Source organism: Conger conger, chromosome 9 (assembly GCF_963514075.1).
Source record: "Conger conger chromosome 9, fConCon1.1, whole genome shotgun sequence".
NCBI classification, from domain to species: Eukaryota; Metazoa; Chordata; class Actinopteri; order Anguilliformes; family Congridae; genus Conger; species Conger conger.
Window position 1 is genome coordinate 13,103,725 of NC_083768.1, and position 244,257 is coordinate 13,347,981.

Sequence of the window (244,257 nt, forward strand, 5' to 3'; positions counted from 1 at the left end):
AGAAGTCATGTTCTCACCTGCAAGTGGCACAGTACAACGCACACACACAGAGACGCACTTAAAAATCATAATAACATAATAACTTCTTTATATCATAGAATAGAGTGTAGGTTTTTACAGGTCCTCAGAGATAAGTAGACATGAAGCAGCATTGGGCTGTTGAAACTAATCGAATGCCAGACGGCGGGATTGAATTCCCTGTTGTGATCGGCCCGTTGAGATTCTCTCTTCATCAAGGCAGTAATGATCACACCCTCTCTCTAGACCGCGGGAGGCTTTGCAGGGCTGCTCGACACACTGGTTGTAATAGCCCCATTGCTACTAGCGCTCATATGCTAATAGAAGTCTCAGTTGACAGACACTCAAGAAGGCAACCTGTATAAAAACAAAAGAACATATGTAGGTATATAACCTTTTAAAATGGCGGGACCTGTTTCTTTAATTTGTATCTTTACTGGAAAGGAATTTTCCGGTCTATTATGAAAAAATTTGACAGTTGATTTTTAATAACTGCATTTAAAAAAATCTTTCATGATTCAGTGGTATCGCGAATGCGAAAAGTCATCCCATACAGCAAAATGATTAATGTGTCTGCAAACAGCTTTTTGTGATTTTTCTGCCAGATATTCACATCCTTAATACAGACCTCCTGGGTCTAATGATTTCCTGCTAATTCAGCCCGGCCTGCTTTGAGGTAAAGGACACACAATACCATTTTTACAGTCCTACTTTAGCCCAGATGATACCAACGATTACCGTTGAAATCTTGGGCACATTTAAAGATCATAAAGAGCTTTTCGTCAATGATAATCAGTCAGGCAAGGGCCTACACTTAGCTGCATGTTCCAAACATGGAACAAAGTCTTGCGGGAAGAATGCTGATGAATTTTGGAATTTAAGGTCTAAGCCAATGAGAAGGACTTCAAACTTCCAATGAAAACCGACTGGAACCACACAATTTTGTTGTTGCAGTTTCCTACCAGAACAAAGGAGAGTTGTGAGAGAAAGATGAAGCACTCAGGAATGAAAGGGTTGACAGAGTTTTGCAAAGAGCACATGCATTAACTGTGAAGATCCATTACATTACATTAATGGCATTTGGCAGACGCTCTTATCCAGAGCGACATACAGTTGATTAGACTAAGCAGGAGACAATCTTCGTATTGTGGCCACACCGGGGATCGAACCACCGACTTTGCGGGTACCAGTCATGTACCTTAACCACTACGGCACAGGCTGCCCCACAGATCAAAGATGATGTTGTACATCCCAGTGTTTATTTCTTTATCTTAACACCTCTGGCTAAACTAGCATCAACAATATCAAGTCTCGTAATACACACAGTGGTGACTGCAGGCTTATTCAGAAGTAGTCACACACAATTTTGGTCCACAAGTTCACTTCTTGGTGGGTTGGTGGTGGTGGGTCAACAGTTTGCTGCGCCCTACGACTTCAGTAAACCCGTCTGCAATTGTCACAGATCGTACCGTGCCACTTCAGAGGAAGTATACAAATTTCGTAATTCTGTATTTCAGAAAACCATAACCATGCAGAACTTGAATTATGTAACAGTCGAATAAGTGTGCATGCTTAGCCTTTCAGAATATTGTGTACCCTAAGTGTCATTTCTCAATAAGTAATGTGAAACTCAGTCCAAGTTCAGGGAAAATTTTTTCTGCATTCATAATACCTCCGCTTGCTTGGGGAAAAAAAACACACCAAGACTGCCTTCATGTCTGAAATGAGGAAGCGCAGATAAAAAGAGAAATGGCAGCGGTCAGAGTTTGGCTAGAACTCAGAGAGAACTTCATTCTCTCAGGCTGTCCCCAGCGAGGAAGCCAACCGTGGAGCGTCCAGCTCACGCGAAAATTCGGGTGCTGTCCTCCTGAAGCTCCGTGCTGCCAAACGCACGCACCTGGCTCCCCTTCGGACTCCCGGTCCTGCCCTCGATCCAAGGACGAACGCCTCGTCGACCCGACGCGCGCTAACCCCGGGTAATGACCGCTCCCTGTCGTCACATTGGCAGAGGAGCCGTATTGCCATCGCCCTCCCAGGTGCCAGCTCGCTCAGGCCATCAATCTGTGGACGAGCAGCTTATTGGAGACCCAGCTTCACAGTTGGGCTATGGTTGGACCAGCTGCCAGCTCGCCCCTTGGTGAGGAATTATTGAACAACCTGACAACCAGGAAATATTTAGATATCAGACAAATATTAGTTCACTCACAGAAATAAAGCAATAGAGGAGGTGCAATTTTTTTCTTCGAGGATCAAATTTCCCGAAATGTACACTGAAAGTACAGTACTGTTCTCTTTGGGTTCTCTTTGGGTAATTTTTTTTACAAAAAGGTACAAATTAATTGTGTATTGCCGGCTAGAGGTACAATTGTATAGGGCATTCCAGCAACAATCATTTGTGCCTTTATAGGCACTTTTTGTACCTTTATTTCCGAGAGTGTAGTTGTACAGTAGATTGGTGCTGTGCAGAAAGAAAATATGATGAAAAAAGTATCGTACTTGTACAATATTTGTACTCCCAACAACAAACTTAGTAGCATTTCAAGTGGATCTTTCTCAGGTTCAAACACAGCCATGGAACGCACGATTAAATAGCATTCAAATTTAAAATAAACCCATGTACTAAATCTTATCAAACCTGGAAGGAACAACCTGCTTCTCAAAGGGCTGACCACACAAAGATACAATGGAACCTTTCAGTTTCTAGAAATGTTGCAATACCAGAGCTAATAGAGTTGAATGGGAGAATCCCATGAACTTGTGAACTTTAGCCAGCCATCTTGAGGGGGAATGGCTATCCTACACTCTAGACCCAGGAGCTTCCAATATGTATTCCCCTGATTCAGCTACAGTGGCACAGATTTAATTTGTTAACTCATTGCCTCCCTACATAGTTTCTCTAATGAAGATTGAATTTATTTTTGACTCCAGGGCTAAGAGTGTTGACCAGGGCTGTTATCCTATTCCAGAAACAGGAAATCCATAACAACAAATCCAATCACAGGGCAACATTCCGCTTACTTCCTCTAGGAGTCTACAGTCCAGGCCAGCCCACTCTGCCAGAGAACAGGGTCCATCGTCTAGGGCTGTGGTACAGGGATTGGGCAGAGCAAAATCAGGACTGACATCATCTTCTCAGAATAAATCCCTTCCCATGACGACTCAATCACCATAACCAGTGCACACAAAAAACCAGTTGGACATATTTACCAAGGAAAGGTAAGCAGGTACGCATGCCACAGAATTTGGTTGCAAGTCCAGTTTTACTCGACACTGTGTACCCTGATCTTCTCTCTCTCGTCCAATCACAGAGGCGTAGAGACAGAGCTCACCTCAAAGTGTTTGGGCCCTCAGTAGCACCTTGCTCTAGCTGCCCAGTCCTGTTCTGCAGAATGTGAGCCTTTAAAGGCATAAGGGTCTCGGCTGCAGATTAGTCTGTAAAAAAAAAAAAAACACTTTGCAAGATAGAAAATAATTGAACTAAAATAATTTTAAAATAAAATGAATAAATTAATAAATAAATAATTATTTACTTCATAAATAAATAATAGCTTGTAAGCGCAACAAGTGCTAAGTCAGTGAAATTGTCACTGTGATCCCATTCCTGATTTTGTCTGGATAACTTGCAGAATGTTTAGATATTGGCTTCCTGAAAGAGAGAGAGGGAGAGAAAGAAATGGACAAGAGACAAGAGAGAGTAAGAGATAAAGGGAGCGAGAGAGAGTAAGAGACAGAGAGAGAGACTCGCTGTATGACAGGTGAGGTTGAAACGGAGGTGCACTTCCTTCTAAAATGTGAAAAATACAATAACATTAGAGAAAAATATTTTTATGAATTTTAAAAACATATCCCCAACTTTCTCCATCTGGAAGAGAGCAACCGACTGCCGGTAGTCTTGGGGGAGGGACCAACTGCACATATTGCAGTAAAATATGTGTCTGAATGTCACATACTCAGAGACAGTGAGTGACAAAACAAACATAAAATTCTACAATTCACAAACACACACACACACAGACACATATTGACATAGAATTGACCTGTTATATAAACTGTTATTATTTGATTAGCTTGTTATTAGTATGTTAGAACAATTTGTATCTAATTATATGTATATGTGTATGTATGTGTATATACGTGTGTATGCATGTGCATGTATGTGTGTGTATATATATATATAGAATTATTATTGTGTTAATCGTTAATTGTGTTATTATCCTGTTTTTATATGTAATCATATTCGTGTGTTATTTTCACCTGTTTTAACATGTTCCTTGCCATGCTTTGGCAATACAAATGCAAATTTTGTCATGCGAATAAAGCAATTTGAATTTGAATTTGAATTTGAGAGAGAGTAAGAGACAGAGACAGAGAGAGAGAGAGAGAGAGAGAGAGAGAGAGAGAGAGTAAGAGACAGAGAGAGAGAGTGAGAGAGAAGGAGGGGGTGAGAGATAGAAGGAGGGAGCAGCATTTTCTTAAATCTCATTAGGAGCACACACTCACATAAGCACACACACACACACACCTACACACACACACACGCACACACACACACACGTGCGCGCACACACACGTACACATGCTCACACACGCGCACACACACGCGCACACACACACACCTACACACACGCGCACACACACATGCACACACACACACCACACCTACACACATGCACACACCTACACACGCACGCATACACACACACACACACACACACACACATACACACACACACACACACACACACACATACACACACAGGGAATTCCTCTAACGGGAAGCAGGCGGCAGAGTGCCAGGCAGGGAAAGCTGTCTGGCTGTGCTCCTGTTCCCTGGGCCATGGCCTGACGCAGTCGATAATGAGATTAAATAAATGATAGTCTGTCTCCCCCTTTAATTGAAGATTAGCTGATAAAGATGTACAATGCTTGTAGAGGATATGCTATTTGCGTGCACCTACGCATGTTCGCCGGGCAGGAAATATGGTCGTTTGGCATTGTGTGGTGAGAAATGGAAGAGGGAGAACAACAATCAAGGCAAGAGCTGGCTACATTTGGGCCATCTATCAACGTGTCCTCGGTTATAGGGAACAAACTGTTGTGTCTTATAACAGGAAAAAGCCATGCAACTGCACACCACAGCACAGCCGAGTACACCAGGATTATTAATGAAGAGGAGAATAGAAAACTATCAGAACGGGTGAGCACTTAGGGGACCAGACGAGTAACCAACGTTGGGAATCCCTGAAAGCTTCTTCTGATTCATCTGGTGAAGAGGACCGGAAAAGGATCAAGAAATGCGGAGCTTGCATGGGTGTCACATCCTCAAACCTGACTTCGTTTGACTTTGAGGCACATAACCCATTCTGAGACCAGATTCAAGTTAAATTAAACCTTTTTCTTTTACGAAACGCAAAAATGCTGGTCAAAGACAAGAAACAATGAGTCCAGTAAGTAACCAATTAAAAGCATCTGAGTTACTAAGCACCCGAAATAAGTGCCAAGAACACTAAAAATATTGAATCTCTTTTAATGGTTAATGTACCATCGATGCTTCTCATTCACACTCACACACCAACGGCAATAGGCGGCCATGCAAGGCACCGACCAGCTCGTCGGGAGCGTTTAGGGGTTAGGTGTCTTGCTCAGGGACACTTCAACGCACCCTGGCCGGGATCGAACCGGCAACCCTCCGACTGCCAGACGACTGCTCTTACTGCCTGAGCCAATGTCGCCACCTTAACAGCATTTGCATATGTCGCTGTTACAGCGGAAATATGTAAATAAGTCTGTTTTATGTATTCAGGTCAGCAGTTTCAATTTTTTTCACTTTAGTCATTTTTAAGTAATAGTCGTAGCAGTAGTAGTCATTTTGAAAACAGAATCTTAGTGTAGGTATGTAGTATACAGTGAGTAACTTAGTCCACTGAGATGGAAAGTGCAGTAGCAATGGAAAGATTATTACTAAGAAATGTTTTACAGGAAAATGCAAAAAATACTGGCTGCAGCAGAGACGTCAGGTGACACAGTCAGACTCAAGTGTCCTTGAGCTGACCCCTAAAATGCTCCTGACAAGCTCGTTGGTGCCTTGCATGGCAGCCAATCGCCGTTGTTGTGTGAGTGTGTGTATGAATGGGTGAATGAGAAGCATCAACTGTACAGCGCCTTGGATAAAGTCACTATATAAAATGCCAACCATTAAAAGGGGCTAGCGAGACTATATAAAATGCCAACCATGTCAGACTCCAGTGACATAGTGCTTCAAGATGTGTAGTTCTCTACTGTTCCAAGCAAAGGAGAGACTGAGTGAATACGCACTGAGAGACTGAGTGAATACACACTGAGAGACTGAGTGAATACACACTGAGAGACTGAGTGAATACGCACTGAGAGACTGAGTGAATACGCACTGAGAGACTGAGTGAATATGCACTGAGAGACTGAGTGAATACACGCTGATAGACTGAGAGGCTGAGTGAATACGCACTGAGAGACTGAGTGAATACGCACTGAGAGACTGAGTGAGTGAATACGCACTGAGACTGAGTGAATACGCACTGAGAGACTGAGTGAATACACGCTGAGAGACTGAGAGAATATGCACTGAGAGACTGAGTGAATATGCACTGAGAGACTGAGTGAATATGCACTGAGAGACTGAGTGAATACACACTGAGAGACTGAGTGAGTACACACTGAGAGACTGAGTGAATACGCACTGAGAGACTGAGTGAATACACACTGAGAGACTGAGTGAGTACACACTGAGAGACTGAGTGAATACACACTGAGAGACTGAGTGAGTGAATACACACTGAGAGACTGAGTGAATACGCACTGAGACTGAGTGAATACGCACTGAGAGACTGAGTGAATACGCACTGAGACTGAGTGAATACGCACTGAGAGACTGAGTGAATACGCACTGAGAGACTGAGTGAGTGAATACACACTGAGAGACTGAGTGAATACGCACTGAGACTGAGTGAATACGCACTGAGAGACTGAGTGAGTGAATACGCACTGAGACTGAGTGAATACACACTGAGAGACTGAGTGAGTGAGTACACACTGAGAGACTGAGTGAATATGCACTGAGAGACTGAGTGAATACACGCTGAGAGACTGAGAGACTGAGAGACTGAGAGACTGAAAGACTGAGTGAATACGCACTGAGAGACTGAGTGAATACACACTGAGAGACTGAGAGACTGAGAGACTGAGTGAATACACACTGAGAGACTGAGTGAATACGCACTGCAAACTGCAATAAGCAGGTGGAGTTTGAGGCCCACTCAGATTATTTCACTCACAGCAGTATCTGAGCAGATTGATACATCCCATCCATCCGTTATCGGACCTGGCGAGGATGGCATTTTTTTGATATGCGGTTGTTTGAAAACAAAAAAGAATCATCCTTTCACTGTTTGGCGGGCCTTGTTCTGCAGTCTCAGTGCTAACATACTGCTCCCTCTTTTTTTACAGTGTCATGCAATAAAATCCAGCAATCATGGACCTGTCAGTGTTAAAAAAAAAAAGAAGATCGCTGTTTGTTTACTGACAAAGATGCTAACTCTGCAGGAAACAAATCTGACACGGACATCTCTATATCGGCTATGGCAGGTTATCCATTTACAGAGTGAAGGTGCGAGTACCTCAGCTTTTCAGGAAATGAACTGCACACAAATAACCAGGGACCACAGAACATACATTCACATGGATGGCCAGAAAATGCAACCCCTGACGCATTTTAAATCTCTCTATAACAATATGTTGGCTCAGCATTATAACATTATGAGAATGTAGTGTATTGGTTAGAGACCGGCTATTTCTAAGGTTCTAAGATTTCCAACGAAGGACAGATATGCCCAAAAGTAATTGTTTCAATCAATAAAAGTTGCAAGCAATATCTATTCATAGATCATTTATTTATATACAATATATAAGAAAAAGGTGTTTTTTGAATTTCCTTTTTATTAAGCTGTGCCTGAATCCTGCTTGAAGATCTGTGAATGTGTTATTTATTGGGGGTGGTTAGGGTTAATGTTGGTGGGTTAAATGCGCTAGTATGAACTGTACACTGTATCTATGTTGTATGTATGTATCGAAGATACATACATACATACATACAAGCTGCAAGCGCAACAAGAGACATGATGGATGTGTTTAATTTTTGCCTTTTGCATGTCTCCAGCTCCTGTGGTGTACATCGTCTGGTAGGCAAAGCTTTATTCTCATAAAGGAAGAGAAAACATTCACATCCATGTCTCAGGGGCCGACTGAAAGCTTTATAAGGCAATGATCGGTGGGCCCCCTTCTCTCCTTTCCCTTCCCATGATCCCCTTCATCACCGGGCTGTCATTGGTCCAGCCTCATCTTGTTTGAATTCAAATCGATTTCAATGCACAAGATGTTAAACAAAAAAAAAAAAAATGTATATAAAAAAAACCCAAAACCACCATTTCCGATTGGTTAATCCTTAGTCAAAGTGATACTACTGAACGGAGTGGATGTTATTTTCAGTCAGATATTGAAACCAGAAGATGGTCGTGAGCAGAGGTGCGAAATGAGTAAAAATGCAAACGCTGCATCAATAACTCAGATACCAATAAATGTGCTACCTCGGTTGAAAGAAAGGCAGTTACATCTGAACCGTCGGGAGTGTCAAGAACGGCAGACACCCTGCCAGCTTCATAAAATAAGCCAATTTAAAATTTGAAGTCCGTTCATTTGAAAACTGAGATCCTGCCAATAAGGTGTGACTTATGTGACGGTCTTTCTGCACAAGGACTAATATGCAATTAGGGCCCACTCCAATGGACCCATTCTTCTGTGCAGAGAACCGACTGGGTTATCAGATCTCCATGTGGGCTGTCATTTTAACGGCGCTTGTATCATGATTAGTGAATGTCCCATAAAAAGGCCAGACATTTTGGCAGATGCAGCATTCATATTGGAGCCCTCTCTTGTGTATCCACGAAAAGCAGTTTGCAGATGAAGCTTTGCTCCATCGACATAAGGAGAAAAAAAAAAAAAGCTGAGTGCAACGGAGAAGGAAAATGATTTTAATGTGGTGTTAAATCTTTCTTTATATGAAGGACTGAACGATGCTCGCATGCTCCCAGCTCCCGAGTGCTACCCCCTAACAGCTCTTCGTTAATACCCTCAAGAAAACTTTTGTAATTCTGCTAATTGCTATAAACCAGGTTCACCTTTTCCGACTTTTTTGGAGTGCGTGTTCAATGTTTGTGTGAAGCTTTTTGCACAATGCTTTAAACGTTTCACCATCACGTATCTAAAACTTTTCATATGAAAGTGTACACAAGTGAAAATGTAAGTACGGTAGACGCAAATCAGCCTGTGCCCCCACTCACTGCCCACCGAACACACAATGTTCTCACAATGTTACTGCCATGTTGTGGCAATGTTATAACACTGAAAAACATGTCAGTAACAATAGGAGGACTCTCCCCACTGTGTGAGTCACACTACCATAGCATGAAGTAAAATATAAATACAATAACCTATTAAAATGTTCTAAAAGGTGTAGCCTGGTTTAACGATTGCCATTTTAATATTTATGAAAATGACCAAACTTGCATAGTCATAAGCAAATCAACAAGATCCTACTGTAACCATAAAATAACTGGACAAAACAAAATTTCTTCAATGCACTGCAAAACAAATCTCTTAATGTCTGTCTGTTTTTTGGTCTTTTGGCAATGAGGCTTAAGAGACTTCATATATACACGCTCAGATGGACCCGTTTCTCGGTTTTTGCAGTGTACGCACATTTACCGTTAAGGGACTCCTCCATCTCCATCCCCCACAAAAGCATTTGCATCTCTACAGAAATCCGGAGTTTTCGCCTCAATTTCCCTCACAATACCATAGGGGTCTTGCTGATGTTTTGTCTTGCCTGCATACCTACACGTGCAGTACCCTCAGGCCCTGTTCCTCCTCCGTATTCCTTTACATTTCTCTTCACAATACTCTTTTCTTCATTTTTTTTTCTCTACACGGAGTCTACTGGGGGAACGGTCTGCAACCGTCGAAAGCCTTTGCCCTAAGATCTGTCCTCTGTTCTTTTTAAAATGTCTTAGAAAAGGTATCATTCCTGCTTGGTGCACAGCCCATACTGAGAGGAATAGCCTTTCTGTGACAGGCCTGCACTCTGGTTTTGGGCTTGCCGCCCAAACCATGTACATTCTCAGGTAGGCTGCCTTAGCCTGACCTTTGGATGAGGCGCTTAACCATGTTTACACCACACAAAAACCTGTGGAAAATACACAAGGATTCAGGTCTTCTGTTGAACAAAAAGGGTTTGAAAATGCAAAATGTACAGTAATGCATGATTATAAATGCATGTATGACAATACAAATATTTGTGAAATCCCCTTTCCTTTTGGAAATTGTGTGAATTTGTTTATTCAAAATAACAGTAGAATTTTGCTTCCGTTGCTTCCACACATTCGCTCAGTATCCATTTACAGTGCCAGGTACAGTATTTACTGAAATAACTCCAGTTTACATGCTTCAAACATAACTTATATCATATCCTCATATTTTAACTGATAAATTCATTTTAATTTTATGTATGCATAACTTTTGCTTTGCAACAATAGCTGGTGAAGCACTATGGGTTTTGAAGCAGCAGTTGTGTTTTATTTTTTCCATTGCACACTCATACAGTTGTCACCTTATTACTTACAGTAAGCAGAATAGTCATGCAGGACCTTATGGTTGATTTATCTCATTAAAATTCCCCTTCGACTTCAGCCCAACTGCTTGTCGTGTCGTTTGCTACCAGGGGAATTCACAAAAGACATTTCAAAAAATGAATCATTAACTCTAACGAACAAGCACACTCAGACTACCCTCAAAGAAATGAACAAATTAAGCCTGCAGGAATAGGTAGTAATTTTGGCAAGCTGCATACGCTGGCAATGAATAGCCAAGGCTAGCACTGCTAACCACTTTAGCCCAGGTGACCACGCAAAGGTAGGTATATTTTTAAATAGAACACCCTGAAACAAGCATAAGACACTATTAACTCAGATTGGTCTGGCACCTAGAGCTAAGAAACTCTCAAACACCAGGTAAAGACAAGCCGCTTTACACAAATTAGTGTAAGACAATTCCTTCCTCGTTCATTCCCAACAGCTGAGTGGACAAGAGGATGTTCCCCAAATCTGCTCTCAGTGACTAATTAACAGCGAGACACTGATCAACAGCTGATCCACATAGCCCTGTAATCAACCAAGTCCAAGGAATCTTGAACTGCACACAAAAAAAATAGAAATATCAAAGTGAAAATGAAATTAAATTAACTGAAGGAAACTAGCAAACACAGGACATGGGTGGACAATTGCAGTCCTGGAGGACCAGTGAATATGCAATCATTTAACCTGTCGAATTGAGCTAATAGTCTGTGAACACCAACACCAGTTCACTCTTTGTTTAGATCACAGAGAAATAATTATAGGGACGCAAGATCAGTCTTTGGCTGTCATTCATGAAACATTGTTATGTCAGATGTTGTAAATGCTGGGGCTAATTAAGTAATTAATATCCAATTTGGTGCATCTGGACATCTTACCCTGATGCCAATGAGTTGAGTGCATGCTGGTATATAATTGTGTAAACGCGGCTATTGGAGAAATTGCATTACTTATATCCATGTGTACGCAATAATCTAAATACTGGCATAAACTGATTACTCCCGATAATCAGGGTATTTCTGCACATGTAAACACCATTAGCTCTCTCTCTCTCCTCTCGCTCCCTTTCTCTCTACCCCCTCTCTCTCTTCTCTCTCTCTACCACACTCTCTCGTCTCTCTCTCCCCCTCTCTCTCTCCCCTCTCCCTCTCTCTCTACCCCCCCCTCTCTCTCTCTCTCTCTCTCCAGACAGTTGCTGCAGGCCACAGTCAGCCTGCTCTCTGGTTCCTGACCCCTCCGTCTGTGTGGCTTCAGGACACACACAGCACACATAAAAACAAAGACAGGAGAGGCTCCCCACGCATGCATTTTTCCTTTTTCTGAACCCTCTGAAGCCCTGAAGAAAACAGGAGGTGAAAAATATGTTAATCTGGAACATATAGAAACACTAATCACATATAACATAACAGATAAAATCAGCTGAATGCGAACATTCTATTATTATCACTTCCCTACGAGATTAACATGATCCTGCTATGAAACTTATATGGTCCACTAAATCTAGGAAAACATTCACACACTTTTTTTAACACAGGTGTGACTGAAAGCGTTTTATTATTAATTTATTGTTACTGTGTTATTTTAGTTTTGGTCAGTTTTCCATAGCTAGAGCTTCATCAAGCTTCCTAATGCAGTTTTGATTGGCTGATCACAGAATGTAAGTGTGCAGTGTGCCCACAGGCTGACAACGGAGCTATTGCTGCGGCTTAGGCAGTAACTTCAGACACACGTGCCAGGTTTGTGCGTGAAGCTCGTGAAAAACTGTCTCGGGTTGTCAAGGCTCACAGAAACCCTTCATGGTCACAGTTTTACGTCAAATGTAAAAATCCTTTTTAAAAAAAGAAACTGGAACACAAATAGATCAGTCCCATCAACTGAAGTGTAGATCTGGGCTTGGTATGGGACTGCTTGCGTAGCTGCTTCATCATGAAACACAAACTCAGCTCTCGTTATTTCATTCTTGAGACCGAGATGTCTTTTGGGAAAGGTTTTGTTGTTACCTACTAATTCTTGTCTGTGTACTCAAAAGAGCTTAAACACACTACTGTGAGCTTCAGACAACAATTGTCTGAACAACACTCCATTGAATTTAACCATAACTGTGTCTGCAACAGTCTAAAAGCCAGTGCAAAGTTGTTTTGAATTTTTAAGACTGGGAAACTGACTGACACTGAAATTGAAACTGGACGAAATGAACTCCATCAGAACGTTGCAAGAAAATACATGGCATCTCTCTGAAACCATGTATGACATGAAAGGAAACAGGACTCAAGGCAAGGTGATAAACAGTAAATTCATTCTGGGAGCATCAACAGCACGCAACTTCACACCTTTTCTGAAATTGCGCTTTGTAGTTCATCTGAAATTAGGCCAGTGACCAGTCATTAACACCGTACAAATAAATGTTTCAACGAAACAATTTGCAGTCAGACCCCTTCAGTGACCGGCTGAGCTTCTGTGGACACGCTCTGGCAACCACGTGCCCTTGCAGGTTCTCCATTAATAATGTAATCTGCCACTTTCTCACCCGAGACACCACTCAGTTCCTCTCATAATTTCTCGTCTGGACGATTGCAAAACAGGGTATGTACCATCAGGCCACCGCAATTGGAACACTGCTGCTTGCCTGGACCAACCAAGACTCCTTCAAACCATGAAACTTTTTACCACTTATAGGCCTTTCCCGAACCTAATTTTGTACTGGCCGGCGCGTTCAGACCGAAAACACATTGGTTCAGAACCTGAAAAGTTGGTTCTCAGCTGGAACCAAAAAATAGTTGGTTTTTCCATGCGAACCATGACATCGTCAGTGGGCGTGTCATATTCCGCCTGCCTCCGTTGATGATGGAGGGTGATGAAAGTTTGGTTCTGCTTAAACTGGTATGGACGGGGGCTGGTTCGCCAGAAAGCACCAAGGTTCTGAGACTCCAGAACGGAACCAGTGGCTTCTGGTACCTTCTTGCATTCAATTCAAATCCCTCTTCAATTCAAATCCCTCCACTGGATTACCAATCTCTGAATGAGACTGGCCTATTCCTCTCTTCTGGCAATCCAACCACATCTCGTGACCGTTATACGGTTCTGTCTGCGTTCTGAGCAGTTTGGAGATATTGAGCTTCAAAGCTTTCACATCCTAACACAGCAAAAGTGATATTCAGGGCATCTCTTCATAGATCAAAATGAAAGTACTCGGAATGTACACTATCAAAATCCTATCAAATTTCCCTATAAACAACATATTTATGACATCAACTCATTTTTGACATCAGCTAAATGTCAACCTCTCCAAACCCAAAGGCACGTTCACCAGCTAATTTCCATTGATGTCCAAAATCCCACATTTTCAGAATACACCTCAATTCATGTCTTGATGAAAAAGCAAACCCTTCTCTCTCCCCTTTATTGTGCTAATCTCAACAGAGGCACTGTTCTGAAATGTTGCCTATCTCTAGGTGTAGCTGCTTTTGTTTCCGTATTACGTTCACTGTTGAAAGGAGCGTAAACTTAGGTCAACTAGAAATGTGAAGGGCTTTGTCACTGTACATTGAAAAAATTTGCGATAGCATTATCACGATTGGTTTTATTTATTTCCTGCTGTTCCAAGGCAGTTTTGTTTTTTTTTGTTGGCAAATATTTGAGGTACAATTAAGTTGTGTTCAAATAGGCCGGGAGTATTAGTCTGAGTTCCTCAGTCCACAGGAACCTACAGCTTCCTGCTCAGGAACCTTTGCCACCTTTGGGCGACCGAGACATGGTATCTCAGTGGCATCAATATGAGGCTTTTTAGTGTTTACCACTCTCGTTCTGACTCTGGTTCCTTTGTCGGCAGCGCAGAGCAGGCTGGGGCAAAAGGAAAGGTTTCGGCTGCAGGACCAGGGTGAGGTCGGACGGGCGGTGACGGTGTGGGAGTGAAGGTGTGAATATCTGTAGGTTTCGCATTCATAAACCTCTGGGGAGCCGACCCCACCCTGCCTCCACCCATTAGGTGCGGAAGGGGAGGGAGGGAGGGAGGGAGGGCGTGACTTGGGGCGGGTTGGGGGAGCGGGATTCGGTCGGGGACTGCAGACAGCTGGCGCTGGTAAACAAACAGAGGCTGTAGAGCCCGGCTGACCCAGAGCAAACAGAGAGAGGGTCAGCCGGCCTAGCCTCTGCCTGATACAGCACAGCTCCAGCACACACTATCCCTCCACACAGCAATAATAATCATCATCATAATTATATTAACCGGAACAAAAATAGTAACAACAATAACAACAATACGAATAAGAATAACAACAATGATAATAATCACAATTATATAAACAATAATAAAGATAACACCAATAACAGTAATAATACAAATAATAATAACAGTAACGCAGCGGCCTGTAGCGTAGTGGTTAAGGTAAATGACTGGGACATGCAAGGTCGGTGGTTCTAATCCCGGTGTAGCTACAATAAGATCCGCACAGCTGAGGATTGTCTCCTGCTTAGTCTAATCAACTGTACGTCGCTCTGGATAAGAGCGTATGCCAATAATGTAATGTAATGTAATAATAATAAAAATAATAATAATATCAATAATAATACAAGTAAACAGCATCATCATCTGTTTCCTAACTATTTTCTATGTTTTTCTTCATTCTTGTTCCACTTTTATTATTTCTGAATAAGCTTTGGCAGCATAAGTGTATACTTGTCAGGCTAAACGAAAGCAAACATTTTTCATTTAAATTGAGAGAAATAGACAGAAATATTTGGAGTTTAAACTCCATATGAAAATTAACTGGGTGGGCATGCTGCCAAAAGAACTGCGCTGTGCTTATCAAATATTCTGTACACTTTTTTCAAACTTTAAAACATTTTGTAACAGAAGGACTCGGCTCACAAACCTCTCCACCCCCTAGCTGAACTAGATTTTTCTGAATTTAATATAAGGGCAACTTTGTTCTTTTTTCCTCTCTCTGTTGTGGAAACTCCCCTCAGAAAAAAATGTACAGGAAACCCTGTGATAAGGAATGCTTCTTACTGAGTTTTATTACTTGCTTTGACTTCAAAATAATAATATTACTCATGACTGTGGACTCCTTTGTGTAAGTGGAAAGGACACATTAGTGAGAAAGGCCCTGGAGTCATCGCAGAAGTGGATGCTGACAGATTTCTAGGTAATGAGGGCAAAACAGCATAATTATAGATTAAACAGTTACTGTATAAAAAGTAAAAACAGAGGTGTTTTCTGTTTGTTTTACTCCTTGTAATGAATGAATGTTTTGGACATGCTTTCAGCTTAAAAATGTTAAACTTTTTTTTTTAAGGAAGTTAAAGAAAACAAATTATGAATAACCATACTGTAATCAAATAATGACCAGCCATCTGATCAAATGTAGCAGTGTTTACTTATTTGGTAATTCATAATTTAATTGTTGCTGATTTTGTCAAATTCTTCACCCAATTTGGTACCTCAACCCTTTGCTACAACACTGTTTATTTAAATCGTCTGTGTACACTAACTGAGGACTTAATTAGACACACCTGTACGCCAGCTTGTTAATGCAAATATTTCATCAGCCAATCATATGGCAGCAACTAAAGGCATAAAAGCATGCATACATGGTCAAGAGGTTCAGCTGCTGTCCTGACCAAATGTCAGAATGGGGAAGAAGTTTGATCTAAGTGACCGTGGAATGATTGTTGGTGTCAAACAGGGCGGTTTGACTATCTTAGAAACTGCTGATTCATTGCGTTCTGGGGTGTATGAGGAAGCTGATTAAGAGCATTACTTTGCGGTAAAGATCAAGTTTACAGTACGTTTTGTGAGCCGTGGCTTTGCAGACTCTGAAGAGGTGATGACGGAAGAAGAACCAGGAGGATATGTCCTACGCCCAACAGAGCTGCTTAACGACAAACTGAATGAAGATCATTTTAAACCACATCGGTCATGCTAATATACACCATTCACAGCAATGTTACCGATGTTAGCTAAGTATTAGCTGCCTTGCTATCCACCCGACTATAGCTCGTAATGGAATTTTTTCCGAAACACAAGGTGACTGTAAGCCGGGCTTACATTGAATTAGAGTGGAACACATAGACCCCCGGTCACAGGAGCTACATTTAGACCCCGGTTATAGAAGGAGGAAATCCGACTCGGGGGTTCATTGATTACTGGAGGGGACGAAAGCAAACATTTCTCAGCATTGCGTGGGACACATCCGCTGCCTGCACTGCCTACGGAGCTGATGGGACTTAATGAAAGCAGGCAGGGCCTTCAGTGGGAACAGCCTCAACCTGGGGAGAGACTGCAGCAAGCTGGGCGGGGGCACCCATGTACCCTGCCCTGGGGCCTGGCACCCATGCGTAGGAACGGGTATCGTTAAGATTTTTCCAATACCATCGCTGAAACTATAGTTACTTTTCAAATGGTACCGGTGCCGAAAGGGTACTTGATACCTTCTTGATACCAGATACCTTCTTTAAAATGAAAGGTAAACATAAACACTGACATTAAACATTAACACCTTTACTGCTACAGCACACAATTAGAAAAAGAGTGGGAGGTCAACAACCAGCAACAAAATGGCCAAGACTTCCAGAGTGGACTAACTTAAAGGAGTTTTCGACGTTTAGTTTAACGTTAGCTTAATAATGTTAAACTCGGGTCAAAATGAAGTGCAGCCCCTCGGGGAGGAACAGCGATGCACTTTGGGATGAGGCAACATCAGGTGAATGTTCCCGCTCTCTCTCTTTCCAGGAATTTGCCCCGGGGGGAGGGGTGTAGCCAAAAATGAGCGGTGTCACGGCACAAGGCCGCTGTCCTCTCTGTTAATGACCCCGTCCTGAGCTGTCTGCCTGCCAGAAAATGAAGGTAACCAATTAACAGGGTTAGGTGTCTCCATAGAAACCTTTTCTTTATGCGGACGGTCACATGAGCTGCCCTCCTACCTGAGACAACTTCAGGTTTTTTGCATGTGACAGCAGTCCAGATTTAATATAACTGTGTCTTTAATATTTGATTAAAAAGCTAAATATTTTCACAGCTCAGTTCACATGTCAGCAGTCCTGACTAAATATTTAAGCTCATTACCCTCTCCTGAATACCAAGAAGAGTTGGTGACAGAATTCAGAGACTCAGTTGCTTCTGTCGAATAATATATACAGTGAGGGTTCCTCATAAATCCAAAGGATATTTCTATTCTATGAGATCATGCAGATGTTTTTGCTTTCATTGATGTTGGCCCAGTGTTTAGCAATTAAAAAGACATATATGGATGATATATGGATCATTGGAAAGGGCTCATTTCTGACAGCGAAGCGCCCATGAATGATGAAGCTAGATCCACGGTTAATGTTTGCTGAAAGATGGCGGTTTAATACTAATGTGGGAACGTGTGGGTGTGGAGCTAGCGCTGTTGACAGGCCACTAACGGAATGAAAGTGATCTCATGAAGAGGGCCTGGGATGTTGAAACACTCAAACTGCAAAAAGCATTCTTGGGATTGTAGAGACAGGGGCCAGTGCACTGACATGCCCGTTGCAGAAACTATGCGGTGAAATGTTCAGTGATAAATCAACTTTTACCTACCGAAATCATACTGAATGTACACTCTCAGATGGTACAAAAACTGCCTAAAAAGGTGCAATTGCTGCTGGGGTGATACACTATAGGTGCATAAAATTCTACCCCTCACAGCAATATATGTATATAATTTTTTTTTTTTTTGCTTGAAAAAACATACTCATTTGAATCCAAAGAGAACATTCCTGTACTTTCAGGGTAGATTTGGGAAATTTGATCCTTGATGAACAAAAAGGTACCTTCTGTGCTATATTTCTGAGAGTGTACTCTGTTAGCGCTGAATTAACACTGGCCATTTTGCTCCATAACCATCACCCGCCTCATCATGCAATAGTGACTCTGTCTGATCGACTGGACACTTGTAGCCTCACTGTGCCGGTGACTGCCCAGCTCAGCTGACGGACTGCCGAGTTTAACACATTGGTGGCCGGGGGCCATTCGCAGGCCCGTCCGATCCTCACTTACGCTAATCCCAGCTCCCCCAAACCGGCAGAGGACATTTTAGTCATGGGACTAATCAACAGATATTACCAGGCATGTGCAAATTGCGGGATGAATTTGATTAAGGGATAATGAGATGTTTAATGATAATACAGAGGAGGGAGTGCTGAGCTGGCCCGGCTTCACACAGCTCCAACGTGCGTCTCCCCGACAGCTGTTCCACAACGCTGTGCCATGTTCGGAGAGGTTAACACCAATCTCACTGAATTATGGCTTCAAGGTTTTGGAATCAAATAAATTTGAGCTGATGCCCAGAACGAGAAGGACATCGAGGATCCAGGCAGCTCCTTGTTGCTTAGTAACAGATAGAGCTGTCTCTCCGTGTAACCCAGACGTTCAGATTTTGCTGAGCGCGTTATTCGGATTTTTTTTACTTGAACTGACATAGTTCAAATCGCTTGAGAATATTCATACGGCACGCACCTACATGAATTCAGGGTAGGGTTCAGATCTGCGTGTGAAATGGAAAGAAACAGGGAAAGAGGTTTAACAGCGAAATAATTACAGCATAAATTACAAAAAAAAAAAGTATTATTAAATATAACAAATCATACCATTAATGTGGTAATGTGCTTGCATTATACATGTGAGATTGAAAGTTAGGCTGTCACTAATGTGCATATAATTGCATTATACAAAGTGGAGAGAGTCAATGTAATATAAAATTACATTTTGTTCCTAGTCAGAATTAGCTGCCTCTGGACAATATGAACTCCGGACTGAAGAATTTGACATGGTAGATGATGTCTTTGTTTTCTCATCCCTAGAGGTGCAGTATCTCCGGGAGGGAAGGCTGTGTCTCGTACAGAGTGTCCGGATCTCGGCTCTGGGGCTCTGCCATGTTCCCGCCCTCAGTGGGTGGAGGATTTCTGGCATTGGGTACCTGGGTGGTTTCCAGTCAGGCCCTGTCCTTGCTCTGTGGGACACCGCAGTAGGGGTGGGGGGGGTGGGGGGGGGACAGCCAGGGCACAGGCACCTGTTTCTGGTCAAACTCAGGGTGAGGAGCCCAGAGGGGAATTCAAATTCAAATTTTCTCTGACTGGAGCGAGAGTGTCTGTTCTGTCCTTTTTCTTACATACCTAGTCACAGCCACCCCCCCCCCCCCCTCCTGACCCACCCTGTTTGTGACTTACCATAAGGGATGTCTCCTAATGCTACCCAGTGCTGGAATGTAACAACTTAAGATTTGTCCACTCATTATGATAAATGATTATAACCCAATTTCCTCCCACAAAATATGACTGGAATAGCTGTGCTGTGCCTACAGGGGGGACATAATGTTCAAACTTGAAATCTCTCCCCCTTCTTACTCTCCTTCTCTCTCTCCTTTTCTCTCTCTCAGCTCTGCCGTGCTTTCTGTCTCTTTCTCTGTTTCTCTCCCCCCTCTTACTCTCCTTCTCTCTCCATCTCTCAGTTTTCTCCCGCGCTTTCTGTCTCCCCCCCCCCCTCTCTCACTCCGTTTCTCTATCTCTCTCTCTCCATCTCACTCTATATCTTCCTCTCTCACTTTCCCTTTCGCTCTCAGTCAGAACCGAGGTGTCATGTCTGGGCTATTTTTAGCTCTTCACAGACGGTAAATAGAGGGGAATAAACGCCGCTCTGGCTGTTTAACGAGGGGCTAAATCCTTCTTCCCCTGGCTGCCAGGTTCGCCAGCTTTCACTCTGCCTATGCCAAGTCTCCGGCCTGACCTGGAGCCGCCGCGAACAAGGCAACCACATCGGAAGAGGGCCACTCAAAGGGGCGCGGGGCGCCGTGTAATTCGTTTGGAGCGGATGCTAATTAAATTCTTCAATTAGCATACTAATTTGGGGCTGCTTGTGGCAGCATGTAAGAGAATCGGCACCAGAGGATTGTGGGGGATTTCGTTTTTTGACGGAGGGACGGGATAGTACATTTAGACCCTTGAGGAAGCTAATTACGTCAATTACTTGGGTAAAAAAAAAAAAAAAAGGAATAAATTGGCTGGCTTAGCCGTGTTCAAAGCAAAATTGTGATCATTGTAAGTTTCCGTCTTAATAACTGATCAGTGAGAAAATGGTTCTACAGACAAACCGCTGAGTTACGCTCTTCTTCACTTGAGGATAAGAGAGGACTTCTTTCAGATCCCTCTTTATATCGGGGGCCTAATAGCTTCGCAATTACAGCGTACAACATCAATTACCCGCTATGCTTTCAGTGGAATGTTCTTGTATTGTTATTGCAATATATAATGCGTTAATGCGTATTCAACTTCTCTTTTGTGCTTACGGTATATATCACTTCGACACCACTAATTGCTCATAGCATATTTGTTTTTACATCTCCGTAAAAACATAGAAAGTATCCAGGGAATTATACAGGAAGCAACAGCTTTAAGCTGTTGCAGTACGTACAATGCAACAATGTAAACAAACTGGGTATGGGTAGGGCTCGCTTTGTTCTCTAAGGTACAAGTCCTGTTAATCCTGGACATATTTGTACTTTAGAATACTAATCTAAAATGGTGAATGGTACAATGGCTGCACCTTTAAGGGCACTGTCCCAGTGACAAGCCATTGTACCCTTTTAGGTACAATATTTGGACATTTTCTTGACAGTGTAATTACCAGTGTAGAGACAATTAAATCAAGCAAGCATCAGGGCCACATAATGTGCAATGTGACATTATTTATTGCTAGAGGTAGTTTAATATAAGATAACCTTCATCACTTTTATAAATTGAGAAGTGTTTCCTATCAACGGAATAAAACATCATAAGGGAAATTCACTGGCCCACCAATGACGATCAGACTGACCACTACAAGCTGTGTTGTGTTTCTTGGCCCTTGCCTTTGGTGGTGGACTCGGGGCATGCCTCTGTTCTCGAGAGTTAGCTGCTAATGCTATCTCCACCTTGCGTGACCTGATGTGCTGATGTACACATTCACCTGAGTCCAGGGTCCACCCTCAGCTTCGGCCTACCGAATGGGCAATAAAGGAGTGCACATTATACGCACACATTCCAGGATTTATTTAAACAATACAATGCTTTGTGTGTGTATCCGTGTACGTATGTCTTTCTGTGTGTGTATGAGTGGGTGCAGTGGTACGTGGGTATGTCGAATGATAAAAATGTGTGCTTAGCTGTCTGGCACCAAACGTCGTTGTTGTTAATGTGAAGGGCAGAATGTCACTTGCTTATTCTCATTTCAACTGAATTCAGATTTGAATTTAAACAGAAGCAGAACAGAAGTGCACCATGAGCTGTTCTGGAAAAACCCTTTATCTTTCAGTTATGAGTTTTCAGTCTCATCGCGGCTTTTTTTGGTGAGGTTTCACTAATACAACCGTGGTAAGGAGCATGGGTAAATAGAGCAAACAAGAAGTAGATACTCCTCAAGGCTGCTTGATAAGGACACACACACACACATACAGATACACACAGTCATACACACACACACACACACACTGATACTCACACACACATACACACACACACACATACACAACCAAACCCTTTCCCCAGTTCCGGTCACACCCTTTCAACCCAAGGACACCTTGGCTCTATCGTTGCACTGAAAGCAGTTGCATGTGTGGAGAGCACATATGTCCCGTGCTATCGCAGGGCAGATTTGCGCTGTGCTGCTTTGACCCCGCGTGAACATGCGCCACGCCTCAGCTGTGCTTCTTCACGGTCTGACGCGTTGCGCTGTGTGAGAAAAGTTCACAGAGGACCGGCAGGGTCCGACGGCTGTTCACTGAGTAACCACGCTCACTCAGTCCCCAGAGGCCCAGGGGAAAGAGCCCAGAGATTCAGCCCAGTGCGGCAGGGGAGGGGCAGCCCAAACCCGCCACGAATGAGACTCTTCTCTCAGTCTGTCTCGTGCTATTTTTCATCAATCGATCATCCTACATTTCGTACTGTGTCATACGCTCAGATGGCCACTATGTGCATTTCCCAGAGGGAATTATCAGCTCCGTTGTTGTTCCACTGGCCCTTTTTTGGTAACAAAAAACCCCCTGAAAACCCTTCCCATGACACTGGCTAGATGAAAACGGAAGGCGAAGTGGAAATATTTCATAAAGGAATAGCACGTTAATCTATTCACACCATGTGACACTTCAGCAGCAGATGCCAGGCACTCAAGGTTGAACATATCAGTGCCAGTAAAGCAGAGTTTGGGATGCTCAGCCAGGCATGTACAGCACACAACATCACATGTTATTGCTGAAAACATTACCCACGGGCCGTAAGTTTCCCAGACAGCTGCGGCAGCTGGAGCGGCAGACCTTTTGACCGAAGCAGAGCCGTCGCAGGTGTAAAACCTGCAACCCCCTGGGTAAGTAGCACAGCTCCCTATCCAAGCCGGAATACAGTTAGGTCCCGAATTCCCCTGACTGTGCTTTGGTCCATAAGTGGATCTGGGCTGAGACTGGTCCCTGAACAGCTGGCTTCTGGACCCCGGAGCAGGCTCTGCTCAGGGGGCGGGGCCTAACTCAGCCCTCTCCTCAAGTTTCACAGACAGCTGCCAGACCTTTCCTTGACCTCTGACCCTGCCCGCGGAAGGCTAACAGGAGACTCCGGAGCTAGAGGCCTGTGAGGTTGACTTCCGTCTGCTCTTCAATCCCACCCGCGTAACAGGCTTGCGTTGCTTGTGTCCCCCTGCACCCCACAGCCTCTCTGTTTATGCTCTGGTATGTGTTGCCAAAGTTTACGCACACATTTGTGTCAAATTCCGACGGTAGAATAAGCATGTAACACAGAGAGACATTCAACACGCAGAGACTATATGGCGTCAAGAGGAATAACTATTGGAAATGAATGAAACTATCAATATTATGGTACAGTGCTCAAGATTATTGTTTCATACAATTTATCACAAATATACATGTCGATATCAAATGAATTATATAATGAATAATACAGTACACAAATAAAATAAAATGTCAGGTCCCCCTTAACAAATGTAATGGTTGACATCAATGACGTTATTGTTCAGTAGGTCCATGCCAAAGGAACATTCATGTTGACATTGCGTTACGGGAGAAAAAAAAAAAAAAAAAACTCAGCATAAAGTTCACATGACACAACTTGTTTACCCTGGCCAGCGTGTTTGTCAAAGGCCTCCGTTCCTCCATCATCGGTGAGCGCGTGCGTCTGTGTGCGTTAGGGAGCTCTGGCACTGTTAAAATGGCCCTCTGGGTTTTCAGCCCTACCGGTTACGCCAGCGCCAGCGACTCGGGCGAAACGGGTCGGGCCACTTACGCGCGGCTCGGCTCTGAAGGGGCGGCTCGCCCCCCCCCCCCCCGCCCCGCCGCCCGTGAGAACGCTCCGCGAGACGATCCGGTTTCGCCGGCTCCTGAGCGGTTCCTTTGTCTCTCTCTCTCAAACACGCGCTGGAGAGGCCCTTGCGTGACACCGGCGCAGACGTCGCCTCAGATGGGAAGTGCACTGCGATGCGGCTCTCGCGATTGCTAAACGAGACACAGGCGAAACGCAGGGGAAGGTGTTTTGGGGGCGGGTTTTGACGTTCGGAGTGTTTAGATTGTCGGTCTTGAGGGCTTCCCGCATTTGAACGCGAGCTGGAATGGGGGTTTAAATACGGGTTCAGAAACACGACGATGCATTGACGTGACAGGGTACATAGGCTACATTTCTGCTAATTTGCTGTCCTGTCTTCCCCATCCTGGAGAAGCAGTGATCCTGTTCTTACAGGCTGCAGTGTTTTTCATAGGGAGGTGGGCGCGATGCATTTCAGACCTTTGTGAAAGAGCCGCCATTTCACTTTTGGTCGTACATTTGTTTTCTGGTCTTAACACGTCAATATACACTGTAGATTTTAGAAGTCAATTAACAGCAATTTTGAACAAAACAAAATTGGTTCAAATGGTGTGGTGTGTGTATCATAGTAGCATCTCTGTTGCAGTGTTGCTCGACTGAAATCACAGTCACAATCACTGTCAAAGCACAGGATTTTCTGGGGCGGTGGTGTCCAATGTGAGATCTGTTCATGGGAGCCAAAGTCCATGGTGGTCCATACCCCTGGTATGTCCGCAAGGTGTGCGATTCTTACACAGTTCAGAGACCCACCTTCCCCCCACACTGTTACACACATACTGCTATAGTCCCCAAACTGTAGAAACGTCCTTAGACTAGCTCTATTTTTTTTAAAACAAATGTAAGTCCATTTTTACATCACATTATTGCCATTTGGCAGGCGCTCTTATCCATTAACTGGGTGGCCTTAGTCTGTTCCTAGCAGTTAGGTGTTTATCCCAAAATATGGCAAAGTAGTGATATGTGTGCAGTTGAATTCAGGGCAAAGGGCGATTGGGCAACGTCAGGAGTCCAGCGGGGTCTGCGTGACAGGGCGGCTGGTGACACATGAGCCAAGCGGACGGAGGAGGGGGGAGAGCGTCCATATTGGAGGAGAGAGAGAGATAGAAAGAGAGAGAGGGGGAGAGAGAGGGATAGAGAGAGAGAGAGGGATAGAGAGAGAGAGATGGAGAGATAGAGATAGACAGAAGGAGAGAGAGAGGGGAGGGAGACAGGGTGGGAGAAATAGAGAGATAGATATAGAGAGATAGACAGAGATAGAGAGAGAGAGAGATAGAGCGAGAGACAGAGAGATGGACACAGAGACAGAGCGAGAGAGATAGAGAGAGAGCGAGAGAGAGCGGGAGAGAGATGGAGTGAGATAGAGAGCGAGAGAGAGAGATAGAGCGAGAGACAGAGAGATGGACACAGAGACAGAGCGAGAGAGATAGAGAGCGGGAGATAGAGTGAGAGAGAGAGCGAGCGAGAGAGAGAGAAAAGGCTAATAAGCGTGCACCATGACCAGGAGAGTGATGATGACAGCAAGGCCTGTCAGTCTGACCCAAGGGCAGGGTCTGTATTCTCATTTACAAATGGCCGCTCTTATCTGGGGCTTCTGCTTCCTGTCCGGCTGCACAGAGTCAGAACGGAGCATGAGTCAGCATATTGTGAAAGGGCTAATGAGATCGGAAGCTGCTCTGGTAGCGTTCGGCTCTTTTGACTGGAGATGAAAAAGCATTGAATATGTATGGTGTTTCTTTTGTTAGGGCATCGCAGCGCTAATGATCAGATAATAATGCGCCGTTGAAGGACCTTGCCACTGCCCCGTATGCGAATGTTTTAAATACGGGTTCAAAACACAATGATGCATTGACGTGACATGGTACATAGGCTACATTTCTGTTAATTTGCTGTCCTGTCTAGTGATCCTGTTCTAACAGGCTGCAGTGTTTTTCAGAGGGAGGTGAGTGCTATGTATTGCGGACCTTTGTTAAAATGCCGCCATTTCACTTTTGGTCGTACATTTGTGTTCTGCATATGTGAATTTATACTGTAGATTTAGAAGTCAATTCCCTCTGTTCAGATTAGTGAGGTGTTGACAAGCACAATAATCTCAATAATCTCATTGATTTCCTTTCAGTATCTTCATTTGCTAACTGGCCAAGCAACACATGTATGGACATTGAACTGATTTCATGGTATTTCAGTAAAATTCCATCCTTTAAAGATGAAAATTAATACCAGGACAAGGTTGCACTTGTCTGCCTGTTTATAGTTGGTTTTTAGCCTTTCTTACTTTATCTTTCAAATGTTCAGTTTGAGAGTAATGCTTATAGTTTATACATTATCACAAAATGTTGCTTGAAAGTAGCATGTCTTGTAACACTGTATAAACCTGTGGGTATGCGTGTTAGTCAAGTGTACATTGTAGTTTGAAAAATTAAAATGAGATGTATTCAAGTGTATTCAGGACAAAAGCATACATACTGACGCATAATGGCAATACATTCATTTGAAAAATAAAGATGAGCGAGAACAGTACTCAAAACTAGTTCAGCTCATGATTAGTCAATGCAAGACCAGTATTTTGAGTCATGACAATGTTCAGAGAAAACCATAGTCCAAACTTTCATTATTTAACATAACTTGGATAACCGTTGCCAAATGTTTACATTCTTATTCAAAGAAAAACATTTCATGAAAACATTGTGATGTCTGCGTCTGTGCCAAAACAATATTACTTAATTTTCCAGACCGAAAGTACTGTATGAGATCAGTAAATGACACACGCTAAATAAACAATGCAGATAAATTAGTGTTTGACTTGTAGATATAACAGTAAGCACCGGTATTCTAAACTTACTGAACACTACGCACATGCGTTCTCTGAAGGAATTGCTGGTATGTTGTGTGTACCAATGAATGTAAAATATGCAGAGAAACGCGACACACAAAAAAACGAATGCGCTAATCGGCCTTGGAGTAAAAGTAAAACGCGGTTTCCTCCGCTCTTGCTCCGATTTTGTCATTCCTAAGGCTCTACCTCACGCAGGCCTGAAAGACAGCATTAGCCCTGCCCTTGAGTCCTTGTCAGAGCCGATATGAAAAGGGCCCTGCGTCTGCTCGGAGAACAAACTCTCTTCCCTTGTTATGACAGCTCCAGCCTTCGAACACTCCTATATGCAAGGGGAAGCGACTGGCGCCTAAAAAAGGCATCCAGGGCTACCGGGAGGACAGCCATTACAGCGTTCTCGCTGCCTGGGAGGCCTTTTAAGCGGCCTCCCACAATCCCAAATCTTCCACACCTACAGCTACAGCTCGTTGAAAAGGTGCTCTGTGGGGGAGAGCAGTTGTTGCTGTTTACACTTGAAAAGATGCACCGAGACGACTCCCTTGGTCGAAATGTTTTTTTGTTTTTTCTTGAGAAAGTAAAGCTGTCTCTTCCGCCACTTCTCAGAACGGATTAGCGGAGAGCTCACCAAAGCGCAGCTCAGCGGGAGACGGAGGTATTCATAATTGACGGCGGGGGCAGGGCGACCCAGGAGCGCCGTGGAAAGACGACGTCGAAACGACTCGCCGACAGGAACGCCTCACCTGTCAGACGCATTAGAGCGAGCGCAGACGCGCACACACACACACGCGTGCACACACACACGCGGCCCCGTGCGCAGAGCGTGTTTTCGGAAGGAGAGGGACGGGGTGGAGGCAGACTGTCACAGCGCCGTCTCTCCCTCTTAAAGCCCCCCCCCCACCTCCAGACACATCGCAGGCGTTAGAAACCGGCGCCTCACGGGAGGGGTGGAAAGCGGCCGGTCTCGCGGCAGAAGGCACGCTCGCTCGAAGCGTGACGTGAGATCGTGGGGTGTGGGCTCTCTGTTCTGCTGCGAGACGAGAACTCCGGAGCGAGAAAAACACAGCAGTGGGAGACAGTGGAAAAAAAAAAGCTTCTTGCCGTTAGTCATTCTCTTACACCCTCCTGTCGCTTAGACGACGGTGTGCCCACTCCCCCAGTCATTGAGAGAAGAACCCCGAGCAAACCCCCACCTCAGGACCAAAAACACCAACAACCACCATCACCACCGACAACAACGATATACTGCCAGCCTTATAAACAGGATGTTTACGAAAATGTCAGTTCAGCAGCATATTGCAGATGTAAAGCATATTCACGTGAATTGGGAACTATATTTCATTATTACATTACATTAATGGCATTTGGCAGACGCTCTTATCCAGAGCGACTTACAGTTGATTTTAGACTAAGCAGGAGAACAATCCTGCCCTGGAGCAATGCAGGGTTAAGAGCCTTGCTCAAGGGCCCAACGGCTGGGCGGATCTTATTGCGGCTACACCTGGATTAGAACCACCGACCTTGCAGGTCCCAGTCATTTACCTTAACCACTACGCTACAGGCCGCCCAACTACAGAAAGAAATGGTAAAAATTTCTCCCTCTGTACCCCAAACCCTCCCCTCACAAGACCAGCTTAAACAAGTGAAAAGCACTTTGAAATAATAGTGATGAGAAAGCCACTTTGACAGTGGTCTCTTTATGCATTGGGGCAAGGCTTACTATCCATCACACAAAACAGGCAAGTAGAAGCTCGTAAAAGCGCTGGGCCTTGTAAACCGATTCTCCGTTTGAAAAGAGAAAGTTCCGATCAGTGCCATTTCTGTTCCTTCTCCAAACGGATTAGCGTATACAGACTCGTATAAAGGATGCACGGGGCCGTTCCCAAAACAGTGGCAGTAGTTTTCGTAAAGTTACCATTTAGCATGCGTATTTAATTGGAGCTTGACATTAATTTAATGTTTCAGGGCAAAACAAATTAAATATTTCAAAACAAACCCCAAAGGGTATTTATTGAGCAGACATTAATGAACACGTAGCAAGCAATTGGCTCTAATCGGGTCCAATTAACACTGCCTGGCGTGTCCAGTCATGCAGTGAAATTGAATTTATAAATGTAATCTGTGGAGATATTTCAATTCATTAATTTAATTTTAATGAATTTCCTGAACTCGCCGAATTGTAATGGCGCTGACCCTGACCTGGTGGGCATGGAGATTCGTCCGTTAACACTTTCACTCTTGTTTTTGATAACCCGGGAACATCCGTGATTAGACAGCACTTTGCCTTGTTAATCTCAAACCACGCAGCGCCTCTCCTAAGGTCAGATATGAGGTTGTGGTTTCAACAACAACCGCTTTCCTGGAACTAAACAAACGGCCGAGACTTTGTGGGAAGTATTGTTAATCATGCATATCAACCGTTTTTTAATCCTCCTAAACAAGTTGTTGTATTTTTTTGCCGTAGCAATGAATAGCTTCCAACCTCTTTTGTTAATGCCAGAAACACACCCCCATAAATTGCTTTGCCAATTGTTATCATATTATTTGTTTTTCAAACACACCCTTTACCAGCAACAGTCATATTATTTCATTCTGTATTGTGCAGGTCAACTTTGTTTTGTGAATAGCATGAAAATGTATTCATAAACAACCCTAGAACTATAGTCAAGATGACCCAGGCCAGTGTCTGTTACAGTCAATATTCCAAACAACAAAAGACATTCACTCAGGCATAGCATTTGTATTTCCACATTTTGATTGAGCCGTTCTAACTCTAAACTGACACTGTTTATGCAAAACATCACTGGGGTTTTCCCTGCATATTTCTGGGAAAGTGTTTATGTAATACAACGTAACTGAACCCTCCCCTACTACTGATCTTATCCCATCCTACGTACCAGAGAACCTCAGGCCACTGAAGAATTTTTCCATTTTTCCATTTTTCTCCCAATCTGGTAGCCAATTGTACCCCGTCTGATTCAATTAGAGCTAGTGTTAGATACACCGCCCGCACCCCGTCCCTCGGCGACCCGAAGGAGAGCGACACGCCTTCTTCAAGCCGTCTCGTCTCATGCTCGTCTTCCGTGATTCCGAATGATCTACTAACCCCGCCAAGTCCCTCCCCCAGGAGCAGCGAGCCAATTAGGCTGCTCCACGTGACCCGGCCAAACTTGGCGTGTTTTGGCAGGACCGAGAATCGAACCCCAGTCCCCAGTGTGCAACTGCAGTGAACTGCAACCGCAAGTCCGCTGCGTCTTAGCCTGTTGCGCCACCGCGGCCCCCAGCCAACTGCACTCTCGTCTGAGTGAGCTATGCGAGGATCGCAAAGAACAGCTGGTTGATTAGCAAATGGAGGCTGGATGCTCGAAGAACAGGTGAGGTCCTTGAGAAGGCCTTTTTTACCGTGACTAACACAGTCTGTAACTGTGAGTGTGTCCTGCATATAACTGCACAGCAGGCATAACGCTCCGCCCCCCCTCTGTAGCACACACGTATTCAGAGCTGACCTAGCCGATAAACGGCTAGACAGGATGTAACTCCGGATCAGAGATAAATTAAAAGAGCAACTTTGTTCTGCAGTGACATCATTTCAGTGTGTTTACCCGCGTGCGGGTGTTTGCACGCTTCAGAAATGGAAACACAGACCTACACCGATGGTCGGCGGGCCTTGACACCGTCGCCCTGATTAAAATTCCTGCCCTTCCAGACGCTATCGCAGATGTCTCTGCAGACGTTACGCTGCATTATTTAGCAGACGTCTATGTACACAGCCGCTCCCATCGCTCCGGTTGCGCGCCGTGGCTACGCTAAGCTACGCTAAGCTACGCTAAGATACGCTGCCCGTCTCTCAGTCAGAGAACAGCGAGCGGGAGCGCCAGGGCCCAGGCTCCTCTCTCCGATCTCTCTGTCTGCGCCCGTCACGGGAAAGCCGGGGAAAGAGGGCCGTTTTTCCAGGCGAAGCGCTGAAAAGCGGAGCTTTGAACCGAACGCGCCGTCTCCCGGGAGACGCGGCGGCGCGCGGTGACAGCTTCAGACGGAACAGAAAACAACAAATAAAAAAAAACCCTGTCAGCTCCCGCTCCAGCTCAGTTCTGTCAGAGCGCAACAGAACCCCCCCCGCCCCGCCTGCCCCCCCCCCCCGCCAGACGTGAGGAATGACAACCGCTGAGGGGAACATGGGACCGGGGCCATTTCTAAATCGGCAGCCGGGAGTCTAAATATAACTTTTATATAAATTATTTGTCAAAATGTGCCCGCGGAGAACAAACGAAACAATAGAAGCTGCTAAAAACATGAGAAGAAAAAGAGACAAAACTGAGAGAGTAACCCCAGAATGCAGTGCGGAGCAGAGAGACGGGCGGGGTGCAGTGTGTGGAGGGCTGCCAGTGGCCTCTGGCTCTCAGCGCTGGTGGAGGCTGTGCTGGGTGCACTGTGGCTGGGGACGTGGGGATGTCTCCGGGCTGCTGGAGCCCAGCTACGCTCCCCAGACAAGGGCCGGGGTGAGGCCCCGGAGCCACAGGCACTGCGGATCGAGAGAGTCGAACAGAGAGGTCCCGGGAACCCCAGCAGGGCTACCTGCACCCCACGGAGCAGCGGAATATCTGCAGCAATGCAATGTGTGTATTTTTAATATCAGTCCGTTCTTAGTTATGCATGTCGTTAATACTGCATAAAGATTAGGCCTTATTTCACTTCTACGATGTGGGCAGCCTTGCGAAGAGATATGTGGAGACTGGCTTAGTCAGGCTCTTGGAGAAAAACGCTGGATAGAGAGAGCTGAGGCTGGAAGAGCATGTTTTCTGCGGCCTTTCCTCTTCAGCAAGTTTTATGGAGCCATTTTGTGTGACCACAAAGAACATACAATGTGCTCGCTAACAAGTCATCCTTTTTCCGGTATTTTTACAACATTTCGAGCACCACGCTTTGAACTGCGAATTAGTTACGCAAAGCAAAGGACATTTTGCACTTAGATTGAAGCCTTCTTTCTGTGGGGATGAACTTGAACCACGTTAGTTGCTTCATATTCATTCAGCTCAGTATTTACTGTGCCCGGAAAGCCTTTTTAAAGAGAACAAAAAAACAGAAATGTTAGTGGATTCCTGTGGATGGCACAAGCAAACAAGAGCACTGACCACAATGACAGTGAACCTCACCACACAACCACGTTACACATGCTGGGGGGAACAACACATATTTTGGGGAAGAGCTGTGGATCTGTGTCACTTCTGACTCACATCCTTAGAGAAACGACTGGAGGGAAAACTGGAGCCACCCAGTAACCGCTTTCATCCCATGCAAATGCTATGCAAATACAGCACAACACCTGCACCTGGACAGAGTATTCACCTTAGTTCTGTGTGAGCACGTGTCTGTGTGTGTGTGTGTGAGCACGTGTCTGTGCGTGTGGAAGTGCGTGTGTACGCGTGTGTGTGCGTGTTTGTGCACAGGTGTGTGTGTGCGGGTGTATGTGTGTGTGTGTGTGTGTGTGTTAGTGTGCAGGGCCTGCTCACAGCCCAAACCGTGTTAAAGACCAGCGCTGTCCCAACCTCTCCCACATGAGGGCCTGTAAGGCATTAAAAGAAACTCAGACAAGATGGGGTTTCACTCAAGTCAACAGTTTTATTCACACGCTCTGTTCTTCACTTCAGACACGCAGGCCTGTCCGCTCGACAGCAGAGACGTCGGCACGGAACTACAGCGGCAACTGAGACGAGACCGTCGCCGGGGCAACCGAGCCCAACCGCTCCGGCTGCTCGGACGGCAGCAAGCTCTGCCGCCCGGCGTTCGGGCGGAACGGTGGTTGCCTAACGTTAACGGGCCGACGCGCTCGGAACGGCGCTGTGTTTCGACGGCCGTGCTTCTTCCGGAAACTTCCACCTGTGAAGAACATAAAGCGCAAAGGTAAAAACCCTTAAAAAGATCTAAACACTGCAGAGGTGGTTTTGGTTGATGGGCCTCTGCTGGGCTAGGGCACATGGGGCAGTCCAGCTTAATATTTAGAGGAAATGGTACAGCAAAGCAAAACAAATACAAATACATTGTTCTGCAAAAATCTGTGGACAGAAAGTTCAGTTTCACTCGTCACGGAACCACACAGTGAATGGAGGTACTTCATTAATAAGAGGCTTTTTACGGGAAATTACTTGAATGAACATGAATACTTCCCTCAATAGTACTTAGTTGTTTTTTCATGTTTTCATTTCTATTCTATATATACTGTACTAGTTATATGAAACAGATGTTACACAGTAAAATGTTCAGTGTTAAATCAACTCTTAAAGAGTACAGATGGTCCATACCGGTGTCATATGTACTCTGTTAAGAGCAGAAAGATTCATTAAGTGCCCTCTGCCCAGTGCTGGCTTTGCAACTGTGCAGCACAGCACGCTAAGAATACCGGGTAAAAGATTAAAACTCAAACCCACACAAGGATACTGAAATGGACACAGTCGCTGTGTAGAGTACTATTTAAGGAGTGGGACTTTTAACCAAAGGTTATATTATGGGTAGCACACTGCCTCTCTACCACTGAGACTTATAGGAATTGCTTCTGGAAGTGGTATGTAAAGTCTAAACTTGTTAAGACAGTACTGATGATCAGACGTGATATAAATTTGCAATGTGAGCAAAACCGCAGAAGAGCAATATCAGTTTGATCCCACAAGACTCCATTTTGAGAAGAATGTGATGGTTTCAGTGGAATGTGTAACAGTGGAACTGCACAAATACTTAGGCACACAGACACACACATACACGCACACACACACACACATGCGCGCGCACACACACACAGTGTACACACACACACATACACACACGCACACACACACAAGCATACGCACACAAACACACACACACACACCCACACATAGGCACACGCACACACACACACACACACACACAGAGCACATCCTTGTTTCAGGCTGTTATTCTGCACTTGTCCTGCGGGGATAGCGTGAGCCTGGCAGGGCTTAGAGGGGTAACAGCCCGTGCCCCTCTCCGGAGCGGGGGGGAAGGACGGAGATCAAAGCCCTCACACCGGGCTAACCCGCGCTGCACCTCCCTGCACCGCAGGGGTCCCACGGCTCCGCTGTCACCATGGTGACAGGCCTTCCGGAAAGAGTCGCGGGACACGCCGCACACAGACACCACCGCACAGGTGGTAGGGGAACTCAGCCTGACAGCGCTCTCTGAACGATAGATGAGACGGCTGGAATTCAGGGTACTTTTTATTACAGGTACAGGACGCAAGCAAAATTTTAAAAGAGAGATTCTAACGGGTCACAGTCCGGTAAAGACGCCCGTCTGCACGGAGACGTTGGCCTTTTCGTGAGACCCATCGTGTCAGCCCTGACCTTCTGAGGGGAAGCACGACCGTTGTGGTTGCGGTTGTCCTGAACGCAGGCGGCCTCAGGGCTCCACACCAAAGCGCGAGCGAGAAATTTCCCGATGAATCACGACTTCAAGCCTTTAGTAAACAGTTCAGTGAAAGAAATCAGCTTTTCACCCGACGTCTACGCGGCCTCCTTCGGCTTCCTGAAGACTGAAGAGCGACTGCCTGATTGCCGAGTCTGATTATGTCAGCCGCCGACTTCGAACCGTGCCTCGTCTTCCGTAGCGAAAAACACCGCAAGGTTTTTTTTTCTCCGCGCAGAAATCACAGACCAGCCTCTTCGCGTATTTGCAATTATCTGAAACCTCCGCTCTGAACGCACGCGGAAATCGTGTCCGCCAACTCCTCCGTCGTAGCGAAGGGCGTCGACGCACGTCAGCGCCGGCTCCCCTCAACGCAGAGCTAAGTCACAGGACGAGTGGGTGGGCATCGCCGGGCCTCCGCGCCTCTCAGCGGGCGAGGCCAGCGTCCTGCGTACGGCCCGGATAATGCGAAGATGCCATCCCAACGCCGCCACCGACGGCGGTGTCTTCACCGCGGGGAGGCGAACGCTAGCTGTCGGCACTCTGCTACTCGATTTTGGCGCGGCCTTAGCAAACATTTTTTTCCAACGAGCTGGAAGCGCGCCTATCGCCATGGCGCTAATCGAGATCAGCCGCGCCCCCCCCTCCCCCACCCCCCCGCCGGCCGGCGCGCGTTCTCGTCTCCGAGATGGGTCAGATTTAGAATTTGCAGAAGTAAAACTGGAAGTGAATTGCACAAGTGGAATTGATCACATCCTGCCCTTACAAAATGGTACACAGACGTGAACTCAAAATATTCAGAGAGAGAACTAGCACAGACCGGCACATCCCGAATTCCAGCCACTGACACCGAAATAGTCAGTTAAGTCACAGGGCGGATGAGTACCCGTGAGGTTACTCACGCTAGCATGCCAGCCTCTGCGTTATGTAGTAACGTCCAGCATCACTTAGCTCCACCGCTGACATTAGCTGCCTTAGCCATAGCAGTTAGACATTTCGCCAAATAGTTCTGCGTTAGCTACCTGGCATTGGGGATCGGACAGCAGACTGTGTCCAGGGACGGGCACCCGACACCGCGTCCGGTGCACCGCGTTATTCCGTCCCTGGAGACGAACGCGCTGATGTCACAGAGGACTGGCGTGTGTGTTCCGTGTCTGGATTAAAAGCGCATCACATGTCCTGGCTCTTCAGTGATGTCACATCCTGTGTAGGAGGAGGAAAAGCAGAAGGCGCAGTGATTTATTTATTTAACTTTATTTTTTTTTACTTTTAAGCTTTAAAGTTTTATGGTATTATATACTCAGAGAGCACTTTATTAGGCACTTATTAGACTTTTTAACTTATTGGTCGGTCAGCTGTTGTAGCCTATCCAGAGAGGTTTGACACGTGTGTTCAGAGATGCTCTTCTGCATACCGCTGTTGTAATGTGTGGTTATTTACTGTCACCTTCCTGTCAGCTTTGACTAGTCTAGCCGTTCTCCTCTGACCTCTCTCATTAACAACAGGTTTCTGCCTACAGAACTGCTGCTCAGCGGATGTTTTTTGTTTTTTGCACCATTCTCTGAAAACTCTAGAGACTGTTGTGCGTGGGAATATCAGCAGTTTTTGAAATACTCAAACCACCCTCTCTGGCACCAACAATCATTCCACGGTCAAAGTCACTTCCCCATTCTGACAGAACCGCTTGACAATGTCTGCATGCTTTGATGCATTTAGTTGCTGCCAAAAGATTGGCTGATTACATTTTTTTATTAACAAGCTGGTGTACAGGTCTGCCTAATAATGTGCTCAGTGGGTGTATTTTATGTCAATAGACAGGTGCAGCAAATAGTGAAACCAAAATAAGGAATTCATATTTTATCTATTTCAAGCTAAATTGTTTATTCATTTGAAAATATCAATTACCAACAGACTCATATATATTCATTTTAGCGTACTTCAACATACACAGTTACAGCAGCTGACACGGTGTATAATATACGCCCCCCCCCCCCCCCCCCAGGCGGCAGTAGTGCAGTGGTTAAGGCACATGACTGGAACCCGCAAGGTGGTTTGGTCCCGGGTGTAGCCACAATAAGATCCCTTACGGCCCTTAACCCCACGCTGCTCCAGGGGGGGATTGTCTCCTGCTGAGTCTAATCAACTGTAAGTTGCTTTTCATTTTTGATTATATTTTAAGGTTTTATCATAATTATCGCTATTAGGCAACCAACAGAAACTTTCCAAAAGCAGGTTGGAGCCTTGTCTTGGTGAGTACAAGGCTACACCAGGAAACACAAACTCACAGCAGAAGGGTGGTATTTCCAATGCTGTAAATAGCCATTTGCCTCCAAGACCCGGAACGGACGTGAGTGATGAAACTCGAACAGAAATGGAGAGCACGCTCCTTACGATGAGAAAAGTCACAAGTGAGAGTGAGTACCACCTGCTGTACCACCCAGCTGCTGGTGACTAGGGGAAACTCTTCTTCTGGGGTTTCGGGGCATACTAGGGATTTACATTTCCTCAGAAGCTCGCAAATTCCACACTGCAAAGACAGTCTTTTACATTAATAGCATTTGGCAGACGCTCTTACCCAGAGCGACATACAACAGTCTTAATAAGCTTGTTAGTGTGTAAATAAGAATAAATAAGATCTTTTTTTTTCTCTCAAGTACAAAATATGAACTTGTTTTAAGTTACTGTTTGCTGGATAGAGTGAAATTTTCTTACGCACTAATTTTAAAATGAGCCGAACTGTCTTAGCTCATTTATTTTGTAACACGATTTTAAGTCTCAGTATAAGACTGTTGAGATGTACTTTTTTTTTTTTGCAGTGCAGTGGTTACCGGAGGCACCTCTGTTGCCAAAAAGCAAATTTGCTCATTGACGTCCATTCAAAACTATGAATTTACCCTGGCTAAATGATATTATTTAGAACAGTAATTATTTCACACTGAACAAATTAGCCTCCGGGGAATGTGTTCTGTTTGTATGCCGCACAGAAGAAGATTGAAGAGTTTTTAATTCCTATTCAGCTCTGGTGCCAGAAAAGCCCCTTAGTCAAACATGGCCGCCACCATAAAATGGCTTTATGCGACACTGAGCAGAAAGTGGGAGATGTCTGCAGGTCTCATACAGTACTGTGCACAAGTCTTAGGCACCCTAGACTTTATTATATATGTTTCTTTTTTGGTGTGTGTTAGTATAAAATAACACATTTGAGATTTCCAAATATTCCTTTTCCAAAAGATAAAATTTTACAGAGATATTTTGGTATTTAATTTAAAAAAGCAACATATTACTGTACTACTTTTTACATCAAAACTTGATCAACCCTGTCTGAGATCAGAAGCAAAGAGCCGACCAAAGTCTGTAGAAGAACTGTGGCAAGTTCTCCAACTTGCTTGGAACAACCTACCTGCTGATTGTCTTATAGAACTGCAGGACAGCGTCGGTTATCTCAGAGAAGTGATGCAGTTTTAACGCCGAAGGGTGGTCACCAAAAATACTGATTTGATAGACAGACACCTGCTCTTTCAGCAGGCCCGTTTCCCGTATCAATAATTCACCTGATAGAGCGTCTCCGCAGGTCTCCCGCTTGTTGCTACAACAACTCGGCGGCTGATTTACGAGCCCATGAGCCCCGCCCCAACGCCCCCCCCCCCCGCAGCCCTTTACACGGGTGTGTTGTGCCCGCCTGCATCGCGTCCACGAGGCACCTGCAGACCAGCTGCCAGGACAACCGTCACCGAGCTCCAGGAATGACTCACTGACATCATTACTGGAGTGCACCCGGGCGTGGCCAGGTGCCCGAGGGGCGGGGGAAATGATGTCGAATGTGCCCCTCCGTGTGAAAGGACGCTGATTGGAGGGCGGACGTCTGATCGACGTACCCGCCCGCTGGTACGCGACGACGTCAAATCTCAATTCAAATCTTTTTCCAGGAAGTGGGTGGAAAGACAGCTTCGGTTTACAGATACACAACTTTATACATGTTATGGAATATATACTTTAAGATGTGTTCATACGGTTATGAAAACTGTACTCTGTACTAAACAACGTACATGCGGATACACAGGGGTACCTTTAAATACACATGCACAGCATATATAAGAAAAATGTTGAAAAGAATGATTTGATGGAAGTGTATTCACTGACAAATGGCTACCATTTACAAGTTCTCAGTCGGTAATGGCAATTGTGCTTAGATAATAACACGAAGTAAGACAATATATTTCTGCTCAACATTGTGTTGAATAAAATGAGGCAAAATAAAATACATTGTTTTGTGTGTGCAAGGGGGTTGAGGGGAGCGTTAAAGATTTTTGGGTCAGTACTTTCTGTTTATTTTATGAACCGTCAAACTGAAAGTCCGTAAGACGTGAGCAAAGCGGGTCTCGGTCGCAGTTGAGGGAACGTTTGGTTTAAAATGAACAAACGCGGCAAACGTTTGTAATTTCTGGAAGGTTCGCTCGCTGCTCGAAGTCTTCTTCTGACTGTTCGGCTGCCGTCGTCTTGGTTTCCTCTTCTTGAGAAGATGTGGGGTGTTTCTCCCCGACAGAGGGCATGCATCGCGGTGGGAAACTATTCAAATCATGACAGAAGTACGCTGCGTTCTGATTTTTCTGGGCAAAGAGGCAGGCCCAGGGGATGTCCCGGCTGCATGAGTGCCCGTCCCCAAAATCTCTCCCCTGTAGTTTCCTGCATCTTTCCTACAGCTACGCTCTGCAAACCGTGGCTAACAGGCGGAAATAACACTTCTTTTAACTCTATAAGGGAATCCGTGTCTCACACCGAGAGCTGCAAAATAAAGAATCTGGTGTATATTTATGTCTGTTTATGTCAACTGTGTGACCTGAAGCTAAAAACCCTGACTCTGACTGTCGGTAACATGCACGATGTCTGGCACATTTATGGAAATTAATTCTCATACCATTTATGGTATATGTCTGTCAAGGAACTGCTGTATTGCTATGGCGTCTGTTTTAGTGATGGACTTCGTATTGGACGTAAGACGCGAAAATATTTCAGTTCAACGTCACGTCAGGTCATTTGATCCTACGCCCGCTGATTGTATGTTGTACTGTCGTTTTTGGGATTCTGTTGATTTCCAGACTAGGTGCAAAAACAGAAAAGGACACATTTTCTTGCTGAATGTACAGCACGGGGTGTATGAGGCGGGATGGACCTCATCAGGGCGTTCAGCATCGCATTCCCTGAGCCTCTTCCTGCTCTGGGCACTTCACACTGAGGGTTAAAACGTTTTAGCTGAAGTGTTTTAGTTTAAATGAGTCAGATAGGGGGTTTTATCGTGCTGTGGTATTCAAATGAGCAGAAAGCAAATCACGATGACTCAGAGCAGCTTGGACGCCAGTGAACCATGCACTTTCACGCCTTGATGAGTGCAGTCGACACACCTATGCTAATTGGAAAATCCCCCTTTTTCTTCTGCTGCCCCGGAGGGGAAGGTCGCCTGGCCATAGTGCAAACATCAACAATTCTCTCAGAAACCCCGGGCCTCTCAGTGGAAAAGCTCACAATGCACAGTGAAATATCTAAAAATAATAAGGGGGAATTCATTCTTGCCTTAAAACAACCAACAAAGCATTGTGGCCTGCTGCTCCCACTCCTAGTCACCGCACGTAACATGCTGTTCACTGTAAATACATGACATTAAAGTTTTATTATTTTGTTCTATTCCATTGCATATTAAATATTAACGAACATTGATCTGGCAGTGAAGTTTCACGAAACACAGCTCTGCACTAGCCACCTGTACATTCCACGTAAGAGAGAGGCGAACGAAAACGAACACCGGCTGCCATTGAGCTGAACCCATGAAGAAACCGAGGCAGCAGCTTAGTGACAGGAGGTTAAATCGGTCTGCAGCACGGCAGCACGGCAGCGCTAGACGTCAGGAGCGAGAGCGCTTTGGAGACGGGCCGGTTCCAGCCCCCCAGCGCAGGGCCCGGGGCGCGGGGGACACGGGGGGCCTCTGAACCCGCTGAACCGGGCGTGAGCGGAGCGGAAAGCCGAGCTCTCCGGCCGACGGAAACATTTCCAGGCCCGCAGCGCAGCCCGATTCCATATCGCCGCCTGGTTTCGCCTGACGGGGGGAATACGCCGTGTGCTCTGTCAGGGGGGAGACGGTTAACACCCCCCCGCTGTGTTTCGGCAGAGAGCGAAACGCCTCGCGTTTCCGTAACAGGGACCAGAGGAATCTGCGGAGGCTTCCCGATCGCAGTCGCCCTCGGTGACAGAGAAGCGCTTTACACGCCGGAGGCGGGAACGAGCCTTTCTTCACTTCCAACGCGCGGCTGGCTTATTTCAGTTCCCGTTTAGGTTGAGAATGTCCGGTTTTGAGACAGCAGAAACAATTCTTAGAACCACGGTAACGCAACACATTCTGGTTCAGACGCTGCAACCCGGGGCCTCCTCCGTTGTGCCATTGTTCCGTCCTGCGGCGGAATGTTTTCAGAAACCTCAGCTCATGGGTGTCACGGCAACACTTCCTGTACAGGATCTGAACCCATAACCTTCTGGGCACCGGCTCATTTCCCCCCGGTCATTACTCCGTGCTGGAATGCTTCTATTTCCAGCACAAGCCTTTAATTTTACTGCGCGGTGCAGGAGGAAAAGGATGTGCTTTGGGAGGGATTACCGCACCTCCGTTACGGAGAGCGGGAGCCTTTCTGCAGAGGATGAGTGGCCAACGCTTCAGCCATTCTCTGGGCTGAGTGAAGTTTCAGTGCACTGACCATGTGCCACGCTGGCTCCTATACGTGTGTGTGTGTGTGTGTGTGTGTGTGTGTACATGTGTGTGTGTGTGTGCATGTGTGTGCATGCATTTGTGTGTGTGTGTGTGTACATGTGTGTGTGTGTGTGTGTGTGTGTGCATGTGTGTGCATGCATTTGTGTGTGTTTGTGTTTACCCCACCTGCTTCTCCCTCTTTAGCAGGAGAGTAAGTGTGCTGACCAGTGCAGGGGTTGCCTCTAGGACAGGGCTGCTGTCTGTGGGGCTTTGAGCTTTCCTTCTATCAGCAGACAGCACAGTGTGTGAACTCCAGCCAAACAGAAACCTAATCAATCATTTAACCGCTGAAACACACTAAAGAGCAGCACACTAGTCCTGCTGGAGGGGCACAACATCTCATCCCATCACACACTTACACACTTACACACTTCTGTTATAGTGTTATAACATCTTCCACATCTTCAGTCAGCTTTGCTGAAATGGAGTCAGGTTCAAGCTGATGCTGCAGTACTGTGGCTATGGAGACTGACAGGCATACTGTACTTTATAGTGACAGATCACACTTTGTTTAACGTCTGATAGTGATGCTGGGTCCTTGCGTGGGTTTATCTTTCATGGTGTAGCTCCTTCTCAATGCGCACTTCTCCGAGCACCCAGCTTATCTCCCCATTCCAGATTAAGATCCGACACTAAAGTTTACATTACTCATTCACTTTCCTGTACGAGAGACATGAAACCGGCGCTTTGTGAACATTGATGAAGATATGCTTATTCAGTCCTGTATTTTTGACTTACACGTTAGCTGGTCCTCGCCCCTCAGGAATGGGCCCTCCACTTGGGCAGAGATGAAGAAGCAGCATTCCGCTGGGTTGAAAGGTCAAGGTGGGTCAAAGGTCACATGGCCACCCTGCAACAGCGAAACGAGAGAAAACCCGTCAGTAAGCCACGGCAGCAAGGAAGAACTTCCAGGGTGGTGTTAAAAACTTAACACCTCAGCTTTCACTGGAGGTCCCCTCCTTTTTCAGACCACTGGGGGCGTGGAGGTCGACAGGCGAGACAGGCCCTGCTGACCTTCAGACCGGGATCATTTTTATGGTCCAATCAGGTATGTGGAACGGCAACTACAGACATTACGTTACAGTTATTCAGCTGAAGCTTTTATCCAAAGCGACTCAAGAGTTGATTAGACAATCCTCCCTGGAGCAATGTGGGGTTAAGGGCCCAACAGCTGCACGGATCTTATTGTGGATACACTGGGGCTTGAACCTTCCAGGTCCCAGTCAAGGCTAGGCTATAAGCACCCACAGCTTATACTACAGCAACCTATTTGTACAGTTTTAATATCGTGTCTTCTAATGTTTTATGTCAGTGGCAGGGCTCATCTGAAAAAGAACCCTCCCTGCATAAATAAAGGTTAGATAAAATATAAATAAAACCTTGGTCTGTTCAGTAAAAGTTGGGGTGACAGAATATGTCTGCTCTTCTGACCCAAAGGGTACAGGTCCAATGTTCCCTCGAGCTAAGTGTAAAGTGCCTCGTTAAAACACACAGCTGTGTGCTTCATCAGTGTCCCTGAGATAGGTGAGACCAGGAGCACCTAAGGAGAGCCAACCTTCATTCTGTTCTTCTGCCCTTAATTTAACTGGCACAGTCATTTTCCTGGTCATGTAATTGTGAATAACTGTCAAAGATGGCAGTTGGTGCAGTGGTTAGCACTGATGCCTCGCAAGAAGATGGTTCTGGGTTTGCTTCCAGGCTTCCAAATTAAATACAAATAAGACTGCCATTTTCTCTGCGAAGACATCTGAATGTGGTCTAATACAGGACTCAAAGAGCACTAGCAGGTAGTGAAGACTCTCTCTGTGCCTCCTGCAGCCAGAATATCCGAACCTGAGCTGGGGAGCGGGCAGCCATTTTGAGGCGACTGGACCTGTCTCTGTGGACACACACGAGAAAGGAGCATCGCAGCACCGAGGTGAATTGTGGTAGTGATACCGGGGGTGGGGAGGGGGGGGGTTCACCCAGCTGAAGCTCCACTCTCTTGCGCCAGGTTCGGGTCTCCCCCATCACCTGACGGTTTTCACCATTCCACTGCGCTACGCTCTGCGTGCCACACACACACACCACAGCTGTGAGCGAACGCTCGTGACGCAAGGCCCCAAAAATAGCGCTCCATTACCCAGAACCCCCCCCCCCCCGCTCGGCCGAAACGCTGTCGCAGATCCTGTCCTCTTTAGGAAGAGGTGGCTGAGGGCAGTGACGCCGGACACCGTGCACTGGGTCAGCGTGTGCGCTGTCCTGTTCCGCGGGCACAGGGTGACACTGGACGGAGGCAGCGGCCACACTCAAAGCAAACAAACCCCGTGTGGAATCAAAGGTTGCTCTGCAGTTCTGCTCATTTGCTAAATTATCGGCCGATTTCGATCCAGCCGCGTCCTTCGGTCCATGTCCTTAGCTACAACAGCGCGCCGGGGAAGTCTCCTGTGTCAGACATACCATACCAGTCCGAATTCGATGTTACAGGACGTAAGAAAAACTTTACATCAGAAAATGTAAAAGGCACTCATGCTTATTGTCCCTAGTGTGGGTATGCTCACTCTGTATGTACACACACACACACACACATACATATATACACAAACTAATCAAAGCAGGTCATTCTATACATAGAACACTCCGTATTCAACGGGTTTTTCTCAGAATGCTGACACGGGCTACTTTCTCGCGCCATTTGAGAAAAAAACGAGACCGCATCGAATCATCCGCTGCATTCACGCCTCAGGTCCATCCACACTCCAATTAGTGGGTAATTATCGAATAAATGGAGCAATAACGTAACCCATGAGATCACGGCCGTTCGGTAGCGAGGGCAGCATTGCGCAGGGTGTGTTCCAGTGCGTTTTACACCTCGCCATCTGAAAAGCGCTGAGCTTGCGGGAATCTCACGCGGAGAAAACGGAGCGATGCACTTCGCTCCTGGGTACGACGGCGCTGTTCCCACCGGAGCTGCGCAGCGCGGATCATTTCTAAGAACAGCACGTGTGCTGAACGTGTGTCTAATCTCAGGCACATTTCCTGTGGGGCGTGGACTTTGGCAACATGCGTGCCAGTAGAAATGGACAGGAGGGAAGTGGTCCAACCAGAGACATCTAGGCCAACACTGCAAAAAAAAGGCTTAAGTGTTTAAGTCTTATGGTAACGATTTTTGATTGCGTGACAAGTGAAATTGTCTTGATTTTAAGTCGACATTCAAACTATAATTCTTGTTGAGATTGACTTATGTTTTCACGGTGTAATAACACTGAATTACTCACTGCATTACAATGGCTGGGCAGTATTTAGCCAAAATATCACACAGCTTGAAAGCAAAAGTAGATAAAAACCTACAGTGGAAAAACATAGTGTAGATAAAATGTTGTCTTTGTCATTTCGATCTCTGCTGACACTGGTTTCCGGAAACTATTCTGGTGTCTGCTGTCCTATTGAGTGTTTTAGACCCGCGACGCTGTCTATGAGCCGGGGGGGGGGGGGGGGGGGGGCCCTGCAGGAGAAACCACACCCGCTGCTTTCCGCAGGCCCACTATGGATCTGTGTCTCTGTGGTGGGAGACACAGCACAGCCACACAAAGCCGGCCCGCCCAATTAGCTCCAGCACCAGGAGCTCCCTCGGATTCCCGCTCCGATATCGACTAGCGGACAACGGCACGCGGCGGGATGCGCTCCGGCCCCGCTGTCTCCGTATCGAGCGCCAGCCCGCGAGATAACCGTAGCCCGGGGGGCGCCGACGACAGGCCCGCAGCGGTCCACAAATAGGGCGGAGCTATTTCCGCCGGCGTCCTATTCCGGAGCGGGTGACGGCGCGGCGAGCGGAATGCGTGTCGGAATCTCGAGCCGCGCTATTAATACCCGCCCGGTTACGGTGGCCCCCCCCGCGCGTCGCCACGTGACCCCGCCGGTTCCCGCGTCCTGCCCGGCGCGAGTCTGAGCGCAGCGCGTTCTCACGGTGTTCAGGGGCGCGCCTAACAGCCGCGGCGCCTGCCCACGACCTCCCACGGAAAGGTGTGTCGTGAAGCGCTCGGAGGTGAGAAGGATGCCGCCGCTTTCCGTGCGCTGCCTGCGGTTTTTCAGGGGCCTGAACACCGCCACTGACGCTGAGTGGGAGGAACGCTGTGCTGAACTGCTGTGAACCCAGACGCCGTGATTAAGGCAGGAGTACGAGGCGAAGGCGCCGGGAAACAAGGCTGAAAGGTTAAAGGTTAACCGGGCTGTGTAGCGCGGGGCAAAAACCGTGCAGACCACCGCCTGAGAACCGCAGCTGACATACACCTCCGCTCCGCAGGTTCAACCTCGGAGACCCGATAACTTCAGACGCTCGGAAGACTTTGATTTAGTTTTACACCAGAATTTCTGCATTTCTAGGTGCTTCGGTTGCTGGATCCTTCAGAACCTTGGTTTAAATTCAACTATGAGCGACTGGCTGTTTCAAAACATAGCTTGAGCTGATCAAACCGTGTTGTGTATAGAGCTGGTCTAACTGGTCAGCCAGCTACCAGCTGTTTCAACACTAGCTTGAGCTGTTTTTTTCAGCAGGGTTGTTTTACGCCGAGATTTCGAGGAGCTACGCAGCTCGGGTTGCCGGATCCTTTGGGGGACTTAGAAGGGTGCTGTCGGGCCTGGACCAGGACGACTCAAGAGGAAGGGAACAGTAAGAGAGCGCTGTATCACACACCACTGGAAAGATGAGTCAGAGTCAGGAAACAGAAGAAATATCTTGGGACTGGAAAGTATTGTAAAAACAAATGGTGTCCGGAAAATACTGAATGCCCACTCGGTCTGCGTAGGAAGTGTCGAGGGGGGGGCTCGCGGTGCCAGAAAGATTCGGGCACGGAGGCGAGAGGCGGCCGACCCTCACGGACAAGGGACAAAATGGCTGTCGCGATCCCTCCCCGCTGTGCTGGAGCTGGTCGGCTGATAAACGGGATTCTGGCGAGACCGCTGCCGCCCGTTGTCTTGCGTGACAAAAGCGTTTCCGAGTCCGCTTGGGGGTAACGCCCACAGACCAAAGGGCTCGTAGGCACAACCTCACTAGCGTTCTCAGTCTAGCTTCATCACAAGATTTATAAAAACATCCCATAATGCGAGTGAATGTAATCAGAAACTGGCCGCGTACCCTGAAACAAGGTGATAAGACTGCTTGACGCTTTCTGAATACCAGAGAACAAGAAATGTATGCTGATCTTTTCCCCATTGAGAGGAAACGCATTCCTGAAACACCTTTTAAAAGTTTTGAGTGTAAATGAAACTAGCCGCTGTTGCCACACGTGTTTAAAATCTGCCGCAGATTGTGAAGAAGCATTCTTTCAGCCCCCGGTTTCTGAGGAGGCTTCTGAAAAGAACTTTCCTCAGAAAAAGGGCCAGAAAGTGAAAGGGCAGTGAAACACAACATCTGTTTCCTGAAGCTCATGGGACTGCCATATCAGAGGTGGAGGCAAACACCCGGCATATCTTGCCCTAAGCGAACGGCCTCCCAAATAAAAATAATCTCCAAAGACCACTGCCACATGCAAGTTCTAGTGCCTCTGTCAGAGCTAGCACAGCAAGGCATTCTTCCCTATTCTTCCCTTTCCTTTGCTCTAGTTGCCCCATTCACATCAAAAAAGCCTGTGTTTTAGTCTTGTAATGAAACTTGAAATCATATTTTTTTTAAATCTTGTTTTAAGGAAATAATTGCTTGACAAGTTAAATTTTCTTACCCCAATGGCGAATTTTGAAATGAGTTATCAATGCCACCATGTATTATTGCTTTCATTAGCATATTCAAATCACCAGTACTCCATCTCAACTGTAAGAGTGACTCTTATCATGTCTGTCGCAAACAGGCAGATTGCAATGTTTAACGTCAAGTACTCCAGTCTCCTGGCCGGACGAAACATGTCCTTAGAAGCTCCTGGCAACAGGAGAGATAAAATATTGTGTATGGAAAACACAAGAGGAGGCGATTTGCATTGCAAATTTCAACTGCCAGTTTTCCGCTCGCTCCCTTCTGGTCAAACCGTGGCAGACAGGCAGAGACTCGACCCTACGATTTCCCAAGCCCGCACCAACCGCTATCAACCTGTCAGGCGCTTTCGCGGAGGTCATAAAGTAGAAAGACAGCAGAGTGCAGTGCAGAGGCTCATTCAGCACAACACATCAAGGGGCTCCATTTTGGCTCAAAGTGCCATTGATAAACCTGGAGTGAGCCCCTTGGGGGGAAGAACTTCCTACCCTGCGTGCGCTTTCACAGATCTCTCTCCAGAGAGCAATGCCGGAGGGACTGATCCACAACTGGGCTTTCCGCCGAGCAAACAGCCTCTGGCGGACAGGATGATGCATGTCCACCTGGGACACGGGAGATGGCGTCCGTGAATACATCGACTGGGGTGTGACCTCAGGCGGCGAGAAAGCAACCGTCGTCGAGGACGGTGCCAGGATCCCAGAGAAACGGCCCCGCGTTCCGACGGAGGAGCTCGCATTCCGACGCGCCCCGATTTGACTTGCAAACGAGGCCAGGTTTTACAAGCGGTCCCAGTGTCAAACATGATTAAGGAGTACTTAACAGCAGCGCAGAAACCCCCCCAAGACGTTCGGGGGTTTTGAAATTCACAATCTTAAAGGTAAAGCTAAACTGAAGGGTTTAAATTGGCGTGCCAATGAGTCTAATTGCCTATGATCTCAGAGAAAAGCATACTTTTTCTCTCCGGGCAAAGTGATAATCCGTTCAAAAACGTATATTTTAGGAAAAAAAATTACATGTATTACATAAATATACCTTTAAGGCATTGTCATTGAATAATATTTCTGGAAGTGTATGTCAAATACCTAATTTCATGGCCTCATAAACTCCAAATAAAGAGGATAGCGCCTGGTCTGTTTGTCGATTACTACATACAGTGTTCCAGTGATGCTATAATTCGCAAGATACTATAATAAAATACAGTACAAGTCCCATACATCTATTTACCATTCCAGATCTTTTTTTGCAACAGGGGAGGGCACTACTGTAGTTCCTGTGTACTTGTGTATTCACAGTTGTGTACTGTTTCATATATTCCTCAGACACACCCTCTCGATGTGTTCATTATGAGTCATAGATCAAAACTGACCATAGTAACATTTTCTATGAGCAATAACGTGAAATGTTTCCCCCGCAAGCGCTATCCACAATGCTATAATTCTGCTAATGCTATACTCTTATAATCAAACTGCTCTTGTATTGCTCATCACATTACTCTGTATGTATGTGTGTGTGTGTGTGTGTGTGTGTCTCCCACTACACCAACAGGAATTGCCCATGAGCTCACAAAGATGTAGATATGCTGGAATAGATATGACTGGATCTTCCTGACATAATAATAATAATAATAATAATAATAATACATTTTATTTATAGAGTGCTTTTCAAGGTACTCAAAGACCCATAAAGACTGAGCCTGCGGGAATACTTCACCCATCAGTTCAAATAAGCCTCCCAGGATGCACTGCACAAGAGCAGTACAGCAGAGTGGTGAAAAAGGACTGACGAAGAGGGTGTTGAAGAACCGCGTACTGACATAGGCGCAGGCTCATAGCCTACATTGCCTGATAGCATGGTCAATGTTGCTATCGCTTAACACGGCCAACATGATTTGCTCAGTGCACAAAGGGCAGAATGAAACTTTATGGTATGACAAGTGGCGCTTTGACAGATGGCACCCTACAGGAGGATTATCAGGGACACATAGAGTTCTTCACTCTTTCGTTCGGCCTTTCGGCACCGGTCCAGTAGGCGTTCTCCTCATATACCTGACCGCCTCCTCTCAGCAGCAGGAAAAAAAAAAAACTATTTGAAAAACGAGTGAGAGATGGGAAAGACAGGGATGTCAGAGAAAGAGAGGAATGAAAGTGGAAGGAGAGAGGAAAGTGATGAGTTGCACAAGGGAGGAAGGCGAGGGAGAGAGAAAGAGAGAGAGAGGGGACGAGAGAAAGAGAGGGGCAGCTAAGGTCACAGGGATTTCTTAATTCCCCTGTTCCGTTTATCTCAGAAGTGTTGTATGACCATGGCAGCCAAACCAATATAATTGCTGTTCAGTTTAATAACGTCCCTTACAAGTGTCATTTTTTACGCAATAAGACAGCAAGATATCGGCAACACAATGTAATATGTATTCCTGGGATGAGGAATGGCTTGGGCTGATTTTCTAGATAGGGTGTTAATATATGTACGTTACCGCTGTCGAACGCTTGCCACATGCCATGCGGCTATTCTGGCAGACCGAGTTCTTGGGTGTGATTTTATGTCCTAGCATGCAGCTGTGCCTTCTAAAAACAGAAACGTGAGGGGGCTACTAGGTGCCTCGTCCAGTTAAGGCACTGCCTTCTGCTCCTTCGGGTAGGCCTCCCGGTCGAACCCAGACCGCGCCAGCACCGTTTGTAGCCGGCGGGCCCACATGCTGACCCATAATTAACTCCAGAGTCGCCCAGGGATGAGAGGGTTTCAGTCGGCGGGGATGACCGTGCTGCAGTGACCCCTGCTGGTGGACTAGGCACGCGCGGGTCTGCCGGTGAGTCTGACTCGAGACTGCGGTGTGAAAAGAAGCAGCTGCTTCAGAGAATACGGAGTACGTGGGGCTGGGCACTTCAAATCGGACAAGAAGTGCTATGACCGAACGCGGAAGGACAAAATGTGCCAAGATTGAGCAACAGCTTCACCCAAAATTAGGGCAAAAGGTAAGCTCTCGTCGCCAGGCAACGGCTGCCCCCAAAACTGTTACTACGCAGCCACTGCTGTGACATTTGTGGCGGACTGACGCAAGTGGAACTTCACCCGCCGCGCATTAACGCGCCTGGCGTTTGCCGTGTCAGATCTGCACTGCCGTACCCGACCCGCGTCCCCTCCCCCCGTGTTCTGCGTGACAGCTGGGAGAGTGCGCACTGCACGTGAGTGAGCTACCTGTGCAACCCGCCAAAGGTCACCTGCAACCGCAGTGCTGTTTATAGCCCCTTCTTTCACTCTGCGCCCGACCCCCCCCCCCACAGCGAGCCTCTTATCAGAGACCCAGACCGCCGGCACGCCACCTTTCCTGAATGCGAGGGGCCCAGTTCACTGCCTCCGCTCTACGAAGCGACGGGTGAACTGGCAGCCACCTGACTGCCGACGGAACGGAGACTCTGCCTTCCGCTGCCGTTCGCATGTCATTCCACCGCCGGCGAAGCTTCCTCTTCTTCACTACTTTCAACTGCTTTCCACTCTCTGCTTCTGCAGCAGGCAGGCTTCAGGCGGGCCCTGTTCACGTGTCTCGGCTGAAGACTCAGCCTCCCGCCGGCTGTCACTCACAAATGCACAGACATGATTGGTCTAGAGCATGGAAAGGACAATGGATGAGAATACAAAGCTGTTCGTTTGAATTTTAACGGATTTATATTCAGAACGGATTTTATTGGGGCGGCCTGTAGCGTAGTGGTTAAGGTAAATGATTGGGACACGCAAGGTCGGTGGTTCTAATCCCGGTATAGCCACAATAAGATCCGCACAGCTGTTGGGCCCTTGAGCAAGGCCCTTGGCATTGGACCCTTAACCCTGCATTGCTCCAGGGGAGGATTGTCTCCTGCTTAGTCAACTGTACGTCGCTCTGGATAAGAGCGTCTGCCAAATGCCAATCATGTAATGTAATGTAAAAAATCAGTATGACTGAATCCCAAACTGCCGCAGGTAGGAGCATACTGCAACTGAACCATTGGTGTCTTAGTCTTAGTCAAAGAGCCCAAAGGGCAGTAAATCAGTCCCACACTATATCAGCGCATCACTGATACGAGATATTATTAATGATCCCGCTAACAAGCAGCGGTTGTTTTTTCCCCGCCTAACACATTCCTTGCCATTTTCCATGCTGAAAGCCCACTGTCTGAAACTGCATTATCAATCACCGCCTTTGTGATAAGGACAGCACTGTGCACTTGTAGTCAGTATTGTTTCTATGCAGGAAATATACCACAACTTGCGAGATGTGAAATATTCCAGTAATACTCAGAACTCCAATCTTGTCACCACATCTCATAAATGTAATTGCTAGCGGCAGCGATTGTTTCACACGACAATGACTCCTTTACTGTCTCACAATGCGTCTTCTTGTGCTCCGGCTTTTTTTTTTTGTCGAAAAGCATCCGAGAATTTGCATAGGAGGAAACCAATTTTCTAAAAAAAACAGAAGCCTTTGGAGGCCCGTGATCCGGTCCAAAGACGGAACGTCAGGAAAGACACAGAACACCAGCGGCATTGCCAAACAGCAGCTGCCATGGGAACGGCTTTGACGTGCGATTGCAACTGCGTTCCCCGCTGGGTGGGAGGAGGTGACCGGCTTCTTGGCCTTTCACTTCTGTAAAACGATCTGTTCACACGCAGAGCCCCCGCTCCACTCCCTACCCTGACGCAGCAGAACCAGAGCATCCCGCAGCCAGCGTATAAATAGTGTCAGCCTGGAAGTGCCAAGATCCTGATTCATCCAAGACCGCTCCCATTCAGGGGAGGAGGCGGGGCTTGAGCCCGCCAGTCACGTGACGTTGCCACGGCGAGGTTGGTCGCTTCACCCTGCGCGCTCTGCTCCCGGCATTCCCGCCAGCGACCCTTCTTCTGACGCCGGGGGGCCCCCCGGTTCCTGAGAATTGGCAGCCCCCAAATAGTGCGTTGCTGATCTAGCACGGACGGTGGCGGGAGCTAATGAAAGAACGTCAGCCCCTGGGCCAAGAGGGATGGAACGATGCCTGCCAGGGTGGTAATTTGCGATCGACAGGTGGCTAAGTCAGGACCTGACCTCTGCCGACGCCTGCGTTAGTCGTTAACATTTAAAGGGACGTAGCTGTCGAGGTACCGACAAGCTCAATGCTCCAATATCCAGGGAAAGGGGTCTCCGGAAAGAAGGAATACAGGCAAGGCCGAGCACCGTTCGTGCTGTGGAGGAGATACGGACTGAACTGCCCTTTTAGTGTCTTTAGCCCAACGAATGAACAAAGGTAGCCTGGGTTGACTCCAAATTCCTCTGTAACCTTGACTGGAAAATAAAGTGCAAGAGTAACCTTTTTCTTGACAAACACAGTTTGACAAGTTAATTAATGTAATCATGGAATGGAAAACTACATTATCCTGATTTTGGGTTTGATCTGACCTCATTATAACCAAATTAATTACACTGTTTTCTTTACTGGATAATGACTAGCATAATAGCACCGTGTCCTCTTGGTTCTTACAAAGTCTCCCTCGCACCATTCTGCTCCCACAACCTAAAAAAAAAGTGCTCCCCCCCGAGTCTGAGTTTTCACGAGGCTGGACCTCGCAGAAACCATTCGACGCAATTAGCAACGGTGCAAAGCAAGCTGCCTGCAGTCCGGAGGTCAGAGAAGTCAAACCTCCATTGTCCAGATGCCCCACCTCAGGCTGTGCAGCGGTGGCCGATGCTCAGCACCAGCAGGGAGGAGGGAGGCCCGCTGTTTTATAGACCCGAGAGGCGGACATCTTAATAACCCCGGCGCTCAACTGCTTTATGGGCCTCAGCTCATCGCTGTGCACAGGCGGCGGGAGGAAGGAGTATCAGTTGACACCATATTTCTTGTGCCCCGAGCACAGCTTGAGAGGGCTTGTGGGATAGGTCGTCCCACCAGGCACGGTGGCCCTCGGGCGATCCTCTTTTAGGGAATCGCCCTCCTGACAACAGCGCGGGAGGCGGAGCGCGGGGCTGCAGGTTCTCCGACTTCCGAGAATCCCCATCGGAACGCCTTTCTGGGAATGCTGCCGGTCAGGTGGACGTGGTTAGATTCCCCCAGGCTCGTCTGCTGAGTATCCGCCAGAGCGAAATGAATGATTAAATCAGCAAGAAACCCTATGACTCCTTCCAAATACCCAGCATACCTACGCACAACTCCCGAAACCTTTCCGAGCCAAGTATGTGTTAATGTATGGATGAAATTGGAAGCCTTTTCAGAGTTGGATATGCCGTCACTCTTATATAAATCAACGTGTAATCATGAGGAGATGGGTGCTGACTGCAGCGAGAGGAGAAACTCTCCCCGCGCAGAATCCTTGTAGGGGCGTTTGAGGCCTGCAGCCTTCTCGACGCCGTTCCGCAGCGCCGGAGCCAAGAGCAGAGCCACCAGGTTTGTGTGTAGGCGACTGCTTCACAGAGTCGAGACCTTCCACGGAGCCGGCAGCCAAACAAGCGCCGAATCCGATTCCAAAAGCTTAAAGCCTTCGTTTTCCGCTGCCAACTTCCTGACAACTCTGGCCTCCAACAAAGAGCTGACTTCTTTCCCCGACACCTAGTCCAGTAATTCTGCCTTTATTTAAGGACCAGGGTCTACATCTTCGGACGTCTCTTTCAGCGGATCCTCGAAGCTGACAGCTTCTCAAAGTCAAAGTGTGGAAATCAGTTGACCCACCCACCAACATGCCACCCACAGACTGGAAAGTACACAGGGCAGGGATGAGGAATTTAATGCTACACACCTGCAAAGTGGAAACATTGATTGACAGGGACAATCCCATCGCAACAGGAAACACAATCTCAAAAGAAAGAAGAGTTCTGTTCTGAATCTAAGTGAAAGTAGACATTTCTTTAGAATGAGTCAACAATCTGCAGGAATTTTACTGGTGCCTAAACGGAAAAGGTATTTCAAATAAAGTATCTGATCCAGGTTTTCAAATAGGTGATTCAAATAGGTGAGCTCCAGGAAACGTAAGAGAGCTTCACCGATTTACATGCACATGAAGCAGCAGTCTCCCATTATTAATATCCAGCTTCCCTTAAGAATAAGGAAATTTAAGAGTACTCCTCCTATATGTCCCATGTCTCCACTCCCCAGAAGTTCAAAGGTCAACTCATGAGTCACTAGGCAGACTACAGGCTACAGCTGTGGCCTATAAATTAAGACATCAAAACCGACACACGGACACAATGACATAGAACTCAACAGGTGCTAACTTACATCCGTGTGGAAGAGTGGATAGCTAAAGCAAGGAAAATAGGGGGGGGGGTTGTAATTGGGCGATCAGGGACTCTTCCAATTATATCCAAAGCATTTAGGCTCAATTACAATTGAGCTGGAATCACTTTTACTGGAATTAAAAGTGAAGGTGCAAGATGACATCTTGCCTCCTTATCTTCTGGGGCGCATGAGCTATTGCTAGCTTTGATGTAGGGCAGGCCTCTTTCCTTAGAACAGAAAACCAAATAACGGAAGACAGTCTTTTTTCAGAGTTTCCTGCCTGGTTTTTTCTTTCGAGTGTTTTTGAAAACCTTTTCAAGATCGTAATCTGGTTCTAATTCACTGGGTTTCATTTTTAGAACAATTCTATAAAAATACATGAAGAGCACCGCTGAAGTAGCGCATACCTCAACCACTCCTCCGCTTCAGTACAGATGAACAATTTCACACAGGGGCTTAATAGTGTCTGTGCATTTGTATCAGCTGTACTTCTCCCAGGTGGGTTTGCAGTGTCAGCATCAGAGAAACAATAAAATGTTTGCACTAAATCAACTAAATCAAATCCATTTTACTCCCATGCAGCACATTCTCATCCCTTTTGGACTCGTATGAACTGGGTTAAGAATATTTTATTGCGCTGGCAAGGTGATGGCAAGGTTGCCTCCCTTTGGAAAATCCTTAGAGAGCTGACGAAAGGCTCAACGCAGCGAGAAGGAGTTACGACGGATTTCTGCAAATGCCAAAATACCAGGGACGGCTCCCTAAGAATAGAATTCCCATGGCCTGAGCGGAGGGGAGCAGTCGGAGGGTGTGTGCGCTTCCATCAGGAACCGGAGCCAAACAGGGACTGCACTGGGGCAGGGAGCCCGCTGGCGGGGACATTTCTCTGGAGGGGTTCGGCCCAAATCCTGGCCCAAAGAGCACCTTTCCCGGCAGGGCCAGCGCCTCTGTGCGGAAGGGCTGCATTGTGTTCCTACCTGAGAGTTTAGTCATTTATTGTTTTGGCATGCCGGTGTGGCAATGCGTTGTTGTCGGAGCTGGCTCTCATCCCACCGGGCAGCCAATCAGCTGTGACGAACTGACCTCCGTGAAAAAAGCTCCAACGCTCGTATACAGGGCATCGACCTACACCCCGGGCACAACCACTACTTATACCCATAGTAAACTCGTTATCATACCCGCTATTTATACCCATATTAAACTCGCTATCATACCCGCTATTTATACCCATAGTAAACTCGCTATCATACCCGCTATTTATATGCATATTAAACTCGCTATCATACCCGCTATTTATACCCATATTAAACTCCCTATTATACCCTCTATTTAAACCCATATTAAACTTGCTACTATACATATTTATACCATATTTCACAGGTTATTGCACCGACTATTTATACACATATTACACTGAGCCATGCAATATTACACTGAGCCATGCAATGCTTCAGTTTCCAGAGATTAAGTCACCTCAGTCCACCAAAAAAACCTGCTTCAAGAAGGGGGGGGGGGTGATTTTGCGTGCCTGGCTAATTATCAGCAGAGAAAACCAATGCACACACAGTGATAGCCTTTGGCAAGAGTGCACTCTCTGCATTTGTGAAATCCCCCACTCCCTCAAAATGTTTTTTTCTGCTGAGAAACATTCCTGTCAAGTTTTCTTGACCTAATATGACAGTGACAACAACAATTGTTGATTACATTTGGTTACTCTAGGGCAGGGGTGTCAAACTCCAGTCCTGGAGGATGCAGTGTCTGCTGGTATTTGTGGTTTCAGCTGCCAATTAAGGCCTTGAGAAGAAGGTGTGCGGATTCTTTAGCCCAGCCTTCCCCAACTCCCCAGCTCAAGTGTGCTGGGTGAAAAATAATTTTTTACATTTTTTTCAAATGATTTAAGAAATCCCATCCACAGAAGCCAAAGTAAATGTCATTAAAATGGATTTTGCTTCACTGAACCTCTGAAAGAACAGTTAGGCCTACTGCTGACATGTCAGATCAACATCAGTGCTTCACTCGCTTTTGAGAGAGGAGTGCCCTGACCTGAGAGAGGTGTGTCCTGACCTGAGAGAGGTGTGTCCTGAGCTGAGAGAGGAGTGTCCTGACCTGATAGAGGAGTGTCCTGAGCTGAGAGAGGTGTGTCCTGACCTGAGAGAGGTGTGTCCTGACCTGATAGAGGAGTGCCCTGACCTGAGAGAGGTGTGTCCTGACCTGAGAGAGGTGTGTCCTGACCTGATAGAGGAGTGCCCTGACCTGAGAGAGGTGTGTCCTGACCTGAGAGAGGTGTGTCCTGACCTGAGAGAGGTGTGTCCTGACCTGATAGAGGAGTGCCCTGACCTGAGAGAGGTGTGTCCTGACCTGAGAGAGGTGTGTCCTGACCTGATAGAGGAGTGCCCTGACCTGAGAGAGGTGTGTCCTGACCTGAGAGAGGTGTGTCCTGACCTGATAGAGGTGTGCCCTGAGCTGAGAGAGGTGTGTCCTGACCTGAGAGAGGTGGGTCCTGAGTCTGGACAGTGTGCTGCGTAGGAAACAGGGTTGGGAAACGCTGCTTTAGCCAATCAATGGCCTAAAATAATCAGTCATGCTGAAACACAACGAAAGCCAGCAGACCTCGAGGGCCCTCCAGGATTTGAGCTTGACACCCTGCTCCCGGGTCTTAGTGCAGTGTCCAGTTATCTTATCCGAGGAGAAAAAGATTGCGGTCAGATCAATGGTCTGACTAGCTGATGACAAAGCTCCCTTTGCTCATTGCGTACTGCATACCAACAATATTCCAGGTACTGTAGGTCAAGTTGCCAGATTACACACATATGAATGCATTTTATGGCAAAATATGTAGTGTCCATTAACAAGTAAATCATTGACAGTCTGTGTACATCAGGGACTTGTAACACCATGTTAATGGCCTCAGAGATTGGTGAAACACTGCCATTGATTAGAGCTTCTGTATTCATGAGACAAAGACTCAGAGATTAAGGCAGCTTTTTATCCCATATATTTTCTTTTCTACACTGTGATACTGACGGTATATTCAAGCCCCTCGTATTCAGGAGAGCACGCCATAAGTAAGCCTGGGATCTGCTCAGAGGTTTCCTGCAGTACACCGAAAGTACACTTCCCCTGTAGCTAGCAGGTCAGGTACTGGAGCTCAAGTGGCCACTAGGAGTCACTCGAACACGATGAGACAGGGAAAATACAGCTGAGTGGTACCCCCCCCATCTCCACCCCCACCCCCCTTGGCAGGGCTACGGCCAACTGGCACCGACACGGTCAAACTTCGTTAACAGGCTCTCGAGAACAGGGCCGCACTGAAAATGAGTTCCCCGAGAACCCCGACAGGAGAAAAAACGCAGCACTCAACATCCAGTCAAGATGAAGGCGGTGTGAAAGACAGCATGAACCCAACGCGTCACGGTAACAGACGTGTCGCATGTTTGATATGTTCGTGCATGTCTTTCGCTCATGCGACGCTCTGTGAGGAATATGAGTGCTGACATTTCCCCCATGTCAGCCGGTTAGGGCGACTGCAGAAAAGCCTTCACCCCTCTGCTCGAGGGTAGGCCCCTGGGGTGTAAAAGCACCTCTACGAGGAAACGCTCTGGAGCTGAATCTGACAGACAGATGTGTCTCTGCCAGGGTCCTCCAGCGCTAACTCTCGAGAGGAGATGAACACCTGAATGTCAATTAATGTGACTTTCTACAGCTTTAAATTTTTAAAGTTTATATAGTTCTGATATATTTTTAATATATTTTATATACTGTACATGCTTGCTTTATTAACAAGCAGTCAAAGTCAGTTCTCCGATTTCCGTATATGGTGGCCACCTATTAATGTATATATCAATATCAATCTATCCACACGGTACATGTCATATAGATATTTCCGTCGTATTCCAACAGCAGAGGAGTCCTAGCCATAGTTAGCCAGGCTACAGACTTGATGGTGCGGCACCCTAAAGCAATTTGATCCTACATTTGGACTAGATATTATCAGCTAATATATCATATTAAAACCATTATAATGATATACGATATATGACTGACAGACGTGTAGGTATGCACATGACACGTAGATGTACATATCGATGTCGTATCTTATAACGTATAGCGGCAGTTCGTATAGCTGCTGTAGATGCAACAGTGTCTGAGTGACTGAGACAGGTGGGTGGGCCCTGCCCAGAGGCTAGCCCGTTCCCTCCGAAAAAACGTCCGCACAATTCCAACCATTTCTGTCCCAAACGGGTCAGGGCTGGGGGGGGGGAAGGGCTCCGCGGCGCTCTGATTCCACAGGAGACATCCGCTGCCTCAGGGCGAGAAAACGCAACCTCTTTAATTGGAGCTGGAATCTCACCTTCTCAGATTCTCAGCTCAGATTACCGGAAGCGTTGGGGTACGTTTTGCCCTGATGTGTACCCTGTGAGTTTGGGGAAGCGGCAAAGCGAAGCGTAAAGTTAATGAAGTCAACTTGTGGACTCACAGACGGCAACTGAAATAACAGTGACTATCTAAACCAGGGGGTTCCTCTAGCCTAAAGCCCCGTCAAGCTATGAGACTGTGGGGCTGTGGGGGTGGGGTAATTATGTTATCCAGCTGGAAATGGTTATAGCTCGGGCAAGTTCAAACCTGGTCATAGGTGTCAAGCGTAGCACGGCAGTGGCAAACAGGGAATCATGGGAAAGACCTCTAAATGACATCAGACAGAACGGAGGGGAAGGTCTTCGGGTCCGATATCTCATTAGCATTGTTTCCGCGCGTACGCGCTCACACGTAATTAACGTGACGTTTTAGCAGACTGACAAACAGCAGACCGTGCTCTTCTCACCTCCGTAGATTTGTACTGACCATCTCAGTGTTTGTGTACGAGTCACAGCTTTACCAGGCCTTTCTGCGGTCTTTTTCAGAGCAACGCCTATCCGCCCAGCAGAAAAAAATAAAATAAAATAAAAGTACGTTTCACTTTTTTATATAGCCTAATACCGATAGCCAAAGTGTTGTGGATGAAAAATAGAACACGTTGCAGTGAAAATAATGAATAGAATTTTTATTGAATTTTTATTTATGTATGTTTCATTTCGGTGAAATATTTGGTTGTTGAGGTCAGAGCTGAGTGTCCCCTCCAGGGGAAGTGGCACGGCCCGGTCCTGGGCTCTCTGCGTGGGTGGGCATCCCCCGCAGCGCAGGCTTCCCGCAGCGCGGGGCGGGCCCAGCCGCACGCGTGTCGGAAAAAAGCCGTCGCCCCGGCAACAAGCCGCGTTTCTGACCATCAAAAGCCGTTACCCCCGTCTCGAAAAAAGCTGCAGCCTTTTAAAACACTTCCTCCCGAAAGCCTCTCGGAGGCGAGGGGTAATCGGAGAGAGGCGGCGCGGCGCGGGGGGGGGGGGGGGGGGGAGTCGCGCGTTACTCAGCGGTGACGGGGGCGGCTGAGTGGGTTAGTCAGACGCGGCGGGCTTTGTGATCGTCCGCTGCGGGAGCCGGGGCGGGAAGCGGAGCGCATAGCTGGAATTGACGCGGGATTACGGGGCTGTTTACGGTAAAAGAGCGCTAAGCCCCGCGCTCTCCCCGCCCCTCTCCGCGCCGGAGGCTGGCACCGCCGCGCCGTTCTTACACCAAAACCAGGGGAGAGAGGGCGGGGTCAGAGCCACAGAGCGCTTTTATTTACTGGAGACCGGCTGTGCTTATTTTAAAAACTTTCAAGGTTTTTCTTTTCTCTCTCCGCGGCTCGATCGCCCTGGCGTTAGCAGCATGTTCCGGGAGCTCGGCCAAGAGACTCCAGAAATGATTAAAGTATTCAGAGAGAGAGAGAGAGTGAAAGAGAGAGAGAGAGTGAAAGAGAGAGAGAATATGAGAGAGAGTGAGTGGGGGAGAGAGAGAGAGAGGGAGGGGGAGAGAGAGCGACAGAGAGATTCATTAATTCTCCATAAGTGCTCTGACATACAGATGACCCACAGCTTGACCTCAATGCACCGTCTGGTACAGAAATGGAAGCTGAAAAAAACAGTAAAAAAAAAAAAAGAGATGATAAAGCACTGGGAAGTGGCTGAACTGAGCGGACAGTGATCCGGTTCTCTCCCGTTCATCCACGGCATCGGGGAGCTAATGATACCCCGCCCGCCCCCCGTTACCACCCTGCGCACGACCTCCGCGAACCCTGTCGCAGCGCGGCTCTGAACCCGAGCCGCCTCCCTGCGCCTTTCATCCATTTTGCGTCCTCTCTCCGGCCGCTCCGCTTATGTCACACGCTAATAAGAGGAATTAACCGACTGTGACTTGTTTTATTAGATCACATTTTGTTTCTCTCTCTTGAGGAAACGCACTTCCTGCCGGGCTGAATGAGTCTATTCAGCCTCTCTTATTAACTCAGGAAGAGATGCGCAGAAATAGACTTGTTAAATAAAATCAATTAACAAAAAAATCTTTGCGTGTTGGAGGAAGTCCTGCTGAGGTAGGTGGAGTATTGGCTTAATCGCTCCTCGTCATTAAACTACAAATCCCAGCATTCCTGGAGCATACATTTTCATCGCTGTTGAATTCATAAACACATTGTAAAATCTGAGTGACTGTGCTGGCGGGCTTCAACCCCCTTCTGCCAGACATTTTACAAATGACATTTCTTTTCTTGGTCGGTTCCTGAGCCCACGTTGGATTCCGGCAGGCTATCGAGCGAGCCGGGTGAATGATCGACTGGTGTGAGAATTCTAAGAATTCCCTGTCGGAAAATCAGTCAGCAAACAACCGGGAGGGATCATACTGTATGTTTGCTTTTCTTCCCTTATCTGGAGTTTCTTCTTCCTCCTAAGAGTGACTCAGCCCAAGAGGCAAACAGACATGTGAAAGAAGCAAAAAAAGGAAAGGACTAAAGCAGGAAAAAGTAAAAGAGTGAAAGCGAGAGACAGAGAGAGAAAGAGAGAGAGAGAGAGACAGAGAGACAGAGAGAGAAAGCGAGAGACAGAGAGACAGAGAGAGACAGAGAGAGACAGAGAGAGAAAGAGAGAGAGAGAGAGAGAGATAATAACAGGCTCGATCGCAGTACGGTGTGATGTCAAACGACACAGACTGCTTCCTCAGCTGCTCTTCACCGGGTCAGACGTGTCGCAGACAGCCAGGCTGCTGTTTTACACGCCGCTGGGTGTGATTGTGCGATCGTGGAGAAGACATTCGGCGTTACCGTTAACACGCTGACCGGGAGGGCAGCCTGCCCTGCCCCTGCGGTCCAGGGCGGCGGCCATCTTCTCTAACGCGCAGTCCAAATGGAACCCGTGGAGACGAGGTCACATCAGGCCCGTCTGCAATCAGGCCTCCCGTAACTACGCCCCGTGATGGATCTTTTCCCCGGGTAATGGGTTTATTTAAGCCCGCGGTGGACGGAGAGAAAGCGTGTCTTGGTCAGAGGGCAATGGAACAAACACAGCACTGTGCTAACAATACATCGCCCACTCAGCGTGCTACCAAAGGTTCCAGTTAAGCAGGGGCTGGGGGAAAGAGCAGAGAGAAAACTACAAAGCCTGCTATATTTCCATCTGTGCGGTGGGTAGAGCAGTCCCTGCAGTCCCTACCCACCAACGATCCCCCGAAAATAAAATGCTGCTGGGTCAAAATTGGACCCGATACAATGCCATGATGTGACCACCATATCCAGATCACAGGGCGCTCTCCTAAGACATGGATGCGGGCCAAGCCAGCTCTGCTCCACAGAACTTGGGCTGGGTCGAGGCTATGAGTTTCAGCTCATGCTATTTTAAGCCCAGACTGTTTGAATTAAAAAAATAATAAAATCTTAAACCGGCATCAGGCTGTTCCACACAGCTCTGGACGTACTGTATGAGCTAGCCTTCTCACACAACTCCTGCTTTGTGCTGTAAAATTATACACATATGTCTTATGTGTGTACCTTCTACAAGTGCTGTTTGTTGCATTTTGCCAGCTGAATAATTGTCAGTTTTTCTTGAATTTCACAAATAAATAGACCCTGAAATGCCCGGAGTGGAATTCGGGCAGAATTCCAGAAAGGAAGAGGTTGATTGGTCATCCTAATTTTCTCCTGCCAAGTTAAGATATTTTGCTTTCAAAACAAATGATGGTCCATTGTTTTATACAGAAAACACCCAATTATGACGGTGCTCCTGATGAAAAAATTACGGAAAAACGATAGCAACATTGATGGGAAATGGAAAACCAGACCAGGGAGAAAACATCAGGCTATTATTGCTATTTTTCCAGTTTTCAAAAGGAAAAGAGCACTATAAAACCCTGATTATCTTTATGGTGTGAAACACGGAGACAAAGGATTTATTAAAGCTGTCAAACACAATGGATAGCTCCTGTTTATGAGGGCTGTCCGTCAAAAAAAGGAAGTTAATCAGGGACTGGACAGCACGTATTCCAAAAACAGGATTTCACATTTCTAGTCCTTGGATTTTTCAGAAACACAGGAAATGTCCCCTTAGTGTGACTCGTACTTCCTGCCGCTCACCAGACAATGATATTTCACTTTGACACTCACCATAATGTCAAAGGAAACTACTCAATGGCACACCCCATCTCTGGTATCAAAAGAAAAACAGCTGGGATACATGTTAAGGGCGACAATAAAATGGAATCTAGGCACCAAGAGATTACTCAAAGGGATAATACAGAGGAGTGTTTGAATTTCCATTTAGTAACTGCCACCGCTCATGTACTGTAAACAAAATACCTTTCTGGGTTAGCTTTAATGCCCTCGACTGGCCCACAGTCCTCCACTTAACAAACAAGAAGAACAACTGAACCTGGGTGGCAGGAAGACTTCCTCCATTATGACTGAAGTTCTGAACAGATCTGCAGTGTTTCGGTGACTGGCACTGGGGAAAACACCACGTGTGGAAGTTGGGACATTCTTCCAGAAACTTCTGACCTGCGCGTAGAATAAATAATTCCAGACACGGTGCCCGCTGCACCATGGGAGATCTGAGGGATCGCTCCGGAAGTCGGCGAGGCGGAGGCTGAGGAAGCAGACCTCACCCCTGACGCTGGGGTGAACCGGGGTACCCGGGCACCCCGCCAGGAAGCGTCTCCCCGCGCTAACGACGACCCGGCCACTCGCCGGCCTCCAGTCAGCAACACGGTGGCACCGAGCGCGGACGACCTCACCTCCTTATCGCATTCCTCCCCGCACCGCGCCGTCACCGGGAGAAAGGGTGACTCCGAGAGACCACCGGAGGAAAAACCAAGAAGGTCAGCGGGTTTACAGACACAGATCGATAGCCTCCGCTCTGAACATCCTGGTGAGTGGGCCCATTACATCCCGAAGTGTCGTCCCTGGTGGGCGGAGGCACTAATGGAGTCGGCCAGCCCCGCCCGCTCCGTTGGGGTGAAGCAGGGGCGTGGTGGCGGGCTGCCAGAGCAAACTGACCCCCCCCCTGCGGAGATGAGCAGGAAGCTATCCATAGAACAGGGGCCGCTGACACGAGCGTACTGATGTTATTACATCTCGGTTCGGTCATACATTCCCTGATGCGGTGCCATTCCGGGAGGGGCAACAGCAGCGCAGCACAGCAGAAGTGACTCAAGCCCAGATCATATCAAAAATAACAGCCACCCTCAAACCAGCTTTCAGCCGCCGTATGGGGCTGTGATTACGGAACTCATCCCTGAGCCAAGCTATTATTCCGTAAGAGTATCCGGTATTGTACCCAATCTTAATTCTTTTTGTAAAGACTGGGCAGCTTGGAAATAATGTTAGGTAAATGAAAGGTAAATGATTAAGTAAAATAAAAAAAATGTTAAACCCAAGGAATAACTACATCTATGAGCTGTTCGACTGGGAATGCAGATTCTGTGGAAGCAAATCTCTGCCTACACCCAGTTCATATCTACACTGGGGCGTCGGTATGACCTGGCGCTCAGGCATTTCGTTGCAGCTTTGGGGAGTACGGCCGAAATGTTCATCGCCTCGGGCACACCCTGTTTCCAGCCCATAGCTTTCTCCTTCCATCCACGGCCGGATGTTTTCCATCTGACACACTCCTGTATCTGAACAAACAGATCCCATCAGCATCCTTCTGCCAGTTTATCTTACTCCGAGTGTTTTTATTTCTTGTCTTATGTACACAGCTGCGCTCAAATTCCACAACAGATTTCCCTCTGAGATCTCCCTTTCGCAGGCAGGGGGAAAAAAATGCCAAATATTCGTTCAGTGATTGTTGGGGATCTGAGTACACCTGCACCTGGTTTATTTAACGCTGGAAACACTTGTGTGTACACCCACTCTGACACCTAGACCCCTGAATTTCCACCACAGAGCGAGAGGCTGTCGGCCTCCCCCAGGTCAGCCGGGGGCGGTGAGGCCCGTGGGCGGGGTAACATGAGGTCAGGCCGGTGGTTTTTCCACATAGCAGCGCAGTTACCCAATTATGGACCAGTGATCGATGGCAGGTTGAGAATTATTGATTATAAGACACGTCATGTTACAACTCTGAACACGGCTACAGCAAGGACATTTAAATGCATTCTTCCTTTGTGTAGTTTCTTTCACTTTTTAATCACATTGTCATGTTTCATTACCTGCCTCCTCTATTTATTCAATTCTCCCATTTCCTGGAACTAACCGATTAGGCCTCGCTTTCCTCCCCTTCCCTCTCCCACTTTCCCTTCCATTATCTCTATCGTACTCTGTACAGATCAATGAATAGCATACTTCTGCTGTATAAAATGCAAATGTTTAAGAATTAATAACAAGCCTCTCTCTCTCTCTCTCTCTCTCTCTCTCTCTCTCCAGGAATTCTTCCTTCCCCTGTATCTGCGGACAATGTGCCGGTTTGCCGTGTACATTGACCACTGTACTTCTGTGCAGCGGGAGAGCACATATATCAAAGGGAAACTGTCCACAGAAGCTACATCCACACTTATCCAAAACCATCACCATTTTCTATTCCTGGACTGCGTTACAGTGACTGGCAAACATCTCTGGTCTGCCGCAAGTCGACTACCCAGAATTCCCCAAAATTAGACGGCGTACATTCACCATGATTGCTAAAATGAAACGAGTGGCAAGGACCCAGTCCACCGGGGTTAGGGCTTGAGTCCAGCTTTTGTATTGACTAGATTTAGGGGGGGGGGGGGGGAGAAAAGAAAAAAAACAAAAGAGAAAGAACACACACAGACACAAATCAGCTCCAATCAGTGTTTAGACTGACTGAAACAAAGCACGGCCCAGTCACTTCCCCCCGCAGCTGCCGTGTCTCTCTGTGTCGCTCTCCGGTTACAGAGCGGGGCCCTGTGAGGCCGGCCGCTTCCGCCACAAAGACGCTTGTGTCCCGCACCGGGGCGTCTGTGTGGAAGCCATCGGCCGGCTGCCCCCAGGAGCCCCCCCCCCTCGCCCCGCGCCCCGGTCTGCGCCCGCCGGCCCCCTCCTCGCCCTGCCCTCCCCTCCGGGGGTCCGATCAGCTGTCGGCCGGACGCATGCCTGTCCCGTTCGGACGCAGGGACCATCTGCCCGCGGAGAGCTGACTAACAGGAAATGAAGTGACGGCCGCCCAGGCCCCGCCCGGCTGGCTCAGCCAACCCGCTGCTCCTCTGAACTTGGCCGTGGCGGGAAGGACAGGCTGTAACGGGGGTGTGGGCCCGGGGTCAGAACCTGGGCCCAAACAGGACGCTCGGTACCGCCCCGGCGAGAAGACTCTGTACCTTTTCAGGCACTTTTCATACCTTTGTTCCCGAGAGTGTGTTTGTTTTCTAACACGTCTCTGTGCTCTACTGATCTCGCCTGGCGCACCTGAGACCGCAAGCAGGACCAGATGGGCGGGGTTCACGCTTTCGGGATCATTTCAATTCGTTCCAATACACCAGGCGAGTTTAGTCGAACGCTGAAAAGTATTTGAATTCAAATGAAATGCTGTGTGAACCCAGGTCTAGCGTGTACGTGGACATGCGTAGAACATGTGTGTGCATTAACGCGCATGTTTGCGAACGGTAAATGGGTTCGCGTTGGGAGAGGGCGAGTGGGAGAGAGACAGTCTGGCTGTGTATTTTGACTACACCCCGTGCCTTGTTGCGTGATTTGCATTTATCAGTTTATTTTGGGGAATGTGTTTGTGTGTCTGTTTGTCTGTTTGCGTGTGATGCAGGATGTGTCGGGCGGGCGTGTGTGTCTGTCTGACTCATGTGATGGCTCATGTGAATCTGTATCTGTTTAGACAACCCGCTTATGTGCCCATTTATGACTTATGAAGGAGTGTTTGTGCTTGCCTGCATGCACGTGTGTGTCTGTATGTGTGTATGTGTGTGTGTGTGTGTTTGTGTACATGTGTGTCTGTGGGAGCTAAATAATTAACTTAGCTGATGCTTTTATCCAAAGCAACTTACAGTTGATTAGACTGAGACAGTTAAGTGCCTTGCTCAACGGCCCAACGTCTTATCGTGGCTACAGCAGGGGCCTTCCGGGTCCCAGTCATGTACCTTAGCCACTGGGCTTCACCCTGCTCCACCTCACTTATCCGTTGAGTCCAATGACTTCCTCTCGTCACTGTTTTGTCCTTTGCGTAGTAAAACAATAAACAGGCTACTAATTCAAGGGCAGAGAGCAGAACACAGATAACAGCTCCTTTCGGAACTGCGCACAAAGGCATTAATATTCATGAACTCTCTTTACAATCTACAGCACTACCCCACCCCTCATTCACACAATCTTACCGTATGAACACACTTGAGCGGTGGAGAATCACTCTCCCACTGTTTACAAACCTTGTGACCGTACTCCAAACAAACACGCCGGACAACACTGATGTGGCCGTCTTTACAGCGCATTACTGTACAATCATAACTCAAACGGTTGTCAGACCTCAGGAAGCCAGTAGCGCCTCGGGCAGAGATGTGTGTATTTTTTTCGACTTCAGACTTTTGGAAGGAAAAGATATGAGCAGAACAATATGCTGGAGATAAGAGATCTGGCAAGTGCCAGGTTTTCAGATAAACCATCTACAGGTCAATGTTTGTTTCCTGTGGAAGACTGAAGACCGACCTAAAAGCCTAAAGCAGCTGCAGTGTGTGTGGGTGTGTTTGTGTGTGTGGGGGGGGGGAGTAGTTGTCTGTTTATCTGTATGCTTTAACAACACCAGAACACACAAAGCCCTGGATTCAATCAAAATGAACCTTGACTCACAATTTAATGCAAGAATGCATTTCTGTGATTTCATAAGGAAATATGCACCAAAGGATTCTAGTATAGGATATCTGGGCCAAGGAGTCTTTAGTATGGCTTCAATCACTGTTTCTCTGAAAATTAGACAGATCTATCAAAAATAAAATTCAAAGTGATGGACAGATGTTTATTGAATGCAGGCCAGAGTCTAATGGACACAGATGTACCATAACTGGATCCCGGAGAAAATGATACCGGAAAAAAAAAAAACCTCAAATAGTTCGCAAATGTGTTTTGTGCGACTTGTCTGAACATTATATTAAAACCGAAAAAGCCATTTTAATCAACTTTCTCCCTCCTCTGACCATTCTGTGTGATTTGATCTATCTGTCCCATCTAGTGTAAACGAGTCAGCAGATTCACAGATTCCTTCGCAAGTATCACCATCGACTTAAATTAACACACATGGCAGGATATTATTACAAGAGCAATCGTGCCATGAAATACATCCACCGTATATCCAGCGTGCATTAGCTAATGAATCCTATTAGTCTGGGCAAACGGCACATTAAAAGTATGAATGTGCTGATGTATTTCTTTAATGCGATTGCTCTTGCCTCGGTAATAATTTAGCAGGCTCCGGCAGGAGAGAGAGTCATGCCGCAGGCACGGACTGCAGCAGACAAGCCTGAGCTAAAGTTAGTTAAGCGGGGGGAATTTCAGAAATCCAAGCTCCGCGGTCCTGTCGGAACGGTGATCGGCGCTTCGCACAGAAGAACTCTCACCCACTTAACCAGTCAAGAGAGGAACCAACTGAAGGTCACCAAACAGAAACGACAAGTAAACTCAGCCATTCGAACTTCGTAAAAGCCCCCTTGGGGTTCGTGTGCCACCATTCGGTAGTCCCCCGACAGAGAAATTGATGTCCTGGGTGTCTGGACGAATTTATCCGCCCGTGACTATTCAAGCAAACAGGGGCTTTTTCTTTTTCTTCAAGTAAAATCATAATAACACACTCACTGACCACCGCAAGTCCACAGGCAACTCAAGTCAGCTGTGCAAGCACAATGTCCCGCCCTGTTAGAGACCCGGCTCTCTCCCCCCCTTACAGCCAGGGCTAACACAGCCCTCCAGTAACGCACGTCCTTAATCAGTTTACAGCCATTAGTGGAGCCATTTTGTATAATTGATCTGGCCTGCTGCTCTTCCGCTGAGCTTCCGCCTGCTGCTCATGACTAATAGAGGAGGAAGGCCTCTCTGAGTGTCTGAGTCAGACATAGTTCAAGTTCCCGCAGGCGTTAGTAATGAGAGGGGTTTCTATATCCTGCGCAAACATCCAGCGGGACACAGGCGGGCGGGCCTTTTAACGCTTTAGAGGCGCAGCAGCCTCACCGGGAACTCCGTTTATTAGGTTTCGCACCCGCTTGCGCTGAAAATACCGAACAACATTTAACATTAAATGCTGCTGACGACCAAGCGTTTGGTTCTGGCCGTGACTAATCGGGTAGTTTAAAACATGAAAAAAAAATGTTGAAACCCAACTGCTTTCCTTGTGCTCGTGAAAACGCTCTGAAAGGTCTATTTACAGTAGTATACTAGAGCACTATCCACTAAGCCACACAGTTTGGGGAAATGCTGTAAGCTCAATTGAAATGTATCTTACAAAGGAGTATCTAAGAAGCAGATTTAACCTGAGTTAACTCTCCCTGTAATTGTGCTGCAGATAAATGCTCATGTCTGGCTTTTGTAGGTGTGTCATGGTATGCAGATTTACATTCTCCCCCCCCCCCCCCAAAACTCCCCATGGGGAAGCACAGGGGGGGGTTCAGACAACAGTGGGGGAATAACATGCAAATTCAAAAAGAAAACAAACATATTTAGAATTCTTGTTGTCCTCAGTGGGACTGAACATTTGGTTTGATTGAGAGGGATTTAAACATTGCAGTTGTTTTATAGAGAGAGAGAGAGAGAAGCAGACAGAGATAAAGAGAGAAAGAAGGAGAGAGAGAGGGAGAGACAGAGTGAGCGAGAGAGACAAAGAGAGAGGGAGAGAGAGACAGAGAGAGGGAGAGAGGGAAAGAGGGACAGAGAGACAGAGTGAGCGAGAGAGACAAAGAGAGGAGAGAAAGAGAGGGAGAGAGACAGAGTGAGCGAGAGAGACAAAGAGAGATAGACAGACAGAAAGGGAGAGAGAAAGCGAGGGAGAGAGAGACAGAGAGTGAGTGAGAGAGACAAAGAGAAAGGGAGAGAGACAGAGAGGGAGAGAGAGACAGAGAGTGAGTGAGACAGACAGAGGGAGAAAGAGAGGGAGAGACCGAGTGAGTGAGAGAGACAAAGAGAGAGCGAGAGACAGTCTGCACCACTTCTCCGTCCTTTATCTCTGCCTCATGCTTGTGTCAGTCACTTTCAGTTGCTCCTGAGTGTGTTGTCTGCCTCATGCTTGTGTCAGTCACTTTCAGTTGCTCCTGAGCGTGTTGTCTGTCTCATGCTTGTGTCAGTTACTTTCAGTTGCTCCTGAGCGTGTTGTCTGTCTCATGCTTGTGTCAGTTACTTTCAGTTGCTCCTGAGCGTGTTGTCTATCTCATGCTTGTGTCAGTTACTTTCAGTTGGTCCTGAGCGTGTTGTCTGCCTCATGCTTGTGTCAGTTACTTTCAGTTGGTCCTGAGCGTGTTGTGCGGTAATCGGAGAGGAGCATGTAAAATTCACAAGGTGAATCAGCACTAACCGAAAACCACTGTGTCTCCTGGATGTTGTTCCAAGATACAGCAAAGCGAGACCGCTGTTCTGCACAAACGCACAGCGGTGCTGGAAGCACTGTACACCAGATAACTCAAAACGAAAGCACACTATGAATGTGTCGAGACCTCTGGGTACAAAAAATCACAAGCTTCAGAAAAGAAAATCAATTCGAAAACTGCTGTATAGCCTCACTGAAAAGAAAAGCCTAAAATGAATACTATTTTTACATCAATTTGTGACACCTATATTTTTAGGTTTTCCAAAATGAACAATTCGAATGAACCTAAACATTTTCAATTGAGAAAACCTAAAAAAAAATATATAGCTATAAAGAACCGATGCAAAAATGTTTATGTTTATCCACTTTTTCAGTGTCAGAACAAATCCCCCAAACACATGGAATGTGGTCCAGAAGCGAGGACAGCTGATACTGCCATGAGGAACGTCAGTGCCGCTTTAGCACTGCGACAGAATCGACCCCGAGTTATAAAACAGCTATGTCAGGGCTGCCATGACATGAACTTTGACCAAGACCTCAATAAACAACACCGCTGGCAGCCTTCCTTCCAGATAAAGTGCCTAACTCAGACATAAAAAAACTATTATATATCAATTATATTTTACATTTCAAATTATTATTGTATTCGTGTAATGGAGGCAGGAGCACTTCAGAAGTATTAGTCACAGGTGCCAGGTTAAAAGGAAGAGCGCAAAACTATAGAAAGTAACACCCGTGAAAACATTCTGGGAAGTCGCATATCTAAGACCAAACTAGAGGAAACTTTGTCTAGCTCCTTGCGCTGTTTTCATGTCTTGCGCTGTGTTTATGTTATGATTGTTGTTTTTAATGCAGCCGTGGCAAAGCCAAAGACAATTTTCCAGACAATAAAGTTTTCTAATCTAATCTAAAAAAAAATGTGGATAAAGTAATGGAATGCTTGACATATTTGGCTTACGTCACCATCCAACCATCCTTGAGAAAATGCTGATAACAATGTTTGGAGGACTACTGTGTACTTAAAAATTATTCTAAGCACAATGGGATAATGCCATACTTGTTTATTTTCTAGTTCTCGTGAGACACAATCAGGCAATACACAAACATCAGCATACTTTGATATGAAACGATGATTGTTTTAGTCCTGAGATATTGTGTAGGTGTTGGGCCTTCAGGCTTAGGACGCTTTGTGTGGGAGAAAAAGGCAGATCAAATTGAAAAATCGAATCAAAAGTTGCGTAACGGACTGTTGTGATCAGCCACGGGCTTCTCACGCCCAGGTATTTGCGGTAACGGATGCCGGCTTCGGTCGGCAGAAAGCACACCCTGATCTGATACAGCCTTAGATATGAAAGGTGGGGGGGAAAAAAATAGACAGCAACAGTTTGCTCGTTTCTGAGCAACGTCTTCTCCAGGGTGGGGGAGGGTAGACTCCACATGACAAAATCATCGCCTGAACCTCCCCGCCGCCCGCCCGCCCACCCACCCACGCCCAGCCCCACCTCTGCCTCCCGCCTCAACGCGAGGGCGTGGTTCTGCTTTCTGTCTGCGGGCTGAGGAGTGATCTGCAGTCAGGCAGAGGAATCTTCTCCCTGTGCTGCCTCCCATACCGCCGTTCTACACCGGCGCTTCCTGGAAGCACCTGGCAACAGGCCGGACGTTGTTTTGAAAAGCCGAAGAACCAAAAGAAGAACAGTTAGCCTTCCGATGGGGGTGGAAGTTGGGTGCAGAGGTTATTAATGTTCCTTTGGCACAAGCATTTCTGCGCTTCTAGTCCCATTTCCTTGCACGGGCCGGGGTTCTCCTCTGGAGATCGTGGGACTGAGGGAGGCTATCTGACCGGAGCGTCTTCTCCAGGGAACCGGGCCGATTTTCCCAAGCGCAGCGGCCCGGAATGAGGCCGCGGGAATTCTGCGCTGGATTAATCTGTCACATAAAACTTCAGAGTCCGTGTAAGGACCAGAGAATGCTTCACGAACGCAGGACGGACTGACCAGGGAGCATGGGGTGAGGGGGGAGGGGGCTGTGGGGTTGAGGGGTAAAAACGTGAAGCCCTATGTGTAATTCTGTTACAGGGTTTATGCAATTTCATTAACCCCCGCTGTACCCAACTGACTATTCCCATCATGCGTTTTGTGTGACGTCTGCCTCGTAGTGCGAACATTTCCACGCGACAGTGTCGGGAATCTGTTCAGAGGTGCATCAGACCAACCCACTAATGAACCACCCCAAAAGTTGAGTTGTACAGGAATGGTTAACAACGGTGACCCAACCGCGGCTGCCGAAAATCTTCGTCAGCCGGCGGACTTTGGTTTGTGACCCGTGACGGACAGAGTGCTAGCTGAAGTACAGGCAAAGTGTCAATGTACAGAAAGTGTCAACACCCCTACCCCCCCTCAGGTGATGTGTGGGGACCGTGCGGTCGTGAAGAGGGTCTCCAAAGGAGGTCAAACAGACGCTTTTCCAGCTCGGCGCCTCCCCTTCCCCTCGTAGCCGTGTTTGTGTTGTTGTTCGCAACGGCCTGCTATGCAAATAAAAGAGCACTTCAGGGGGGTGGACTTCAGTGAAGCCGCCGGCTTTTGAAGACAAATAACAAAAGACGATTTACAGTGTCCTTCTGAAGCCGTTAGAGAGAGTCAATAATTCCCTGAGGTAAACGCGCAACAGACAATTGTGGAACTGCAGATGTACAGACGCATACATTCCCACAGTGTGGACCGCTATCTTACCTGAGCATTTAAGGAAGTCATGCTCTGCCCATGAATGAAAAGGTCATGCTAATTAGAAATTGTAATGTTTTCTCTCCATCCTTACACACTCTCTCTCTCACACACACACACACACACACACACACAACAGAACTGATGTTTCAACAGTATCTTCAACAATTCTGCTTAATAGTATTACACTAAACAAGATTTGTTTCCACTCGCATAAAAATTACAATTCGTATATAATGCAAATAAGAAAACGCAATGTAAAACCTGGAAGTACTCAGACATGTAGGCTAGAAAAAAAAAACCTGAAGCGATGACAGTGTCATCGTGACACAAATTAAGTGGAGCTTGACTGCTGGTGTCAAGAAGGCTGTTCCTCTTTCCTTAGAACTAAACTTTCGTTCATTTTCCACTGAATTTGGAAAATTCCGCTTGTCTTTACCCGGCCTTCAAACCACCTGATCAAATGTCTGTTTGCACATGTGTAGTGCGTGTCTTTGTATGTAAGGGAATGCACAGACGTTTTTATGTGTATGCGTATCCATTGTAAATCTGTGTACAATATGCATGCGTGTTTGTGTAAGTGTGAGTATCTGAAAGCATGCGTATTTGTGTATGCAGCTGTGTCTGTATATACAGAATGTGCGTGTGTGTGTGTGTGTGCGTATTCTCTCTCTGTACTGACATGTGACGGTTTAAAAGGGCTTGGCCTGACACACATTACACATGAGCTGCAAGGGGCCTGTGGGGAGAGAGAGAGAGGAAGAAAGGCAGAATCTAGCGTTTCAGCTCTGAAGAGAGGACAGGGAGGGAGAGGCAGTGGACTGAGCGAGCACTCTCTCCAGTATGAATCAGCAGAGATAGTATCACTTTCTCCAGATGGCAGGCAATCGCCTACTCCTTTACATAGGGGGCCGGGAGGGAACCGGACCCTCCCCTGGGAAGCGGCTCTTCAGAGGGGCACCGCGGCGCCGTTGTGTCCCGTGTGGAGGCGCGGCCGAAAGAGGAGTCAGGTGCGTTACACGCGGTGAGCGCATTAGCGGGCGTGGGGCGTGGTGCGGACCCCGTGCGACCCGCTGACCCGCTCCCCTGGCAGCCGCGGCCACGGATACCGAGCGGCCAATCCCCTGCCTCCGCTGCTCTCTCTCCCCGCTCTGGGCCGAGACGGAGGATCTAGGGCCTGCGGACTGTCCCTCTGTGTCGCGATCGCAGATTCTGTTACACGGCAGGCGTGGGTGAGAGAAGGGGATGTGTGTGTGTGTGTGTGTGTGAGTGTGAGTATCAGTCTGTGTTTGTGTGTGTGTGTGTGTGTGTGTGTGTGTGTGTGTGAGAGTATCAGTATGTGTTTGTGTGTGTGTGTGTGTGTGTGTGTGTGTATGTGAGTATCAGTATGTGTTTGTGTGTGTGTGTGTGTGTATGTGTGTGTATGTGAGTGTCAGTGTGTGTGTGTGTGTGTGTGTGTGTATCAGTGTGTTTATGTGTGTGTGTGTGTGTGTGTGTATCAGTGTGTGTATGTGTGTGTGTGTGTGAGTGTGTATGTGCGTGCGTGTGTGTGTGTGTGTGTGTGTGTGAGTATCAGTATATGCGTGTGTGTGTGTGTGTGTGTGTGTGTGTGAGTATCAGTATGTGTTTGTGTGTGTGTGTGTGTGTGTGTGTATGTGAGTATCAGTATGTGTTTGTGTGTGTGTGTGTGTGTATGTGTGTGTATGTGAGTGTCAGTGTGTGTGTGTATGTGTGTGTGTGTGTGTGTATCAGTGTGTGTATGTGTGTGTGTGTGTGAGTGTGTATGTGCGTGCGTGTGTGTGTGTGTGTGTGTATCAGTATATGCGTGTGTGTGTGTGTGTGTGTGTGTGTGTGTGAGTGTGTATGTGAGTATCAGTGTGTATGTGTGTGTATGTGTGTGTGTGTGCTGGTAGGGGGCAGCAGGGAGGTGTGAGTCACACAAAGGTCACAGTGGCGGTCAGCGCCGCTCAGGCAAATCCATCCTGACAGGCGCCCGGCATGGGGGCGGGGGTTTGGGGGGTTTGGGGGGTTTGGGGGGTTTAGGGGGCTCAGTCTGCAGGACAGGGCTCTCCTGTCTGTGACACGCGGTTCAGGCCGGGCCACAGAAGAACCGTGGTGTGGCTGAGAGGGAGGGGTCGGTTCGGCAGGCGCAGGGGGGCTCTTCACCCTCACTCTGGGGGGTCTGCAGCTCTCTGTTTGACTGGCGGCGCACGGCTCCACCACGGCCCCACGGCGGACCCCCGCCGGGCTGAGCCGTCTCCCGCGGCGATGCTCAGAACTGGCTCACTGACCTGGAGCTCCGCCGACTGCCCCCGCTCACCAGGGGGGCTCCTCTGCCCCTCTGATATTTACACTGCACCCCGCAGCCCTTGCCTGGGACGCCCCGCGCTGAAACCAAGGCCCTGACCGCGCCTGAACCCGCACCTGAACCCGCCCCTGAACCCGCTCTGGAACCCGCTCTGGGGGCTAGACGCATATTCTGACGAAGGCTTGGTACGGCCGAAACATCAGCTCCACTGATTAAAACTCAGATGTTCGAGCATTACAACAAGTGTGTGAGTCTCATTGTTTCACAATCGCTACTCTTCCTGACCCTGCGCCTTGTGCTATTGCACTGGTGTGTGTGTGTGTGTGTGTGTGTGTGTGTGTCTCTACTCTTCCTGACTCTGCGCCTTGTGCTATTGCACTGGTGTGTGTGTGTGTGTGTGTGTGTGTGTCTCTACACTTCCTGACTCTGCACCTTGTGTTGTGCTATTGCACTGGTGTGTGTGTGTGTGTGTGTGTGTGTGTCTCTACGCTTCCTGACTCTGCACCTTGTGCTATTGCACTGGTGTGTCTGTGTGTGTGTGTGTGTATGTGTGTGTGTGTGTGTGAGTGTATGTGTGTATGTGTGTGAGCGTGTGTGTGTGTGTGTGTGTGTGTGTGTGTGTGTGTGTGTGAGTGTGAGTGTGTGTATGTGTGTGTGTGTGTATGTGTGTGTGTGTGTGTGATATCTCTGCGTGGATGACTTCCCACCACCTGAAGCTCAACCTTGCCAAAACTGAGCTTCTCTACATCCCTGCTAAGTCCTCTTCGTCAATCGACCTCTCATTGACTGTTGAGGACTTCGTAGTTTCCTCCTCCCGTACGGCAAAGAATCTTGGGGTGACTCTTGATAACTGCCTCACCCTGGCTCCACAAGTATCCTCCACTGCCAGAACCTGCAGGTTCTTTCTCTATAATATACGCCGTATCCGTCATCTCCTGACTGAGAAAGCCACCCAGCTCCTAGTCCAGGCACTCGTCATTTCCTGCCTGGATTACTGCAACTCCCTCCTAGCCGGTCTCCCAGCGTGTGCCATCAAGCCCCTCCTGCTGGTCCAGAATGGTGCAGCCCGCCTGATCACCAGTCAGCCCAGGTCGGCTGATGTCACCCCACTTCTCATTGGCCTCCACTGGCTTCCTATTGCCACACACATCCGCTTCAAGGCCCTAGTGTTGGCATTTCAGGCTGCTAAGGGGACTGCCCCACCTTACATACAATCCTTGATCACTCCCTACTCCCCAGCTAGACCACTCCGGTCTGCCAGCTCTGGTCGCCTTACGGTTCCCTCTCTACATGCACCTGGCGGTCAAGCTGCACGTTCACGCCTGTTTTCCGTTCTGGTTCCTCAGTGGTGGAATGACTTGCCTACCACTGTCAGGACAGCAGAATCCCTCCCCCTATCTCGATGCTGACTCAAAACCCACCTTTTCAAACTCTACCTTAGTCCTCCCTCCTGATTTCCCCTGCCCCTCCTTTCTGATATCCCTATCCTTGTCTAACCCCCCCCCCCCCCCCCCCCAAAAAAAAGAAGAAAAAATGCACTTATGATGACAACTATGTTTAGAACAGCATTTCATGGGTACTTCGCTAGTTCTGGATGTGATGCTCTGACTTATGGTAGAACCTATGTACTTGTAAGTCGCTTTGGATTAAAAGCGTCTGCCAAATGACTAAAATGTAAAATGTAAAAATGTGTGTGTGTGAGTGAGTGTGTCTCATTAAACTGGCGTCGCCTCGTCGCTGCATCAGTAGGGGGCGCTGCTGTGTGACTGTGAGTCCTGAGCACTGAGCACGGCCAGGGAAGGAGGGAGAAAGTGGGAGGAGGAGGAGGAGGAGGAGGTGGGGGGTGTTAACAGCTATTCCAACACTTGTTTACAGTCTGCTTCCTGTTAACGTCCTTTAAAGCAGAAGAGAGGGAGTCTGAGGATCCCATATGTTGCGTCTCACTGATACACAGACACACACAGACACACACAGACAGATGCACACACACACACACACACACACACACACAGACAGACGCACACACACAGACAGACAGACACACACACACACACACACACACAGACAGACACACACACACATACACACACAGACAGACGCACACACACACACACACACAGACACACACACACACACACACACACACACACACACACACACAGACACACACACAGTACAGGAGGTGCATGTGAAGATCCTGGCCTTAAGGGCTGCTGAACAAAAGAGTGACGTTTGCGTGACCTGTACGCCGATTATGCTTCAGCAAAGCACAACACCACAACAATCACATTTTTCCAACTGTCACTTTCTCCATTCTAAGCAAAAGGAATTCAGTAACTTTATATTTTCTTTCTCTTTTCCTAAAAAGGAAATAATTACGGGCCGCCATTTCACCCTGAAAAGCCCCGCGTAATGGCCGACTCGCCTAAAGGATTAGGCCGCATTATTAAACAGAGTTTAACCACACTGTCACACTGTCGATACAGCGGGGAGCCACAATCTCCCTAAGTGTTCCCGGGAGAAAGTGGAGTAGCAGTCTCGTCCCCAGGTCTGGGCGATGGGGAACGTGGCACTTACTCCACATTAGGATTGTTTTAAAAATGCATTAAACAAAGCGCAGGGATCGGCTGAGTGCTGGGCGCAACTCTATCTACTCAAAAGTCTCTATGGTCATACGATAGGCCTATGAAAAGCTATTGTCCCTCTTATATGTGTCCCGCACCAGACACACACACACCTCACTCCATTGAGAGAATGGGACCAATTCATTTTATTACCACATCGTTATTAATTCATTGCCTTTATCCGCGATATCTTATACAGCCAGAAACTGACATATTATCCAATTTAGGTATTATTCATGTGCACTGACACGCATGGCTGGTGCTAATGCAATTTAAGGTAAGTACCCCCCCCCCCCGCCCCGCACTCCAGGGTGTCGAAAGACATCCATTTTGGATTTGCTTCGTGCCACCTGCCGGTTACACGTTCAGCGTCTGAGCCCCTATCCAATCAGCATAGAAAAGAAAAGGCTATGAATGAGCAGGAAATGACATCACAGCAAGCGGCGGCCCACAGGAAGCGCGGCCGTAGAGACGTCCGCTGTTCCCGTTGCGGGTCTGCGTACGATGACCGCCCCGCAGACAGCAGCACCTGCGGGGGCCGCGGCCGGGGCGCTTCCTCCGCACACATCCCCGAAAACGTGCCAGGCGCGCGGAAGAGCGTCCGGCCCGACGTCCTCACGGGGACCCGCATCACTTCCTGTCTGTCCCCCGGGGGATTCAATCAGCACGCTTCCTCCGACCGGGAAGCGCGTTTCCACAGTTCATCTACCCGCATCTACAAATCACTCATTCAACGCACTCTCGTCCCCACAGACCCACAGGCCCAGTGCGGGCTGATCTGAAGCCCTGCAGATGCAGCGCCTCTTGTACGGCCGTTCTTCTGCTGAGGTGGACGTATTGACGTATTTCTCGGAAAAACGCCAAACGGTGCGAACGGTAATAAGGGTGGGCTGTTTCTTCTTCAACTGGCCACTTTCAGGCCTTAGAAAACAGAGTTATAGTGTTCTATAACTCTATAACAATAACTGCTTTGAGTGCTTCGTCTGCGTTCGAATTAAAGGGTTAAAAGGCACACTGGGGTTTTTTTTTAATGGTTTTGTTCACCAGCTGTGTGGGGGGGTGGTCATCAATTAGGGGCAGCCTATAGCCTAGGGCTTAATGTGCTTGACTACAACCTGGAAATTTGGTGCTTCAAGCCCCAATGCAGCCGCAACGCAGCCACAATAAGATCTGCGCAGCCGTTGGGCCCTTGAGCAAGGCCCTTAAACCCCCATTGCTTCAGGGAGGATCGGCCCCTGCTTAGTCTGATCAACTGTACGTCACTTTGAATAAAAGCGTCAGCTACATTACTGTAACGCGAGGTGACGCGTGAGAGCGGATCGGATTTGAATGGCGCGCTGTAGCGCTGGGCGTCGTTGAGAAGCGGGGGGGCGCGGGGCTCTTTCGGCTGACGCACCTCACGGACGGGACGGCCGGCTCAAGCACACGACGCTCCGTCCTCCGAGGCCAGACCGGCGGGGCGCCTCCGAACCCCGCCGTTTCGGGTTCCACACCAGCCCGGGTCAATCCGGTTCAAAGTCATTCTTCAGTCTGGCGCTGTGACAAACCTGGACAAAAGAACAGAAGTCAGCTGTGCTGTTCGCCCCGTGACCCTTTCCTGTTTACAGTAACTTTCCTGTAGTTACTGCGGCTCCTGATCCAGGCTTAAGCCTCGCTCTCCTCCTCCTCCTCCGAACACTCTCTCATTATATCCCTCCTCCCTACCCACCTTCCCTCTGTTATTCACTCCAGAGAAAAAATATACACATTAGAGAAAAATGCAGTAAAATACCACCGCATTAAAAGAGAAAAAAAGAAATACAGAAAATACAGTACAGCTAGCCATCTGCAATGGGAAAAGAAAATATACTGAGAAAAATACCTCTCCCTCTTTTTCCCTCCCTCCCTCTCTCCCTCCCTCCCTCTCTCCCTCTCTCCCTCCCTCCCTCGTGGTGGCAGTGGACTGGCAGTGCTTCAGACAGGCTTTGAGGAGCGTCTGCTCTGCCACCACAGTCTTGCGGCTTCCATGGGCCGTCCGCCCTTTCCCTCTTCTCTTCCACCGCTCCCTCCTTCCCTCGCTCTCTCCCCTCTCTCTCCCCCGCCCGTTCCCTCTCCCCCTCCCTTCCCTGAAAGCGTGCTGTGGAATGTCGACGGCTGGGCTTTGACTATTGTGGCGGTAAATCCAGTGGGGGGGGAGAATTCCCGCTAATCCACAGAACACATAGAACAGTACTGCTGGGCTCATCACAATCCTGGGATGCGGAGAGAGAGAGAGAGAGAGAGAGAGAGAGAGAGAGAGAGGGGGAAAGAGAGGGATAGAGAGGGGGAGAGGGGGAGGGAGAGCGAGAGACAGACAGAGAGAGAAAAGGGGAGAGGGGGAGAGAGGGGGAGAGAGAGAGAGCAGCCTCTATTGAACCCTCCCCTGCTCCTGGAAAAAAGAAGTGAACAGAAATTCCGGTCCCTCAGCAGCTTTTTTCCACTTAATAGTATGAACACCGCCCCCCGCCCCTCTCCCCCCAACAAAGCCCTGCCAGGGCCTTTTTATCCCCTGGGGGGGTCTGTGCCGCACGGCTGCCGCACCCCCCCGACACCCCAAACCCAAATCCACCCCCCCCGCCCGGTTCCGCCCCTGCTGACTGCACAGTAGCCACAAACTGAGATGTCAATCATTCTGGTCCCCTCCTCCCTTCTGTTCCCCTGCCTCTCAGAACTCCCTATGCTGTAAAAGAAGTCACACACACACACACACACACACACAGAGAGCTCTACACCAGCTGGCGCATGAATTACGCGCCGTGCAGACAGTTACATAATCTTGCAAACGTGTCCAGGACCGCCGGTCTGGCCGAACACCCTCTGTATGAAGTGGCGGGGAGATATTTTTTTTCGAGCTCTGTATTAGACGCGCTCTTATCTCCGTACGAAACACATTTGAAAGGAGCGAAAGAGACACGCGGCGTGTCTCCACTGGCTTTACCGTGTTTATCCAAACAGCAGGGCTCCGTTTCATGCCGTTTCAAAACACTTTTATGCGGCTTTAGTTATACAAAGAGATGAATTTATCAGACTCCAGAGTTAGCCTAGCTTTTTTCATTAGCATTTCGCTTCATCTACATTTCATGTTTTGACAATAGTTTGTGTTTTCGAACCCCCACCACAGAGCAGGCAAATTAATCCGTCGACTCCCCCCCTGCTTCAAATGAAAGAACAGAATGATGGGCAGTTTTAATGAAATATGTTTCTGAACTTTTATCGTCGGAAATTTAGGCTTCGAAAAATACGTTTTTAGAAATACATTTAAATGATAATAAATAATAAAAAATATATTGTGGCCTGGCGGCACGGATGGTGCAGTGGGTAGCACTGCCGCCTCACAGCAAGGAGGTCCTGGGTTCGAATCCCCGTCGGCCGGGGCCTCTCTGTGCGGAGTTTGCATGTTCTCCCGTGTCTGCGTGGGTTTCCTCCGGGTACTCCGGTTTCCTCCCACAGTCCAAAGACATGCAGGTTAGGCTGATTGGAGAGTCTAAATTGCCCGTAGGTATGAGTGTGTGAGTGAATGGTGTGTGTGCCCTGCGATGGACTGGCGACCTGTCCAGGGTGTATTCCTGCCTTTCGCCCAATGTATGCTGGGATAGGCTCCAGCCCCCTGTGACCCTGATCAGGATAAGCGGGTTCAGATAATGGATGGATGGATGGATATTGTGGCCTGAAGACAACTGGCAAATGTCGCATTCAACCACCACACCACGTTACTCCTTTAAACGTGGTTCATAAATAAATACTTTTCATCTCGTATGTAGTGTCATGGGTTGAAGCGAGTAGAATGAACTCTGACGGCCGACCCTGCCCCATCACATTATTATTAACACCTTCACGTACGTCGTAAACCCTCTCTAACGCGGGACGGCTCCTCATTTAAGGGGTGACATTGGCTCAGGCGGTAAGAGCAGTCGTCTGGCAGTCGGAGGGTTGCCGGTTCGATCCCCCGCCCGGGCTGTGTCGAAGTGTCCCTGAGCAAGACACCTAACCCCCAAATGCTGCTGACGAGCTGGTCGGTGCCTTGGTCGGTGCCTTGGTCGGTGCCTTGGTCGGTGCCTTGGTCGGTGCCTTGGTCGGTGCCTTGGTCGGTGCCTTGGTCGGTGCCTTGGTCGGTGCCTTGGTCGGTGCCTTGCATGGCCGTCGGTGTGTCGGTGTGTGAGTGTGTGAGTGTGTCGGTGTGTGAGTGTGTGAGTGTGTGAGTGTGTGAGTGTGTGAGTGTGTGTATGAATGGGTGAATGAGAAGCATCAATTGTACAGCGCTTTGGATAAAGGCGCTGTATAAATGAAAACTGCGCGCTGTGCGGAGATGGACAGCCCTGCAGCCCAATGGAAGCCGGCTCGAGGGCGGCACGCTCACCTTCAGGAGGCTTTCCAAGGCCGTGAAACAGACCTATCTGCGTTTCCACCCCCCCTTTAGTTAAGAGCAGCCTTCAGACCTGGCACCCCGCTCCCAGAAACCCACACGGGGGTCTATAAACCCACCCACCCCCCCTGGCAATTTGTTTCTTTTTTTCTACCTTTTTTGTGACTCACCACAAAGGCCAGGCGATGAGCCAATGGCTTCTTCCTGAAATCCAGCTCTACTGCCTCTAAAAATCACTGTGAGACAGGAAGAGAGGGGACCCACAGGCAGAGAAGGGCTCCATTTTCTGACTTAGCATTTTTAAAAAAGGATTTTGACTTTATTCCGTGAAGGCTATTGGTCTAAAAATAGAAAACCAGATTACTTGAATTCACTTACGCTTTCTGTTCATTAGGCCCAAAAAATACAAGCACTACAGAGAGCCTAAAAATGTGTGAGTGCAATAAGTAATCTGGTTTTTAGGTATTTGGTATTTGGTGCAATACGTAAACCTTCTCTCCTGTTAAGACACACAGCCTTGGTCTAAATGTACTTTTGGTGGAAGGACAGTCTGTACTCAGGGTTGGTGTCTGCTATATTTGTAGGCTTGAAGTATTTTGTAAAACTAGTTTGCCCCAAGTTTTACAAAATGACCTAGAGATCCACTCCAGTAATTTCACGATTTAATTACAGAAAGAGGAAACTGGGAGTGAAATGTGACCTTTCACCCTTCACGACCCTGACTGAAGGACACCTGACACGGTGACTCAGACCGGGTCGTGTCACAGATGACATTACTCCAGCCAAGCTCAACGCTACGCTCGCGTTTCCCCAGGAGGTGAGAGCCTCGGCCGGCTGCCAGGCAACAGCACCGGCCAATTCACAGGAATCTCAGCAATTCACCACAAAGGGAGGGAAAATTCAAGTGTTCTATGTTTGATTAGCAGGAGGCTAAATCGACTTCTGTGGGGATGGGATATGATCCCACTGGGAAAACCTTTACCTTCAAACCGCTGAGGAAGCACCAAACTTTCAGGGTACGAATGAGGGATGTTCCTTTGAGGTGCGAGAATTATGGGATGTAAGCAGTACACTGAAGTGATGCGAGGACTATGGGAAGAGGAAGGGATCAGTGGCATACCACCAGTAGCCCATATCCCATGCTGAAGCTAAGATAATTTACAGCTTCAATAAAACAATGGGAAAATGAGATTAGACTGTACATTTGAGGTAATACAGCAGGTAGGCCTAAGCCTGTATAAGAGCCAATGTCCCAAATCTCTCCTTCACAGAATATGCTTCAGATATTACACAAAAAATAAATATGTCCTTTTTTTGCTGTACAAATACAGACTGGTGAATTCACCAAAGAAAGATTGTGAAATATATTATTTACTTTGTATAATATACACAAATCATATATTGACACATGCGTAATGCATGGCGCCTTTTCCGAGAGGGATGTACAGCATACCCTCTCTCCGCAAACGGGACTAAACTGTACCTCGTCTTTCATCTCGCTTAAATAACAGGATACAGACGTGTTGGCCCAGAACCAAGCCAAGCACTTAATTTCCATGAAAGCATCTTTAGCCATTTTCCAAACAGCTGCTATGCCACAATGCAGTGTGCATATCCCTTAACGCCAGCCCAGTAAACGTCATTATTATGGTTGATAAGGGTCCAATCAAAATTCCTTCCAGCTGCGGAACAGAAGCTAGCCATTAGGCATTAGGCATTAGGCTTATCTCCTCCGTCTCTGGGCCGTTCGTTTGCTTTCGTCGGAAGAAAGCTCAGCCCTTTCCCTGCTCTGGGTTTCTGCATTCTGAGCGTGCCTCTTGGCCCCACATCTCCCGCACTGAAAACATTGAGCTTGGCTGCCAGAAGCACTCAGTCAACATGGGGGGGGGGGGGGGGGACTTCCAAAAACTGGACACAGTGTAGCGCCGAGGGGGAGTGGCCAGAGTTCGCAGGAAAAGGATGATGTCATCGGGACAGCGTGGGTGTTTAAACAGGCCGACTGCCCCCTGAGCTCAATCTGAGTTACTGAGGTTCACTCTGGGATCCTGGCGCCTCAGGCCCTGCAGGCCGACCCTACAGTCACATGATTCAGGCCCCAGCTATTTCATTACTAGACCAGGAGTCTGCATCAGCAGGATTCAATTATAATTTAAAGAAAATAATGTTATTTGGCTGACGCTTCTATCCAAAGCGACTTACCGTTGATTAGACTAAGCGGGGGACAATCCCCCCCTGGAGCAGTGTGGGGTTACGGGCCTTGCTCAAGGACAAACAGCTGTGAGGATCTTATCCAGGCTATACTGGGGCTTGAACTGTTAACCGTCTGGGCCCCATTCATGAACCTCAGCCAGTAGGTCACAGCTAGCAAACAGCACTGCAAGACACTCCCATAACTCTCCCTGAAACAACTAACAACCAACAACAACCAAAGATGCTAAATGAAAAGTACAATTAAATGAGTACCAGCATTTACACAAGTTTCATGCCTGAATACGAACAATATGCCAAAAGATTAATTTTCTGTTGATAGTCGTGCCAAGGAAAAAAATGTTTTACAACATAATATAGGCCACAACGTTTGTTTTAACAGAACCATTATAAGCCAATGGGCCCATTTAGCTCCAACAATAGCTTTAGACATATCTAGCAGAGGTGCCAGAAATTCAGCAGGGGTGCTGCGTTGCTGCTGCCTCCATGTAGGGGAAACACTGACACTGAAAGCTTCCTCTGAGGTGGAGTATTATCCATACAGCTGGTGAGAAGACGTGAAGCTGGACGACCATATAAGTTCCCTTCTCTCTCTCGATACAGAGACGCTGTAATGAAACCAAGCCCTGCCTCTGGTGCCCTGCAGGGTCGAAGCTCCCGATCGTTCCTGCTCCACACACTACCAGATGTCTTCAAACCGCAATGGAGCCGATCCCTCAGCTAGTACTAGCATTTTGGCTATGCAAACAGGTTCCCCTTCACTTGTGTACAGTCACCCACCATCTCTAACTTAACCGTTTCAGTCCGTTAGTCTAAAGATCTGGACTTGGGTACTAAATATCGGCTAATAGCCAGGGCAGGCCCCGTGTCGGCCCAACCAGAAAACGAAAGGATAAGAATGTGCACAAAGGGTCTACGTCTAGACTTTGGCCTCCTAAAGAAGCCAATCGGCTGGTTGCCCCCGCAATCACATGATCGGTCACAAGCCCCTCCCACTAGCATCCTCACCATTAGCCGTGGCACTGCTGACATTAAGGGCTTGTGCTTCGGCGACGGTAGCGCTTTCGCAGCGGCGTTCGGTGAGAGGAGACGCAGAGTTAATTTAAAATGGAGGACGACGGAGCCTGTAAAGGCTCCTGCTACGGGTGCTCCCCCGCAGAGGGACGGCTCGACTGACAGGGAGCCAGCAGGCCCAGATTCCCCCTCTTTCACCGGACGTCGGTCTCTAAGGGGCATGCGCTTTACCCTACCCTGCCCAAAGCACAATAAGAGCATTCATCAATTTTAACAAACGGTCGCACTTGCTTATTATGAGTTAACTAGCTCGTCAAAGCCTCAATAAAGGTGGCATCTCTTCATTTGGTCCGCTTAAATTTATTATGCCAAACCTACAAAAAAAACTACTAGGAACCTCGGAGTACCCTACTTTCTTTTAGTTTTATAAGGCACAGGTTCGAATGCATATGTATGGAAATCTACATCTATATTCTGCAACTATGCATGTATACAGGGCAGTCTGAATGGCTGCTTAAACATTCTGAAACACCTGCTATTAATGTCTCTCCCAAACAAGGTTGCAAGGTGTCCAGAAACCTTGTCACTATCACTTCACAGGTATCAATGCTTCCCGTAAGTTTACATGCTAGAAAGCTTTGCATAACTAAGTGTTAAACATTGAGGAAATTGAGTGGAGCAAGGGTGTCGTAATTTACATGAGTATTACTCTGCCAGATAAAATGGAGACGCTGGCTCGAAAATATCCGATTTACCCTCGACCTAAAATGAGACGCAAATTCTCATTGTGCCATAACTCATATCTTAAAACACATTTTATCATGGTGTCTATTGTGGAGCCGAATTGTAGCTGGTGTTGCAGTGGTGGCCGTCTAACCATGTAAGTCATTAAGCAGCAAACACTTTCCACACTACACGACCGGAATATATTTGGAGGATGAAATAATGAGAAAACAAAGATCTATATTTGATTCCTATTTGAATTTTATATACATATATTTTTGATGCCTTCATTGCAAAACAATGACACTTGGACGGGGACAATTCTGCACTCAGCTCTCAAATACAAAAAAAAACCTGGGGGCTAATTCTCCATTTTAAAGAAGAGAAATGTATAGCTGGTATTATGACAGGACAAAAGAATATTATAGGCACAAATAAGCCGCATGTACAAATAAGTTGGTCCAGCCTGTCATACTGTTTCGTATTCCCATGCACAGAGGAGACATAACACCGAATAGCATGGCAGGCTAGGGCTGCAATGCTGGAACCAAAACATGTTGCTTATTCATTCATGTTTAAGAAAACGTTGCTATGCAGCTCAATGTGAAAAATACTCATGCAAATGACCTGGGTAGCCATATACTTGGGAAGAACCTACTTGGAAGACATGTCAGATTCATGATTAACTGCCTATAGTATTAACTATTTTATTATTTATTAAACGATATTAATCAATTGTTTAATAACAGGCCTGTTGTGTAATATACACAGTATTGCTAAGGGGCATAACAGGTAGATAGGTGCTCCTATGGATTTGGGGGATGGGCAGACTATCTGAAACGTGTTAGCTAGCATTTTAGCTTATAGAATTAAACTAACTAAACACCGCAACATCTTCATAGAATAATAGACCAATAATATTTCAGCCGCTTGGCATTATCACAATAAAATAAATTATATAAAGTAACTATGTTAGCCATCGATAATAGCCTATTTATTGATGTGATTCCAAATCACGTCATATTTATAGTTCACAAATCGATATCTACATAGAGTAACTATTTATGCTTACACTTTTAGAATAATGTGTTAGCACAGAAAATCAACTGAGCGCAGATCGAATTAGCTCCGCTTATCTTTTTCATCCTTGTGCTCATTATAAAACAAAACATCGTGTAAGGGGGGTAAGGGATAAAAAAATTAAAAAACCTTACCAATTCTTCGAATTGCCACACTTCTTAGGTGTACACTTGGGGAGTATTCCATATTAAGAGTTGTAAATTTCTTTGAGGGCACAATAGCGCACTTTCGCATGCAGCTAAATCTCGACGTCTTTCCATGTGCTCAGAGCAGCACGCGCTCAGCGGAACATTCTGCATACAGTCAGATACAGTGCGTGACGTCATGGGTTCGATGCGCTGCCACGGGGAACGCCAGCCAAGAACTCTGCAACACAAATCCCCACTCTTGAGTAAACGACTGAAATTATAACGTCTCTGAGTGAGGTGCAGGGATTTCAAGTCTGCTCATACACCATATTCTATTGTATTTCATCTCAACAGGAAGTGTCCCAAATGGCGCATGTTTACCAACACTTTTGCATGAAAAGTGGGCGTGTGTTCTGTGTGCATATTTTATGGACAATACACGACAATAGCCGTGATTCATTTTGGAGAATGTATGCATTGAGGTCACAATTAGATTTGTGCAACGCAACTGCGCACTGAGTTTATATACTTTTCCGGGTTGCGGAAAAGACTACCTTTCGGCAAACTCATGTTAGTTTACATAACAAAGCAGGCGCCGTTAAGGTGCTTGTTTATTAGTGTTTCCTTTCACGCCGTGGAGTGAACGTAGAGGAGAGGCTGTAATCCCAAGGTTTGAATTTGATCGAATGTTTTGTTTGCAAGTAGATTGCTGGGCAACGCACTTCGGAACAGTCCAACGTGTGGTTTCCTCGACAGGAAGCGCGCGTGCTAATGGTTTCCTTAGTTATCATAGTTAACTGAGGGAACGTAGTTAACTATGGTTCCCTTAGTTATCATACCATGGTTACTTTTTATGTTGTATTTATAAGTAAATACAAATAATACATTTTTAATAAAATGTTATACTGTACATATATTGTAATATTCAATAGTGTTTGTTTATTTGTTTATGTATTTTCTTTTTATTTATTTATTTTTAATTTTTTTATTTGCATTTTACTCCTCTTGCCCTTTGAGTCATCAAATCATTTACATGCTGGGAAGTGGCTAAGTATAAGTCACACCAATTGACATATTAAAATACACCCTTTATGACACAAAGGATGTAGTTCTATGCCAATAAACAATCAGCACTTTCATGTTAGCACTTCAACCCCTCCTCCTTCTCTCTTATCTCAGCTTGACAAGGGTCTGAAAAGTGAAAAGGTTGAACCAATAACCATACAGTTTTCAATGCTTGGCACCCAGTGTCAATCACATAATTTGTTTTGGGTTTTGGGCAAAACAGACGTAATTTAAAGGATTTTAGATGATCAGAGGCCCCTCCAGAACGAGGCAGAATCTCCATTCATCAGCGGCAGTTAGACAGCAAAAGATCGATGTAGACAAAGGGCGATAGACCGGTCAAATATGCCTCTGCTCAAGATTGGATTTTTCAGAAGATATCTTTACCGTTCTTTAAAGGTATTTAGCAGACACCCATATCCAGACCGAACACAATAAGAGTGCAAAGATCAGGGCTGGAAGAGCAGTGATTCCCTATGGGGGAGACCTATGGAGCCCAGAGAGACAGCAAATGCAAGAACCATAGCCTGTTGACAAGCTGTTCGCTACCCTATTGAAAATAAATCGCATAATAATTGCTTTTCAATTCAAGTCAAGTCAATGGTGCTTTATTGGCATGACAGAATAGGCATTTGTATTGCCAAAGCAATTTATTCAATAATAAAATTAAGCAATAATATATACAAATTATACACAATAGTACACAAGTCATGAATATATGAACAACATGTAACGTACAACCAACATAACTAAACAATGATAACTGTAAAACATGTAAAATAGAAAATGAATGCTTTTCACCAGCCACAATAACATTTATCCACTTCTAGTCTTCCTACAAGATTTCCCCATGAAAGCTATATGTATGAACAGCTTACTCTGATTTCTTCACACATTTGTGCCGGGCCTTCTTTCCTTGAGTAGACACGGTTTCAGGTTGCATGTGCATAGGAAATAGTTCTAACTGGTACATGACTGGGACATGCATGGTCAGTGGTTCGATCCCCGGTGTAGCCACAATAAGATCTGCACAGCCGTTGGGCCCTTGAGCAAGGCCATTAACCCTGCATTTCTCCAGGGGAGGATTGTCTCCTGCTTAGTCTAATAAACTGTAAGTCACTCTGGGTAAGAGCGTCTGCCAAATGCCATTAATGTAATGTAATGTAACACCACCTTGCAAGCTTCTTAGGAGAAGCCACAAGCCCTTGAATGAGCCTATGCCAGCCATTGTAAAGCCAGCAGGTCATCAGAAACATCAGTGAATATCCAGAATACCCTTCATCACACACAAACTGTGCAGGGAAATATGACAACATAGATTGAAGTTAAATTATTTTTAAAAACCTAAGAATGTGAACTATCCCTTTAAGCCTTAAAAGGTGAGATTGAGAGTCATGTTCAACCAGATTCTTAACATTAAGCGGAACACACCCACTGTTCTTAGAATCATTTTTACCAGTGCCAATTTCAACGCACTTTATGAGTGCAGACGATAGTCTCTTCCGGATCTCATGTTATGCGTGCCCTTCTTAATTTACAGGGGGAGGGGATGGATACTTCATATGTTCAAGTAATCACCCACACTCTGCCAGGCCAGTGGGACGCACTACAGACTGCAACCAGAAGAACGCTCCGTGTACTCTTGACTTTTCCTATTTTTCGTCCACCGTGTTGGCTAACGGGACCCAGGAGAATTACCAGTGTTAATTCAGTCCAATAGGGATTAAATGTACTCTGATTTAACACTGAACATTTTTACTGTGGAGAGTGATGTAATTGTTTTGGTGGCGGTGGGCTTACACTGTCATGGTAGCCATGGCAATACCGTATGCTACAACGGCTCGCTGAGACTCGACTGCACCAACTTGAAGAGATGGAGCTGATGAGATAGCTAATGTTTGCTGACTCATTCGAGATGAAAGGAAACCGAGCCGTGTTTTGGAAGCTGAAACACAGAGGTATGCAGATGGGTGGAGAAAGTACCAGAAAATCCCCCCCCCCCCCTCCCCTCATCAAGGGATCCTTCCCCCAACTCCCCAGGTAGAACCCCCCAGTAGACGAGCAGTCCTCCCCTACACTTCCTGTCTGCTCTCGGGCCTTTGAAGGAAGGTGTACTGAGCTGCTCAGGGGCAGAATATCAATGTACTGCCGGCCCAGCCAATACAACAATTAACTGCAGCTCGGAGGAGAAAGGACCGGAATGATTTTCCGCATAATTCATTTCTTATCGGAAGTCAGCGCAGACTGCCGGTGTCTCGTTTTTTCTGGCAGCTTGGCACGTAGGGCTAACCGAGGTAAACCTGCACTGTGAGTCTGAAGAGGAAGCAGGGCTCTGTACGGGATATTTAATCAGCTCCGCTGTTAAAGCTATGTCCCCGGTAATGCTTAATCCTGCTATAGTCAGACGTGATTAATATTCTGTAATTACTGGGAAAGGGAGAACTCCTTTCACGGACGAGAAAAGGAGTTTATTAACAATCATAGCTGCTGACTACACTGTTCAGTCTGACAAGCTATTTACGAGAACAAAGCTTTGATTTGGAAGGGTTAAAGCTAATGAGTCATGGTTATGATTCTCAATGAGAAATCCTTTCTGCATACTTTTATATAACAGATGTGTGCATATTTTGTATTTAATTGTAAGTAATTGTAAAATGTAAGTAATTTGTTTGCCACAAGCCACAAAATAAATCTATAATCAGGCATTTTGTTATAACCAGTACCTAGTATCTATCAGCAGAGATGTTAACAGAGATCATGTTTGCAGTTTGATGAATTTGAATTTTATGACTTTGTTTATGATGGCAGAGAGTCACACTTTACCGCCTGTGGTTATGTTTTCTAAGAGGATCTTGCTGTGTATTTAATGGGCTAAGTAATCAGGAAGACTTGTGGTGTGAAGGTATGTGGTATGTGCATTGACCACAATATTAGCCAATCATTACCACACAGATCAGTAAAAACAATTGTTGACTAACCTTTGCAGCCAGGCGGTTAGTGATCAGTCGTGCTAATATGAGGCAGCTAATCTTGCTCTAGGGTACCAAAGCAGAGCCCCACCCTGGTGTTTTTATACTCACTTTAGTGACAAAATGAATCCTTGAGGAAACACGTAAGTAGGTGAAGTACCTGATGTGAATTAGTCATCACCTGACTGAAAAGAATGTAGTCCTGTTCACACACACACCCATGTTGGCAGCCCCAATGCTCTTAACCAGACCACGCCCATACAGCACCGGTGTTACGGACCGGTACTGACACTTTCTAGACCGCAAAATGTCCAGTGCCAACTCAACTCTCAACAGAGTACTTCAGACCAATAGCAACAAAAGTATGTACACTCTAAGTGTTGACTTAACACTGAACATGATTGTTTGTGTACGTAGAGAATACAGGAAATCAAATGAGGCAGAGGGGGGGGGGCTGGGTGTCTTGGCGGGGTAATGTTTAATGTTTGGTGTTGTATGTTTTTGGGAGATTGATGCCTATACAGATGGGAGGTTCTGTGTAGCATAGGAGTGGTAAATACATACATTCTGTGCACTATTGTGAGGGTGGATAGGGGTCTGTTATCTATGAACAGAATAGACACCTATAGGAATCATGCACACTGTAGATGTAGGCTATTGGTTGTGTATTGGACAGTTTCATGAGGCAAGACATAGAGTGCTGTATAGGGGCGGCCTGTAGCGTAGTGGTTAGGGTAAATGACTGAAGGTTGGTGGTTCTAATCCCGGTGTAGCCACAATAAGATCCGCACAGCCGTTGGGCCCTTGACCAAGGCCCTTAACCCTGCATTGCTCCAGGGGAGGATTGTCTCCTGCTTAGTCTAATCAACTGTACATCGCTCTGGATAAGAGCGTCTGCCAAATGCCAATAATGTTATGTAATGTAATGCTCTACAACACAGGCGACACAAGTAAATATGGTGCTGATCATAAAATGAGGCTTTGTGCAAGTTCAGGAAGTAAATATTGTGCAACAGGTTTAGTTCCATTGTTAAAAAGTTGTGTAATAGATTGAAACCATCTTTGGACTTCATCTCCAATAATGCCCCATGAAACACTGCACACTTTCCCCTATTCAAGGAATCCCTAGATAAGAATGTGCACATACAACCTATTTATTAACCCAGTTCCACTGCGATATTCTCTTTATATCAAGGGAGTAAAAAGTTATCTTTGCAAATAAAGTTTAGTGGTTAAAAACCAGTAGCTTGTTTTTCATATTCCAATCTTCCATTTCAAGAGAATGAGTGCTAGTGTGTGTGTGTGTGTGTGTGTGTGTGTGTGTCTGTATCTCTCAAAAGAGATTAAGTAAGATTACATATATCCTTTTTAATGTTCACCTGCTGGTTATCTGAACAGGGGAGTAACATTTCTGACTGAAGGGAAACATATTTAAAGCGTAGGACGACTTATTAAACGACTCAAATTAAACAAATGCGAGGTTAATAAAGAAATGTATTTATGAGTCTGAATCAAAACATGAGGGGAATACAATGATAAACCCCACCCCATCTGTTAACACATTCACAGATAATTCAGATAATTAACATCAAAAATACATTTCTGATCAAATTTTCAATCATTTATATACAAAACATACAAAACAAATAAAAACAAATTAATATTTTAAGTTAAGGCTGACAGTAAGTGTGCAGCCCATTTTTTATAATTTTATTAATAAAAATAAAGGACTTAAATACAAATAAATCTAATTCGAGGCAGTTTTCATTGTCGAAATCGATCTTGATTTCAAACAAGGTTGTGTGGGCAACACCTCTGAAATATTGAGTATTTTTCTTGCATATGCATGCAACATTAAAACTATACACAGCAACAGTCTTTATCTGTGCAAGATACGCCTTCTGAATGTCCCGACAAACTTATACGTGAGAGTTCCGTAATTGTTCTAGCCTGTGTTTCAGGTGTTCGCTTTTCTTCCTTAACTGTTCTTTCAAAGAAATGAGTTTATGTTCGTGCGACTGCATAGAGAAGATGCACTCCGTCGCCTTTTTGAGGATAACGACTTTGGCCGCTTTCTCATTGTTCGCTACCTCCGGTATCTCATCCCTCAACGCGAAGAAGCTCAATTTCAGTTCGTTTCTCCGCTGGCGTTCCAGCACATTGTGAGTCCTCCTTTTGTCGTTATCCTCAGAGTCAGATGTCCGTGGACTCGTGCACTTTCGGTTGTTGCTGATTTGCTTGAGTACCCGGCTGCTACTCTCGAATTTTATCCGTTTAACGGCCGGCTGCTCGTTTCTCGTCGACGGGTGAGCGGCGTAATTGTGCTGATGAATAGGCACGTGGCATCTTTTCAGGACCAGGGGACTGTGGTGCTGCCTGCCCGGTACTCCCGTCGTGTCAGACCTCTTCAGCGTCTTTCTCTTCTCCACTGTCACCACATCAATTTCCTCCTCTTCCTCCTCCTCCTCCTCATCATCATCATCATCCTCCTCCTCGTCGTCATCTAAATAAAGGAAGAATGCACGCGATTAATTTTGTTTGCAAAAAATGCATTGGACAGAAATTTACTGCACGGCATGCCGAGTGTGCAATGTCAAGAGATGTCTGCAATTCTTTCCCCCGCCCTCTTTCCTCGTCAGCTGAACATTGCAGCATTGAACCCTACCCTTCATTACTCCTGCGCTTGGGATAGGAGGAAAGGAGGGAGCAAACGAAAGGGGGGGGCGCCTTACGCAACTGCAACTGACACGGCAAACCCGTAGCTATCTTAACTTAACGCTTTACATCCTTGACATCAAGGACAGTGCCGCCGGTGGAGTTTTACTACCGAGGCGTTCAATCAAAGCGAATTCTGATTACAGCCTCGACGAAAAGCTATTTGGCTAACTGCGTCATTTCCCATTAAACATACAATTATATAGCTCGCTACCAGACTAGGTTCCAAACGAACGTCCCACCCCACCCCCATCCCACACACAGTCTTAATGTAATAATTCTCCTGAATGACATGCGTGGCAGCATCCACGAACATTATATAATTTCACGTAATAATCAGCTAGCGTTATGCAAGTAAACCTAAAATGCAATCGAGCGCACTTACTACATACCTGAATCGCTGTCGCTGCTGCTACTGCTGCCACTGTTAGGTGGGGTATCCAGTGGCAGTGCCAAAGCCGTGGGCGCTGTCGTCTTGCTGAGCTTTGGATTTTCGGTCAGTGGGTAAGGGAAGACAACAGATGGGTCAATGCATTCCGACGCGGAGGTGTTGAGGTCCTGAAGGTAATTAACGTTGTGGCTCGTCCGACTAGAGCTGCTATCCGTGGAACTGCTCGCCGACGACTCCTTTCTCGCAGCCTGGAGCGAAGCTAGTCTCTCAGATACCACCTTCTCCAGTTTAGCGGCAGCGGAAAACCCGCTCCACATGCAATCCTGAATAATGAAGGACTTCAGGAAGGACTGAGAATAGTCCGCATCGCATATGAAACTCTGGTTGACCACGTCGTCGCCGAGAAACTCGGTCACCATCTCCAGCTGGTCGGCATTCGACGGAAACAGGCTGGAGAGCGAGGGTCGCCGGCTCGGGGAGAGGGGAGGTGTGGGGAGCAGCTCGAATTTCTTCCAGATGTCCTCACTGGGAGCCGGCGGCTGAAGCTGACTGTGCTGCTGGTGGTAGAAATCCTCTTCGTTGTCGAAATAGAAGTAGGGCTGGATTGAGTCATAGTCGTAATCGTAGTTTTTACTCGCCATATTCGAGTTCAGCGGCATGACTGCCTATGAATGAAGGAGAATTGAATGAAAATTAGTGCTGGGTGAAATATGGAAAGTGTGCGTAAACCGAACCGGTTTCCTTGCGAACCCGTTAACCATACACACCAACTTCGAGCTAATAAGCAATGTCATTCGAATAAACTTCTCCAGTTTCAAATCAACTTGACAGTGGTTGTATGTTAGCTAGACACTTTGCATATGAGATAATATACAACACTCATGTTATAATAACTGGCAACAGCAATAAGAAATTACTGAATTAAGTACCCCTACTACACACCAGCATCCTATGCATAACTTGTATGCTTCCAAGACAACGCGAGCATAATGAGCGTGCCAGCAAGAAGCATCTGACAGTTACTGAAGAGCCGGCATTTAAAATTCGTGACCAAGACATTTAAATGCCACACCACTTCCTAAAAAACCGCAGCTTACTACAGCAAAATACAAATTCTTGAGGTACAAACTTAGTCAAATAATTTAACGTTAGTCAACAAACGTCACCTCCATAGCAACCCGATAAGTAAACAACTGAAGTAAAATCATGAAATACGTTGCATGTATTAAAAAAGTCTTACCGTGTGAATAGCAATAAATTATGAAAATCAATTCGATGAAAAGTATTGGAGTTATAAATAAATCACGACGATAAGTGACAAGTGAAAGTAATAATCCGAAGTGGGAGTCGTCCCCACCGGTGTTTTGTGCTAAGCCCTTGCTTTCCTAAGGTTATGTAGCCAGACTACGCAGACAGCTTGCACCCCGAAAAAGGCTGAGACCGACTCCGCAGCTTGTCATTTACTGCAAGAATAAGAGCAGCAGCTCCCGCGGGTTTTAATACTACAAGATTTGTACTTCTGGTACTTCTTTCTCGGTGTGGTATCCCTCCGCGTCTTTCCCACCAAATCAACATTTCGGAGTAAAACACAACCTGAATGTGTTTATCATTTGTGACGATAATGTATCACAAAGCCCTAAAAACATACAAAACTTCGCAACGTTGAACGGTTAATTAAAAATTTCAGCATAGGAAGAGGACTATTCTTTGCGGCGGGGAGATAAATGCAGCGGTGTCTGCCTGTGGGAGGTGGAGCCTGTGGTACGCTCTAGTAACAACATTGCACACTGACTGAACGAAGCATGACAGTAGTAGAAAAAGGGGTCAGTAGTAAGCGCGGGGATGGTGACGGTTATGGCTTGTTGCAGGCAGTTGTAGTAGCATGTTTTACTACCACATATGTAATTGTATTTTACTGTACCGTGAAATTATCTACCTACATTGCGTTAATACAAACCTGGTGTTACTGATACCGCACAGTTTTGGAAGTCAACGTAATTCTTAGACGCAGGGTACATTTTGTTTTAATCTCTAACTGCTTTCATCGATTTGTACTTTTCTTAAGTGTACCTTAAATTATTAGGATATTTTTATAATTATGATGATGATGATTATTATTATTATCATTACCAATAATAATACAACTTATTTACACTTCATTATATACATGCAGTGTTTAAACTGCAACCCGATATGCATAGCCAAGGTACTGCCCGTAATCGTACATTCGAGTTATGTAGGCTTAGTATAATGCTCCCATTTTTTAAATTCAAATTTATAGTTGGCGTTCCTGGGTTCTTGGGGCTCAGGTTATGGGCACGTGCGCCGCTTGTGTGAAAGGCGTGACGTTCTTGGCGCGAGCTGACCGCGACAGACTGCAGAGTTGCCATTATTTCACCTGTCCTGCGGTCATTAAATATTACCCACGATGCGTCAAATGTAAGCAGATGTACTATCCAGACTTCTCGGCACTTTTCGGCTTGTAGTTAAAGGTTTACATGCCATTAATAAACGGATAATAATATATTATAGCAACAATAGTAGCTATATCCTAAGCATATGATCGAAACACAGCTTTCCACCAAAGAACATGACATGTTTCACTTACGCAAAAGAACATGACAAGTTTCCATTAGGAAAAAAGTCAATGCTGGTTTAGATACTTTTCTTGTTATTTCGATCGTCATGTCATTGTGTGGTACTAATATGAAGCACGTCATCTTTGAATGTTATTAAATGCCTTATCTTAACCTATACCAACCTTGAAAGTCCTCAAATAGGAGGCTAGCATCTGCGTTGTTCCTCCTAACAGTGAAAGTCGATTTTATTGTGCAATTGCACCATCTGCTGTCTGGACAACACATGATTTCCATGCAATACGGTCCAGCGCTGTTAAAATGGATGAAGAAAAGATATATATTGTCACACGGCGATGCTGTATCTGACAAAAACATTCGTTTTTGGTCTCATTTAAAATATGATTGAATAAAGGTGCTGCGGTCAAGTGAGGCTAAATTGAATGTTTTGGTCAGGGTTGGGGGGGGGACTCCGAAATGAATCTAACTTGCATGTCTTAGGACTGTGGGACGAAACTGGAGGCCCACATGGACACAGGCAAAACAACTCCCAGGCTGGGACCCAAACCCAGAACCATCTTGCTGTGAGGCAACAGTGCTACCAAATAATATAACATTCATTCATTATCCTAACCCGCTTATCCTGAACAGGGTCGCAGGGGGGCTGGAGCCTATCCCAGCATACATTGGGGGAAAGGCAAGAATACACCCTGCACAGGTCGCCAGTCCATCGCAGGGCACACACACCTACAGGCAATTTAGACTCTCCAATCAGCCTAACCTGCATGTTTTTGAACTGTGGGAGGAAACCGGAGTACCCGGAGGGAATCCACGCAGACACAGGGAGAACATGCAAACTCTGCACAGAGAGGCCCCAGCCAACGGGGATTCGAACCCAGGACCTCCTTGCTGTGAGGCAGCAGTGCTACCCACTGCACCATCCGTGCCGCCCTTGTGAGGCAACAGTGCTACCAAATAATATAATATTATAAATATATCATTAAACATATAGACCAGGTAACTGCATTCCTGCTGTATCCAGTAAGTTTTTTTTTCTACCTTAGTTAACAGCTGCTGTGATTGTAAAAATCATGTCTATGCATTGGTTCCGGCTTCCATTTTGGCAAAGCTGTTTCTCCACAGGTTAAGTCGAGCACTTTACAAACCTGTTGTCTGTGACTGAGTGTCAAGCCTGACCGAGCCAAGGCAATTCCCAGGAAAATCCCCCTGGAACATTATGCAAAGTCTGTGATGAATAAATCAACCTCGTCGCACTGGATCGTTATCAGAGAGGAATCTTTGGGCAATGTTCCCTTCCCCTTGTGTCCAAAGACCGACATGAACTGCACAATGTGCTGCTTTGTTTATTGTTAAGTGTTTGGGCGAGGTCAATATTTCCCCTGTATTCCCAGGAGGTTACCTGAACATGAGACCTAATCTGTCAGCAGCACCTGTGCGGGCTGTGCTGCTTGGACTAAGCAGAATGAGCCATTCATCTATTAGCACTGTGTCACTGAATCATCAGGCTAATGCATTTACTCAAGGAGCAGTTTGCATCAGGTTCAGATACTATACACTCACATGCTGTTATAGTAAATAATGTATTTCATTATAATTATTTCCCCCCTTTCTGTCCAAGTGTCCAGTTAATGGATTTATGTCATGTTTCATAGTGATTTTCATGATAGATTCATTAAGCAGTCGCTGGTGTTGAGACGCCATAGGCTGAACGTGAATGCCTTGATGCAGGCAGACTTTGATTTGAGACATGTGATAAGCCTGCCTTTACACAGTGCAGTCTGAATGGTTAAAATATGGCCGTAAATGTGAATCCTTGAGTGCATCAGTATGATAATAGTCTGAATTCTATATCTCATTTCTGACACTGATGCCACAAATGAAGTGCCTTTGGATAAGTAAAGTCATTCTATTCATCTGTTAATCTATCCGTTAACAGGGCATTGACATTTTACATTTTCACTCAAGGCATCTTGCAGACCAGAGCGAGTTACACACACATTACGTTTTTACATGCAATCCACATATACACCTGGATATCCTCCTCAAGGTGCCCAGGTTTTGCATGTAGCTCAAGCACAGAATGGCTGCACCTAGTTGCTTATCTACTATGTTGCACTGCCACCCTACAGTCAAACAGGGCCATTGCAATTCTTAGGTGGAATTAACCCTTTGAAGAGTAGGTTTTAAAAAAAATTTTAATTGAACATTTAGAATTCTAGAACTCCAGGATTGACTGTTACATCAGCGTTAGAATGCTCAGTTGAGAACATTCTGAGCGCACAGTTGCGTGCCTGCACCTTAAAGGGTTCATTGGCAATACAGGTATCCATACAGGTTGACATTTTATGAATGGAAGTGCATTCCCTCGCTTCTGTTCTCTCTAGCCGCGCTAGATCTTCCAAACTCCTGTGTGTGCATTGTGTGTGGCGGAGCTGTTGGGGAGCGGGGGATGGGTGATCCGGGGTAATGGAGGGGTGCGGAGGAGTGTTGAGGGAGTGGTCTGGAATGCGGTAGCGGGACTGATGGGCAGGGGCAGGTGAGGTGACAGATGGGCTACCCCGCGTGGGCTGAGGACCGGGACATGGGCGAGGCCTCCGTGACCTCCCAGTGAACAGGCTTATCCTCTCCCCCATCAGGTGCCCTTAGCCTCCCATGCAGCCTCCCGCCAGGAATGGCTTTGAAGGGTCAGAAATTAGCATTTTTTGGAGAGTTTCCTCCTGGTGTTGACAGCCCCAGCACGATTCTTTGAAGTCCGTAAGCCCACAGAAGATAGTAGACTGAATTGTGTTATAAGGCATCTTGGAAAATGTCAGGAATTTTAGCAGGCAATCTCTTGTCTTTCTCCGTTATCTGAACGACTGATCAGGAAACTTTAGATCAGCATAAGATTCCAGTGATGAACATGCAATGTAAAAACCTGGCTTTAGCCCCTAATCTCTACATCCAGCCCAGTGGCTCTTCTCCTCTCCCACAGAGGAACCTTTTAGAAAGCCAATTCTTCCAAGTGTGCTACTTTTTAAATGTCTGACTGAAATAATGCATCAGTAAATTCCCACATGTAAAGCCACACCTGTTATTTCTGGAGTTTGGAGCCCACGTTTCGAAATTACATTGTTAAAAAAAGGAGCAGATATGCAGGACTCCTTAGAGGAGCACTCTCTCAGAAGTCACATGAATTATTCAATTCAGCTTTGGTAGAATGTGATTGTTTGTTACACAAGGAATTGTTGTCATCACAACTACAGATGTCTTTTGTGTGTAAGGAAAATGTGTTTGGTGAAGTTTGTTTCTTTGCAAGATTATATTGCATTGTTAGGTTCTGATATAATCAGAGTGAGGTATGGGCCCAGACACTGCTGTGATTCTGGAGTAATTTACATTATTGGCATTTGGCAGACGCTCTTATCCAGAGCGACGTACAACAAAGTGCATACCCATAACCAGGGATAAGTTTGCTGAAAGACCCGAGAGGGAAGTACAATTTCAACTGCTACCTGTACAACAAAGATAAGGACAAGGGCCTTTTTTTTTTTTTTTTTTGAACAAACAAACAAACAGAGCAAAAGTGACCAAAGTTAATTATCCAAACACTGCTTACCTAGCCAACTAAAAATACCGATACACTAAGCAAGTCACAGAGACAACAATTAAGGTTCACAGGGAGGGATGGGGAGAGGTGCTGCTTGAAGAGGTGTGTCTTCAGCCTGCGCTTGAAGGTGGGGAGAGATTCTACAGTTCTGACCTCAACGGGGAGTTCGTTCCACCACCGTGGAGCCAGAACAGACAGTAGTACAAATGTATCTGTATTGAGAGACTTTCAGACAAATTGAACAGTAACTCGAATACAATATACGCTATAGTGTACATAGAAGATTTTGAATGATCTGTCTGAAATAATTATAACTGAGGACCAATTATTAATAGATTTCCTTAGTCAGCCGTGGCGGTTTCAAGCAGGCAGCTGCAGTGAAAGCACAGGAGATAAAGGAATTTCCACCGAAACAGTGAACACAGAGGTGGCGACGATAACAACTGAAATGTGTTCTGCGTTTGATAGATTGGGGCTTCCGTCATGCTGATTTGAATAACAGCAAGCACTCCTTAATCTATACAGTATGTGAATGATTAACTCTTAATTTGCTTTCTTGTCAAGTGCTGTGCTTATCTGAATGGAAGGCCATGCCATTCGTCATTCATCTCTCTTGACTCAAATTAGAAGCATGAAATGGCCTGTCAGGTTTCACACTGGCATTAAAAAAAGCCTGCGTATAATGCCACAGTTAAGTTATTCTGAACACCCTCAAAGGGCTGTTAAAGCTTGCACAGCGGCGCCCAATGGGACTCTATTCAAGACCTTCCGCAGATCCGTGGTCCGCTGCCATTTATTAGGCAGTTGTGACAGTCTCTGGGGCATGACCCATGGAATCACTGACCTCACACAATGAACTGAACTCTTAAAATCCCATCTTCATCAATGTAGCATTTGTTCAATTACTGCTCTACATATTTTAAACCTTAAATCATTCATATTTAATACGTATTTGTTTTCTGAGGTAGGAAACTACTTTCTTATATTCTTTATTATTATATAGCAAATTAAATAAAGTTATAAAAAAAAACATGATTTTAATAAAGTGTAGTATTTTGGGCTTAATTGCGCTCATATTTAGTTAGCCTACATTGGGAATCTCTAACGCGTGGCTATGTTCATGAATGAACCCGACAGCCTAGTTCTCACTGTCTGAAGAACATTAAAAACATTTCTTAGAATACCTCATCAGAGGTAGCGTACGACTCCTCCAGCGTTGCTCTCCTGAGTCCCCCACATCAGCAGGTTTCGTACACACATGCCGCGGGACAGCTCCAGGGCTACGGCGAGGGTGAACTTGTTGGCACGTGTTGGGAAGTGACAGAAGGCCATGTTTAGTAATGATACAGGGCCAGTGGGGGTGACGCTCTGCGGGTCTATAATTGGAGGGAGGCGAGGATATGGGCCAGACCCGGAGCTCCAGCGAGGGGAAAGCCTTGGGGTTGTGGCCCTGCGCGGGAACATGATATACGCACGCGGTGTACTGTACATGACGGAGGAACCCGGAGTAGGCTGCCGGGGTCGCCTATTCTGGGCTGCCGTAATACGCTGTCAAAGAAAGGCTACTCGCGCGCAAGACAGCTGCTCGCGGGATTAAATGCCACGATCGACGTAGAGGAACAGTGACCATCGACTAGAAAGGCTCAGCAAAGTTGCATCAGTTTTTTGGTCTTTTACTAATAATAGTTTTAACCAGCGGTGCTGTGTGTGGAGGTGAAGCTAGGGTTATTCCTGAACTGACTAACGTTGGCCCTCATTGTGCTGCGGTTGTGCAGGGATGTGGCCACTGGCCTGTGGGGCTGGAGCCCAATGGACGGTCTTTTCTTGGGGCCCAAAGTGCCTGGCAGTGGCCCTGCTCCTGACCCATGACTCATGACCGACAAACAGGCCTGCACTAAAATATGGCCATATCAAACTCCGGTTACATTGGAGGGATGGTAATATTGGAACCACGTAGCCTGCAACTCGTTATCACTCTGAGAAACACAGGTCCGATTTCCATCTCGGGAATCAGGATGTGAAGAAAGTCTACACTAGAGTAACAGGAGGGTGGTGAGTGACAGATCTTAGCCAGCCCCAGCGATAGCAACAGTGCACTTAATTCACGTTCAATGTCATGGAATTTGGGAGTCGCCATTTTGAAAGACGCTATATTTACACTGTCCTCAGAATGTCTGCTTGAACCGGGCAGCCCCTGGCAACGGAGCCACGGAACTCGAGCCATAATTGGATTTGTCACCTGGTGGAATCCGTGTCGTATTTCTGTAGGCCACGGCATGATCCACAAGTGTATGCGTGAAATTTTCTACTCGTAGTATTCCTCGCAGCAGGTGCCGTATCTGTAAATACTTTCCCATGTTCCTCCTCTCTTCCTGGTCATACCCATAAAAAGTGTGTAGCCTTTAAGTGTGACTATACTGTATAACTGAGCACTGGACATATGCAGCCTTTAAGTGTGACTATACTGTATAACTGAGCACTGGACATATGTAGCCTTTAAGTGTGATTATACTGTATAACTGAGCACTGGACATATGTAGCCTTTAAGTGTGACTATACTGTATAACTGAGCACTGGACATATGTAGCCTTTAAGTGTGATTATACTGTATAACTGAGCACTGGACATATGTAGCCTTTAAGTGTGACTATACTGTATAACTGAGCACTGGACATATGCAGCCTTTAAGTGTGATTATACTGTATGACTGAGCACTGGACATATGTAGCCTTTAAGTGTGACTATACTGTATAACTGAGCGCTGGACATATGTAGCCTTTAAGTGTGACTATACTGTATAACTGAGCGCTGGACATATGTAGCCTTTAAGTGTGATTATACTGTATAACTGAGCACTGGACATATGTAGCCTTTAAGTGTGATTATACTGTATAACTGAGCGCTGGACATATGTAGCCTTTAAGCGTGATTATACTGTATAACTGAGCACTGGACATATGTAGCCTTTAAGTGTGACTATACTGTATAACTGAGCACTGGACATATGTAGCCTTTAAGTGTGACTATACTGTATAACTGAGCACTGGACATATGTAGCCTTTAAGTGTGATTATACTGTATAACTGAGCACTGGACATATGTAGCCTTTAAGTGTGACTATACTGTATAACTGAGCACTGGACATATGTAGCCTTTAAGTGTGATTATACTGTATAACTGAGCGCTGGACATATGTAGCCTTTAAGTGTGACTATACTGTATAACTGAGCACTGGACATATGCAGCCTTTAAGTGTGACTATACTGTATAACTGAGCACTGGACATATGTAGCCTTTAAGTGTGATTATACTGTATAACTGAGCACTGGACATATGTAGCCTTTAAGTGTGACTATACTGTATAACTGAGCACTGGACATATGTAGCCTTTAAGTGTGACTATACTGTATAACTGAGCACTGGACATATGTAGCCTTTAAGTGTGACTATACTGTATAACTGAGCACTGGACATATGTAGCCTTTAAGTGTGACTATACTGTATAACTGAGCACTGGACATATGTAGCCTTTAAGTGTGATTATACTGTATAACTGAGCACTGGACATATGTAGCCTTTAAGTGTGATTATACTGTATAACTGAGCACTGGACATATGTAGCCTTTAAGTGTGACTATACTGTATAACTGAGCACTGGACATATGTAGCCTTTAAGTGTGACTATACTGTATAACTGAGCACTGGACATATGTAGCCTTTAAGTGTGATTATACTGTATAACTGAGCGCTGGACATATGTAGCCTTTAAGCGTGATTATACTGTATAACTGAGCACTGGACATATGTAGCCTTTAAGTGTGACTATACTGTATAACTGAGCACTGGACATATGTAGCCTTTAAGTGTGACTATACTGTATAACTGAGCACTGGACATATGTAGCCTTTAAGTGTGATTATACTGTATAACTGAGCACTGGACATATGTAGCCTTTAAGTGTGACTATACTGTATAACTGAGCACTGGACATATGTAGCCTTTAAGTGTGATTATACTGTATAACTGAGCGCTGGACATATGTAGCCTTTAAGTGTGATTATACTGTATAACTGAGCACTGGACATATGTAGCCTTTAAGTGTGACTATACTGTATAACTGAGCACTGGACATATGTAGCCTTTAAGTGTGATTATACTGTATAACTGAGCACTGGACATATGTAGCCTTTAAGTGTGATTATACTGTATAACTGAGCACTGGACATATGTAGCCTTTAAGTGTGACTATACTGTATAACTGAGCACTGGACATATGTAGCCTTTAAGTGTGACTATACTGTATAACTGAGCACTGGACATATGTAGCCTTTAAGTGTGATTATACTGTATAACTGAGCGCTGGACATATGTAGCCTTTAAGCGTGATTATACTGTATAACTGAGCACTGGACATATGTAGCCTTTAAGTGTGACTATACTGTATAACTGAGCACTGGACATATGTAGCCTTTAAGTGTGACTATACTGTATAACTGAGCACTGGACATATGTAGCCTTTAAGTGTGATTATACTGTATAACTGAGCACTGGACATATGTAGCCTTTAAGTGTGACTATACTGTATAACTGAGCACTGGACATATGTAGCCTTTAAGTGTGATTATACTGTATAACTGAGCGCTGGACATATGTAGCCTTTAAGTGTGACTATACTGTATAACTGAGCACTGGACATATGCAGCCTTTAAGTGTGACTATACTGTATAACTGAGCACTGGACATATGTAGCCTTTAAGTGTGATTATACTGTATAACTGAGCACTGGACATATGTAGCCTTTAAGTGTGACTATACTGTATAACTGAGCACTGGACATATGTAGCCTTTAAGTGTGACTATACTGTATAACTGAGCACTGGACATATGTAGCCTTTAAGTGTGACTATACTGTATAACTGAGCACTGGACATATGTAGCCTTTAAGTGTGACTATACTGTATAACTGAGCACTGGACATATGTAGCCTTTAAGTGTGACTATACTGTATAACTGAGCACTGGACATATGTAGCCTTTAAGTGTGATTATACTGTATAACTGAGCGCTGGACATATGTAGCCTTTAAGCGTGATTATACTGTATAACTGAGCACTGGACATATGTAGCCTTTAAGTGTGACTATACTGTATAACTGAGCACTGGACATATGTAGCCTTTAAGTGTGACTATACTGTATAACTGAGCACTGGACATATGTAGCCTTTAAGTGTGATTATACTGTATAACTGAGCACTGGACATATGTAGCCTTTAAGTGTGACTATACTGTATAACTGAGCACTGGACATATGTAGCCTTTAAGTGTGACTATACTGTATAACTGAGCACTGGACATATGTAGCCTTTAAGTGTGACTATACTGTATAACTGAGCACTGGACATATGTAGCCTTTAAGTGTGACTATACTGTATAACTGAGCACTGGACCTGTGATGGATTTGTACGAATAACGGACTGGTACAAGAAAAGTAGGCTCGACACGCAAAGAACAAATATCCTTAAGATGTCAGTGGTGACATCAAAGAATATTAATATGAAATGCAGATGTTCGATTGACCATTAAAGATGGCAGTTAATATCAAATATTGTTGGTTACAATAAATAGGAATAATAATAGATAAGCACAAAAAGACCAACTGGTGATTATAATAATCAATAATCAAAACCAAGAGCAGGAAATGTGACAGGGAGGTGTTTCTGAATGTATAAATGTGTAGCTGAATATTTAGTCAAGTCTTGGTCTTAATTATACATTTATGAACTGAAATATTATCCCAAATGACTGTAATAATGTAGAAGCTAGTTAAAATGACAAATTAGCAAAGCTTTCACAATGAAAATATGTTTTTGCATTGTTATCTTGCAGAATTTTTGTGAATTTTTATTTATTTATTTTTTATCCATCCGTCTTTCTACACAAAATTGGTGGTTTGAAGACAAATGACATGAAGTGCAAAATACAGAAACGTAAGCATTTCAAAATGAAAAAGAATAAAATTCCCTGTAGCTGGATATCCAACCTAGAGGGGGATATATTTTCATGAGAAAAGACTTTCAGGAAGGGAGACATATTTGATGTATTATCTCAATACTATGTCCCTTAAGGGACTGAATGAGGAATATGACATTAAATCTTTTGTGTGAGTATCGTAATTCTCCCATGTCCAGATTATTTATATTTGTTTATGGTGCCTTAAATAGGTTTTCTTGTATACGTCTTTTTATTATACGACTAACATAATGCACGTGATGGATTTTCTTACTGACAAACACCACCAGGATCTACTTTATGTGCAGTGATAGGAGGAGCTATGTGGGTGTTCTTTGTCTTATCTGTGTATATATACACCCCCGCATATACTTTCACTCTGTATGCCTGACGAAGACCAAGGAAGGTCGAAACGTAGTCGCTATCATTAAATATCACCTTGGGACCATCTCATCCAGTCTGTGGCCATTTTACATCCTCTTTACTGCCACATTTTTATGCAAAGCACCAGGTCAGCCCATGGCTCTGCATACACGACTATCTTTATGTGACTTAAAGATGATGGGATGGAACAGTAACAGTCCTCATCAATAACGTTTCTCAGCACGGTCGGCTGGTTTTTGCTAACAGCCGATGCCGGTCAATTAAAGTAGATTAACTACACAGTTATCCTCACCTGCTTACTTGGGCATGAACTGGGCACAGATTTCAGGGTGGGAAGAAGAGCCAGCAGACCCTGCAGCTCTCCGGGACCAGGGTACACCACCGAGCAGGACAAACACAATGACTAGGCCTCACAAAATGCCATCCCTCCTGCAATGTGCTGGGTCTACTCTGGCAGGGTGATTAGAAAGGGAACAGTGCCTTTTCTGGAATACACTTGGACTGCTACTAGACTGAAGAAAATAATATATTATTTAGCCTACATTTTTGCCTTGCAATGCTTGCATATTTTTAAAATAAATTTTTTATATTAATTTAGTTTGTTCCAAAATTCCATCATTTCGGGAGTCAACTCATGATGTTACTGAACTATTACTGGCTATACCATTGTGAACTCACCAAACAAGCCAATACCTCTAGATGTGAAGCAATCATTACAGTGACCACAAGGGGGCACTAGAATCCACCAGCAATATTGCTGAAGTTTTCTCACACGTGATAGCCAAAATCTAAATTTCATTAAGATTCATAAAATAATACTTCAAAAATATGATTCTTTAAAGAGCCTAACATATATATATAGGGATTGAGAATCCAATCCAATGGCTATTACCTGTTTAAAGTTCAGACAATCTTTTCCCCCCAGCATTTTAATAACCTCTGTGGAGACCAAGGAAGTGTGAGCCCAGAACAGTAAGCAGTGCCGTGGGGTGCTTGTGCTCCTGAAAATTAGAGTTTGGTATCCTCATTAAGGGACTCGACCACTTTCTCTTGGCCACGTTCAGTTCCTTTGTGAATATATTAGTTGTTATATACGTAATTAAAATGAGAATGCTGAATTAATATAACCAGACATACAACATCTTTCCAATGTTTCCAATGTTTCCTTTTCAGCCACTCAAAGTCATTTACAGTGCATGACACCCGTGAGATTCCAGAGGAGCGCAGATGAAACAGGAAAGGAGCAAACTGTTCGTTAAAAAACTGTCCTGTCCTGTCCTGTCTCCCGGGTGGAAACCCTGTATGTCTCCTAGAGAGGAGAACAGGTGACAGGTGTGACAGGTCGTTAGCGTAGGTCTGAGAAACAGTATGTGTGTGTAAGTGTGTGTGTGTGTGTGCGTGTGTGTGAGAGAGTGTGTGTAAGTGTGCGTGTGAGAGTGTGTTTGTGAGTGTGAGAGTGTGTGTAAATGTGTGTGTGTGTGTGTATGTATGTGTGTGAGACATTGTAAGTAAGTGTGTGTGAGAGAGTGTGTGTAAGTGTGTGTGTGAGAGTGTGTGTGTAAGTGTGTGAGTGTGTGTGTCTGTGAGAGAGAGAGTGTGTAAGTGTGTGTGTGTGAGAGAGTGTGTGTGTAAGTGTGTGGGGCGGCCTGTAGCGTAGTGGTTAAGGTACATGACTGGGACACACAAGGTCGGAGGTTTGATCCCCGGTGTAGCCACAATAAGATTCGCACAGCCGTTGGGCCCTTGAGTATTACATTACATTACATTATTGGCATTTGGCAGACGCTCTTATCCAGAGCGACGTACAACAAAGTGCATACCCATAACCAGGGATAAGTTCGCTGAAAGACCCTAGAGGTAAGTACAATTTCAACTGCTACCTGTACAACAAAGATAAGGACAAGGGCCATGAGTAAGGCCCTTAACCCTGCATTGCTCCAGGGGAGGACTGTCTCCTCCTTAGTCTAATCAACTCTACGTCGCTCTGGATAAGAGCGTCTGCTAAATGCCAATAATGTAATGTCGTTCCCAGTCTTCGGCTTGTGGGGTGAGATTCAGGTGTGACAGCGCTGCCAGTTTTCTATTGGCTGTGGTGTAAAACCATGTGCTCAGTCAGCAGAGGTGGAAAGTCCAGGGGTTCGAAAGTAAACATCCTCGCATGTGTTGATCTACCCATGAACTAGTTCTACCACCTGCTTGAAGAACTGATCTAATGAGCAAATCCAGGTGATTGGAACAAAAATACTGTGGAGAACTTTAATTTTCTGAACCTGGAACACCTCCGTTAGCATATCGTCTTTGTTCTGGAAATATTTTTTTAAATCTAGAGAAGTGTGCTAAATCAGGATTCATGTAATAATGTAATAAAGTGTATTTCCATTCAAAAGGACCTCAGAGCTCAGACAGATTTGACCTTTTATGGTGAGTGCGTGAGAACAGTTATTTAGAGACAGGAGTCATATTGTATGCCCTGTTGTTTTTATGTTTAGTTAAGGCAAAAGCTTTTGGGACTAAGGGGTTTGGAGAATGCCGTTAAAAAGACACATTCACAGAAGCAAAAGCTTGGGGGAATGTTGAGTCACAGCACACAGTGTTTGGACAGTCTCCCACGCCTGCAGCTTCCTATAGTTGCCACAAGGTGGCAGTGCATATCTGAAATGCAAAATAAATGATGCGGGATGCCATCTGTCAGGATAACTATTTTCAACGGACTAACCCGCCTTCTCAGGCTACACCTCAAAATTGTAATTCGAACAACTTTTATGAAATTGTTTCAGATGATTCATAGGAGGCATCCACTTGTGACTGTGTGTGTGATGGTTGAGTATTTTATTTTTTAATATATTCGCCACCCACCATATGTGCCCAGCTCCCATTCTAATTTGTGTTTCGGGTGAGAAGTTAACCCAAGGTCCTGACTCCCTATGATCATTACAGATCCCATGAGACGCTTCAATTTAGTGTAGCTAAATTCCTGCCTAAATTCCAAACCCTGGCTCTTTCAACCTCCCACCTAATCTTCCCCAGATTCAATTGGCAAAAAACTTGTTCTCTCCCTCAACACCTCAGCTGGTGTGTGGTGAGCGTTCTGCTGCAAAATGGTGGGTGCTGCACATTGGTGGTGGTTGAGGCCAGTTCCGCCCTAATTAACGTAAAGGGCTTTGAGTGTTGTGTAGATGTAATCTCTCGATCTAATCCGGAATGGACGACTGTCTGCAACCTCAGACGCATTCGTTCGAACCCCCCGGCTGTTCAGGGAGAGCGTGGACATCCGCGGTTCTCCTCCGAAACACCTGGCGTCACTGGCCTGCTGCTTTACCCTGACTTTAGCTATAGTGGAGTTTGATTACAATGTCAATATGTCAAGATTTGTTTACAGCTAAACTTGCACAGTGGAGTCAGAGGAAGACCTTTCATGCTACATGCAGTCCACGAGGCCTGATTGACCAGCGGGGACCCCCAACTGACATAACCCCTCCAGTTGGCAACATGGAGCACTGGCTTGGCCTGGGTTTGATCCGAGACCATGGGGCTCATCCATGCACCAGTGTGTTGCCTTATATGAGCTAAACACACGCATGCACACACACACACACACACACACACAATAACTTTCGTTTCAGGAAATGTATATTTCTGATTTAACAATGTCAGTATCAACAGACTTCAAATGTACAATGCTACACAGTATATAGAAATGCAGTACACCCTAGCTCGAGCACACCCAAAATGGATCTTTTGAATCACATAGCTTAACACGAAGCCTTACTTTAACGAAGGAACTGCTTGCGGAATAGCGGTCTCCTTTGTGACATCATGAACAGAATTAGGCTGACCTTTGACTGGTTTGCACAGAGCCATTCTCTGAAAGGCTCTATGGAAACAGACATCAGAGAGGCACATTTTTTCCATGGATGAAAATTCTGAATGTGGAGTCAGCAGGAAAACCTCTTTTCCTCTGTACTTACACAGCATTTTCCTTAACACTAAATAAACTAAGTCAAGAGTTAGATCAACTCACAAATTCAATGCCTGACCTGCTTCTCTCACTGTTTATATTGGGTGATACTGCCAGTAGTCATTCTTCCTGCAATGTTTAACAGCCTCATGTACATGGTTTACATTGGTTTAGGGTAAATATCTAAACCAAATCTATCATATTGTTTCATGAATAATGGAAAAAGGGACCTGAATGAAAGTTCAAGAATTAAAAGTTCACAAATCGTATTCTCTAGTAATTCACGCCAAGTTATATACTGCATTATGTTATTTTCTTGCAAAATATTTGGGTGGCTTATGCTGTGCACAATTACTATTAGACAACTATTGTAATTGTAGAAGTGGGGTTTATAAATTATCACGAATGAATGAAGCTTTGTTTATCTATCAATGGGTCATAAATTGGTATGAAAAGCATTTTCAGCTATGGGCTAGCTGAATTAATTGGAAAACAGATTGTAGCTATACAAAAAATAATGTGGTCAATAAAATGTCTACTTAATGTGGCATTCAGAATTGCCAAAGGGCACTGAAGGTGCCAAAAGGTGCCATGTTTACAGACATAATGCCATAGCTTTGGTTGCTCAAAAAAAGCCTTCAGCAATATTAGAAATTATGACATTATCTATGGATGATTTGAGACCAAGATGTCCTAATGAATACCTAGGAAGTTATCATAGGAAAGATCTTCTTCTTAGCCAAAACACACAGCCATTTTTTAATTAACCTTTATTTAGTCAGACGTGTCAATTGAGAACTTAGTTTTATTTTGCAGTGACGACCACTCATAGCCACAAAACAACTATGTGTTAACATGGCAGAGTCCACGAACAGCCAACCCAGTGGCCTACATATTCAATCATGCTCAAGGTCATGTGCTTTTCTAGACTCCACTGGCCACAGTGAATCATTCTCACAGGAAATTAAGTGGCACGATGATGACATGGAAATGGAAATGGAATGGAAAAACACAAAATGGATGCTGTTGCTTGTAGTTAGCACATTATATTACTCAAGTGATTGTTATACAAATATTATGTATGTCGTGGTTGCTTGTGTAAGCTACACAAGCTTACACAAGGGACTCAAAGCAAGGTTTTATTTTGTTGATCCTTAAAATAAACACCCAGGCATACATATTGCTCCAGTGATCATAACTTAGTCCTGTGTTTATTAGAAGTCAAAGCTCTAAAATAAGAACTCAGCAACCCCAACTGTGGTTGCCTGCAGTCAGGTGGCTGTGAAGATTTACTGCAGTCAATCAATCGCAAAAGCAATTCAATGTGACCGAATGCGCGAGGCAGGCAACGGCTGCGTGTATTGAATTGAAGGGATTAACGAGCAGAACCGTTAATGATAGTTGAAGAAGGAACACATTTTAAACAGAAACAACGACCTGACAGTACATTTACAGTAGGCGACGTTACATGTCTCTTAGCTGTGTTTTCGTATGCCTGGGTACCGTTGACTCTCGGCTGAGCGCAGGCGATGACGTTGGGAAGAGGAGTGGTTTTAATGTGCCGACCCCCACGTGTTGTTAAGCGAGGGATGATGATTAAAGTAGAGCGGCTTGGCCATGGAGCCGTTTACAGCAGAATAGCGAGCAGATCGGACTGAAACCGCCCGAGCCCAAAATAGCTTCGCCGTTTGTTTATATTTTTCGAAAGAGGGACCTTGCAGCTAAATCGTATTGGTACAGGCAGTCAGATTTTATGTATTTATTTTTCTCACCACTGATGGACGAACAATGGAGAGGCTGTCAGCAGAAGTTTCTGGTGGCCCTCCTCTTTTTTCCTGCGGTAGATCATTGTTTTTGATGCTGTTGTTGTGTAGGAGGGCAGGGACGGACCGGATCTTTTTGGATTTCTGCTAGAAAACACCGAGAACACCAGCGGTACTGTTAGTCGCTATCTTTTTCCCCCAGCGGTTCCGCGCAGCAGATGTTCTCGGTGCTGTCATCCCGGCGATATTATGGTGAAATTCCCAGCGCTCACGCATTACTGGCCTCTCATCCGCTTTTTGGTCCCTTTGGCAATCACCAACATTGCCATCGACCTCGGAGAACAGGCAAGTATTGCTTCGTATTGTGGTTCTGTTTCAATAACATGTCACCTAGAGAAAAAAATGACGCGACGGAATTTGTAAATGAAGTGCCTTGCAGCTTTATGTCTGGCAATGTCATACGCCTTCGTTCCGTTGCACTGTTTCATATTCTACACTATTTTACGATAACATCTTGATATATCGATGCATGTTTTGCTGTATAAGCCGTTGTCCGTTATCTTGCGCCGCCTGTGCTACATCGAGTTATGACGTATCTGAATTGAACACGACCTAGCAGTCGTTGGCATTGCTGCGTTCAATATGACTTAGAAAACCAGAATCGACTGGGTACCATTACAGAAGCAATCTCAGGGAAGCCATTGAAAGCACGGGCATCTGAACACGGTGACACAAACAACATGACCTGATCACCTGCGCGCCTGTCAACAGCTGGCTTAACATCCACTGACACAGGTCGGGTTGTATTCAGGGATGGAACAATGAGAAATGAATATGAGCGAGATGATTGTGCACTTTCGGATGGGCTGATTTTCACCCGTGTGTCGACCCCATTGCGCACTGGCATCATTGTTTAGATCTGTCATCCATTTCGGGTCAGAGATAGGCTAAGTGCTTGTTTTCATAGGAAGGTCATTTCGAACTGGCATCCCAGTGGATGGCAAGGGAAGATGATATTGGCTGTGGTAACAATAATAATTATCAACAAAAAAAAAAGGAAACACCAGTACTGTGAGGCTGTATTTTAATATTCACAGAGATGGGGTTGATAGCCTATGACAGGCTATAGCTTTTAAGACAGATCTCTGAAGCGCAATATGTTTCCCCTGAACTCTGTTCAAGCAACATCAAGGCTGGGTCCGTAAGACTGGGCCTGGTGAATTTTTCTATTTTTACTTTCACCTCTGGAGTGTGTGGGAACCAGTTCTGGGGCGGATTTGGCAGTATGCGGTTATGGGTTTATGTGGTCTTGGGCGGGGGGTTCTCTAATTGGTTTTGTACTTCCTCTGTGATGGCTCAAACCTTTCGCTGACACTGACAATGACAATGAAACTGAATCTGGACCACGCCTGGGGGTCTTGAGGTGTGAGGTGTTTCCACTCTAAGAAAGGAACACAGAAAACCAGTTTCTATAGGGCAGCCTAGAATCTGAATTTGACTGATGGGTGCCAATGTATTTGATTCTATGGTCTTACAAGATAGCAACATTCAGTCACTCTGGTTTAGTAGCCTACCTGTTTTAGAACCAGGTAATTATGCATTTTATATTTTGCGTCATTTATCTTATCAAGGATGACACACACGACTTACATGCCTTCAGCCCATACATACAGCTGGATCTGACCGGCCTGCTCTGAGGTACAATGGGTCAAACGACTGGGAAGTAAACCGTTGACCATGGAGTGGAAAGCACGGCTGGCAAACCGATTCAGCCCCACCGCTACACTTCTCCTTCTTCTTCTGAGTCCTGTAGTTAGTCACTGTGAGGCGTCAGTTTCACACATGCAGATGCATGAGAACATGCAGACTGAGATCACATCGCGGTTTTGTGTTCCTGCGAACACTCAAGCCTGGCTCTCTGTCGCTAAGTGCTTCAAAATCCCTGTCTCTGTATGTCTGTGTACACTAAGACAGCGTTATATAACACATAGTGCACCATTCATCATTTGCACCATACACATCAATAAGATTTGAATGGGAAAATAGGCCCTGTGACTCGACTATGTCTACGGTGTTCTGCACTGCAATTTTTATCTTTCAGGCGTATAGCCATGGTATGTATACCAAAAAATACAAACACAAAACAATATGGGAATATGGTCAAATAGATTTTTTCTTTTTATTGGTGAAACAAGGCTGATGGAAGCTTTTGAATGCCTTTGACTCATATTTTGGCTGAAAGCACTCTGGTGAAAGTGTGAATATAAAACACAACCTAACTAGAACAATGCGGCATCATTAGACCCTTCTTATTGCCTCTGCTGTTATTAAACTTTGTGCATCGCCCCATTTGCGCAAAAACACGCCGTTAACATTCTCCTTCATTCGGCTGTATCTATTTAACTGAAACTACGTCTTAGAAAATTAAATACCTTTAGGAAAAACTGCCAAAATACTTGAAGTCAGCAGAGGGAATTTTACGGTTTTGTTTTTGAAAATATACAGCTGTACAGTACAGTCATTCTTCGCAAGTTCAAAAAAACAATAACTTCCACAATTAATTGTATGTGTACACATTGCATATACCTGGCTTATACCTGGCTGCGTACAGTGTGTACATTGTGTATAACTGGCTTCAGTAAATAATGACTAGGCAAATGCGTAGGCCGAAGTAAATGTTTATATATGAGATATACTGTATTGTATATTATCTCTAAAATCTATTTTTAGCCAATTTCAGTGTAATAAATAAAATGATTCTTGTATCTTTGCTCAGTTTAATCGAACCAGGCTACCTTTGTGGGTTGGCCTATATTTCTTTCCTATACTTTTATGATATTGGATATCCAAACACTGTGAGATCCCTGATGTCTCAGGTAGAAGGGCAGCTGTGACATAAACATTTGCAAATGTAATTAAAACAAGTGGAGGCACTGCTCCCCTTGTGTCGCTGTGTAACGTTGTTAGGGTGGGAACAAATTACCCACAATGCAACACACCCAGATGAAGACTGTGACACACACATAGATCTGGTTGAACAGCGGGTGATTGATCAAGCCATGAAATGATTGTGAAAGTGGTGGCACCAGATGCTGGTTTCTCTCAAGGAGGCGTTTGGGTCCTTCCCACTAAATAACACTTTAGCTCCTTACTTGGGCAAATCGTGATGGATGGAATTGTTTAATGTATCTAAATTATTTGCTGGAATACCATTCAGAAAAAAAAGAAAAACAGGTTTTTCCCCTACAATTAGAGTTTCTATCCCTCTTACTTTACTGGACATTGCAAATTGTCTTCCCTGTGTTTGGACAAGGAACATGTAGGCAAATTAACAGGCAAGAATAGCATGCCACCTTATTTTCAGCAAGCGGTGATGCCCACACCCTGCTTCCGCAATGGGATGTTTGCCTGCTAAATATGCCACAGAGGCTAATTTGCTAGCCTTACAGTAATTATAATTACACATTTACACTGGATACTGCCAATAAAACACAAATGTAGACGAGGAAACCGATGACAGATAGTGGTTAGCATGCCAAATGGTGGATAAAGAGAGGAAGATGTACAGGTCGACATAACCACAATCTAAATTTGGCCCAAAATGGTTTTAATTGTGAAAGTGGATTTCTCCAAGAACCACACCTAGCCTTCCTCTTACTTCAGCTCTGTTTAAAAAAAATGAGTTGTCATGCTTAGATTAGGCTACACTGACCACAATGACCCATGTTCTTTCTGGAGCTAGCTGCGTCCAGCAATAGCTGTAGGTGCAAGCAATGAAATCGGCATATGAAGCTGTTATTGTTCTCGCCATCGATACGATGCAATTTATTTCTCAGAATCCGAAATAGTTGTATCTGGTCTGGTGGACTCTGAAAGGTTATTGATTTCTGGAGCTGGATCTTAATCGCATGTGGACTCCTAAATTTCCTCCTTAAACTGGAGTAACACAGAGGGAATTAGCAATTCATGTTTTGCAGGCTTCACTGATAATTCCATTACCGTCTCCGAAACGCTACAGAATCAAGTCCAGTGAAGGACCGCAGATGATTCTATCTAATCCCCGCTTAATGAATCTAATGGCTGAAATGTGAAAACTGCAAAGCCACGTCAGATTTAATTGGGGGGTCTATGCTGAGCCGAACATAAACTCACATGCTTTTGCAACAAGAACAGACAGGACTGGAGTGACTCTCCATTGGCTGCTCTGAAGATGGCAGCTTCTGTTTTTATTCGCTGATGAGCTCTCATACGGGCCCGTCGAGACTTAGACAGTGTAGACAAACGGTGCAGTAGCGCAGGTATTTTCCATCTCTCTGAGTGGCCTGTGTTTTCCCTCAAACGTAACCTTTGGCCCAGTTCTACGTGACTGGCTGTTTGGCAGCTGTAGTGCATCAGCTGTAGCATGTTCTGTGCAGCCCTGTTCTGATGGTGCCCATCTCAGATAAGTACTCAAAAAAGATAACTTAATAAAATTATGGACAGTGACACTGGTTGCCCCCGTCAACCTATCAGGCCTATTGAGCTTCCGGCCAACTACACTTGTCCACATACTTGTGGCTTGTAGTCACTTATAGTTAATAATATAGCATGCAATCACTGGCCATCATTTTGAAACGTAAATCCAAATTTTTTTTTTTGTGTCATTGGAAAATGGACAGTTCTAAAATGTCTTCTGAATGAAGATGATGGCTGGAAACTCTTAGGTTTGATTGGTTGACGGGGCCCACTGGGGGGGTCCAGCTTGCGGCATCTGCCTCAGCTCAGATTCATTTATCTTTTCTCAGGACAAGCAGCAACAAGATCTGTGGTCTTTTGTGTGGAAATAATGTTTAGAGCACTGCTTTCAGAGGCCTGTGGTGTGAGGGGGAAGATTGTGACTCCCATGAATAAACGCCTTTCAGGTTTCTGAGATGTAAATTGGTTCCAGGGGCTGATTTGGAAAGCAAGGGAGCCAATTCATTACGTTATATTACATTTCTTTAAATTCAATTAGGCTAAATTCATTTAGCGGATGCTCTTTTCAAGAGCAACTTACAATGTAAGACAAAATAAGTGCATCCACCTGAGATATGTAAGGCAGTTAATGTTAGTTAACTTACGCCAACCTAGACTCATAATGTAGATCAAACATTCATACTGCTAGCATGCATATAAAGTCATAAAGCACGCTGGAGTATTTAGTAGGTAGGAATAGGAAGGGAGCCAATTCAGTCAACAGTCTGTATTTCTCCTTGTAATGTGACATTGCATAATGCAGTTGATGAAGCCACAATGTTGTGTAAGCAACTGAAACAATCCTACTTCCTTAAGTAAGGGGGTAAGAAGTGAAGACCAAACACAAACACCAGAGGACTCTGGGATGGACGGCGATTCAGATATGGGCAGTACTACGCAGGGAGAATCCTGTGCTAGCTTCTGTGGTGAAGTCCTCTAGGAAGACTAAATATCATTCAGTAGCAAGGCCTCCTCGTGCGGTTCTGTTCATACTGAGCGGCTCTCTTCCATGCCATCTTTCACGTGCAGTCATAAAAGCAGGGTCCAGATTTAATTAATAAAACATAATTAAGTTGCTTGCCTCTGCCTTTCCAGCGTACGGTACACTGTTATGTCCTCCCCCGGTGCGCACACTGTGTATTGAGGTCTCTGTTCATATTGAGAAAAATTGATTTCTTTGTGCCATTGCGGATCCTTACGCGCCATCCCCCCAACACACACACACACACACACACACACCCCTCCAGTGCTCCTGCGGTTGGGCTCTCCCAGAGAGCTGGAGCTTCAGCCCCCCCACTCCCGAGTGCCTATAAATAACCCCCCCCCCCCCCCCCCCGCCCTCACCTCCTCCCTCCCCACTCCTGAAGCGCGCTGCACCCTCCTCCCTTTCCCAGACTCTCTGTCCCCTCATCTTCAACCCGAGGCCTCACCCTTTGTCTCGCCTGTCCGAACATCTGACTCCACCTCACACCTCTCCCCTCCCCCACCTTGCCCAATTAGCATGCCCACCACAGCCGCCACCCCGAATAACACCAGGACTCCCTGGTCCTTAGATTATTCCAGTGAGCAGCGCTGCTGCAGCAGGAGACTGTAGAGTAATTATGTGGGTGAGCGCGATGCTAGGGAAATGGGATTATGCTTACGTAATGGCCAGGTGGGGGCTATTAATAGCGCTATTCTTTCCTGCTGCGGGGGATGCTGCTTGTCGCTTGTGTGGGTTCGACGGGGGGGTGGCAGGAGAGCGATTACTGAGTCCGGCCGTGTCACTGGCTCCCGCGCTGAGACGGTCACTGACACTTCTCGGGCCATTAAGGGTGCCTGGGCCGGAGACGGTGCGATCGTGGTGCCCAGTCACGCCAGTGATGTCTTCTTCCTAAAAAAAGGACAGTGACAGAAGTGTGTGGGCTCACTGTCACCTCAGAGTCTCACCTGTTTACCCGTTAAAAGCGGATTCTCCTGTATGTTCCACTGTAGAATCCGCTTCTTTACTTTATTACACCTAGCTACTTATTCGTGTGATTATCTTATCAGGCAATTGTGTGGCAGCAGTGCAATGCATACAATCATATAGATACGGGTCAGAAGCTTCAGTTAATATTCACATGAACCATCAGAATTGGGTTAAAATAAGTGACTTTGACCGTGGTGGCAAACAGTGGTTTGAGTTTCTCAGAAACTGCTGATCTCCTGGTATTTTCTCGCACACTACATTACAACAGTGGTATGCAGAAGAGCATCTCTGAACACACAAAGCATCACAATTCTTAGTGGATAGGTTACAGCAGTAGAAGTCTAAAAAATAATTAATAATAAATACCTAATATAAGTGCTCACTGAGTGTATAAAACAAAATGGAGGATCGCTAATTAGATGGTCATGTGTAATTTCTCTTTAACCACAAAAGGCACCTGCCATTGTCTAAATATGAATCAAGCTAGCTCAGATCATGGCTAATTAGATGGTAATGTGTAAATGATTATCAGAGCTAGCTTGAGTCATATTTAAACAACGGCGGGAGCCTTTTATGATTAAAGAGAAATGACAAAAGCGCTGTTCTGATAGTTATTTAAAGTAACTACAGTCAGAACCATTCTGTTTTTAAAAAGCACCGCAGAGTGCGGATCGCAACGCAACGATCCATCGCAAAATGGCTAAACACCACGGATACCGTAGCCTAATGCCTGACTGATAGTGTTCATCATACCGTGCGACTGTTGATTTCACCGACTCACTCTTCTCCCAGTAAGAGAGTGTTAAATGTCAGTAACAATAAAGGCTCCCGCAGTCAAACAATAAACGTCTTAGCAATGAAAGAGCAGCTGAGCAGAGATGTGGAGGAAAGGTAGAGCTGTGGCTCTTATGGTTTTCCTCCCGGAGAGACAGGAGCGGCACATGACTGAGGGAGGCACGTGTTGTGGGGAAGTGTGGCAGGACGCCAGCTGCTTGTGAAATGGGGTCTGCGTGTTTCTCTTTTTTTTTTTTTACGCGTTAGATATTTACCTGACCTACTTGCGGAAGACCAGTGTCATTTGGCTCAGAGACATAAAAAAGCCTTGTGGATGACAGGCGTGCAGAACGGGGCCAGGGTTTTACAATTTCATTTTCCCCTACTTTTTTGTTTTTCATTGTAAACTTACTGTTTGTCTTTGGTTGTTTAGTATCTGTTATGGCTACTGTTTCTCCTGTTATATAGGCTACTGTATGCATACAGCATGCATATTCACAGTGATCTTTTGATAGCTAATTAATTCAGTTACATAAAAATAATATTTAATGCCATTGGAATTCAATGAGGGATGTCTGAGAAAGCGCCCAAGGCGGCGTGGACAATAGATACGCTGTACATTAGAATTTGCAACTTCCAACTGAAGACCCACCTTCATAGACTCCATGAAGTCTCCCTTAAACCTTAACCCTCTTTAATAACACAGGTTAGTCTTGCTCTGTTGTCAAGTTTACCGAGTATGATCTCAGGCATTCGGGTTTAATAAGACGTACTACTCTGGATGAGATCTCTTCCAAATGACTGCAGTATGTGTCATAACACGACAGAGATCGTCTTTAGTGAAGAGCAATGGGAAATGGCGCTGCCACCGGCACAGGTTTTTCTTCTGGAATGTTCATTCACATTACAAAATAATTCAGTCCATTAGTCTTATAAAATGACAAGAAGTGCATAATAGCCAGAACATTATGTAATATGTACGCAAGCTTAAAGGTTCCTTGGAGCAGAGAATAATATGTGATGGATAAAGGCTTTGACAGATGGAGTGTAGTGTTATCGTCCTTTCAGAACTAGTCTCGTCTTGTCGCCCAGAAAATGCGATATTTGCGATACCTGGTCTGTTTGGGTTAAGCGGGATGCCACAGCGTCTCGTGTGCGGATTATAGCTGTTTCGAGGCTTAGTGGCGGTACGGACAGCCATGTCAACGGGTTTCCTCTCTGCCTCTCCCCCTCCCCCAGGCCCTTAACAGAGGAATCGCAGCGGTTAAGGAGGATGCAGTGGAAATGCTGGCCAGCTACGGGCTGGCCTACTCCCTGATGAAGTTCTTCACCGGGCCCATGAGCGACTTTAAAAACGTGGGCCTGGTGTTCGTCAACAGCAAGCGGGACCGCACCAAGGCCGTGCTCTGTATGGTCGCCGCGGGAACCGTGGCCATCATCTTCCACACCCTCATTGGTGAGTCTGGGCCCCGCCCCCACCTGGGAACCCGCCCCCACCTGGGAACCCGTGCCCACCTGGTTGGAACCTGTGCTCTCCTGGTGGGAACCTGTGCTCTCCTGGTGCTGTGACATCACGTTCACCCCTGTGGCAGGATCGATTTGGAAAGAGTAGAGCAGAGAGTGCTGTTGTGACATATGACATCCCCTTTGCATAATACACAGCAGACAAAATACACTTACAAACATTGATATGTCAGAGGGGCACGACATTTTGTGGAGAGATTTAATAAACGTGATTCAGTAAGTTAACACCTGTAGTTCTGTTATGTTACAGCCCCTGGATTATTCCTATCAGCCATTAGTAATGATGAAGAAAGTGCTCTTTCACAACAGACACACACACACACACACTAATCAAAGCAGATGTGTGTAGGACTATAATATAACTTGGCCAATATGGTCATTGTGATCCCTTTGTTCTACATGCCCGTAGATCCACGCTGTTTATATTTGGCACTTTTTCCTTAGCCAGGGCTTCATCTTAGACGGATGCAGTCTGTGTCCAATAGTTTTCAGCAAAACGCACAGCAGCCATGACATTTTGTTCCTTTCTATATTCTGCTGTGTGCTGCAAAGCCAGTTCCTGAGAGAAGCAGGGCAGAGGACTGTGTGCGCTGCTCTGTGTATTGGCTTGGTCCTTCAATAATTGAACGAGTTTGTTCCCTGTCGGTTTAAACCTGGCCCAGTTTGTATTCAGATTTCTTCTCTTAAGAGGAATATTCTCTCCCCCCCTCAGCATACACCGATCTGGGGTACTACATCATCAACAAGCTTCACCATGTTGACGACTCGGTGGGCAACAAGACCAGGAAGGCCTTCCTCTACCTGGCAGCATTCCCGTTACTGGATGCCATGGTGAGTGTCGGTTGGGTGCCAGTTACCCTTTTCCTGTCCGTTAAACCCCCGGAAAAATATCAGGCAGAGACGCTGGTCCTCCTGACTGCAAAGACAGAGTGAAAACTGCTGCTTGTGCTTGACCTAGAAAAAGAGCTTATAATCCCCCACGCACGCGTGCGCTGTCAACATTTAATTTCTCCGCTCGTTTTAATCCCCGCCCGTGCTCACGCGCTCCCGTCCTTGGCCTGCGGGTGAATTAGACCCTCCAGTCCTGCCAAAACCCGACTCACGCTGCGCCTTCTGTGTGCCTGGCGGCTGTCGTCAAACAGGAGATCTGTCGCCGACGCCAGGGCTGCGATGACTGAGCGGAGCGGTGCGATTTGATAATGTGAACGGCGTCCATTTTGGGCAGATGGGCAGGGGGGCGTGTGAACTATGATGTCTCTCTCAGTCTTGCACTGTCATGGTGTTACACATTTAACAGGACTGCAGTTCGGCTTGGAGAGAACCATTTCTTTTTAAAAAAAAAAAATTTTTTAGGCCTTTTTCAGCTTTATTGGACAGTATATAGTATAGAGAGACAGGAAGAATGGGAGCGAGAGAGAGAGGGGAAGACATGCGACAAATGTCGGACGGTCGGATTCGAACCGCCGACGTCGCGGCTCGCAATGAGCACGCGGTCAGCGCTCTGCAGGCTACGCCACCGAGACACCCGGAGAGAACCGTTTCTGCTCTATTTCCGAAGGGTACACGTTACTTTAGGGATGAGAGCTGTGACTTACTAGCAAGGGCGGCCTGTAGCGTAGTGGTTAGGGTAAATGACTGGGACATGCAAGGTCGGTGGTTCTAATCCCGGTGTAGCCGCAATAAGATCCGCACAGCCGTTGGGCCCTTGAGCAAGGCCCTTAACCCTGCATTGCTCCAGGCGAGGATTGTCTCCTGCTTAGTCTAATCAACTGTATGTCGCTCTGGATAAGAGCGTCTGCCAAATGCCAATAATGTAATGTCTCACGTTTAAGTTCCAAACAAACTTCCAAATCCTATGTATGGTGTTAATAAAACAAAGATTTACCAGGAACCAGTAAGATGACCGTTGCCACAGGAAGAAGCGGATCCGATGTTCGTCGTTAGAAAACAGGAAAGTTTATTCGTAGCCAGTACAATGTACAGAAAACCAATGATGTTTGGGGTGTTTTAAAGAATTACATTAGCATATATTCAAATAAGTCTACAAATTAAGTGTAACCTGATTGGAGGTTTGGAGGAAAGGAATTGCGCCTATCCCGAGCACTTCGGATTGGGCCATTCAAATCCTTAATGATTGTGAGGCCTTGTCCCGCTCCCCCCTGGAGTCCAATGGAAAATCCCCAGAGGGGGAACCTTGAAACTGATAGCGGTCATTACCATGTATATGTGAAGTGGTCCAATACACAAATTGGTCTGTCTCCCAACAATGGTTGGAATTGAGTTTGACAAATAATTATCAGATTTTCACTCCTCTAGGTTACATATTTATGGGTATTGGCCCTTGTGGCCACCGGTTCCATTATGCTGTTTATTTGTCGAGACCATAATTGTTTGTTACTGAATATTTTATATTAAAATGACAGATTAATTAGATCTTTCTGGCCTTTTTGCAAACATATACAGTATGTTAGCTTTATCTCCAATTGCAAATTCCCAAAATGCTAATTGTTGTTTTGTATCCCTCGGGTTGGAAGTAGCCTGACTGGCTTGAGGCAACATTTATGTTTTTAGCAGTATTTTATGGAAATGTTTTTGTACCATTAAAAAAAAGAAAAGAAAGGATGATGTGCCAGCCATCCAAAACAGAAGACTGCTTTCATGTGGAAGATTCATAGTCGAGAACCCTTGCAGAAAGCTTGTCACAGTGTTGCCTAGTTACCTAACTGACATTTGACTGCAAGATATAATTATTCTGAATGCACTTATTTCAGGATGCAGAGATGTACGAGTTTAAGGCTTAATGGCAATCGATGCCTCACCTGATGGTTTGAGATCCGGGGACAGAATAAAGAGTGAAATGTCTTGTTAATCCACAACCGTAAATCTGTCGCTAAAGGACGAGGGTTGATATTTCAAAATGCTAACACGCATATAAAATGCTAACTGGATTGGGATTGTGGTTTTTGATGGACAGATAATTAGAGTAATTAAATTATTGTTTCCTCGCTATACATTGACACGAGTCAAAGGGAATACGTGGCTAGACAGAGCTCTGAGTGAAAGAACAGAGCAGAGCATCTTCAGCTTTCTGACTGTGTGTACACACCGCAGAACTGCACCTAAACAATGTAAAACATCGAAAATCAAGGCGGAGCCTTCCTCCCTCGTCAACATGACCTAGCAACCAGCCGACGCCTCATAAATACTGAAAATGAGGTTTGTTTTCCACCAGTGTGTAATATGAGAAGCCCTGCTGCTAAGGGGCGCACACATAATGCTTTCTGCCTCCTGTCTAGTGGAGCAGGGAGAAAAGTACAATACAACAGAGACCTGTTTGACAGGGAGCCTCAGAGTGGCTGTGAAACCCTGTTTGCAGAGCACTAGTTTGGGCTTTCATTGCCTGTGAATACATGCTGGAGTTGATGGGCAATAGGGTTCAGGTGCAAGGTTTTCCTGGCGATTGTTGTGTGTTGGCCCATGTAATTATATCTGAGACTTTTTCCCCAGAGAATATTCATTATGGCTAATTGTGGTCTGAGGGGCAGTATTGTGTTTTCAGTATCCAAAATAACACAACAGTGAAACCTTAATGTATGGTTTGTCATTTCATTTACCCAGAAATTTGGTGTGAATATGTCATTAAAATTCACTCTTGAAGGGGGTGCCCCTAGTGTACATTTTCCAGTGCTGTGGGTCCTGTGTTTGTGTTGCTAACTGCTCATTCGGTGTTTGGCTGCTTTTTCCAGGCCTGGACACACGCTGGCATCCTCCTGAAACACAAACACAGCTTTCTTGTCGGTTGTGCTTCTATCTCTGATGTCATAGCTCAGGTAAGGACGATCAACCTCCACCATAATGTTTTTAAGGGGTGTGACTCATTGAAAAGCATATGGGATCACTATATAATGTATCCAGTCCAACTGAATTTTGCATATTTTGAATCTAAACGACAAAAGGCAAAAGGCTCAGAGACAGAATTTGTTATTAAATTAATGAGCCCTTTACCAAATGGACCCCTTAGAATTCCCACGCATTTGAGCTTATTCAAGCCCGTTTATTTAAACTGTTCTGAAATCGCGCTAAAAAGTCCCCCGCGGTTTGTTTTGGAACATTTAGTGGGACTGGTCTTCTGGCCCTTTTCCAAGAAAGCTGAAGGTTCATTTCAAGGTGATATGAGCTCTGCTATATTTGTACGGCAGGCTATATATTGTTTTCCAGAGAACACCACAAGGTGACATGTAAATCATATTTTGGTATGTTTTTTTGCAGCAGTCATACATCAAGTGAAATATTGGCATAGTGTGTGTCTTCTTATAGATTTCAAAAGCCTGAGTGTTTACATTGACATTCATTATATATGTGTTTTGAATTGATTTAAATAATTAATTCAACAATCGTTATTATTTCACACACGCCTTCAAAGTCTCCTAACAGCTTCAGAACATCTGTGCGTCTGTTAATCAGGCCTTCGGTGATATCAGTCAGGGATTCACTGATGTCAACAACTTGTTTGAAGGCACTGAGGGCCACACTGTTAAGGAGAGAAGGCCAGCTACCAGCTCAGACCAGCTACCAGCACTAGCTGGGTGACCAGCTCATACGCAGCTAGACCAGCTTCTGAACAGCTGGATTTTACAGCAGGATTAGCTAACTGGCTCTATCTCTCTCTCTCTCTCTCTCTCTCTCTCTCTCGTTGGGGCAGATTGTGTTCGTGGCCATCTTGCTCCACAGTCACCTGGAGTGTCTGGAGCCCCTGCTGATCCCCATCCTGTCCCTCTACATGGGGGCCCTGGTGCGCTTCACCATCGTGGGCCTGGGGTACTACCGCAACATCCACGACACCATCCCCGACTCCAGCGGGCCAGAAGTGGGGGTACGTGTGTGGGCCTGTGTGTGTGTGTGTGTGGTGTGTGTGTGTGTGTGCCCGGTGACAGTTGAGGGTTGATGGGTATGATGATCTATGACAGCAAGTCCACTGAGGCTGAAGTGTAAGTAAGTGTGTGTGTGTGTGTGTGTGTGTGTGTGTGTGTACATGGTGGGGGTAGATTCCACAGCATTGTTCAATGTAACATCAGCCATTTAGGAGTCAATCACCTCCAGTAAATGAAAAAAGGATCATTCAAGTACTTGTAGTATTGTGTGTACTTTCAATAATACCAAAACATATAAAATGCAGAGTGTGGATCCAGTTATTCTTTTGATGATCTGGCGAATCAAAGTTCATTTCATTAGCACTCAAATCTGACGCAATGCACTCAAATCTCAGCTACATTTTATGCGTTTGGCTAGTCTTTTTTTGTCACGCACGACATTTATAGTTCCTGCCCGTGTCCAGTATTAATTCAACTCTAACAGAGTGCACGAGTCCATTTGTTTGATGTTCAGGGTTAAATCATTTTGGTTGATTTAGCACTGGACATTTTTCAGCACTGAAAGAGAAATGAAATGAAATTGGTTACATTTTCTTGCTCAAGCTAAAAGTTAAGTACCGGGTGCAAAACAGTTAGACTGAATGGAGATCTCAGGGCAGCCTCGCCTTTAATGTCAGGCAGAGAACTGGAAAATAATAATGGATAATTTAATGCAGCCGGCAGATTTAAAGAGCTTAGTACTAAAGTCCTCAGTGGCTCCTGTGCATAATGCATTTCTCCAGTCTTTATGATTGCTGGAGACGTGGTGCATCGGCTTCCTTTGAAGTTCCGTTTAAATTGCAGCACAGAATCGCGCTAAATTACCTGCAGCTGGCACACGTGCGTACTCACGCTGGTATTTAAAACATGAATAAAATCCCTAAAACCTTCACTCGGAAATAAAGGTACGAAAACTGCCTGAAAAGGTGCAAATGTTTGTCGCTGGGGCAGTACCCGATTGGTACATAACATTGTACTGTAGCGTAGCGGTTAAGGTAAAAGACTGGGACCCGCAAGGTCGGTGGCTCTAATCCCGGTGTAGCCACAATAAGATCCGCACAGCCATTGGGCCCTTGAGCAAGGCCCTTAACCCTGCATAGTTCCAGGGGAGGAATGTCTCCTGCTTAGTCTAATCAACTGTATGTCGCTCTGGATAAGAGCGTCTGCCAAATGCCAATAATGTAATGTAATGTACTAGCCAGTGCTATATCATTCATTTTTACCTTTTTTGGTTGGAAGACATTCTCATTCGTACCCAAAGAGAACATTACTTTACTTTCATGGTACATTTGGTAAATGTGGTCCTTGAAGAACAAAAATGTACCTCCACTGTCACTTTATTTCTGAGAGTGTACAAACTGAATAAAGAAATATTTAATAACCTTTAATTATCTTCAAATCTTTCCACATTTGCGCTCACTTTCTGATATTATTCCTGTGATTTGTGTGCATTGTGTCGTGCAAATGGCAGTGTTGATTAAAGGTGTCAGTGTTTGATTCAGTGTTGAACGCTCACTGTAGTGTTTGATTCAGTGTTGAACGCTCACTGTAGAGTTTGATTCAGTATTGAACGCTCACTGTAGAGTTTGATTCAGTGTTGAACGCTCACTGTAGAGTTTGATTCAGTGTTGAACGCTCACTGTAGAGTTTGATTCAGTGTTGAACGCTCACTGTAGAGTTTGATTCAGTGTTGAACGCTCACTGTAGTGTTTGATTCAGTGTTGAACGCTCACTGTAGAGTTTGATTCAGTGTTGAACGCTCACTGTAGAGTTTGATTCAGTGTTGAACGCTCACTGTAGAGTTTGATTCAGTGTGGAACGCTCACTGTAGTGTGAAAAGAACCCAGCTGCTTTGTCCCCGACTCATCATGGTTGCCATGTCTCCTGTGTCTCCCAGGGTGACGCCACCATCAAGAAGATGCTGAGCTTCTGGTGGCCCCTGGCCCTCATTCTGGCGACCCAGCGTATCAGCCGGCCAATCGTCAACCTCTTCGTGTCCCGGGACCTGAAGGGCAGTATGGCCGCCACAGAGGCACGTCTTTTTCAAACTATGCCCGCGTGGTGTCGTATGAGTGTGTACATATGTCCACTAATTACCTTATGTGTTAGGGGTACACAAAGCTACCAACTTGCAAATACCACCCTTTACAAATACAACTGTTAGCTTTCATAGATCTCAGGAGCAATTCTTGATTCAGGGACCTGTAGCTGAATATGTGGTTTCTGTTTGAAGTAAAAGTAAGTGTTTAGAAATATTTTTGATTTGTAATGGTTAGGAAAGTTAGGAAAGGTCCGATCAATAATCAATCAATGCTAGGCTAATTTATAATAATTAGTCCTGCGGGGCTAATTTAATGGACCATGCTAGGCTAATTTAATGTGCCCTGCTAGGCTAATTTAATGTTCCAAGCTAGGCTAATTTAATGTTCCCAGCTAGGCTAATTTAATAGGCCCTGCAAGGCTAATTTTATGCACCCTGCTAGGCTAATTTAATGTGCACTGCTAGGCTAATTTAATAGGTCGTAAAAGGCTAATTGAATGTTCCCTGCTAGGCTAATTTAATGTGCCCTGCTAGGCTAATTTAATGTTCCCAGCTAGGCTAATTGAATGTTCCCAGCTAGGCTAATTTAATAGGCCCTGCAAGGATAATTTTATGCACCCTGCTAGGCTAATTTAATGTGCCCTGCTAGGCTAATTTAATAGGTCCTAAAAGGCTAATTTCATTCATCCTGCTAGGCTAATTTAATGTGCCCTGCTAGGCTAATTTAATAGGTCCTGCCTGGCTAATTTAATGTGCCCTGCTAGGCTAATTTAATAGGTCCTGCCTGGCTAATTTAATGTTACCTACTAGGCTCATTTAATGTGCCCTGCTAGGCTAATTGAATGGGTCCTGCAAGGCTAATTTATATATCTGATACAGCTAATCAAACATTTCCTGTTTTTTTTTTCCATAAAAAACTAAAAAACAATTGTCAATATAATTGTCATTTTAATTGTCAACTTTGGATTGGTCATAGGTCGCCTGTCAGAAATCTTTGATGGTCATTATCATATTGGGTTTCGGCGAGGGACTTTATTTCTGTAGCACCTTTCGTACAAGTAAACGAGCAGCTCCAAGTGCTTCACACTGGAAAAAAAGACAAAATATATGCACACAAAACGTATACAAAATTAAATAAACCAAAAAATAAAAGTGAGCAAAGAGAGCAAAATCAACAACAATTGCATTATAGCTATTGGAAATATGGGTTTCTGCAGCTGAGACTTAAAATGAGTGATGGCCAAAGCCTGTCCTATTTTCTGTGGCAGACAGGTCTCTGATTGTGGTGCAGGGGGTGATTAGGGGTTGATGGGAGAAAAGTAGCAGACAGCCAGTTGCTACGTGAGGTCACGGAGCATGTCAATTTCTGAGGGCACCAAGGCTTAAAGGAGAGAGGCGGAATGCTGCCTCTGTCCTGCCTGCCTATGGGTGATTTAGGGGTCGGGAGTTCAGCGTTGGGCTAGAAAGCACCGTCGGGGACACACCACTGTTTTCACTTTCTCTGTAATGTCAGAGAGATAAAATGGCATAAGATTACCATGCTTTCATTTTAATAGTTATTATTATGAAAATACATTTACATTAAGGATAACTGGTTTTATCTATGCCAAAATACAATTTCAGACCAATAATTTAACTCGATGTTTAGCCATTGCCTCTTTTATACTGTATGCTAATGCTACTCAACTCCATGTCCTGCGGTCCGCAGTGTCTGCGGGCATTTACTCCTACCTTGTGCTACTCCACCTGATTTCACTCATTATTTTACCTGCTTGGTTCAGATAATAAGCTAATCAGTGTAATGTAATGTAATGTAATGTAATCAGGTGGTGTCGTGCAAGGTTGAAGCAAACGTCTGCAGACACTGTTGCCCGCAGGACGAGGAGTTATGGAGCGCTGCTGTATACTGATGTCTTTATTCATTCACGCTGTGAATGAACACAATGTCTGTTGAAATGTGATACATGGCACACTGTTAAAATTATTTTGCCAGTATATTACTCCGGGGAAGTCATTGCTTATATATAATAATAGTTACAGTTTCCTTGTATACAGTAGATAGTGTTGTATTACCTGTGGAATGATGATGTATTGCTGTGGGGTATGTGCTGTGGAAGTAGCCCATAGGAATATGCAGTGCACGCTATGTAAACTGCCCAGTCCATCTGCGTGATGAAGAGGGTTCATGCTGTACAATGTTTATATAGACCCAAGATCATATCTGCTCAAAATTTCTAAATTTGCTTCATGTAAACAGACTTTATGTAGTAAATTGTAGTGTGTTTAAACTGTGCGCTATGCCAATAGCCATTTATTTAGATTGTATGATTGCTCCAGCAGGATTATTATCCTTAGGCATCATGACACGCTTTTCAATGAAGTAGATATTATGCAGAGAGAGTACTTTCTAAATTGGGATATGGAAATGCACTGTTTAAAATGGCTTCATCATTCCTCGTTTATGTAACCACTGCATTGTAAAGTTGGCCAGTTAGAGAACCAAGAAAAACAGCTACAAATGTTTTGAATTTGATCTTATCTTTGCCGTGTAGATAACATTTAGATAACACATTTACGCTCTCACCACTGGGTTCAGAGTTTATTAAAATCGATGAGCATGGGTCGGCTACGCCATAATAAGGATCTCAGTGAACGTAACTTTAACACAGGAGGGCTTGCGACTGCAAACGGTGGGTTTTTGTCCCGATCATAATTGCAGTTATTTACTTACTAGGTGTAGTAAATGTCTCATTCTGCGGTGCGTGACCTCTCACTCCGCTCTGTGGATGACCTCCTGCCTCTGCTGTGCCCCCGCGCTCACAGACGCGTGACCTCAGAGCCAGAGGAGGCCTGGGGTTTGCAGGCGTGTGAATGTGAAACTGCAGAGATGATTACACTGAGGGAACTGACAGCTCCATCTCAAACCAAATGGAGCTGGAATATATTATAAAATATACCGAAATAAATATATGTTCTATATATCGCAACGGTTCATAATATACTGGAAATCATATGAATTATTGAGACTTTAAGATATAGTAATACATTACACTTATGTGAAATCTATTTGTCATTCTATTTTCCACATAGGTCCACATATTTATAATATATTGGAGTGTGTTCCATTTCCGTTATGAAAGGCCTGTTGTTGTTGGTGCTGGAAACCCAAAATGGCTGTCACTAATAATACTCAAAGGCTAAGAAAGGGTGGTTAGAGTCAGTGGTGGTGTAGCTGTGGATTGAGCATGGCCCTACGGGGGTGAATGGCCGTAGATTATGTGCCAGCAGGAATCAGGTTGTGTCAGGCTGGGGCTCTCTCCCAGTGGGAAGGTTTGTCCGGTCTGGATTCTGTGTGGAAAACCGCCTTTGATTGAGGGGTGTCTTCTTGTGTCTGCAGGCTGTGGCGGTCCTGACCGCGACCTACCCGGTGGGCCACATGCCCTATGGCTGGCTGACGGAGCTGCGGGCGGTCTACCCCGCCTTCGACAAGGTGAGTGACCGCAGTGTCACTAATGTGCCGTTTCATCTTCTTAAATCGGGCCCGCTGACTAAGCGAATGAGCGAGGAGGTTTCTCTCCGTTGACTTTAGCACGGGGTACAGTCCATCCTCAGTACAGCCATGAGTTCATTTCCCAGAAACTGCATGATGACAGGATGAATGTTCAGGTTGTAAGCTGTAGTGGATGGAAGGACACCAAAGGTAGGCTGCAGAAAGCCTACAACAGTAAAGTGTCCAGTGCTAATTCAACTCTAACAGAGTACATAGGAGTCCAACAGGGACCAGAGTAGAACTATATGTACTCTGTGTTGTGTTGATTTAACACTGAATAATTTAATGTTTAACCGCCAGGTATGCAGTGGATATGTGACTTTCCATTTCCTCAGCCGTTTTGCAATGAGAGTACTTTGTTTTAGTTTTGTACAAATTGTAGGGGAGTTCAGTTTTTATATTCACAATATGTTAGCATGCTGTATCTATTAATCTCATTAAAACATTTTCCATGAACAATGTCACAATATGATCAAATAAATTGACTCTGAAATTTCTGATTTCAGCATTTCCTTTATAATACAGCTCTTAAGCAAACACTTACTCAATGTTTGCTCAAGTTTTACCCTGATACATTTATACTGTGCTTATACAATCCACGGTCGCCAGGCGAACTTGGAATGAACAAGGGTTTTATGCCTACATAGCAAATGATCGTCTTATATAATAACGCATCGCTGCAATGAGACAGAAGAGCAAGATCTCCACATTACTCGAGCGCTATGACAACCCGTGATATTTATGGCTCAGCGCCATCGTAACCCTGAGTCGTGATTAGAGGCTGCGATTTATGCTCTCAGATCAGAGCCCTGCCGTAGACCTGGGCAGATGCCAATGTTGGTAACATCTCAGAAACGCAGACAGGTCGGCTGATAAATAACCTTCGGTCAATAAGTGACACTGCTATGCAGCTATGACATCACTCTTTGAGCTATTGGCTTGGTAAACTTCACTTTAACTCAAAGATAAGTAGGATGCCTGTGAACGGAAATTCCTCTAACGGAAAAATTATGTTTCATTTTGTAAACACACACGTGTGGGTATACGTATATAATTACGTGTATGTGCATCTATGGCATTTTATTTAGCATGTTTTTCTTCCTTCCCCCCCCAAATTTTGAATGCCTTCTAATACCAGCTGTATCATTGCTGGATCACGGTACTTTTCTGTTTTTGGTTCTGGTCACGGGTGAGCCCTGCGCACACACAGTACAGCTCCATTAGGGCTCTGTGGAAATTTCCATGCGAGGTTAAAAGGCTGGAGCCTTCACTACAGTCCTCGCAGATGGCCAGCCTCATCCCTGTGCAGTTTTGAGGATTATATAAAGGAAGTCTGAGTTTTATTAGCTACCTGTAATTACCGGTGGGGGGGGAAGGGGTGCGGGAGACCGCTGGCAGACAGACATCAACGGAAAAGTTGTGTTTCCAAAACTGCAGCGTGGCTGATGTGGTCTTGATTCACGGTGGTGGCGGTGGTGGTGGTGGTGGTGGTTGCTAACCACAGTGAAGATGAATCAGATCATAATGCCCCAGCTGCTGGATCCAGCCGGCATAGTCACTGCTTCCCTTTTCCAGATGAGCGAAATAGACCACTCAGACTGCAGTTTACACTCTAAAATAAGATCATGCATCATACAACGTGGAGAATAAAACCGAATGCGGTATAAATACATTCCAAGGTATTTTTAAAACAGTGACTAAACCCTGTTTAATTAACAAATGTAAGTACTGTTTCATGAGTGCGATATCTATATCACAGTAATATGCTACAGTGATATAAGGAGCTATGAATGACATTTAAAAAATGTTTTTGCTAAACATGACTCGTGAGTTAATCCTCACCTTTTTAAGATAGGCTTTTTTTAAGTCTATTACCATTTTACCAGTGAGGAAGTATCCTTAAATTAATATTTAGACTAATCTTTACCAAAAAAGCTTGGAGTGTGGAACTTTTTCATGTAATGTCATTTGTCCTCCCCACCAATAATGTTGTTTCCTGTTCTTTTTAACCAGAACAACCCCAGTAATAAGCTGGTTAACAGCGGTACCACGGTAACCAAGGCACACATCAAGAAGTTCACTTTCGTCTGTCTGGCACTTTCCATCACGGTAAGATGGCTGCCTTCTTCTAATGTCGTTATACTACCTCTGTGTTCCTGTATGCCGTTAAAGTCTGAGACAAACCTAGACTAAAACTTTTTATTCTAAAAAGCAATGTATAACCTTTTATATTAATCAGCCTATAGTATATTAATATGGATACCTGTTTGCTATCAAAGGCATGTTATTTCTGTACTTTTCTTTTTCTTCGTGATGATTGTTATTAATGTTTTTAAGTGTGCTGCCCCTTGACTGCATCTCCCTTACAAAGCATATTATTTAACTTTCCTTCCTCAAATCAAACTCAAGAACTCATTCATCTTTATTGGTCAAACGGTTGGAATTACATGTACATTACATTACATTGTCTTCAGTAACAGATCCGCTAACAGCCCTGGGCTGGACCCAGGCTTGACGTACATGCAAGCCCGGGCTCAGGTGAAACCTCCCGCTAAATCTCTCTGTTTCTTATGGAAACATTGCCTGCGCGAAACAGTGAGAAATGTGAGCAAAGCCAGCAGATTGGTGATTCATGGAGAGACGGCGGGAGATCAGGGCCTGAGTCAGTGGCAGCTGACTGTGCTGAATCACTGCCGGGCGGAACAGCCCGGTCGGAATACATCGCTCTCGCAGACTGTCAGCCGCGGCTGGCACACCAGTCATCCTCACAGCCGAGTTCGGTCCGATTCGCAGATTCCATCAGTCCTAAGATGGATGAGAGGTGAAATCTGTGCCGTATTGCGCTCTTTTTTTTTTCCCCCCTAGCATGTTGCTTGTAGTGAGGAGTAAAGGCACCGGTATACTGAAAACGAAAGATAACTTTTTGTTTGAAACAAAAGAACCCTTTTTCGAACAGGAGACGAATGGAAAGACGCTGGTGTTTTGAGGTGTTCCGCAACGCCGAGCTTTCGAAAAAGTGTGTGTGTCATTCGGAGTGCACTGCCTCAAGTTCCCAGCAGTGGTTGTCTCCAAGTTCATTGAGCGGTTTCCAGGATCTGTGTTGACGGATTTGCAGTGAGGTTCTCTCATAGAAAAACATAGTGGTTCACCCGGGTGAGACGAAAAGTTTACGCGTTGAGGCTTTGGGTTAAATGAGCCTTAAGAAAATCATTTCAAATGTCAGAAATGATACATAAATTCCCAGCTATGTTGAAAACTATTTGTTTACCAAAAAGGGATTCATGATATCTCAAAATAACATCCAGGTGTGCATCGGGTCTTCTAAGGTGAGGGGGAAACATTTAAATATGCACCATAATTATATACACTTATAGGTCTATCTTCTCAAAAGTTCAAATCAATTCAGTTTAATTCAATTTTATTTGTACAGCGCTTTTTACAACACAAGGTTGTCACATAACAGCTTTACAAAGAGCCCACACCTGAAACCCCCTCAGAGCAAGCCTAGAGCAACAGTGCCAAGGGAAAAACTCCCTGACTAACAGGAAGAAACCTTGAGCAGAACCAAGCTCAGAGGGGGAGCCCATCTGCTTCTGACCGGCACTGGGCAAACAGTGAGTTTAACCGTAAATTTAGATTAAGTGAATAAATTAAATCAATAATTCTACATATAATAATTATGCAAATAATAATTATGCAGATGACAAATATAGATGAGGGAAGACGTAGCGGCTTAGCGGAAAATGAAGAAAAAACAGAGCTTCATTTTCCAAATGAAGTAGAAATATGTCTTTTATTGCTGCCATTCCGGTGCTATCTCCCCGTACAGACCCGTTCTTAGGGGTGAAACCCATTCTGCTGCTGCCCAGGCAGGAAGTGATAAGGCTGGAGGAAGTGAAGGAACAGCCTCTCGGTCTCAGGCCAAGAGGAGCGTCTCTTATCTGGTCAGGTGGACCTAAAGGGCCGTTACTCCCTCCTTAGTTCGGTCCTGCGGGCCAGTGTCGCTGACTGGTGTGTCACATGCTAATCACTGGGACCCAGCTGGTCTGAAGTCAAGTGCGGTGGTTAAAGGAATGAGGGGTGGGGGGTGAGCTAGGCAGGCATAGCCATGGCCTCCTGGCAAACGCACTCAAACATACGTCTCGCACAAGAGCAGAGAGGGGACCTACTGTTGGGAGATGAACACACAGCGCAGGCATTTTTTTCGGTTTGTTTGGGTGGCTTTGAAAACCTTCTGCTGCCTCTGATCTTGCCATACAGCTAGCATAGCCTCCTTAATTAGCCTGGGAGAGGTGGTTGTGCCTGATGCTGTCAATGCAGGCAAAGGGGACTGAACTGGAAAATTACACACGCTCCTCCTTATTGGAGGTTCTCTGTATCGCTGTTTTTTAAATTAATAATCTGCACATTTCCTTTGCACCCTTTCAGTGAACACTCATTCAGAGCATGGAGCAGTTCATATCGTAGTGCTCAGGAATAAAGCAGTAGAACAGTATCTATAGCAACGTGAAAGTTACATTGCATAAAGCATTCCTGAAGGAAACAGTGTTAGAATTAAGTACAGCCTATAGCCTAGTGGCTTAGGTGCTTGTCTGGGACCTGAAAGGGTGGTAGTTCTAGTCCCACAATAAGATAAGTCCAGCTGTTGGGCCCTTGAGCAAGGCTCTTCGCCCGACATTGCTCCAGGGGGGAATGGCCCCTGCTTAGTCTAATCAAGGGTAAGTCACTTTGGATAAAAGAGGTCAGACAAATAACTAATGTAGGTACCATAGTTTGAAAAACAAGTCACAAAGCTCACTGTTAATAATACAACTATTTATAGCAAGATGTATTCACGCTTTCCCTATTTTGATTAAAAATAGAAGCAGAAAAGAATCTATGGGAAACTCAGTGTTAAGCTGGTATTTCTGTGTAGCGTTGTGTGGCTCACAGCCTCAGTAACAGAGCTAAACTACGACAGCCAGTCAAATAGGAATGCTGTTCAGTGAAGGGGGCTGAGACGATGCTGTGTGGAGTTCATTGGTAAAGAAGGGCTCCTTTCTACTGCCGTTCTACCATAGCCTGCAATCATGCATCGCACAATCGCCTTCATAACCTGTTCTGCTCATGACAGGTACTCATTACGATTGGCTCACTGTGCCATATTGCCCATTCCCATGCACTGTCTCTCCTGCTTTTGACAAGCCCCTGCTGCGTAACAGCCAGCAGTCAATGGAAGATTTACCCATAACTGAACTTTATTCAACCACATGAGATCAACCTAAGTACGTTCATCTTGAGAAAAATAATGTACATTTTACGTCTTTATTGAAGCTGAGAAATGCAAGAAATTGTATTTAATCAGAACAGAATGAAGTAGAATCATATGACATCTACCTGAGAGATTAAAGGCTTCATATCATATCATACATATCATACATAATCATGTGTCAAATGTAAAAAAAGAAACAGTGGACGTTCGTAATACCGGAGATGCAGATTATACACGTTTACACAGTGTCCCCTGTTTACCCTTTAACTAGAATGTGTACTCCGGGTCAAAGTGCTGGGCACTTTTTTTTTTGTCGGAATACTGTGCTCTATTTCCAGACAACCATATCTTTATATGGTATTATATCTCAAAATAGGCATAGCTTTTCTGAAAAGCACTGACAGCAAACAGCTTCACCCAGTTTGTCTTTGACCCCTGCAGTAATAGCAGGTCCAAAATGTAGCGTCAGCAGGGAGTGACGGGGGTTTCGCACGCTCCCCTGGCTGTTTTTACCGAGCGCTCTCTCGCAGGTCCCAACCTGTCCGTCAGGCCGGCCCGCCCCCCAGGAAGGAACGTTCATCCCTTTCCAAAACATGTTTTTGTAAAAAGTGAACCAGGAGCGTGTCTGGGAAAAATCACCTGGGAAAAGCACAAAGTGCTTTTGATGTTAACAGGATCCGATCCGCCCCCGGGGGTGATTCTGAAGAGGCCCTGTGAAAACAGGGAGCGCGTTTAATGGGTCGGCGAGAAGGGGAAGGCGCGTGCGGCACCAGATGTTGCTGTTTGCGTCCTGTAAACAAGGCCCCGTCGGCGTAAAAAGCAGCGGTGAACCCAGCCACCCGGCCTCAAGCCCGAACCCTCTCACCGCTCTCAGCCACGTGATCGCTGGGGCGCTAATTCAAGACCCTCCGTGGTCGCAGCGTGGTGACATTTTGTGAGGTATCAGCGAAAGAATGCAGTGGGCACGTGCTAAAGAAGGCAAGCAAAACAAAACATTAAAACGCACATAATAACAAAAACAAAACAAACAACCATAGAAATTCGTGCCTCTTAGCTGGTTTATAATACTGTTTTGCATAATGCCTACAAAATCAACCAAGAGAAACATATTGCTGTTATTAAATGGTTTATTAAATAATGAAGAATTTCCATAATGCCAGGCTAATAGCCTGCATGCATTGCTTTGTGCTATTCTTGGTGGTGCAGAAGTGCTAGCATGCTGGGGCTACGTAATGTTAGCATGGTGGTGCAGAAGCACTAGCGTGCTGGGGCTACGTAATGTTAGCATGGTGGTGCAGAAGTGCTAGCCTACTGGGGCTACGTAATGTTAGCATGGTGGTGCAGAAGTGCTAGCATGCTGGGGCCTGGTGCTAGGTCTACGTAATGTTAGCATGGTGGTGCAGAAGCACTAGCGTGCCGGGGCTACATAATGTTAGCATGGTGGTGCAGAAGCACTAGCGTGCTGGGGCCTGGTGCTAGGTCTACGTAATGTTAGTATGGTGGTGCAGAAGCGCTAGCGTGCTGGGGCTACGTAATGTTAGCATTGTGCTGCAGAAGCACTAGCGTGCTGGGGCTACGTAATGTTAGCATGGTGCTGCAGAAGCACTAGCGTGCTGGGGCTACGTAATGTTAGTTCTGCAGAACCGCGGGGAGCCTGTTGACAGCAGCTGCTCTGCCCCAGCGCAGCTCCTGAATTAACCTCTGTTTGTGTTGTATCGGGCCATTCATTCTGTGCACAGCGGTGCCCCTGAATACAATATCCACAAAATCAGCGGCCTGCGGGTATTACAGAACTGCGGCTGAGGTAGGAGGCTCTTCGGATCAATGCGACAGGGGCTATTAAATCTGCCATTCAGGCCGTATTTCTGAGGATCATCATGGGATTGGGGCGGACTGACAGAGCACACTGTTTCTGTGATTCCAAGTAATTGCTAATTGAGCTGCTCTGATGCACCAATTGCTTCAGTCATTAATTACAGTTACTGTTAGGCTTTAGTGCAAGCAGCCAAAACCAGACTTTTTAAGCTCATTTCACCACTGCGGTTCCCTCCAGTACAGGTGCTTTAGCCAGTGGTAACAAAACGGTGAAAGTGTTTGTGTGTTTTTTCTTCATCGAGTGCCTCCCCATGTGGCAACTTTCTTTAAGTTATTGTGGTCTGAACAACAACTCTTGACCATGTCTGCATGCTTTTATGCGTCGCTGAGTTGCTGCCACATGATTGGCTGATTAGATATTTGCATTAATGAGCTGGTGCACAGCTGTAACCTAATAAGGTGTACATGTATAACTATTCACATTAGTCAGGTAGACCCACTTGTTTTGGTTTGGCACAGCTGTAGCATGACCGGAAAGGGAAACCAGAGTCATCCGAGGAGCTTCCTAGAGATGCTAGTTTTCCCGTGAGCCTGCACTGCTGCCACTGAGCAAATTCAACAAGGGAAATTAACTGGGGAAGAATCCCTAGGGAGAGACGAATAAAAAGCATGCGACGCTGGATAGCGCATTCTGCTCTGAGACGGCCTGGCGCACTCCTCCAGGGTGCAGGTGGTCTAGGTCTGCGGCCCGGCCCGGGAGCGGATGTGGGAGCGGGAAACGGCTGTGCCCCGGGATCGTACGAGCGTGACGTCCCAGGCCCAAATCCCCCCGGGTTCCTCTGGAGCCGGCAGTCTGTGTGATGTAAATTGTGGTGCTTAACAGGCTCGGGTGTGGTCGGCCGGGTACGAGATGACAGAGTCACGCGCGGTTAGAGATTCTGCTGCTGTTTATGGGAGTTAGGGCTCTGGCTCTCTCTCTCTCTCTCTCTCTCTCTCTCTCTCTCTCTCGATATACAGTACAAGAAGAAGGTCGGAAACACGTGACTGAACTGTAGATTAGTAACTCTCTTCGGTTCATGTTATGTAGTGCGTTCCGATGCAGGCCTGGTTGGCGCACTGTAGAATATTAAGTGTTAAGTCAACGGCTGCAGAGAACATCGTGGTCCGTATTGGATACAGTAGGAGTAGAATTATCCCTGGACATTTCACCGCGGGCTACTCTGCCTCTGAATGCAAACAGATTCACTCTTGGCTTTGGTTGCCAAACCAGTCTCCCGTGAGCTCAAAGTCAGAAAAGACTTGCTGACTAGACCGCCCTTGCTAAGATGCTCTTTATGCAAGGTATGCAGGACCACATGATTTGTGCATTTCTAAATTTAGTTGCGCAGAATGTATTATTACTATCACTGGTCGGTGGTAATGAACTTAAATATACAGAGAAAATACTGCTAAACTAAGTATTAATAATGATGCTGCTAAATAAATGTACAGTACCCATTAATCTTGTTTAAGGTGACACAGCTGGCTCTATGCAAGCCTCTCTAAGCATAAAATACGTATATTGGATATTGATTTTTCAGAAATGGGCCTCAGTCCCAGGTCCCCTTCTCACCCAGGGGGCCCCCTCTCCTGGGCAGGGTGGTGCCCCTGGGCATGTCAGCCAGGCCTGGTTCTGGCCACCTGGCCCCGGCAGTACCAGAGTTCCAGACACCCCCCACCCCCCATTGAAAACTCATGGCTGCTGGTTCAAGCCTCCTGGTGTTTGCCTGCCTGTGTGGGTTGGTTCTGGGCCCCCAGCTCACCCACCACCTGAGACAGAGGTCCCATTTTCAGGCGTTAGGTGTTATTCTTAAAGCATGGCCTTATTAGGTGCAAGCAATCCTGCCAGTTACACCACTTTAATTGTCAGATTTGCCAATGACATTTTTATTAACGATACTAAACTCACTGAAATCTCTGGTACTTTGGGATTATGTTCAGCACTGCCAAGCCATTTAGTGCCCGTGTGAGAAGCCCTCCCTTTCATTACTCTGGTGGTCTGCATGTTAATGCTTTCCCACATGAATCACACCATTTATCACAGAAAAACCAAAAGAACAGGTTGTGAGAACATCTGTCTGGCTGTGAAGGAGACCTAACTGTGTAGAGAGGGCAGTGACTCAGTAAGGCACTATTCTTGTTTTTCACTCGTTTCCACGGGGCATTGATGTACCTTTCAGTACATCTTTCTCCTTTCATCTTTTGTTGTGCGTATTGCTCCGTTGGACACATCACTAGATTGCAGAAATGTTCTTATGCATTACAGCTCTCTCATCAGGAACATTTGTGTACCAGTTTTTTTATGCTAGTTTGACGACACGGGGTTTTGCTAACTGTGATTTAGTTTTACTGTGATCCACCCTCATTGTCACTGGGTTTATACTAAGCCTGATAGGCATTTAAGCCATTTTTCTGAAAAGGAAAAAATGCTAAACTTTGGATAACATGTTAAATGCAATATAGAATTCTCATTAGCCCATTCATACACATTATACCGCTGACATACATACTCAAAAACTTGAATAAGACAGGAGTTAGACTAAGTAAAAAGAGCTTAGGTACTTCTTTGTGCAGTTATCCAGCTAACTTGGTGTTCCCGCTTTGTGGAACAGGCCCCAGATACTCTCAAAATCCATAATGATAAACTTCACGGCATGGCAGCAGAAAGAGCTTTATGGTTGCGATCTGTCCCCCTGAGCTCAGTCTCCTCCTCCCCTCCCCCAGCTGTGCTTCGTGGTGTTCTGGACCCCTCACATCTCGGAGAAGATCCTGGTGGACATCATCGGGGTGAACCACGCCTTCGCCGAACGCTGCGTAGCGCCCCTGCGCATCTTCTCCTTCTTCCCCCTGCCAGGTAGAGCCTCTCATCCCTCTCTCACTCTGTCCTTTCCTCCCTCTTTCACCTCCTCCATCTCTGTCCATCCATCTGTCCCCCTCTCCTTCTCTTCCTCCATCACTCCCTCCATCCTTTCCTCCCGCTTTCACTCCCTCCATCCCTCTGTCTGTCCCTCCCTTCCTCTTCCTTCATCACTTCCTCCATCTTTCTATCGCTCCCTCCATCCTTCCCTTCCTCCATCCTTCCACCCCTCCGCAGGTTCAGCCTGGCTGGGCGGTCCCAGAAAGGTCCCCTGGGCCTTGTCCCCTCTGCATGCAGAAACCCCCCCATCCCTCTGTTTGTCTTAGCACACATCAGCCACAGACACAAACATGGCCCCCTTTGTGTGACAGACCAGCAGGACAAACAAGACATATCACTTTCAGCCTGGGTCAGTGGAACCCGCTCAGGCCTGAAACACAAGACAATGAGACGTCTGAAGGAGTGACATCACTCAGGGGCTGCTGCAGCTCCCCGTGACTGGTGCCTGGGCGGAGCCTGACTACACTCCAGTATTGCTTTGCCTGACTGGCTCTTCCTCACTCTAAACCTCTATAAGCCACACATGGGACAGGATTAGCTGAGTCTTCATCACCATGGCTCTTTCCATGGGACAGGCCCTCTTGTAGTCCAGTGAAGACTGGAATGACTCATATAATCTTTAGCAGATTTTTTATTGCTCAAGATTGTTGATTTGTGCATTATTTTACGGACAAAACAGTCCTCCGTGTTGATTTCTGTTGGGAAGAATGTGCATCGTAGCATCACTGCGGATATCTTATATCTTTATCTCTGAAATAAGCTTGGGGTGGAAATAAACAGGAAGAGCATGGATGTTTATACAAAGACAGGAACCATTATACTATGCTTGGGGTTGCATCCTGAATTAATGCATAATAATTCATTTTGAATTAACCATGACTGTGTTTCATGTTGTGCAACATGGCGTTCTAATAACATTATCCAGTTCATTAGGATGTCATGTAGAAACAGTCAAGTTACACAAAAACATGTAGGAAACATGGGGTAGCATGTTTTGGGAATAGTGCTTGCTTACTGGCTGGGAGACACACTAGTCACTGTGTCTGAGGTAATTTAGCGTTTTGACATCATTAACTCGTTGAAGAGTAGGCTTTTTTGAATGTTACTTTCAACATTGTAAGTCGGTGTTCAAGGACACCATTGCATTGAGTTACCAGTAGTGATTGTTACATATTTGTGCTCTTACACCGTTAATCAGGGATAATGAGGTAGGCAGATGGTTGTATTTATTAAGTGTGTAATATCAGGTGTACGGAGGATATGTTTTGTGTGTGTCAGCGACTTGGCTGTTTTATGCTGAAAATGCTGATGACCTTCCTAACGCTGCGCTTGCGTCTCCATAGTGACCATCCGGGCTCACCTGACGGGGTGGCTGATGACGCTGAAGAAGACCTTCGTCCTGGCTCCCAGCTCCGTGCTGCGCATCATCGTCCTCATCACCAGCCTCATCGTGCTGCCGTACATGGGGTACGCCGCTCTGCCGCAAACGCCCGCCTCTTACAAACGCCCCGCCTCACCGTGCCCCCCCTCACACAAACACCCCACCTCACCATCGCCCCCCCCTCACACAAATGCCTCAACAACACCCCCCCCCACTCACAAACCCCCCCCAAAATGCTCCCCCCCACACAAACGCCTCAACATCACCACCCTCACCCTCCTCACAAACCCCCCCCCGCGTCACCATGGCCCCCCCCTCTCACAAACACCCCACCTCACCATCGCCAACCCCTACCCCCAAAAAACGCTTCCCCCTCCACACACAAGAAACACCCCTCCCCCACCAACACCCCCTCTCAGAAACGCCCTCCCCCACACACTCACAAACAGCACACCTGAAAAACGTCTCGCCCCCCACCCCCCCAGAAACTTCCTGCTCCCAAATGCTCCCCCTCCCACAAGAAACACCCCTCCCCCACCAACACCCCCCCCCAAACACCACACCTCATAAATGCCCCCCCCCCCCAACTCACAAACATCTCCCCCCAACACCTGAGCTCTTATTTACTCTTTTTTCACGTCAGATCGGCGATCTTAATTTTCAAGCTATTCACAGACCTCATCCGAGGAGTAGAAGCGATGAGTTCTACGCGCAAAACTCCAAATTCCATAATGCCCTGCAGATCAGTACATTTTTTTAATAATCTGATTCCAAATGATGTATACTCAAAGGTCAATTTAATATATTTCTGAAGGCAGAGTAAGCTCTCTGTTCAAATGACATGTGATGTCATCAAGGGCGGTTTAATTTCGCCCACAGTACATGGTGTGGCCTTCCAGCAATGGTGCTGGTGATAACCGTCTCTGCCATTACAGGACTTTAGCCATCACACAGTCGCACACTCCTATCTTTTGATCAACGGCCCAGCTGAGGGTTAAAATTCCTACATTCCAGGGATATTCAGAGGCTATTTGGGAAAATGGGATTAAGTGAAATGTGCGCAGTAACAGAAAGCAACAGCAAAGCATGTCTGTGACTGCATTTCCCCGAAACACCCCATAGCATAACACCCCGGGCCCTTTGCACCCGTGACCCCGGCCGAAAGTTTGTCGGTTTGAAAACATCTTAGAGAGGAGTGCTCAGCCCACCTCCCCGAAATAAATGTGTGGCTATGTCACTCCGTCTGCCCGCTGACCCACGGCCGCATTCCTCTCATACTTTGCTCACACAGAGAGGCCCTCATCGTGACTTACAGCTTCAAGGCTTGTCACAGTAAGCGTAGCAGCTGTTAGCGCACCTCTCTGTGGGCTCTCCTGTTTCTCACAACACGTTCCACCGGACGGCAACGCGTCCAGAGAATAAATAGAAACATCCACATTTTTTTTGGTCTTCGAAAATTGGGCTGCGGGGTTGCTAAGCGACTCACCGCGCTGAGGCATTGTTCTAATGCGTGGACGGGCCTGAGGACCTGGTAATGAATCTGGAATGTGTCAGTGCGGAATGGGGCCGGCTGCTTTGCAGGGCGGGGCCAAATTGCCCAAAGTGTCACCAGGGGAGAGCGCCACAGTGGGTGCTCTGTGTCAATCGTCCACCGACACAAACTAAACAGGAAGTGTCCCCCCTTCGAGGGAGTGTTTGTGCGAGCTTAACTGGTCCGATTGCGGAGTAAAAAGATTCAGTGACTGGACCTTGTGTCTCAGAGGAGAGTGGGCGCTGGGCTGGGCTCTTCTGAATTGAGGTTTTAGTGATGAGCATGAACACCCACCAGTTAGGCAGCACAGATGGCAAGAACAGGGATATATAGTATAAGGGAGGTCTTATACTATTTATGAAACTAAAAATGGTTGCAGAGATTTAACAGGTCTGTCTTAACAGTGGATGAAGCACAGACAGTAAGATGGATGCCCTCTGATTCAATTCCATTCAGAGTTAAATGTATGTCTACTAATGTAAATGAAATGATCTAGGCAGTTCCTAAAAAGGTACATTTGTGCATGAGGTTCAGTAGCACTTGGTTTCCTAGTTATAATATCCAACATAAAATGTAGCTTAGAGCATTAGTTAGCTTTCAGTGAAACACTGGCATCAGTATTCACAAATGGTCCAGCCACCACTCCGAAAATACACTTCCCTCCAACAACAAGATGGGGTGAGACATCTGGACCGAGGCAGCGGGCTGACCCAAAAACCCCGAAATATGCCGGTACAGGAAGTAGGTAATTTATAGTAAATATGTCTGAAATGTGCTACCTGCAGTGGTACAATAGGTTCATGCTGCGTTTGTCAGCATCATGAGGAAGTACGCTCTCACAGGGGAAATAATCCGCCCTGCAGAAGATTTCTAACATGGTGGAAAATAAAGTGTTCCATGTCAGCTGCTCTTTATCTGGCTTTAAAATACATATTTTTCATGTGGTTGCATAATCCACAAACATGATATGAAATGATATAGACTGGACTAATTTGGGCAAAACAAGTAGCATTGGTGCAAAATAAACCTATTCTATTCAAGAACTTGCCTTAACCAGTGTGTCTGTAGTCAAGATGCCTGGGATTTGCAGTTAACACACCTGCTGTAGTTATTGAGGGAAAACAACTGGCAAAGGACCACTTTGCCAAAATTATAGAGAAATCTCATGCATTACAAGTACACACTATCATACCATACGTAGCATGATACAGAAACAGTGACATATTACCGTTTGCAGTGTTTAAACAGCAAATCTAAAGAATGGCCATCATTCTAACCTCCTGAGACCATGTGTCCTCAAACGACGACATACAATTGTGGCATCCCTGAGCTTTGTTCAGTTTTCTCTTAAAATAAGGGACATTGAATTAAAATTTCACCTGCACCATGTTTTTGTCATCCAAAACAACTTGCAGTATGTGCAAAAAATGCAAAATACTTTCAGGAGGTTAATAAACCGGAATCTCTTCGAATAACCCGACATTGATATTGGGTAGCCTGAGATTTGTCGTAAGCATTAAAATCCCCAGATTTTTCCACGGGCGAGTTTTAAGGATTTCACCTCAGAGTTAAATGTGTTTCTCAGAGAAACTGACTCGCTGTGAGGCTGCACTTGTACGCGTGGGATACGGGTCTGGCCCCTTTGACCCGGACGAAAGGATGAATGCGGCTCCCGCTTCCCCCTGCCTCTCTCAGGCTTGCAAGTAAATGTCAGCGGTGTTGTCAAATGACTTCAGACTGAATTATTCATCGGGCTGCCTCAATTATTCATGCGCTTAATGTAAAAGATATGTGGGCGTTAGCTTGGCAAAAGTGAAAGGCAGCACACAGTGAAGTTACCACTGCACAACCACTCTGCTGTTTTTCGCTATCAAAAACGTGCTGTTTGGTTTCATTTACCCCCAGATTCAGTAACATTCGATATCTGTGGCCTGCTCCACAAAGCTGAGTTAGCTGGATAACTGCACTGAATAAAACCTTTGGAACAGCTCTTTTTACTTCAGTCCACATTCCAGATTTGGGGGGTTTATCTGGCTAACTCAGTAATCCTGCTTTGTGGAACAGGCCCCTGAATTCAGTTAGGCAGGGCCCAATGCAAGCTTGCAAAACTGAGTCTTGGAACTACAAACTTTGGTAGGATATTAAGATCTTAGATATTAGATTCAGTTTTATTGTTATTGCCTTCTATGGTAATGAAATGTGTCCTCCGCATTTGACCCACCCTAGTTCCTTAGGAGCAGTAGGCAGCCACAGTGCAGTGCACAGGGACCAACACCAGCCAAGTTCCTTGGTCAAGGGCAATGGCAGGAGCACACCTAGGGGCAATTTAGACTCTCCAGTTACAGTAACCTAATCTGCATGTCTTTGGACTTAATTTAAGTAGTATTAAAGTAGTATATTGGGGTAAATACTGTCATAAGTAAGCAGGAACTGTGCAACCAAAATTTAAAGTGCTATGGAGTTACTCTTATAAAAGAATGTTTATTTTGGAGAAGCTACTGCAGAGCTGTGTGTACATATTCCCATGCAAACATCTCTTCAAATTTAGTGAAGGAATGGGTTCACATAGAAAGCATTCATTTTCTGAAAATTCGCCCCTGCTGTGAAAACCTTTCACTCACTCCCATGCTAGCCCGATGTAGTTATTTTTCCATCGTGTTACCTTACTTATGAACCTGAAATGGGAACCGTTTAACACAGGGCTGCCCAACCCTGTTCCTGGAGGATTACCATTTCAATCTTAACAAAAGCACACCCCATTCAACAGCTAGAGATCTCTTTGAGGTGCTATTTAGTAGAATCTGGTTGAAATTAAATGAAAACCGGCAAGACAGTTGATCTCCATGAACGTGGTTGGGTAGCGCTGGTTTAACACATACTCTTCCAAATGCAGAGTGTTGGTGTTTTGGTGAGATGTATCCTGGTTTGTGTCTCAGGGTCCATGGAGCCACTTTGGGTGTGGGGTCTCTACTGGCTGGTTTCCTGGGAGAGTCCACCATGGTGGCCATAGCTGCCTGCTACGTCTATCGGAAACAGGTATGTCTGCGTCGGAAAGGCTGGTCGAAGGCCTCAAGGTTTTTCAGCGAGTAGGAGGAAAACACCTACGTGTTCTCAGCCTCAGAAAGAACGGATGGAAACTAGTTTAATGACCATTCAGAGTATCCATTTCGAAGTAAGATGGATGCTCAAACAAGGACAGCTCTCAGCATGGCTGAGTCTCTCTAATGCGTACGTGTTGAACTTGAGTGATGTTGAGGTATTAGGCTGTGGAAGTTGGCGGCTTGAAGCATTACGTTGCTGTGAAGGAGATGTGTGGTAGGGTGTGGGGAAGCTCAAACGTGCTGGTGTGATGGGGTTTCGTACTGCGACTGAGCTCTAGAGGAGTGTAAAAAGAATCAACATCAACACTCTTCCCAGAGGCTGCTGTCGGCAATGTTGACTGTTCGTGGGAGACAGCTTGGGGGGTTAAGCCAGTGCCAGAACAAACCGGTGCCAGAACATTGTCTCAGTGCCCTACAAAACCGCCCCCCACCACCTGCCCCAGTCCCCATCAAATAGCCTTACTTCATTTGAACAAGAGCATACCTCACCTGGTATGGCTGGTCTCTTTACTGCAAGATCCTCTGTCAGCTTGTGTGTGTGTGCTGATCAAAGGGGCTTCTGGCCCAAATCACAGGCACTTAACATATAGGATTCAGTGTGAGATTGTACATTTGGACCTAGTGTATCAGCAGGATTTGCCACCAAGAAGCTCCAATACGGTTTAGTTGAATGCATATTCTGACAGTTAATGAGTAAAGTGTGTCCATATAAAATAATATTATACAAATTTATGTGCTGTATATTTTCGCTCTAAAATGCAGCTTGAAGCATCTGCTATATACAGTACAAGCAACACAAGAGACTAATTTCACCAGTAAATGTGCAGAACATAAATTTGGTTCAGTCAGTGGAAAATGTGTCAGAAGTTTACCCCAGTTGATATTCATAGCTGCCAAAAAGGGCCAGTGCTATTTTGAGTTTTTAACCCTTTGAACAGTAGTTTTCTGTAATGCTTTTTTTTTTTCTTTTTTAAATTCCGATTGTTCTAGAACTCCATTGGTTTCAATTAGCAGTGTATCAGCATTGGAACATAGATCAGTGAAAGAACATTATATTTGTGACCTCACACCTTAAGGGCTTAAAATGGCGGCTCAAGTGCCTGTGCTTAGCAGATTCGGTTGATTGGAGAGTGCAGGCAAGGTAAGGGCAGCTGGTTCCCCGCTCCTGAAATGTCAGGAGGTAGGAGGGAAACCTACCGGACAGGAACTAAGCAGGATTAGATGGAATTGTTAAAAGCCTGTCTTTTATCCTGGCTGAGAGACATTTTGTTAGTTGAGTCCAGTGGCACACTCGAGTAGAGTGGGCCCTTATAAGAGGGAAACTGTACCCTCTTCCCTGGTTGTGTGCCATGGCCTTTGACAAGATCTAAAATCATTAAAGAGGCTGTCCCAGTTGGCTTTGTTCCACTGGGTCCCCCAGTTACATTACACACCAGGCTCTTGTAGGTTACTCGTGGCTATCAGTGAGGCATCCTGTGGTGGTGCTAGCTCTCATGTAGCACGGTGAGGCCTGTATTGTGTACAGTCACCATTGTCTCTAAGCCACTTGTTCTCACCACAACCGGCTCATTTCATTTAACCCTTTAAGGTGTATGATCACAAATATGTGATTAGAATGTTCTTAACTGAACATGCTGATGTAACAATCACTACCGGTAATAGAAAGCAGTTGAGTTCTAGAACACTGCCTTAGAATTTTGAAAAAGCATTCCAAAGAACCTATTCTTCAAAGGGTCAAGTGGAATAAAAACTCAACATTTCCGAACCCTCGATAAGACCCACCCCCATGAGAACATAAGAGCTGACCGAAACAGGACAGTTGGTGATGCTGCTGGTGAAGGTTATGGAGGTGAAGGTTGTGGAGGTGATGGTGCTGGTAAAGGTTGTGGAGGTGACGTACAAGTGAAGGTCATGGAGGTGATGGTTGTGGAGGGGACGGTTGTGGAGGTGACGGTTCTCTCTGCTCCCGTTTCAGAAGAAAAAGAAAGAAGCGGAAGGTGAAGCCACGGCAGAGCACGAAGACTCCGCCCCCATGAACGAAGTGCGGTGCGGGAGCCAGCTGGATGACATCGTGGAGCTGCGGGAGGAAGAGGACGAGTGAAGAGGGCCTCAGGACAGGACGAGAGAGAGAGAGAAGAGAGGAGCGCGCTCCTTCTGCTTACTGGAACGCTTCGAATCCTTTTTTGCGGCCGCCTGTCGACACTCCCCCGACCCCTCTGCTACCCCACCCCACCCCCACCCGTGACCCGTGATGTTAGCTGTGCTCCCAATTCACCTTTCAGACAAATACCAACACCCGTCAGAGGATCAAGAGGGGCCCTGCATGAGCATACAATGGGCACATGGCAGATGTGTGCTGCAAAACACCATCTTTAATCATACAATTATACATATTATACATTATATCACGCACACACGTGCACACACACACACACACACACACACGCACACACACAGTCTTCCAGCTCTCATCTGGTTGCTGCCGATGCAGGACAGTTTAAGGCGCCGATTCGTACCAAAGCAACGTCGCGCATCGACTACTTCCTCCTGTCCGCTTCACCTTTTATCCTGCTACCGTCCTTCTCATTCATCAACTTAAAAAAAAGAGGAAATTTACTAGAACTTTTTCATTGCTTTGAAACTGCTGACTTTTTCATTTGAATGTACCAAGGACAACGGTAAGAGAGAGAGAGAGAGAGAGACACCAGGCTTTCTACGGACGTGCCGTAGTGCTCGCTTCGACCAGCGACGCGTTTTTATTGGTGCCGAAAGACACGCTTTTTGCTTTTAAATTGTCTCCAGGACAGTTGATAAAAAATACAAAAAAAAAAAAGAGTAGCTATATCTACAGACTTCTATTTAAGTTGACTATCACGTAGAGATAAGTGTTTTCATGACGTGCGAGTGTCGGTTGGTGCTTTAGTAGTGCCATTTAAAGGAATTATTTTTTTATCGCATTGTGTTGTAGGTGTACGAATATCGGTACCAGTTTATTTTGTATGGGTGACATACTGTATTATCTAAATGGCAGAGAAGGGGACTCGCGTTGGGCGGCGGAGGAAGGCCGCGCACTATTTTTAACGTCTGTCGCTGCGACCCGGGCATTTCTCTTTTCTGATCTCAGGATGTACCTCCGTGACTCATGGGGGTGTCCATCTGTCGTTCACCTCCTCTCATTCATTGGAAACCCAGCCCACGGTTCCAGCTCTGTCATGCACAAGTATTGGAAGGGGTCCTGAGCTTCTGTCATTCTTACAGGTTGTGCTGAGCAGCCTGAGTCTCGCCAAGGGAAATTTTGTATTGTGAAATGACTGCTGAACACGGCCACCAAACCCCCCCCCCCCCCGGCCGGGAAACGTGACTTCTGGTGTTCCTGTCTATGAAAAACAAAGGGACAGAGTCTAAAGTATTCTTCAGTGATTAAAGGGTGATTCAATGGTTCAAATCTGACTGGCATTCTTTTTTTGTTTAACCACTGTGTTCTTTCCATTTCCGTCCATTCTTCACCTGATTGCAAGGCACAGAGAGACACAAACAGGCAATAAAGCAAGTTTAACAGGCAGTCTGCTTTCATTTACCTCAATGGCACATTCACCGGTAAATCTATTTTTTTGACATTATTGTAAAATCTCATGAGGTAGCACCTTGTCACGAGTATGTTTCTTCCAATTAATGGGGCACATAGGCCTGCCCTGCCATCTACCAATGTGTGCGATTTCAAGGCACAGGAAAAAAAAGTTGTTCTGCCAAAAGAAATAAAATAAATTAAAAATAAAAGGTTTATTTAGGCAGCATGGAAAAGTCCAATCCAATTTGATTTGATTTTACTGTTGCTCAGGGTCCAACTTCTTCCTTTTAAATTAAATTCACTAAATTAAAACTCAATAAATGATGTACACCAATCTATCCCCACAGAAATACTGTTTCCCATGCAGAATCAGCTAAGGGGGTCACATTCATTCATTCTGAATATACTGGACGCTTTCTACTCCGTTGGAATTCTGGGATATTTATTACAATTGGGTGAAACACCATTACATTGTGATTAAAGAAGGAACAGTAAGGAAGAACAGTTAGTCCAAAGCAGTGCCTCTCACTGGCGCTTCATAAGGCAACACAGGTGCATAGCATTTAACCATGGCAGTGGCTTTTCAAAATGTCTTCTGAAAACAAAACGAACGTTCTTGTATCCTCTCGTTTTCCTCCGACCTGGAACGCCCCGTTATAGCTGTGAGCTGGGACATCCGTCAGGCTGAGAGAGAGCGCAGGGGTCCACCGATTCGCTGCCGGCGGCCGTCTCTGTCCCTTCCTCGGCCCGGCAGTGCTGCTGCGCAGACGTTGTGCAGGACTAGCGCAGCTGGAGCAGACCGGCTGCAGGGGCCTGAGAAACCAGGGGAGCTGCCTGTGTGCAATCTGGGGCCTCCTCCTTTGGCCACCTTCTCTCTACGGGTTACCCCTCTCCACGGGTTACCCCTCTTCACGGGTTACCCCTCTCTACAGGTTACCCTCTTCATGGGTTACCCCTCTCCACGTTTTCCCCCTCCATGGGTCACCCTCCACTAACGGGGGGGGGGGGGGTCTGGTTGCCATGAGGGTCAGGCAGACCCGGGATGTGCCCTTCTGAATGCTCTGCCAGCTCAAGCTCATCTGCTTGCTTTCCACTGCCACTTTTTTTTTGCATCAATTTCTTCAATTCCTTCAAAGAATTCATAACAATACCAATATCTCAACAATCCCTATAAAGCTTTGATTTAAATGAAACGTGTTAATAGTAAAGACGAGCACCACTTACTGAAAAATTCCACTTGCCCTGAAATACAGTTTGAAAAAGATCCAGAAAAAGATAAGTGAACTGAGAAACTCGATTCACATTCCGGGATTCCAGTCTGCATTCCACAAAATTACATTTAAAAAAAGAAGAAGAAAAAAAACAAAAAAACAATCAAACTTTAAATTATAGATAGATGATAGAATTCCTATCTTGTGTAATAACTTCGATTAGACTCGCTCCTTCTGGCTGTGATCCACTGTTATTAGTACCAAATGATCTTCATTGGTCATCAACATTACATTCTTGGATGGATTCATCAGCTTCATCAGTCTTGTCTATGGGCGGAAAGTTCCACCTGTGCTATTCGTGCAAATGTCTTATGTCGATCTCAGACCAGAGTGGGGGCTTCTGGGACTTGTAGTCCATCCGCCTCAGACACAGGAACATTGTAGTGGCGGTCGTCCTCGGTCAAAAGGCACACACAGGGCCAGTCCTTGTGGTCATCAGGATAGTAGGTGGTGAACTCCTCTGTGCCGGCCTTGTAGAGCCGGTACACCTTGATGCTGTGCTGCAGGGCATAGCCCAGTAGGAACATCTCCACCTACGGGAGTGGAGGACCAATGTCAAACCCTCAAAATTTTCTTTTAAACAAACAAAAGGAAGAATACAAGTGTTGCAATGTCTGTCGTAAGTTCTGGTGTTTACATTCGCTTATCTCGGCTGCGTCTGTGAGTGTGTCTCTGATTTGCTTCCTGTTTGTCGTCTGATTGGCAGTTTCTGTCTCCGGTCACTCGGTTTGAAAAGGCGCGGTTTGCCATGGGGGCTCGTCCGGTAGTGGCAAACTGCGTCTTTTCAAAAAGAGCAGCCAAATAAGTGTAAAACGGTGAACGAGTAAAATAAGAAAATAATAGATAAGCAAATGTAAACACTGAAATTTAAGACAGACGTCACTTTGTATAACTACTTTGTATTAAATTAGTATTTAGTATTTAGTACACTAGATTCCCCCACTGTAAACACGGTAAGACAATGTGCACATTAGGGAGGTGTGTGCGTTTGTGTGTATGTGTATGTGTATCAGTGTGTGTGTATGCGTGTCTCTTATGTGTATGTGTCTTTGTGTGTCTGTGTGTGTGTGCGTGTATCAGTGTGTGTGTATGCGTGTCTCTGTGTGTATGCGTGTCTCTGTGTGTATGTGTGTGTGTCTGTGTCTGTGTGTGTGCGTGCTTGTGTGTATGCGTGTCTGTGTGCGTGTGTGTATGTGTGTGTATGTGTGTCTTTGTGTGCATGTGTGTATGTGTGTGTGTATGCGTGTCTCTTGTGTGTATGTATGTGTGTGTGTGTGTGTATGCGTGTCTCTTGTGTGTGTGTGCGCACGTGTTTAGCGGACGAGGCTCACCTGCTCCAGGCCCCCGCTGACGCCCACGTGGCGGAGGTGGTTGAGCAGGAGGTCGCGGGGGCAGGAGGAGGAGTCGCGGGCGAACAGGAGCCAGCAGAAGACGGGCACGTCGGCGCCGCTCTCCATGCGGGCGTGCAGCTGGCTGGCCGTGCGCAGCATCAGGAACTTCAGCGCCTCCAGGAGCCCGTACTCCTCCTCCTCCGCCTGGAACACCTCGGCACACACAGCCTGCCTCTCCTGAGGGCCGGCCGCCTGGGCCACCGCCTCCCACTGCCGGAGAACAGACGCGTGTGTTTAAGGGTTCACATACAACACACACACACCTCCCACTGCCGTAGAACTGACGCGTGTGTTTAAGGGTTCACATACAACACACACACACCTCCAAACACACACCTCCCTCTGCCGGAGAACAGACGCGTGTTTAAGGGTTCACATACAACACACACACACCTCTACACACACACACCTCCCACTGCAGGAGAACAGACGCGTGTGTTTAAGGGTTCACATACAACACACACACACACCTCCCACTGCCGGAGAACTAACGCGTGTGTTTAAGGGTTCACATTAGGGTCCCACATACAACACACACCATGCCAGTTTCAAGTACAAATCACAACAACAACGGTCAGATCACTTGACCCGGATCCAGTCGCCATTTTGCCTTTTCACACAGTTGCTGTAGTTGACGTTGCCGCAGTGTTCATGCGTTTGTTAGTGTGACGGTTGCGGTTACCCTCTTCCTGAGGAGCCCCATGTTGTATTTCAGCTGCTCTACGGCGCCCTCTGGTGCCTCCTCCCCCCTGCGCTCCGTGGGAAACTGCCACTGTCCAAACAGCTGTTTCTCCGCCAGCAGCTGCTCTGGCCACTGTGAGGACAGGACAAAATGGAGGAGAATTAAGTGTGCCATTAACAACAGACAGCGCTCACGTCTTTACTGGCATCTGTGCTCGCTTTGGCCGTGTATAGAGCATTTCCTCTGGCTTCACTTTACATCAACACTGGAGGGAGCGAATCAGCACACAGCTATCCTTTGCCTTAAGTAATTATCAGGCTTTAGTAGACTGGGCTAAAGACATTGTTTGTCACATTAGATTTAGCCATCTATCCTAGGAAACAACAATATGAAAATAGACTACGCTTGGCTACATCTCAGAAAGCAAGGCCTAAGAATGCGAAAGCCTCAAATTCTGTCTCTCAGGACAACAACGATTTTATAGCGGCACAGTGGAAAAGGCGCTAAACAAAGTTCTGTTACACATGACATAAATCCATATATATATATATATATATATATATATATATATATACACATATTATTTATTCCTGATTTTATAAATAAAGAGAAACTGAGACTAGAGAGAATCTGTGGGCCAACCCCAGGTATTCACACACACGAGCAGGTCTGAGCTGACGGACTCTTACCAGGGTGACGTCCTCCTCGGTCAGCCAGGAGGGAACCTGGGTGCTCTGGGCGAACACCTGGAAGAGGGTGGCTCTGAGGGCGCAGTAGTTATCTCCCCGCACCCTGCGCAGCCCCACGAAGCTCTGCGACACTTCCTTATAGCCCTGCCCAGAAGAGACCACAACAACCATGAAGATACCCCACACAGCCATCGGTCCTCATATTCCCCTCACTCTGCGACACGTCCTTATAGCCCTGCCCAGAACAGAGACCACAACAACCATGAAGATACCGTGCACAGCCATCAGTTCCCCTACCCCACTACCTCTGCAACACGTCCTTACAGCCCCTGCCCAGAACAGAGACCACAACAACCATGAAGATACCGTGCACAGCCATCAGTTCCCCTCTCCCACTACCTCTGCGACACGTCCTTACAGCCCTGTGGCAGACTGAGACCAGAACCACCGCAACACAGGCCACACTCATCGCCGATAGGTTGCCCTGCAGGGTCACCCGAGCACAGACATCAGTCCCCCATTCCAGTCCCGGAGGGCTGGTGGGTTTGCAGGTTTTCCATTCCATGCAGGTCCTCCTTGCCCACTTCTGCCCAACGAGCTTTCCACAGGCTAATCCCCATGTAATGCACTTTCACCACTTAAAAGCCATTAGCAACGCATTAGCAACGCATTAGCATCGCAGCGCTAACCGCTGCCACAGTGCGGTAAGCCCCACCAGCGCCAGGACGCGCGCGCCCTTCGCTCACCTTCCTGATGAGGGCGCTCTTGGGCGTGTTGCCCCTCCACTCCCTCTCACTGTAGTGCAGCAGGTTCACCATGACGTCCACGCTGCCGCTGCTGCCGCCCTCGGCTCCTGCTGCCCCTGCGCGCCAAACGTACGGAGCGGTCATCGCGCGTTCAGCCAGGCGCAACGCCCCCCCCGGCCTCCCCAGAAAACTGATCTGGGATCAGCACTTAGGGTGCTACCTTTATCTAACTACAATGGTACCAACAGAAGTATTATGGCGATGTATGTGGTTGGCCTAAGATGGGCAATTCTAGTCCTGGAGGGCAGGTGTGTGTGCCGGTTTTTGTTTAAATGCTAACTGTGCTAACTTGCTGTATGCACCGGCACTGGGTCACTAGATTACATTACAGTGAAATGTTTCATATAGGCACACAAGTCTCTGGCTGTCATTCAAACACATATAAAGAAGTTAAATGAGATGGTGTAAACGATAGGGCTAATTACTGTGCAAAATTATATGGTAAATGGTTTATCCAAAGCGCTGTACAATTGATGCTTCTCATTCAACCATTCATAAGCACTCACACACCAAACGGCGATTGGCTGACAAGCAAGGCGCCGACCAGCTCGTCAGGAGTGTTTAGGGGGTTAGGTGCCTTGCTCAGGGACACTTCGACACAGCCCGGGCGGGGGATCGAACCGGCAACCCTCCGACTGCCAGACGACCGCTCTTACCTCCGGAGCCAATGTCGCCCCGCCCGGTCAGGAGATGAAAAGCAGAAACAGAGATGACCTCGAGGGCACTCCTCTGCAGGGGGCCGTTTAAACGCAGGCGGGGGATTCACCCAGAGGGTCGCGAGGGGGACTCGCGGGTTGGGAGGGGGTAGGGAGGGGACTCACGGTCGTGCTCGTTCAGCGGTTCCACGCGGCCCTTCCTGTGCTTGCGTCCGTGCTTGGCCTGCTCGATCTCCTCTTCCGCCCGATACAGGTCATCCCTGCAGAACAGAGGCACAAATCAGGGCCTCGCACGCGGCTGACTGGGACATGGCCTGAACGAAATGCCCACAGGACTCAAAGGCTAACGTACATCTTATCATGGACCTGGTTTTTTTTTTTTTTTTTTACCATTCAAAGCCATGCATGTACCAAGCAGGATGAACCAAATAATACTTTCGGTTATCCATTTCTGACATATGGTAAGAAAGAAAATATTCTTAGAGACGTAACCACAAATTGTGCTTAAAACCAATACAAATGGTTTTCATTTGTATAAGTTAAGACTCACTGCTGTATATGGCTTTCCATAAAGTGTTGGGCATAACACATATTGCCTTACAAATAGGATCACAGTCAGAAACGGATACCAGAAAGTAGGATTGCTATTGCACTTTTTCCATTTGCCATTTTCAGGAAAACATCAAAGGTTTGAAAGTTAAACCTCCTCACTGCTAATAGAGTTTATTTCAAGGTTTTTCCCAACTTACTACAAGTCCCAAGATGCACAAGTCGCAAAAAAGGACAGAAAGGAATACTAACAGACAACATGAGAAATAACTGACGGAGCAGAGCATGCTGGGAATCCGAGGCGGGAGAGTTAACCTAACCTAGCCTGAACTCTTATCACGGCCGACGTGGAGGCAATCTGGCTGCTGATCCAACTCCACCCTGCTAAAGGGTGTGCTCAGGTTACTCCACACAGCACCTGCGGATTCTACACCAACATTCCTGAGGTCTGCACAATATTACACCATTACATAACCCGGTGTGTGCCTTTTATTAGCATTGATTCTACAGATCGCTGATAGCGCTTCTAAAAAGCTTGAGTATTTTGCTTACTTTCTATGCAGGAAAAACTGTAATATTTCAAGGAGAATGGGTTTGTCAGGTTTTATCACACGGCAACATACACATCTTGTACTCTTAATCATGCCACATACCCACTCTCCTCCTCTTCCTCCTCCTCCTCCTCCTCCTCTTCCACTGTGGCCCCTTCTCCCAGTGTCCCCGCCTTCTCTTCCGTGGGTGGAGGGGTGGCCGGAGGGGTGACCTTCAGATGAGGTTCGGGCTCCAGGTGAAGTTCGGGTACCTGGCGAGGTTTGGGGTCTGGACCAGGTCTGGGCTCCAGGCGTGGTTCGGGATCCAAACGGGGCTTGGGATCCAGACGGGGTTGGGACGGCATTTCGGGCTGACCCGACACCTCCATTTTCTTCTCCTTCCCGCCGGGCACCGGCTCCTTCGCCGGGCGCGAGTTCCCCGCTCCTCCCCTCTCCGCTCCTCCCCTCTCCGCGCCTCCCTCCGCACCCCTGGGGGCTTCCACTAGGGGGGGGTCCACCTCTTTGGGCTTCCTGGAGGGCTGGGTCCTGGGGTCCCTGTCCGCAGCACAGACATGCAGACGTAGGATCAGCAATCGCAAGGCTTAAAAAAACGACTGGCGGTTCACTGCACGTTCGCCAAGCGAGGATTCGTTATGACACGAAGCCCGCAGAGCTAGTTCAGGCAGACGGCTCGATAAGCACCACCCCCTCATATGATGCTCGAGGCGATACAAAGCACCAGCCTGACCTGTTCAGGCCCTTACTCATTCTGCTAATGCCCTGCCACACCCCACACATGATCAAAACCTCAACCTGCATGTAGTAATTAATAAGAAAGCGAAAGAAACTCATTCAGCCCTGCTAAAGTCACTGCAACTGCCCCTGCCACAACTCCAGCCATTTCATACAGTATATACACATATACATAATGTAATGTAAAATTATGGGCATGTTTCTAGACTTGATTTGATACACTCTCCTATTGCTATTATGCACCCATAAACGACATTAAAAAAAAAATCTCTCACTCCAACTGGTCAACACACCAACAGCCATTTTTTACAGCATACTATATACACCCTTTTACTGCTAATACACCTGTAACACATCACATCTCCAATCGCCCAACTCACGAACTGCCATTTCCTAAATATATCACAGATATCAATAATGGTCCTGTGTGAAGTGAAACTTGTAGTCCGATATTCAGGTTAACAACAATTTATTAATATAGCAAAAACAGTCTTTAATTACAGTATGATGCATACCGGGTAAAAGCAAGGCGGTTCAATTACAAACTCATGTTACAAAGGAATGAGCTTTTATGCCCCTATGACTGTTATACTTTTTGCTGTGTTTTTCAGCCTTGGTCTCTGTCTAGCAGCACCCCACCCCTCGACCAGCAGTCCCTTTTAAAATGCCCAATCTTACCACAGTTGTGGCAAGCATCTCGAGACTCCTTACGACCCTGAGCAGAAGAAAATATTTCTGACTGTGTTACAAATGTCCCTGTGTTCATGCACCTTGGTCTCTGTCTAGCAGCACCGCACCCCCCCCCCCCCCCCAACCAGCAGTCCCTTTTAAAATGCCCAATCTTACCACAGTTGTGGCAAGCGTCTCTCGACATCTTATGCCCCCCCCTTGTGATGACAGCTGAACCCTTAATGGGGGCATTTACAGTTTTTGATTCAGCCAAACTTGTCCTCAGCGATGCTAACTGTTGCCGCATTTCAAATGGTAAATGGTTGGCATTTACATAGCGCTTTTATCCAAAGCGCTGTACAATTGATGCTTCTCAGTCACCCATTCATACACACATTCACACATCAACGGCGATTGCCTGCCATGCAAGGCTCGTCAGGAGCATTTGGGGGTTAGGCGTCTTGCTCAGGCACACTTCGACACAGCCCGGGCGGGGGATCGAACCGGCAACCCTCCGACTGCCAGACGACTGCTCTTACTGCCTGAGCCGTGGCGCCCCTATTTCAATGCTATTATGCGCTGCTAAACAGCGCTCTGCCTGTCCTGCTGCAGACTCACTTCTCATAGCCTCTACAGTCTCCCCAAGTGTTTCAATTGTTTGCTGCTGTTCAGCACACAGTTTCTCTGCTACTGAAAAACGGCGTTTCAATTCTGTTTGACCTTGCAACAGGGCTGTTAGTACATTTGCGTGTTTATTATTTTTTTTTACTTTTACATTTACCATTGCGCTGTTCACATGCTTCCTCAAGCCAAACTAGAGGATCTGATTTTTCTAACAGAGATCCATAGGATCCCTCTTTGCAATGTTTTGCAATATACTCAATGGCATACTCCATTATCCTAGGTTCTGAGTACACCTATGTACAATATACCTACTGCGGTGGTTTACCTCAAGGACACAGGATAAACGTGGCATACCCTGCTGGTACTTTAAAAAAGTCCAGTTCCTCTACAAACACATCTCCCATTTAACCCTGTAAAGCTAACTTAACTGTTAAACAGGTCAGAATTAACATATACAAATTCTCATGCCTAAGTCTGGAATTTACTCCTAAATCTGTGCTATTTTGCTCACCTCTGCCACAGCTGACAAATCTCACTGTTACACAACCATAAAAATCGATTATCCACAGCGGGAAAATGCAGAAAACCTGTAATACAAAAGGTCCCAAGGAAAATTTGTCGAAAGAGGGACTGCGATGGAGGTCCAGTCTGTCTTGTTTCCTTGCAGCAGCAAAAGGTCTATCTTCTCTCTGTGCAACAAACAACGTCCTGGCTTGGTGCGGCTGTGCAAAAGTTCTTGGATTCTTTGTTGATAAACAAATTGGTTGGTGTGGATTTCCTTGATGGAAAAGAAAAAGTTCTCCAATCGTCCCCACTTTTTGTCCGTTGCTGGCTCGCCAATTATGTAGGAATTTGGTCCTTTGTGAAGTAAAACTAGTAGCCAATAATGTAGGAATTACAGTGTATGAAGCATACCGGGTAAAAGCAAGGCAGTTCAGTTACAAACTCGTGTAACAAAGGAATGAGCTTTTATGCCCCAAGCCTCCTGATGTAAAATACAGGTAGTTGTCCCTGATTGGGTGACAGGCAGACAAATACACATCATTTTGCATGCATATGATGGGACCTAGGAGACCAAATGGTCATTCAGCATGGGCTTTCTAACCCCCCTTGACCATTCAGTACAATTGAGGTGTTAGGTGACCATCCAAGAACAATGAAGCAGGAAATGTATTCTTCTCTCCAGTATATATACCTTTTTTTAAAATATATATTTTTGCTGATATAAGGCATCAATAGTGTGATTATATCCTAGTCCAATAGCTATTGTTGAACTTGGTTTAAGATTTCAACTTGATATGTTAATATCACTTACAGGTATACTGTATGCACTATAGCTGAAGTCTAAAGAGGGGCATATTTTTGCTAGAAAGGAAAGATAAGTATATTGCTTAGGCAGACTGCTAAACCAGCAAATAGTCGTACTAGCACAAGGCAAGGAATGTTTTTGTCCTTGAGAGGGATTTCCACACTTAAAATAAATGTTTGCATGATTTTCACAGAAATGACTGTTTAGAAACAACTTTCCTCCATGAAATTCACTCCATAAGCTGGCAGGCCTAAGCGTGACTTAGCGTGGCTAGCTGGCGGTGCATTAGCTCCGTGCATTAGTCTGAAATACACACGCGGTTCCTTTTTTAAACACCCTGGCCTCATTCTGTGCTTGAAAATCATCCTTCCTGCCACTCAGAATCCATCGCACCGTGACTAAAGCCTCATGCAGAGAGCAGACCAGCCCACAGACAACACTTCCTCACAGGGAATCTGCCACCTTTTCCAGTCCTGTCTCTCCCGTTTCACTCAGAGAGAGGCAGACTACGGTGGGCATAGCCGACGCTCATTCAGGTTCAATGACGCCGCCGAGAGAGGACGTACAGACAGCTTTGGGGACTGAAGAGGGGGCTAACAGGCAGAGGTTACAGGTTTGGGGATCCTATGGGGAACGCGAGGGCTCGAAGCAAGGGCACGTCTGTGAGCAGTGTGGCTGGTACAGCTCCATCCGTCTCAGCATGGCTCAGTCCCTGCCTGCATGGCTAGGCTAGGCTAGGCTAGGCTAGGCTAGGCTAGGCTAGGCTACTGCTAGCCTGGGACAGCTACGTTTACACAGCTCCAATGTGCAACCTAGCACCCTGCACAGCCAGATGCCGGTGGATTCATGTTTTAAACATTTATGAGAACGCGGACTCGGTAATTGTATTCGGATGTTGACGATTGACGTCAGAAAACTGAAATTCACGACGTGCCTGGAAAGCAGGTGATCACAGTGACTTACAGAAGCAGTAAGCAAAGTCATGCCCCGCGCCAAGCTATCGCTGTGTGCACCACAGAGTGGAACTGAATCCTACCTGTGCCCGTGCCAAGGGGAGCCCCTCAGGGTGACGGCCCTGACTCTCACACACTGGGACCGAACAGCCTGCAAGGCAGGTGAAATGCACCATGGATCTCATTTTGTTGAACACATAACAAGGTAAGTGGTAAGTTCATAAGCCTATTAAGCGTATTAATTGGATTAAGTGACAAATCGTAATGAGCTTCGTGCTGTCTGACAAATGATCGCAATAATGTAATAATGACAACATGGGAATCACCCGGGTTCTGGAGAACAGTGAAGAGAACACTATACAAAAATGAAAATAAAAAATAAAAATAATCAAAATAATAAAACTTCTATCAGCCACCTTCTGTGACCTCGCCTTTTGACCTATGCATCTATAGGATCATGGCAGACGGCAAGGGAAATATTTGTCAAAATTTGGCAAAAAAAACCCCCCAGAAACAGTTTCTAAACACCTTCACGAGGCAACAAAGTGAAAACGAGCATTGTAAGCAACCATACGGAGTCCGTTTTGGCTCATAACATGCAAATAAATAAATGAGTCAATGGATGAGCATTAAATCCAGCCTTTCCTTCACAGCCCTGCAAGTCGACTTGGGAGTAAAGACAGTACCAAATGGATAAATGTCACACAAAACTACCGAGCAGTGACCCACAAATATGAACGCAAACGGTTAATCAAGCATCACATTTCACATCACTGCATCGATTTCACCTCATTGATATCACAAAGCATAACTGGAAAAACTTATTCTGATTCACAATTCTTGGCTCAGAAAAAAAGCTAGGTGAGGGGTCTCAAACTCCAGTCCTGGAGAGCCACAGTCACAGCTGGGTCCTGAGATCTCCTTTCATTCAGCAGCCAATATTACATTACATCACATCAATGGCATTTGGCAGATGCTCGTATCCAGAGTGACATACAGTTGATTACACTAAGCAGGAAACAATCCTCCCCTGGAGCAATGCAGGGTTAAGGGCCTTGCTCAAGGGCCCAACGGCTGTGCAGATCATATTGTGGCACTGGGAGTCAAACCAATGACCTTACGGGTCCAGTCATGTAGGCTACCTTAACCACTATGCTACAGGCCGCCTTAACCACTACGCTATATTGGCCTTAGGAACAAAGTGCACAGCCTCTTTGGCCAATCAATGCCTTAAATGAAGCACTGAAGCACAGGGACACATCAAACACCAGCAGACATGGTGGACCTCCTGGATTTGAGTTTGACATCCCTGAGCCTGGTGGCGGTGATTTGGCGCCCTCTAGGGACGCCCCGGGGTTACTGTACCTGTTGGGTTTGTCTTTCTTGGCTTTTTTGGGCATGCTGGTGGTGCTGTGGCTCGTGCCAGCTGCCCTCCTGCTCCGCTTCCTCTCAACCTGATCTGGATGCATCCTGTGTCTGAAGTCCTCCTCTGCAGCTGCTTCTCTGCTGCGGTCAGACACAAAAGCCCTGTGACCGAGCCATCTTTAGTGTGGGTTTGAGATGATGATGATGGTGGTGATAATAATAATAATAATAATAATAATAATAATAATAATAAATGTGCTATCTAGCTGACACTTTTATCCAAAGCGATTTTATTAGACTTTATTACAGATTATTAGACTACGCAGAGGACAATCCCCCCTGGAGCAATGTAGGGTTAAGGACTTGTGTGGATCTTATTATGCCTACACCAGGGCTTCAGCCTCCAAACCTCCAGGTCCCAGTCACGTACCTTAGCCACTAGGCTACAATCCGAATCTGAATAGTTACATGTGGAATAGTGTTCAGGAAAACACAGCTACTGACACACTGTTATGACTCAGCAATTCTGACCATTAAACGCACTCTGGATTTTCCGAAAAGAACCCCTAGAGCAGGCCCTCGAAACGCAGCCCTGGTTCTGTTTTTAAGTCGTGTTATTGATTGGCCAGACCTGACTCACAGGTAAAGGGAGGGTGGGAAACCGGCAGTTCTCGGCGGATCGCGAGTCGCTGATCCCTGCCCTACAGTGCGGGCTGTCTTATGAAGTGCCGACTTCCTGCGGTAATGCATTTTCCCTGGACCCTGTGTGCTGCATTCCTGGCCCTCTCCTTTCGGAGGCAGGTCAGCCAGACATTCTCGCAAAACCTGTTCTGTGTCTCATTTCAACTATGTTGAAGAAAGTGCAATTTGTTAGCACAAACTTTCTAATTTATATATTTTGGGAATGCACTTGAAACTAAGCGTGAAGTATGTTGTGCATTTTCAAGACGCGTCGCGATGAGGAAACTCACCCCTGGGCTTTTGTGGTGACAAAGAACTTTAAAATGGATATCCAATAAAAGAAAATATGACAGGAGAACTGAAAACAGGTAGCATATGTATCTATACATACCAGTGGAACAGCACTGAACTTGCACATCTGCAGAATATTGCCTTGTTGTTGAGGTTTAACATACAAGGCCAATTACATACTGGCAGCGTTGGCACTAAGCCAGCTATGTAGCTAGATAAACAGTAGCAAGTGAGCTGGCAGGCATAGTTGCACTATGAAGCATATCGATTCTATAAGCATAAGCATTAATTTTACTAATACAAGTTCGACTCACCTCATCCATGTGGCTTGCTCGCTTTCACAAAATATTAGCTAGCTAGCCACCTACCGATGCTGTAGATGGTTAGCTAAATTGTGAAAACGACTGCAATTTCAGTCATACACCTGGTTAGCTAACGTTATACGCCAACTAAAAAGTAGGTCTACTCTCAGTCTAACTAGCTGGCTAGTAGTCCGTAGTTAGCACCGGAACTTAACTGGATAGCTAAAACAACGCACCTAGAAGCTAACTAGGCTAGCAATCTACTTGTTTGTCTTCGGGAAATGAAACATCATCGTAATTGTGACATAATGCATCTGTAAACCGTCCAAAGCTGCCCGATAAAGACCAGTCTTCCTTGTTTCTTGGCCAATCAACTTTCCGTTAAGGTTTGGTCCGTACGTAAAACCTTCCCCTGTAAAACAAACGCCCCTAAACTGGCGTTCCCAGAATCCCAGAAAAAAACAAAAAACACCTGTATGAACTACACACAGTAGGCCACCTTTGATTAAAAAAATTTTTTTACCATCAAAGAAATTCAAATCAGGGCCATGTCTTCTGTAAATAGCCAGAAAGATTTGACACACCACAAGTATCATTGTGCATTTTTGAAGAGTTTTGTTATTTGTACACGGTAAGACAAACGGTCATATGGGTAGTTATGTTTTAAAACAGCTCACCTCAACACCTACACATTTACACATTTATTATATTTCTTATTCTGTTTTATTATTCATCCCAAGCCTATAATTCCCACCCTTTATGTGGAAAAATAAGGTGGGACAGGGACATAGTTACGGGAGCGAATTTACGTTATACTGAACAGGAACATCTCATGAGCAAATAAACCAAGTAAGCTATGTCAATGCCAGTATCTCTTCTTTATCTGTTCAATTTTGTTGCTGTTGTTTGTTCCTGGTCAGTAATGGCAAGCAACAACACAAAACCTATTAAATATAATCAGAAAGGAATAACATTTGACTAAAATCACAGCTGACTTTAAAGCCAAGCGAGGTGGAACCACATTCACCGGCTGGGTGAGTATTTACCTTTCCGCGTGTGTTTCTTGTGCTTCTTTTAAGCCATTTTCACCCCTCTTTGGAGAGTGATGGCCTACCCTGGCAGCCCCGTTCCTGCTTTCATCGAAGGAGCCACTTCTGTTTTTAGAGTCACCCTTCTTCACTTTTTCGCCATTCCCTTGGTCACCAACACAGTTTCCCATCCTAATCCAGCGGTCTTGGTTCAGCAAACATGGAGGTTGAACCCTAAAGCATCCAGAGGAGGAACAGCAAACTCATCTTCTGGACTCATCTTCTGGATCCCCCTGTGATTGGGTGAAAGAGGAATTTATGTAAATTATGATCATGGCATGCACTGACATATGTTCCAACTGCAGATAAATCTTTTTTCCTTTTTTTTTTAAGCAACAGTATTGTTTCAAATCCCAGGTATATCAGGATGTCACTTACGAAATACACAGCTGCCATTTGTGTAGGCTGCTTAAAATAGACATGCTAACTTTGAAACTTGGCCGCTTGCCATGAATTATTTGACAGCAGTGTTTCTAAATAGAATGGCAAGCCAGTAGACGCTTTATTTACTGAGATGTTACGGCAAATACGAATCATTGTCAGACAGTGACATAATTCTAAATATATTGCAAATGACCTGTCCATAAATAAAAACACATCTACGCACGCTAGATTCAAAGCTGCATACACAGTGGTTGTTGTATTAAATCATTACATTACATTACATTACATTAATGGCATTTGGCAGACGCTCTTATCCAGAGCGACGTACAACAAAGGCAGGGGAATGAGACAAACTAGGCGAGTAATCAACTCTACATACGGTCCCTATTGCACTCATGTCCTCTCTTAGATTTGAATGAACACTGGGAATCTTACTGAGGACAGCTTCAAAGACTTCAAAGAATAATCTCATGTGTTAACCATCTGCCATTTATATATTTTACTTTATATATTCCAGTTTTGGACGAGGAAGGAGGTAGGATCTCAAAACAATCTGTGGTCTTCCGACTTTCTGCTGGCAGTTCTACTACGTTATGTGGAAATTGCAATCGACTTCAATCCAGATGAACAAAAAGGAAATTAGTATTGTTTGAAAAAAAAAAAAACTTTAGAAGTATTAGAACAACTATTCTACATTTAATTTGTGTAAAACAACGTAGGTTATCACAGAAAAGCCTATATTCATAATAGAACTTCGCCAAGCGAAGTAACGTTAACTTTTCAAACGAAACACTGGATTACCATTTGCGTTTCAACAGTATCGTCACGCTGCACCTAAACAGGTTACGTGTTTCGAAACAATCAGCAAACTGCATTAAAAAAGTTAAAAGTAGACTAAATTTGATTTAGTTTACCTCCGACTGATTCTGGCGTAGCCTACTTCTTTTCACAAGAGCATAACATATCCCATCGGTCATTAGTAAATTTCCTGTTTGGTTTCACTTTCCATTGGGGTACACACAGTGCTAGCATACATGTCTACTTTTAAAATATCTTACACCAAACACTGCTTTATTTAACTAGAAAGCATACCGGACATAGACGTTCAATCAAGCGATTGGAGTATTTGTGGGACTATTGTTCCATTCCAGTTCAGGATTTATAAACGTCAGACGGTATGACCATAGCGCACTACGCAACATACAACTCCCAAAAAGTTTCCGCAGTCCGCGCCACTGACCTGAATTGATTGGATAGGACTTTCTGAAGGGTAAAAATGCGTCAGCTACGCGTCGACTGCACACTGGCCAGTCATGTACTTTAATAGTCTTTTTGATTTTTCGGATTAACGCTGTTTTCTCCTTTATAATGGTGCGCAATCGGTTTAACTCGGTTATACCCTCGGAGTTCAGTTAAGGGTCTGTCAGAACTAGGCCTTCCTGGCTTTCACCGTGCTTGTCCACCTCTTTTCCACATAACCTTATCTCACATGTTGGAGTACTACTAACCCAGTAAATCGTAACAATGGTCGGTGCTTTTCCATGACAGATATCATGTAATTGAAATACAATTAGGGTACACTTCATTTTCATTGCGCTCATTGCTGTGCGCATCAAGTTAAATTATTTGGATATATTTAAGAAAACGTTTACATGCAATTTTACATGCTAAAAAAGTGAGCTACAGAACGTAGGCTACTATCGCTTCGATTTCCTCTGTTACCCGTCTTTAACTTATTTATAATTAAAGTCAAGCGTTGTTCGATACAGCTCGATAGGTGAGTTAATTTTGGTCACTCGCAAACGGTGCGATTAAAAAGCTCCAAAGTGCTTGTAAGTACGAAGTTAAGGAAAAATATCGATTGGATGTAGACCTGCCTGTATCAATCGCTCTCTAATGTATTCGGCAAGCACCTAATGTTTTGTGAAAATAATATATGTTGATTAATATGTTTTACAAAATCAAACAAAAAAATTTCTACATGATTGTCGCCCATTTTATGTATAGTGTCATAGAAAGAATTGTGAAGTGCCTTAAAACTAGTGAATTCATGTAACAATTATAACACATACAGTATCAGTCAAAAGTTTGGACACACCTTGCCTTTTACTGCTTTTTGTCATCAAACAATTCACATGCGGTCAAAGCGCAGATTTTCAGCTTTTATTAGAGCATTTTTCTACACTTTCGTTTCACCATGTAGCAATTACAGCACTTTTAATACACTCAGTGAGCACTTTATTAGGTAGACCTGTACACCAGCCTTTTAATGCTAATATTTAAGCAGCCAATCATGTGGCAGCAACTAAATGCATAAAAGCATGCAGACATTGTCAATTGGTTCAGTTATTTTTCAGACCAAATGTCAGAATGGGGAAGAAATGTGATCTAAGTGACTTTGACCGTGGAATGATTGTTGGTGGCAGACATGGTGGTTTGAGTATCTCAGAAACTACTGATCTCCTGGGATTTTCACACACTAGTCTCTAGAGTTTGCAAAGAATGGTGCAAAACAAAACAAAAAAAATCCAGTGAGCAGCAGTTCTGCAGACAGAAACACCTTGTTAATGAGAGACGTCAGAGGAGAATGGCCAGACTGGTCAAAGGTGACAGTAATGTAAATAACCTAATAAAGTGCTTGTGTGTGTATATTTACAATTATTAAGGTACAATTGGTAATTTCAGACTTCTAATGGTCAAAAGAGGAATAGCAGCAACAAATACCTTCAAGCCACAACACTGTTTATCCCTCCCCCTTCTGTGTAAACGCGCTTACGTTGAAACCCCATTGGCTGTGGTAATTAGAACCAATTTTCAAGCAATGAGCTTGAATGATTGTACAGTTAGACAATGTTTTGGTACAGTGTCGGGCTGAATTTAAGGATTATAAACACAGGCAGAGGGTGAATCAACATGTCAGTGAGCCTTTTTCAATGATCAGGAAGGATTTACAATCGTCTTGTAACAATGTTTTAACACAAAAATCTGACCTGCTGTACCTTTAAGTACATTTAGCCCAGATAGCATATTTTCTTTCTACTGAAAACATTGTTTTACTGTATTTAGCCGCCTATTATATTGCTCTAAAACTATCATTCAGGACAGTTGGTCACATCACGCATGTTTTAAAAGAGCTGACCTGATTAAGTCCTATCCTACTACATTACATTTACATTTTAGTCATTATTTGGTAGACAATTTTAATCCAAAGCGATTTAAAAGTGCATAGGTTCTTCCACAAGTTAAAGCATCACGTCCATCAGGAGGGGAGGGGATCAGGAGGGAGGACTAAGGTATAGTTTGAAAAAGTGTGTTTTTAGTTTGCGTCGAAATAGGGGGAGGGATTCTGCTGTCCTGACAGTGGTAGGCAAGTCATAAGGCGACCAGAGCTGGCAGACCGGAGTGGTCTAGCTGGGGAGTAGGGAGTGATTAAGGATTGTTTATAAGGTGGGGCAGACCCCTTAGCAGCCTCAAATGCCAACACTAGGGCCTTGAATCGGATGCGTGAGGCAATAGGAAGCCAGTGGAGGCCAATGAGGAGTGGGGTGACATGAGCCAACCGACTAACCATTTTCTTTGAAATTGTGACTGAACACAAAGATAACACTAGATGGCAGCAAAATGTCATTTCTGACAACCCATAAACTAAAAGAAATCCATGATCACATTTAAAGGTGAGCTCCTCTAAATACATTGTTTATTGTTTCGAAAAGAAGCCCCAAGGAATACTGTGTGTGTCTATAGCTGTTCAGTGTGATTCTCTTCTCTTGTCTTCTCCAGTGTGTTTTCCAGTGGACTGTAGAATATTTTTAATGCACATAACTTGTGTCTATATGGAAAATGTTCTTCCTATTATTTGGCCCTTTGTTTATATTATCACAACATTGTAATCACAATTTTTAAGATGTCCTAAAAAGGTAGTTTTAAAAAGCAAGTTTGGCTTTCCTATTTTTTTGTCTGTTTTTGTTACAATTGCAGTACTGGTGTGTGGGCAGAATAAAAGGTACAAGTAAATAACTAAGCTTGCTCATGGACATAAAGGATCTTTGAAATAAATCAGAACAGTTACACAACAGTAATCTTTGGTCTTGTGCTGACCCTCCCTCAAAATGAGCTTTTAGCGCACCACTACATGACACTAATTGCATCTAACATTTTTAAATGTGGTACTACACACACACACACACACACACATACAGAGTAGGCATTACTAGTTTGGTTTATTTCTAACCTACAGCCTTTGCTTGCAGCTTTGCTCTGAGCTTTCTTTCCGCTGCTGAAACTACCAGTACATTTTATCTGGCAGTGATCTGCAGATGTGCAAATGTATAATCACTTAATTTATATGAAAGCGGGTGCACAGAATCATGTGACCTGCCATGTCTACTGGTGTCAGTTGAGACTTTAATGGTGTTGTATTTTTGGCGGGGATCAGGGCTAAAAATGCCAGATATTCTTTATGCCACTTTATGCCCCCCCCCCCCCCCCCCCCCACACACACACACACACTGAGCAGACACATTAAGTTGATGGGCTGATCACTTGAAATGTCTGTTCTCTACTTGTGACAGAGTGTCTGTAATGGCATGTTATTGTACAGAGAATTCACCCAGGAACCAGAAGAGATTTTCAGAGCAATCTTCCATCAGGTATTGATTCTCCTGTGCCCTCAAAGCCTGCACCCACTAATGCAACCTGACAGAGAGGTGTACAGTGGCCAAGGAGCACACACAAAGCTTATTGAAGGAACTCTTCCTCTCCTGTTCTTTTTTCTATTTTCGGTCCTGTTAAAATGTGAAAGAATAATAAAATCTTCAGGCAGCAAACAGACTTGCACCCATGCATGCAACTACTTTAGATGGTGAAATGATGAAGAAAAGATTATGGAGGTTTCAAAGCTGTCTAAGGTATGCTGATAAGCTCAGTAAATGTGAAGTTATGATTGTGTAAAAACTGCCACTCCCTTGTAGGAACTACAACTCCCACAATCCCACAGGACAATTCCGCGACGTCCACCCCGCATGACATCTAGCTTGGTTCAGCCAATCTCGTAATGGCGGGAGCAATAAACTTTCTCGTATAAGAGCGAGACATGTTCTCGGGATCTCTCTCTTCTCTTCCCTTTCTTCATTCCCTTCCTCGACGCACCCTTTTTGGCTATTCACTTCAGCTCATCTGCTCCGAGACTCGGACAGAGGCTGAATGCTGCACAGCGCACTACCAGGCCTACGGACACACCTAGTTACCTCGCGGTAACTTCGTGGCCTATAGCGAGTGGAAACTGGTGTACGCGGAACGGTAACCGCGTACATCAGTTTACCCCTGCAAAGCTCACCAAGGAACAACATCAACGAACTTTTCCATCCGGAAAAAGGACCAGCGAACATCCTTCCAGCAACCGAGCGGACCAGACAGCAACGCGCGGCTAAGACGGAACGCCCCAGCTTTGCGCACCTCTCCAGGACACGCATTCACAGCACCATCGCGGCTCCTATAAGGACAGCAAGTCTTTTGGATCCAATGCGTATGGACTCAGTAAGAGAACAAACATTCAGGCATAGCCAGGGTTTAGTTTTAACTGACTGATATTGTGAATCTGTGTTCTATATTTGCCGTCTTACCGTTTTAATGTATTTTTGTTAGCTATATATATATATATATATATATATATATATATATATATATATATATAGACTACTTGCGTAGTTTTACTCTAATTACATAAGCGAACGACGGCGAATCAATTCATTGATTCGCCGTCGTTCGCTTATGTAATTAGAGTAAAACTACGCAAGTAGTCTCTTCTCCCAGCTAACTCTATCACTAACACGCCCAATTTACCTTTCCTTTGCGCGCACACACACACACACCCTACTAACTTCCCGTTAGTTTATCTGTTCTGTGTTTGTACGTTTATTTAATAAATATATTTTATTAAACCCGGTGTCTGTTTTGGCGTCACATAGACATGAGCCGAGTTAAAGCAGTCTTTCGAAGAACTTCCAACCTTCAGGTTATCGGTATGTTTAATCATTAATATTAGTTGTTTTAATTATTAATTAAAATACAAAATTTGTGGTTAGATATTTCTGAAAAGCCTCATAAAATGCATAAATGGTCAAGAGGTTCAGCTGTTTTTCAGACCAAATGTTAGAATAGGGAAGAAATGTGATCTAAGTGACTGACTGGAATTAATGTTGGTGGCAGACAGGGTGGTTTGAGTATCTCAGAAATTGCTGATCTCCTGGGTTTTCCATGCACAACAGTCTCTAGAGTTTGTAGAAAATGGTGTGAAAAACAAAAAAACATCCAGTGAGCAGCAGTTATGTAAATGCATTGTTAAATGCATTGTTAATAAGAGCAGACAGGAGAAGGGCCAGACTGGTCAAAGCTGACAGGAAGGTGACAGTAAGGCAAATAATAGCATCTCTGAACACACAACACATGAAAAGTGGATAGACCAAGACCAATAAGTACAAAAATAAGTCTAATGAATACCTAATAAAGTGCAAGTGTATAACAGTGCTGTATAAGATGAACTGTGTACATAAACAATATGAAAATAATTTACTGTGATAACGGCCAAAATGGTACATACTGTAGTATAATTGAAATGCATTTGCCTTTTCACAAATGCATTTCAATTATATGTGACCGTATATGTGAGTTTAAATAAGGAAATGTAGTAATATAATATGGTTAGGACTGGAAAAAAAAAAAAAAAGTTTCTAACAGCCCAACAAACCGTCCTTAAACATGGAACTTGCAACTGAAATAAATGTATTTTGTAGTTCTCGTGAGTGTATAGGATGAATGGATTTTCTTAAACCTCTTTCTACTCGATATCGCAATACCAAATTATATGACAGCCTCATTGATCAAAAGCAAAAACATGGAACTCTGACCACCTTTTCCAATCTCACAGAAAACTACTTCCTCCTCACAAAGTGAAAATAGGACATATTACATTCTGCAACCAGGCGAGAACCAAAACATAATTAGAGAAAGAATAGTGTCATATGAAGCCTCTCTGGAAATATTGGCATGTATCCTCTAATGCAGAGGTGGGCAAAGAGGGCCACCAATTTCTGGCCTTACTTACATAATTAACCTTTTATGCTATCTGACATTTTAGCTACAGTACATTTCTTGATGAATGACAGCTGAAGACTGCTCTTGTGTCCCCTGTTTTACTGTGATCTAATCTTTGAGTGAACCAGTGCATGTAGCCAATTAGTTCATTTAGACAGGGTAATTGGTGGAAGCAAAAACCTGCATACACACCGGCCCTCCAGGACCGCAATTGTCCACCTGTGCTCTTATGTATGGAGCCATTATGTATAACCAATGAAAAGTATATAACCTTGTTTCTCATGATGTATTCTGCTGACTGTCCACCTGATGTTGTAGGGGAAAATTCACAGAACAAAAGATCTCCCTCCTAAAAGCATGATAAACAATCACAAGTCAAAATCAGACTCAACCTTGATGAGCCTCCAAAAACTCCAAAACTCTCGATGGTGCATGCTAAAAGTGTATCAATATATCCGTTTTAAAGTATGATAGAATTACACAGGGACTCATGTAAACGGAGTTTAATAAAGCAGCCAGCTGGCGTGGGGAGGCGTCTCCAACTGTGTAGACGGTCAAGGACAGGGGGCAGAGCGAGATATGCCGGTACAGCTGGTTTCTCCGGGACTCTCGATGATTTATGCCAGAAGTGTATCTACATGCAAGTGACTTATAATCAATATATCACGTACGCTGCTTGTTATCAAATCAAATGAACCTAGAACATTAATTATAGCTGAGCTTATGAAAACGCAAGAAACCACAGTGAAAACTGTTGAAATGAGAGCAAAGAATGCAACTTACATTTACTCACTTAGAAGAGAATATTAATCAAATGTTTAGTATGTCTGTATATTTTCAATGATTACTGCTCATAAGATACAGAGTGACGTGTATGGATGACGTGTGTGTTAGAGGGGGGGCATCCAGAACTTTATGAGGTCTTGTAGTTTTCCACTCTGCCAAGAGCAGGTGCGGGGTGAAGTGAGGACGGGGGGCGTCCTGAACTTTGTTAGTAGTTGGCAGAGCGCCCTGAACTTTGTACAGAGCTGGCAGAGCATAAGGACCTTTGGCGATTAGCCACAATGACGTTGTGGGAGGAGCTTTTTGAGGAGTTAAGAACAGTGTGGGTGATTTGCCACAATGAGGTTTGAGGAGGAGTTGTAGGAGGAGTAACTGTGTATAAAATGGGTGTATAAATGACAGTCGAGGTCCATGTTTTTGCAAAACTGGTCCGGCTTTATGCACTTGTGCTAAATAAAGTCTGATTTTCCTGAAGAGCTTGCTGCCGTGGTGTCTTTTCCCTCGTGAAGATGTTTTTCGACAAATTGGAGATTTGAACGTTTCCTAGACACGACAATGTCTCTATATGCCACTGTATTTATATAGATAAATAGATTAATTTAAGATCTCCACCATTTAAATAGCTAGTGGATTCATAACAAATGATAATAAACTTGAGAATGGACACATCCTCTAGACATCAAGGAGCTACATTGAGCAAAAGAGTAGGCTGGCCTTAAGGAACCAGTTTATCAGACATTTTCAGGCAACACATGAAATATAAATGTCAAGCCCACTCAATGTTTTTAGCATTAAATATCCCAAAATATTTAAAGATGTTTATGATCACAAATGTACTGTATTTAAAATGCAAAGCTGTGGGAAAATGTCTTTGTTCTAGTGTACAGGATCACGACCGTTAGAATTTATTCTTAGCACAATCTGAATATGGTAAGCTTATTCATACAGCGGTGTACTGTTTCAATTTCCAACTTCCTTCCATTCGGCCTGTTTGATTACTGAAACGTACAAGCAAAGTACAGGTCAGCCTGTAGCCTGCTGGCTAAGGTACATGACTGGGGCCCCGGAAGGTTGGTAGTTCAAGCCCTGGTGTAGCCACGATAAGACCCACACAGCTGGTGGGCCCTTGAGCAAAGCTCTGAACCCTGCATTACGCAGCGGACAGTCCTCCCTGTAGCAGTCTAGTCAACTCTAACTTGCCTTGGATAAGAAAAGCGGCAGCTGAATAACACATTTTTAAATGTTAATTATATCTGTATGTGATGCAATTAACTCAAATGATGCACTTGACGTATCTTATCTTGAAAGTTTTATTCATCGATGCCAGCGAATGACAAGACAATCAACTGTGAATGGCGAAAGCTTAACAGGGAGGTGGAACAGGAACTGAAATGTTGTTATTGCTATTGTTGAAATCAAACAGCCATTGTAGTTGCAATACCCTCACAACTCAGAATGCATGCTCAACAATAGTGGATTTGGAGGCAGAAATCACCAGCTGCATTTCACAAACAAAAGAGTTTTGACAAGTCAACAGGTTCTTCCTAATCTTAGTAAATTGAATCACTGTAATTAGAACAATTTAAATGACAGTTCAGATTGCAGATGAAATCGTTGTCTTGATTGGCACTGTCCGTGTGGGTTGTGGGAAAACGCTGTGAAAAACAGATGATGCGTAAACAGTGACTCACCAATTTGATTGCAGGAAGTCAGTGTTTCCAAGGAAACTGTAGCTCCACCCATCAAGGGTCAATCCCCCATAACTACCAAATACAATATCACAACAGTATAAACACATGGATTTTATATTATATTCTCTCATACCAGACCAGGGGCCTGTATCACAAAGCAGGATTATGCAGTTTCCTGGATAACTGCACTGAGTCCTCCCAAATCTGGAACATGGACTGAAATAAAAAGCGCTGTTCCGAGGTTTACTCAGTGCAGTTATCCAGGTAACTCAGTAATTCTGCTTTGTGACACAGGCCCCTGCTTGAAATGATTTGTTGCTTTGGCTTGTCTTTTCAAGTTTCACAGTTTTCTCCTTCCAGTGTCCAGTGTCTGTCTGGTGCTCATTGAAACAGTTTCATAAACATAAACTTTTTCAGTATTAAACAAACTCTTACATTCTCCCTATTCAATGGACTCAATATACTCTGTTAGAATTGAATTAACACTGGACATTTTACTGTGCACAAACCAATTTCCACACTATAGCACTTCTAAAGGAAATGTAATTTGATCTGGTTGTATTTCTCACTGGCTAGTAGTCTATGGGCATCTGGTGCATTGTTGGAGAGAGCTAATATAGAATGGTTAATGTGACATAGGCCATACAGTTATGACGTGAACCTTTACCAGCTCAGTCACCCTGGAGGCCATTTTATCAAACTTAAAAAATGCACAACACAGCACTGAAATATGTTCACATGTATTTCTTTCTTATATGGTGACCTTGTCAGTCTTCATGTTGTATCAATATAGACACGTACAGTGCAGCTGAGTGCATTGTTAAAACAGTGAAATGAACATTTGGGATGTTACTGGCTTTGGGGGAAAGCTTCACAAGCCCTTGGACCCAAGAATGGGTTCTTTGGCTCAGAGTCAGTGACAACACAATGACATCTCCCCATACTACAGGGACAGACATCATTGTAGATTAGCCTTGCAGAAGTGCTTATGCCAAACTGGACTAGGCTCTTCATAACTACCCTTCTTTCCTCTCACACAAACAATTTTATCAAGAATAAAAAATACATGTTTTTCAGTTTTTCATGACAGCTGAAAAGCAGCTTAGTGACAACAACAGAAACTCTTAAACTTATTCATCATTTGATTTATAACGTTGACTAAATGTTGTTCAATAAAGGAAACAGTGCCTTAAATGCCCTGTTTCTTAGAACTTTCTTATAATGGGCATTTCTGTTTTGGCTCTTTGGAAGGGTGAACTGCACTTATATAAAAAATAAAATTCAAAAGTCATAACAAGTCATAAGCAAGACAAACACGTCACACAAGTGAGACAAAACTGAACTGCAGGAGCAGCCCCACAACCGTACAGCTTTATGCAATGTCAATATAAATGTAAAAAATTCATTGTATATTTACTGTACAAAAACAGTGTCCTTGCCAAGGATCAGATGCACAAACTCAAGTCTTTGGTCAGACTATTTTGGTTTTTCCCCACTCCTAAATGTCCGTTTGATTGTGTTAGTGAAAGCAAGGGAACAATAATGATCATTCCCCTGCTCCCGTTCTTTCAGCAGATATGTACAGTAACTACCTTTAAAACCGATTCCATTATCGACAAGTTTATGGACATTTTTACACTTTGACAGCTTTTTATTTATACATATTTTTAATTATTTGATATTTGGTTTCCATTTTTCAGTATATTTGGTTTCTAGCCAGCTTTCTCAGCTGACTGGGTGGAATAATTGCATTTACACCAAGTGAATATTTCAGTTTGTCGCTCTTGTTGCTGGTATGAATGATCGTCGAATTCATCCAGTGGTGAACCCACACTTGACGTTGAGGGCTCGACTTGTTGGAATCAATCAGAGAAATCTTTTTTTCTGTGTTCGATTTAAGAAACAAAGGAATAGCATTTTAAGAGTGTTCATCCAGCGGTTCCAGGAGGGCGTCCGTCAGGGAGTCCATCGGAGCGGCCGGGTCTAGCTCGGCCGGTTTCAAACGCTTTATTGTGTTTTTCAGCGCCTGCCTCTTGTTGCAGAACCAGACGCGGACCACTTCGCGGTCGTAGTTGAGCTTCTCGGCGATCTCCGTCATCTCCTGCCCCGAGGGGTGCGTGTTCCTCTCAAAGTGGGCGTTGAGAATCTCCAGCGCCTGCGGCGTGAAGGAGGTCCGCCTCTTGCGCTTTTTGGAGGGCTCGTGGGCGATAAAGTCGGACAGGTTCTGCATCCCCGAACGGTGGCGGGCCTCAGCCTCTGCCATCCAGCGCTCCAGAACGGGCTTAATCTTCTGGGCGCTTTTTGGCGTGATGTCCAGCTTCTCGAACCTGGCGGGGTATAAAAGGCCAGGGTTCAGTTTGGCAGTCAGACCGCTAGCTAAACCGCTCTCCTGGGCTTCCTGCGGTAGGAGGAAGTGGCCTCTCAGGATGGTGTGTCTGGGGGAAGATCGAGAAAAGAAAGAGTCTTACTCGGGAGTCCCTCTCTACGAGGAGGGGGAGGTCTTCTCAGGAGGCTGCCGACAGGATGTGGAGCCATTGCCATGGTGACAGTGGGCTCTCAGATTGTGAACACTTGGGTTTGAATGAGATGTTACTGGCTCTATGGGGTACCGTGTTGTTACATGAGAATTCCTCCTGCATATGTGGCAGCTGCTCCTTAGGAGACCCCCCTCTGATATTTCATAAGGACAGTGGAGCCAGGACTCTGACTACAGGAAGTTTATCACAAATTAACACAGTTCACAATATCTCCAGAATTCTGTAATGGAACCAAAATGTTACTCAAAACCAATCCTCGCAAAGCATTTTGTCTCGTACTTTCTGTGTTAAATTCAGCTGCTAGGTGTTTGACTAGTCCAAGCGTTCGCTGCAAAACTGCACATCTCCACAGAGGTGGAAAATCCAGGTTCAGAAAGTAAAGTCTAATTAGTGAGTTCATGGGTGGAAGATACACACGGCAGGACCTCTGACCCCTGGACTTTCCACCTCACAGAGCATCTCAGAGCGCCATGGAGGGAAGATTAGTGTTGAACTGCGTGGTTGTGGCAGGTAGCAGGGCTCCAGCGTGGCCTTTGAAGTGCCATGAGCCTGTGGCGGCCATGCAAGCGGTCTTATCGCTGCTGATTAACACACGCCCCGCCACAGGGGGCGCTGCTGAGCCCAGAGCTCCTTCTGTTCGGTTCGGACAAGCGTACAGCCTTTGCCACTCGGGGAGGTCCCCCACGCGGGGGGTGGGGGTGTTTGAAGGGGCTTGTGAGCCAGGTACAGAGCTGAAGGCAGCTACAGTCTGCGGCTACCCTAGAACTCTAACAAGAGTCAACAAACGTAGCGTGGTCATTATTCCAGCAACGGGGCTTGCTAGACCAAACAAGAGAGGAAGTCTGGGGTAAGATCAGGCTTCCTCCTGTGCCACCGCTGGGGTTCTTACAGGTAGGAATGCAACACGGGTCACTAGATCAGAGCAGGCTCCTGAGGCCATTGCTACTTCAGTTATAAGCCCTCTCACAGAGATGGTCTAACAGGGGTAACCATGTCTCTCTGTGTAGCTCTAGAGCTAATGGCTTTGAGCACAGCATTAGCAAGACCATACACCATACATTGAATTACAAATGTTTTCTGGTTTAGCATTATACCAGGTATGGTGGGACTGATAGTCACAGAAATCTTAGTTTAATAGGTAAATATATGACGCTATTTAATTGAATTCTCTGTTATATACTGACTCTTTTTTAGCATAACATAGGCCTCAGTTTTCTGAAGTTGTTATAAATTCAGAAGTGATAAGGTCATTTAGACTGATATTCAAAGTTTGAGATAAATATGGGACAGATATATTGTAAATGTAAATGCTATCTTGTTAAGGTCAATTATTCTTGCAGCTTTTAGTACTGTTCTGTAATCATGTAATACACACACATTTCAGCATTTGATTCATGTCATAGTCATCATATCTCCAACATAGTTCTGTATTGTAAATATTGCATGGTATTTAGAAAAAACAAACCAAAAAAACACGAAAACATAAATGCTGACATTCTAAGCCTGAATATTTAATAGCATATATTACCGCCCATCAATGTTTTAGCCATTATATTGTAATATCATTATTTAAAGGCTACCCTTGTCTGCATTCAGTAAACTGTAAGAGGATTTAATAATTACCAAATGACATAAGTGCATGAATGCTATATATTGTAATATTATACTCACTGTAATATTACACATGCTATAGGTAAGTGGCTATGCGGATATGATCATATTCACAGCACTAAACTGCCACTAGTAATGTATGTCTATGAAAACATATTCCTGTAATAAGTTCAGTATCTATTTGCCACATATATAATATTGTAAAGATTAGATTATTTTGTGTTATCTAAAGACTAAAGACAAGCTAAGAGGCCAATGTAGTTTGCTACAGTGATGTATAACAGAATAGGCAGCAGATAAAAGGATTTACTGGTTTAAAGAAATAATAAAAATGAGGGAAAAAAAGTAGTCAGAAAACTAAGAAATAAGGGTGTCTCGGTGGCGCAGCCTGTAGAGCACTGACCGCATGCTCATTGCGAGCCGCGACGTCAGCGGTTCGAATTCGACCATCTGACATTTGTCGCATGTCTTCCCCTCTCTCTCGCTCCCATTCTTCCTGTCTCTCTATACTGTATACTGTCCAATAAAGCTGAAAAAGGCCTAAAAAAAAATATATATAAAAAAAAAAGAAAACTAAGAAATAAGCAACAATAATATCATTAAAAAACACAAAGCCAAACGGCTACACTCCTCCACGATCAGAGCTGTGGCCGGGGCTGCAGTTACACCGCCGTACCTGCAGATGGCAGACTGGCTGTAGGCAGGGCCCTCGGCCGCACTGAGGGCCTGGCCCACCTGAGTCTGCGTCAGCCCCAGGGACAGGCGGCGGATCTTGAAGGCTTTGGCGAACTCGCGGATCTCCTCCAGGTTGACCCCCTCCAGCTCTCCGGCGCCCCCCGGGGGATCTGAGGAGCACAGGCAGGCTCCAGTCACCTCCTCTCTTACATTGGGAGATGACGCGGGATAACTGCGCTGATGGGGCACGCTTGACTTCGCATTACAGAGGCCAGTGTGACGGATACACCAAGCTATCCGCAAGCACCGCACAGTGAAATATTCAGTGGTAGATTCACTGTGGATTATACTGTGATTGCATGCACACATCTTCAACAAAAATCTTACAATAATGTTTTTATTTTACATGTCACAGCATATTAAAGTTAAATCTTGATTGCTAAAACCTGGGTGGCATGATACAGAGTGATTTGTATAAAGCCATGGTTTTAGAATAATTGACTATATCGTGACAATATACAGTAGCTTCAGAAAGTATTCAGACCCCTTTACTTTTTGCACACTTTATTGTGTTGTAGATTTATGGGTTTGCATTTTTGCCCATCACTCTATACTCAATAACCCAAAATGACAAAGCTACTACATGTTTTTAGAAATCTTTGCGAATTTATTAAAAATCAAAAACTGAAATCTCTCATTTACATAAGTATTCAGACCCTTTGCTGTGGCACTCAAAATTGTGCTAAGGTGCACCTAAGTGCTTTAATTATCCTTGTCAAGAACTTGATTGGAGTCCACCTGTGGCAAATTGAATTGATTGGACGTAGCTTAGAAAGGCATACACCTGTGTACTTACATAAGGTCACACAAATCACACTGCAAAGGACAGTGTGAGGACAAAAACCAAACCATGAAGTCCACAGATGCACAGATGTTTGCAATGCATAGATCAGGGCAACGGTATAAAACCACTTTGCTGCTTCTCAGAGGCAGGGACAGGTACAATAATGTCTGCAAAAAGTGAAGGGGTCTGAATACTTTTTGGAGCCACTGTATATTTGCATTTTTAACCACTTCATTCTCTAAAATAACTTTTTTCTATAGTTCCTTGTCATAAAATCATAACAAATATGGGTAGATTTACCTAGTTGTTTCTCCTTTGGAAATAGCTTGCCTTTTAAAAAATAAATTATGAAACATTTTCTTAATGTTGTTAAAATTTTAATCATATTTCCTGATATTTATCCGATTTAACCCAAAGAAATGTATGAGCTTGTATAAGTAAGTCCAATACAAACTGAATTCAAGAAAGAAAGAAAGAGGCAGTATCAAGCAATAGTTCTCACAATGTTACTGAAATGTTCTGCCAATGTTATATGATTGCCACTACATGGCAGCAACATTGTGGGAATGTTTTGTGTTAGCTAAGTAGTTACCACGGTTACTCACTGTTGACCAGCTGCCCCACACTGAGGGCTGTGGAGGAGGGGGAGCTGGAGGCGGAGGAGGTCTGGTGAACAGGACTCTGGGAAACGGAGTTCTGCCCATGTGGCCGGTGATGGAGGCTGGCGGCCATGGGGCCTACCTGTCCTGGTGGGACCTGAGGCAACTGGGAACAGCAGAGACCATATTTCTCGTCAGTGCAATGCACTGCAATGACATGCTGGTGTTATACATGTGCAGTAGAGTTCAGGGCTGTGAACATAATGTATCAGGAACAGGATGTGACATCATCAGCCTGAATAATGGTGTCATTTATTCTATTAGCTGGGGTGGTGATGTGTCCTGCAGGTAGAGAAGGCTGAGGTTGAAGACCTGCAGCAGACCAGATCCTGCTCCACAGGCTTCACAGAGGATTGAGAAATATATCTATTGTGGCGCCAGGATGGGAATATTGAGGTGCTGTCCACCAGGTGGCAGCACTGGCCCTACAGACGGGTATGGCCACAGCTGTGATTGATTGTAATCAGCGTAGCTGTGGCCCATTACCTAATCACTGGGCTACGTTGCAGACCTGGTTTCCAGGTCTTGTCATGGAGTGGTGGGAGTCTTTTTGCTTCATTACTTTACTGTTGTAAGATATTTATTTAGGTCTCAGATTTTGCTGGATTTCCAACTTCTAGTAAGCCTATGGCCAAAAACAAGTTCTTGCCAAATTGACATTTGGAATGTAAATTAAACATTTTAATTGACGTCATGATGCAATTCGGTAGCAATAAAATAGCAGTGTTACTCTTGCAGACTGTAACACTGGGCTGTCTTTACTAATTCCGTAATTGTATTAACCACAATTGTTTTAAATTTGATGCCCAATTTTTTGATTTTGAATACCTTTCATCTGTGTTGTCTCATGGAGTGGAGTGCATTTGTATTATTTTCTCTGAAACTCTGTTTGGTGTGCTGCAGCAGTTTTAATCAGGTGTCTCTTGAAACCCTACTCTGATAAAATCTTATGCTACAGAGGGTTTCTTCAGCTGTTTTTCACAGGCTCAATCCAGCCTTGCCACTTCTCATTTGTCTTCAGTCTCCATCGTTTTGCATGACATTGCCCCTGACAGACAGTTATTTAATGTGATGTAATGTGATGTAATGTGATGTAATGGGGGGTCGGGAGTGGTGTGGGGGCTGCGGTGGATTACTCACATTTCCCAGGATTCCTCTGAGCAGCCCAGGATGCTCTACTGTGTTTTCTGTATGTGCTTTTTTTAGGGAGAAAAACTCCATTCATATGGCATATTGTGTGTATTTCTGTGTCTGTGTGTGTGCATGTTTGTGTGTGTGTGCATGTGTCTTTGCATGTGTGTACGTGTGTGTGAGCATGTGTGTATGTGTATGTGTGTGTGTACATGTGTATGTGTGTGTATGTGTGTGTGTGTGTGTGAGCATGTGTGTATGTGTATGTGTGTGTGTACATGTGTATGTGTGTGTATGTGTATGTGCGTGTCTGTGCATGTGTGTGTCTGTGCATGTGTGTATGTGTGTGTGTATATGTGCATGTGTGTGTCTGTGCATGTGTGTATGTTTGTGCGTGTGTGTGTGTGCATGTGTGTGTATACGTGTGTAAATGAGCGTGTTTACCTGCTGTCCAGGCTTCACAGGGGAAAGTGTGATGCCCTGGGTGTTGATGACGGGCAGGATCTGGTTGCCGATGACGGTGGCGATGATCTGGCCCTGGGCGTTCGTCAGGAGCTGAGGTGTGATTGGCTGTACTGGCAGCCCTGATGCTCCGCCTCCTGCCTGGCTGCCGGCTCCTGCAGAGTTTGGCATCACTGGGATTGTTCCAATAATCTACGGCACAGGGTGGGAATGGTGACAGCACAGACACTGAGAGTGAACTGCCGTTCCACATGCAGTTTATGCTGCTAATTCAGATATTCTGAGTTGATAATAATTACTAATGCTACGAATGAAACAAAGGGACATGTCTTAGCATATTATTACAAAAAGATACAATGTGTGAACAGTGTTTTGTATGGGGGGGGGGGGAGAAATTAAATAGTTGAATAAGCAGCAATGATAATGGGCTTGCTGAAACGCTGATGTACCATTTGGACTAAAAACTATGCAAATATATAAAAACTATACATTTGACTATAAAAGATAAAGTATATAATAGATAATAACAAATGCAATTAAGTATGAACGAAAACTGGACCCAAGCCGGGCCTGAGCAGGTTTAACTGAATGAAGCAGTGACTTCAAAATGTCCGCCGCTGTCGTTTCCATCCCCTCACAGCTGCAGGAAGCGGGCCGTCATAAACAGGCCGTGTCTTAAAGGTCAGCTGTTAATGCTCGTGCTGTCTGTGTGCTGGTGCAGACCAGTGCTCCAGCCATCCATCCACAGGCCGGGGGGGCGGGGGGGTTCCTCTAATGCTCCCCCATTACTAATTCATAGCGCTGAGATCCCCTGGGCCACACTACCCCCCCCCCCCCCCCACACACACCCCCACACACACCGTCCCCATCACCAGACCTCTCCACACCACTGCTCTTCTCTGCAAGTTCAGATCAAAGACAGGGTCACAGAATGCCGTGTGTGAGTGTGTGTGTGTGTGTGTGTGTGAGTGTGTGTGTGTGTGTGTGTGTGTGTGTATGTGTGTGTGTGTGTGTGTGCGCTTTAGGAGCATGTAAGAATAAAACTATAATCCTCATTCCACTTGATTCAGCTGCATTGATGTTCCTGAGATTATAGGTTAAATATCCATAGACTGCTAGGTGTAATTCAATCTGCTCAAATAAAGCATAAAATAAAATGCATGACATTAATCTACCATAACTTTTTAAACCGTATGCTGTAATCTTCCTTTGGGATAATATCATATTTTCAACAGACACCTGACTAAAACTGCTCTGCAGCCCATCAGAACAGAGTTTGAGAGAAAATGATGAAAAATACACTGCAGTCCATGAGACAACACAGATGAATTATGGTTAATACAATTACCGAATTAGTAAAGGCAGCAAAGTGTTACTGTCTGCAAGTGGTTAGTGAGGTCCTACCCACAATTTGAAAACGTATTCATTATAGTAATTAATTACATTTTCAACTAATTGAACTGAATTCGGCTGAAGTAATTAAATCTACGCATATATGGAAACGCATGCAGTAAAATCTCTGCACATGAAATAAAAGCCATGAATCTTATTACAGCCACCAAAACATTTTCAACAGCTATTGTATTTCCGATGCTTCATTCAGGACTGCGCTGGAGTAACCGTGTGGCTTGTGCTGTCGGCCGCTTATTATTCCCTTAGATCTACAGGTGGGCGCCCAGTCCGTTGAATCATCATTGGCGGAGTTACTGTACCGTGTGTAGTGACTAACGAGGCTGTATCGCGACTATCATTTACATGCTGTAATTATGCCTGCGGTCTCGCTCCCTCCAGCTAATCTCAGCTGATCTCAGTGCAGCAACGGCCGCCCCTCCACACTGGCATTCTTTGTGACATAACCAGAAGGAAGGAGCGAACTGCAGGAAAAGCATCGGCTACTTCGTAATTCATCCCGGGCACGGCTCATTTGCTCCCGCTGCTTCACATTAAGCTGCGGATACGTATCGGTCCCGCTATCGCCACCGTGTACTCGTCTGCCGTTTAGCATCATTTCCTGCCTGACGCCTGCTTCACGGAAGGCACTGTTCTGCTGCATTATTCCCATCCATAGTGGAGACAGGAGAGGTTGTGATTCCGGTGAAATTCCGAAAATGCGCGTAATGACAGGTCACAGATTCTTATCTTGTTTTACGTTTTTCTGAATTTACAGCTGTTTTTTCCCCCCAGTGTTCCCCTCGTTTTTCTGTGGTTTGCCTGGGATTCTACCACCTAGGGATCCCATTTTTTCCTCATCTCTTTGGCAGAGGACCAGAACTCATTACAGTTTCACTGGGCTTTTTGCCTTGCCTGAAATGCCATCAGGCTTCTCCAACCTGGACAATTTCTGCCCCGTTATCCACGGTCTCCTCTCCTCACACAACTTTCTCACCCCATTTATTTTCTCTTTTTCTATTCTACATGAGGGACAGAAGGACACTTGTGCAAAGTGTTGTCATTCCTTCTGAGGAAGTTGTATGATGTACGGTGTTTACAACACAACAGTGTTAAGGGTTTTATGAATAAGTAATGTTTTGAAATTCTATTGTAGAGATAGTCTAGATGATGATATTGTAGAAATCTGTCTTATGTTCCAGGAAAGAGAGGTTCTCACTGATTAAATTAAATTAAATAAGCAGGCCTCTCATTCTGACTGAACGGCTTGGCATAAACATATCCTCAAGTGGGCTGGGATTAAGTCATTATGCTCAAAAGCTTCCCAGCACCAACACTAATATCCTTCATTGTGGGATTAATGAGAGGCAAATCCTGACAAAATGCCAAATGACCTCACTTAAGGAATTTACATTTGATCCAGAAAAGCAAAAGGTGCCCACCAATAAGAAAGATTGATCTCGAAACACCTTTGCCAGGTTTCTAAAAGTTCTGTATTTGTGGGAATAATAACAGAACGCAGCAGATGACATCAATGGGGGGAAAGGACACAACATATAATCAGGGCAAAGTCAATGGTCTGCTCATGAGGTGAAGGGGTAAATTGCTCTCAGCTGTCGTCAGAGCTGTGGGTAGGAATCACATTTGAAGACAGACGGTCATCTTTGGCCTTTGCGGCACTTAACAGATTTAAGAGCGTTTACGAGCGCTTCGGCCGGAAACTCAGGGCCAGGAGTCATAGTCACAAATCTCTCTGCACGAAGCCACGCTCTGGGCTTGTTTATGTGTGCTGTGTCCACTGCACCTCTGTGCTATAGGGCCTAGCTGTGCCAGAATTAAATATACAGTAGCTTAAAAAATCTGCGTATGTCTCAAGACAACACAACATAAGCTATCATTTAACCTGTTTAAATGTAATGGGCTTTGTTTCAATATGTCAAATAATGAAAGCAGCATCCATCTTCTTCTCTCTGGGAAACCAGTGTTGCTTCCCTGTATTAAGCTACCGAACGAGCGTTCCATCTCTGTTATGTGGGACATACAACAAGTGCTTTGTCCCTGTAATACGGCACAGAGACATTTCTTGGGCTCAGAACATTTCCGTGACCTGGTTATGTCAAATCATGTCACCCTATGAAAAGGAACCCTAAAAATACAGCGTCCGGTCAAATCTACCCGATTCCTCGTGATCAGGGCCGAGAGCTATCAGCAGCTATAGGGTACCGCCCCTCATTCACAGAGTCAAACACCAATCTGGCCACCTGCTCTAGATCAACAAGCCCATACCCTGCTCTGCTCATTCACAATATTCAAGAAGAAGATGAGTCTATGTTTCAGTAGAATTATATCATTTAAAATTTTTTTTAGGGAGGTCAGTTTTCCTGAAGATGGAAATACATTGTAAATGTGTGGCATTTATATAGCACCTTTATCCTTTATCTCATTCACCCCATTCATACACACACTCACACATCAATGGCGATTGGCTGCCATGCAAGGCGCCGACCAGCTCGTCAGGAGCATTTGGGGTGTCAGGCGTCTTGCTCAGGGACACTTCGACACGCCCAGGGCGGGATCGAACCCTCCGAATGCCAGACGTCTGCTCCCGATGCCACTCACCTGTCCTTGTGAGTTGGTGACCAGCTGGCCTCCTACACCCTGCAGGCCCGGCACGGTGCCGCCGAACGGCTGCCCTCCACCGAGGGAGCCCACGGCTGCTGCCGCTGCCGTCTGATTGGACAGAGAGTTCAGCTGGGGAAAAATGAGAACAGCCAGGTGAAACTGTGCCTCACTGTGACAAGCAATACTGCTCAGAGTAGCACGCTGCAGATTACTCGATATAACATAATGCACCAGTGAGCAAGATGTGTGTTCTGACTACATTGCAGTGGCAACAAAGGTCACGCCCATCACTGCAAAAGCCATGCCCACCAATATTGCTCCTTGTGCTAGTGGGGCAGAAATAATTTAAGTTTTCTTGGGTTTTTTTAACCAGGTAATATACATACGACCTCTGGAGGCATGACCTCACTGCACCTTTTGCCTTGGAGTTATCAAATTAAATCACATTATTTATAAAACACATTTAAAAACAACCAGAAGTTGACCAAAGTGCTGTACAAAAATGAAAGTAAAACACTTAATCATACAAAAAACAGAGACAACAAGGACATGACAACTTAGTCTCCAGAAGCCCGGAAAGAGAATCGCTTTGTTAATAAGAGTAAAAAACTTTTTGATCTTCTAAAAGATTTGAATGATATGTTCCAAACGTAATGTTCCATAAAAATGTATACAGCATTTTGTTAACCAATGATGTGCATTAATTGATACATTTAGCAATTAATTACTGATGATCCTGGGAAACATTCTTCCTATAACCTTCAAGAAAGGCCTAAAACACACTGCTTTATACACCACCTCCGCTGGGAACGTTGGATTTGTTAGACTGAATACCACTGAGTCACCAGTCATTTTTATGGCCATATTTTACAGCTCTTCCTTAAATCTAATGAAGAAAAAAAAACACCACAGAACAATCGATACCTGTTTCATTGACAGTGAAGGTTAACCACATTAGGAATGACACAGCCACTCTCTTTTGAAATCGTATTTCATGTTAGCGGCCTCAAATTGCCCAAGATGGATGCCGGGTGTCCTGGAAAGAACGGCAGCCGGCGTCTTCACTGGGTGAGCACAGAGACAGACACCTTTAGGCCAGCGGGGTGTTCATTCATCAGATCCCTCCTGTGTATACTGGGCCGTTACCCTTCTCTGAGATTAGCAGCTTGAGCAATGGAGACGCTCTCAATCATGACCTTAATGAAGTGCTGGCACCAAGGGTGTCATTTATTCCTGGGGTAGAGGGGGTCATCAAACAATATTATTACAAAACATAATCTGTAAATAAAAAGAACAGTTCAGAATGTCTCCCTCAAGAATGGTTGAGGTATGTGCATTAAAATGATTCAAATGTAGATGTAATATTATTTAAGTTGTCATCTGAACTTTATTCAATCAATCAATCCAACAATACACGGTTAATAAGTACACTATACCGTATAGTCTCACATCTTCTTTCTCTCAAAAGCCACTAAACATTGGAAAATGAAACCCTGATTAAGTGTTAGTCAGTTATTCACTCAAACCCCACAGCGGCAAGATTTCCAGACTTGTGACAGAAACAGCACTTGGAACTGGGTTTTCACTGCTTTCACTACTGACGTTGCGGGCCCACAGATGTACTGTACGTAGCTCTTCAAATAAAGTCCGAATAAAGCGGGCGCTCTCCTGAGCATGATGTCTGGCCCCCTCTTCATCCTCGCCCCATCGTAAAGACAATCTGGTCCGGGACGGCGCTAAACCCTTCCTAATGGAAACATGATACCCCTATAAGCGTGCCGGTGGATTTGAGAGGGGCTTATCTCCAGCAGCTATCGGCTGAGGAGAACCCGCATTCCTGCAGGAAACCGAGGCAGCGCCTGGACTGCCTGGGAGGCCTGCTGTTTCCTCCCGAATCGCTCTCTCCCGCGATCGCATTAAAAGATAAGTCGGCGGTTTCCGAGCCTCGCGGGATGGATTGCTCTCAGCCGAGGGGAGTTTTGATCGCTTGAAGAGTGATAAGATGAGTCTGGCCAGGGCCTGGGGCGGATCAGCTGCAGGCAGGCAGAGCACAGGTGCCCATGGATCGCCTGTTCGAGTGTTTACGGGACGTGCTGGCAGGGGCTAAATGTCTGATATGAGGGCAGAGGCAAGCCTGTTTAAAGTGGGCAGAAGTGATAGTGCATAGATGCCTAAACACTGGATCAGTTCATGGTGCTGCTTGAGTATTGCTCCAATGACTACTATCTGACTGGAAGCCCATTGGCTAACAGGGGCACGTGTAGGTATGTGGATTGCAAATACATTTTAAAAATTGTGTGCTTAGTTGTTTCTTCCACAGGGCAAAACTGTGGCCAAGATTTCTTCAGACAAGCTTAGATGTAGTACTCAAGCATCACCTTCTCCATTTCTCATTTTAAATTAAGTAAAGTAAATTATTGGTGATTAAACACTAAGTCTGTTTACTTGTCCAGTGTGGTGCCCTCAATGGTCACAGTGAACATATTTTCTTTGGTCCAATAATTATAGTGGCTTTTATAGCATAAAAAATTGCATGACCATTTTAATAATTATATTTGTACACAAAAGGTCTTTCAAGGTCAATATTTTGGGTATGGCCCAAGCTTTAGGTGTACTGACAGCAGGAAACAGTTTTGGCCACCCCACACATTCTCACTGTTTCTATCAAAAGATTCAGTCTCCTATTCTCCTTTGTGTTTATCAGGTCTTATAGCACATTAATATATGAATTCCCTCTCAAGGCTATGTTTTGAATCCTCAGTGTTTACCCACCCGGAGAGCTGAAATTGTGGGTTTAGACATCCAATTGTGAAAAATCCCCCATTTAAGGCATTTACCTTGCAAGCTGTTTACCGATAAAAAAAGAAAACAGATGCTCATGCCGGCATATAATTTTAAGGCTTGCTTATTTTCTTCCCCAAATATGAGAGGCGAGTGAGGGGGGAGCAGTCAATATGATGGTAGTCAAACACAGATAGAGGAGGTTAGGGGGGTGGGGAGGTTGGGGTGTTTTGTTTGGGGCGATATTCCTCATGATACCCTGGCAATTGCGTCTGAGCCCTTGGCTTTTTACAAACAGGACTGTGTCTGTCCCGCAAATCTTTTTCCACAATGGAGACTGAAATGCTGATGGCAGTTGACAACAGCCTAAATGCACACTACGGGGTGGGCAGGGGAGTGGCGTTTACCTGTAAACAGGTTATTTTCTAGCACAGCGATTTGCCACACTTTTGGTAAAGAGAACAGAAGAAGACCCCGCTTCCTGAGAGGTTGGGGGAGTGGGGGGGGGGGGGGGGGGGGTAAGATTTAAATCGATTGTGTGCGTTTTGTGAGATATTGTTACATTTTTGACCCTGCCCATAAACTGCTGAGATAATGTCTCCCTTTGCCTACGGTGAATCTGGGCGGAGACCGTGGACGGCGGTTGAATCATGGCACCTGACTTTAGCGCAGTGCGACTGCCATTCAGATTCTTCAGATTGCCGACATAAGTATACTTTAGCACAGACGCCTTACTGCGTGTGCAAAGAGCGTGGAGCAGAAGCATTTTCTCACAGAGGTCTTTAAGGTGATATTACTGAAAACCAGCTCTATAGCACTCTATAGCAGGACTCAGCACTCAACTCTGAACATATAGTGTGAATGTGAATGTTACATATTTATGCACAGTACCTGTAAGTATTTATACATGTGTGTATATTATACACACTCACAAAGACAGACACATACACACACACATAAGGCAATATTACAGAAACAACATTATATTAAAGTCCATGACAGCGAATTAAATAATCATGATCCAAAACTATGAAAATAGTCCACCCATGTGAATGATGGAATTGGTCACACTTCACAATAAGGTTTGTGAATTGGTCACACTTCACAATAAGGTTCGTGAATTGCCATTAACTAATGTAATTGTTAACGATGGACAAATACATTCAAGAACAGGGGCATGTTTTTAAACAGGCCTACGAGATGCACGCTACCCAGAAATAAACCACCTGTCATCGATGACCTTGAAGAGCCAGAGGTTACACTGGACACACATCTGTGATCTAAGTATAATGGAAGGCTTTCAGATTTTTTATCTGTGCCAGTGCATCTAGTCTAGTCCTTGCAATTGTGCCTGTCACGTAAGAGCAGACTAAAAGACCGCATTCCGTGCTGTGAATGTCTAAGACGGATGAAAACGGCTTTCCCGACAATAAACACATAACACGTGAAATACTAGCATAAAAACGCAGCTTGATCCTTCTAAGCAGCCACTTATCTCTAAACTGTTGCCTAAGCCAGGACAAATAGCCCAGAGGAGACAGTAATACAACAATAAGGCATTAATGGCACATTTAAGAGGGAAACCGTGTTGTGTGTTTGAGCAGAGACTCTGAGATGGAGGTGTAGCCCTCATCACCGCTCTGCTGTTTCCCACTTCTGCGGGAGAGTAATCAAGTGTGACATGAGAGTGCTCGTGTCCAGCCGCCAATCAAACGTCCCCCTCCGCCGTCTTCCCCCAACACGCACTGCTCGTGAACATCAAAACGGCATTAGAAACGAGCGCACACACCACTGGTCTGCCGACCCCTGGCCTGACCTAACTCCGCAAAGACGCTCGTCTCCAAAGGCTCCCTGTTTTAACACAGAAAGATTACGCGGCTCTTCTACTGTATTTTTAATTTATATTGTGCTGCTGTGCCCCGGGCAATATAAATATCATGCTCTTTGATTTCTAGTCGGGCCGTAATAGGGTCTAACCTGACACAAGAGGGTCTGTTGTAAAGCTTTGCATTTTGGAAAGAAGGCTGAGAAGAAAACTGCATAGAAGTGCTTTCAAATACTGATGGTAAAGAAGAAGAGCAGGGCTACTGTAAAGACAATGAGCGGCCCTGAGTAGAACTTAGAGCCAACATGGCAGAGGGACATAGAGCCAACATGGCCGACGCGTGCAGAAGACCGGAGAATGATGTCACTCACACATGTCAGAATACCTCCCACAGGAGCCACCGAGGCAGATACCGTGTCAAGGTCAAGGTCAGGGGCTCTTAATGGACACACAATGCACATTAGTGAAAGTGGAGAGAGGACACAGAGAAAAACGAAAGGAACGGCAGACCAAATATAGCAGCCAGGACAAAATGGCGGGAGAGCAGATAAAAGATGTATGACGATAACAATAAAGAGCACAGAAGCTGACTTAGTGCTAGAAACTTCTCAAAAAAAGCTGAATAAAATGAAAGATGTTGCCAAGGACGTCAAGAACCGTTGAAGGAATAATAGAAGGGCTAAGAAAATAAATAATTAAATGTGAATGTAAAAATAAAAGAGTGTTGGAACACCTGATGTTTGCAGTAAAGGCACCGCTTGCTCTGCTCTGCCTGATCTATGCTGCATGAACAGGCATACCTGATGGCAGTACAAACCTCCCCACTGGCTCCAGAGGCTAGCCACTGTACCTGCAGGTCAATTAACCCTTCAAGGTGTGAGGTCACAAATATGTGTTCAGAATGTTCTTTACTGAACACTCTGATGCTGATGTAACAATCACTACTGGTACTGAAAGAAATTGAGTTACGGAGCAGCGGGTTTTTGGAATGTCTTGTCAAGAGTCTATGTTCTAGAACAGCACTACTGAACTCAATATCCTGCGGCCCGCAGTGTCTGCAGGCATTTGCTTCAACCGTGCGCTACACCGACTTTTGTTTTAGTAATTAGTTTATCATCTGTACCAAGCAGGTTAAATAATTAGTGAAATTAGGGGGCATAGCGCATGGAAGGGGCAAATACCTGCAGACACAGGAGTTGTGTAGCATTGTTCTAGAACATGGACTCCTGAAAAGACATTCCAAAAACCCGCCCTTGAAAGGGTTAAGGTGAACACCGCCAGCCCTTCTCCTGCTACCAGTCAGCATGTACTGCGCTTGATCTCTCCCCGCCGCCCCTCGGCTGTCGTAACTCACTGGAGTGGCAAATTACTCTCCACACCTACGGTCACACCCCGGACACCGTGATTAATTTGGCTGCTAATTTCTGCTGCTTTTTATTTTAATCGCCGAGGCCGTTCTGCTGTGGCAGGTCTTTCAGATCTAATTAAGATAAATTTGTCGTATAAACTCACTTGTCGGCGTTCTCGCACTCAAATCCCCCGTCCTCCATTGGCCTGAGGAAACTCACAGCTCCCATCAATCAAACTCACCTACAAAACCCACCAGGCCCCTGCTCAGCAAACAGCTTATTAACACTATTAAGCATAAAAAATGAACAAGCTCCACACATATCACTCCCTGCACTCCTTCATTCAATCAACATCAACAACAGATTTTGGTCTCATTTGTCCACATGTTCTTTTTACAGAAACCAGAACAGCCATTCTTTGGTTCTTCATTGCAGTGTACATAATGTGTAGCAAGGCCAGTGCAGAAACTTGGACCAATCTTGGCAAAAAACAAGAAGCATCAGCCATGAAACCAATCGGAAGGCATTTTGCCTGGGAAAACCATGAAGAGGAAATAATACTTCCAGATGAATGATGTCGCGTGCGACACACATTTTCAGATGGACTCTGAGAGGTGTGGGTATGCGGACTAGAGGTATGCCCTCCCTACCCCGGGAGGCCATGGCTATCCCATGATTCAGTGCGTGAGGACCTCCGGGGACCGTTAAGCCAGACGCGGTTTTATTTCGTTTTGTTTTGTGGAGCCACGCTGGTCTTTCACAGGGTGGAGGTAAAGAGAGGAAGCGGGGAAACGAATAGATCACCTCATCCTGGCCATCGAGATATACCCTCCGCTACCCAATTAGACCCTGACACTGACGAATGTGGCCAGGGGGGCATCCTGGACAGTTTCCTTCAGATATGAGAGGGAGGGAGGGTGAGAGGGAGGGGAAGGAAGGAGAGAGGGGGCCACGAAAGATCATCATTAGAGTGACAGCCATTAGACCCACTGAGATGGAGAGATGGAGAGACGGACTGATGGTGAGGCAAAGAGGGCAACAAACAGACGGAAAAATTAGTAGGAAGGACAGACAGTTTGGAGAAAGGGTACATTTATAAGAATACAGCACTTGGATGGACTATTTACTTGAGACGCAATGTCGTAAGAGAGCTGGGCAAGGCGAGCACGGAGACCTGAAGAGCTTTTCTACACCTGGCTGCTGGTCATAAAAGACCTTGATCAGTTATGTTTAGGAACAGAGGAACACACAAATGCTTCCATTTAGTGAGCAGAACAAAACTACTAATTAAAATCTAAATGCATGTTTGTTTTATTTAAGCATGTACGGTACATCAGGGGGAAATATTAAGAACCGCATTGGGACATTGGCAGCCTTTTACGCCAGGAGCAACTAGGCTGCAATACCATTCTAATGTGCCCATACGAACAGAACTTAACGCTGACAGACTGCTCGTTCTGAATTTGAGTAGGTCTGGATTAAGCCGCACGGTGCTCTCAATAGTTGCAGTGCTGCTAACTCAGCTCTCTCCTTCTGCAGTCTTCCGTAGTCCTTGAAAATGCATCTTATCCAGAGCAAGACGGAAAACAGAAACACTCTGATACCCTGATGAAATCGATATCCTCAGAGTACAGAGCACACACCCTCTACCCCCTCTCATTGTGTAACTAAAGCATTAGGTCCTCAAAGAGAAGTGATTGGTGTTACTATAAAATATTAATTCATTTCGTATCACTGATTCCCCTTTCTCTGTCTATTTGTTACATTCTTTTTTCAAAGTGCCATTTCACCAGGTTAGCCCCGAGTGAAAAACCTTGTTTCCAAGGGAGACCTGACCCAGGAGGCAGCAGTACATAAAGTTAGAGACAATATAAAAGCATAACTAAAATACAAAATCATATAATTAAATGTGAGAGAGCAGGACAGAGAGAGGAAGAGAGAGCAAGAGAAACGCATGAACATAAGTAAGTTCAGTGAAAAGCTACAGAACAGGTGATTCAAAGCAACAACCATTTCCATGAATGTACCTGGCCCATATATCTAAGTATTAACTTAGACAAAGACAATTGATGGAACACATTAGATGTTTGTGGGCTACAACCTTCAGGCTAATCCCTTTCTGATGGTTGTAGCCCACCCAAACCTCCACTCAATATCCGTAGAGCCTGATGGTTTCAGTATAACATCATCCATTGTATCCAGACACAATTCAGAGGAACAACTTAATCACATTCAGAGGACACATGACACATAATCCTCACAACTGTACACTTCTGTTCATTTTCTGTGTGTGGAGCCATCCTAGATGGAAGCAAAAAAGCCAAAACTAGCAACAATGCAAGTTTTTATTATGAATTAAGATTTGGCAGCAGAGCAGGGCATTGGGAGAATCCTTCCCAAAAGATCCAAACCAGAGTGTTTGAGAATATATTTTTTTTCCACAGACAGATGGTGAATAATGTAAAAGTATGAGGCCTCAAACAGTCATCTAGGAAAGATGGAGCAGCTGACTAAACCTGTCACTTTTAACAGACCCCTTTTCCAGTATGTTTCTTAGCACCCCAGAAATATCTACGAGTAGGCATGCTATTGTATGTACATGATTCTACAGTATATAATTTGTTGATTGATTTATTGATTATTAGTCAACCTGCATAATTCTACATGCTCGTATCATGCAGGAGGGCAGGGTGGTTATATCTGCAGCACATTGAGTTGGGAGTATGGAGTATAACATACTGTATTGTGTAACAACAGTTACCTGGCAAGAAGCCCCCGTAGCTTGCTGTCTTACATTTAAACAAAAATTATAAATTTATAAAATCCCCTAATGAAGTATATTTATGGTGCGCACAGAGTCTTTGTCAATAAGAATGTGAAAAGCTATGGAATAGGCTCACAGCAACCACAACCATGTTTAGCTACACCAAAGCATATCAGTTTTACGGTTACTGAGAAAAGTGGCAGTTGATCAAAAAAAGGTCAGAAGTCAAACATGAGGTAAATACAGGTATAAGCTTAATCTATTAATACTTTAACTAATGTTTAACTATTGCTTGTTTAACTATTTGTCCCAGTGCTGACATAATGTAAAAAGTGTATTATAACTTAAAAACAATGTGCAATTTAATAGGACGTCTGATGGCTAAGTGCCAAAATCATATTTATCGAATTGCCTCCTGAATATCATTCAATAGCACCACAGTGCAGTGGACTGTGTAGACCGAACCGCCCTTAGCGTGAAGCACCGTGAGGAGGAGGCAGGTGCGTCTTACCTGGAGAGGTGAGGGAGGTGTGCGGGGCGTGGCCAGGCTGCAGGTGGGCGAGCTCTGTCTGTGGGGAGGCGAGGAGGAGCAGGGAAGGGACGGCGAGGGCTTTCTGAGCTCTTGTGATGAAGATACGGAGGAAGAGGAGGAGGGGGAGAGCTGCTGGTCGGGCGGGGTCAGCTGTGGCTGTATGGAGTGTTGCTCGAGGGACTGGCGTGGCTGCCCTTGGTGTTGCTGCTGAAGGTGTTTCTGTTGCAGTAGCTGTCCTTGCTGTTGGTGTTGTAGTTGCTGTTGCAGTTGTTGTCCTTGCTGTTGGTGTTGTAGTTGCTGTTGCAGTAGCTGCCCTTGCTGTTGGTGTTGTAGTTGCTGTTGCAATTGCTGTCCTTGCTGTTGGTGTTGTATCTGTTGTTGCAGTTGCTGTCCTTGGTGTTGATGTTGCTGCTGTAGCTTCTGTTGCTGTAGTAGTTGCTGTTGCTGGCCTTGGTGTTGGTGCTGTAGGTGTTGTTGCAGTTTCTGTCCTTGGTGTTGATGTTGCTGCTGTAGCTTCTGTTGCTGCAGATGCTGCTGGTATTGCAGCCGCTGTTGCTGCTGCTGGTGTAGGTGCTGTTGGTGTTGCTGTCGCTGGTGTTGCTGTTGGTGCTGGTGCTGGAGCTGCTGTAGTTTCTGCATGTGCTGGAGGTGGGAGTTCAGGGATGAGGTAGCTGTCATGGAGAGAGACAGGAACTGAATAAACATTGAACATGAATGAATAAAAATGTATTAAACAGTTACAACAACTGGTGTATGGTTCATCAGTTTTTTTGGAACGTTTTTTTTTTTTTTTGGTCAGTGTTCTAGAATTCCATTGCGTTCGTTGAGTTACCAGTAGCGATTGTAACATTGCCATTCGAAGGTTAAGTTAAGAACATTCTAGACAGATATTTGTGATCTTACACCTTGAAGGGTTAAAGAGTATTCCGTCCGTCACTGTTCCAGAGTTTTGGGCATCATCCTTAAAAATGAAAAGCCCCGAGATCAAAGAGGTCACCCCACTGGCCTGAGAGAAGGGGGCCACAGAACGAACCAACCTGCACACCTGCACAGCAGATACAACAGATGAGCAAACTGCAGCAAAACTACCTCTCCAAAAAAGACAGACTTTCTAATGAAGGACCAGGATAGAGCATAGAGGATGCTCATTTCTATTGGTAGCACCTATACAAATGATTCTCTGAATCATATTTTGTTAATCTTTACACTTTGGGGACAAATCCAAATGCCCTTTAATTTGATAATATCCTGATGAAAAACCCCAGCAAAGAAAGAATAAGTGAGGAATTTAGTTCCCCTTTTTATCTTTGTTGGTAACAGTGTAGGCTACCACACGCTGTGACCCTACCGATGACAGATTTGTAAGAGAATTTGTTATGAGACACAAATCAGTTTCCCTCTCAGAATGAGAATAAAATGGACGTCTACATTTTCCCCTACGCGCTTCCTGAAATATTGACACCGCTGTCGATACCAGGCCATGAATTAAATATAATCCCCGCTCAGAAGCCAAAAGGCCAGTTCTCACTTGAAGTGCCGACACGAGGAAAGCAGACATTCACTGTCTATTTATTTATTTATTTAGCTCTTCATTTTTTAAAGAGGGTAACAATGGCGCATATGGAGTGAAGGGAGGGGCGGAAGAAAGGAAGGGAAAAAAAACAGACAACAGGAAAACGTATCTCTGGAGGATGAGCGGAGCAGACCCGCGGGAACGTCAAACCTGACTGCGGATTTCTCTCCGTGGCAGATCGCCGGACCGATGGAGATGGGGAAGCCGCAGTATAAAACAGAAGCAGCCCAGCCGCCAGCCCCAGAGTTAGCTTGTTATGTGGCAACACCACAGGTAACTATACTCCTTAACAGCAGGGCTTGATAAATTCTGGCAACTTGTTAAGACCGTCAACACCGCTAACCCCCCCCGCCATCCCCTGAACAAGCTAACGAGGCAGCCAGCTTCACCGGCCGGTTTCCTGTGAGCGATGTTCTCCGAACGCCCCAGGTGATCTGGCAGCTCCCGCTAAACTAACGGCGTCGCTTTCTTCAGCGAGCGCTAACGAAACAGAACTTCAGAGGATGTCTCATTACGTCCCGCATTACAGCCCTTAGGGTTATATTAACACGAAAGCTCCTCCCCGGGCAGTTCATAAGACTAGTACGCTGTGTCGGCAGAATAACCAGAACCGTCGTTACGTTTTAATTAGCTTTGCTGATATGATTTGCCTGTTTTTGAATGCGTTCACATAAAGTGTGTATAGGAATGCTGATGTTTCATGACCATGCACAATTATTATACAGTCTGGGTGATCAAAACAAACGAGTTTTAATGACTGGTGTGATTGTTAGCAGACACTATAAACCTCTCAATAAAAAAGTAACAAAAAAGCCTTTTCACAAAATCTTCTGGAATGAGTACTGGTCATGTTCAACACATACACTCCAGAATACTGAATATTATTTATCTTCACACTCTTTATTCCTTTTTTCCCCCTTTCTTCCTCAGTTCATGTTTTCATCTTGTAGCACTGAGTTGTATGAATCAGGAGTCAAAAGTAGAAATATTCAGTGTAATTATGTATACAATAGCTGCAGAGATTGATTGTCAAAGGGCAGAAGGCTAGGCCATTCATCAGAGGAATATCATTTTTATTTTGTACATCACGGGGAGGTCGGAGTAGGGAAAAGGTGTCCTTCCTTATTGGAACTGAAACCGTTCCCTGCCATGACATATTAGCAGAAACCCTGCATCCCCTCCATCTTGTGTCCCTCGTCAAATTTCTGTGACTTTTTTGCCTCAAGTTTGAGTTTGTTTTCAAGAGCGTATTTGTTGTCTTTGGTGCCCTCCTGGCTGGTCATCATCACAAAAGGGTACCGTGGGTGGTGATTTGGCGCGTGTTCACGCACGCGTGTGTGTCTGTGCGCTGTTATTTCAGCTCTATTACAGTTCTTATTTCACACCTGGGACCCACTAACTTGCAAAGGTATCATCAGCGATGATGGTACAGTTCACGTGAAATGGGAGGGATGAAGGATTTCTTGACCGGCCTGGAGAATTGTTACTGGGATACTACAGGTAAACACAGCCTCCCTCGGAGAGAAAACAATATCTCTTCATCCGTTCGCTCCTGTCCGGGATAGCTTTACATGGTGCTTTTGCTGTTCAAAGAATATAATGCTAATGTCTGTTCGTCCGAACTGCCAGTACATAACCCTGAAAGAGGCGTTCTTAACGAAATCATAGAGTCTCTTCCTACCCTCAGAATACAGCATTTTCTTTCTGAAAGGATACACGATAGCCATCTTTATCTGATTGCATTATGTGCAGTCACAATAAGAGAACGGACAGACTGTATCTGATTATACTTAAATCATACTGTTTGGGGAACTGATACTGGTATGTCTGACAGCTTTGTCTGGATGACTTGTCCTGCCACATCTCTCTGAAATGTGTTTACCCTGTTAAAAATACAACCTCTCTGTGTTTTTCTATGTAGCCGTTTAAAGGTAGCCTCTTCTACATATCTCGTTTTAAAGGGTATGTGGATCCCTACAGCAGCAGCTTTTCAAAGATGTCCTTGCAGGAGGACAGCAGGTCAAGTTCGTACATGAGTAATTAAAGCCCAGCGTAAAAAAATAACTTGTCTCACTTTTTATGTTCCTGCACAGATCCATGGGGCTATATTTATAACCCAGCACAATGGCTGCAGTTTTAAAAGCCTTGCCTTCCACTGATATAGTTGTACTTCACTCTGGATAAGAGCGTCTGCCAAATGCCATTAATGTAATGTAATGTAATATAGCAGATTAGGACAGGCAAGGTTTCAATGATCGCTTGTTGCAGTTGTTGGTTTAGACACTGTTTGAAAGGTGTTTTCATAAAGCCATTGGTATTAGACTTTCACTGTAGTTCTTTGTGTTTTCTGGAGTCATACTGCAGATAAATTAGTTGTGAGATTAGGGAACAATGCAGGGAATTTCCCATGTAATATCCTTATTCATGTAATTTTGATATGAAGTTTTCCCTTCATATGCTTGGCTAGTTCGCTAGTAAGCACGGTAACGGTTACCGTGACAATGCCCCTTGATGACATAACCCTCAAATTAAAAATAACCCTGTTACCCTTGGCTAGGGGAATTTCTGGTAATGCATTTGCTGAAGAAATCTTTGGATGAGTGAGTGGCTGGGGTCAGAATGGCACCTTGGACTCTGGCAAAAATCTCGAAGTCGTTACACATGTTCACAGTATATCCGTCCACGGTAAGCTTTTTCACCACGTGTAATCCGCAGCTGTAGGTTATGATTTTATCAAAAGAGATCAAATAAATACTTTCAGGTGAATAATCAGTTAAATAATCAACAGGAGATGTTGGCATGAAGTCCAGACAGACTGTACAACACTGGTAAGGAGTGACGCTGCTTTTCAATTGCATGTAAATATAATGATTTTCCACAGGGAGACGTTTATGCTGAGACACAAATAGCATGAACATATTACCTCAATCGCACATATTGATGTATGAAGAAACATTTGGGGGCACCTGCATCGACAGAAACAATAAAAATGCAAAAAGAGTAAACCAATGTGCTTGACAAATTGGTTTTGTTAGGTGCGTATAACTGAAAAATCATTAAAAATAAATAGAAATGAGTCAAAACGGGAATACATTGCAATAATGTATTGACAAATGAGAGACACAAAGGGGAAAATGTTTTTTTTCTTTTCACTTTGAAATGAGTTCTTGTCGTTTGTCAATAAGATTTCCATTCCTTCTAATCCATAATGGACGTCCCAGTGAAATTTGGACTGAAATGATATTTGTTTGGCCATTGGGCAGTGTCTCAGATGGCTTATACTCTGACCCACCACTGAAAACAATGGAGGAGTTGGAAGCACACATTTAAAAACTTCACAGCCAGACCTACAGTACCAGTCCTGCAAAGGGACGCACCTTTTCCATTTTCAGCACAGCTTAAGCAGTTACTTAAATTAAGTTTATTAACACCTGCATACATCTTGCACTACCAGTGCTATTACTGTGACATAGCCTATGAACATGGTAATGTTTTCAGTAATGTTTCACAGCACTGTTTGATGTCTCTTACATGGAAAGGCTCTTGAAAACAAGGAGTGAAATCTCAAGAATGCTTTCATCTTTAACCTCTGTCCCTCCTCCACTGTAGTGCAGGCTTGTTTTCCTGTTGTGAATATCATAAATTCACTTTAATTCATGCCACGCAAAACGTTGCATCAGCAAGCCTCCACTGACAGTGATAGGTGTGTGTGTGTGTGTGTGCGTGTGAATTCCCTGTACACCATGTTATTTAATTTAATTTACATCCTGTTACTTATAATTGAAATGGAATGCAGAATGGAAAAGGAAGCATGACTTAAACAAAAAAATAGAACAGTTGTTTATATTTTAATACAATGTATTATATTCCCTGTTCATGCAGAAAGGCCACTACAGTGGTTTCTCTCATGAATGGTATCGGAGATATTCGAGTGTCTGAAACAATGTGTGACGGATGAAGAGGAGGGTTATTTATGCTCTTATCGCGCTCACAGACTCGCACTGGGTTCAGCTCAGGGCCCGGATGGCAAATGAAATTCTCCTGCAGGACGATACATCATCACAGGAAATGCATGCAAGCCAGATCTTTTAGGGCTTCTGTGGTTCTGTGTAAAAAATGAGCCACTGACAACGTGGGATTGTTTAACTTAAAAGTGTTTTTCTATGAGCTGAACTGGATTTTACACTGGCAGAATTTAGCGGTATATCTAAATTAAAGTGCTTATGCTAATTGGGATTTGCCAATTGCCAATTGCTTTGACCCTAATTCTGGTGGAAGACATTATTTCCAGTATGTAGGGAAATTATTTTCAGGTGCTACGGCATTAGCATATTTGGCATTATAGTGTGAAGAGTATAATGGCTTTAGAGCTGGCCTTATAACCGAAAGGTTGCGTGTTTAATTCCCAGGTAGAACAATGCTCTTGTATCCTTGGGCAAGGCACTTAACCTGCATTGATTCAGTTCATATCCAGCTGTATAAATGCATACCTCTAGATAGGAACGATTTGCTAAATGGCTGTAATGTGACCTATGATGTCTTTAATACGAAGGAAAAGGGTGCTGCATTATTCATTCATTATGATCTCAGTTCATGTTGCAGTGGGGCATATACCCAAGTATAGCAGTTACAGAAATAATATCCTAATGCTCCCTGGTGTGTTATACGCTCATTAGAAACTCAATATGTCGATATCCATGTATATCCTACTCGCCAGATGATATATTCTCAATGTAAGTTTAAAAAAAGGAAAAGTGATTCATTAAGGGGTATGACTGCATCTATAATGGACTGTATTTAATTTTCTTGTCACATGTAATATATAAGAGCTCATTGTATATTATTATAATGCATATGCATATAAAAAGCTGACAACGGTCATTCAAAATAAATATTCCATTCAATTCATGAATACTTTTGAGGCCTTTTCGGAAAATTTGTCCAAGCTGGCTGAAAAGATGCGTATGGGAAAAACAGACAGAGGAAGGGAGAGAGGACAGGGAGAGCGGTATAAAGGGAGGACGTCCTGTCGGAGGAATCGGAGGTGAAAGACGAGAGGACGGAGATGGAGATAGATTGGGCCCTAGGGTGGAGGGGAACAGACTCGAATGTTCTTCACGCCCGCTCTCTTAATCGCGGTGAAACGACCCAGGCCTTGGCGGGCACTCCGGACCACTCTGAGATCCGTGGAGATGCTATCTGACCCATCCGCCACGCGCTTGAGGTTAATCCCATCCAGGGTCCCGCAGGACCGTTTTCGGTTCCGCGCTCCCTCCCGAGCGGGTCATTCTACCCGACTGACGCCCGCGTCCCGATCGACCCGGCGACACGCCGCCACTCAAGCCCTCCGCAAAGTGCAGCTATTAATTAGGGTAATGACGCCCCGGGCCCACTCTCCCGGACCGCAGACACCTTTCAGAGCTCTGGGCCGCCTCCGCAGGGCTCAGCTACAAAGCGCTCTATAATCACTCCGGCCGCTGGCTTCGGTTTCCCCGGCGGAGACCGGGAAACCGATACCTGCGATTGACCTTTTCCGAAGCAAGGGGAAATGAACGGCCGCCGCATTGCTTATGTGTCATTCGTCATCGCCTTTCCGGCCCCGCAGTGCAAAGCCACCTCATCGTTTGGTGTTTTGTCAGTATCGATGATGGCTCGTATCAGGCGAGAGCGGCCATTTTTCCTGCTGTGAAGGTGAGTTCCGGAATAAGAGCCCTGACGCTTGTGTGATGAAGTGGCGATTTACGTGGCAAAAATGCGCCGTTCAAGAGATAATAATGGGGATATAAGTAGCGCAATGTAATATTTTAGTATTTCCACTTTTACAATTGCAATTATATGCATGTATTCATGAACAAACTGTATACTGTAAGGAGGGGTACAACTTAACTGTATACTGTAATGTGTTTCACAATGGATTCACCATGGATTACTTGGCTTATGAAGGCAAGAATAAAGCTGTGTGATATAGCTCCCCTTTTCACTTCTTATTTCTTACTAATTATTAATTGCCGGCATATAACAATGTACCAATCTCTGACCAATGCATGCTGGGACAGGCAACCCTGATCGTGAATAAATTGGCTAGATTATGGGATGGATAGACGGGATATAATAACAAACCAACCCTGATCAATGCATGCAACTCAATTACCGTACTTAATCAGTTTGCTGTAACCAAACGTGTTTCAGCACTGATAGTTAGCATAGAGAAGACATATACCTGCCGTACAGTAGACTAGTCGCAGAGAGCACCAGATGCCAGGATCTAGCCCGACTTTACACTGTGCTTTATGAAGACCAGCAGTAGGCCACGTGTTGTCCATATCAATGGGAGTAGGAGCGGCAGCAGGAAGGCCTGTCAGCACCGGGGCGGCGATAAGCTGGCGATCCTCATCCATCCGCTTCCTCTCCGGCATCGTCTCGCAATTTATACGCCCGCTGTCAGCGCAGATCCGTCAAATTACAGCCCTGAGTCTGTGCGCCGGTTACCCTGCCGCTTGTGCGGCTGTAAATTCAGCCTCCATTATTAATGTGGTGCAGGCCCCCCTCCCAGCGAGGTGCTTTGCTGGCTCAACTGACTTAAATACCAAAGAGGAAGAACACAGACTGAAGTGCCCTTGCCTAAGCACCGGCCCTCGAAAAGATCATTCAGCTTCGGCAGCGTTGGATATTTCATGTGAGATGGGCTCATGAATACTTCAAGTGACACTGGGGAGTACTAGCCTTATTTGCCCAGTGTTTTGTACAAACAAGAGTGTGATCTGTGTTCCGGCTGCTTTCTTTCATTTTATTTATGCTATTTTACTGAATAACGATTGCCCCAGATTCATACGTTATCCCTGTGAGCAAAAGCTGGGATGTAGACTTCTAGAGGGAAGGAAATCTAGGCTGAGAGGCATTCTGATGTAAACAAACTGGGCTAACTAAGGCCATTGTAGGCTAGCTAATAGCAATAGGCTAATCTAAAGCAGCCTGGAGGAATCTGCAGTAGGTGTTCAATCTCTGGCGATAATCCTGTCTCGTGTAAACTCGATTACTGTCAGTCTTTCTGTCCGTCTTTCACTCCCCTCATTGACATTCATTAGGCGGGTCGCTCTATTTAAAACGCGGGCGCTCAGAAAGAGCTGTGTCAGACTTCCCCTTCATTACTTAGGCGCAGTTTGACGTGATTTGGCTGAAAGGGAAGCGTGTTGTAAAACTCGCTCCGGGGTCAGGTTGAGCTGACGCGCGCTCTCGAGGAGAGACGGCGGGGACCTGAATTAATCAGCCTGGGGACCGGGGCTCCGGGAGGAGGCCTGGCGGAACGCGCTGCGGCAGCAAGTGTCACTTAGCCCGGGTCTGATCACACGGGACAGGGGCGCGGAGAAATGCGCCGGGGCCGAGGGGCCTGGAGACAGCCTGGGTGTTTAACGTCACTTGAGTCACTTCCCTCTGCTCTCTGGGGATCCATGTCTTTCTCTCTCCCTCCCTCTGTTTTTCACAGTCCTTCTCTCTCTTTCTCTCTCTCTCTGCCTCTCTCTGTTTTTCGCCCTGTCTTTCTCTCTCTCTCTTTCTCTCTCAGCTGAACTCATGAGCAGTCCTGTTCCCCCCTCTCTCTTTCTCTCTTTCTCTCTCTCTCTCTCTCTCTCTTTTTTCACCCTCTCTCGCTCTCTCTCTCTATCTCTTGTTTTTCACCCTCTCTCTCTTCTTTTACCCTCTTTCTCTGCCTCTCTCTCTCCCTCATACAGTCTTTCTTACATACAGTCTCCCTCAGACTTTTCTCTACAGTATGTCACTCTGAAATAACAACTTGTTAAAAGTTTGTAATCGCACAACTGGGTTAAAATCTAATGGTTTTGAAAAACATGGAGTTTCCTTTGAAGTCAGATTTCATTAAGGACCTTAGAAACGGCTATTTACGGAAAGATATACGCTGTCCAGAGAAGCAGTTAGCAGTAAAACTGAAACGTGTGAAGCATTTTCACATAAGAAGGCGTTTAAAAATGGCCCAGCCGGCCCGGTGAAGTGGGTCAGTTCCGCAGCCTTGCATATGTAAACTGTCCTAAAAGCAGGTCCGGGTCCTCTGGTGCATTAGTGTAACCTGAGGGAGTGAATCCACGTCTGCAGGAGAGGCCCTAAATAGACTACAGCGTTTAATAACCTCCCCCGGTCCAAAAACATGTTGTTATTTATGCATGTTCCTCCATTACGTGTTTTGCCCTGTCTTTTCCTGTCAGGGCAATTCTTCCTCCTCCACACAGAGTCTTCCTCTCAATCCTGCCGATTCGATTCCCCCTGCACTTTGCTGAGCATTATTTTAATCCCAGAGGTCCACCTGCTTTACATGCAGTTTCCGCATTTCTGGGGGGTGCCATTTTCTTTTCTTTTTTTCTTGCTTTTGTGCATTACTGTGTCTTCCTCATGTAAGATTCATGACTGACGGGTTCTCTCCCGCTCCTTCTAATAGCATGAGGAAGACAATATTTTAAACATTTAAATGAAAACCATTTATAACTGTGCTGAAAAGCAGAATATTTGGGCATTAAAGTTTAAAAGAGGAAGTTAAGTAGAGGCAGGTGAAGGGGAACAGAGTGCGTAGGGCTTTTCTTAATGCTGCAACAGCAAATGGATATTGCTCACACAGGGATACTGTGAAAGACGTGGCCTGTGAGATTCTTCAGCCCAGGTGCTGTGCAGCATGTCGGCTTCATGTGAAAAGAGCGCTGTACATTTTCACCAGGCTGCTCACTACAGTGGTCAGCCTTATATTATACTGTCTGATGGCTCTATAGAAAGAGTCCACTCTAGGTATGAACAAAGCATCAGTGATATTAATGTAAAAGTTTTCCATTCAAGTGAGTACTTTAAAAAGATCTTATTTTAATATGTAATTTTGGACCTGCAGTAAAATGCCTGTTTACAGTACCGTTGACTCTCCCCTTTTCACTCAGCTGTCTATTTGCTGTGTCCTTTTGTCCCATTCCACAGTATCCCATCTCTGTGGACAGCTTTGCCTCAGACGGGTTTCTCTCGAGCTGTCAGCCCAAGCCCGGTCAGTGAGACGCGTGGTTTCGTCAGTCGATGGCTGACCCCTCGGACTCCTCCCCGGCGGTCCTTACCTTGGAGGCTCTGTAGCGGTAAGGTCATGAGGCCCCCGGCGGCCGCGGCTGCCATCAGGCCCTGGAGGCTGGCCAGGCTGGCGCCGGGCATGGTGAGCACCAGGCCCTGCTGCCCCCCCAGCTGCCCCGCCATGCTGAGGGGCAGGAGCACGGGCTGGTTCAGACACGGAGGGGCCCCGGGCACCACGCCCCCTACTGCCGAGGCCAACTGCGGGGCTGAGAGCAGGCGCTGCAACACAGGAGGGGTACAATTTAACACGCACTCAAGTGCTGCAACACAGGAGGGGCACAACTTAACACGCACTCAAGTGCTGCAACACAGGAGGGGTACAACTTAACACACACTCAAGCGCTGCAACGCTGGAGGGGCACAACTTAACACGCACTCAAGTGCTGCAACACAGGAGGGGTACAACTTAACACGCACTCAAGCGCTGCAACACAGGAGGGGTACAACTTAACACGCACTCAAGTGCTGCAACACAGGAGGGGTGAGGGTTAGGGCACAACTTAACACACACTCAAGTGCTGCAACACAGGAGGGGCACAACTTAACACACACTCAGGTGCTGCAACACAGGAGGGGTACAACTTAACACACACTCAAGTGCTGCAACACAGGAGGGGTAAACTTAACACACACTCAAGTGCTGCAACACAGGAGGGGTGAGGGTACAACTTAACACACACTCAGGTGCTGCAACACAGGAGGGGTACAACTTAACACACACTCAAGTGCTGCAACTCAGGAGGGGCACAACTTAACACGCACTCAAGTGCTGCAACACAGGAGGGGTACAACTTAACACACACTGAAGTGCTGCAACACAGGAGGGGTACAACTTAACACACACTCAAGTGCTGCAACACAGGAGGGGCACAACTTAACACACACTCAAGTGCTGCAACACAGGAGGGGCACAACTTAACACACACTCAAGTGCTGCAACACAGGAGGGGTACAACTTAACACACACTCAAGTGCTGCAACACAGGAGGGGTACAACTTAACACACACTCAAGTGCTGCAACACAGGAGGGGTACAACTTAACACGCACTCAAGTGATGCAACACAGGGGGGGTACAACTTAACACACACTCAAGTGCTGCAACACAGGAGGGGTACAACTTAACACACACTCAAGTGCTGCAACACAGGAGGGGTACAACTTAACACACACTCAAGTGCTGCAATACAGGAGGGGTACAACTTAACACACACTCAAGTGCTGCAACACAGGAGGGGTACAACTTAACACACACTCAAGTGCTGCAATACAGGAGGGGTACAACTTAACACACACTCAAGTGCTGCGACACAGGAGGGGTACAACTTAACACACACTCAAGTGCTGCAACACAGGAGGGGTACAACTTAACACACACTCAAGTGCTGCAACACAGGAGGGGCACAACTTAACACACACTCAAGTGCTGCAACACAGGAGGGGCACAACTTAACACACACTCAAGTGCTGCAACACAGGAGGGGTACAACTTAACACACACTCAAGTGCTGCAACACAGGAGGGGTACAACTTAACACACACTCAAGTGCTGCAACACAGGAGGGGTACAATTTAACACACACTCAAGTGCTGCAACACAGGAGGGGTACAACTTAACACACACTCAAGTGCTGCAACACAGGAGGGGTACAACTTAACACACACTCAAGCGCTGCAACACAGGAGGGGTACAACTTAACACGCACTCAAGTGCTGCAACACAAGAGGGGCACAACTTAACACACACTCAAGTGCTGCAACACAGGAGGGGTACAACTTAACACACACTCAAGCGCTGCAACACAGGAGGGGTACAACTTAACACACACTCAAGTGCTGCAATACAGGAGGGGTACAACTTAACACACACTCAAGTGCTGCAACACAGGAGGGGTACAACTTAACACACACTCAAGTGCTGCAATACAGGAGGGGTACAACTTAACACACACTCAAGTGCTGCGACACAGGAGGGGTACAACTTAACACACACTCAAGTGCTGCAACACAGGAGGGGTACAACTTAACACACACTCAAGTGCTGCAACACAGGAGGGGCACAACTTAACACACACTCAAGTGCTGCAACACAGGAGGGGCACAACTTAACACACACTCAAGTGCTGCAACACAGGAGGGGTACAACTTAACACACACTCAAGTGCTGCAACACAGGAGGGGTACAACTTAACACACACTCAAGTGCTGCAACACAGGAGGGGTACAATTTAACACACACTCAAGTGCTGCAACACAGGAGGGGTACAACTTAACACACACTCAAGTGCTGCAACACAGGAGGGGTACAACTTAACACACACTCAAGCGCTGCAACACAGGAGGGGTACAACTTAACACGCACTCAAGTGCTGCAACACAAGAGGGGCACAACTTAACACACACTCAAGTGCTGCAACACAGGAGGGGTACAACTTAACACACACTCAAGCGCTGCAACACAGGAGGGGTGAGGGTTAGGGTACAACTTAACACACACTCAAGTGCTGCAACACAGGAGGGGCACAACCTAACACACACTCAAGTGCTGCAACACAGAAGGGGCACAACTTAACACACACTCAAGTGCTGCAGCACAGGAGGGGTGAGGGTTAGGGTACAACTTAATACACATTGTACAGCACTGTATACAAAAGACACAATGATTAGTCTACAGATTTTTGCTCCACCATCCTCAAATTCTGCGTGCGGATGTCGGATGACATAGCCACTGTAATCGTAGGATGGAATCTCTGCTCTCATTATTGAATTCCTGGAGCTTATCACACCGTGTGACAGCAATAAAAGACCTGATATTGTCGGGGCTACACCACACAGTGTGACATGTAACAAATGTACACTGAACAACCAGCATGAAACACAAAACAATAAGACACTGTCCCTACTGAACTTTTATCATGAACTGAGGCTGAACTGGTGTCTGTCAATATACTGTACCTTATGTGGAATGACTCCTTTAAATTAAATTTTAAACAGTTTTCTCAGTACTCCTTGGGCATTGTAGTATAATGAAAATAGAGCAGTGGCACCAGGAATACGCATGCAGTGAGTATTCAGGCATGCTGCCACTGCTGACATCTTCTTTGTTGCCGCATAACCAGGGTGGCCTGTAGCGTAGTGGTTAAGGTAAATGACTGGGACACGCAAGGTCGGTGGTTCTAATCCCGGTGTAGCCACAATAAGATCCGCACAGCCGTTGGGTCCTTGAGCAAGGCCCTTAACCCTGCTCTGCTCCAGGGGAGGATTGTCTCCTGCTTAGTCTAATCAACTGTACGTCGCTCTGGATAAGAGTGTCTGCCAAATTCCATTAATAATATGTCCATGTAGACTTCTGTTGGATTTGATTTATATAAACATAAAGGTTATTTTGAGTGTGTCCCTGCAGCAGTGACAGTCAGCAGCACCGGGCACAAACCACACGGCTGACCCAGTGTGTGAGTCCAGCGATGAAACACAGAGGTGTTTCCGCAACCCGCGCATTTCCCTCTGAGGCGGTCACAGGAAACTTCAGCTGAGAACTATTAAATGCTGGTTTCACGCTACAACTCAGGAGAATCGATGTGTCCTTGTGTGCATAACTGAAAATGTGTTTTGCAGGAGATGGAAGGCGACGACGTTTGATATCGGAGTGGATTAGATTCATTGCTACTGGGACCTGGGTGCCGTTGCCGTATTGCCGTTGTCGTGTACACCTGGGAAACCCAGGCATTTACGTAATTCGGTAACAGTTTTATACTAAAGTAAATATGAAGGAACTGGTTCTGCACAAACTGATGGCAAACACAAAAAATTATATCAAACAGAATGAAACTGTTAAAGGTAAAGTTGTGTTATATGAAGGATCCTAAAGTGGTTTACATAAGATCACAATGTCCGCTAACATAGCGTGTCCCCCTTCTGTAGGACCGATTTGACTGGAAACTGATGGAGCGGGTGTGTATTCTCCTTCTCTGGTCAGGCAGGACTGCAGTAGTTCATGAACCTGTCTGTTTTCTGGCTGTTCCTCCTCATATACTGTAGTTCACATAGTTTGCCAACCCCCTATTACCCATTGAGCAAAAGCTCGAATCTACAGGGGTGGGATTCCACAGTAGGTTGAGAGACGTTTTCACATAAACGGACAAGGTTAAACCCGATACAGCTCAGGCCTTATTCAGATATAGCCTGGCTACGTGCTAGTCATGTAGGAAACGGTCACTTTTCAACCAAATGTAGAGGACTCAATGACAAGCTCTTCCCTCACTAGAAGCCGGGACTCTGAGGACGTTCATTTGAGTGGGATGATGTGATGGATACTGGATACTGTATGTCATTCGGACTCCTCCCAGCGCTTCTGCTGTGTGAAATCAGCTGTGATGTACTGAAGCACCAGCGTGGCCACTGAAGCCTGGCCCTCCATCACTCTCCCTCCAGGCCAGTTTCCCTTCCTGTCCGTACCCATCTGCGTGCTTCAGGCAGGCTGTTCACCTGGCGGTGTGTGTGTGTGGGTGTGCATGCGTGTGTGTGTGTGCGTGTGTGTGCGTGGGTGGGGGTTGAGTAAGAGTAGATTATGGATGCGAGAACACTTTCCCCATTACATAGGCTTCTCTGTGGTTAGGAGTAATCTCCGGTTTAGGTTTGGGAATATGTGGGATCATATTGATCAACAGGGGATTTATGCATGTAAAGGGAGAGGGAGCAGTTTAAAGAAAACTATAGTATCCGAGTTCTCAAGGCTTTAGATATATGACTCATGTAGTTTTTTATGGAACGGAATGGAAAATAAAAATGTTCTTAGATTTCTTTCAACCTAGAAAGAAGTCTTTTGCTCATGTATATCATCATATCCTCACAAAGATCACCTGTAATACATACCTATATGCACAACTTTTATGTATGTTGGAATATTTTATGAAATATGTCTCTTCAGCATTCACAAGGCTTTAAGAAACTGAGTGGAAAGTGATGATAATCAAGTCACCTTCAGTCGAAGTGTGAGCATAAGTCCAGCATTGTTTACAAGGCTGTGGTGAGAAAAGACACAAAATGATGAGTAATTATGAATTCTCATGTTTTCTTATTGCAGAATCAACTCTTTGCCTGAATATGTTCACGCTTTGCAGGAAGCAGTTCTATTATAAACAACCCTGCTAAGGCTCATTAAATGAAACGATTAGAATGTCCAACTGTACTTTCCCTGGGGCCAAGAGTCAATCAACATTAGTCAATTCTGGCTTGCTAATACATGCAGTCTTTCACAAACTGTTTGGTAAGTTCATTCTGGTGATTGCTGAGCTCAATAAACAGTGAAAAAAAATAAACGTCCAACATAAATACAGTAATAACAAATACTGTAATAACTGAGAAGAATTTTCAGTTATTACAGTAACCAGTAACCTCTGGAATGAAGCATGTAAGATGTAAATTTGAGCGCACAAGCAACATTGAAAAAAAGCCATTAAAATCTAAGCAACTAGAAAGAAACAAGCCTCAGCACCTTTAAACAGGAAGCCCATCTTTCTCAGATAAATGGCCTTTCCTTTAAAACAGCCCCGTTTAGCACTTAGCGTTTAATAGGAAAGCTTAGTGCTTTTGTTGATTTTCTACCCTGAGAGACAGGGCAGCCTGGTGCATTATGATTACCATTACTGTAAACACATCATCTGTCTATACTAATATAGTGATAAAATATAGAAGGTAAAAGTCCAACATCATCAATAAAACATATGATATAAATGTACAATATGAATGTACATTCGTTTTTGGTATGGTACAGTATGCAGCTGCAGTTTGTGTAGTACAAGCGAAGACAGAATTAAAATGCAGTTATGGCATGAATGTAATCTGGGAGAAGCTGATAAAACTACTTTTGATGCAACTGGGTGACGGGTGAGACAGGGTAAGCGTGTTACTGGTTCTGAAAGTACAGCAGAGTGAGTGGTGTTTACAGCACAGATAGAGCTGAGAGGTCTACCTGGGGTCCCACTGGAAAGGATGGGTAGGCCTGCTTGACCTGAGGCTGCTCCGTAGGGGTGTCAGGTCTGTCACAATGAGACAAGCTTTCTGGGGTCCCTGAGAGAGAGAGAGAGAGAGAGGGGGGGAGAGGAGAGAGAGACAGAGAGAGAGTGAGATTGAACTTGTACCTGCCTCCTCCTGAAATGCACACAAAAACACAAACACACACACATACATGGTATGCACGGATGCATGCTGCATGCTTGCACACACACACACGATACTGATGCCTTCATAGAGATATCCAGCATTCTCTTGGTCCTGCTGATTACAGAAGTACCTTGTTTGACTCCTGGCATTCACTGAGCAAGATGCACCATCCAGGTGACAACAAGCCGTAGGCTAAAACTGGAGAATGCTTCTCAGATTAACCCTTGTTCATATTAAACCTGAGTTGGTTTTTTTTTGTGTGTTCTGCATAACTCCATTGCTTTCAATTACCCGCAGTGATTGTTACATCAGCATTAGAACATTCCGTGACGAACGTTCTAATCACACGTGTGGTGATGGGGGTGATGTGGCTCAGGCAGTAAGAGCAGTCGTCTGGCAGTCGGAGGGTTGCCAGTTCGATCCCCCGCCTGGGCTGTGTCGAAGTGTCCCTGAGCAAGACACCTAACCCCCAAATGCTCCTGACGAGCTGGTTGGGGCCTTGCATGGCAGCCAATCGGCGTCGGTGTGTGAGTGTGTGTATGAATGGGTGAATGGAGAAGCATCAATTGTACAGCGCTTTGGAAAAAGGCGCTATATACTGACAGAGTTAATGGAGGACGTCACGTGTGCCATGACAACACACACAGGAGCGACCTTTGAGCAACATGTGACCCAGAAGCCCACTGCGCCGGCACTACGACGCAGAAACGCCCCCATAATGAGACACCATGTTCCTGCTCTCTAGGGACATGCCACAGTGAGAGATAACACGAGTGTTAGATACCGGGGCTGTAACGAGAATGATTACACGGGAGGACAGCGTACCACAGTGAGCGGTGCTTATCCAGGAGCATATATCCATGATGCACATATGATATATGGCATATATCCAAAATCATTTCCTTATACAGAAATCTCATGGTGCAACAAGTCATGTTTCTGCGTGATTATGACACAATTTTTGTCATTAGGCAATTGTTGTTATTATTTATGTACCTTACTTTCCATAAATAACCAGGGCAAGCTAAGTGAAAGATTCTCTTTCTTGCTATTCAATGCTCTGAATACACCGTTATTCATGAGCCATTGATCTAAACATCTGTTCACTGTCATGGACTGGGGGAGAGATTGACTACTGCTCATTATGATTATTCCCCTATTCATCTGATTGCTAAGGAATCAATGGCTGCATAGCTACGTCTGCTATTGTTGCTAAGCACATTTCACAAGCGAGGATAGTGATACTGGACAGCAATGTCGCCCCCTAGAGGCAGGATGACAACACAGTTGGTTCCTCGACTATTATAAATGGCTTGCCACATTGTGCATGATGTGGATTCACTTTGGGTTATAGGCCCCCATACGCTGTATGCTGGGCAGTACACCAGTACACCAGTTCGGCGAGTAGACTTCGGCGTGCCAGTATTGATTGAGGGCATGCATTATGTGTGCATTACAGTTATTTACATTACATTTCATTACATTACATTATTGGCAGACGCTCTTATCCAGAGCGACGTACAGTTGATTAGACTAAGCAGGAGACAATCCTCCCTTGGTGCAATGCAGGGTTAAGGGCCTTGCTCAAGGGCCCAACGGCTGTGCGGATCTTATTGTGCCTACACCGGGATTAGAACCACCGACCTTGCGTGTCCCAGTCATTTACCTTAACCACTACGCTACAGGTCGCCCCATTTACACCGAGGGCAAGGCTGTCCTCCCTAGCCCGACCCACCTAAAAAACCCTCTTTATGGACCGAGAGTTTCACAGTCGCCACACCCACGCGCCGCTATGGTCAGCTCACCTCTGCCGTAGCAAAGGTCACCCCCTGCCTCATTACTATTTCATGGCATGACATTCCGCGGTCTCCCCTGGCAACACGGAAGCCAAAGGTTACTCCGAGTGAGGCCCGGCTGCCACCCGAATATGGGAGCCACTCATTAGGACGGAAAAGTCGCTCCCTGCCACCTTTCCCCTCTCAAACCGACTGTCACGTTGGCACAGGGACAGGCCCAGCGTGGCGAGCCGGCGCACGCGACCCCATTTTAATATTCACCCCCGTCCCTGCCGGAGTTCTGCCGACTCATCCTGAAATGCCGTCTGGCCTGCCACCAAACAACGGCCCCTTACCTGGAGCTGGATCAGCTTCTGTTTTGCATTTGGTGACACAACAAATTTAGTCCTATAACACAAAATTACCAGCAAAAAAATAGCCAAGTCATTCACATTTAATTTAGTCATGATGATGATGATGATGATAGTAGTAGTAGCCATAGTAGTAGCAGTGGTAATGGTAATAGTATTAGTAATAGTTGTTGTTATTGTAGTAGAATTGACATGCAGTGACATATAGAAAGAATATTATCATTGCTTTAAGAATGGAACAGACATGATGATGTGTTCATAAATGATGCACACAGCTCGCTGACAGGGAAAAGACAAAGTGCACAGCAGAAAATAGAAACAAGGCTCAGGTGTTCATGACAGATGATGTCTCTCCATCTTCCCCAACAAGGGAGAGGGAACTTATGAGACAGTGAGAGAGAACTCATGAGACAGTGAGAGGGAACATACGAGACAGTGAGAGAGAACTTATGAGACAGTGAAAGGGAACTTATGAGACAGTGAGAGAGAACTTATGAGACAGTGAAAGGGAACTTATGAGACAGTGAAAGGGAACTTATGAGACAGTGAAAGGGAACTTATGAGACAGTGAGAGAGAACTTATGAGACAGTGAAAGGGAACTTATGAGACAGTGAGAGGGAACGTATGAGACAGTGAAAGGGAACTTATGAGCCAGTGAGGGAACTTATGAGACAGTGAGAGGGAACTTATGAGACAGTGAAAGGGAACTTATGAGACAGTGAGAGGGAACTTGTGAGACAGTTTCCTGAGTAATGCCAAAATGTGGCTCCACTCCAGTACCATCAACTGCACTGTCAGCGGCAAGGATTCTAAAAATATATGATCGCACTTTTACAGCTTCTGTTTCTGAAGATTGCACCAAATTATTATGACGATGATGACAGCCGTAAGTGACCTCAGGTATGCTGTCAAGAACTCCACCACACAGATATCCCAGAAGTCTGTTTGCCTGTCTGAGTCACTTCCGGGTCACTGTGTGTGGGCAGGTTAAGCCTGTCAGATCTGAGGAAGTGGCCAAGACTAGGAAAAAGAAACAGACAAAGCTGAATATATACTGTAACTCAAAAGTACTAGAAAGGCCAAACCTAGCTTGAAGGCAGCTAATCTGCAAAAACTAGCAATGTATGATAATAATGTTAAGCAAATAGATTATCTGGCAAATAATTAATGATATAATGTATTGGCCTACTGTACATATTTTGAGCAAGTATTGTGGCATGTAATGTCAATGCTTGTATTTTCAGTGCATGAAATGTGTTACATTGTAAAGGTATTTAAATGGAATGGCAATAAAGATATTTCTCTATATTACTAATCTATTCCAATATGGTTTGACAATACACTGTATGGGTAGTTCCTAATAAACACAAGTCTGGTTGACCAGTCTGGTCCTTTTCCTCTGAGCTCATTCATTAACAGTGCATTTCTGCCCACAGAACTGCTGCTCACTGGATGTTTTTTGTTTTTCGCACCATTCTCTAGAGATTGCCGTACGTGAACATTCCAGGAGATCGGCAGTTTCTGAGATTCTCAAACCACCCCGTCTGGCACCAACAATCATTCCATGAACAAAGACACTGAGATTTATCATCCTGTCGGTTTTCAGCTCCAACCATTACAAAGCACACCTTAGTTAGGTCTGAGAGATCAACCCATAATGAAAAAATCTTTGTGTGTTCCAGTCATTTACCTTAACCAGTACGCTACAGGCCGCCCAAAAGATGGTTGAAATGAAAACCTAGATGATGGTAGATCTCCACGAACAAGGCTGGGTATCCCTGCACTAAGCTGATGAAAATAAATACAATGTGCTGGGAATTAAGACTAATTTGTTCGATTCAATCAATATGTCAATATACCCCAGAAAGGATGGATGATTAATAATGACCTTTGCCTGAACCTGAGGATAATTTGAGCCAATTAAGATATCAGTGGCTAGTTGGACTCACTGGTCACTTAGCATCCAGGAAAAGAAGAGTGAACAGAGAGAGTTTGCAGACATAGAGACGATAGAGAAAGGGCAATGGGCACCCACGGGATTTTACAGAATGGAATGACTGTTCAAGCCTCATCCAGGCTACAAATAGTTTAACATAAAGGTAGCAGGCATACCTACTTCTTTTTGACAAAAATGTCAACAATACTATAGAGACCATTGAGACTCAATCTAGTCAAGCTACTACATAAACATTCCATCAGAATGTATTTGTGTGTGTGTGTGTGTGTGTTATGTTCACATGTATCAAGGGTGGCACGAGTATAGTATGGTCCAAAATTGTTACAGTGCAGAATTATTTTAGCTCAATTTGTGACAAAACATATTTTGGAAAAGTACAGTCCAGTGTCTTCAAACTTTTTCCCAACCCATTTTGTTAGAACCTAGCATTGCAAAACATTTCACCAAGAGTCATTCACACGTTTGTGTGATTACAGACAGACAAAGACCATTGTGCCTTCCTTTTTTCATCACGATGAAAGGCGATGGATTATTAAAATGCTAACACGTGGTATGGTGTGCTATCATATGCAGAACGTAATAATAAGTTGTGGGCATATTATTTTGCAGACAGTCAAATTCAAACATTGTATATTTCAGTGGCCCTGACATATAGAGTACAGCAACACAAAAAAACTATTTTCACTCAAAACGAATGAACACTATTGCAGATTGATAGTACTGTAAATGATGAGTCTCTAGCAACTGAATGGCTCATACTGCTTCATTGGTCTCTGCATGTATGGCCTGGTGGTACAAAATGGTTTGTGTCTAACTGGAGTGTATGTGTGCACATGTGTGTGTGTGTGTGTGTGCGTTTGAGATCAGTCCAGAAATAAACGCAGGAGTTGTGTCAGGGGCCACGTGAATAGATTTGACTCTCAGTGTAACTGGATCAACAAAGAGCGTGTTAATGGCATTGATTCAGATGTCCCTCCCACACTTTACAAGTAGTGTTTGGCTGTTTCACTCAGGGCCGCCTTAGACTTCCTGAGGGATTAAACTATGACACGCTTTTCATTCTGTTGGCTGAGGCATCTGGCAACCACAGGTGTCTTTTATCTCCAGGTCCCTGGTCCACATTACCACTCACCTTGGCAACCAGCCTGGTCCTCCTCATTAGGAGAGTGGCTTGCCACAGCACAGTTATGGGTATTATCACTCAATGCAGATTAAAAGCCATCATTTACTTAATTAAGTAGCCTTTCTTTAATTAAGAGGTTGAGCACTTGATATATCCGTGTGGAAATGCAAGTGCTACTTTGGTTCTCTCCTTCAGAAACTCTTAACATGAATGTGTTTTGCTGAAAGTGTGAAGGCCCAACCAACTCTCCTCCATTTTCTATCAAGGTTAATCAATTATGTCCACACACACAGGCAGCTATGCAAAGCTGTGGCAAGATGGATGCTATATTTCTCAATCTCATCTGCTGGTTGCCTACTGAAAATTGGTCCATGAAGCCATTAGAGAATACAACAGTACCACCAAGCTGCAAGGAAGGGAGATAGATGAATGAATAAGAAGAGGTGGGGTTTCTTGGTGCAAGAATGTATTAACCAGTCACTGTTGATAATATATTATAAGTGAGCTGGTAGCAGATGTAAAAATCAATGCAATTGAAATGCTGATCAATACAGAGATCAAACTCACTTCTCAATTAAATGCACATCCTGATGGGAACTAGGCATATTGTAATATTTCAGAGAGTGAGAGAGAGAGAGAGAGAGAGACAGGGACTGTTGTCAAATATTGGCTGTCACTCATTCATCATAAAAATACAGAATGGGGGAGCCGTTAACTGGCTCAAATCATTGCAGTAATGAAAATGTAGTTAGGTCAGAGGGAGGGTCGGAGTCAGAGAAAGAGAGAGGGCTCATTCCCATCACTTATTTTTATCCTATTTTTTCATTTTTCTACTCCTGGCTCCACCATCGGGAGAGGCTAGGAAAAGTGCCGAGAAGAAGAAATGAAGATGGGGAAATCGAGGAAGCGTGAATTAGGCAAATTAAATGTCCTTCAGTTACAGACGTGGCAGATGGGGGGAGGTGGATCCACACATCGGTCATTTACGCGCTAAGGATGCGCTGATGTTTTCTCACTCAAAGAAAAGATTGGGAGTTCCTAACTTCCACTTCTAACTCCACGAAGGAACATTTCATGGGTTTGAATGACCTCGAAAATGACAGACCTCGATTTATTTCCAGCCCAGGAGCAAGTACGAGAAAAAAGAGAAGAAAATAAGCGTTTGGGCTGAGCCCAGGGAAAGAGGAAAGACGGGTGCCCATACCCCCCTGTAAAGCCTCTGAAACGAGGGAAGGGGGGGATGGGGCGGTCAGCGCGACGGTACATTTTGAAACCCGCGTTTGTTATTGATGACTCCCCTCCTCTCCTCCTCTCCCAGCAATGCCAGCCTGATTGCATTAGGGGATGAACGGGGACAACAATAACAGGAAAGAGGTGTTTTTCCTCATCCTTTTACCCCCGTCCGTAACTCGGGGAGAGATTAATCACCCCCGTCCTGCAGTGGGGGCCGTAAGCCATTTAAAAGTGCCGGGCACCTCCCTCAGGCACCTCTTCCCATCAATTAGCTTTATTACGTTTCAGTCAAACAGGATTCAGCCAGCTGTCCTCACTTAGTCCTGTCCCCCCTCCCTCTCTCTGCCTTTCCCCTCCCAAACTCCCAATGAACAGTAACCCAAACGTAACTCATCTATAACCTATTTATTATCTCTTTGCAACCAATTCATACATTATTCATAAATTTCTCCAATCCGGTTTACCTATTTTTTTGTTTCATGCATTACCTCAGGTTTTATTTTAACCGCCATCGTTATATGCTGTTTCTCATAAGAACAACTTTACTCTTCCTTGTTCAGTTTTGCATTCTTGATGGCGACCATTCTGTCCTCAGCTTTACATTAAGGGGTCTTTAGTGGAATGTGTTATTCGTATCTACATCTATGCCATCGCATTCCCTGGCATTGAGGAAGGTGGTGGAGTTCCTGAAATAACCTGCAGGCTGTAAGCCCCCCCCCCCCCCCCCCCACCTCCTCTTCCAGACACTTTACTCCTCTCCCTGCGCTTACACACCGTCTCCATACATACTGATATATGTCATCCATCTTCTCTGCCAAGATTATTTGATAGAAATGGTGCACATCATAATAAACAAACTCAGATGGAAAAAAAAAAAATCTGGCTCCTGTTCACACACACACACACACACACGCACACACTCAGCCAAACACACACATAGTTTGTTTGCCATGATCCTATGATAAAAAGGACAGATATTGAGAAGGTATGCCATTTGTAAAGGTCCCCACTGAAGCTTTGAACCCTCTCCTCCAATCCTGCAGAAATAAATAAATAATGCTGGCAAAAAAGACGCAAAGCACCGCAATCTCATTCCACTTCCTGAAATATATATAGAAAAAAAACATAATAACTTCCTCAGATAGTCTGTATCTCTCCCCTCTTTCTCCCCCTTCAATCTCGGGCTTCAAAAGAAAGTGAATCATCTTAAGGACAAAAGGTTATGTGTTAGTACTGGTCACTGCTCAAAGGGAGCGATATAAATAATAAAAGATGCCAAAGGACATAGGCCGCTAAGATATACCTCAGGACCACGGCAGACTTGTCAAAATGGAGAATATAATCTGCCCTCTGACTGCAGTGAGGAGGGGATTCAGCTCTGACCCAGTATCTACATGCTCTGTGAGTGGTGTTGACGCGCATCTTTGAAAACCGTGTTTATTGTCAACTTAATTGAGTTTTTAAAAAGAGAACTCTAGAAAAGATTGTGCGCTATGACTGTATGAATGCTCTTGGATCTCTGGACCAAACAGAGCGCGTGTTCTGACTTTTCTCTCTCATCGCTTCCAGTGCAATACATATACTGCATCTCAATTCTTTTCAGCCTTCACTTTGTGCTGACAGTTATATACAGTATATACTAGAACTTTGTTATGAGACTGTTGTCAATGCTGTTGAAACTCTTGATGTCGTTTGTTTCCTCGTGCGCACAAGTTAGTTTCTTGTGAGCACGGGATAATTAACAATTTTTTATTTAATGTCCCTTTAGGGGCTCCGTAAATTCTTGATCATTTCAAATCCTTGAAATTAAGAAATGATAGATTACGATTTCAACATCTGCTCACTTTCCCACCTGCCCATATTTTACTCAGAACAGAGGCTGTGTACTGCTGTGTAAGGAATTTCCCGACTTCCCCGTTCGTTAAGCTTGAATAGGTCTCAGAGGAAGTCTGAGAGCATTACCCACAGACACTCCGGTTGGAGCTCTTTGGTCGTTTTTCAGGCTTAAGCAGCATGCTGATGACTGCACCCTATAAACTAATGACACCCCCCTGAGTCCTCTCTCTTGTGTCTATTTCCTCGTCTTGTCTGAACCTCAGTCAAAATGGTGTCTTCTACCACTTTATTAGCCTCTCGGCTAACTCAGCTACTCTGGGGCGTCTGCGTTTTACATTAGCGACTCTGCGACTTCTTTTAAGCTGATTGCTGATTTTTTTTAATTAAAAAAGAAAACAAACATAATATGTTGAAGGCTCACCAGACTGTGCGGGCCATGGAGATGGTGGGAGAGCCAGAGGGAGGGAGAGAGGGATGCAGGAGGAAAAGAGTAATATCCATTTCGGTTAATTCTTCAAAAATCAACCTCTGATACCCAAATACTATACAAGTTCAAGTTTTTCAATCACATTGGACAAATGCAATTCACTCACCATTTCTCAAGTAAACAGTTAATGAAAGAGTGAGAATTGATTAAACAAATTTGTTTAAAGTTGTCCTCGTTCATATACCTGCACAGTTTTTTTTTTTCCTTGCAAACACGTCCATTCAAAACACATCTCTGCACCAGGATTGGGCCTCTTGTTGCGAAAGTCCTCCAATCACACAAATCAATACAAGTTTGTATCTTTCTTCCGTCTGCTGGGTGACCTTGCAGAAAGTATTCCTCCATTTTGGGGGGAATTGGGATAAGTACAGGTACTTACTGAGCGTACCAGGTGATTGTCCTCGTCCTTGCTGCCAGACGCTCTTTGACAAAATGATGACCGGACAGCCTCGTCCTTGAGTGCGCAGAAAACAAACTGGCGAGACAGGAGCCATCAGATACTGAGCATAACACTAAATTGATCTTGAACCATCTCATTATCTTGTCTCTAGGTGCCCAAACGAGTGGCTTGTTGAGGAGACAAAACCGACACTCTAAGCATCCCGGCCGCCTGTGAACAGAAACAGCCTGTTTGGCCTTTAGCAAGTGCTTTTCTTTTTCTCCGACCGGGCGATGGATGTGGCCCGGTTGACAGGATGCGACAAACTATGTATTTACCGCATCATCCTGCATGGTTTGAGACCCCTGAAGCAGAAGGCTGTCTTAAATTCGCTCAAACAAAAACGCTAAAAAGTGCCGGGAGGGGATTTGTATCTTGTCAAATGAGACGAGCGGACGGCCATTACAGCTTTCTGTGGAGTGGAAGGGATTTTGAGGAGACGGTTGATGGGGAAGGGTGATTGCAGGCTTGTCATCTGCCGGGCCACTTGTTGTGGCCGGCGATGGCAACCCTCGCTGTCCGCTCTGTGCTACAAAAAGTGAGGCACCCCCCCATCTTGCCACCCGCCGACTTTAATAGACCTGGGGCACTCAGAGACAGCTTGTGAGCTTTCCAGTTGAGTTGAATTCTGGGAAGTATAAGAACCGTGACTTTGGGATGTGAAGGACATCGGCGGGAGCAGAGATTGCTAAATTGAGGGTCAGTTCTGAGAGAGAGAGGGTCAGTCGAAAGGGAAACATGTTCAACCAAGCTTGAGGAGAAGAGAACACGGGGACGATGGCACCTCGAAGAAAAATGAATAAAAGGCCAAAAAAGTGTTCGGCCCAAAACTCAATGCGATAACAGTAATTGTGACAACAGGCCAGTGGGCAATAAAAGCGATTCAAACTTCAGAACTTACATTTTAACACATCAGGCTGATTGCAACATGCTTCACTGGAGTTTAAACTTCAGATTGAACCCTTTGAGACCTATTCTTTTTTCAGTATTCTCTGTCTTTTACAGATTAAACAGGTTTATCGAATAGACAACCCATCATTTTCATCACAATACCTATCCCTATCAGAAAATATTACATGAAACAGTTACCATGTGTATTGACAGATCTAACCAAAACCATTCAGTAAAATTTATAAAAATATATATTTGTGAAGGAGTTGTGCAGTGCACACCAAAGTCCTTAATTTGTATTCAGAGTGGAACAGCATGCAAGATCTGAGCTGTGATCTGCTGGAAGTGGAACTAACAGTTGTCTGAGCTGTTTCCCCACATACTCACATAATCCTGTTTTACCCTGAGATTTAACAGTTAAGCAACTGAACAACAGAAACAAATGTCACCACTATTAATCAGGCAGCCTCCAATATCGCTCAACAGCCCCATAATGCAACAGTCCACCCTCTTGTATGGGAGGGGAAAAGGGCCAAACAAGGTGTTTATTCCTGCCTCATCAGATAGGAGGGCATGTTAGGCACAATAAGGCTAGGCTCTTTACAATACAGAAAACACCATAATAGAATTCCTTGTAAACATCACTGGGCCTTCTCCATTGGTTTCGGCATTGTGATAATTATGATGCGTATCTTCAAGTATGGCACACCAGTGAGGATGTTGTATGTTATTGTTGGGGGATGGAGCCACAGTTCTGTCACAGTTGCCCTTGGCACCCCTAGGGGAACAGACTTCACTCTGAGAGGTACCCGTAGGAGCTGCTTTTGGGATACTGCTCCGGCGATATGCAGGAGAGCAAAGTCCACCTCTAGTTTTCAGAGGTCTGACACAAACGGTTCAGCAGCTGGGTTATTGATCCTTCCTGTACATATGAACAGCTTTGTACAATTGAGGTAATGTATTTGGAGCTATACTGAGATGTTAAGCCCATATTTCCATTGCCGTCAACCTGCTCAACTACGTCTGCATTGAGAGGAAAAAGTCTGCATTTCAAACGCAGGTTGAGGCATAATCAATGGGCCGTAAAGTTTGAACCCCCGGAAAATTCCCATGCACTGCCCCGTCTGTGTCCTGCTCACGTCAGTCCCCTCCACATGCGTGTAATACCCGTGCCATTGGGCCCTCACATGGCCTACTGCTCCAGACATATCCACAGCAAGCATCAACATCCACCGCCTGAATGACCTACAGTCTCACAATGAGCTCGTGTGGGACTACTCTGCTTTCCTTTACACAAAAAGAAAACAAAATATAAATATATAAAAACATATTTCAGTGCAAATGAATACAGACAGATTTGACCAGTCAAATAATATGTAATGCTTTAACAATAAGTATAAGCACTTTTACAAACCCAATGTACAGTAATAAGCACATTGTTTCACAGGAGAAGAAGTAGTTATTTTAAAACGTGCAGAAATGAAGCTCTGTGGATGTTTGTGAGTAACCATGGCATTATATTTGCTGGACATACTGCTGCTGTTGAGTTTCTCGAATGTAAATTTTCATTTCATTGAGCACATAGCACCACAGAAATACGGGTCCCTTGAGGTCCATTGTATCAGGGTGAGCTACAGCACGTATCTATGAAACGTGTCACATCTCTGCGAAACTGCATGTGCATGATAGATAGTACTCTGGGTAAGCTGAAACATAGCTCAATTTCATTTTTCAGTGCACTACCCCTTTGATATTTACACAAACAAACTGCACTACCTTGATTAAAATGTGATCTAAGAAAAATAAGTGGTAGATGGCATTTATGCGCCCATTGTTTTAACTATCATCAAATTTGTCATTGTTATAGAACTTGAATTAATTTACTAGTTTCTATTTAAACATACAGTATCATTCAGTCATATGGCAATGGAATCTTCCTTCTGTCATTTGCATGTTCATATATAACAAAACCAAAGAAGGATTTGTTTTGCTAACAAGCTCGCAGGTGCACTGACGTAGTTTCTGTCTGACTATTGAGCAATTGCTTTGTTTTTATTGACGCTTAAATGCAGTAGTCGCTGAAATTAATGCAAACCATTCAACAAGGATCCATAAAATGCATTGCATTCTAAAAGAGTAATGTGCTTTTAAGGTTGCATTTGTATTATTTTTCTTGCTACCAGGTGATGGATCTGATGCTGATGGAATGCCAGAGACAGAGAAGACCACGAGAGTCTATCTACCTGTTCCCCAGAAACGCTGAAGGTGTGTTCACGGAGCTCAGACGATCACTAAAGGTGCATCTCCCTGTTCCCTGATGCATATGCTTATTACCCAAACCAGTTCAGAGGGAATGACTTTGATTGTTGATAACGTCACCAAACAAAACAGTAACGATATAAAGTAATCCCAAAGGAAATGTACAGAATGTCATATTGTATTTCAGATTATTTCCAGCAAAGAAACAAATATGCCAAACAACTTTCTGACGACTTAAAAGTCTCACAGTTCCCGTATCAAACTTTCCCTGAGCAGTTACAACAAGAACCTCGACCTCATCCGGCAGTAGCGGAATAAAGCGACGGTTAGCGCCTATAGCACAGCTCATCCAAACACAAGCACATTCTCCATTCTCCATTAAGGCGCTCAATCAGCCGGTCAGATCAAGCGCTAAAGCGGACACTAAAGAAGCTTCCGGAAGCTGTGAGGACTCACCGCGGGGCTCGGCGGGGTGGTCGCAGTCCTCCCCGTCGCCGGCCTCGAGCGGCGGGGCCGGGGGATCGCCCGTCTCGCTCCGCTCGCTGTCCGGAGTGTCCGGAGTGTCCGGCCGGTCGCCCTCCCGCTGGTCCGCCCCGCTCATCTCCGGCAGACGGAGCGCCGGTTTTCCCAGCTGCCCGGTAATCATCTGATCCTGATCGGACGGACGGAAAACCTGGTGGTCTTTGGTGCGCGCTTTACCTCGTACCTCTCTCGCTCTCCCTTTCTCCCTCTCTCCCTCTCTCTCCCCCCTACTGTGTCCCTCTCACACTCCCCCTCTCTCCCTCACCTACTCCCCTCCTCCTCCTCCTCCCCCCCCCCCATACCCACCTCCCTCTCCGTGACTGTCTCTCTTATCGGAGCTCGATGCTTCCCTGTTATTCCCGGCTGCGGAGAAATGAAGAGGCGCTACGGATGGCTAAGGTTTTCCTTTCTTCTGCCACGCTTTTACTGGTGCTACAGCACCGGGCTTTCCCACTGCATGACTGTTCACTCACTTCTCTTACACATGTGCATGTGCATGCGTATACACACTTTACTGAAGAATATACCTGTCATACCAAAGGAAACACCTCACTGATGGCAGCAGCAGGCTTAAGTTCTAGCCAGTAACCAACGCGGATATTATAACCAGTTCAAATATCATAACTAGCGAGGTTATTCATCGTGACAGCAGACAGGGATTATTTCTTGAGCGGGAGGGATGCACGGATGCCAGGTGTCAGAGGTGACTCTGCTGATATGAATTGGATTGACCCTCTCTTTTCATACACGGGGGAAGCGATGCCATCAGCCTGAAAAGCCTGTTTGTTCGATCTGTTGTGCTCACACTGTCACTAACTAAACTGTCTCTGAAACGCAGGGAGGATAAAAAAAGATTGGTGGCTATTTTCCCTCTTGCTTTTTGTTGCCCTCGTTTCTGTTGGCGGTGATGCCGTACACGTCCAAATTTCTACTGGACCAGCAGCTATACTAGATGTCTAAAACCTCAGAGTTTTTACCAAAAAATGGGATTCAGAAATCCGAATTCTGAAATCACACACTACTGAGACAAACTCAAGGTGATGGTTTTGATTCAATCAACCATAGGTCTTACCATTGACTCTATTTCAGCAAAAGATTTGCATGGTTTGCTAAGATCTATTATCACCAAAATGAAGTCAAAAAAGTACATCGAAATGTAACATTCATCAAATATAGTTTTTATTTGTGCGCTAAAGTTAAACATACATATACAAACTTAGGTCTCAAACGCCACACTCCAAGGTCAACCAGAAACTGAAGACATACTTCATGTCACCTCTCTGCTCGTTCTTTCCCTCGATTACGATATTTATCTGCGCAGGAAAGAACACTTTAGGGGAAGCTCCAGGCTCCATCCATCATTTATGGTGGTTCCTTCCTAAATGGGTCAGGGTGGGCGACCAGGGGCCAGAGCACGTGAACGGAGCGGGGGGGGGCGGCCTATGCCGGCCCCTCCACCGCCCCCCTCGTCTCCACGGTGATGGATGACCGCGAGGGGGCTGTTTAAGGTATTCGTCTGCGGATCAAGCCTTTGATGTGACACGCGATAATCTAGGAAAATGCTAATCGATGCGAGCGTCTTTGAGTCGCTGTGGAAAGGCGCTGCGGACAGTCGATAGTCCTACCGCTGCGGACAAAGCCGATTGATGCAGGGGTCGCATTTGCGCAATCATTGAATATTGGAGTGGGGTTGTGGTGCGCTCCTCCTCGCGGATAGATGAATGCATTTTCCCTGCGTACAGGCCCCGGATTAATCTGTGGGCTGTGGATTGGGGAGGGGGAGGGGGGGTGTTTATTCCCGCCCCCCCACCCCCCCACCCTCTCTTACACATGGTGATCGCCCGATTGGTCTACTGGAGGGCGAAATGAATAGTTGATTGAATCCCAGAGGCGTCAAAATAATCAATACTTTCATATTGCATATTCTTTACAGTCGGTTGGTTTGACAGAAAGCTGAGAGGGATGGTCATATTCATGGCTTTGAAATGCTGTGCTTTAACAATGTAATTTTCACCAGGGCAGTGAGGCTCAGGAGACACACATTACAAAAAAAGGGGTGGGGGGGGGGGGGAGGGGGGTGATAAGGAAAAGGACGGGGAGGAGGAAGGAAGACAAAAAAAAATGGAGTCATTCTTCTTTCCTTCCATCACGGCAGAAGAAAGCGTTCGCTGTGAAAGCCGAGGCTTTTCCACCCCGTCTCTCCCTCCCGTTCTGAAGGTTTTATCATATCGGCGGTGGAGGGGTGCAGTTTTTAATGCTGACATTTCTCTTCATGACAAGCCCTAAACAAGGAGAAGGGATGAGATCCCCGCTCTCGTTTTTCACCCGTCTCCCCGTCCGCCGCCGCGGTGATGGGCCTCTCCCACCGCTGCTCAGCCCCGCGTTCCTCTGCTTAATTATCCTGATAAAAAACACCCCGTGCGCATCCCTGCCGGTGCGAAGAAGGGGTTCCCCTGCTCCCCGCCCCCTCCCGCTGCACGCCCCCCGCCCCTCCCCCCTCCGTTCTGGGCCTACGGCCTGACCCGGTGAGGGGTGATATCTGTTGGATATCGCTAATTGCTAAGCGCTAATTGCTAATGGCCCAGGCGGTGCTCTCCCCCAGACCCGGGCCTTCACTCCCAGGCCAGTGACAGCAGGGCAGGGGCCGCTGTGCCTCTCCCTCCTTACGGACAGCTCTGTTGTTGTTATCGGGCAGTTTAACTCATGACTGTTTGTAGTTGAAAGAATTGTATTGTTACACTTGCATAAATTTGTCGCTTCCTACTGAGTTATATTATACTACCTCATCTTTAACAATGAGTTATGCGTATGGATTGTGCGTGCTAATGTGCTTTCGGGAAACATTTTACGATAGCCGTACAAATGTGAAGATATCTATTGTATTACTGCCATGACAAAAATAGTAATACATATATCAGTGTAGTATAATGCAGTATTATAATACTTCTATAAAAATGTCAATCAATATGATAATAAAATAACTGCATGCAAGTGATAATATTGATTATGACTCCTCATAATGTATAGGCTTATTACTGCAAATGAAGACTATTTGGTCTTCTCCTTGAACACATCTAAATTAGAATGCATACAGTACATGTATGATTTGTATGTTTAATACGTCAGTTTTCATGCAGGGAAGTTAGGCAGAGCTGTGAACAACTTCCACAGTTAAAATTGCCTGCACCATCATCAGAGTTGGGTTAACGTGAATAGAGGAGATAATGACTGATAATGGTAATTCTCAACTTTCTTACAGTATTTATACAAATACTGGACTGACTGCATTTACGGCTCCTTTTGATCTGTGCCCATATCACTTAAGGCGCACATACCAGAATCCGTGAGATTTTAGAGCCATTTCTGTTCTGAGTCCTTCAGACACCGTCACTATCTTATCTCTAAAAAATAAATAGTTGGTGTCTCGGTGGCGCAGCCTGTAGAGCACTGACCGCGTGCTCATTGTGAGCCGCAAAGTCGGCGGTTCGAATCCGACCGTCTGACGTTTGTCGCATGTCTTCCCCTCTCTCTCTTGCTCCCATTCTTCCTGTCTCTCTATATACTGTCCAATAAAGCTGAAAAAGGCCTAAAAAAAAATTAATAAACTGTTGTTTTCGCACATGAAGGTCTGCTCTTGCTGCGGCTGGCCGGGTCCCCAGAAGGCCGTGCTGATTGGCGGCGGTGCTGTGAGTGGCAGCGTCGCGTCCCCGGCTCTAACGAGGACTTCAGTCCCCGGCGGCTCTGAGCCCGGCTTTAGGAGGACGCGGGGGGAGGCGTCTCTCACCCCGCCGGGCGCACCGGCTGACCGGGGGAGTGAGCACTGCCGCGGCCCTCGTTATCTGGGAGTGCAAGCGAAATCGATCGGGGCCCAATCATGAGACACCTCACCGGGGGGTGGGGGGTGCAACGACGGACCTGCAATGATAATACGAAACCGGCCAAAGGCCATCTTCTATTTATTATTTTTAATACCGGTAAGAGCAGCAGAATTAGGATTTAAAGTGTGACAGGATTGTTTTGTTTTGCTAATCTGAAACATACTCAAGAGAATAAGAAGACTAAATGAAAGACTAAATGATAAATCCATCCATCCATCCATTATCTGAACCCGCTTATCCTGATCAGGGTCGCAGGGGGGCTGGAGCCTATCCCAGCATACATTGGGCGAAAGTAAATGATAAATGTTGCATTTATTATTTATTTATTATTAAATATACAAAGACTTTCTATAAGTTGTATACTTGTTCACTATTAAATGTGTCAATTCAGTAGTCAGTATAAATGTAATAATTATTATATCTAGTCCTAGATTAAATTCTATTTTGAATGGAGATACAACTAAGTTTCTGTTCCCATGAAACCAGCCCTTTAACCCTGTGTTAATTCAAACTGTGAAAAATATGTTACCAAAGGTTATTTCTATGTAAACATAATGGAGTTTTCTTTTCACTCAGCATCGTGCGCAAGGCCTTCAATCACCACTATTTACGTAAGGCAATTCAATTCTTCCGGGACATTCCAGACTGACAATGACTCTGTCAAAGAGGGCCACAGAAGCAAAGATCTTTGTAAACAGATTGCACAAATTGTCACAAATATCTCCATAAGAGGAAACAAGTAAGGATAAGGTATTATAATGGATAGAGGACAATGTTTCAGTCTTTCATTTCCTCCATGGCCTGTGAACAATAAAATCATGGATATAATGGTATTCCTTAGCTGACTAAGAGCATGGCAATAATCGCATGCTTATTATGCTGTTCTGCACAGTGGCTGCCTAGCACATTCAAACGGAAAGCCATTAAAAGGACTTTATGAATACAAACGTTGATTCTTGTCAGAATAACACACCTTAATAATGCAACAGTGCATTTCTAGCATTATGCTTCATTGCGAATTGTCATCTGCGGTTGGGTCTATAATATTTGGCCTTGGGTTGTAGTAAGCAATTACACAAACGCAGAAACTGCAATCAATCTTGATATCTACGTGAAAAACATTGTGTACACACAAATACACCCACATTTGTCCAGCTACAGGTATTATATGACACCTACGTATATTATGTACAAAAGGGTCAATGAGGTAACATGTACTTTACAGTCAGAATACTAAATCTTCCAAACATAATTATAATTACGGGGTGACATGGCTCAGGCAGTAAGAGCAGTTGCCTGGCAGTCGGAGGGTTGCCGGTTCGATCCCCCGCCCGGGCTGTGTCGAGGTGTCCCTGAGCAAGACACCTAACCCCTAAATGCTCCTGATGAGCTGGTTGGTGCCTTGCATGGCAGCCAATCGCCGTTGGTGTGTGAGTGTGTGTATGAATGGGTGAATGTGAAGCATCAATTGTTCAGTGCTTTGGGTAAAGGCGCTATATAAATGCCAAACATTTATAATTACTATAATATTATATACGTATGTGATATTTATCATGTTACGCTGTATTGATATACTATATATTGCGTATTATATTCAATATACAATATAATATTACACAAGGGTTCCATGAGAGCACTGGGCTTTCCGTATGTCTGCTGAATAGAAAATGTAATCATTGCTGCTAACCTCTGCTTGTGTCACCAAGTACCACCATGGAGAGATGTCTCCTTCTGTCTCTCGAAGCTCAACATTCAAAATCTCTCTGAAGCAGCAAAACCTGGAAAGCCAGCAGGTCCAACTTAGAGATAAATATGAAAATGTTTTGATTGGTGGTCAAAGTGAGCACTAATTTCTCTGTACCCGTTACCCATAATAAGAGAACATACATCATATGTATAGTACTGTTTATAGTGTATATGTATAGTACATACAGTAGTGCAGGGCTGCCCAACCCTGTTCCTGGAGATCTACTGCCCTGTAGGTTTTCACTCCAACCCTAACAAAGCCACACCTCATTCAACAGCTTCAGATCTCATTGAGCTACTTAGTAGGCATTAATAGAATCAGGTGTGCCAAATTAGGGTTGAAGTGAAAACCTACAGGACGGTAGGTCTCCAGGAACAGGTTCGGGCAGCCCTGCAGTAGTGGGTACGTCCTTTTGTTTTTCAGATGAAAGCCCTCGATAACCTTTCAGAAAGCGGTAACTGCACTCGTAAGCCCTCAGCCCCTGAAACACCCCACGGTGCGGGCGCACATTTCCTAATACAGCCCTGTTCTTCAGCCTCCCCGTCCCTTCTGACGTTCCCCAGTCGGAATGAGGACCGCAGATTAAACCAAATCAATACCGCAATCCAGAAAATAGCCCCTGACAGCAGGTAAGAAACCCATGACTGCACTCTCAAAATAATGTCTTTTCAAAGGGCTGGCTCTCCGAGCGGCACAGAGCGTGGCGTGACTCGTATAAGCCCCCCCTCCTCCCCGCTAGCCTAGCGCCTGAGAGGCTGCGTAGAGAGGGCTATGCTGCCGAGGGACTCAAAGACAACTACCTCGTAAATGGCCTTTTCCGTGTACATTAGCGTGAAGTGCGCGAAGAGCCGACACCCAGGCACAATGCTTGTGCTTGTACGTATGATCCGGGGAAACAGATTTCGAGAAACATAACCAGTATGTGGACTCGAAAGGACACTGCCCTCCAAAAGTGTATAAACAGTACAGGCAGAGAATTCTGAGAGAGAGAAAAGATCATTCAAGAACCCCGCTCTTCGAAGGGTTAAAGAAGAAAACTGAGGTAGGCTGGGTGTCTTTCACAATTACAGAACTTTTTCAAAACCCTTCTCTGTCAGAACACAATTCTGTTTCTTTTTTTCTGTTCAATACCTGTATGTCAGAATGATTTGTAAAGGCAAAGGAGAAACACTAGCAGAGGAAAAAGGAGACAGTTGATTTCAAGGACTATAAAGCTGATACTGGTCTTAAAAGAACACAGCAAGGCGAAGGATTTTATCGTTGCCATTGCGGTGGCTGTAATGTGCCGTTCGTTATTGACCGCGCGGCCCTACCTGTTGCTGACCCGATGGTTAACGGGAGGATGAATGCTTGGGGGCTTGGGCATGAGGCAGCTTGTTCTAGACACTTCTGCCAGCTTGTGAAAATAATGTGGTTGAACAGGTGTGGCCCTTGGCCCTCAAGCTAGCGACACCCTTTCAGGACCTGACGATGAGAATAACACCTCACACACGATGGCTGTTATTGGGCGAGTGGGGGCCTGGGGGTGAGGGAGGTGGTACAGTAACAATCTCTCATCTGCTACATGATTACATGATTTGCACTGCAATAAACTCAAAATATTGATATTTTTAAAGATATATGTGATATATGTGAAGTAATCAATTATTGTAATAGAGAAAATAAAACGAGGTGGGTGATTTAAAAAAGTTTAGCATTTTGATTAGGCACTGGAATTGACATTTGTACAATTTAGTTCAGCATTCAACCGTGTTGTTTACAGAGCAGATTATGATTACGTCATGTAATGAGGTTGTGTTAACATTTCAGCAAGCGTCATTTCTTCCGATGCACCCAAGCAGCATGAATGAGCTAAGTGCACATAGTGAATCCATCCAAGAACGAAAGGGGGGGGGGGGGGGGGGGTAACTGGGGCATGCTGGAAAATGCAAAAGCTATAATGCTACGATATTAAGAGTCTTTAGACTTACCAGGAATATTAATAATTGAATAATTGCCCGGAGGCATATTCATGAGAGCCATTGCGTCTCGTACCATTTTGAAAATTAGAGTGGCTCTCATCAATGTGCAAGGACAGAGGGAATGTCACAGTGCACCTCAGGGCTGATCAACTATTTATACACTAATTTATAAATTACAAGTATAAATTATGAATACCGCCATCTAGCCAGGAAGTTCAAATAGAAAAGTATTACACAATTGTTACATTTCCATACTGGAAAACCAACAGGATCAGTGTCATTGTCTCTGCAGCCAGATATCTGAGAGATGTTCCTCTTAATCAAATGTTTTTTAGTTTTTCTTGAAGACGAATCTACATTTGAAAGTAAATGCTCAGCAATGTCTTTAGCTGAATGTACCACAAAAGCAGAATGGCAGTGATCCGCATTGGTTCATTTCAAAATACTTGGTATGTCCAAAAGATCCCTTTTTTCAACCATCCACCTCCAAGTTTGAGAGTTTTAGCAGCCAATGTATACAGTTGTATATATTCTTCTCCACATTGGATCTTATATATTTTGTGGTTTTTCAGTGGGGCGGAAATTTCAATCTTCCATTGTTTCCTGCTTCCTGTGCGAGAGGGCCTGCCCTGTCGACACGTGTCCCTGTCAAAGAATGATGCAATTTGTATCGACAGCTTGCCTTAGACAGCTCCTCAATGCTTCCTTTTTGGCAGCCGCTGTCTCCCATCAAAACATGCCCTGCTTGAGTAAATCTCATTGAGAGCTCTGCCCATGCTCCTGACAAGCGATGGTAGAGAAACCCTCCCCAGTCACGATTGCATCACTGCAGTGCATGTTCGCAAAAAGCCATGGTTACGCATCTTCGCTGAAGAATCTGAGTGACCCCACTGGTATAGTGGACTGCCGTCTGACTGCGCTCTGCACAGACGAAGACTATTTAAAAAATACACCTCGCTCTATCGAAATAAATATACCATATGGATTTAACTTTTAAATGTTCTGTCCGAAAGCGAACATCTCGCCCGGGGCTATTGCAAGTCCAAGGACACACTGTACTGTATGTAAACCGGCTCATTATTCCTTTAAAGGATATCCTGCATTGTTGTCAGCTACGATTGTCATTAATGTACAACAACACATCGTTAGAGCTCAGGATGATTGAACATCCCTTCCATGCCATCTCCCTTCTTCTCACCTAAAGAGTCGTCGGAAGCGATGCTGTCGACCTGGCTGGCTGCTGCATGCTGTTGGTGACACTTAATCAGTTTCAATGGTACACTTTGACATCGGGGAGGCTAATTTGGACATGATTGTCACCGTGGGTCCTTCCCAGCAGGCTTTGCAATGTGCCCACAGAATTATTAGAGCGTGGCATGACTTCTCATTCTGACCCACTAGTCTTTTTTTCCCCCCTGTTGTGTCAGCGTGTCTCCACTGTCCTTCATATCTCCTTTGAGATGATGTCGGTCCCACCAGACCTCTCTACGTGACCAGTCTTTCCCCTGGAAGGGTGTTTTCTGAAAATCTATTGGTACGTAACTTGTAATTACCACGTAATGTGTATGTATTACTGAAAATGTATTTTCATTTCCTGAACTGAGAAATAAGATTTTCATACATTTTCCTTTGTTAAGGAACACCAAAATGAACGTATATTGATGGTACAATGCTGTTGTATCTGGATACTAATAAGTTAAAATTAATTGTGTATTTCTGACTAAGGGTACAATTGTATGTACCCATAGGGTACTACCCCAGTGACAATTATTTGTACCTTTTTTCTGAGAGTGTTGGGAAAAACGACGGCTGCCATGATATTGATGACAATCAGGCAGAGGAGTAATCTGTGAATCTGTACTCCTCAGTACTCATTCATGCTAAACATGCTGTCTGTTCATTATCCTGTCTACTTAATTTGAGTAATCAGCAAATCCATATCAATAATCATTCATGTCAAATATGCCGTCCATCTTCATCATTTCTGTTTTGTTTCAGTGAGCAGTGAATCAATATCAACCAAAATCAGGCTCCTTTTTGAAGCTCCTTTCCTGGTCATGCTGAGAACACTGAGAGACGGTGTTCACTCGAGTCTCTGCGGCTGGCTCTAGTATAGGACATTCAGACCCGTTTTCAATGTGAAGTCAATGGTACAATTTCTGTCAAAAAACAAAGTCAAGTAAATTATCCCACAAGAAAATATACTTGCAATCTGTATTTTTCTTCATGCCTCCTCATGTGGCAATTTTCTTTCAGTTATGGTGTTATTCGGATAATACAGCAATACTTTGTGGTTCATTTGAGTAATCACTGAATCAATATCAGTACTCTTTCATATCATACACACTGCCCATCCGTTATCCTGTCTACTTCATTTGAGTAATCACTGAATCAATATCAGTACTCATTCACATCATACACACTGCCCATCCGTTATCCTGTCTACTTCATTTGAGTAATCACTGAATCAATATCAGTACTCATTCACATCATACACACTGCCCATCCGTTATCCTGTCTACTTCATTTGAGTAATCAATGAATCAATATCAGTACTCATTCACATCATACACACTGCCCATCCGTTATCCTGTCTACTTCATTTGAGTAATCACTGAATCAATATCAGTACTCATTCACATCATACACACTGCCCATCCGTTATCCTGTCTACTTCATTTGACTGCTGAGTGATGTCACAGATAGTAATGTGAGTATGGATTCATATGGTGAATATGGTGAACCTCTTTTCAATCTCTCTCTCCTGTGTGTCGGCATCCTCATCCGTACACATCCCACACCGCTCTGGAATGTCCATCCACAGTGCCAGAGGCTCACACCAGCGTCTCCTGAAACAACAGCCTGCACTGTGCACTACAGGGGAGGTAACTGACAGCTGGTAACCTGGATGTCATGCGTACTTGTCCAGCAGAATTAAGCCCACACAACTGGATCCCCTCCCTGTACATAGAGGTCTAATGGTAGACCAGGGCCTGCCTTGTGGTGTTTGTTAAAAAAAGGCCTCAGCTTGCCCTCAGAGGAAAGGTTTTATTGAGATTTTCGGGAGCCCGTTTCTGCATTTTGAGAATTGTCCTTTTCAAAAACATATGGAAAGTTCAACTTTATTGAACTTTCATCACTAATTATTTCAGCAGGGAGATGCAGTATATGGCATAATCGGACTCAGGAACTAGCCAATGGGAAATTGGGGGTTGACAAACAGTAGCAGGAACTATGTATCTGAAATGAATGATGTATACAGATGTAGTTTTAAGGAGGTATACAGTAAAATGAATGGCAACCAAGATGACAACGCAATAGGTAGAGAGATTTCTCAGAAAAAAAGTAAATGGATCACTGTAAAACAATGATCTGAAGCATGCCCTAAAATCAATCAAAACATGTTTCCCCCCACATACACCCCTCAAAGCCTACCTAAAATGCTCACCAAACTCATAGAACACTTTTTGAAGAAATCTCAGAAGTTTTTATTTAGTTTTATCCTATTAGTTTTTATAAGAGAGTGTTAATGTACTGAAAACAAGATGTCAAGAAATAGCATTCTTTTTAACAAAGCATTCAATTAAAATGAAGAAAAAAATTACTTGTGTTGTTTATTTTATACAACTCATTACTGGTATTATCTTGTTTATTATTATTATTATTATTTTTAGGGACACTAATAGGTTTGGAGGCCACTGTATATGGTGATTCAGCTGCAAAAGATGTCCAGTGTTGACCTGAATGGCATTGGCAGAACATCCTTGATTTTTTAAAACCTTTCTTCAAATTAATGCAGTGTAGAATCATTATATAGAAGAAAAACTGATTATTACCAGTGATTCCAAACAGAGTTAGCCAAATTTTTATCGTTCATATAAAAATTTGACTGCAACTGCAGAAATGTACGTAATGTCCACTGTTGTCATAGAAACGAGGCTGTCATCTATACTCAATCTAACGATGGTTGAATTTTCACAGCATTATTAAAGTTTAAGCAAGATATTGATTTTGTCTGTTCTTCTGTGGGATTACTCTGGGCAATTCCGTGTGGACATGACAACTGTTCCTGATATTGTCATGCCTTCAGTAAAGTCAAATTGGCGACACTAAATTGGGTAAAACTGTAGATTTCTTCAGTTTACGAAAAAGGCTAACTTCAGACGACAAGTGCTGCTGGGAGCTATTCTGTGCGAGTCGTCAGACTCCATACCTTTGAATCCCATATGTTGCGCCCGGTGATTTATTTTTGGCATATCGTATGTTACGGACCGTGTTTAAGTCGTATTGTAAAAAAATCGCGGTCGGGTTTTTATAATTCTAAACGTCAGAGGTAAAGGAAAGGAGCATCGCCCATCCATCCTCTTCCGCAGCAGCAACAGAAAGGGCTGATTTTTCAGCAAAACAGCCCTCTCCCCTGGGCTCTAATTAGAACTGTTAGGAAGTGTGAAATGGCAGTTCACCTCACATCAGCAGACACACCAAATACCGACGGGGGAGGAAAATCTGGCTTTTTGGACTTCAGGGATACAGAAGGATTCTAAAAGACTTTTTTTTATATTTGTAATGGCTTTGTAGACCATGAAAAATGTCCAAGTATGAGAAATGTTGTTTCTGTAAGACACGGGAAGGGGGGGGATTCAGTGGGTAGATGGGGGATGGGAGGTCGCTTTTGCTTTTGTTATGGTCGTGTAGCTCTTGCTGCTTCATATAGTATTACATCCGCTTTAATTGGAGCGTTGCACAGAAAGCCCACCATTTTGTATCCAATAGTTCAGTAAAATGAAATGCCTCACACGATGGAATGATGACCCAGTATTTTCACTCGGGAAGAAGTAAGTAAATGGCATATGCTGATAAAAGGAAATGTACAGTACTGCGAGAGTGGAGTCAAAGCTCCCTGTCAACACCGTGAGCCATTTATATCTGTGGGGATAAGTGGGCGGGAAGGAGTCTCAGGTCAGGTTTGTGAGGCTGTAGGAGGAACTCTGTGGCACTGAAAGTGCTGACACTGAACCTCGAGGGTAGACCGTGTGCATATGGAGGCAAGATTTTAATCCTTCACGGGGTGCTGTACAGTGTGTGTGGAGTGACCCAGGCACTGCATAATGACATGTTCGTGTGGCCGGAATACCGTCGAGATGATTGTCCGCCGAGTCGTCAGAGTGAACGGTCATGTAACGACTCCTTCGTACCGAACACTATAGCGTAATACCGACGGGAGTTCCTGCGGCATTTCTTGCCGTGTTTGAGGTGATTTAAGAGCGGAATAACAAGGCTTATAACCACAAGCTCTGCATGCACAAGCACGGCTCTGTTCATCACTCACGCTCTGACTACGTCGGTTAAGAGTGAGTTACGGCTCAATACAGAGAGAGGCAGGTGATATATCCTACGTGGTAAAGCTATGTAAAATACAGTATGCAGGCTACTATAATCCAATAGGCCTCTGTTCATTGTGTGCCTTGTGTATGCCATAGATTATAATAGCGCTAATATATAGTTATTGTTGTTGTACTCTGGGTATTCAAGCTGCCAACTGTGTCATGCTAGTTGGTAAGTTGATGTATTCTTCAAGGGTTCAAATTGTATCCATGCGGTCACACTAGTACTGTCCTCTAGGGTCCTCATCGCACTTGTCCCTGTGTTCGATTAGCACTTCATTGTATGTCGCTCTGGATAAGAGCGTCTGCTAAATGCCTGGTAACGTAAATGTAATGTAATCATTATACGCTTCAACCCCAGTAAGGTCTCAGTCTGTCTGGAACCCGGCTGCAGAATGAAATGTGAACACGTGACATCACATCCCTCTCTCGCTTCTGACGCAGGTGAAAAATCTGGGATGGAATGAGACCCACGGCAGGGAATTTACACTTTGTGTCGAAAAGTAAGAACGCGACACACACAGCAACAACGGGGCTTCGTCCTGATTGTATGACAGCGAAGGTGCCACTGTCGCGTGGGCTGTGTCACACAAACACCACAAACGCACAGTTCTGACACGACTGAAATGAAAAGCCGGCATGTCCTCCTTCTAATCCCTCTCACCTCCGTCTCTTGCTCAGGGTCGTTATCCACGGTGCTTTTTTTATTTTCTCTAAAGTTCAAGCCTGGTGTTTTTCACGCGTGGCGTTTCTCCCAGGGTCCGTCTGCTGCGGATGGCTAATCGCCATGGCACCGATGCAGTCATGCTGTCTCGCTCAGAGGAATAGTCATTCCTCCTTATGGCTCCTCACCTGATGTTTTATTAACCACTATTGATTTTTCACCCCAGGGATTTTACTTTTTCCCCCTTTCTCTGCTTATTGCTGAAGAAAGAGGGGATGGGGGGGGGGGGGGTGAGAGAGACTCCGTTTGTGTGTGTGTGTGTGTGTGTGTGTGTGTGCAAAATAAATAAAGGTAAGCTCAACATAAATGCAAAGATTAGAATGCATTCATCCCCTTCAAAATAAATAGGCTAATTAATACTGTTAATACTCTGCCGATTGAAGTGATAATGATGCTACCAAGCAAAATCTGGACAGCTAGCTCGCCAACAGTTTGATACACCAATACACCAATACACCAATATCCAGCCAGGTGTTGCAGCAGTTTTCCTCACAAAGCCCAACCACTGTCCAACCTCAGCAGAGACATGTGTCTGTTTTTATGCTTGCAACGTTTGATTGACAAGCTGATTTCAAGTTGTCAATCAAAAATCTGCTTGTCGACCAGAAGTGTTGCTGTAATGTTTTGTATTTAATACTGGCACTAAACGGGAGTACATTCATATCCATCTGTTTGGCACTCGCATCATTACGAATCCGCACAGGTTTTTCAATATCTGGATATTCAATGTGCCTTCTAAACACTTTATTAGGCATATTTAATGTTGCATGGTCATTATTATTATTATTATTATTATTATTATTATTATTATTATTATGATTATGATTATGATTATGATTATGATTATTATGATTATGATTATGATTATGATTATGATTATGATTATGATTATTATTATGATTATGATTATGATTATTATTATTATTATTATTATTATTATTATTATTATTATTATTATTACAAGTGGATGTCCAGGTGTTCAGAGGCTCAGTTGGTGGGTTGGCAGAAGTTTCAAGCCAGAGGGGGTTTTTGCCAAAAGTATTGAGATCAGAGCCAGTATTTATGAGAAACACACTATCCATGGACACGCACCACTGGTGTGCGATGGGGAAGATTGATGGCTTCCACGGTGTCCGTCGAGGAGAAGCACCCTGGGGCCAGGCCGGGGAGTGGGGGGGGAGGCAGCGTTTATGACAAATGAGATCAGCTCTGGGGCATTTCCCATGGTTCTGAAAGATTAGCAATTCGATTTTAATGGGACCTCTTGTAGCTCGTGGAATACAGCTGCATAAATAACTGATCTGAACGCTAACACTTTGACCGTTTTCCCAGGCAGGCTGCAAATGAGGAAGTGTAACAGGCTAAGCGTTAAGTCATAAACGGAGTCCTCCAGTGAACAGAGTACGCATTACATTTATTTGGGTTCAGTAAAGGAAAAAAATAATCATATTGCAGCTTTTCATTAATAAATTGTCTGCCCAACACTCCCCCAGAACAGGAGCCCAATGGAGCAAGCATCAGTTCTCAACCCCTTAGCGCCCCCTGTGGTCTGACCAGAGTGCCTTCTGAACATTGTGAAACCTTGTCATAATCAAAACAATGAAACTACCCTCTTTATCTGTGTCCCACACTGGCTAATCATACTGTTGTACACTGTAGTCTGCATATCTTTAGTCAGTGCTATCAGACTGGCTGTGCTAAGCAGCCCCTAAGTCCCACTGAGGGAATTACCTTCTAGAAAAAATATATATCTGTCAGAACAAAATGTAGTCATAGAAAGGATAGAGTGATCACTGAACATAAAGTAAATCAGCATTAAAATTATTTTAAAAATTAGTTTTTTAAGTTCAATGATGGTCTATATCTGAACTGTGACCAACCATTGTACAATTTATTAAGTGCTTACATTTGACAAGTTTTACTTGAATTGTTTGAAGTGATGATACAAGCTAGAAGTACCGTTAAATTAATTCAGCAGAAATAGTTCAGCTGGAGCATCATGCATCGCTGTGCCTGCCACAACATGGCAGAAGAGGCAACCCACACCATGGTTGTCAGCATGGTTGCTCTGTCAGCCGTCTTGTTGCCAGGTTGACCATCTCCAGACCCTCTTAACATCAGCTGGACCAGCTTCAAATCAGGCTGGAACCAGGCAGGAATTTCCACCAGTGAGGATCAAGCTGCTAAGACCATGGACTTATGTCTAAACCGTTTCTATCTGCTGCATTACTACTAAACCAGATCAAAACAAGTCTGTTTGTCAAAGTGGATAGATGACCACCCACATTTATCAGCACCCCCAAATTGGTGACAGGTGTTAGTTTGACAATCAGCAACTAATGAGATGATGCAGCATTCACAACGTATGGTGCTACTTGTGAACCCAATGCTGAAACTGGTCTATCAAGCCTGCCTTTATTAATATTATTTACAGCTGTATCCCAAAAGGAAAATTGCCACCACAAAGTCAAATACGCGATTGAAACTGTCAATAACCAAAGTCCTGCTCAGCGTGGTTCCTTATCAAAGGGAGAATGAGGAAGAATGGAAAAGAAAGAGTGTGGCAGCGACTTTCTCACAGTAGATCTCAAGAATTGATCACGTTATATAAAAAAAAATGTCACAGCATTCTCAGTTTTTGATCAGCCCACAGAAGTGAAAATGAACTATACCCTCACAACAAGTCCCCTCTGTCTCACAGCCCGGGGGCCAGCCTGGACATAAACAAACTGCACTTTCAGAAAACAACATCGTTTCATTTGTTCCTGTTCGCCTGTTCAGTGTTTCGTAACGCGGGCTCAAATCGTGGGTGGTGTTGGTCTCCTTCCAGGAGAACATGTCAATAAGCTGGCTGCCACCGGCGATTGATTAATCAGGCAGAACCCCCGGAGACAAACTTGTTGATATGGCTGGATGTGTCCATACAGGCCAAGGGCTGTGGGATTCTGCAGGGGTCTCACAGAGTACTGGCGTGTCTACCTTCAGCAAAACCTGCTGCCCGGGCTCGTGCTGTAACTTCTCACTACCTGTTAGCTCACGCTACAACATGAAACATCCCACATCTCTTCAGCCAGTCAGCACCGCAAAACCTGTTAATATTTATGTATACCACTGTTTGTACGTGTTTCAAAAAATTGTATTCGTAGTGTGAATTCACTTTTGTTCTTGTGCCTTCATGTTTCTATTTGGCCCTGTGAAATACCACCCCCTGCTGGCATATTAACGTCACTTCCTACAGAAACCTAGTTTTCCCCATCCAAGAATGAACCAAACCTGGCCTGAAGATCCTGCCAGCCACACATTTCAGGTTATCCTTTCCCTGTAAATATCAGACTTTAAAGATATTTAAAAGTTTCTTCAGGGCAGAAAACAGCACAGAGAAGGCTTTTATTCAGATGTACATTTGTAGAGTAAAAGCTTTTATATTTGGAAGGGGAAGGCTGGGGGAGAAACTCCGTTTTTAGAACATAAAGGCATCAGAAATGAATGTGACCCACTTCTATTATCTTTGCTCACTTAGACTTCTCTCTTTTGCGAAGGTGTGTTGTGGGAATGTATGCGTGTAGTGCACTGATAAGCTTTGCTGGGCTGGAGAAAGGCTCAGCTGTCAGTATTTCAGGTGAATCGCAGAAACACTCTCCTACTGTCCACTGTGAACTGCTGCTCAGCACAGAGGGATCTGACTTCAGGTAGCTTTTGC

At 45.2% G+C, this 244,257-nt stretch overlaps 4 protein-coding genes and 2 long non-coding RNA genes across 11 annotated transcripts; 1 reads left to right on the forward strand and 5 right to left on the reverse strand.

The window, feature by feature from the left end:
• Positions 1-3,043: 3,043 nt before the first annotated feature.
• On the reverse strand, positions 3,044-10,819 carry LOC133137597 (uncharacterized). The gene is made up of 3 exons (XR_009709616.1): positions 10,727-10,819; positions 3,348-3,450; positions 3,044-3,101 (listed from the first exon to the last, which is right to left on the reverse strand). It is a non-coding gene; the product is annotated as an uncharacterized LOC133137597 (long non-coding RNA).
• Positions 10,820-32,541: 21,722 nt separating this feature from the next.
• On the reverse strand, positions 32,542-87,426 carry LOC133137594 (uncharacterized). The gene is made up of 5 exons (XR_009709615.1): positions 87,108-87,426; positions 78,964-79,114; positions 41,867-41,978; positions 35,358-35,538; positions 32,542-32,796 (listed from the first exon to the last, which is right to left on the reverse strand). It is a non-coding gene; the product is annotated as an uncharacterized LOC133137594 (long non-coding RNA).
• A 5,190-nt stretch (positions 87,427-92,616) lies between these two features.
• On the reverse strand, positions 92,617-95,725 carry LOC133137590 (transcriptional regulator Myc-B-like). Of its 2 annotated transcripts, none has more exons than XM_061255931.1 (3): positions 95,482-95,725; positions 94,243-94,902; positions 92,617-93,638 (listed from the first exon to the last, which is right to left on the reverse strand). In XM_061255931.1, exons 2-3 carry the CDS (start codon positions 94,898-94,900, stop codon positions 93,055-93,057), a joined length of 1,242 nt encoding a protein of 413 aa, XP_061111915.1. In that variant the 5' UTR covers positions 94,901-94,902; positions 95,482-95,725; the 3' UTR covers positions 92,617-93,054. The 2 variants fall into 2 exon arrangements, with proteins under 2 accessions (XP_061111915.1, XP_061111914.1); XM_061255930.1 differs by having other exon boundaries at positions 94,243-94,906.
• Positions 95,726-112,096: 16,371 nt separating this feature from the next.
• On the forward strand, positions 112,097-151,264 carry LOC133137589 (progressive ankylosis protein homolog B). The gene is made up of 12 exons (XM_061255929.1): positions 112,097-112,885; positions 120,999-121,215; positions 121,996-122,114; positions 125,030-125,113; positions 125,986-126,156; positions 128,091-128,225; positions 131,632-131,724; positions 133,798-133,893; positions 141,614-141,743; positions 143,150-143,273; positions 147,655-147,754; positions 149,795-151,264. Exons 1-12 carry the CDS (start codon positions 112,790-112,792, stop codon positions 149,918-149,920), a joined length of 1,491 nt encoding a protein of 496 aa, XP_061111913.1. The 5' UTR covers positions 112,097-112,789; the 3' UTR covers positions 149,921-151,264.
• A 548-nt stretch (positions 151,265-151,812) lies between these two features.
• LOC133137586 (ubiquitin thioesterase otulin-like) lies at positions 151,813-167,615 on the reverse strand. 5 transcript variants are annotated; one of them, XM_061255921.1, is made up of 10 exons: positions 167,473-167,615; positions 165,955-166,229; positions 163,635-163,775; positions 158,085-158,516; positions 157,048-157,142; positions 156,167-156,282; positions 155,421-155,564; positions 154,732-154,863; positions 153,990-154,259; positions 151,813-153,191 (listed from the first exon to the last, which is right to left on the reverse strand). In XM_061255921.1, the coding sequence occupies exons 2-10, from the start codon at positions 166,125-166,127 to the stop codon at positions 152,979-152,981; spliced, it is 1,716 nt and encodes a 571-aa protein (XP_061111905.1). In that variant the 5' UTR covers positions 166,128-166,229; positions 167,473-167,615; the 3' UTR covers positions 151,813-152,978. The 5 variants fall into 5 exon arrangements, with proteins under 5 accessions (XP_061111905.1, XP_061111903.1, XP_061111904.1 ...); XM_061255919.1 differs by having other exon boundaries at positions 163,635-163,796; XM_061255920.1 differs by lacking the exon at positions 167,473-167,615 and adding an exon at positions 167,295-167,463 and having other exon boundaries at positions 163,635-163,796.
• Positions 167,616-177,864: 10,249 nt separating this feature from the next.
• On the reverse strand, positions 177,865-226,987 carry LOC133137548 (POU domain, class 6, transcription factor 2-like). The gene is made up of 11 exons (XM_061255880.1): positions 226,798-226,987; positions 213,779-213,876; positions 207,799-208,027; positions 197,591-197,798; positions 197,309-197,499; positions 197,107-197,216; positions 187,874-188,005; positions 183,848-184,057; positions 182,219-182,378; positions 180,771-180,939; positions 177,865-178,381 (listed from the first exon to the last, which is right to left on the reverse strand). The coding sequence occupies exons 1-11, from the start codon at positions 226,985-226,987 to the stop codon at positions 177,865-177,867; spliced, it is 2,214 nt and encodes a 737-aa protein (XP_061111864.1).
• Positions 226,988-244,257: the final 17,270 nt, after the last annotated feature.

What these genes read in the sequence shown, in the direction of transcription:
- LOC133137590 (XM_061255931.1), bottom strand. Translation starts at nt 94,900, where the DNA reads ATGCCGCTGAACTCGAATATGGCGAGTAAAAACTACGATTACGACTAT. An exon ending in CAGCAGCGACAGCGATTCAG is followed by an intron (nt 93,639 to 94,242) that starts GTATGTAGTAAG and finishes TCCTTTATTTAG; the next exon opens with ATGACGACGAGGAGGAGGAT.
- LOC133137589 (XM_061255929.1), top strand. Translation starts at nt 112,790, where the DNA reads ATGGTGAAATTCCCAGCGCTCACGCATTACTGGCCTCTCATCCGCTTT. An exon ending in TCCCGTTACTGGATGCCATG is followed by an intron (nt 122,115 to 125,029) that starts GTGAGTGTCGGT and finishes TGCTTTTTCCAG; the next exon opens with GCCTGGACACACGCTGGCAT. An exon ending in GCTACGTCTATCGGAAACAG is followed by an intron (nt 147,755 to 149,794) that starts GTATGTCTGCGT and finishes CTCCCGTTTCAG; the next exon opens with AAGAAAAAGAAAGAAGCGGA.
- LOC133137586 (XM_061255919.1), bottom strand. Translation starts at nt 166,127, where the DNA reads ATGGGAAACTGTGTTGGTGACCAAGGGAATGGCGAAAAAGTGAAGAAG. An exon ending in TGGGGCTCCTCAGGAAGAGG is followed by an intron (nt 154,260 to 154,731) that starts GTAACCGCAACC and finishes GTTCTCCGGCAG; the next exon opens with TGGGAGGCGGTGGCCCAGGC. An exon ending in TCAGCGGGGGCCTGGAGCAG is followed by an intron (nt 153,192 to 153,989) that starts GTGAGCCTCGTC and finishes CCACTCCCGTAG; the next exon opens with GTGGAGATGTTCCTACTGGG.
- LOC133137548 (XM_061255880.1), bottom strand. Translation starts at nt 226,987, where the DNA reads ATGATTACCGGGCAGCTGGGAAAACCGGCGCTCCGTCTGCCGGAGATG. An exon ending in CCTTTCCAGTGGGACCCCAG is followed by an intron (nt 208,028 to 213,778) that starts GTAGACCTCTCA and finishes CCTGTGTTGCAG; the next exon opens with CGCCTGCTCTCAGCCCCGCA. An exon ending in CTGTGAAGCCTGGACAGCAG is followed by an intron (nt 182,379 to 183,847) that starts GTAAACACGCTC and finishes TGCTGTTCCCAG; the next exon opens with TTGCCTCAGGTCCCACCAGG.